This window comes from Mirounga leonina, unplaced genomic scaffold (genome assembly GCF_011800145.1).
Source record: "Mirounga leonina isolate KUSES-001 unplaced genomic scaffold, KU_Mleo_1.0 Mir_165, whole genome shotgun sequence".
In the NCBI taxonomy this organism is placed as follows: Eukaryota; Metazoa; Chordata; class Mammalia; order Carnivora; family Phocidae; genus Mirounga; species Mirounga leonina.
In genome coordinates, this window is record NW_023270415.1 from 10,457,366 (window position 1) to 10,745,723 (window position 288,358).

Genomic DNA, 288,358 nt, shown 5'->3' on the forward strand with positions numbered 1-288,358 from the left:
GCCAGTTTAAATCCCACAGCAGTAGGAGAATAACTCAAACCTAACATGCATTTATTTACCAAATACATAAAAAATATTCTTCTGGGCTTATAGTAGATAAAATGTTTTTATATGCAGGGACTTTTTTTTACAGCAGTAGTATAAAAACATGGGAGAAAGCATTTTGCCTATTTTTTAAATGTACACTGCTCTCTTTAGCTTAGTTTCAGCCAACTTTTAGTTTAGTTCTTAATACTTACAGAGAAAAAAGGCAGCCAGACATAGCTTTCAGTAGGTAATTAAGGGTTCTGTTCTCTTTCAATTCCTTGTACTTTACCAATTACAGTAGAACAAAGCACATGAAAACAGGAAGAAGACTATCCATCTAAGTTTAATAAAACATTTGAATTACTTTTACAAGCTTTAATTGGATTTATTTTTTAATCAAATTTTTATTTTAGAACAGTTTAAGATTTACAGAAACATGGCAAAGATAGAGTTCTCATATACCCCATACCCAGTTTTCCCTATTAGTCACATCTTACATTAGTCCGGTACATTTGTTACAATTAACAAACCAATATTGATAAACTATTATTAACCAAAATTCATACTTGATTCAGATTTCCTGAGTTTTTTGCCTAATGTCCTTTTCCTAGTCCAGCATCCACTCCAGAACATCCCATTATATTTAGTGGTTGTGTCTCCTTAGGCTCCTTTGTGCTCGGACTTTGCTTGCTTTTGATGACCTTGGCAGTTTTGACGTATACTGGTCAGGTATTTTGTAGAATGTCCCTCAGTTTGGGGGCACCTGGGTGGCTCAGCCGTTAAGCGTCTGCCTTCGGCTCAGGTCATGATCCCGGGGTCCTGGGATCGAGCCCCACATCAGGCTCCTTGTTCCGCGGGAAGCCTGTTTCTCCCTCTCCCACTCCCCCTGCTTGTGTTCCCTCTCTGGCTGTCTTTCTCTCTGTTAAATAAATAAAAACCTTAAAAAAAAAAAAAAAAAAGGAATGTCCCTCAGTTTGGATTGGTCAGATGTCTTTCTCATGATTCGACTGGGGTTATATATTTTGGAGAGAAAGATCACACAGATAAAGTGCCATTTAAAAAAAAATCACATTGTATCAATGATACACACCATTGACAGGAATTACCTCATGATGTTGAACTTGGTCATGTGGCTAAGATAATGTTTGTCTGGTTTATCACTGTAAAGTTACCCTAGATTTTCCCTTTTCCAAACTGTACTCTTTAGAATAAAAGTCACCAGGCATAGCCCACATTTCAGGAGTAGGGGGTTATGTTCTCCTTCCTTGAGGAAAAATCATTTGCGTAAATTATTTTGAATTTTTCTGCATCAGAGTTTTGTTTATTCTCCCCATTTATTTATTTATTCTTTTCTTTATTTCAATATAGACTCATGGATATTTATTTTATACTTTGGGTTATTATCCAATGTTACTTCATTTATTTTGTTGTTCAAATTGTTCCGGCTTCAACCAACTAGAAGCCTTTCATTTGGCTCATGTCCCTTTGACATACCTATATCATTATGTGTGTATGGGGTCCTTTTGTTTTGTCTCACTTTTTGGCACTGTAAGATGCTCCAGAATCATCCTGTTTCTTTCCTGGCTCAGTCTTAGAATCAGCCATTTCTCCACAGAGCACCAGTTCTTTTTATTAGAGAACGGTTTTAGAAACCAAGATCTGGATACTAGGTCTGCTTATTGCTACTGGGATATCATTTATTTTAGGCATTCTCAGCTAACAGAGCAAGGATGTATGTGTGTGTGTTTACTAATCTGTGTATATACAAGTCTCTAAGTATTTCTTATATGTAGCCATGTATATGTATGTTACCATCTCTATCTTTATTAAGCTAAACGTGAGTTCATACAGATGTCTCCAATTTCTATCTGTTATACCATGGATCATTCTAGCCTCTCCTTCTTACATACAGGAAACTCCCACTCCAACAGCGAGGGAACCATCCATCATCCACTTATTCAATTGCTCAATTCAAGTACGCATATGTAGAGGTATCAGAACTGCTAATCCACATCTTCATGGGAAACCTTTATCAACCAGAGTACAGTGCTTATGTACACGTTCATTTGCCTGAGCCTTACAGACTACACTCATTTCTGAAGTTACTGAGGTCAGCTCCTGCCCCCTCTTCACCCCCAACTGGCTTTATTTTTGAAAGAGAAGGGAGCAGGAAATCATCAGCTGGTAAACTTTGACACGTTGGTCCAGTTTCCACTTACAAATTAGAATAGTGCAGCAAGAATGAAGAACTCACCATGCAGATCCACAGTTCTAATATTTTATGTAAAAAAAAAAAGTCCTTTAGAACAAGAATGAGACAAGCATGCTCTGGAAGGAAACTTTTTTTTTTTAAGATTTTATTTATTTATTTGAAAGACAGAGACACAGCGAGAGAGGGAACACAAGCAGGGGGAATAGGAGAGGGAGAAGCAGGCTTCTCGCGGAGCAGGGAGCCCGATGCGGGACTCGATCCCAGGACCCTGGGATCATGACCTGAGCCGAAGGCAGTCGCTTAACAGCTGAGCCACCCAGGCGCCCTGGAAACATTTTTTGTTATTGTTTATTTTTCAAAGAGAAATTGAAAACACAGCAGTTCAGAATATTGATTTTGCTTAAGCTTAACTACCCAGCTGTCACTTTGTATCAATAGGCCAGCTACAGAAACAAAAGCAAAACAGGAATAGAGATAAGAAAGTATCTTTATGATGGAAGCATTTTGGAAGACAAATTCCCCAGGATAGAGAGCCCAGCTGTGTAATTTACCTTTCAAATTCAATACAGTCTCATATTCAAATTATTCTTTTAAGGTGCTTTTGGTTATTTGTAATTGGATTGTGAGATAATAGCTTAAAGAGGTTTTAAGAATCAAACTTTAAGGAATCAAACTTTAAGGAAATATTGTCTTTGTAAGTTCAACTCTCAAACTAACCTAAATATTTGAGCACAGAGCTAATTGGAAATGAAGTTTCTTAGTACTGAAAAATAGAGACAGATAACGGTGGACTAATTCTTAACATCTCTTTAATTACAGGGCGCCTGCCTCGGGCTCTGTAGCACTTACTTCAAATAGCGCTTTCTCCGAATTAATTTTCCTTTCTTCTTAGTTGTATGACATCTAATGACCTAACAGCCTATTTTGAACAAAGATGAATAAATTAGTCATTTATGGAGCTGAATGTATTTATCATGATTATGAAGGAGTGAATATTTTAAATATATTAATTTATATAATGTATATATTGTCTTAGTTCAAGGTAGAATACTGACCAAGGGCAGCCATAAAATCCAATTTGTAAAGAGGTTAGGCTTTCCCCCCTGAAGGTTATAATATCAAGATAAAATTTTATAACTATCTTGGACTACTTCATTTGGAATCTTAGTAAGATTTTAAAGCTCTTTCCTTTATTTGGAATTAAGTTTGAGGATGCTAAAATTGACACTAAGAATAAAATCTCGTCTGCCTTCCTATCTCTCTCATCTTCAAATTTCATCCACTTTTCTTTTTACATACAGAAGGGGCAAAAGACAATTAACCATTTTTCTACGTTTTACACCAAACAATGGGGCCAAACTTTTTCACTGAATTGATCTCTGATGAAAGAACAAAGGCATAACAATTGTTTAAAAAGTGATCAATTTAGTCCTTGCCTACAGTGACTTTGTCAGAGAGTAAGTCCACAAATGCCTCATATGCCAACTTCTAGTTGGTGCTAGGTTCTGCTTAGGTCCTGGGTTGAAAGGGATTTGAAAATGTAACATGGGGCACCTGGGTGGCTCAGTTGGTTAAGCATCTGCCTTTGGCTCAGGTCATGATCTCAGGGTCCTGGGATCCAGGCCTTCATTGGGCTCCCCGCTCAGCAGGGAGTCTGCTTGCCCTTCTCCCTCTGCCCCTCCCCCTACACACTCTCTCTCTTAAAAAAAAATAAATAAAATTTTAAAAAATAATACAAGCATTACCAGAGAAGCATGCTGTGGGTCACGAGTGCCTGTCCTCAGTGAGGAAATGAGAAAGAGTGGCAGAAGTACTGTATATTTACCTTTTCTCGTTTATAATATTGACTGTTCATGATGGCATTAACTCGTGCTTTAGAATCTAACTAATAAAATCAGTGTTGGTTTATCTGATAAGCATTTATGATTTTTTTGCTTAATACTAAACTGAATCCATTTTGGGCTTCTGACCATATCAATTTTTCCTGCTCCTGAGAACCAAAGATGATAAAACGTATTACATAAAGCCTCAAAAGATGTCATCTTCTTAAGTAATTCTTTCTAAATCCATATTACCCTATTATCATCTATGAAGGGAGAAATAATGGCTCAATGTTCAGCTCTCAACTTTTTGCAATGCCTGAACTCAGAATTTAAAGTCATGACTCCATTGCATAAACCTGGCTTCCCACCCCACTTAGAAGCAAGTCCAAAGTTCTTACCATGACTTCCCACCCCTACCCAACCTGGCTCCGGACCCCTGCTCTGACCTCCCACTGTCCTTCTTACTCACTTCAATCCAGCCACTCAGACCTCCATGCAGGGCTCCTCGGAGGCTGAACTCAATCCTGCTCAAAGGTCTAAGAATTCACTGGTTGGTCTGATGGCAACTCCTGCGCCGAGGCAGCTGCATGGCCCACCTTCTCACTCACTATGTCCTCTACTCGAATACCATTGCTTCACCGGGGAATATCCTGCCACAGCACCGCATCGCCTCTGTCTCCTTCAGCTTTCTTTTCCTCCAGCACTCATCACTATCTCGTATTATATTGAATACTCATGTGCCATTTTATCTTTCCGCCCCTGGAAAGTTAACTCCAAAGGGCAGGAAATGTATCTTTTTTTATTCACTGCCAGAGCCCCAACACCTTGAATGTTAGATGACACTGGTAAACGCTCAATGAATGGATTCATTGATAAATAAAACACTGTCAGCAAGAGCTTTTTCTAGAGCCCAAACCCCAAGTCACAATCTCTACCCAGACCCCAGAGACCTTAATATTGAGGGAAAGAGCTAAATCCCCACCCTTGAGAACCTGGGTTGAGTGGTTTCCTTTTAAACTTAATGTGCAGCAAAACTTCCCTTCTATGCACACGCGCACACACACATATACACACACAGCAAAACCCCCCTTCTACATGCGCGCATGCACACGCACACGCACACACACACAATATAATTCTAAATATGTAAAACAGCATAAGAAGTCACATTGGCCTGTTCAAGAGTGGAGGAACCGAGAGCACGCCTCTTCCTCCCAGAAAGTCACTGTCAAGGCACTTCTCCAAGACCAGGGGCTCTGCTGGCTTCGCCCAGCTGCTGCCTGCTGAGTCTGGGCGTCTGTCTGCACACTGTCTGCACATTGTCTGGACACAGCCTGCTGTTCACAGCGGCAACTTAGGTCGTTTACACTCTCTTATTCTTGAGCTTTGAATTACAGAGCAGCCGACCTGAAGCGGAGTGTTAGTTTTTGCGGGGACATTGTAGACAACGTTTCGCTGTATCAAGCGTCTCAGGGGCACAATGTTGAGCATCATTCCTTTCTCAAGCTGGTATGCTGGAGTATGCGTGCCTCGTAATAAGAATGTAATTATTTTCACTAAGAATTTTATATGTTGTAAATTTATTTGTACTTGAGATAGGAATTCTTTATATTTAATAAGGCTTCAGGATGCGATTGATACAGAGCACTTGTAGCAGCAGTATTTAAATATTCATGAAAATATTATCGTACTGTCTGAGACTTTTTCAGACAAAAATAAACCATTAATAGTCCATCTCCACCTTTTGAGAACACATCAAATAAGGAGTCTGCAAAGTTAGAATGTGTAGGTTTAATTGGAAGCTCAAGAAAACGACTTTGACTATGAATGTCCAGCAATAGAAAACCTACAGGTCTAGAATGGATTAAAATTCTCATGGTTTCAGAAGTTAAAACCTAAGTAAGTAAGAAAGAAATGCAGTGTGTAGGATGGAGGGAATGTAAGCAAGCCCAAGAGGGAAGGAACATCTTTCCTTACCTTAAAATTTTTAATTGATGTAACTTCACATGCCTTTCATCCGGGTCTGCCAGCTAATTTAAAACTAACACTTCATTTTCATCTCCAATTTTCAGTTGGAAATAATGAAGGGAGGGAAGTTAAGTGCTTGATCCAAACTGCTCGAGCCTCCAAATTCTTCCCAGCTCTCCTCTCCCACTCACTATATAGAAATAGGCAAATCTTTAAATTATATCGCTTATTCTCTATCCTTCGCTAAGGGCTTTAAAATCTTCCACATGGACAATTACCTAAGAAGGGAGCTATGGAAAATCTACTACAGGCCCGGCTCACTGGATTCTGTCATCCTCACTCTACTCCTTTGTTATGTGTGAAGTTCTCGCTCAAGAGATTTCCTGTGCCTCTAACTTTGCCAGCTGACATGGAGCTGACATTTCCTACACATGTACTAGTACTTTCTTGCCATGTGAACAGAATCCGATTTAGGAACAGGTTATATAGTAAATAAGTTAATGTGTTAAGGCAGTAATTTGGATCTGGAATATATTCCCTCACGGAAACAGTGTAACATATGGTAGTGAGGTTTTAAGGCAAGACCACAAAGGCTATCTAATCTGTCATAAATCAATACTAGCATTCTAATGCATGGTTTTGATGATGCCGAAGCCCATTTTCAACTTTATGTCTACGGAAAAATGCACCCTGAAACCCAAATGGGACCCGCAGGAATATGTGTTTTCTGCGCAGGTGACACTGGGAGACAAGAACTCCATATGGAACGCCGCACCAACAGTGCAGGAGACTGTATTACAAATACAGTAACCTACAAAATCTCTTTACTGCTTCCTTAATGAGGGTGGCAAGTCAATCAGACTCCAAAGGGTTTAATTCAAAAACCAAGGGTGGTTACTCCTGATAAGTGGACAAGTCAGTGCTGGGATGTACCTGCCAGACTTTTGTGTTTGGGGTTCTTTGTAGGTCAAGGGATTACTTATTGTATACAGATTAAAATCTGTTGTTAATGAGGCAGGCCCTGCCAGTAGGCTCTGCAGGTGTTTGTTAAACCAAGGAGTGTGCCGTGAAGGGCCCTGAATGATCCAGCTTCCCAAAATGACTTTTGCATTCGCTTGCTTCCTTCTCTGGCATAACACGTCCACCTTAGCGTAACTCGGGGGTTTGCAACTCACATATCAACAGGTCTGCAACTGCGACTTCCGCATTGAAAATAAAAGCGTAAGACTCTACCGCCCTCTTCTCCCTTAAAATACCAGAAAACAAGACGAGGAGAGACAAAATACTGAATGTCACCATTGACGAAATAAGTAAACAGCTGTAGCCAGCTTAGCCTCATTTGACACCCCGGGAACAGCAAAGGACCCAAGGCTGAACAGGGTAGAACTGACCTTCCATCTCAGTTCCCGGGCTGTGTGACAGCCTTGCACCTACCACTCCAGGTCATGTGGGGAGAAGGAAATGCCGAAGTCCCTTGCATGTAAGAACTGACCTATATCGCACTTGGCTTCATGGAGAATCAGGAAGGTTTGCTAACTGGTCTAGTTAGCACACATCTCTTTCAGAGATGATAACAAAACAGTAGGCTGGCCTCAGGCTTATCCATAGGAGCTAGAAGTTCTAGAAGACAGTAGTATCATGCTCGACCAGGGAGAGAAAGCAGGACCCAGAAAGTGCATACCAAGTCGAAGACCACCTCAGACAAATGCACATGGACAGAATTTTATGAAATAGGAGATCACTGCTCTTCCAAAATGTTAAGATGATGAGAAACTGTCACAGATTGGAGGACACCATAGAAGGACAAGAAGTAAGTGCAATGTGGGATCCTGGATAGGATCTTGGAGCAGGAAAGAAAAAGATTCATTTAAAAACTGGTGAAATTCACACAGGATCTGAATCACAGTATCATACCAAATCTAATTTTCTGGTTTTGGTAATTGTACTCTAGTCATGCAAAATGTTTACACAGGGAAATCTAATGTTACTTTTGCAACTTCCCTGTAAGTCTAAAGTGAGTTCAAAACAAAAAGTTTAAAAAGTAAGGCAGCAGATAATTATATTTAAACATACAAGAACTTGAAGAGTAGATAGTTCCTGTGAGTTCTTCTTAATAAACATTAGAAGATGGATTTAAGCCAATTAGTAAATGAGGGGAAATCATGACAAAAGAATGGTTACTGGACCCCTTAAATATAGGATTGAATTTAAGCCAGCCTGTGACTATAAAGCAAAGTGTGAGCATTTTTTAAATTATGAATTGTAATGATGTATTAATATAAATATTACTATTAAAAGGTGGGACTAGTGGTCAGAGATGAGAAGCAGGGGAAATACAATGAAGTATTTATATGTTAAAGTAAGGTTTCAAAAGATATATAAAACTGATCAATTAATTAGAAGCATAAGTACTTAAAAATACAGAAGTAAATGCTTAAAAAAACCAATGATAATGACTCAACCAGTCAAAACTGGGGAGCAGAAGAGGCAAAGTGGTAAGAGGTGAAAAGACATTAATTTTGTCATTGTTTACAGTGGGCAATGAATAGATGCAGTCCTATAGAGAACCAAGGATCTTTTTTTTTATTGAAGATTTTTTAAATTTATTTGACAGAGAGAGACATAGTGAGAGAGGGAACACAAGCAGGGGGAGTGGGAGAGAGAGAAGCAGGCTTCCTGTGGAGCAGGGAGCCCGATGCGGGGCTCGATCCCAGGACCCTGGGATCATGACCTTAGCTGAAGGCAGATGCTTAATGACTGAGCCACCCAGGTGCCCCGAGAACAAAGGATCTTATAAAAGCTATTTAAAATGGTACCACTAAAAGATTTGAAATCAGATATGGAAAGATCTCTAAGATGTATTAAGAAGAAAAAGAAAATTCAGTACAGTTGGGCAACAAGAAAAAAATGAAAGAAAAAAAAAATCCCTGCGTGAGTGTTTGTGTGCTTGTATCTTAGAAGGATACACAAGAAACCAAGAGTAGTGGTTTTCCTCCAGGGGAAGGAGTTAATTGTAGGACCTGGATGAAAGGAGAACTCTCATTCACTCTAGATAACTTTCTGTGGCTTACATACATTTTGCAATATGTAAATCTATTACCTATTAAAAAGATAGATAGATGATAGATGATAAATAGATGATAGATGATAGATAGATGGATAGATGATAGATAGATAGATAGATGATAGATAGATAGATAGATAGATAGATAGATAGATAGATAGATAGATGAAAGAACTATTCACCAGAAACAGTGTTTAGAATAAAGCACAAGGAAATGCTGATTCCCAGTGTCTCCACATTACCTACAAAATTGTGCCAGCAGTGGAGGCTTCCATAGTTGGAAAATCCTGGCTCTTAGAGAGAGAGGCATGGTTCACATGGTGGGTGAGAGTGACCACAGAAGGGCTTTTGACCACATCCAAGCTCCTATTAAGCAACTAGGAAACTGTCCCGGTAGACAGAAGAGGCACCTTTGGTCTTCTTATAATCATTCCTAGGGCTGATGATTTTATGACCAAGAATGGGTGTAAGGAGTAACAGGGAATCAAAGATGCCATCCAGAGTTCCAGCTTAAGAAAGGTTGAATGTGACTCCATTCCCAAGATAAAAGACGGAAGAGAAATGATGGTTTTCCTAGTGGCTTTGGGGAGGGAGGGATGGAAGTGGAGGAGGGATTATTACACTTGGCAGTAGTAGGTCAAGTGCACATGGGTTAAGTTAGGCTTGTGCCTGGAGCACAGACTATCCACACATAGATGCTCATTAACTGGTTGGACTTAGTCTATATGTCAAAAGGGAGATCCATCCGGGAGATAATGATGTAGACATCAATGTGTAAAGACTTTAATGTCAGCCTTGAGAAAGGACAAAATTGATAGCAAGATATGCAGACTGAGGAGGGAAGAGCAGATGGAAAAGAAAGAAAAATTCGATAGGAATGTGTGTTTATTTGTTTGTTTAAATTAGAATGAATGACTTTGCATATTGGGCTAGAAGGAGCACTCAGAATCTAGAAGCACTAGGTCTTCATTTCATCCCAAGAAAAGTAGGATGTCAGGAGACAGGGAGGGGGCAGTGGAGCAACAATCCCATAGAAGGGTCACCAGGAAAGCTGGATTGATAGAATGAAAGAAAGTCCATCTAGCTGGAAACAGAAATTTGAAAGAACACATTGAAAACACTTGGAAGGATGGGGAAGGGAGAAGGGGAGAAATAAGAGTTTGAGTGTCAGAGCAAAAAGCATAGAGCATGTGGAAATTAGGAGCAGGGAGAGCCTACTGGGGCCACCCAGGCTTGACACTGGTGGGAGTGACCAAGGATAATGGTGCAAGATGAGGTGATCTGACTCCATTTCTCAAAAGAGTTAATCAAAGCTCAATTTCAGCTTCAAAATATAAAGAGCCTGGACATTGTCAATAACTGTCCAACAACTTCTCATGGCAAGAAAAATCTGGAAAAACTAAAAATCAGTGACTTTTCTTGGACCTATCAGGGAACTGAAGTCATTGGGCAAACAGTCACCCTGGAATCCTGAGTCAGGTGCCTCTATGGAGATACAGAAACCAAGAGCCACTTCCATAGAGCAAAAGCCATGAGAGCCATCAACTTGTAGGAAGAGTGAAATGGTAATGTTGACAAATTGCTGGGGCCCGAATGTGGATGATCACGAAGGTGAGAAACTCCTAGAGGTCACAGTCTTAGAGACATTCCCTCACTTTCATGGGGTTTTCTCTCCAGAAACCACACTAGGTGCTTCCAGTGAGAATCCAAAAAGGATCCCCTGTGACTCTGGCAGGGGAAGGAGAGAGCCTTCTCCATAACACATGGCTACTCTCCAGATAAAAGGAATTTGCAAGATCTCAATCCTAAAACCCTATCTCAGCAGGAGGAAGAGAATTCTTTCCAACTCCAGTTCCCTCCAACATTCCTCACCATGTCTCACTTAAGGTGAAACACACACACACACACACACACATACACACACTCAACCACAGCCAGGACTTTAAGAAAATAGATTGGAAATCCTGCAGTCAGGGAAGGGAGTAAGGGGAGGGGGTAAATAAAGAACCACTTATGAAGGTCACAGGCCAGAGACACAGACCCTCAAAAAGACTGAAGTTTTATTAAGAGATTATAAGATGCTCTCTTCCCCCACACTTGACCATCACACCAACAGGGCCAGTATAATAACAGAGCATCTACTTAGAAGAGCTGCCAGACACAGATTCTCCGAGGACAAGTACTTAGGTAAGTGAGGAGAGGAGACAAAAACAAGGATCCTAGAGGAATCTGGTACCTATAACTACAATAAATATTAACACAACCTAACATCTAATCAGATTAATATAAATCCTCACACTAAAGCTCTATTTACTTCAATTCTTCTTACCCAATGAAACATACTTGAATTTCAGGAAAAAATTACAAGACATGCTAAAAGGCAGAACAAGGAGAAACACACACACGCACACACACACATAGTCTGAAGAGACACTGCAATCATCAGAACCCAATGCAGATATGACACAGCTGTTGGAATTCTCAGGCCAAGAATTTAAAATAATGACAGGGGCACCTGGGTGGCTCAGTCAGTTAAGCCTTTGACTCAGGTCATGATCCCAGGGTCCTGGGATCGAGCCCCGCATCGGGCTCCCTGCTTGGCGGGGAGACTGCTTCCCCCTCTCCCACTCCCCCTGCTTGTGCTCCCTCTCTCGCTGTGTCTCTCTCTGTCAAATAAATAAATAAAATCTTTAATATAAATAAATAAAGGGGCACCTGGGTGGCTCAGTCATTAAGCGTCTGCCTTCGGCTCAGGTCATGATCTCAGGGTCCTGGGATCGAGCCCCGCATCGGGCTCCCTGCTCAGTGGGGAGCCTGCTTCTCCCTCTCCCACTCCCCCTGCTTGTGTTCCCTCTCTCACTGTGTCTCTCTCTGTCAAATAAATAAATAAAATCTTTAAAATAAATAAATAAATAAATAAATAAATAAATAAATAAATAAATAAAATAACAATGACTAATATGCTAAAGGCATTGATGGAAAAAGTAGATAACATGCAAGAACAAGTGGTAAATGTAATGTACGCAGAGAGATAAAAACGTTAAGAAAATATCAAAAACACCATCAAGGAAATGAAGAATGACTTAGATGAGCTCATTGGTAGACTGGATATGGCTGAGGAAATAATCTGTGCACATTCAGAGAAGTCCATTTGAAACTTCTCGAGCCAACATGCAAAGAGAAGAAGAAAAGAATGAGGAACAAAAACCAGAACAGAACACTCAAGAACTGATGGATATCAGTAAGGATAAGATACACATAATTGGAATACCTGACAGAGAAGACAGGGGGAATGGAAGGGAAGAAGTATTTAACATCATAATGGTGGAGAATATCTCAAAATTAATGACAGACAACAAACCAAGATACAGATCCAAGAAGCTCAGAGAACACCAGGCAGGAGAAGTACCACGAAAGACTCCATCTAGCCATGTCATAGTCAAAAGAATCCACCCCAGCACTCACCCATTAAGTAGGTAGGTGGTGGGAATCAAACAATCTGGAAGCATTTCTTGTAGGTATTTCAAACTTGTTGGACACCTCGATCCCTCCCTCTTTTCCACCTCTTACATCAAATTGCTCACAAAATGCTGCCAGTTCTCCAAGAAATGTCTCTCAGATCCAGCATCTCCTTCATCTTCCTATTGTCACTGCCTGAGCCCAGGGCTTCATCATCTGTTGCTTGGAATTATCACAACAATTTTTTTCTTAATCTGTCACCAGTTTCTTCCCTCCCTATACATAGAATCCAGCATTATTATCCAAAAAATTCAGCTGGTTCTTTGGTACCTGCAAACTGAAACCCCAAATTCTGCTGAAAACTTGGCTACAGATCCATTTCCACTCCCCACCTGCATGCACCCAAACTGAGTTCAGTCCCTTGCCTTCTGGGCCTTGACACCCACTATTCGCTATTCCGGGATCACATTCACACCACTCTTCATCTGCCAACTCACTCATCTTTTCATATCTTACTTAAATATTACCTTCTCAGTAAAGCTTTCCCATATCCTCATTGTTAAATTAGTTGCTCTATAATACTGTGCCTTGCTGATTTTTTTTTTTTTTAATTAGAGGGGTGGGGGCAGGGAGAGGGAGACAGAAAATCTTAAGCAGGCTCCATGCTGAGCACGGAGCCTGACACGGGGCTCAATCTCACGACCCTGAGATCACAATCTGAGCCGAAATCAAGAGTCAGACGCTTAACTGCCTGAGCCACCCGGGCACCCCGCCTCAGTAAAATTTTATTAAACTTGTTGAAGCAGTTATATTACAATGTATTTGTTGACATGCTAATCTATAATCCTAGAATGAGGGCTCGCCAAGCCCAGAGGCATTCCCACGTAGTAGTCACTTAATACATGTGTTGGAATAAGATGAAATGAAATGATGAGATAATTTTGGGGAAGGTGTTGTCAATAAAGGGTATTCATGATAAAGACAAAGGGAAATTTTCTAAATGAAGAGGAAACCGTATCTTGGCATTTGAAGCTTGGCTTGGCTTTTGATTTAACAATTTGGAAACAAGAAGCTGTTTTTGCACTTGCCCACAAAGTGAGGTGGCCATGGCCTTCTACACTTCACAAAAAGCAGGTCCCTAATACACAATCTCATATCAGAGATTTCTTCACTAAAGCAAGATCTAGGCGCTCTCTTGGTGGTGATGCTCCTTCCTCCCCATTGTCTTTGTCTGGGCTGCTATAACAAAACGTCACAGACAGGGTGGCTTATAAACATGACAAATTTTTTTCTCACAGTCTTGGAGGCTGGGAAGTCCAAGATCAAGGCATCAGCACACTGGTGAGGGCCCTCTTCCTGGTTCATCGCTCTGACCACACCTGGTAAAAGGGGAAAGGTATCTCTGTGGGGTCTATTTTATAAGAAGCTCCACCTTCATGACCTCATCACCTTCCAAAGGCCCCACCTCCTCATACCATCACCTTCGTGCATTAGGATTTCAACACATGGATTTGGGGAGGATACCAACATTCACACCATGGCCCCCAGGATCTGTCATCACTACCCAGCCTTGTAATTACTGGAAAGGCTTCATGCACCACGCCCCATATTCAAACTTTTGATAACCATGAATTATCAGAAAACTCTGTTAATAAATATTAAAATAATACATTTTGTAGGAGTATTTCCATCAAAAATCTTAAATTTTTTTTGAAACGTTAGCAATTGAGGTTACTCCATTTTCTGATGTTATTATCTATTTCATTTGTTTTGGCCCAAATTCAGGATATAGACTCAATTATAGTCATTTAATATTTAGTATTTAGTATCATTATAGTCATACAGTATTTTCTGGACAGGTTCCAAGAAGACCTGAATGCTTCTAGCTTGGACCTTTCTAGGCTTCCCTAAACCTTGTCCACAGTGCGGCCTCTACCAGTGGGGCAGCCCAGAGCAGAGGCTGTGGGTCAGCATGGTAAGGAGCAGGGACCAGCCTCACCAGCTGGGCCCAGGGCTTAGTCAAAGGAAGACCAAGGCCCTGGGCTCTCAACCACTCCCTTTCCTCATTGCAGGGGTGTTACAGATGTTCGTGTGCTCTGTGGATAGCACTATACTTCAACATCATTGATTTCCTTTGTAATTCTATAAATTTTATTTTATGGCTTAAAAACATCATCTTGGGAAGAGTTCCATAGCATGAAAAGCCTACAAATGCCTGTAAGGTGTTTTTACCAAGGGATCCTATTTCAGGGAGATATGAATCCCCTGAAATAGAAAGGCAACTTTTATGATATATGCCTTGTTTCTGAGAAAGACCAGGGCTTTCACTAGTAACAAAACAGGATCTAGAGAGCCAAAAAGGTCCAAGGTGAGATTTCTTTATTTTAGCAGGCTTTTGTGTGGCTTTCATCGGCACCCCAAAATCTTGCTCCACCCTATTTCTAAAAACAAGCATTGTTTCTTTTAATTGCTTCTAGGTTTAGTGAAAGAGTGACTAACAAATGATGTGCATGCTAACTGATCTTGCCTTTTACTTAAATCCATTAGTCCAGACTAGGGCTTATGTTCTCAGTGCTTCAGGTAGCCCTCCTACCTATGTGAGATCCCTGGGGTCAGAACGAGTCATTTTGGTCCGGGCATTTTACTCTTTACCAATCTTCCCACAAATGCTAGATCATTTTATTTTTAGTAAGTAAACCTATATAGTATAGTACAGTGTAATTTATTATAGTGCAGCAGAGTAAGCATAAGTAAGTATAAGTAAGTATAGTCAGCCTGTAGTTTAAGAATTAGTACCCCAGTTTAGAAGGGGTAGAATCCTGGATTGGTGTGATTTTGGGCAAAGTCTCAGCCTTAGCCTGACTCAGCTGGAGAGCCCTGCAAGGGAGCAGGCTTTTATATTCCTCCCACCTACCCTATGTCTTCATCATTGGTCATTGGGGGTGAGCTGCTCCTAGGCAATGAGGGGTTGGGGAATGCAGTCTCCCAGTCTCTTTGAACTCTCTGGCATGGGGCAAACTGGGTCCAGGAGCCTGAGAAAAGTTCCATAAAGAGAATCACAGGTGCCAACCATTAGAAGCAGAATCACACCGAGGCCAGAGATGAGTGCAAAGATCAAGTCAAAGGGATTCCAGGGGACTTGGGTGGAGTACTGATGGGATCTGTTACAAAGACGCTGAGGGATTTTTCCAGGCAAATCTGAAATGAAATATAGGTCTTCAAACTTAAAATATTACTATTACATTGAGTCTCCCATTGTCTAGAAACCATACTTTTTCAAAACATTTTTTATATTCCTACTATGGGATATAGCTAAGACCTAATTGCCACTCACATTGTGCGGACTCTATTACAGAGCTACCAACATCGCTTAATAAATCCCAAATGAGAAATCAGTAACATACTTTGTCAGGTCACTGGTGATGCCTGTGGCTTCCCTCAACAAATCCCGGGCTGGGACAGAAGCAGAGAGACCAATGACTGCTGAAAGACTGGCCTGCATTGAATATCTCAAGTAAGATGAATTCACAGGAAATGAAGCTTCATTAGCTCAGATGCCTCCATATGGAACTACTTGTTGGGTCAAGAGCTTTCCAGAAAACCATATGAAACCCTGGGAAATGTCTGTTTTGGATGCAAGAAATCTCAAGAGATTTTATGGATTCAGATCTTTGTTATGGAAAAAGGAACTCTGAGTTTAGCTTGGGAAGTTTGCTCTCTGGGAGACGTGCCAAACTCCAAGCTGATGTGTTTGCAATAACCTAGTTAATCAACCATAAAAATCAAGGCTTTATCGTTTTTTAGAGATAATCCCACACTGTAATTTCAAATAGTAAGACTTATTGTGAGAAAACCATGTGCTTTAGCTAGGGTATATGTTTGTTTAAAAGACGACTAAACATAAAAATCTCAGCCAAGAGCTTGCCTTGTACATAAATATCCAATATACTGATGTTTTCAGATACCATTTGCCCATATTTTTAAAAGATAAGTGACTTCAGAGGCCTTTCATGACTTCAACTTGGCTTTAGTAATTATAGAATCATTTTTTAAGTAAAAGAAATTGGCTTTCACTGCCAAAAGTCAGAAATTCATTCATCACTTACAAGTGGTATGAAACCGAATTTTTATGTAAACAAATCAGAATTTTGAAACCAAGACACAAGCAGACTCATTCTGACTAGCATGACTCTATCTGAGACTATTATTTCTTTCAGATAATTAGAATTTATACCTGCTTTAAAAAAAAAAGCATATAGACTATCTGAGATTGTAGGCTGGAATTTTACAGAGGGCCTAGAAAAGCAGTTTTGAGAGTCTGGCAGGAAGGGGGTGAAATTGAACAGAGAAGCAGATTAGAAATGTCAATCCCAAGAGAGATAGTGAAGAAAGCAAAATCGAGCTTTCTCTCTCCCACTTCAGGCCCCTCCCCTTTTGAAAGTGTTCTGATGCTGTTCAGGATTCCACAGTGGATCTCAGCCAGATATGTCCAGTAACAGAACCTGTAGAGCTTTTTTTTTTTTTTTTTTTTTTTAAAAGTATAAGTTTCTGAAACCTCAAGCTCCCAAGGTATGATCTAGTTACTCCTGGGGATCCCTGCAACAGGATCAGATGGCAACTAGGTCAAAAGTATTTTTGTAATAATTCAAAGATGTCATTTAGCTTTTCACTTTTATTTTCCTTTCAGTAAGCAGTGTTTTCCAGGGACTATGTAATGTGTGATATCATAATAGATTGAATGCATGTTAAAAATAGCTAGAATAACAACTAACTAGACATAAAGCATATACTCTCCCAACAGGTGTTGATTAAAAAAAAGAGTTAACTTGATTTTGGCTCAGGTCCTGATCTCAGGGTTGTAAGGTTGAGCACCCACTGGGCTCCATGCTCAGCTCAGCGCATCTCCTTGGGACTCTCTCTCCCTCTCCCTTTGCTCCTCCTTTTATTAAATAAATAAATCTTAAAAAAAAAAAACAGTTTAAAAAAGGCTCAGTCCATGGGCGCCTGGGTGGCTCAGTTGGTTAAGCGACTGCCTTCGGCTCAGGTCATGATCCTGGAGTCCCGGGATTGAGTCCCGCATCGGACTCCCTGCTCGGCGGGGAGTCTGCTTCTCCCTCTGACCCTCCCCCTTCTCATGTGCTCGCTCTCATTCTCTCTCTCAAATAAATAAATAAAATCTTAAAAAAAAAAAAAAGGCTCAGTCCAAAGGGAAAAAAAAAAAAAGGCAAATAAAGAAGTAATAGGAGAGGTAGCGGGGAAAAGAAGAAACAAAAAAATATGGAATAATAGAAAATAAACTTGAGAAATCACAATAAAAGTAAATGGATTAAAGAACTGAGGTAAAGGACAAAAATTAATCTGACAAATATTTTAAAAATAACATGTTATGAATTGGGAAAAAAGAAGAATATGTGACAGAGACTTCATGTGACCTGCAAAGGCTAAGATACTTAGTATCTGGATCTTCACAGAAAAACTTTGCTAACCCCTGCTTTAAAATATAAAATGATAAGATCCAGAGTGGAGACAGAATGGAGGCAGATTTAGAACAGAGTCTGGTTTCCCTCCACTATTCAGATATTAGCTGGATACATGAGTGCCTTGACACATTTATTAGCCTCCCTTGTAGATAGGTATGGCCAATAGGAAATGAACTGCAGTGACTTATACAACTTCCAGGTCAAGTCTTCATAAAGAATTCATCTGTCTCCCACTCTAGTTTCCCTCCTTCCTGTAGAAAAGAGAAAAAGGACACAGGGATGGAGTAAGTCATCTTTGACTATGTGGATAAAGCCATCACTTGGAGCCCAGCAAAGTGATGAGAAAGGAGCTGAGTCCCTAGACAATTTATGAAAACATAATAATAATAATAATCCCTGTTCTGCCCACCCCCAAATCATTATAGATTAGAAAGAAATGGACTTCTTTTTTACGTAAACCATGGTTAGGTAGAGATCTTGTTACTGTAACTTAGCCTGTATCCCAACTAATACATCAAGTAAATGTCAACTAAAAGAAACCTATGTTACTATAATATTAGACAAAATAGACCATAAAGCAAAAAGGGATCAAAAGTGTCATAATGGATGGGGTGCCCGGGTGGCTTTGTCAGTTAAGCGTCTGCCTTCAACTCAGGTCATGATCTCAGGGTCCTGGGATGGAGTCCCGCATGGGGCTCCCTGCTCAGTGGGCAGCCTGCTTCTCCTTCTCCCTCTGCCCCTCCCACGCTCCTGTCCCTGCTGTCTCTTTCTCAAATAATTAATAAAATCTTAAAAAAAAAAATGTGTCATAATGGAAAGGCTCATTTTACAGGAAGATTCAATCATTCTAAACTAGAGTTTAATTCTACAATTTTATGTATCTTTACGGACCTACAAAAAATTAACAAATCTACCATTCTAGTGGAATATTTAACACCCCTCAGAAATCAATGGATAAAGAGAAAATTAGCAATAAAAGATTTAGACAGAAAAGTTAATATGCTTTATCTAGTGGGTATATAGAGAGTGTTACATCCCTCAATTGAGTAAGTTACATTCTTTTAAAGCACAAATAGAACAATTCTGAAAACTGACCACATTCTAAGTCATAAAACTAGTTTTAACAAATTTCAAAGGACGGTAAGGTACAGAATGTAGTCTCTTACCACAAGGTAAATAAGTTAGATCTCAGTAACGAAATCAAGCAAGAGAAAAAACATATTTACAATTTTTATAAAATTCTAAATGACTCAGAGATCAAAGAAGAGAGAATAATGCAAATTATGAAAGATCATAAATGAGCAGTAACTAAAATATGATGCAACAAAACTTGTGGAATGTAGCAAAAAGATGGCTTAGTGACAAATGCATAACAGTGTTAAGTTTCCTTGAAAGGTAAAATCATGACTCACATACAGATGTAAAAGTGAACACAGGTTAAAAATTTTATCCTATTTGTTAATCGACAAGGGAATCAAGTCTATGATATAACTGTTCAAAAGAGGATGCGAAGAATAGACACATTTATAGATCAGGAATATTGAAAAGAAAATGCAAATGGAAGTAAAATTGGTTTTTCCACAAGGGAGAGCTCTCCCAAGCAGGACAGAATCTGCACGTCTGTAGACAAGAATTAATCTGTGTTGCTCTCAGTTATTTGCAGTGTTATAAGATAGCTCAAAGACAACAACAACAGTAGAATCAAGTAACCCAGAAGGTGGACTATGCCTAGTTTTCCAAGGAAGCACAAGTTTTTCCTTACAGTCACCCTCCTTATGATCAAAAATATTATCACAGAAGGATTATTTGTAATCACAAAGTAAGGCTGGTCTCATTAGCATTGGAGGCCCAGCAAGAGTGGTAATTTATCATCTAGACCACTTTGAGATTGTTTTTTTTGCAATGAACCAAGAAGATAGCTTTTGAAATATGGGAGAGAGAGAGAAAAAAATAACACAGCAAAATAAACCCAAAGAATAAAAGATATGGTGCATAAAGATAAGTGGGAAAATCATGAAAAAAGCAAAGAATTCCTGCCTCCGCCCCAGGATGCAGAGAGCTGGAAAAGCCTCGCTCCCACCTTTATAACAAAATCAGCCATAGTCACTTCAAATGCATGTCTGTGTTTGAGCCCATTGGGGAACTGAGGTGCAAAGCAAGAACTGGTCTAAAATCTAAGGAGACAAGGCACATGCAGGGAGAGGGGTGATGGGACAGTCAGCTGGGTGTGGCAGACGTAACCAGACCCCAGTCAAATCATTAGACTAGAAGAGTTGAAAAATTGGTGAAAGCCAAGCGTGGACTAGCCAGACAGTGTGAACCGCCCCCCCCCCCCCCCCGGGGTTGCAGAAATTGAGTTTGCCCCAGACTCTTTCTGTACAAACTCCATTGGCGGCTCATAGAAAAAGACCAGAAAGAGCCCAATGAGGCACACCGACTGTGAGTGAGTGAAGAAGGAGAGGAGCAGAATTCCAGAAGACGTAAGAAAGGACTGCTGCCCTTAAGGCACTTTCAAAACTCCAGGCAGCAGCCGGGGAGGGAAACAGAGGAAAACCTTACGCCTGGAGAAGGAGCAGGATTACACAGACCTCACTACAATAGGCAGAGGGGAAGAAGTTCACATACCCCAAACCCGGATAAATAACACAAGCCTACATCGGAGGAGTAATCAAAACTCCTCCAGCCCCAAGCTAACAAGCTTGAGATAATCAAGTACCAACAGCAGAATATTAACGGGCGGGCGGGGACAGGAGTACGAGAGCATTCAAGTGATCTTCTTTGAGGCACAGTTGCAAAGGGAAGACCTAAAACCCAAAATTCAGCTGACACCCCCCCCCCACACACACACAGGCTAAACAAAAAGTATCTCTTAGAGCATTTTGAAGCCTGTGGTATACTGACAGTTACCATAGCAACGACAAATCTCCAACCCAGGCAATCTCAGACTCGGCCATGAAGCAAACTCAAATTTTAAAAAATAGAAATCACACAAAATATGTTCTCAGACCATAATGGAAAGAACTCTCCAAACTTAACGATAAGAAAACAAATGACCCAAAAGAGGAGAGAGGAGGAAAGAGCTGAGCAAATACTTAGAGAAGAGGTAGATAGAGAAAATAAGCATATGCAAAGATGCTAACCACCACAAATTTTGCAGAAAATGCTAATCAAAACCAAAATAGGGCACTGCAAGATCTTAAAAAACAAAACCAAACTGAACTAGAAATACCAAGGGTTCTCAAGGATGCGGAGCACCTGGAACTCAGGGCAACCCCTTTAGAATCAGTAAAGCTAAAATTAGTCCTTAGAAACCAGTAGTGAAACAAACATATTTCCCTTCCCTCAAGGCAAACAGAGAGAAAGCACTAAAAAAAATACAGGTACCTATCCCAGTACGTTCCCCCAATTCCAATTCCAGTTTAGCATGTTTGAGATGTACCCCTGACCCAGACACCAGTAGACTTTCAAAGACCCACAAGTGTTTCCGGGAACCACTAAGACATTCTTATTTTGAGCCCCACCATTGTACTTCATCTTGGTATCTCCAAATACTGTTTTAGGTTGACTCTTTGCTTACCTCTCTTTGGCCCCTCCTGTCAAAGTCCCATTAGATGAACCGCCAGGGGGATCTCAGGCCACCTATGACTTTTAGGCTATTCTTTTCCAAACAATGTCCTTAACTGTATGGGGTAATGTGAGAAAAAGCCATCAAGGCCTTTGGGGAAACCCAAAATGTTTGCCCAGTCCCTGAGTTCATAAGATCGGCCCAAAGGTCAGTGATGGCAACATTCTGTTGGGACTAGGAAAATATATGAAATCAGAAAGGAAAAAGGTGACTGAACTTTAATGAGATTTTGCTAAATAAAGCACAGATTCTAGATTCTCAGGTAATGGACTTAACATAGTCCAGACACCCTGCCATACTTGTTTCATGTTCTCCTCACAAAGATCCCCAAAAGAAAGTAGATTTATCCTCCTTTTACTTAAGGGAATACTTTCCCTCGGCAAGCTTAAGTAAACTGCTCACGCTCACAGAGCTACTAATTGGCAAACACAGGGTTTGAAGCCAGATTTTTCTAATACTTAAGCCCTTATTCTACTCTAACCACATGTCAGCTAATATGACACTTCATTGAAGTTTACAGGCAGGTGGCTGAAGTGATTTTTACTTGTTTTATTAGCTCCAAAACTGGCTTCATTTTCTTTATATCTCCATGATGAGCCTTTATCTTTAAAGCTAAAGAATGAGCCCCAGCCTCCCATAAAACTCTCATCTCACAAAAGATATTTTCATAAATCCCATCTTGATTGACTCATCCTAGGGTGTTGAGGAAGACAAGAGGCTTTTCATATCTGTATAAAACTAGGCTTGTTCAGTGTTATTATGCATGAGCCTCGCTTGCCAGCAATTCTTTCTCTTCAAAGTGGTGGTGTACCTTGAATTCATGTGGCATAGCAAGGCATTCTAGTCTGAGCCTCACTGACGAATTATGCTCCCAAAGGGATTTTTTTTTCTAAATAATGTTGAATTAGATTTCATCTGAGAACTTCTCCAGCCGGCTTATTTTCTTATAGTGAGTATTGAACTGAATCTCTCTTCTGACTCCCTTGGTTTTTTTCAGATGAGAATAGCCCATCTAATCAATTCTACATCATTCTTGGATTTGAATAAAACCTTCAAAGCCTATGGGACTTAGCATAGTAATAAATACCTCAAATGGAGGTAAAAGAAGCAAAGGTAGGAAGAGTTGCTAGCATTAAGGGAAAAAAGGGAAAGAGTAGGCAGATATTCTTTGGGTTAATTGCAAATTAAGTCTGTCTGACAAGAAAGGAACTCTTCCTGGTACATATTTTCCCTCTCAGGATCTTAACACGAGGTTACAAAACATCTCCTGATAGTAAATGCCAGTGGATATTGCCGCTGTTTTGATATATGTTATTTGAAAATTGATGTATGGAAGTCACATTCCAGAGTAACTTTTTATTTGGATGTTTCACTCATCACCCCAAAATCATCATATTCTAAACGAAATCTGCCAACTCCCTTCCTCCTATTTTGCCTAATATACATACTATTATATATACAGCTATTTGTATACAGTATATTATATATACTATATTAATGGCTCAAGTCATTTTTCCTTCTTCGCTTATGTCTACCAGGCAATGGCCTCACTGTTCCCATACTGAATGTAGAATCATCTCTAATTTTATATCTTCTTTAAGAGGAAGTATAGGGAGCAGAGGGAATGGCTTTGGAGTCAGATGAAACTGGGTCGGAATCCTGCCTCCACCCCTTATTGGTTATGTGCCATTGACCAAGTCATTTTAACCAATTTGAGCCTCAGTTTAATCATCTGTAATATAGGGATCATAAAGTTGGCCTTACAGCATTACTGTGAGGATTAAATGAGATAAAGTACGCAGAACGTCCAGCACAGGGCCTGATGGGTGTGTAATATACATTGTCACATAGGGTACAATTATTACTATTAGGCATACTGCTAGGCATTTTAGCCAAATTACTTAATTTAATACACACAACAATCCTATCTGGTAGATATATATTATTCTCCATTATAAAGATGAGTATTCTGAGATTTGAAAGCAAAGTTACTTGCCCAAGGTCAGAGAGCTAATAGAAAGAAAAACCACACTGATTCCAGGAATGTCTGATCCCTGAGTCTTAACTATAGAAGGTAATCAACACAAGGTTGATTGCTGATAGGTGTCTAATACCAACTTATTCCAATACAACTTCAGTAACTCCTACATCACTAAATAGAGAATGGAGTCTCAAGTCTCAATAAATACTTGTTGGTTGATTGACTGTAGGCAAATGGCATGCAGTTAGCCAAATAAGCTTTCAGTATTTTAGTGGATAATGCAGCAAATGACTACGTTTGCAAGATGACCGAGAATTTTTTCAGCTTATTTTCAAAAATTTAGAATTCTACTACATATTTTCCATTTGGGGAAATAAACAAAGACTACCTAAATGAGAACAGAGGCTGTTCATTCAGATCTTGTTACAGCAAGGGAGTCAACCACTATCACTTGCATTTGGCAGAGGCTCAAAGCAGGCAGGGGAGTGGGAAAGCTTCATGGTGGACAAAGGAGAAGTCTTTGGGAATGCCCTGATTAGAGATTGTTGGTCTGGTGTGGCTGGAGTTGGGTTAATACAGCAGGATGTATTATGTGATTGGTTTGGGCAGCTTGTATTTCTCTGGTTGGCTCTGAGTTGAAATGGGGGGTGGGAGTGGCAAAAAATAGGGAAGCTGGCAGGCACTGACCAAGTCCTGGCCTTTCTGGGCCAGTTGCTGCAGAGGCTGTGGGGTCAGAGTTCTATTGTCCTATGTGGTCTGGCCATTGTCCATTGGTATATTCATTCTCTCACATTTAACTGGAAGCCATCTTTTATCCTAATTTACATATTACAGGTATTTGGAAAGCTGTTTCTATTTTTTGTTTGTTTGTTTTTTGTTATAAAGAAATCGAACAGTTTATTTCCAAAGACTTAAGTTTAGTGAGTTAATAAGTTGTTTTCTTAGGAAACGCAATTTTCTATAGAGGTTGCCCATTTCTTAAAAAAATAAGCTCTTTCCCCAAAAAAGGATGAAGAAGGAATTAAATGAAAAGATGACAACAAATGTCACTTGCTCTACATAAAATAGTGAAATTTTAGTAGTGATGAAGAATGTATTACAGAGACTGTAGATTATAAATAAGAATGTTGGCCTGGTTTCCACATAGACTACAATGAACCCTCTCCTGTAACCACACTCAATACCATCTTAAATCTCTGAAGGTTTTGACATTTGTAGTCATTGGATGTCTTTCTCCATTTTTACAAAGTTCTGCCTTGCTTGTTTCTGACAGTACCCAAAATATAAAAAGCAGAAATCCTATAAGGTAATACTGGGCAGGGAGCCAGGGGTATTTGGGAAATCTCTGTACCGTCCTCTCAATTTTGCTGTGAACCTAAAACTGCTCTAAAAATCAAGTCTTAAAAAAAAAGAAACTTATAAGGTATAATATTTTTTTCCTGATAGCAACTCCATAACCAACTCATTTAAATTTTTGCCTACCAGTTTTGTCAAATCTGGGGCTTTAGGGACTTTAATCTCTGAAATACTTAACGTTTGGAGATGCTCATTTTCCTAAATCATCAAGCCAACCTCTCCCCCTTGCCGTAAATTAAATGGTTTTTTTTGCTGCTCACATCAGGTTGGAAGTCAAAACTGGTTTTATTCAAAGCTTTAGTCTGGATCCAAGAGAATGCAGTACTCTGTTATTTAGAAGTGTCGTTATCTCTTACCTGGAAATAAGGGAAAAGTCAACTCATGCTTATCAAAATTGTAAACAATTTTCTCAGGAAAAAAGTAAAATAAGAATCTCCTTAAAAATTAGGATTCTTGGGCGCCTGGGTGGCTCAGTTGGTTAAGCAACTGCCTTCGGCTCAGGTCATGATCCTGGAGTCCAGGATCGAGTCCCGCATCGGGCTCCCTGCTCGGCAGGGAGTCTGCTTCTCCCTCTGACCCTCCTCCCTCTCATGCTCTCTGTCTCTCATTCTCTCTCTCTCAAATAAATAAATAAAATCTTTAAAAAAAAATTAGGATTCTTAAAAATGAGAATTAGCATACAATGCCTCGTGCCAGTGAGTAGACCAAAGGAAATGGGAGCTGACCTGGTTTTCAAGAAATTTTTCATCTAGTCAAGTGTCACACTCCTAAGGAAGCACCAAAACCATAAGCCCAGGCCGTGAGTAGAAAGAGGGAAAGACAAAATATTGGAATAAGACATGAAATGCATGCCTATGGGGGGTAGGCAGGGGGAGTACTAATGATTTAGGCTTCCTGGAGGAGGCCAATCTTTAGCCAATTCTTGAAACATTTATGATAATAATATATATTGTAGAATACTTAAAATATATTCTGTACATCATAGGTGGGCATGGTAACCCACCTGATCACTTCTACTTAGCTTGACTTTAACTTCCAAGCTGTAATTTCTGCCACTATCAAACTATGAGCCTAATTCAGTCCCTAAATGGAGTAACATAAGGGAAATTTGTTCAGAATTCAGCATTACGTCAGTCCAGCTGCCAGTTAGAATATTATGCCTAAGGAAATAATTTGCCATACTCTCTCCCAAATGTGCCTCCAAAACACAATTTTCCCTTCTTCCTTTCTTCCGCTGCCATAAAAAATAAAAATAAGAAAGTCCTATATGCATGGTGTCAGAAAGGCAAAAGTAATTGAAGAGACATTAATGCACACACTCACATATACATCTGGACTCCCACAGGAGTGTTCCCTTTTTAATCCAGTTGAATGGGTAAGTGGTATGGCCCAGGTAGAATTTGAAATTCGACCTCAGTCTGCTTCTTCTGGTTATTACTATCCAGAGTCACATGCATTTAGAGTCAGTCTTGGGAGAGAGGAGAAGCTTTGTTTGTGGCCCCGTGACACTCCTTCCGGGGAAGAAATGCTTTCTCATTACAATTTCATGGCAGCCATGTCTTCACTTATCTTCTCCACACTAGACTGAATTTCTTCAGGGTAAGGGCTGAATTCCCTACAGGGAAATAAAAACGTGACAACAGCAGGGGGCCAAGATTCCCACCCTGCCTGCATCTCTCTCTTCTTCTTGGTAAAGTCACCCTTCAGCTTCAAAAATTTTGAATTTCGGTCATCATGGAAGCCATGGTGAACTCACTTCCGGTTTGGCAACTGCTTCCTCTGCTTCACCTCTGAAGCCTGCAAAGCAGCTCTAACAATTTGCCGTGTGTTTGGCTGTGTTATTTCTGAGCACAGTGCAGTTAATTTGTGATCTTTAAAGAGCTCTAAGTCTGACGTTTCCAGTTGACAAGCATTTGCGGGGGATAAGGTAAGCACCCTTGACAGCTGCATTTGAGCTGGGTTTTGATGAACCAGACTAGAATGAGCCTGCTGCTAGGGTAGGGCATGTGGGCCCATTTGTTTAAGGCTGATTATGAATAAGTGATAATGAGTGACCAGATTGAAGTCATGCCCTGATAACAAGACTGTTTGAAACAGCAAATGCCGCTTTTTAAAATATATTAGAGATAAATGCTATCTCCTTGAATGCCTGGTCTGGTAGTTAGGAGTCAGTTTACATTTTTCCAATTAAAGTGATTCATTTGGGGTTGCACTGGTGGCAAGGAAAGAAGGAACACTTTGGAAAGAAGAGCAAATCACTAGGGCAAAGATATTTTAAATATAAACAAATGATTTTAGGAGCAATAGTAACTATATAACCACTTTCTCTTTAATGTCAATACCGACATACTGATGATCATGAAATGCAGTTCAAGAATGGAGAGAAGGAAGGAAAGAAGGAAGGAGGGAAGGAAGGAAGAAAGGGAGGGAGGGAGGGAGGAGTTTTTGGACTTTTTCAGGTTTACCTGCCAGTTTTGTTCTTCCTAACACTATAGTTGTACTATTAAAACTATACAACAAAAACCTATATGAATTAACACACACTCATTACACCTACAGCAACCCAGATTAGGAGAAAAATAGAGTAGAAATCCAGGTCCTTTTGGTGATAAATTATATTTTTATCAGCCTTAGAAACTGAAAAGGAAAAATCCAAAATCAGCCAGTCATTGATGGAAATGCCTTTTAACAACAGAGCAATGAATTTAAGCTTCCTGCGTAAGATTTTACTGGTAGCTCTCTTTTTCTCCACTGTTTCCAAGATCTGCGGCTTTGAGCCTGGCCCCATGCTGTCAGTCCACTTTAGCACATTTTGATGAAGGGAAAATGGAAAACATTGTTCTCTAAACTGCATCATAGTAATTTCTAACAGGGCCTGAATGTGCACTGAGTATCTTGGTGTTGACACTTGATTTAGAAACCACTTTGAAGCTTTGAATTAGAGTCATCAATATAATAATTTGACGGTATTAATTCCACTTGGTAATAAAAAGTGCTTCTTTTTTGGAATCTCTTAGCATTACAAAGAAACAAGGGCATTCCAATCTCTCCAACACACAAATTCTAACTCAAGGGCACTTGTGTTCTCATATATATTCCTAATATATATTTTTGTTTAGAAATACGAATATCCATTAGCCTCTTCCCAGTCTCACCGTTGTAATTTCATTTATCTTTAACATTAATCTCCCACGAATACTGAAGATTAAGGAATTGAAGTATAATTCACTTTGAGACATTCTGTGTCAACAGAATCTCAGTTCAAACCAGTTAAATAAGATTTTAGTTTTCTAAAGAGGGCACAGAGTGTGAGAAATAAATTAGTCATTAAGACATCTGAGATGCCGGGGTGAGGGCAAATGCTGCAACCGAAAAACCCCAATAAATGAGGGATTAAATAATAACACCGTCTGTGACACAATGAAGAGAAGGACAAGTGGATTACAACAGTGACCTATCACCCTGATCTGAAGTGGGAGCATAGATGATACATTCAGGGCATGAATAACAGTGTTCCCACACACATTTCCAAGATGGCTTCTATAGTCCAGAAGACACCACATGTTTCTGCGTGCTTCTTAATATATAGGCATTGGGAAAATTTTTCTCACAATTGAGTTAATTAAGTAACGCAAAAAGTAAATCTGACTGTTGAAACAGGTGCAGGCAAATTCCCTAGAATAATAAAATTAGTCAGCTGTAAAAACTACTGAAAGTGTTCAACAATTTCTTAAATTCTAAATATCGTCAATGAATAATAATATTAACACCATACGAGTCAAAATTAGGACTGGTGGCCCCATGTAGGTTATTGAGAAAGCCTGCTTTGTTATTAACTGCTTGCTTAAAATTAATGAAATCGGAATTTGTGGGCTCTCAGCCAGATTCTAGGAGGCCAAGAGGTTTGTCTACGTATTACGCTAACTGCTCTTCTTGTCCAACCTTCCCGTTTCTCTTACAGAATCCTGCCTATGTGAAAGTCCAGCTAAAATGCCACTTCCTCCAGGAAGACTTCCCTGAGCTTTCCCTATTCTGAAAGTTCCCTGCTCTCTCTTTTTTCTATACATTGTGGCACACATCACGGCAGCCTTGTCCACACAGAACAAAAACGGACTCTTTATATTTGAGTTCCCACACCACTAAGAAGTTAAAAATAACAGGAGTTACCTGGTACACCACGCTTAAACTATGTGCCAGGCACCAGGTTAGGCAGTACTTTGATCCCCATTTTTCAAGTGAGGAGTCTGAAACACACAAGTTAGGTAAGTTGCCCCAGATCACAGAGTTGGCACCCTGCTAGACGACCTCGTTTGTCACGCACCAGATAATTGAATGCCGTGAACAGGCCTAGATTTTATATTTGAACAACCAACCAAAATTAGCCATGAGGAGTTAACTAAATTCTGTGGATCCTTAACAATTTATTCTCATAGGATGTGTGTGTGTGTGTGTGTGTGTGTGTGTGTGTGTAGGAAAGCTAAACCTACTTAGCTTCGTAAATTGCAAATTTGCTTCCAAAGCCTTGAGACTTAGCACCATGCTACTTAAGCCCTGGAACAGGCTCCCGCAGCCCGGAATAAAAGTTTGGGACTGGGTGGTGCCTCGCAGTACAGAGCTGACTAATCAAAAGTCCTGGCTGACTGCAGTCCTAACAGAAAAGTAACCCCTCTGTGTGACTATAGATACGTCCAACGGAAAAAAAAAGTAACATTCTTAGTTCCTTGTCTTTTCCCTCATTTTTTCCCCTTTTAACATACTGGGTCTTTCTATTTTTTTACATAGTAGAGAAACAGTTACGTTTTTTTGCATTCTGTATTTGCTTTCTCGTGCTGTAGGAACAAATCACCACAAGCGTAAAAAACACATTTATTATCTCACGGTTGGTAGGTCAGAAATCCATATGTGCTCAGCTGGTTTCTCTGCTTCAGGTTTCACAAAGATGAAATCAAGGTGTCAGAGGGCTGTGCTACGTTTTGGAGGCTCGAGGGATGAATCTGTTTCCAGGCCCGCTCAGGTGTTGGCTGAATTCAGTTCCTTGCAGCTGCAGCACTGAGCTCCTTGTTAGCTTGCTGGCTGTGAGGGTGTTGGCAGGGGCCTCTCTCAGCTTCTAGAGGCCTCTACTTACTCCTGCCCCCTTCCTCAACTGATAGCCCGCAAGGGGGGAGGAGAATTTCCCTCCTACTTGGAATCTCTGTCCTCCCTCTGTCCTCATCACCCATCACCCTCTCCTGCCTTCCTTTTTGTCATTTAAGGTCTCATAGGATTATACTGGACCCATTGTGATAATCCAACAGGATAATCTCCCTGTTTTAAGGTTGGCTGATTAGTAACTTAATTCCATCTGAACAGTCCCTTCACAGCAGTATCCAGATTAGCCTTGGATCAAATAACCAGAGGACAGGAATCCTGGGAGCATCTTTAGAATCCTGCCAACCACACATGTTGACCCTCAAAATGTAAACATGACAATGTTTTCTTAATCAGAAGTTAAGAACTTTGGTGCGTTTTAATTTTGTTACTCCGTGTGCTGTGTTTTCCAACCTAATAGCTCTTCTACCTCTTATGAACAAATATAATGAAGCTAGAATTTAGATAGATATAATACTAATAAAAAGACTTCTACCAATGAGTGTATCACTTATATAATATCCCCTTATGATTTGTAAGTATACTGATTTAATTGAATGATATGAAATATATGAATGTATTAACTGCCTTTTTTTTTTTAAGATTTTATTTATTTATTTGACAGAAAGAGAGCACAAGCAGGGGGAGCAGCAGAGGGAGAGGGAGAAGCAGGCTCCCAGCCGAGCAGGGATTCCCGACGTGGGGCTCGATCCCAGGACCCCGGGACCATGACTCGAGCTGAAGGCAGCCGCCCAACCAACTGAGCCACCCAGGCACCCCAACTGCTGGGTTTTTTAAAACTATCAATAAAACAGTCTATAAAATAATTTCAACACCATGATTAAATTTTGCTTTGGATTTTGCATGCAGCATAATGATGTAAGCTTGCACAAATAGTAAGCTGGGCAGGATAAAAATATATTTCCTAGAGATAAGCAAAATTAAGTAAAATAGACAGTTGGTCACAGTTATATCATACTAATGGGTAGTTCAAGGATTTAGGAGAATTTTATGTATTCTGACAATGAAATCAATTGTCCTCAAAATCATTTTTGACCCTATGGGGCACATAGTGGTGCTCAGTTTATGCTGTTGAAGAATGAATGAATGAGTTGGCTAATTGGCTCTATGAAATCCTCGACGAAAGGATCCAAGAATTAACCTTGGCTTTCTCATTCATGGAAGAAGGTTACAATCACATGTTATCTAATACCCCTCTAGCTTTATATCCTATAATCATGATTTATAATAATTTTCGTTCCGAGTTCTCACGGTTTATCCCACTCAAGATATTCACAAATGTTCAAACATAGAAAAAATGTAAACAGAATTTTTCCTCAGGAAAATTTAGAAAGCAATTAAAATAGGATTGCCGTAGGATTTTATCAAGTGCATAGAGATGCAATTTGTTTTCAGTAAGTTATCTGTCCAAAATCTATGAATTTTCAAGGTATTAGTCAACGGCCCTAACTGGGCAGACAGAAGCAATATGATGAGGGCGCCTGGGTGGCTCAGTTGGTTAAGCGACTGCCTTCGGCTCAGGTCATGATCCTGGAGTCCCGGGATCGAGTCCCGCATCGGGCTCCCTGCTCGGCGGGGAGTCTGCTTCTGCCTCTGACCCTCCCCCCTCTCATGTGCTCTCTCTCTCTCTCTCATTCTCTCTGTCTCAAATAAATAAATAAAATCTTTAAAAAAAAAAAAAAAGAAGCAATATGATGAGGAAGAAAGGATATGGCATTTCTTTCATTCTTTTTTTTTTTTTTTTTTTTTGGCAGTAAATTGAAGGCGGGACTTTAGGCAAAGCACTTAACTTTTCTGGACTCCACTTTCTTGATCTGTAAGAGAAAGAAGGCTTGCCAAATGAGGGGATATTTCATCTAAATAATCAATCTCCGTCTACTGGGGGATGAGGCTCCTTCTAGCGGCTGCAGTCTTATGGGACGTGCGTGGAGCTAGAGTCCACAGCAAGCTGTTAGGAAGGGCAATAGCAATGGCTCTTAACGTCCCAAGTGGAACAGGACGTAGCCTCTACACATTGAATGGTGTTGTGTGCCCCCATCATTGGAGAAAGACACATGTCAATCTCTTAAAAATATCCAGCGATGATTCTCCTGTGACAGACTCTCACTGTTCATGTTTCCTCTCCTCTGTTGCAACCGAAGTGCATTTCCTTTTGGTCGGTCAACAGTGGAAATTGCAAAAAGCTGCCCACCCAATCCCTTGGATAATAGGTTCTCTGTACATATCATGCTATCAGATCTTTACAGTCACCTCCAGTATCTGAAGAGGTTACAGAGAAGAAGAATTTTGAAGTTGAAAGGGGCTTTAGTAAACATCTAATCCAACTTCCACCCAAGGAAGGAGTCTCATCTGTACCTTCTGTCTTTGAGCCATACTTTGGCCTCTGCACAAAAACTTCCAGCAACAGGGGATTCATGACCCCCAAAGCAGCATATTTCTTATTCAGATGACTTGAATTGTTAGAAACATTATTCTTATATTTAAGTGGAATCAGATTGTAGTTTCTACAGAAGCTTATTCTGCTACCTAGAACCAAACAGAAGGCGTTCATGTATTGTCTTTATCAGGTAGTTCACCTATAAGAATAAAGTTCTCCTGTTCCCCCAAATGGTTTACTCCAGGTTAAACTTTCCATTTCCTCATCTGAAATGGTTTACATTCCTCTTACTATCCTTTGTATTAGTTTCTGCACGTTCTTTATTTTGTGACTGCCCCTCTTTTAAAAAGTTATTCGAATAACAAAATTGGCTGCAGTTCAGTAAAAATAAATGATCTACAGTAGGCAAAAATGTAGCTGAAACTCACAAGCAGAATATTCCCGAAAATAAGTAGGACACAAAAGAATAAAGTATATTTCCATTCACATAAATTCAAAGTCTAACAAGATTGCATATATAGATAATATACCTATAAAGAAAAGCCAGCTATGATGTTTATGAAAGTCATGATAACGCTTCCCTTTAGAGAAAGAATGAAGGTGAGATCAGAGACATGTGGCTAGGCTTGGGGGATGTTTTGAAGTGTCACTAGTGTTTCATCTCTTGACATGAGTGGTGATTTCATGATATTCCCCTTATAGTTTCATCAGTTTGCATATATATCTATTTTTATGAATGTGTATTTTCCAATTGTACCCATTTAGCATTTTACTCTTAAAAATTTGCATGCATACATTTTGACTCCATAATTCAGGTTCCAGAATATTATCCCAAGCAAATAATTAAGGATCTATACAAACTTTTTAGCTCAAGGTATGTTTAATGCAACAATGATTGTAATAGAAGAAGAAAAAAAGCCCAGAGTAAGTTAAGTATTCAAAGTTAGATTGAGTTGTTTGTGACATGGGTATGTCTTGATATAAAAGTATATTCATGTTTTTTTCTGAATAAAAACATAAAAGAAGCTGCAAATCTGTATGATTACCTTTTTGAAAAAATCTGAAAAGGGTTTCAATGAAATATTAATAAGCTTTTCTTAGAGGCTTACTAAGGTTCATTTTTATTTTCCTCCCTCTTTTTCATCTCTGCCTTTATTCTATAATGATATGTGCATTATATGCTTTTGTAATAAAAGTATTATTAAAAATAAAAATAAAATATAATGGACCTGGTGGGCTTGATAACTCTAAATGACACATAGATCATGCCCACTTGCATCCTACAGTCTATTTTTCAGTGCAGTGAAATTTTGCACATACTTTGTAGGAGTGATGATAGGACCCTGTGAAAAAAGAAACAGGGAATAGTCAAGTTAAATACAAAATCAGCTGAATTCAACCCATATCTTTTTAAATTTAGGTTTTCTTTAAATCAAAGTTATTCAACGGCATAAAGTCACATAGCCTGTCAATGCCTTGTTAGAAAAAAAGCAACATATCATGCCCCTGCCCTTTCCCTATTTCCTGCCTCCCAGACAATTTCAACTGCTTCCCCTTATTCTTTCAGTATATGTGTCTCTATTTTAAACAACATATTTACACTGCTTCATTCTGTAGCTCTAAGCATAATCTATTGACTTCCCATGGCAGAAAGTAAAGATTTATCTCTTTTCAATACACCACGCACATGCATATTCCTGTCTTCACAACCTCCCAGTATCACAATTCTGATTATACATATTTAGTGCTTACATCATCATGACAGGAATGCAATACTCACAGCTAAGTCATGTGCCATCCATCACTGAAAACCTTTTCACTTTCCCTGGAGTTAATAATTATTTTTGTTTGTTCATTTGCTTGGGTTGTAATGTGCTTATCTTCCCCGGTTGTATAAACCCCAAATTCATCCCCCCTTGTAACCTCTTCTCAATTCAGCCAATGCATCTTATATTTTTCAGGTTAAGAAGTTTTTTAAAGAAAATTTTCCCAGAGCTTCTGACTCTCTGTAATCAGACCTGGGTGCTCACTCAGGACCCCTTTTATCTTCCTGGTTAACCCTTTCCCTCTCTCTTTTGTTGACCTTCTGTTTCCTGGATCCCATGACTTCCTGCTTGGTATACTCCCTTTTTTGTTGTTGTTGTTTAAAGATTTACTTATTTATTTGGGAGAAAGCATGAGCAGGAGGGGCAGAAGGAGAGGAGAGAGAATCTCAAGCAGACTCTGAACTAAATGCGGAGCCGGATGTGGCACTCCATCCCACGACCCTGAGATCAGGAGCTGACTGGAAACCAAGAGTCCAAAGCTTGACCGACTGCCCCACCCAGGCACCCGAGTGTCCTCCCATATTTTGATGGGATGCATTCCTTTGTAGTTTCCTAAAAATGGGTGCATGGAAAGTAATTTCTTTTAGACTTTGAATGCCCCAAAATGTCTTTTTTCTACTTTCTCACTTAATTGACGATTTTTGTAAATTCATTTTCCCTCAGAATTTTGAAAGCATTGCTCTACCATCTTCCATTTTCCACTGTTGCTATTGGTAAGTCTGAGCTCAATTAGATTTTTTGGCTTTCACATATAGGCTTATAATATTCTCTCTGAAAAATCTTGGGATCATCTCGCTGTAAAAGTTCATCTATTTCACTCTGTCTGGATACTTTGTGAAAAATAGAGTCAGTCAGTTCTGGGACCTTGTGTTGAATTCCTTCTTTAATAATTAATTCAAGTCTGTTTTCATGCTTCTTTCTTTCTGAGTCTTCTATCATTCAGATGTTGAAATTTCTGAAAAGTCTTGATTTTCTTAACTTGTCTCTCCATTTTCTGTACTTTGTCTTTTGTTCTACTTTCTGAGAGTATTTCATCAAATCATTAGTCTCTACTGGGGGGCTGAGGCTGTTTCCACTGACTGGAGTCACTGAACACTGTAGCTCCCAAACATTCCACTGGGGTTTCCCTTTCCACTATTACACTTTTAATTTTAAGAGCACTTATTTTAATCTGTGGATGCTCTTCTTTGTGTGTGTGGCATTCTATTCTTATCTCATCAATGGAATAGCTTCCCTTATCTCTCTAATAATAGTTTTCATTTTTCTTGTTTTATGTTATCTTCTTTCTGTATTGTCTCTGTTTCTTCCAAATTTTTTTTTTCTCTCTCTCTTCTTGTTTTGGTCTCTTTCATATTCTGCAATTCTTGGTTGGGCACCAGAAAGCTTCTTGGGAGCTCTACAAAAGAGAATAGGGCTTGTCAATTATGGGTATCACTGTAGGGTCATCTGGCTGAGCCCATTAGTTAGAGAAACTCCAACATTCATATCTTTAGATCTTTTTCCCTGGGGTTATTTGGTTGACAGAAGAATTTTTTTTTATTATTATTATGTTATGTTAATCACCGTACATTACATCATTAGTTTTTGATGTAGTGTTCCATGATTCATTGTTTGCGTATAACACCCAGTGCTCCATGCAGAACGTGCCCTCTTTAATACCCATCACCAGGCTAACCCATCCCCCCACCCCCCTCCCCTCTAGAACCCTCAGTTTGTTTTTCAGAGTCCATCGTCTCTCATGGTTCGTCTCCCCCTCCGATTTCTCCCCCATTCATTCTTCCCCTCCTGCTATCTTCTTCTTCTTCTTTTCTTTTTTCCTAATGTCTGCCTGGAGGGAAGAAGCCAGCATCCTAGGTCAAGCTGGGGGAAGAGGACTAAACATTGTGGTAAGGAAGTCTCAGTATTGAATACGTGTACACTTTCCTATAATTCCCCCATTTTCAGTGAAGAACACCAGCTTTCAGCTCCACCAGAAGTCCTTCAGTTCAGCCAGAAATCCACTATTTTACATTCCCCAGAGACCTACATCCAGTCTTCCACCAGAGCGAGAAGGGAATCTGAGAGCTTCCAGCTTCTTAAACATGATTTCATGAAGTCTTCCAGGTTCCAGGCCCACTTGCGGCCATCTTCCAGAGGGACTTGGCACTGCTAATCCTTCTCTTTGAGCAGTTTGGTGTAAATCAGCTGCTTCTCAGCTTCCCCGGAGCCAGCTGAGATTCAACTTTCTTAAGTGTGCTAAATCAGTAATCATTCGTTCATCTGTTTTCTAGCTTTCTAGTTATCTTCTCTTACAGTCTCTTTGCTCTTGTGGCATATATGTATTTTTTTATTTTATAAATTTATTATATTATTTATATACATTATATAAAATTTATTTTATAAGTATATATTTTTAATAGTCCAGTTTATTAGGGATTTGGCAAGATGCACAGATAAACATGTGCATCTTAACTGGAAACTACCCATATGTTTTGTCCCCTGAACTTTTCTTAGGACAAGTTTTTCCAAATTTTATATGATTCGATCTATTTCTTGGGCAGGAAAAAAGTAGGCATATGTACTGTTACATTTTAATCTTGTGCTTTTTTGCCCATATTTCACCCTTTTCAGGTAATTTGGAAACTCAACCATGCGATAGGAATGACAGTAACAATAAAGAGAGCTACTCTTTTACGTATACCTGACCTTACACTAGATCAAAGTAATAGGTATCCCTCACAGCTTTGTGTTATCTGCACATCTGATAACCACATCCTTCGTCTTCCTTTAAGTCATGGGTTGGCAAGCTACGGCCCGTGATCCAAACTTGGCCTGCTGCCGGATTTTGTAAATAGTTTTATTGGAACACAGCCACGCTCATTGGTCTATGGCTGCCTCGGTGCTACAGGGGCAGAGGTGAGTAGTTGCAGCAGAGACCATACGACTTGCAGAGCCTAAAATATTTATTCTTTGGTCTTCTTTAAAGTTGGCCAACCTGTGCTTTAAGTTATTGATAAAACATATTAAATATGACAAGGCTAAATCTAGTCCCATTGGTGAATTACCAAAGCTTTCCCATGGCTGACACTGATTTATTAATCAGTACAATTAGACAACTAGCAATAAACCTGTTTAACTCGTCTTTCAGATTATACAGATCAAGTACATAAAAGGTAAAAACTCAACAAAAATCAATGCTGACTTTACATTGAATGAATTGTCTTATAAGAAGTTCCCTGTCAGTGTGTGTTGAAGCAATGATAACATTCAAATACATAAGAATCACCATAGATGATATTCATGTCCAGGATTCCTAAATCCTGTGCATGGGGTTCTGGGGAAGCATGGAATTCTGAGGGATTCTAAGAATTCACAAAATGGGTTCTAAAAAATATTAGACCTGTTAAGGCTACTTCAAGCTAGTGAAATATTGTTTACTACATTCTCCCTCTTGGAGATTTACAATATATTAGCACATGAAAGATCCAGAAAATTACTGCAAAAGAAAAATATGAACACCTTTGTTTATGCAAATATTACCTGTTGGAAATTAATTCTTCCAATCCTAAAACTGTGATTTCATCATATCTGCATTTATATCATTGGCAACATTGTCAAAATGCTTTGCTGACATCATTGGTACTAACCAAAATGAGTAATGGTATTTTTCATGGTTTCATGGTTAGTTCAGAAACTCTAACAACTTTATGGTTCTCTATTATAGCAGTGTTTTACCTGGAAGCTAGTTTAAAAGAAGCTGGCAGTGAATCAAGACAGAGTCAGAGCACTACGATAAATGGTGTTTATCATTCACTGCTTCCCTCTTCCTTATTCTGAAGTCACCCGAAAGCAAGGAGGGGAAGGTAAAAGCAGTAACTATTGAGCTAAGGGCAAATGGGATCACTTGCCACTGCAGGAAGCAACTGGAATGCTGTGCATTCCACAACCAACTAGCAAGACAGCCCCTCGGCAGGTTAATTCTGGAGTCTGTCCAATCTTGGATAGTATTTGCCACTGCTTTTATGCTCTCTTGGGAGAGATCTGTTGAGGGCCACTGAGAGATTGTGCTTCTGTCATCTCTATCCCCTGAAATCCTCTCTATCGTGCCAGCATTTCATTACTCTTTTCCCTCCCTGTCAGAGGTGATTCTAGTCATTAATAAAAGTAATTTATTTGAGTACTATCTTAGGCCTCAACTTACATAGTAATGACAAAATATAAGCCTAGTACTTCTGCTCACTACACACCAGGTACACAGTCAGCAAAAGCCATCCTTACAAGCTATTTCTTTTCACACAAAGCATAAAATGGAAAGGGTGCCAAAGGAATGAGAAGTTTTTCTCTACTTCCATGAACCTACAGTGATTGACTTCCTGATACTTTATCTCATTCAAGAATCAAGCCACATTATCATTCCTGTTTTACAAATAAATAAAACAAAACTCAGAATGATTAAATAACTTGCCAAAGGACGGCCTCAGAACAGAGCCCCAGGATTCACACTTAGATCTTCTATCTACAATTCCAAACTCTTTCTAACAAACCATGCTGCCTGTCCAAATAAATACTCTTTGTTGTTCTAATTCTCCGACTCCATTAGCGTAGTAATTCTATTAAAAAACCAAAAACAAAACTACAACTAAAATGATATGTGGTTCACATCATATTTCTGCGGGACAGCACTGATCTTCAGATTTGATGTAATCCAAATAAAAATCCCAGCAGGCCTTATTATAGAAATCGACAAGCTCATTCTAAAATGTATGTGGAAGTACAAAGAAATTGGAAATGGCTAAACAAATCTGAAACAGAACAAAGTTGTAGGACATACACTCTCTGATTTCAAGAATTACTATAAAATTGTGGTAATTAAAACAGTGTGGTATTAGCATAAACATAGGCATAGAGATTAATAGGGAAATATAAGAGTACAGAAGTAGATCTATACTTCTGTGGGCAATAGAGTTTGAACAAGTCCCAAGGTAATTCAGTGGGGAAAGGATAGTATTTTTAAGAAATGATGCTGGAACGATTGTTTATCTGTATGCAAAAATAAAAATAAAATAAAAATGTATTTTTAGTATTTTTAAGAAATGATGCTGGAACGATTGTATATCTGTATGCAAAAATAAAAATAAAATAAAAATGAATTTGACCCCCTTACCAAACATAAACATTAATTTGAAATGAATTACAGACTAAAACTTAAAAATAAACTTTTAAACTTCCAGAAGAAAAACATGGTAAGATCTATTCATGAAGTTGGGGTAAAAAAAAAATTCTTGGAAACATTATACAAAAAAGCATAAATCATTAAATTTAAAAATTGCTAAGTTGGACTTTATCAAAATAAAAAACATCTGCTTTTTGAAAGATACTGTTAAGAAAATGAGAAAGCAAGCCATAGACTAGAATAGAGCCACAATACGTAAATCTCACCAAAGAACTTGTATCCAGAAGGTATAAGGAACTCTGATAATTCAATAATAAGAAAACAAAACACTTAATAAACAATGGTTTTGAATAGTTCCATCGCAAAATACATATATATATGTAATGGTGTGCCAATAAGCCCTTGAAAAAAATGCTCAGTATCCTTAGTCATCAGGGTAATCCAAATTAAAGCCACAAGGAAATACCACTACGCACCCACTACAATGGCTGAAATTAAAAGACTGACTCTACTAAGTGTTGACAAAGATGTGGAGCCCCTGGGACTTCTATACATTCCTGTTAGGCCTACAAAAATGGTACAGACCCTTTGGAGAACAGTTTGGCAGCTCCTTACAAAAAATGTAACATACACTCACCATGATGTAGCAATTGGATTCCCAGGTATTTACCCAAAGAAATGAAAATGTGTGTTCCCACAAAGATTTGTCCTGGAATGTTCAGCACCTTATTCAGAAGAGTCAAAAACTGTCCAATAATAGCTGAGTGGATAAACAGATTATGGTATATTCATATAATGGAATGTTATCTGGCAATGACAACAAACGAACTCATGTAACAACATGGTTGAAGCTAAAATAAGATCTGAGCAAAAGCAGTCAGACACCAAAGGGTGAATGCTGTGTAATCTCATTTTATGAAATTCTAGAACAGAAAAAACAGTGTCTGATAACAGAAAGCAGATCGGTGCATGCCCCAGATTTGCAGTACAGGTGGAGGGGTTGACTTTATATGAGCAGGAGGGAACCTTTTGGGGCAATGTTCTATATCTTAATACTGGTGGCAATTACATGCTTGTATATGTTTGTAAAAACTCATCCCGTTGCACATTTAAAATGGGTGTGCTTTCCTCTCGTGCTCTCTGTCTCTCATTCTCTCTCTCTCAAATAAATAAATAAAATCTTAAAAAAGGGCGCCTGGGTGGCTCAGTTGGTTAAGTGACTGCCTTCGGCTCAGGTCATGATCCTGGAGTCCCGGGATCGAGTCCCACATCGGGCTCCCTGCTCAGCAGGGGGTCTGCTTCTCCCTCTGCCCTCTGCCCTCTCGTGCTCTCTGTCTCTCATTCTCTCTCTCTCAAATAAATAAATAAAATCTTAAAATGGGTGTGCTTTGTACACCTGAAACTAATAGAACACTGTATGTTAACTACAGTGGAATTTTTTAAATTAATTAATTCATCACATGGGTGTACTTGATTGTTTGTAAATTATACCTCAATAAAGTTGATTTATTTAAGGCATATGTACAAAAACAGAAAAAAATCCGGGAGCACATATGTCAGTTCTACCTAGTTGGTAGAATGGTGGTCGATTTTTACTTCCTTTATCTTGATCCTCCATGTAATCTAGCGTTTCCATTTTTATATATAATATTAGTGATTAAAAAAGATAAAAGTAAAAATAATATCCCTTCACTAATAAAGAAAAAACCATGTCTGTGTTTTTCTCATTCCCCATAGTAATTTTCTTATCTCATCATGAGACCACAGACAGGTTTATTCATCCCTTAAGTAGCTCCTAAAACCCAGGCCCCCAGTAGCATCTAGTGAATGGAACCGAAATGTCGGATTTACTTTGGTCATAGCCAGTACCAAGACTCCCTGGTCTGCTGCCTCTTGAGAATCATTCAGAACGTCCTCCACCCAATGTTCTTTTTCTGGGCCTCAGCTGCTGGCCTCCATCTAGTTTTATATTCCTTCAGGGTGTGTCAAAGGGAATCCAGAGATGGATTAAAGAGGTAAAAGCAGATTTAGCCAAGAATTATTGTAATAGGGGAAAAGAAATCTTAGTATAGGACTATGCTCAACTCCATTGGGATGCCTGGGTGTCTCAGTCGGGTAAGTGTCTGCTTTCTGCTCAGGTCATGATCTCTGGGTCCCTGGATCGAGTCCCTCGTCGGGCTCCCTGGTCAGCAGAGAGTCTGCTTCTCCCTCTACGCCTCCACTTGTTCTCTCTCTCCCTCTCAAATGAATAAATATATATATATTTTAAAAGAACTAGACTCAACTCCAGATACAGCAAGGAAAAGTGGGCCTTTATAGCCAAGGAGCGGGGTGAAAAGTACTAAGAAGAAATAGGAGGTGGGCGGGGGAAGGGGGGTTCTGGCTAAACCAATTTGGCAGGATTCTTGCAGAAGGCAGGCAGAAGGACCGATAATCACCTGGGGGTGGTGGAGGGTGAGGAATTTGATCAGATATGAAGGGAGATCAGCTACTGAGGGCAGGAGATTCTCACTAAACTGACTTAGCAGGATTCTTTTTTGCTCTTGAGGTCAAGGCCCAAAGACGGGACCCAGTTCAAATAGGTCTTAAAGGAGCCTGATGAAAGTTGGGTCTTTGTCGCATGCCTTTTCTCTTCCCACTTCAAATTGCCTGCCCTGTGTGGGCAGGTCCTCCTTCCCTGTAAGACCCGGGCAGTTAACAACCCCTGGAGGGGTGTTATGGGCTGCGAAGACAACTCCCTCTCCCAGAATTGGCCTGTTGGCCTTTCCAGGGCCCTGCATGTGCTCCTTGCTGGTGAGAGAGCTTCTCCTTCTTCACGAGGTACTAATACATGCTTCCTTGGAAGAGCCTCAAATCTGGGGGGGCTCCCTTTGTGCAGTTTTCCCTCCTGTTCCATCCATTCATTCCTTGAAATCTTTCTTTCTTTTTTGGCTAGCGTCTGCCATTGTCTTTTGATCTTAGGAGGCATTCCTTCCCCTGCCTAGAGAGTCAGAAGATAGAGAAGCATTACTTAATCCTTGTCACTTCCTCATTCCTCTGGCATTGTGGGCCTTTGGTGTGTGCCTCCTCCAAGAAAGATAAAGAAAATATCTAGTCTATCCTGTATAGCACAGGAGGCTGCTCTGGGCCAGGGTGACAGACCTGATAAATTGAATCAGGGACCATGGGTGTATTCCCAGGCAGAGAAAGGAAACTTCCTACACCCTGGGAAGCCAGCCAGAGAGCAGGCAGCAAGCTGGCAAAGGTTCCCCATATGTGTTACCATCTTGCTTTACAGTGCCTCCTCTAAAGCTGTTTTTCATCAGAGGCTTTTACCTATCATGTCAATGGACCATAAGGAATGGTCCAGAAGGTGCACTTTCAGGGAACGTAGTCAAGAGACTTGCACCCCTGCCTAGCTGTGCTTCTGCTCCCCAGATGAGGTAGGGGGCACCGCAGAGGAGACAAAGTCCTGGTGGCACTGAGCTCCTGGTGCAGGCAGGACTGGCATCTGTGACAACTTCCGGGCCATAGAAACTCTGGTCCATGTGCCTGCGAAGTCTCCCAGACCCATGTAGGTGTATAGTTACATTGATTCCATGTCTCCCCCCATACAACGCCCTGCCTTCCTGACTCGGAGTATGTGCTTGTGTGTAGAAGGAAGACAGGAAAATATAATAATCTCTACAGGACTCATATAGTTGCATAGAGATCAGTTGCTAAATGACATTCAGTCACCTTAGTTCTTATAGAAAAGGATAAACCTGAATTTCATTCTCATGGGAAAATGTGTGGTATTTGAAAGGCTGCAAGCCTTGCAATGGCACTGTCATATTCAATATTTGAGAAGAGCATCTATAAATGATGAAACAGGCTCTTTGAATGGTGGGGAAACACACCCTCTCGTCCCGTGCTTGGTATTCTCCATGAATGAATGTTCAGTGCCAAACAGAGGGTTAATGGCAGGGATACAGCATAACCGAAATATTATGCCAAGTTCAGATCCGAAGGTTTGGAAAATACAAGCTTCCCCTTTTTCCCTGCATCTTTCCTATTACATTTAAAGAGAGGGCTTTGCAACATGCCCTGTGTATTATCAGTAGAACATGCAAGACAAGGAGCATTCAACTTTTTTTTTTTTTAAAGATTTTATTTATTTATTTGACAGGGAGAGACACAGCGAGAGTGGGAACACAAGCAGGGGGAGTGGGAGAGGGAGAAGCAGGCTTCCCGCAGAGCAGGGAGCCCGATGTGGGACTCGATCCCAGGACCCTGGGATCATGACCTGAGCCGAAGGCAGACGCTTAACGACTGAGCCACCCAGGCGCCCAAGGAGCATTCAACTTTAATAGTTGCTCACTAGAACCCTGAGAATCTATGTGAACTCTTCCCCTTTCAGCTCAATGCTCTTTTGTCTGCATGACAGAAAAGCACAGCACCTTCATTAAGTGTGATCAATGAGATGACCCTGTGTAGGTTCTTAATTAGGTATAAGATTGAAGAGTATATTAATCCATATGAAAGTTGCCATTTTTGCCTGCCATATAGGGCATTAGTAATTGAATAAAATGTTTTGGAGTCATAATCTTCAGTTACATGAGAACAGGAAATTCATTTTTTCTAAAAAGGAGAAAAATGCAGAAGCATAAATTTTAAAATGCAAAAAAATATTTTGAAATGGGTGTTTGCTGACAAAAAGTCTTCTTCGCATGCCAGTAAAGCAGACTCACAATAAAGTTGGTTCTCCAGATAGATAGGAATGTCATAACATGAAAGTAAAATCAAAATCAAGATATATGTATAATTTGCCAACTGTCCTATTTTGGTCTGAATCTGTTTATTTGGGAGAGAGGGTAAAATACAGTAAGATGTTCTTCAGCAGTCTTCTCTAAGAAATAAAAACAAAATTGTGCTTTTGAAATATTATGGTTCATGTATTTCTGAAAATACCGAAGAATATTTGCATTGGTTCATTAAAATAATGAGATAAATAGGTTTGATATGTTGCCAACTTAAATGTGTAATTTTCGTTTTCATCAAATTTATGTCTTCATTGTGAGTGTATAATAAGTAGCTATTTTGGGATTGATTGGCACTCATTATTAGGAAGGGAAGGTAGGATAGGGCTTAGGAGTCTTAGGACTATCACAGTCTGTTATCCTTGCCCAGAAAAAAGTTGTCATCATTGGTCTAGACTTAAATAATACTACTTTGCACAGATTTTTTTTCTGGAAGGACCTGTCCAGCTCCAGGATTCTGTAATTTTACAAACCAATTAAATTATACTATTGGTGGAACAGAACAGTTACTCTGAATGTTCTGTGTTATTCTCTACAATTCACACTCTTCTGCCTATTGGGATTTTAAAGATAGTGAGCATCATTGTGATCTCTACCAAATTTCTAAACAACTGAGAAATAAAATGATGGAATAAGGCAGTTGAAGACTAGGGCATGACTGGAGAATGTGGCTCAGACAAAAGGATTCCATAATCGGGGACCTAAAATTCATCCAGGGCAGCTTGGGACAAAGAACAATGTGGGAGCAAGACAGGCCTGCCCCTCACCTCTCCCTTACATTTCTCTTTCCCACTGAGCCCTCCCCTAGAGGGGTAATCAAGGAGAATGCTTATTCCTTATAGGCAATAAATCCTAAATGAAAGTAGCTAGGCTAACATGCTCAGATTCTCCTTCCAAAATCACGACATGGGTCACTCCATGTGTCTAGGAATGGAATGGTTAATACACACAGAGATGCATGGATGTTTTTCCAACTAGAAGGGCACATTAGGATGGAATCATCTTTTAATCCTCTTGTTCTAGATCCAGGGTTGGGGTTCTGTGACTGTAGCATTTTTATTGTCCAATTCAAGAAAGACAGGTAGGTTTTATCCTGCAGGATACATCCAAATGCTGTGACAATCTTCCTGGAGCCCTGGCTGGTCAGGACAGTGTGGACATATGTATCCTCCGTGGTAAAGAATATCACAATGGATTATATCATCAGCTGTGGTCAGGCAAGGGAAGGCGAGTCACTGACTATGTGCAACCCATTTCCCAGTCCTAAACCCTGGGGCCTATGAATGGGGCTCTTGGAAATCAGGAATCATCCAAGGAGATGAGGACAAGTTGCATTATCTGGATAAAAAAAAAAAAAAAATCCCACTCTTATGACTGTTCCCCAAGGAGCATTTATATACATATATAAATGCCACTCACAGGCATCTGTCTTGCCTCCAGGATAAAGATCAAGTGCTCTGCTTCTACACCACTGTTTTCTCCCATGTTCCTCCCATGACTCTTCTGTGTCAATCAACAAGGACTCCGTCTCTACTACCATAAAAATAGATTAACCAACCTGGCAGAAATTTCCAGCTCTTCCCTGTAATGCATGTTTAGGAATCAAGTAATTGTGTGCTATGGTCTGATCATTTATGTGCCCTCAAAATTCATATGCTAGTATTAGGAGGTGGGGGCTCTGAAATGTGATTAGATCATGAAGGTGGAACCCTCATGAATGGGGTTCTTCTTTTTAGAAAAGAGACCCCCACAGCTTAAAGAGCTCGTGGACTCCCAACGGACTTTGAATGAGCCAAAACTTTATGTGTTAAACCCCTGAGATTTCTGTAGATTTGTTATTATGGATTCTTTGAAAAGGATCTTCTGATTGAGAATGTGAACCTGAGTCCCTAAAATCCTTAATCAAAAAGTGAGACATATTTTAGGGCGCCTGGGTGGCTCAGTTGGTTAAGCGACTGCCTTCGGCTCAGGTCATGATCCCGGAGTCCTGGGATCGAGTCCCACATCGGGGTCCCGGCTCAGCGGGGAGCCTGCTTCTCCCTCTGACCCTCTCCTCTCTCATGCTGTTTCTCTCTCGCTCGCTCTCTAATAAATAAATAAATAAAATCTTTAAAAAAAAAAAAGTGAGACATATTTTATTGGTCAGTCTAGAAAATTCTTTCTGCAACTGAGGGTCCTGCATTCACCATCCTATAACATAGTATTCCCACAGAGACTCCCTGTCACTTCCACTGTGTGAGGACCCAGCAAGGAGGTCCACAATGAACCAGGAAAGGACTCTCACTAGAATACAACCATGCTGGTGCCTTGATCTTGGACTTCCAGCCTCCAGAATGGTGAGAAATACAGTTCTGTTATTTATAAGCCACCCAGCCTATGGTATTTTTGTTATAGCAGCTCAGACATGCTAAGACACTGAATCCTTTGAAATTGAATACGTGTGCAGTTTTGGGGGAGAGGATTCCTGGCTTTCATTAGACTTTTCAAAAGATCTGGGCCCCAAAAGATAAACATTCTGCTCTTCACAGTCTCTGGCACAGATCATGGACAGAGAACAGCATGCTTTTCTAAAAAAGGATTGTCATAAATCCTTTCACCAGGACCACTTTCCCCTTTAGAAACATGTCAAAAGTGTCATGTCACAGGAGAAGGGAGATATTTTGCATCTTCTGATAGCTTGGCAGTGCCCCTTCACCTTGTGTGGCTACAATCCTTGCTTCAATATCACCACCTATCACTGCTATAGTGATAGATCCAACTCTGTTCACATTCCTACAAACACCACCAATCCCAGAGCCTGGCTTTTGGAAATATCCAGTGGCCCTGTTTGCCGAGAATTTCTTAATTCTGCTTTTATCTCAATCAACCCAGTTGAGCACTTCTTAAATCTGCTTTTATCTCAGTCAACCCATTTGAGCACTTTTCCCAGTGGATGAATTAGGGACTGGGTGAATTAGGGTGCTACTGTATTTCCGCCAGAACTGTTCAAGTGCTGGGCATGGAGTAGACACAGAAGAGAATTCTGGCTGAGGCAGAGTCCATAGTACCTTCAGGTAGGTCTGAAATGCCTGCTCTGCAGGCATTTGCCATTGCTCATGGATGCCATTTTTAACAAAGGGAAGAAAGGAAACCACTGTTTACGCAGGTTCTCCACTATTTTGGAACTGCAAAAAATTCCCAGACTGGCCCTCTACTGGGCTCCTTTTTCCAAATGTCTTTTCAGAACCTGGTCTGTAAAAGCAATAACTAAGTTCTCAGAGAGAGCTTAAATCTGTCCTTTTCTCTTCCTAAGTTACTAAGATGTCTTATTTTCTACTGAGATAGAAGGGTTGCTGGAAGAACTCTTACTAAAATGCTTTTCACTTCTTTGTATTATACAATCCAAACTCGAAAATGGAAAAAAGTTGTTTATGGAAAGTTAAAAACAAAGGAAGACAGAACAAAAACCTAGTTTCTTAGATCTCCAGTTGTTGAAGCCCAGACATTGGCAGCTTTCTTTGATCTTTCATTTTATTTTATTTTTTAAAGATTTTATTTATTTATTTGACAGAAAGAGACACAGTGAGAGAGGGAACACAAGCAGGGGGAGTGGGAGAGGGAGAAGCAGGCTCCCCGCTGAGCAGGGAGGCCAATGTGGGGCTCGATCCTAGGACCCTGGGATCATGACCTGAGCCGAAGGCAGATGCTTACGACTGAGCCACCCAGGCACCCCGATCTTTCATTTTAAAAACTTAATTGTGGAAAAATAAGGAAAAAAATATTTCATTCCATTTGAATTTGAGAGAAGTGTTGGTAAAAAGTGAGAAGGGTATATAAATTTGAAAGTTGATTCAAACTGTTCTCCCAGATTCTCTTTTTCCTCTTACTTTCTTACTTTCTTACTGAAGTGAGAGATTTATCTATTTTCACCAAGAGCCAGATCTTAGTTTATAAGGGGCATATGCTGAAATGTTCATTCATGGTTTTCTTCTCCATTTGTCTTTCTTCTATCTTTTCCCCCTTCTTGTCCTTTGGTTCCCCTCTGACCAAATCCACCCATGTCCAAATTATTTAGTTCCTAAATTATTTAGTCATGATGATTTTTCCTCAGTGCCCAGCAATCTTTCAAGTATTCTAGAGGTACTCACCAAGCTTCCATCAGCCTCAGCCAAGAAAGAAGGACAATGAACTCCTCTCTCTTGCATCTCATGGACAGGGAAAGAATTGCTCCCAACCACACTCCAGAAGAACAAGGCTGCTTTTATGCTCATTCTAAAAAAAAGGTGCAAGGAACTTACTTTAGTTAAAGGTGGGAGAGACAAACTCAATCTTGTCACCCAGAGCTGGTAGCCTCCATGGAGGTTTCTCTTTACTCAGAACCACCATCCCTCCACACACAACCCCCCCGGGCAAACCCCGACCCCCACTTGGACTAATGATTTGGGACTTGGAATGTTCTGAGGGAGTATCTACAATACATCGTCAGGAATGCACCTAGTAATAACTTCTTCATCCCAAGGAAGCAAGTCAGGCACAGCTGAACTTGGAAAGTTTTCAAATCAAAATTCCCTTACTCTAGATGAAGTCTCCAAAATTACACTGAATCAACTTCATGAATTTTCACCTATAGATGTGTCATATTCTCTTGTTTCAAATCATGCTATTTAAAAAAGTAATTTGGACTTCTTAATTAGGTAGAGTAGGTAATAAATTAATTTGCTTAATTACAAATGTTTTATCAGTTTGCTTAGTTATGCTAAAAATGCTAGAAATATCAGTAGGTTAAAGAAATCCTTCTCTTCTGTTTTCATTTCAGTGGTTTAGTAGAAAAGAAAAATCAGTTGAGAGATCTTGAATTACACTCAGACAACAGAAAAAAAAACATTTCAAGGGATTTCTTAGTAGAAATGTTGATGTACTGGTTCTCAACTAAGAAGAATCCATTTATGAAAATATGTTTAAGGGTCTATGAAACATCCTTAAGTTTAGAAGAATACTCGGGTGAAATCGAAGTAGCATATTGCAACATCTAGCTTCATTTATATGATTGTTATTGTGCTGATCTTCAAATCAATATTTCTACAAAAAGAGGAAAGCAATTTCCCTGAGTTATAATATGTTCTTAGGACTTACTTTCTATTTTCTTCTCCAGATGCCATTTCCAAACCCACATAAAGTGGATAATGACAAAGTCAGTTAGTCATGAGACTTCATATTACTATGCATGCTGTTTGAGGTTACAGTTTTAAATTCCTCTTCCAAAGTTACTTTGTACTAGTCCTGAATTTGATGCATTTAAAGATGACGCAATTTTAAAATGGATCCCAATAACTCAACCTGACTAGTATCTCACCAAATAACATTTTTCAACCTAAAGAGACATTTCTATAGTCTGGTGAAATTCTGGGATTGAAATGTAAAGATATGCCCTAAGTTTGATCTTATAACAGGGATACTACAAACACGCTCTGCAGATCTTTGCTTGAATTTACAAACCTTTCCCAGGAAATTTGGGTAGTTCAGTGTAATTCTGGAGCTTCCATGGTTCTCTGACCTACAGCTCAAGTTCAGCTTAATGAAAGTCCTTAAAGAATGCTCCATTTTAGAACTCCTTCTAGGAAACAGGAAAATAATGAATGACCTCCAAGTGGGCTAATTGACCACTAATATGGTTCTCACCATATTCAGAACTCAGACACAGTTGTAGAGAGTTTTCCAAATAAATAATTATAAATCCACCACCATGAAGATCTGATATGCTAGGCTAAATCAAAGAATAACAATATATAAAACCCTGCATTTGTGCATATATATTCTTTTCATTTACAAACTGAATCAAAAAGTAACTTGGTTTTGTGGGTCATTATTGTTTGATGTCCATTCTTTAAGAGCATACTCAATGGTTCCTTAATACTTTGATAAAGTTACTGTACTCAATGACAAGATTGTGTAGGCATATATGGATGCTTTGTAAATCTATCTAAATTTCTCTGGTTAATAAGCTTTAAGGGTAGCACACTCATTAAGCTTATTCTGCTCAATATCAACATTGACGTCATGGTATTGAAAGGCTTTATTCTTTAAAATCATAGACCCTGAGAACTTAGTGTTTACAATCATATCAGGGACTAGAGCAGAATAAACAAACCGTACACTGAGCTCAATCAGAACGCTGAGCATGGTAACGCAGCCCCACTTGAGTCTGGGAGCAATGAAATTATTTTTCTTCTCTGATAGAGCCAGTCATAATCTTCCCGCTTCTGTTAGAACTAGTCAAACCCTATTAATTTACCCAACATGATATATGTAAGATCCACTGATTGACTGCTGAGGCTCTGTTTCCACATACATGTCTTTCTTAGCCAGGAAGTGTAATAAATTCAGTTTTGTCTTATAGTCACTATCATATCCTTATTAACATTTGTTCTGTGAAATATATTTGCTTGGTCAGACTTGGATGTGTTTCTATTTGCCACGCAGACAAAACACTTGGAGCATGAAAACATCTTAATACTGGTTTGCTCTTAAGCCAGTCTCTTAGACCTGTCTGAACCATTGATCAAATATAAAGGTTCATATTCACAGGATTAGTGTTAGGACTAAATGGATTTTTTAAAAAGCAAAAACATTTTGTAAATTAAAAAGTGTTTATAAATGTTATTATTATAATAGTATGTAGATGCATTTATTATACTCTTCCTTCGATCCCATCACAAAGAGAAAGAAAAATTAATACTGCAGTAAAGGACTTTGTGAAAACACTTAGGGATTTAAAATTCTTCCTTATCACTTTTGAAGTAGATGCTATTTTTCAAGACCCTGAAATTCATTAACTTGGAAAAAGGATATACAAAAAAAAAATACATAACCTTTGAAAATTACCAATTTAAAAGCATTGTTCACTACCTACATTACCTGCCCACATCATACTAGATGTTGGAGTGGATATATAAATATGCATACAAGACAGCTCCTAATCTCAAATAATATACAAATGATTTAAACAGATAAAACCAATGCATACAAAATAGAGAATAACATAATACTAAATGCCATGATCCAGACTAAAATGCAATGTGAGTTTTAATAAACTATTATAAGTTTAAAAAAATTAGCATTCTTTGGCACTCTTTTAGAACAGGAGAATCTCAGTAAGAAAGAAAAAAATCCATCACACTAAAAGAAATAAGTCATGAATCAGCCTGAAGGTATTATGAACCCAAAGGTATTATCAGTTACATACCATAGAAAATTACACTCTTGGTTTATTTTATAATTATTTTTGTCTTAAAAAATCCTTGATATAGGGATGCTGGGTGGCTCAGTCAGTTAAATGTCTGCTTTCGGCTCAGGTCATGATCCCAGGAGCCTGGGATCGAGCCCCGAGTCAGGCTCCCTACTCAGCGGGGAGTATGCCTGTCCCTCTCCCTTTCCCCCTCTCCTCAGCTCTTGATTTCTCTCTCCCTCTCTCAAATAAACAAAAATCTAAAAAAATATCACTGATATAGCTCATAAAGTACTCTTTGAGAAAGAAAATCTAACTGATTTGTTGAAAAAAAAGGAAGGAATAAAACAGGAAAAAATATTGGGGACTAACAGTATTACATCATTACCTCCCAGTGGACTACCTTCTATAGTTACCTTAAAAAACATGTTGGGGCGCCTGGGTGGCTCAGTCGTTAAGCATCTGCCTTCAGCTCAGGTCGTGATCCCAGGGTCCTGGGATGGAGCCCTGCATCGGGCTCCCTGCTCAGCAGGAAGCCTACTTCCCCCTCTACCACTCCCACTGCTTGTGTTCCCTCTCTAGCTGTCTCTCTCTGTCAAATAAATAAATAAAATCTTCAAAAAAAAAAAATCGTGTTAAACCCAGATTCCTTGTCCTAGAACCTAGAACTATTAAATCAGAATCACTGGGGAATGGGGGAGTAGTTCCCATCTATCTGAAGACTTAGCAAGTACTGGGGATTCTGATGCAGTTAATGTAGGGAAAACCCATAGAGAAATACCCCTTAAGAAGTAAAATCATTTATAGAGGACATGGCCTCTTATCACTTAAAACATTCTTTGCTTATAAGTTAGAAAAACTGTTTTATTTAGTGGATATAATTAGAAGGCTTTTTCCAACTTACAGAGAGTATATATATATATCTTTCTTAAACACATGCATAACATTTGTAAATGTTCACCGCATTCAATATTGTATAAGCTACAGCATGGGTCTATAACAAAATGAAAAGAAAACTTTAAAAAAATTTAAAGTATGTTTGGAAAATTTTAATTATACTTTTAAATAATTAATTTATTAAAGGCTATATCTTAAGGGGAAATAGAATGTACCCAGAATGAATGAAAATACTATATATTGAAAATTGCAGGACATAGCTTAAGCAGTACTTAAAGATAAATTTATAGCCATAAATTCTTACCTTAGAAAAAGAGAAAGTTGAAATTTAATGAGCCAAATGTCAAAACTAAGACAGAGAAAAATATAAATTATTGGTCCCAAGAAAATGAAAGTAATCAGATAATAAAAACAAGAGCAGAAATTAAAGAACACAGCAACCATATCATAATGAAGATCAAGAAAGCCAAAAATTGTTTTTTTGAAAAGACTACAATAAAATAGACAAAAATCTCTACTGAAACTAATCAAGACAAAAAGAGATGGTGTGTACACAGACATAGTTAACAGTGAAAACAGGATACAACACAGATAAATCATAGATTAAAAAGATAATGACCCAATAATATGGATGGCTTTTTACCTGTTTTATTTTAAAACTTGGCTAAAATACATCGTGGAAAAGATCATTAAACAAAATTGGTTAAAGGAGAAATATACAACGTAAACAGCCCTATATTGTTTAACAAAACTGAATCAGTATTTAACAATCTTCACACAAAGAAAATATAGAATTTGGTTGTTTTGTGAAGTATTTCAATTTTTTACAAAATCATCCACATAAAAGAAAAAAGGGGAGCACTCTGAATCTCATTTCATAAGACTAAAATTATCTTGATGCTAAAAGTATATAAGAAAAGCAAATAAAGGGGCACCTGGGTGGCTCAGTCATTAAGTGTCTGCCTTTGGCTCAAGTCATGATCCCAGGGTCCTGGGATCAAGCCCCGCATCGGACTCCCTGCTCTGCGGGGAGCCCGCTTCTCCCTCTCCTCCCTGCTTGTACTCTCTTGCTGTCTCTCCTTCCCTCTCTCTCAAGTAAATAAATAAAATATTTTTTTAAAAAGAAAAGAAAAGAAAAGAAAATTTAAATTATAAACCAATTCACTCATGTGCATAGACTCAGGAATATCCTTTAGCTAAATTAATCCAAGCAGTATATGTGAAAGTATAATCGATCATATCAAAATACTATCTTTCAGGAATTCAAGGTTAGTTTGACGTTAGAAAATTTATTCAAATAATTCAGCACATTAGTAGATTAAGAGAGCAAAAACAGATAATATTCTCAGTAGATTCAGAAAAAACTATTTGATAAAACGCAAAACCTATTTATAATAAAATTTAAACTCAGCAAATTAGAAATAGAAGATAATATGCACTAACAATTTACAACAAATATACTAATGATCAAAAGATAGCAATTAGGAACAAAACAGTGATGGCTTATACTATCATTTCCAACAAACATTGTTGTGGAGACCCTAAAATTCAGGTCTTCATACACTGTACAAGAGGCTTCCAAATGTCACCACAATCATAGTGCCAAACACCAAGTGTCACCTGATGCAGGGTTCATCTGTCTTCTGTTGGAGATGCTTTTCATACTACAGCCTCCCAGATAGTAACTCAAGTTTGTAAGCATTTAATGGCAAGCATCAGTTCAAAAAGATCTCTGTGCATTGAAGCTGAACGAAGTCTTTACAGAATCAAGGACACCTGAGGCATAACATGATTCCTTTTTTTAAAAAAAGATTTTTCCTTTATTTTTGTGAGACAGAGAGAAAGAGAGAGCGCGTGCACACAAGTGGGGGAGTGGCAGAGGGAGAAACAGGCTCACCGCTGAGCAGGGAGCTGGATGCAGGACTGGATCCCACATGACCTGAGCTGAAGGCAGACTCTTAACTGACTGAGCCACCCAGGCCCCCATGACATGCTTCTTCAACAGAAGTTAAGGGGTGACCTGCCATCACTGATCAAGGTAGAAGCTCATAAAATTCCCACAATTATAAAATCTGTGAGGTCCAAATGATCCCAACTGAGGATATCCTTTATTCATTGTGCTTATCTAAGAAACTCTTCATCAGCAGCCTCTCACATCTCTCCATTTCTGATTTCTGAAGACAAGGAATCCTGTCGTTCTGTAACAAATTATCACAAATATGGTGGATTAAAACAACAGAAATTTACTCTTCCATAGTTCTAGAGTCTAGAAGTCCGAAATCATTTTCACTGGACCAAAATCAAGATGTCAGCAAGGACTTGCTCCCTTCAGAGGCTCTGGGGAAATATTCTTCCTTGCCTCCTCCAGCTTCTGGTGGCTGCTGACATTCATTGCTTGAGCTGCAACACTCCCATATTTGTCTCATGGTCACATTGCTTTCCATCTTCTGGGTATGTCATCCACCTCTGCCTGTCTCTCAGAAAGACACTTGAGATTGAATTTAGGGCCCACCTGGATAGTCTCAGATAATCTCCCCATGTCAAGATCCCTAACTTAATCATATATGCAAAGATTCTTTTCTCATATAAGGTAACATTTGCACATTCCAGGAATTAGGAACTGATATCTCTGGGTAGCCATTATTTAGCCCAAGACACAAAGTGACCCAACACCATGAAGTGCAGCTGGAGGCCCTGACCAGTAGCAGTCTATATAGCCTGGCAGGGCTCCACTGGGCTTTACCTAGCATGGCTACCCTCAAACAGGTGGCAATATTAGGTTCTGCCTTTGCAGGCCAAGAAATGATAATATCTGTGGCTGCCATCATAGTCATATGTAGCCACAACCTTGCAGTTGCTGCTGGAATATATATAAGATACTTATTTTAATTTAACAGCACATCGGTATGCTCAAAATTAAGAGACACTTGCCCACTGACTAGCACAGACCTTGATATATAACAAAAAGCCACTAAGTAGATGTTTAGCTGAGCCAAAAATACCATAAAGAAATTTGTCAAAGAGATTAGATTTAGAGATAATGTTCCTTTATTATAGTAAAAGCTGTAGAAAGCATACCAGAATATTCGTGCTTTAGCAAGGGTTTTTTGGTTGCGAGGGACAGAGATCTACTCAAGAAAAGAGGACTGCGGTGGGGTTATTGTAAGAATGTACATAGTGTACACAATTGGACCCAAAGCTGTTCCTCTTTATCCCTTTCTCAGACCCCATTCCTTTGCCTATGCTTCTTTACAGTCACTGTGCTTTTCTCCAGATATACCCACTTACTCACGACTTCAGTTTGAGTGGGGCCCATGATGGCTACCCCATTCAGTTTGTCTCTCAAGTAGCTTTTGGGCAATTTCTTTCTGAGTGATTTACTTCAAAAAACAAAATATCTGATTTCTCCAGCTTTTGTGGAACTAGAGCTACAATCAGATGTTATGGATTGGTTGACCTTGAAGTCCTTGTCAATTCCCATCCAGGGGCAGAGTGGGCAAAGGATTAAGGCAGGGCCATGTACTAAAAAACACACCACCTGGAGTAGAGGGGCTATATGAGGATACATCTTCCCAATCTAAACTTTAGGCACTCAAAACTATACCACAATCTTCTGTCGGAAATCTAGATCATTAAAATTCAAATGACTCCTCATGAAGCCAGCATAAATGTAAAGGTTAAAAATCTTAAAAAGCAAAATATACCATCTGGTTGTTATATTATAGGCATTTACTGGGGAATGGATTTTTTAAATATAAGTATGCTCAAAATCTAATGTCACATTCACAGTATTTCACTATTCTCTCTCTTCAGCTCTACCGTTTCTAAACCTCCAATAAATTTACTAAAAGTTCTCTTACCTGTAGTCTTACCTTCCAATTTCTCTTTATTTCCCCTCTGTTCTCACTGACCTCTAAAAGGATAGCTCTGCTCTGTGGGACTTAGATCCCAAAGAAGGGACACTCTTTATCCCTTACCTAGCCATTTCTAAGATGCCTTGCTTTCTGCTTTATGGGAAGACTATTCTTAAATACTGAAGAAATGAGCAAAAAGAGAAACCAGCCTAGAGTTAAAAATCCCAAACCAGACCAGCACCAAAGAGCTTGCCCTGCTATTTCCTGAAAAATGTGATGTCAGTTGTAATGAAGATCTACTTAGAGATGTCCAGCTTTATATATTGAGTCCCACTATGAATTGAGAATGGGGCAAAGCACTGAGTTAGGGCAGGACAGCCCTAGACTTGAAGAACTCCCCCTAGCAATGGAAAGAGACATGGACCAAATGATCACAATCTAACATTCAGGTAGAAAAAAAGGTTTGTACTTAGTGACAGCTAGAAGGATCTGGAAACTTAGTCTCAGGTATTCAGGAAAGGTTTTACTACACTAGTATCATGTTTAGTATATTCCCCAGGCAGACAAAAGAGAAGGTGGCAATGGTGGTACAAAGATAAATATGTGCAGAAGTGTCTCCTTGTATAAATACATGGAAGCCTAGTGGTGCCAAACACAGTGGCTGGAATTTTCAGAATTCGTGACAAGAGAAGGGTAGGAAGTGAGACAAGAAGCAAAACTGAAGCAGCATGGTGAAGGATCTGGATTGTCCTCGAAAAAATATGGATTTATCCCTAGGTCACTGGAAGACACAGAAGGGTTTGAGATAGAAGAGAAAGATGATCAGATTTGGGTTTGGCAAGGCAAGGGCAAGAGTAAGTTAAAATGCGGAAGGCTCTGCTGGTGAGAAATCATTTGGGACACCTTCATAACAATCCAAGTGAGGACTTAAGGAGGTCTGACACGAGGCTCAGAAATGATAGGAAGGGGGCCATTTCAAAGGTGGGGTCCACTGGAGTGTTCACACTGAATGAGAAGAGAACCCGGAAATCTTCCCTCAGGGTTTAATCCGAACTTGCTGGCTTGATTCAAAAGTGTGGACAATGCTCTTAGTTGAACTACTCGTGAAAGAAAGAACAGAGTTGGAATAGGTTTGGAAAATTTGGGTTGAGAAAGGGCCTGGGTAGGGACGGGGACAGAAAAGTACCAATGGTGAACTTCAAAGGACTGGGTAACATTTAAATCAGGCAAAACAACTCCGTGACTACACGAAAAACCACTGAATTGTACACTTGAAATGGGTGAGTTTTATGTTAAATTATTTCTCAGTAAAGCTATTAAAAAACAACAAGTCAGGCCAGGGAGAAAGAATTCACAAAAATGAGAATTTCAAGCAGTAGAAGGTAAATATCCTTCAGACTTTTCCTTACTTTTCTTATTCTCTTATTTTTTATTCTCATTTTACCATTCCTTATTCTGCTTCCAATATCAAGCATCTGTTTTGTAATCCCCACCAGAAAGGGCCTACCATTCCTTTTAATGGACCCAAATTCTGATGATTCCAAATCAGTAGTAAATTCATATATGCTAGTAGTAAATTCACATATTCACATTTCTCATAAACGGAACTTGTGACCAGAGAGAAACTATAATTTTTATTTGATTGAGCACACGCAGAATGTCACAAGAATTTAATGCACAATAAAAGCAAAATGTTTTATTTGCTACATTTTTGTAAATGATTTTGAACAAACATATCAGGGGACCTTAAAAGTGAAACTTTTAATCAGATAAACCATAACCATACATAAATACTAAAATATTGGTTGAGAAAAAATTCTTTTTTAAAAATTTATTTTTGTGAGAGAGAGAGAAAGAGAGCTAGAAAAAATTATTTATATTGGATAAATTCACAATCCTGAATGTTTTTAGACCAGTAATAAAGTATTGGTATGCTTACTGATATATAACGGATGGATGTGTGATCTCAAAATCATGTGATCTATTTATACATGCCAGAAGGTGACAACCACAAGTTTTCTACAAAGAAAGAATGAGATTGACACCAAAATAGAACTGTAATTTAAAATTGGGGTGGGGGGGCGCAAGAAGAAGCCCGTTCAGTGATCCTGTTAAAATGTAGGTCAGGTGGTGATTATGTAGACTCTTCTGCTCCAAACCTTCCCAAGCCTTCCCATCTCATCTGGAATAAAAGCCGAAGGCCTCCCCTTGAGATTCCTGGACTTCCCTCACTCCTCACCTTCCTGACCTGTCTCCCATTCTCTGCCCCCATGTCACATGCTCCTGGCCCTCTGGCCCTCCGTGGGTCTTGAACCTGCCACTCCCGCCATATGGCCCTAACTCTAGCCCCGCCCTCTGGCCAGAAAGCTCTTGAGCTGGATAGCCACCAGCTCTCTCACCTCCTTCAGATCTTCCTGGCCTCGGCCCTGGACCTCCCTGTCCTCCACCCCTGCTCTGTCTCTCCCCATAGCATGTGTCCCTGAAATGACCATATTACTTTTTATTTGGCATTCCTGTCCCCTTTTCCACACTTAACAATGGCTCCACACAAGTAGAGATGTTTGTCTGTTTTGTTTGCTCACGTGGCCATCAGCACCCATAAGAATGCCTGGCACATAATAAGCTGTCTATAAATATTTTTGAATGAATGGAAGAATCTATTCCTTGAAGTTTGGGCAATACATATTTATCCAGTAAGTATTATAGAAAAGGATGCATTCTGGACAACAAAAGAAGATCTTTCTCATTAACATATATTAAGAAGTATAAGGTATTTCCAATAAGGATTTCACCTCTTTGAAGTGCTGAGAATCCAGTATGAATCTTAAGTACTTAAAATGATATGCATCCTCTAAAGGAAATAAGTATATGCAAACATGTGTTTAGCCCAGCCTATGGTTCACGGCTGTTCACATCTGCTTATGTATCAAGTATCTATAAGAAGCCAACTCATAGTGAGTAAGGTTGAAGTTCTATGTATATTTCTATATTAAAATAATTTTTAGAATATTAATCTTAGTGAAGTCTCTTGAATTCTTTTGCATGTGTATATTCTTTTGTATGCTTTCTTTAAATATATTTTTACATTTATTCCTGTGAGTTGTATTTTCGGTATTGGTTGATTATTAACCTTGGATGCAGAGAATATTTATCTTTTTTTTTCTTGGTATCACTTTCACACGTTTTACCAAATAGCTTAGTGAAAACCCATGATATATGTTGCCAAAGGGCTGAAAGCTCATAAAGGCGAGACTAAGGAAGCACCATACACGAACACTGTTGGCATAGTCCCCAGATTATCAGTTTGATTTTCTTACACTCATTTTGTCCAAGGCTAACTCTTCATAGAGCTCTGCCCTGATTAAATAAATAAGGAAAAAATAATTGGAAATCTTTGGCATTTATACTGTTTGAAAAAATAACTCTCATGAGATATCAGAAAACACACATGCGCACATTTTAATGAGATCTTCTATTTCAGAGTCTAAAGAACATCTGGTTCATTTGGGGACATATAAAGTTAAGAACATAGAGTGGCTAAAGCCCAAGAGAATAAAGTGCAGTGGAAAGTACATTCAACGTTATTGGAAATGCATTTTATTGCAAAACAGTAACGATTTATGACTGAGTCTGGAGGATTAGCAGTACAGTTTTCTCATTTTCTTTAATAAATAAATTATGTTAATAATAGCTTTAAAAAACATCAGCAAGGTACACTATAACTTTTAAGTTACATAATAAATAGTGACTAGAAACATTACTAAACCAATTAAAATTTATATTTAAAATTCCCTACTAAATTTATCTATAATTATTTTTAGAGGTCTGTGAGGGTTTCAGCTTGCTAACCTGAATTTAATTACTGCTTAGTGTGTTTTATGCACACATGTTCAAAATTTTAAAATGTTTTCTGTAGATTATTAATCAATATGTCATATTCTGCCAGTCTGGTTGAAAAGCATATGAAAATAAGGGGAACCAACAAGGAGTAAAAGTTTGCTGTGCATTATTTCATGTCCTGAATTTAACAGAGTATAAATGTTATTCATTTAGAAATTCATTCTTCGAGGATAATTTCTCTGAGCATAAATAAAAGAGATGCATAATGTTATAAAGACAAAGCTCACCAACCAACATCAGGGTAATTAGCTAAATGTCCATTTTGGAAAACAGATTTTTCTGACAGAATGTAATGGAAGAAATATTTCAGGATGTATAACAACTATTCTGATGTCAAATTTTATAATATTATTTCCTTCTTCATGAGTTTGAAGAACATGGGTGGAATTCTCATGAAATTCTCAGAGCCCTGGGGTTAGTATGGTGTCAGCAAGCAAGTTTTCCAGAGCCGTCGCACTGCGCCTTTTACCCAGGTGAGCTCCATCAACACCATCTGTAGGATCCTTTGCCTTTAAGAAAGTCCACTTGCTTCTTTGGGGGAGGTATATACTGCAAGACATCTACAGAAATATGGTATAAATCATAGGCAATTCTCCAACAATTCTACATTTAGATAAGAATATTCTCTTACAGCAAGTTGCAAATTATAAAGCCTAGAACTTCTGGAAAAAAAAAAACCACGTTAAGCCCCCTAATATAAACACCCCAGGAATAAATCACCTCTTCCACGACTTTTCTCCCAACTTCTCAGCCCCTGTCTGACTATAAGTTGCTTCTCCAACTAGCATCCATCATGTTCGCTAACTAGGAAAAAGCATCTGAGAAGCAAATATGGAAGGAACTCTCTGAGTCTAGTTTGGGGATGTTTCCATAGGCTCTCTGTTGCCCAGATGTGTGCTCTTACTTCCAGAGCCTCTTCAAATATTATTCTTGTTCTATACTCTGCTTTCTGGCCTTTTGGAAGCAGGACCAACTTTATAGAGTTAGTAGCCCAAGTACATAATGTCCCTTGAGGGATATTGGGCTGGCTTTTTCTCCAGAAATGCTTCTCTTTTATCCCCTTAAGACAACTGACATTTCACCACCAAAGAAAACTTCACACTTTTGAGTTTCCATACCAGAGAAACACCAATGGAAGGCTAAATGTTTCCAGACTTAGAACTCTGATGGAAACAAGGAATAACTCCTATGTTAAAAGACCAATTTGCCAGGCTTCCCATTTAACAAGGAAGGGTCCAAATACCACTTGGTTCACTTTTTCCAGAATTTCCATTAGTATCCTGAGACAATATTTAACAACAACAACAGAAAAAACAAAAAAGCTTGCATCTGCATTGTAAACTAAGAATGACAGAAAATGATATGTCAAGAGCCTAGGGCAAATTTTTACTAACTACTGCATTCATAGGGCTCAACGGAGAAAAGGAATCATGGGTCACCCCACTCTCAAACCAGTACAGTGTGGTTGGGAGGAAGGAATTAGGAAAACATTTTGATTTCTGCTACATCATTCATTTCAACTTCCATCCCTATTGCCCACCAGAGACTGAAACTGCCAGTGAAAAACGCAGCCTGCATCCTAAAGGCAAAAAAAACAACCAAAAAACAAAAAACCAAAAAACCCAAAAAACAAAAAAACAAAACCTTAAGAAAAAAACATTACGGGCCAGAGAAGAGAGGTAAGTCCTCAAAGAAATGCATACTAAGTAAGAGATCTTATCTTTTATGTCTCTAACCTGGACCAAACTAGCTACTTTTGAAGCAATAAGAATGCAGGTAAAAGAGAATAATGCAAATCCCACCTCTCGCCTCTGTCTAAAAGAATGGAACTGAATAAATGTGGTATCAGTCAAGAATCTTTCTGTGGGAAATGACAGAAACCTAAATCACCTTGCGCCAAAGAGGGAGGTTTATTGGCTCAGATATTTACATGGCGGGAGGTGGGGAAAGGGCAGAGGTGAAGCTGGCCTTGGAGAAAGACAGATACTATAGCCAAGTATCTCTCCTCCCTCCCCTCTTCCCTCCTTCCCTTCTTTCTTCTCTTCCTTCATCTTTCACTCACCTTTCCTCCCTCTCTTCCTGTTTCCTTGGCTCCAGATCTTCCTGTCTCTGTCTCTTCCTTCATCTTTCCTTTCTCTGTGTCAGCTTTATTCTAAGTGCTACACCCTCCACGTAGTAAGGGAGCAGGCTCCCAGCAGCCCTCTACTCATATCCTAATGGCTCTAACGGCAGAAAGAAGTCTTCTCTGCCAGCTCCATTTTAATCTTGAAGGACACTGAGAGGCTTGGCTTGGGTTACATGCCCATCTCCGTGACAGGGGAGAGAGTAATATGACCAGCAAGGCCTGAGTCATATGTCCCTGTCACCATGGTTGGAGTGAGAGAACAGGAAGAGCTCAAAGGAAGGGAGAAATGTTTTAGAAGAAAAGGTGAAAAAATCATGTTTGTGTTGACTGGAAATGCCTGCATATCATCAGAGCTTTTGCTAGGTCAGTATTAACCTTCTCTCCAGGTATGGATATTTCTTTTCATATAACTTTATCATGGTATCATTGAAGTACATTAAACTGTGTAATAAAATGTACAATTTGATCAGCTTGGACATATGTATACACTCTTGAAATCATCACCACAATCAAGATAGCAAACATTTCTATCACCCACAAAATTTCCTCACGTTTCATTGTAATTCATCCTCCTCTACTCCCCTTACCTAGGCAGCCACATCCTACTTGCTGTTACTACAGGTTAGTTAGCATGTTCTAGAATTTTGTATAAACAGAATCATGCAGTAGAGGATCGTAATTGCCCTGATTCTTCTTACTCAGGATAATGTGAGAATCATCAATGTTGTACACATCGATAGTTTGTTCTTTTTTATGGCTGAGTTGTATTCCGTTGTATGGATGTACTATAATTTGTTTATCCATTCCACTGTTGACGAACATTTGGGTTGTTTTCAGTTTAGGCTATGACAGATAAAGTTGTTATGGGTTTTTGTGTTTAAGTCTTCATGTAAACATGTTTTTGTTTTTCTTGGGTAATTACTAAAAGTTGAATGACTGGGTCGTATGGTTGGTATATCTTTACTTCTTTAAGAAACTTGCAGATTTTGTCCGATGTAGGTGTACCATTTCACTTTCCCATCAGCAGTATGTGAGAGTTCCACATCCTCACTTGGTATGACCAGTCTTTTACATTTTAGCCATTCTATTGAGTATGTGGTGGTATTTAATTTATTTTTTTTTTGCATTCACCTCATGATTAATGATGGTGAGGATCTTTTAATGTGTATATTGTCCATTTTTAGATTATATATTCAAATCCTTTTTGAGTTGTTTCTCTCGTCATCAGTCATGAGAGATCTTTATATGCTCTTGTTACAAGTTCTTTGCCGAATATATATGTCATAAATATTTTCTCCCGGTCTGTGAATTGCTGAGGTATAAATAAATAAATAAATAAATAAATAAATAAATAAATAAATATTTGGTGTTTGTATGCTGTCCCCAGCACAGAGCTCCTAAAACCCTCCTGAACGAATGAATGACTTTTTTTTTTTTTTTTTAAGTATAGTCCACACACAATGCTACATTACTTTCAGGTGGATAGCATAGTGATTCAACAACTCTGTACATTATGCCATGCTCACCATAATGTAGCTACTATCTGCCATCATATGTTATTGCAATACTATTGACTATTTTCCCTATACTGTACCTTTCATCTCTGTGACTTATTCAGAACTATCTTTTATTATTCATAACAAGCCTCTTTCAACCACATTTGAGTATATGCTAATGAAATGACTTAGGGTAGGGCCACTAGAAAGCCTCAGAATGGAATTGATCATCACCAGAAAGACCAAGCGATTAGATGACTGGAACCTGAAGCCCCACCAACCTACCTGAGGGGAGGGAGTCACCTGGAGATTGAGCTCTATAAATAAATTTCTGAACAAGGAGATTTGGAAAACTTCCCAGTTGGTGACTACATCCATGTGCTGGGAGGGTAGCCTGTCCCAATTTCACTATAGGACAGAAACTTCTGCACCTTGGATCCTTCCAGACCTTGCTTTATGTATGTTTTTATCTGGCTATTCTTTTATAACCTTCATAAAAACTAGTAAACATAAGTAAAGTGTCTGAGTTCTGTGAGCCATTCTAGAAAACTGTCAACCTTACGAAGTTGTCCTGTGTATCCCCAACTTATAGCCAGATGGTCAGAAGTTTGGGAGGTCTGGGACCTGCAGCTGGCATCTGAGGTGGGAGACAGTCCTGTAGGACTGAGCTTTTAAGTTATGGAGTCTGTGCCAACTCTGAGTAGTTAGTGTCAGAATTGAATTGAATTGTTGAACACCCAATTGGGTGTCTGGAAAATTGGACAATTGGTTGTTGTATTGAAAAACACCCCAAATAGTCATTTTTCTTAATAGTATCTTTCAAAGAACAAAGTTTTTACTTTTGCTGTAGGGTCCAATTTGTCAATTCTTTCATTTTCCATGCTTTTGGTGATCTAACAAATTTTTGCCTATTCTAAAATCTCAAAGGTTTTTTTTCTCTTTTCTAAAGATTTTAGAATTTTAGATTCCATATTTAGCTCTATATCTATTTTGAGTTAATTTTTGTTTATGATGTGAAGAGTTGAGGATTTTTTTTCTGTATATGGTTAGTTCACCACTATTTGTTTAAAAGTCTTACCTTTTCTACATTTAATTTTCTTAGAACTTTTGCCTAAAATCAATTGATTTATATGTGTGGATTTATTCACAGCACATGGGAGTAATAAGTGCCCCAGCATACCTCTTATATTCCAGACATAGTATTTACTCTATTCCACTCATCTGTATGTTCATCTTTTCACTAACACCAAAATGTTTCAATAACTGTAGAGTAAGCCTTAAAATCAAACAAAATAAGTCCTACTTATGAGAGATTGATTACCTCTTTCAAAATTGTGTCATCTCTCATGGGTCCATTGCATTTTAATACATATTTTTCAGTTGGCTTTTGAAGCTTATAAAGGAAAAGTCAACTGGAATATAGATTAGGATTGCCTCAGATCAATACATCATTTTGGGAATACTTGTATTTTCACAATATTGAGTCTTCTAATCCATGAACATTGTATATATCACTCTACTTATTCAGGTAATTTTTAAATTCCTCTGTGCAATGTTTTGTAGCTTACAGTGTGAGGGTCTTAAGCTTCTTTTGTTAGATTTATTCCTACGTATCTGTATCAGTCAAAGTTTTATATATGTATGCATTTGTAATGGGAATTTGATAGTGCAACTGTGAGAATCTCTAAGGCTGTTGTTTTGTGTTTAATGCTGGAACAAAGCAGATAATTCTGAATGCAAGATAGACATAAAGTGAGGAACAGCAAAGACAAGCTAAAACCCATGAATATAAACTGAAACTTATGAGTATGAGTTGTCTGGAACCCATGAAGACTCCCTGGACCCTTTTCAGGTCTTACTGCATCTACCATGATGAATTGCATGTCCTACAGGAGAAGCTGACACCCTGAATCATGGAGTTAAAGCACACCTGGCTCATCAGTAAAAGCAGAAGGAGGATTTATGGGTAAGTGGAAGAGTTGCAGACCTAGGTGTTGCCCTACATCAAGGAGGTAAGTCAGCAGGTGAACACCAACATGAGTGACGTGCAGAGGCTATTTGCCCCAAACTCCCAAGCAAATATGCAAAAAAGGTCACTACTTTACTTCTGCATTCCAAATCTTACATGAAAATATGACTATGGTTTATCTGAATTGGAAATATTCAGGGAAGGGAACTCCAAGAAACAGCTCATCACAGATGAGTTTAACACATTACAAAACCACACCAGTTCACTCCTTATCAACTTGCCACCCATACATATCTATTCAAGTCATACTCAATGTTAAAATAGAAATAAGAGCAAAGTCACATTTCTAACAAACATGAGGCAAACAGTAAAAACAGGGTAAGACTTTCCCCCAAAATGGATGCAAAAGTCTTTCTGAGTCTCGGGTTGATGTTCATTCTTCTTCCAGATGATTTACACTCCTCATTTGACATTTTGTAACTTAAATAGATATAAAATAAACTACTATTAACGTATCTTATGTTAACTAGGAGACTGGGAAAGGAGAAGAAAACAAAAATGTTGGCTAATATAAGCATTCATATCAAGATAAGAAAAAATACTCAACTATTACAGTACTTAGTTCTCTAAATGTTTACATGGTAATAGCTAGTAATTATAACTAAATTATTCTGCTACCCATTCAAAATTCCCATTGCCTTCAGAAAGTGCATCAGTTGGTAATGGTTGGACACTCTTGAGTGACCAAACCTTCATTCTTGAATGCTCTGGTTATTAGCAATCCTGCCTGAATTGGGTTTTTGTAGTTTCCAATGACTTTAATCTCAGGACATGAAAGTACTAAGAAGTGCCGGCAAGGGATCGCCTACATTCCAGGAATACTGTTCCCTAGCCCCACCGTGGAGTAGCTACCCTATTGTTCCTTAATGGTAGTGATCAATCATCTTTAATTGCCTGGTGGTTCACTGACTAAAGCATCCCAAATTGGCCAGGTGACAATCTTAACTTCCAGGTTAGTGGAATTATTGTTGTTCCCACTGGTGGAAGCATTCATCTTTTGGAATTAAGATCTCCAGATAAGCAGCATCCAAAGTTACAGAAACAGGAAGCACAAATTTTTCTTGTAGATCACCAAGAGTCAGAGTGAGACATTTCCAATCATCATTCCTAGATGCCTGAATCCTGGGTATGGGAGAAACAATTGATTTGAAGTACATACTGCATCCTGGAGGAAGTTTTCTTCCCTCTCCAAGGTGCTGCCACTTAACTGATGCTATAAGCGAGTCTTCAAACGGCCAATCTACCTGCTGCTTTAGGATGGTGGGAAACATGGTAAGACCAGTTAATTTCATGAGCCTGGGCCCATTTCTGCTCTGCATCTGCTATAAAGAGAGTTCCAATGATCAGAAACAATGATGCATGGAATACCATGATGGTGGATAAGGCATTAAGTCCATGGATGATGGCCTGGACAGAAGCACTGCAGTTAGGAAAGGCAAATCCATATTCAGGGTTATTGTCTATTGAACTGAGAACAAAGCACTGCCCCTTCGGTGATGAAGTAGTTTAAAGTAATCAACCTGCCACCAGGTAACTGGCTGATCACTGGGGAGTGGTGCCATAGCTGGTACTCAGTGTTAATCTCTGTTGCAGGTTGGACATTCGGTAATGGCTGAAGTCAGGTCAGCCTTGGTGAGTGGAAGGCCATGTCGCTGAGCCCATGCATAACTTCCATCCTTGCCACCATGGCCATTTCGTTCATGAACCCATTGAGCAATGACGGGGCAGCCAGGAATGAAGCTGACTGGTACGTAGAGAATGGGTCATCCTCTCCACTTGATCATTAAAATTCTCCTCTGCTGACATCACCCTTTAGTAAACATTCACATGGAACACAAACAGATTCACATTCTTCATCTATTCTGTCAGGTCTACCTACTTTCCCCTTCCCCTGGTGACTGGTGCTTGCACAACCCTGAGGGTGAGAACCTCCTTAAATTGTGTGTGCTAGGCACCTCAATTGTCTCACTCACCCTAGTCCTGGCCCACGTTCATATCTCCTTCTCCAAATTTTAGCACTTCTACTACCTATTTTTTTTTTTTTAGAAATTGAGGAAAACAGGAAAGATGCCAGAAGACAAGAGGAATAACTATTGACCAATTCTGCCCAGAAGTTTCAGAAACCATTGGCTCACACCTCCCTTTCCATGACATCGATAACAGGCCAGGCTGGGCAGTTTGGACTTTATGCTGAAGAGAATAGATTTATAGTATTCATAGAAGTTTCTATGACTGCTGTGTGGACCATGGAACCAAAAGGGAAGGGACTGAAAACAGGAAGGACACATTTTCTTCCTGAATGAGCTTAAGAGAAGTGATAGCCATTCTACCTCAATAAAGCATATAAGAAAAAAAGCTAATCTAGAGGAGGGGTGGGGAGTGAGGATATTGGAGTGGGAGTCAAAGAGAAGTCTCAAGGATGAGATAATACTTGCACAGTCTTAGAAAAATATGTAGATAACTAATAGATGAGAAAAAAGGGAAGGTATATTTTAGGCAAAAGTGACCTGATGATAGAAGGTCTAGTTTAAGAATTAGCAGAGTATGGCACACACACACACACAAAAAAAGAATTAGCAGAGTATGTATGATGGCTGAAACCAAATCTTGGGGAACATCAACCCCTAGGGAAGAAACAAGTTTTTTCACCAAACCATGAGAAATTCCAATGCATTCAGTGGGACTCATATCTATGTCTGAGTACTAACTGTTCTATTTCCTAGTTGTGGTCTTCAGGCAATTAATTCACCCAACCTCTCTTGGTTCCAGGTAATTCTGAGGCACAATACTATGAAGGTTGTTTAGAGAACTATGTAAAATCCAATTCTAAGCCCTCACATATTAGGTGCTAATAAATGGCAGTTATTATTATTACAATTATTAAAAATGGTAACTTGTAGAATCATGTAGTTATGCAAATTTGTGAATCCCTCCCCAAAACTGATAATTACTGAATGTTACCTTCAAGTAGAATCTTGAATGACCCTCTCTTTGGGTTTCTCTTGATTTGGGCCTACTCAAATTATTATCAATAATTTCAGTAAATCCTAGAATACAAGTTTATTAAATTTACAAATAACATCAAGCTTGGAGAAAAGGTATATTTGATAGCAAATTAGAATTCAAAAAGGAAGCAAAAATGGTAGAAGCTTAAATCATTAGGCACAGTTAGCAGAGTTTAAAAAGAATAATAATAGGGGCGCCTGGGTGGCTCAGTCCGTTGGGCGTCTGCCTTTGGCTCAGGTCATGATCCCAGGGTCCTGGGATCCAGCCCCGCATCAGGATCCTTGCTCAGCGGGGAGCCTGCTTCTCCCTCTCCCTCTGCTGCTCCTCCCCCTGCTTGTGCTCTCTCTCTGTGTCAAATGAATAAATAAAATCTTTTTAAAAAAATTTAAAAAAAGAATAACAATAAATATATATGAACTTTCTTTCTGTTCTTCAAACACACTGGGTTAACTCTTGCATTGCGGCCTTTGCACCAGTTTTTTCCTTACCAGGAATGTTCTCCTTGCTTTGATGGTTCCACTGGGTCATTCAGATGGCAGCGCAAAGATCATCTTTTCAGAGTGGCTTCCTTGAGCACCCCATCTTATATAGCACTATCCTTCTATCTAGCAGCAAGTTATATCACTTTCTATCATTGCCTTCATTACCTTTATCAAAGTCTAACAGATTTTCATTTCATGAAGCTCACTTGGAATATGACGGGTGTTTCCTTTGCCTAATGACTATTTCCCTGATAAGATTCTTCGATGACATTCACAAACCCAAGACCCCGCTTGAGATTCTGCCTACACTCAGTGTGCTCTGCTGGTCCCATACTCAGTTTCCTTCCTTCTTTTCAGGAAGTAGCCATCTCCAAGCTAGAAAAGCAGCTCTTGGAGAAAGTGGGGAGAACAAATAGGAAGGTCGTTGTCTCCATTGTCCGTTCTCTGAATGGGGCAGTCTCCTAGAGTTTTCTCTTTTGGCTGGCAGGAAGTGAGGGAGAAATTGCTGGATTCCAACCTTTATTCTTGCCAGTAGCTTTGCTCCATTTCATCTGACCAAACAGTTTCAGGCTAGCAACTGTAATTCTTAATTCAACTCCAACGATCCTTTTTGATACCTTCTGGAAAATTCTCTCAGAAAATAGTCTAATTGTTGCAATAGGTTGACTGATAGTTTTGGTCTTTTCATTCTATTTTCAGCATCTTTATTTCTCTTTTAGAAAAAAGTTAATGGGAGTCACATAGGAGCTACTATCCAGACTACTTTTTAACTAACCATTTCAATCTCCTTGCTAATACCCCTAGGATTTCTTTTATATAGATTGTTGGCTAACCACTTCAGAGTGGGTTATTTGTTGTTGTTTTAAACACACAAGAATGAATTTATACTTAGACCTCTTAAGCTTCACCTTGAAGATTTCGTTTATTGTCCCAACCTGATGTGATCTCTTTAAAATCTGTTTCATATTTTTCCTTTAATTATATGCAACTTTGTACTGCTTGAGATGTAATATGTTATGTTCACGTTTAGAAATTTTGCAGTGTTAATGTAACTCCTTTCTTAGTATGTTTTAATACAATTTTAATTGAAATATAACTGGCATTCTGGCATATATTTACATATATTTAATTAAAATGTAACACATAAAGATTTACATGCTTATATATATTTAATTAAAGTATAATTGAATATACAAATCTTGAGTGGAAGCTTGCTGGATTAGCACAAAGTGAACCTCTGCATAGCTACCACTTATTAAAAGAACATCAAATAGCTAGCACCTCTTAAGCCCTCCATGCTCCTTCCCGATTTCTAATACCACCCTGTTCCCCCACCAAAATCCCTCCTATCCTGACTTCTAAAGGCATAGATTAGTTGGTCCTTCTATTACACATTATATAAGTGGAATCATATACACACATTCTTTTGTATCTGGCTTCCATTATTTAATAACGCGTTTGAGTTTCACCCTTGCAGTTGCACTTATCAGTAGCTTATTTATTTTTATGCTGTAGAGTATTCCATTGTATATTATGAATATACCACAATTACCTATCCATTGTTCTACTGAGAATATTGGATTTGCTAGTGTTTGTCTCTTATAAATACTGCTGCTATGAGCATTCTTGTGCACATCTTTTGATTCATGTATCTACGTATTTCTTTGGGGCACATATCAAGAAGTAGAACTGCTGGGTCTAAGAGTATGAGTATGGTTAGCTTTGGTAGACATTGACAAAGCACTTGTATAGACTTAAAGCTCCTACCAGCTACGAATCAGAGTTCCAGTTATTACACACCCTGTTGGGTATTTTGTTTTTTAATTTTATTCTTTCTTATAGTTATGTAGTGGTAACTTACTGTGATTCTAATTTGTATTCCCTGATTATTAATGAGGCTGAACACATTTTTTTAATATGCTTATTGGCCATTTGGATATCCTTGTTCAGGAATCCTGTCTAAGTCTTTTGCCCATTTTTCTTTGTTGTCTGTGAGTTCTTTACGTATTTCATGTATGAGCCTTTTGTCAGTCATATGCATTGCAAATGTCTTCTCCTACTTTGTGGCTTACCTTTTGATGAACAGAACTTCTTAATTTTGATGTAGTTCATTTTATCAAACTTTTATGTTTTAATTATTGTAGCTTTATAACAGGTCTTTGTACTTAATAGTAAGATTCCTCCATTGTTCTTTTTGCAGATAGCCTTGAATAAAATTGTTGAAATGTTACTTAATTGTTTCCTTTGTGCATTTTTTAATCCAACAGGTTATAAGTTCCTAAATGGCAGGATCATCATTTTTTCACTGGGAAAATGATCTACACATTGTGAAATTCTCACATCTATATGATAAAATCTCTCTTCCTCTGTTCTTTTTTATTACCTAAATTAAAATCTCTGCTGACCCCAAAATGGAATCAACAGTATTTATATCACACTTTGGCCTACAATCAATAAATCAAGCAACTAAGAGAGTTTTAATTCACTTAGTAGACATATAACCCTGTTTTAACAATAGAGAATCATCTGACCCTCTACCTTCAATACATGGTCTTAATTACCCAGAACTAATTGTTTTCTAATTTAATCTTCTAGGGCCATAAGATGCAAAAGAATTTTCAAATAGTCTGCTTTTTAAATCCACGAAGTTCTTCCTGATTGCAAAATAAAATATTTTCCTTATCTAATTGATGTCACCTTTTTCATGCCTAGCCCTTTACAGAAATTCAGAACAACTGATCAGTCTGCTATCTGCCACACTCCTCAGACTCTCAGAAACTTTAAGAATTGTCTCTCTTCCCCGTCCTCCTATGACCTATTTCCAATTCCCTAAAAAAATTGTTTGTTATCTTTAAAATGTGATAATAAAAACTAGACAAAACAGAGAGTAAAGGAAAGGCTATTTCTCAGACTTCGAAATGAACCTTTTCCCAAATATATTGAGTTTTATGAAACAAAAAGGTTTCAAATCCATCTCATATTTGACTTCTGAACTGCTGAATGAGATGGGCCCTCGTTAATGAAATAATGATTTACGAAGGTGTTTTCATCACTGGAGTGTTTAAACAGAGGCCATCTGCCCATGATGAAGTAGGCACTTTGGGTATGAGATTGAACAAGACATCCTCTCAGATCAAAGGCTAAGATAATTTGACCCTCAGGACTTTTCCTTTTAGTAATTCCTTAGCCTGCATTATATTGCATTTTCTGTTGTCAGTATTTATCACAAAGGGTTATCATTTTTCCTTATTCAAGATCATCCTACATCTAATATACAATCCATTTTCAAGTCCCATTGGCTCTACTTCAGAAATCAACTCAAATTCATTAAATGTTCCTCCATCTTAATTACTGCCACCATGGTGCAAACCACCTCCATCTGCTTCCCTAGACCACTGTGAAATTTCCAAGCTGGTCACCCAGCTTCCATTCTTAACTATCCCACCACGCCCTGCAAACTGGTGACATCTCAGCTAGATCGGTGTTGCAGGAACAGAAGGCAAATTATACAGCTTTCGGGGGGCATGCAGAATAAAATCTAAATTCCTTACCACAGCCTTACCTCTTCTCCAGTCTCACCTCCAACCTTTCCTTGATCACTAAAGCCTGGTTATACAGGTCTTCCTTGACTTAGACGGTGGAGTAAGTCCCAATTAACTCACTGTAAGTTGAAAATACAGTAAGTCAAAAATACATGTAATACACCTAACTTAGGAAACATCATAGCTTAGCCTCACCTACCTCAAATGTGCTGAGAACACTTATATTAGCCTACAGTTGGGCAAAATCACAAAGTCTACTTTATAATAAAGTGTTGACTGGCTCATGTAATTTATCGAATACCATATTGAAAGTGGAAAACAGAATGGTTGCATGGGGCCAGAATGGCTACAGACGTGTTGGTTGTTGACCCTCGTGCCTACGAGCTATGGCTCTCTGTCGCTGCCCCGCATCATGACAGAGGAACCTACCACGTATCCCTAGCCCAGGAAAAGAGCCAAATTCAAAATTCAAAGTATGGTTTCTCCTGAAAATGCGTATTGCTTTCACAGTATTGTAAAGTTGAAAAATCGTAAGTTGAACCATCAAAAGTCGGAACTACTTGTCTTCCTTTTTCTCAAATACACCTAGCTGATTCCTCCCTCAGGGCATTTGCCATAGCCATTCCCTCTGCTTGGAATATACTCTCCCCTCATCTTTGCATGGCTGACACCATCTTCCCAATGAGATCTTCCGGACCACGTGATCTAACTCAACCCCACCCCCCGCAGTCACTGGCTTTCTATAGCATCATTCTGTGGAAAACCAGCACACCAACATCATTGAAAATGATCTCATGCATTCTTTATTATTTGATTGATTTTCTCTCACCATGAGAATATGGTACAAGAATCTGGTCTGCTTGTTTCCTGTTGGATCACCTTAGAGAAACTCCGCAGTATATGTTGCTTGAATGAATGAGTGAATTAACAAACTACTGAATTAGAGAGTAAACTCTTTTTATGACATGTCCATTCTTTCGGCATCTTCCTCTACTGTCATCCTCCTAATTCTGACTCGTTACTGTAAAAACCTCACATGCAATTTATGCTTGTAGTTTATTGAGTATGTAACTGCGAAGGTCTCATCTTGCTCCGTGAATTCTAAGAATCTATTTATACACGCTCATACAAACATTATCTTTAGCATATAAATGTTTTAGATTTTTAAAAAAATGTTTTAGATTCTTTAATCTTGGATTAAATTGTTATAAATGATTTGTCTGTCGTTTGGTGAGGCATCAACAATATACTATTGCTGCCATCCAAGTAATCTTTTCAAATACCTGGGATTCTCTTCTATAAAATATTATTCTTAGATTCTCTTTTACGAGTTTGGAAGCTTTTCTTATCAGTGCAGAGAAAAAAAATCCAAGTAAAAGGACCGGAAGCTGGAACTCTGCAGGCGTATTTGTGGCTGGATCATTCCACTTCTTGTACATTATGTGGTTTACCTCAACATATGGAAAAATAGGGCGCCTGGGTGGCTCAGTTGGTTAAGCGACTGCCTTCGGATCAGGTCATGATCCTGGAGTCCCGGGATCGAGTCCCGCATCGCGCTTCCTGCTCAGCAGGGAGTCTGCTTCTCCCTCTGATCCTCCTGCATCTCATGCTCTCTCTCTCTCTCTCATTCTTTCTCTCAAATAAATAAAATCTTTAAAAAAAAAAAAACATATGGAAAAATACAGTAAGTTTTTCATTACCCAGGGTGTAGTTACAGTCTCATGTAATTTAGATGTTTTATTCTTTTTTTTTTTAAGATTTTATTTATTTATTTGACAGAGACAGAGATAGCGAGAGGAGGAACACAAGCAGTGGGAGGGGGAGAGGGAGAAGCAGGCTTCCCCCCGAGGAGGAAGCCCGATGTGGGACTCGATCCCAGGACCCTGGGATCATGACCTGAGCTGAAGGCAGACGCTTAACGACTGAGCCACCCAGGCGCCCGATGTTTTATTCTTTTTACAAATATCTCATAATAAACACACAATATGCTGAAATCCTTTCTGAATAATTACTATTTGCTTAAAGAAATGGAACTTTTATCTATAAAAACTCTTTTAAATAAGCTTGTTTCTGCCTGCCCCCTTACCTCTACTAAAAAAGTTCCAACCCCACAAATGTGGAAAAATGCCTGTCGGTTTATTGAAGTCATTTATTCATGGGAGTATACAGAATAAATCAGATCTGCCTATCAGGAAAGACAAAAAGGAAGAATTCTGAGTTATGACAATACCAGATTTGCTTATAACAGGAAATTTACAACTTTTCTACTCCAGATAGCATAATTTCTCTACTATTATGGGGGGAGGATTAAATTAAGTGTACAGTGCATCCAGAGTTTATACCTCACTTATTACATTTTTTGCTATGAAACATTTTTTAAAAATAGTTCCAAGAAGTCATCAAAATATTTGGTTTACTTTCTGACACTTTCAATGACCTCATCAATTTCACTAATAAGAAAAAGAATTCTTTTTATATTTAGTCTTAAGGATTAAGAGGATCTTAAGGATCTATTGCTTTATTTTGTTTGGGATCTTGAGAATTCATGAGGGCTTACTATTATTTGCTATATCTGTAATATTAGACATACTAATCTGAATAGAAAATTAAGATTATTTTTTTAATTTTTTTTAGATTTTTATTTATTTATTTGATAGAGAGAGAGAGAGAAAGAGGGAACACAAGCAGGGGGAGTGGGAGAGGGAGAAGCAGGTTTCCTGCTGAGCAGGGTGCCCGATGTGGGGCTCAATCTCAGGGTCCTGGGATCATGACCTGAGCCGAAGGCAGATGCTTAACAACTGAGCCACCTAGGCGGCCTGAAAATTAGATTATTTTAAAAACAAACTAAAACTTTTCCTTACTCCAAAATCTCAAAGTTGTTTTTTTATGTACAATTTTAAAACATCTGTTTTATATAAAAATTGTTGAATATTAAATCATATGATTACTGTATATTTCTATTTGTACATTAAAAAGTCTTATTTTACCATTTAATCATGCCCATCAACAGAGGTCAAAAGTACTCAACAATAATATTTTATATTAAAGTTAGTGCTAAATGACCAGTGACTCTCTTATGACCATCTAGAATCTTTGGAAACATTGTTTAGAAGCAACCATCCAACTGGCTGGTGTGTCATTCACTGATGATTCTTAGTCTCATCATTTCTGAAGTTAACTTCCTGTTTTAAATCTTTGTCCACCATAGACACTTAGAGCACTTACCAGTTCTTTCTTTGTTTTATTTACAATTGTAATTTCTCCAACAGAAAAACCCTATGCTCCTCTTTATAACTTTCCCATTTCCCATTTTATAAAGTCGTATTAAAATTTAATTTTTCAAGGAAATTTTATAATCATCCTCCATCTGACTTCTCCATACAGCATCTGTTTGGTACTTATTTGAAATTGATCTTGCATTATATTTATTTGATCTTGTTTATCTGTTAAGTTTTTTTCATGAGTATATTCTATTACTTAAGTAAATAAATTACCCATGGATTAAAATGACATCTTACAGTTCGCTGATAACTCACTCTGACTCCTTCCAGCCCTTCTGCATCATATGCATAGCGGGCTCTCTACAACTTGAGTAGATCATTGGAAAATCTCTCATTATGACCAAACTCAATTATAGATGGGTGCATCTCCATAAATTATGTAATCACTTTACTCTAGTGTTGCAGTTAGGGCAGAAAATTGCAACCTACATATACCAATCTATTCCTCATGTAATAATTTATTTAACCGCTCTCTTAAATATAATAAGCTACATTTAAATAGTTTTGTCCTTTAGGAGAGTCAATCATTAGGAACACAAAGACTTTCTCATTGCAATTATTAATACGTGTACATATATAAAGATAAGCAGATAGAAGCTTACGAACAACACAGTTATTTACTCATGTCATATAATAGTTTGCAAAATGATTTAGAGTATGCTTAGTTACAGCATTGGATCTATTGCACCAGAGAGAAAATCAGAGTCTGTGTGGATAAAGACAGAAAAAAATCACAAAATAAAAATTTTTAGCACCAGAATTGTTGTGCCCTCCCCTAGACTGCCACACCTGTGGGATGGCCTGTGGAGTTGGGCACTGGAGGTCATTGGCTTTGTGTTGTAGCCCCGCAGAAACCAGAGTGTAGAGAAGGGTATTAAATAATTTTAAACTTCAAGGCCAGTGCTTAAACAGTCTTGAAACTTTTATGGATGTCTAATGAATCTGTTATAACCCATCCTATCAAAATGTACAACAGTCCTTATCAATCATTTTACTTATTTGAGAATAAAAATAAGATATAATGATAAAAAGTAAATTATGTATTTAAGATACATGTGAGTAAAATGGAAGTGAGGGAGAAAACACAAAATGTAGTATGACTAGCATCAAAAATTAAGTACTTTCACAGCCTAAACTGTCTGCAAATATACCACAAACATTAAGAATTTATACTGCTTATATGAGTCTTATGTCTGAAAATAAAAGAAGATTTTGTAGTGAAATTTCAGTCTCCAGAAAAAGTCATCATTCAGGAAAGGTAAAATTATTTTATGCTAAATTAGTAGCATAAAAGATTTCACAATAGCATATGATCTTTCATATGAATTATATATTCTGGGTTATTTCTCAGTCATATAACAGCAACTTTTAAACATTATTTGACCACATGAAACATTGAAAATTGACATTTGTTACCTATCATATCAGAAAGATATATATACTTTTTAACTTAAATCCTTTTTAGAAGCTGAGGCACAGGAAAACAGGCATATTATTTATTTCATCAACAAATTAGCTAAATGCAAGTTAAGGAGTAGGTTGTTTATATAAGATAACCTTTTTGTATTTATAAAGCTATATGGAAGATGCAACATGTCAGGTTGGCTATAGGCTGGTGGGAAATGAGCATGTATGGGTACACATCCACTTTAATTAGCCCATTTTAACTAACCAAGAGTCTAAATTACAAACTGTGTATATAGCCCCCTAGATGGAGCTACAGATAGCCCATACCATGCAGGAAAGCATCTCTCAGGATTTCATAAGTTCAATACTTCCCTTGCCTAAGTCCTGTTGTATTTGGGGCTCACACCTTAATTCTAGAATTGGGAAAATTATGATTTAAGAATATATTATTGGAAAAACTGTCTTTCCTCCAGTGAAGATTGCATCCTCTGCCAAATATTAGTTGACCAGATATGCATGAGTCGATTTCTGGGCTGTTAATTCTGTTCCATGGGTCAATGTGTCTGTTTTTATACTAGTACCATACTGTCTGGATTACTATAGCTTTTTAATATAGTTCAAAAATCAGAAAGTGTGATGTCTCCAGCTCTATTCTTCTTTCTCAGGATTTCTTTGGCTGTTTGGGGTGTTTTGTGGTTCCAAATGAATTTTAGGTTACTCACCAGAGAAAAGACAGTTTCTTCAATAAATCTTGCTGGAAAAATGGGATATTCTCATACAAAAAAAAAGAAAAAAAGACAGAAGGAAATTTACAGAAAGAAAGAGAGAAAGAAAGACACTAGACCTTATCTTAAACCACTTATACAAATTAACTCAAAATAAGTTAAAGACTTAAATATAAAACCCGAAACTATAAAACTCCTAGAACAAAACATAAGGAAAAGCTCTTTGACCTTGGACTTGGCAATGTTTTTTTTCTAATTAATTAATTAATTAATTTTTGGCTAGGACACCTAAAGCACAAGCAACAAAACCAAAAATAAATTATTGGGACTACATCAAACTAAAAAACTTCTGCACAGCAAAAGAAATGATCAATAGAATAAAAAGGCAACCTATAGAGTGGGAGAAAATATTGGCAAACCATTTATCTGATAAGAGGTTACCATCCAAGGGGCACCTGGGTGGCTCAGTTGGTTAAGCGACTGCCTTCGGATCAGGTCATGATCCTGGAGTCCCGGGATCGAGTCCCGCATCGGGCTCCCTGCTCGGCAGGGAGTCTGCTTCTCCCTCTGACCCTCCCCACTCTCATGTGCTCTCTCTTTCATTCTCTCTCTGTCAAATAAATAAATAAAATCTTAAAAAAAAAAAAGAGGTTACCATCCAAAATATATAAGGAATTTATACAATTCAACAACAAAAGAACATACACACAAATAATCCAATTTAAAAATGGGCAAAAGACCTGAATAGACGTTTTTCCTCAGAAGAAATTCAAATGGCCAACAAATACCTGAGAAGATGTTCAACGACATCACTAATCATCAGGGAGATACAAATAAAAACCAAAGTGAGCTATCACCTCACATATATTAGAATGGGATCATCAAAAGGAAAAGAAATATGTGTTGGAGAGACTGTGGAGAAAAAGAAACACTTGTGCACTGTTGGTAAGAATGTAAATTGGTGCAGCCACTATGGAAAACAGTATGGATTTTCCTCAAGAAATTACAAATGGAACTACCGATCAAGCAATTCCACTTCTGGGTATTTATCCAAAGGAAATGGGAACACTAACTCAAAATGATATGTGCACCCTCATGTTCATTGCAGCATTTTTTACAATAGCCAAGACATGGAAACAGCCGAAGTGTCCTTTAATGAATGAATGGACAAAGGAAATGTGGCATATATACACAATGGAATATTATTCAGCCAAAGAAAGGGAAGAAAATTCTGCCATTTGCAACAACATGGATGAATTTTGAGTGCATTATATTAAGTGAAATAAGTCAGACAGAGAAAGACAAATACTGTGTGCTGTCACTTATATGTGGAATCTAAAAAACCCAAAATCATATCAACAGAGAACAGACTGATGATTGCCAGGGGGTTGGGGAGGAGGTGAGGGTGGTCATAAGGCACAAACTTCCAGTTATAATATAAATATGTTCTGGGATATAATGTACAGTCTGGTGACTATAGTTAACAATATTGTATTGTATATTTGAGAGTTGCTAAGAGAGGATCTTAAAAGCTCTCATCACAAGTAGAAACATTGGCAACTATGCGAGGTGACGGATGTTAACTGAACTTAGTGTGGAAATCATTTCTTAGTATACACATACATCAAATCATTATGTTGTACATTTTAAATTTATACAAGGCTCTATGTCAATTAGATCTACATGAAATGGTGGGGGAGGGAAGAATATTAGCAAGGCCTTGTGTTACTGGGGGAAAAAAGCAGAGTCAGCTGTCAAGCATGCCCAAAGAACAGCTCTGCTTCCATCTTTCCAGGATTCCAAAAAGCCCACTCGAGTGTGACTCCCCTACCACCTCCATTGCTCTGCCTGGGTGACTCACATCTTGTTTGGAACTAAAACTGTCATCACAACTCTATTTTTTCAAATATAATATTTTCATTTAGAGAAAAAAGAACACCTTGTGCACAGAAAATTAACAAGAATATTTTGCTATTCATATTCTTAAATGTGTGGCTTGATGAATCTTTTCAAATCCGAGGATGAGCTAGATCTTCCCATAATTCCCGGGTACCCTGGAAAGGTGTTCTGCTGGCTGTTGGGAGCTGCATGCAGATTAGGGACTTCTCCAGGCTGCCAGAGCTTTCTTTGTTCCACTTGGTCATGCAAGAAATACTGCCGTGTAGAACTTTAGACCAGTTCTGAGGGATTGCAAGTTGATGAATATAAAGTGACATAATAATCAAGTCACTGTCGGAATACGGATTTATCTCAGTGAGTATCTGATGAAATTTTGTCAGGTGCTCTGGTTTTGCTAAGTAGTGTGAGAAATTTCACAAGAGGGGTTAGCTGCATCCCCTGTTCTCATATGACTTACCATCTTAATGAGGTTAATGAGGAGACACTCAAATACCATTAATTGAGCAGGACAATTTATGAATGCATAGCGAGGTCTGAGTTCTGAGAAATAGGCAATCTAATCAAATGTAACATAGGAAGACCTTGTAAGAACAGCATGATTAAGATATTTACTAAGAGTTTAGGAACCCAGCCAATCCAAAATTCAGAAGATTATTATGGTTGATGATTATGAGAAAATTACACTAGTATTTAAATTTTCTATTTACTACTTTGCATAAAACTCCCAACTCGAAGCTAAATAGAAAGTAGAGACTGTCACAGGAAGCTGTGAATATTGATAAATGCCATAATTATATATCAACATTTTTGTAGCCTATGTTGATTGTGTATCCATGCTTCTGTTCTAGCAGCAACACCAAAATGGCACCATATGCTGATTTTGTTTTTTCCCAAATGGTTTCAACGTACTATGACTTAGTCTTCCTGTATATTTTCTGGCAGAGTTTGGACAAAGAATTTGGATCGGGTGGAATAGTGAGCTGGGGAGTAGAGACATTCTCTTTGTCACACCATTCTGTCTTTTTCTAACCTTTCTCCCTCTGTTCCTCTACCTCATCCCTCCTTTATAACAACCTAGCTGGCAATTTGCAATTGCTGGTATTCTAAAAGGATATCTACTTAGAAGTCTTGATTGTTGGTGGTGAAACTAGCAGAAAATTTAAAGTATGTGAAATTTGTGAGTAAATAAAATGAGTTAGTCATTGAAGTACTGCTCAAAAGATTGATTTTTACCGAATCGGGGAATGGAAGAATAATATAGAAGAGGCAATAAAGAATACATTTGACTGGTTTGCGTGATTACACAATGAACCAGGAAAGTTATTGTAGTAAGCACATGTAAGATGTGAATGATGAAATGCATGAGTGAAAACATTGAAAATGAGAGATTTGGTGACAGAATAAGTGAGGGAGGAATGAGTGGGTGAATGAGTTAAAATTCACTTCTAAAGAAAAAGCACTCTGACATTTTATTAAAAGTTCCTGATAATTTACAGGTGATTTCTCCAGATGTCAGAAATGCTGTTGCTCATCCTTCAGATTAATACCATGTGACTGAAAAATAGAATGCCTACACAAAATTCTGAATATATTTTTACCAAATATTTAGAAGCCATAACATACACTTGAAAAAAGTTCAGAGGGAGAAATGCACATTGAACCCTTAGACTCATGTCTGTATACCCACTTTAAGCTGTTTTAAATAGAGGAAAATGGTTATTATGTATCAGTACCATCTGTGGCTCAGAGACCTAATATTCCCTCACTTGTCCTTTTCTCCTTGTTCTCTCCTGCTTATTACATATTTTTGCTCGTTTGCATCTCCACCATATAATGGTAGAAAGGAAGAGTAAAGTTTAAATTAGTTCATTTTTCTGGCTACTAATGAACTGGTTTAATATTTGATTAGGATGAGATTTGAATGAAATCAGAGATTTCAGTTATTCATGCCACTTCTGATTTTTGATTCTGGGGAAAATGAGAATTAGTGAGCTGTGCACAAAATGGATTATATTTCTATTAAGTGAATAGCTTAATGTTCTAAGTTCACCTTGCTACCAATAGTTTAAAAATGCTCCATATGTTTGGTACATAATTCCATACCCTGAGAATACAGAAGGTGTATATACAATTTTTTTTAAAGATTTATTTGTTTATTTGAGAGAGAGAGAGAGAGAGAGAGAACGGGCAGGAGGGGCAGAGGGAGAGAGAATCCCAAGCAGACTCCACGCTGAGCAGGGAGCCTGAAGCTGGACTCGACCCCAAAACCCTGAGATCATGACCTGAGCCAAAACCAAGAGTCAGACGTTCAACCAACGGCGCCACCCAGGTGCCCCAGAAGACGTATATATTAACTTAATATTCCATATACCATGAAAGCAAATTCTGGCAGCTTAATCCTTCCAAAAGTTTTGAAAATCTGGAAGTAAATAAAAGTTCTGAGCCAAATAATAACAAGAGTTCATGTATTTATTTTGTAAAAGCAGACACAACATCTCAGTCCTCAAGCATGGATCAGTTTTAGAGCTGGAAAGGACCTGAACAGTTTCAAGCTCCTCTGCGTAATTAACTTGTTATACACAATATTTGGCAATCTGGGTTTCTCAGGAAATTTTCTATTGTTCTTTCTAAGAACAGACTAGGGGGGCGCCTGGGTGGCTCAGTTGTTAAGCGTCTGCCTTCAGCTCAGGTCATGATCCCCAGTGTCCTGGGATCGAGCCCTACATCGGGCTCCCTGCTCAGTGGGAAGCCTGCTTCTCCCTCTCCCACTCCCCCTGCTTGTGTTCCCTCTCTCGCTGTCTCTCTCTCTGTCAAATAAATAAATAAAATCTTTAAAAAAAAAAAAAGAACAGATTAGGAAAATCAGTTCATTCATTCAGTTCCATTGAACAGCAGCATCCATGTGCCCTCCATGGTCTCAGCATGGGGGGAGGGGGGTGGGGGGAGCATTCCATCATCAGCTCCAATTCCTGGGTGCCAAGGATACCAGTTTCTCCTTCATCTGTGTTCTTTATAGTGGAGTTTCTGGCTCCCGCTACGAGGCTGACTCCCTTTTCTTGTTTGTCCTTCAGCTTCTTGAGAACTGTTGTAAGTAGTTTCCTGTATTCAATTCCCTGTTTCCTGCCTGGATCCTGACTGATGAGTGGGGGTGTTTGTGCAGGGGGAGGGGAGAATAAGGACAACGTTAGCTATTGACAGGTGGCGGATGAGCATTCGGGGTGTAGGAGATAGCCAGATGGAGTCAGGTACAGCATTTGGGTTGGTTGGTTGGTTTGTTTTTAATCTCCTCTCCATTGCAGTCTGTTATTTGCATACAGACTATAAAATGCAATGCAATATAACATTCCAGCAATGACAAATGGCTATAAAAGTTTCTAAATGACAGCTTCCACTTTTTAACCTCATCTTGTCCCAGAACAACAATCAATTCACAGACCACTGCTGATCTACAGACAGCACGCTGAGCAGCACTAGTCCAGTAACGAGTTAGGACAAGGAAAAAAAGAAAAAAGAAAAAAAAAAACCTCTGAAGATTAGAAAATGAGGTGGAAATTAAAGATCAAAATTCTGGAGTCCCTGGCAAATCAGCGGTAGTCGGGGACATGGAATTGGAAGACAACGCATAGGAAGAATGTATAGATAAAAATAGAAACAGGCTGGGGCAGAACATTAATGAGCACTGTAATGTGGCAGGTAAGTCTGAGAGAAACAAGAAGTGAAGATGAGGAAGAGAGATGCCAGAGGAGGAAAGAGAAACATGAGCTCCACAGCATGCCATTTGGGTCCACTGAGGCATTAAAGAGGCATTTTGTTCAGGGTGCTCTACTGATTAAGGCAGAATGCAATTCATGTTTGCATACACCAAAGTCAAAGGTTGAAATCCTAACCTCCCCAGGTGCGAGCAGTAGGCATGGCCTTTGGAGGTGATTAGGTCATGGGAGTAGTGCCCTCATAAAAGAGACCCCAGAGAGTCCTGCTCCCTTCCCTTTCTGCCATGTGGCCATCTATGATCCAGAAGTGGGTTCTCACCAAACACTGAATCCCTTGGCATCTTGATCTCTGACTTCCCAATCTGCAGAACTATGAGGAATGAACTTCTATTATTTATAAGCCCCAGGGTCTACAGTATTTTTGTTATAGCAGTTCAAATGGACTAAGACACAGGAACATAAATGTATTACATGTTTTAGAAAGAACTCCATCAAAACAGGGAGAGCAATTTACTTGAAAAATTCAATCACAGAGAACACTGGCTTTCTTCGTTGGTAATACAAATAGGTGAAGCATCAGTGCGAACAGAACTTTCTGCAATGATGATGGAAATGTTTTTTGTCTGTGCTGTCCAATGGGGTAGCCATCAGCGCCACGTGGCTATTGGACACTTGAAAAGTGCCTAGTGTGACTGAGACACTGAAGTCTTCATCCAATTCAATTTTAATTCACATAAATTTAAATAGCTGCATGTGGCCAGGCACTCTCTTATTAACTAGACGATTTGTATGATTCAGAGGCAAGTTTGGTTTAGAGTAAAAAATATATAGGCTTTAAGGTCACATGGACCAGCCTTGAAATCCTTCAGTTCTTAACTCTGTGACCTTGGCTATATCACTGACCTTCCCTGGGCCTGAGCTTCTTGTTCATAAAATGGGGCTTATAATATTTATGCTTAGAGCTATCGCTACAATTAAAAATGAGGCATGTTGATTGCGTAGCACAGACCAAATATTCAATCAAGGGTAGCCTTAGTAGTATGAAATGATGCAGGTCAGTATTCGTGAACATAATTCAATTGTTTCAATTTCTCTGATCATCAGCACGGACATGTAATAAACTGTGAAATATGCAAGAAGAGATAACCCTGGGGGCGATTGCCTCTGGTGGAGCCCCTCTTCCTGTAAGTAACTGACAAGGCTTTTCTAGTTAACATTCTCTTATCTCTGTCTCGCTGGGAGCTGTTCTTTCTCAGTGTGATTGCTTCTGGCAAACCCACCCTGCTCCTCCCAAGGAGCGTTCTTCACTGCTTTTTCTATAACTGCGGAAGAACTATAGGCTTTTCAGGGAAAAAGACAAATGGAGCTTGTTCAATCAATAACTTTAATTTTACATACAATTCTAAGTAAATGGAGTCTGATCACATGGTCTCTCAAGTTTTCTTTTGTGGAATGAAGAGCACACATTCAGAGACATTTACCTTAAACTTGGCTGAACATTACAATCGCTTGGGAGAACTTCTAAAAAAATATACATGCCTATCCCTCCTCCCGCTAACCTGGAGACTTGGAGCTGTTAGAAGCACTCCAGGTGATTCTGTTTCATGGTTGGAAAATTGTTGGTGTACACCATTTTTCTGGGGTGGGCTCTGGACAGACGGGAGCCCAGGTTAAATGAGAGATTTCTGTACCACTCTAGGGCAAGGACATGGCACAGACATTACACACAGCCAGCACAAGGACGTGGAGGACCTCTGAATATTGGGCTGAAATTTTCACTTGAACAAGTGTCAGAGCTGGACCTGGATTCCAGAACTAATTTCTCTTTACTTTTTCTCTGAAGCTACTCTGTCATGTTTCTGGAGATGGCTTACCTACTTGTATGTTTTGTGGGGCTCAACTCTGTTTATGATATATTCGAATAGCTCATGGGCTTTCGTGCATGAAATATCACTAGTTGTTGACATGACCAGGTACATACCCATCTGAAGAAAAACTAGTGAAAACTCTTTTACCTTTATTTTTTTTAAAGATTTATTTATTTTAGAGAGAGAGAGAGAGAGCTTGAGTGCGAGAGGGGGAGGGCCAGAGGAAGAGGGAGAGAGAATCCTAGAGTGGACTCCCTGATGAGCGTGGAGCCAGATCCCAGGCCTCTGAGATCAAGACCTGAGCTGAAATCAAGAGTTGGCCCCTTAACTGACTGAGCCACCCAGGCGCCCCCTCTTAGAAATCACTCTTGGAATCAGAGGCTCAGAGCAATGTCTTCATGCCTGTCTGACCCACTCCCTTGCCACCCAAAAGTGACCTGTGAGTAATGGTGAAGCAACATACCGATTAGTGTATGGATGCTTGTTAGGGTACTAGCCAAATATTGTTACATACTTTGGAGACAATTTCTGTGGAACAAAAGAATTCCAAGCATAGGCCAAGGGCCCACTTCTCCTGAACAATATCCAACACAATAAAATTCCAGAACAACAAACCAATTTCAACTGTCCCTGAAAGTCTGTAGCAGGCCCTAAAATTTTCAGTCCAGAAAAAAGGAAAGTACTGGGGATTATGAAGGCATGTTTTATTGGAGTAACTGGCAAGACAAAAAATTTACTGGGGTGATATGGTTTAGACATATTATTGTTTTCTCTCTCTGTGTTTTCTAACCACATCTTTTATTAATTTTTGGTTTTAAGGGGGGCAACATGAAAATATTAAACCTACACTGGGCAATAGTAATACCCTAAATGAGATCCTTAGTCGTATTAAAAGTTAAGGCTTCCTTATTTTATTATGAAGTAATTTAGGTGATAGAGAAACTAGGACTCATTGATTACATCCCTGATTTTCTCAGAGCCTGGATCCCATGGGGATCTTCTATGGCTTCATGAGTATTTTAGAAAGAAACCTAGAAAGAAAGAAAACTAGAAAGACAATCTATTGGTGCATTTCCTTAGAAATCCAGGGGTTTTGACTGGTTTCAGAGGTGGCTGCCTGGAGGGGCTCATTGATGCCATCAGGACTCTTCCTGTCTATTGCTCAGTTGGCTTTCTTCTGGTATGGCCTTACTCTCTAACAGGCGACGTCCAGCTGCTTCAGACTTACATGGCATGGTCTCAGCTCGGAAAAAGGACCCCCATTCTCCCAGATTAGATCATGTGTATCTCCCCTCCTCCCTTGTGCCTAGGGGATGAGATGCACTCTTCATTGGCAGAAGTCACAGGCCCCTGCAATGACAGGGAAGGTCTGTCACATGGTGTGAGGAAGCAATTCCTAAATGGAAGAGGTTGGGACAAAGAAGTTAATTTTTTTAAGAGCTTACTTTGGGGTGAGAAAAGTTACTTCCGATTTGCTATGCTAATGATGAAAAATAACTTCATTCTTCCGTTATACGACTTTTGGATTTAATGGAGACCACAACAAAATGTATGATCATCACATGGAATGTGTTAGTATGCTGAAGGAAATTTCCATTCAAAACCCAGTATCATGTCACTTTCTTAAAATGGTTCTCTTGTAAATAGCCAAAAATTTATTGTGGAAGTCTGAGTTTTATTTATTTGATAATCTCAGAAATGGAATGAAACAAGTCACACAATTCAAATATAGATGGATCTTTCTGAGGAAATGGGCTGAATGCAATTTTATTTCAAATGTACGAAAGGTATAAAGAAATCTCTGTTAAATATTTTAGAGAAATAATTATGTTGTGAGTTTATATCTCATTCAATCCTTTTGATAAATATGGATTTCATCCACTAGAGTTCCCAATAGTAAAAACTAAAGTAGAATGTGCTTAGTATTCCTAAAATAACAAAACCCTCGAAAAACCAAGTAATTAAGTGAATCTAAAGAATAACATTACCAAACTACACATGACATGAATCATGATGTACCCCGAAACATTTAGTTAATTGGGAAACATCAGCAGGCCCATACTCTAGGGGCTGTACATCGTGCTTGAGATTTTTTCTATATTCTTTACTGTTTTCTCCAAACATTTTTTGGAGTCTTTTTTTTTTTTTTTAAAGATTTTATTTATTTATTTGGGAGAGAGAGAATGAGAGACAGAGAGCATGAGAGGGAGGAGGGTCAGAGGGAGAAGCAGACAACCTGCCGAGCAGGGAGCCCAATGTGGGACTCGATCCTGGGACTCGATCCTGGGACTCCAGGATCATGACCTGAGCCGAAGGCAGTCGCTTAACCAACTGAGCCACCCAGGCGCCCCATTTTTTGGAGTCTTAAAAAGGCCTTCAGAAATTAAGTCTACAAATGCTAAGCAGGCTCCACTGAGTATGTGGAAGCGAGTCCACAGAAAATGTCAGGCACGGAGATCATCTGGATGGGTTGACTACCAGGTGGGGCTATCATCACATTCACAAACCAGACTCTAGGTCCCCAGTGCGCTGTGGTCTGATCTGTGGCTGCCCAGCAGTTGAGATCGTGTGGATTCTTCCCACCGGGGCTGGAGCGGCGGTGCGTGTGTGGAAGGGGTTTGAAGGTGGGAGTGGGGGCGGGCATGTGGGAGTGGTTTGGAGGTGGGAGTGGGGGGTGGGCCTATGGGAGGGGCTTAGAGGTGGGACCGGGGTGGGAATGGGGGAGGGGATAGAGCTGAGGGAGGTGGCTACGCTGGAAGTGGGGGTGCGAGCGGGGGCGGGGAGAGGGAGGGGGTGGGGAGGGGGCGGGACGGGGCGGGGCGGGGCGCTCTATAGGGGCGTGCACACTCCACAGGGACACGCGCTCTGGGCCACAGCAACTCGCTCCAAGTTCCCTCCCTCGCGCTCCGCGAAGCCCGCCTGAGCCCTCCCACTCGGTGCAGACAGAACCATCGCGGCCGCCGCCAGCCGGGCCCTCCACGGCCTTGCGTCCCGAGCCCCCTTGGCTAACCGGGTCAGCTCTTTATCCGTGGCCCCGCGGAGGCGGCGCGAGGACTCGGCTGCCCCTGCGGCCCGCGCTCGGCCCTCCGGCGGCGCCGGCGGCCCGGACCCCCTTCCTGGCGGGCCCGACCTTCCTCCCTGCAGTCCCCAGGAGCTTGGCGCCCGGCTGGGGCCGCACTGCCCGGGGCCGGGGAGCGCGGCCGAGGTAAGGCTGGGCCAGGGGCCGGGCCGGGGCGGGGGTCGGGCGGGTGGCCGCGCGGCGCTCCGACTGCGGACAATGCTCGAGCCGCGCGCGGCCGGAGCGGAACCGGGTCCGCCTCTGAGCCTCCGCGCCCGGCTTGGGTGTCCATCTAGGCCGGCCCGGGAGCCGCACTGGCCGGGACGGACCCCCCAGACCGGCTGTGTGGGCCGCGAGAGGAGGCGCTCGGCTGCGCGTCCGGGATGGGCGGGGAGGCCGGGCAGGGGCGCTGCGGAGCCGGGCGGGCTTGCGGGGCGCGAGCGGCGGGCTCCGAAAGCGCGCCTGCCCCTTGCTGCTGGAGGAGTGGGTAGGCGAGGGACCCGGACTCCGCTCGACCCCTTCTCCTCGCGTGGTCTCCAACCTGGGGGGCTAAATCCCTGTGGGTATCACTATCTCCTAATCGCCGGCTGGGAATTCTTGCAAGAGATGCAGATGCAGAGGCTCTGAACGTTTGTTTTTGGTTACCCCTACCACCTCCACCCATGGTCTCGGTCCTCTTCACTTTCTTTGAAAGCACACAGATTTGAAATAGAATGAAGTTATCCTTGGCTCCCTCGTGCACCCGTCACCCAGCGGAGCTCGTAACTTGGCAGCAAAGCGCGTGCAGGCTGTGGGAAGCCGCCGGTGCCTGCTGCCCAGCCTGGTGCCCTCTGATTGTTGTTGGGAGCGGGAGCTGCGTGGTGGAAATGGCAGTGACAGTTCGCCCTCCGCGCAGGCTGGTGGGGAGGGTGGCAGAGAGAACTTTTCTGTGTGCTGCAGTTACTCGGGGAAAGTGGAAAGAAAACACCTAGTGCCCGGCTTTTTAACCCTTTCAAGTTGTTATTTGGATTTACTGAGCCACAACAATGAACAGGCTTTCTTTGCTGCCTAAGATACAGGCAAACTCTGGGTTTTTCCTCACGGCCATATCCTGTGCAAAATCTGGCACACATCTGTGACAACATTGCATGGCTGGCATTGTGAGAACTACAAACTGGTTTGTTTTTGAGAAGGGGAATGTGATAGTAGAATACGCATTTTTGCAGTATAGATAATAGGACTTTTATTTTCCTCATTCCCCTGCTGGTGTTGAAGACCTTTATGTAGCATCTTCTCCCCAGTTTACACGTGGAGTCATTCCACGTGTACTAACCTGTACTTATTTTGTGACATCACAACCCCTGGTCATTCAGATCATTCAGCATGATTATTTTAACATAAGGGTGAGGTAAATGATAAGCCAGACTTCTTTGTCCTTAACATCCCATTGATTTATCCTATGGTATTTATGGTGCTACTATAGATCTTAAAACAGTAAAGTCACTCATTGAACAGGGAGGTGCCCATGCTTTGTGAACCTGATAATCTGTTAAGTGCTTTGAGCAGCGCCTGGAACACAGTGCTAGGTAAGTGTCACCTAGTTTTATTTTTAATTTTTTTTTTTTATCAGTCCGTATGTTTTTCTGTTTGGAAAACAGTTGTTTTGTTTTTCAGATCGGAGCACTTTTAAGTCATGGTCTATTTTAAGTCTGTGGTTTAATTTTAGATCCGAATTGAGGTTGGGTTGTTGTTTTGCTTATGACTGACAGTCTGTTCTGTGTATTCTTATGCACAGTATAAAGCAGATCTGTAAGGGCAAGAACACACAGTCCTGAGCCGTCATATCCAGGTACATTTCATAATAAGGAGACTTAATTACCCTTAAGGGCCTAAGTGTCTAAGGAGAAGCCTAGACATTAGGGGAAACATGGGCTCTGGACCCCATTCTGAACCCCCTCGTTCTCTGGGTTGACAATAAAACTTCTGATTCCTACTTGAAATTCCATTGTGGTGGCACAACAGTGGGTAACTTTCATTGGGGCAAAAGGTAATGATATATAAACATGTGCATTGTATTAAAAAAAATAATAAACGTGCGTGTGGTATATCCATCAGCCAGATCCTAGAATTCTTACTTGGGCTTTCAAATCTTTAGAGCAGCCTAATTAGCTACCGTTAAGAAAAATGAAAACTACTTACTTGCCATGTGTCTGTAACCAAATGATTGTGTTTGCTACCTAGATATCTTGCAAGATTGTCAGGGGTTTGCTTTCATTTTGAGGTCCCCCCCCCCACTGCCTTTTAACTTTGAAATGATACCTCTTTCATTCCTCAACAGTTTGCTTAGCTCATCAAAGGCATGGCTAACTCTTGGGGCCCTGCTGTAGGCACAGTCTGACAGTAGGTGGTGCTGTGGGTAATGCTGGTGGACAAGGCGCATTTGTGGTCAGGTAGAATTGGAAGAGTTAATTTAGTAATCCCATTGCTTGCCCTTGCCCCCAAAATATACTCTCACCATACAGATACCGTCTAAACAATCTTTTAGGAATAAACTTTTTAAAAAGTGTCTCCTTTGTATATCCACAGAGAAATAGATTTTTCAATCTATTTACTTGGCCAGATTTTTCTTTCTGAAAACCTGAGTATTCCAGGTGTTATGACAAACATCGCTTTGTAAAAATCGTATTTAATCAACTGTACTCTTTCCTCTTATTTGTCCGTGATAGGTTAAGATTGATCCTTCTGAGCCTAGGGGATGTCCAACTAACCTGGACTTGTTTTCAGTACTTAACTTGTAAGAGAGAGAAACAAATGATAAGAAACCCAGTTGCATCATGACTTTAAGAAAACAGCTTCTCATTTATTCTAATTTTTACCGTTTTTCTGGGTCCCAGTATGATGCAGTGAGCATTGATATTCAGGATGAAGACTCTGAAGCTCTGCAAAGCCATGACTCATCCAAGAAAAAGATATTCATTCTATTTAGTACAGCACCAAGGGTAGGGAGTGAATAAGAAGTCTCAGAACAAGGGCTTTCTGGACTGTAACTCGAGTTATCTCTGTGGGCTGGCTCGGGGACTGGCCTCGTCCTGGGCAGTTGACAGTGGATTCTCTTTATTCCAACACAGGATAGTGGTTGTTATCTTCTTTCTTCGGGTGACATGAAGTGACTGGCTGAGTCACATAACTACTAAGTAGCAAAGCTGCGATTTTTAACCGGGGGCCTGTGTGCCTCTGGAACCCATGGATCTTTCCACCACCCCATGTGGAATAGCCTCTGTTTTGCACATTCAGGAAGTGCTCATGACGTTCTTTAGGGGTTTGATACCAACAAATCTCTTTTTCATAACTCAGTGACACGCTTTGAATTTCCTGGGTAACGTTGGGAGTCCCAAACAGGAGAAATGAAGTTAATTTTAATATTCAGAGATAACCTCCTGATATTTCACAATACTTATTAAAGATTGCTTATTTTAGAAGGACTAAGGAGAAGACTGGCAGGTTTAACTTCTTTCAACTATGTAAAGGCCAGTGCAAGTGGGTTAGATTATGAAGCCGTGTTGTGTCTGTTTTTGGCTTTCTCGCGTAGGTGGTCTGGTGAGAGTCCTAGCCTCCCCTTTACCACCACTGACTTTCCTTCCCTTGGTTAAAGGAACTTTATTCACTTCCATCACTTAACTACATCAAATAAGTACATTACGATGATTAATGGACACTGGATCAAACTCCTTTCAATGTATTCCTTTTTTTACTTTTACACTTGAGGCAGAGCTTAGTTTAAATTTTAATGGTCATTTTTGTATTGAAAGCATTCTAGAAGTACAAAAAAGTAGTACTGGAGAATTGTTCAGAAGAGAACACAAATTTTGCCCAAAATATTTTACCAAAGAAGCTAAAGGTAGCATTGGTTCTGAAGTTTGAAAGGATACGTTAACTGGATCATTCGCGTGGAAGATTTTAGAGAAAGTAGTAAGAAATACGGTTTTTCATTGTTTATGGATGTCATCACCCGTACAATTAACTATAGATAATGAAGGTATGGGCAAGGCTTCAAAATGTTTGCAGAATTCATTTGCCTCCTGTTTTTAAGCCTGGGTTTATTTCTAGATTATCTCTTGTGATACAAAATTAATGACCTTAAATCATGCATATTCCTATTATGACACGTTAGGTTTCTTCTTTCCTGTGAAAAGGGACTGCATGTGATGTTTATGTTTTTTAACATTTTGAGTCTCATAAGGAGAGTCACATGAGAACACAGCATTCAAAGACCTAAGACTGGGTTTGTTTTTGTTTTTTTTTTTAAACTTTAGTAGTTAGTAGATGAAACAATTTACTTCCTCTTTCCAGTATGTTTGGTGATAAAAATAGTGAACATGTGGATGATTAAACAATTTTAAACTGGAACTAGCGCAAAAGCTGGAATTTTAAAACTGTAAACACTTTAGAGGGAAGTTCAAAGGTGAATAGTAAGCAAAAGGAAACAATATGTCATTTGGCAGACAGGTTTCTAGAAGAATTATAAGAATTCTGTGGTATGTTTTATACATCAGAGCAAGATCAATGGATTTTGAAATTGTCCAGTTCCAGAGAAAGCTTTTAAAGATACAATTTAGAAGCATATGGGAAATTTTTGAGTGGTTATGTTGTAAGGCAAAGCATTTGCTCCTCAAAAGCCCCACTGGAAGTTTGTGTCTTTTCTTTTCTTTCTTTCTTTCTTTTTTCTTTTTTGTCTTTATCAGGAGGAATCACAGATAGGCTTCAAAATAATCATTGCCAGCATTTTTTTTTTTTTTTTTTTTGTCTCATTGGTTGGAACTTAATGAAAAGAAAGTAACCATGAGAAAGAATGTAGTTTAGTAATTTCTTCTATTATCGTTATTACATTAAATGGATATTTATAGAGGATTCACTGTGTGCCTAGGTACTGGGGATAAGCAGTGCCCAAGAAGGTTCTTGCTCCTTTGAAGCTTTATGGTATCAAATGGAGGAAAAAGGTAATAAACAGATAAATGAAAAGCTAGTTTTTTTTTAAGACTTATTTATTTGTTTTAAAGAGAGAGAGCGCTCATGTGTGCATGTGGGTACACTCGAGTTGGGGGGCAAGGGAGAAGGAGGGAGAGAATCCTCAAGCAGACTCCCTGCTGAGTTCAGAGCCTGACACTGACACGGGGCCAGTCCCACGATCCGGAGATCATGACCTGAGCTGAAATCAAGAGACAGATACTTAACCAACTGAGCCACCCACGTGCCCCATGAAAATCTAGTTTCAAGCAGTAGTAAGTGCAGTCAGGAATGAGGGTGGTATTCCCAGATGGGCGGGGTGGTCTGGGAGGGCTCTGTGGAGGATGTTTGAGCTGAGACTTAAGTGGAGAAAAAAAAAAAAAAAAGAGGCAATCTCTGCAAGGTCTCTGGGCAGAGAGGGCAGCTTATGCAAAGGTCCTGAGGCAGGCAGAACCTGCCTTTGTGAAGAACAGGAGACAACATGAGAGTGACCAGGTCAGCAAGGCCTTGTAGGCCATGGGGGCGGGGGGAAGGAGGAATTTCTGTTCATTCTAAAGTAGTGGGAACTGCTAGAGGGTGTGACACAAGGAAGGTCAGGCTCTAGGGTGCAGGTTTGGCAGCTCACACGGCCTGCCCTGTGGAGAATGGATTGCCAGAAAAGAGGGGAAATGGGGAGACAAAAAGCTGTCATGGTGACCAGCCAGTTGGACTTAAAGGAAAGAAAGGAAATGGGGGGAACCTGATGTTTGCACAATTTTGAATTTCTCTTAACCTAACCCCATAGTGATCTTAAGATGCATGATTATCGTACGTAACACCAAGAAAGAAAACACACTGCCAGTTAAGCTTCGACATACCGCTCATTGTGCTATGAATCCTGATTTCAGGTATTAAAATGGGAAAATAGATGAGTCTTAGAATCGGTGAAATACGGTATATTCTGGAGTTCAAGCTGGAAGGGCTTGCCGATTTGTATTTTATTTCTATTTGTGTATCAGTGATCCAAGTTGGATCCTGTTATTTGGAAGGACCTGGGGGTCATATGTAGTGAAATCCCCTCCCTCAGGATTGGAAGCTGGTGTAGACAATTGCATCCGGTGTCAGTAGTCTTTCTGATACTTCCAATATGTGTAGAGAAGGAATTCACAGATTCTTTTGTCCCCACATGCACTACAGACTGCTGGTGTCAGAGATCAAGGAAACTGGGACGGCCCAGATTTGTCAGATTCAAGGGGAGTCACGGACACTGTGTACACATTCAGAATGGGTGGCAGAGCCCTGGGGAATTACTAGCTTTATTTCTGTGACACCAGGAGCAGGGCGAAGTGAGGCCAGGGTGAGGGCTCGGTCAGGGCCATGAGGATTCCAGGCCAAACACTTAGTTGTAGGACAGCCCATTACCTAGAGACTGAGAGAAAGTTTTCTAGGTGAGTCTGTCTGGGGGCAAAGATTGGCTCTGTGTGAACGTGAGGGCGTTACCGGAGGCTTCTGGAACCTCAGTTTCCTGATCTGTAAAACGGGGATAACCTACTTCGTGTCATACCTGCTTCATAGGGTTGCTGGGAGGGTTCAGTAAGGTGGTGCTTGCAAAATGCAGAGCACTCCACCGAGGCTAGTTGCACTTACGTCTAACTGTGTCTCGGATTTCAAGGGCCGTTCCATCTGTCTTGTATGTCCTCATCATACAGGTCACAGGCTGAAAGTCACTTTTTCAGAGACTCACCCTGACCCCGGGAGCTAAGCTAGCCCCTTCTCCAGCCACCCTCTTTCCTGTCGTCCTGCTTTATTTTCTTCACAGGCGCCGTGTCTATCTAGAACTGTGTAATTTGTTTACATGGTGAAAGTACCTTCTCCAGGTTGAAAGGGATGCTGTCATGGCGGCTGCCGAATCCACAGTGCCTAGAACCGTGCCAGGCCCCTTGCAGGGCCTCCTAAGTACTTACCTGCTGGGGTCCGAGGGTGACCTGCTCGTTATGAGGTCTTTGCCTCCCTGCAAGCTTGAAGGCACAGCAGAAAGGCCAGAAGGCAAGCAGAACTCTGCTCTCACCTTTGCATTTGAGATGACTGGCTTTCCAGTGAGGTGGCTATCCCTGAGGTCCAGCGGGCAGGTTTCAAGCAGTCCTTGGTCGAGTGTTTTGGGGACAGAGAGTCAGAGGAGAGCGAGAGTTAATATTCAGAAACAAGGATTTCTTGGGGTAGGGCATGCTCGTTGGTTCGCCCTGGTCTTTCCGAGAGCATCCTCAAGCCAAACGTCACCCAAGGCCTCCCTGGTATGTGAGATGCCAGCTCTCAGGCACCTAGTCCTTCTATCAAAACCACAAGAGGAAACAAGGTAGAGAAATGTACCCACTATAAAAAGCAACCAATGCTTGTCAGATTGCCCTGGCCGTTCCGGAAGCCGGCCCTGAAATTGGGGCCGTAGCCAGCCGCCTGATAGACCTGCGCGGTCAGCAGTCTGGACTGCGGGCTCTCGCCCCTGCGTCTGAGCCAGATCTTGTTACTTACGATGCCACATCTCATTATAATGACTCTGGTCAGGGCATTTGGATGCTCTTTGTATTTCACAAAAGAAAATCATACCCATTTTAGAAATAAGAATATTTATATATTCTTTTCCAGGCTTTTAAAGCTTTCACGGTGCTCGCTTGTTGACTGCGGTCTTTGGGTGAAGTTTAGCGAATAAAATCTAAGGACCTCTTCTCTCTTCCTTTTTAAATTTTTCTTTCTTTCTTTCTTTCTTCTTCTTTTTTTTTTTTTTTTTGGTAAGGACATTTTCAAATCCTTGTGCAGACACACTCCACAATCATAGGTGTATGCTTGTATTTATTCACCTACACGTGCAACCTATTTGTCATCTTTCTTTCTCTGGCTACCATAGGGCTATCACTTCCATAGTTGGTCAGAAACAGACAGAAACAGAACTCAGAAGTGTTCAGAAATACCAGTGAATCCTGACAGCACTTCTGTGTCTTGACTCCGTTGTTAGAACAAGGTGAAATGGAAGGCTCATTGTACTCCTGACTATGAATTGGGGATTTAAAAAATCCTTTTAATCTATCCCTGGCCTGTGCTCATTCAAATGATCGTTAATTGGAATGTTGTGATTTTTAAGAATCAGATGTTGTTCTTCCCAAGACATTTTGTTCTTGTTTAGTGACCATGAGAGAAGATGAGGAATCTTTGTGTTGGTTCTGAATGTGACTGGTCATGGATGTTCTTCGTAGCTTCTGCAGGCTTTGTTCTAACCTGCAGTACAAATCGGGTGTGTAACCACATATAAACCTTTTTATAATGTTTTGGTCAAAGTGGCCACCATCTTTGAGGGGATAGACTGGCTGTCTAGCAACTCAGTTATTTCATTTAATGAAGATTTTCTTTTTTCTAGTTCCTATTAGGGAATTTATATTTATAGTTCTTGTAGGGGGAGGGGATTCCAATCATATAAATCTACATTTTGTGGAAAGTTGAAATAAGGTTCTATCTGTGTTGTTTGGAAATTGTTTTTAAGTGAATTTTCCACAGAAGTGATGGGAGTCCCACGCATATCATGTAGTTACGCACGCGCGAGTGTGTGTGTGTGTGTGTGTGTGTGTAGAGGTCCAGTTTTCAATACGAACTTTCGCAGTGACCACATTTCCCAGTTAGAAGTGGCTCTGCGTTCTCCCCAGTGTCACACATTCCAACTCATATGGCCTATTTTGCTTATCTGATTTCTCCTCCAGGTATTTTTTTTCCTCTCAGAATTCACCAGCACAGGCCCGAACTGCTTTAGTTGTTAATCCCCATTGCTATTTCCACATGCCTTTTCTAGAGTAATTTCAGTGTGAGGCATTCAGCTGTTGAAAAGCTCTGTCTGCCCTTCGGACCTTTCCCAAAAGGTGTTTAGATACTGTGAGTTAATGATAAAGAGACTGTATCGCCAAGACCTTTTAATTCCGGATACTAAGACATAATCAAACATTTTGTATCTGAAATACTTAAATATCCTCATTTTAATTTGGATTTTTTTATTTGACCAGGTAGTATTTATTAGTCACAAGATATCTCATGTTAGGGTTCTCCAGAGAAACAGAACCAATAGATTTCTGTCTCTGTCTCTATCTCCATGTCTTTTTAAAGGAGATTTGTTATAAGGAAGAAGTGGCTCATGAGGTTATGGAGGCTGGGAAGTCCCAGATCTGTCATCTGCAGGCTGGAGACCTAGGGTAGCCCATGGTGTAAGTTACAGAGTGAGGGGAGGGGAAGACGGGTGTCTCAGCTCATGGAATCAGGCAGAGATCAGATCATCCCTTCTACCTTTTTGTTGTATTCAGCCTTCGACAAACTAGATGAGGCCCACCCGCATTGTGGGGGAGGGCGATCTGCTTTACTCAGTCTATCCATTCAAGTGTCAGTCCCATCTAGAAACATCCCTGCAGACACACACTTGTTTAACCAAGTATCTGGGCACCTTGTGTCCCATTCAAGTTGATGCGTAGACTTCTCTAGTCCTAATGCCATGTCACTGCTATAGTAGGAGAATGGAAGTGATTTCTGAACTTGTCCATCTGAAGTGTCTTGTTGCCCTTGTTGAAACTGTCAGTGTGCCTTGTGAATGGGGTCACGTGCATCTCGGTGTGGAGGGTGGAGGGTGCAGTATCAATGAAGCAAAGATTCATCTCTTTATTTTCGGAGAAAGATAAAGATTTGTCACTTTTTCTTTTTTTCTGTCACTTTTCAGACCCTCATCCCCTCTTGGAGCAGAAAGTTATATAAAAGGAATATGACGTCAGCAGGTGTTTTTTTCCTTTGCATTTTGATAAGTGAAACAAAATTCCTATAAGAAGCTTCCTTCTACCAATAAGAGGATAAATTCCTCAAACCGAAAATAGCAAACAGACTGGCAAGCAAGACAACTTTTGCCTGTGCTCATAGATTTTTAATCGATTTGTTGATGCTTTGTGGTCTAATGAAGTGACATTGTAGGAGTCACGAAAAGCATTTGCAAAGGGGTGAATTCTAACCCCTGCAGCTGAGCTAACACTGACATCGGGAATGCGTACCATGAAGGGAAGAGGCCTTCAGATTGATGGGTCTTGCCAGCTGATGTGCAGCATCTTGATATTGAAGTCAGGACCCTGGTCCCCTTTGACATCCTTTCTGTATTTCCCTCTCTCTCAGTCCCGGCCCATCTTCTCCTTTCTGACTGATAATCCCACCCTGAACCTTCTTCCCTTTCTTGCCTCCACTGTATTGTCTCCAAAATTAGCTGAGGTATTGGTCTGTCACACTGCTTGCCTGCTCCAAGCCTGGACCACATGCTCAAAACAAAGTCTTATTAACACCATTCCAGTTCTTCCCAGTGTGGCTTCTCTGTCCTTCTGGCCCCTTCCCTTGGGCGTCTCCCTGCGTTGCACCTGCTGTTCGTTCTGTCCGGAATGCCCGTTCACCTCCGCTCTGCTTCATGCAATCCTGGTCACCCTAAAACGCATCTGTCATGCCTCCTCCCTAATTGTTTTCCTGGACCATATATGGTCTGAATAAAAAAGAGCAGGAGAGGGGGCGCCCCAGTGGCTCCGTCAGTTGAGCATCTGACTCTTGATTTCGGCTCGGGTCTTGATCTCGGGGTTGTGGGATCAAGCCCCGTGCTCAGCATGGAGGCTGCTTGTCCCTCTCCCTCTGCTCCTCCCTGCGTGTGCTCTCCGTCTCTCCCTCTCTCTCTTTCTCTCAAATAAATAAATAAATGAAATCTTCTTAAAAAAAAAAAGAGCAGAAGACACAGTCATGTCTTTTATGATGTTTAAATAACTTGAATGCGAGGGCGTATAAGTATATCTCTGCCTTAGGCCTACTGTATGACTTGACAGAGGAGGACATAAATCATATTCAAACCAGCAGCTTCTTGTGAATATCTGCCTCAGTCTTAAAGCCACTCTGCTACATGAGAAATTTGCATCTCAAGATTGAGGTGAATGATCTCTCAGATGCTGAAGGAGTTTACAGCTGGGATCAAGGCACCACTATTGGTAATATCCTAAGAGATCATGGAGAAGCTGAGAGGTGCCAGAATCAAGTCAGATGCCCTGGTTTTTCAGAAAGTGACAAGATCCTAGACCTGCCCTGTCCAGTATGGGGGCCTCTGGCCACACGTGGCTGCTGAGCCCTGCCTGTGTGGCGAGCATGAATTGAGCTATCCTGTCGGTGTAAAGTACCAGCCTTTGCAGATTTAGCTTGAAAACAGAATGTAATGTAACTCATTAATATTTGGGGGATATTTTGAATTGATTGGTTTGGATAAAATATATTGTCAAAAATGATGTCATCTTTTTCTTTTTAATTTTTAATATACCTACAAGAGGATTGGAAATCACGTATGGTTCACCTTTGTGGCTTGCGTTATGTTTCCATGGGAGGATGCTGTTCTAGACTCTACAATTCAATTATTTTACTCCTTATCCTTGGCAGCATTCTAAAACATAGTGTTAAGCAGATGGTTGTGTACTTGTAGAAAAGGAAGTAGTAATAACTAAAAGCAAGAATAGTTTCACTAAGAACAAATCATGCCAAGCTAACCTCGTTTTTTTTTTTTCATCAGGTTACTAGCCTAGAAGATCAGAATGCCTCTGTAGATTTCTGTTTGGATTTCTGTAAAACATTTGGAACATCTCCTCTGATAAGCTCAAGAACAATTGAGAGTACACAGAGTTGTGGTCGATTGTGTGGCTGTGTCTGTAGCTGGTTGAACTCGGTTCTTAGAATATCTTGTATTGATTGTTGTGTCAGGAACAGGCTAGGGATGCTCTCAGGATTCCCATAGAGCTTGTTCCATTTTAGTCACATGAGGGAACATAAATTAAGGTCATTTGTGAAGAGGTCAAGTTTGACCAGGTTTCAGGGGTCCATAAGAAGGTATACCACAGCAACTGTGTTCTGCTGAGTGGTCTAGAGTTCATTCGTTGCGTACATTTATTTAGTTTGTATATGCTCAGGCACTACGTTGGGTGCTGAGAACGAAGAGTAAAAATATATTGTCCCTAACTCCAAAATTTCATCTAGTGGGAAAAACCTCCAATGAAACCACAGACTATGTGGTAGCACATTGGTGCGTGGGCTGACCAGCAATGCAGAGAATATCAGCCCAGCTCTGCTGCCACAAAGAATGGCTTAGTATTAATTGGTCTGAAACTAAAATCATTATCTTTAATGGTTCATATCTAACAACTTAATATAGCAAATTAATTTATGAGAGGGTTTTTTCCTAATTGGTTTTATTTATATTTTTCCAGCTTTATTGACATATAATTGACAAATAACAATCATTTATGTTTAAGATATACAGTGGGATGTCTCGGTTTATATATGCATTGTGAAATAGTGACCCCAGTTAAACTAATTAACACATCCACTGTCTCACGAAGTTACCGTGTGTGCATGTGTATGGTGAGAACATTGAAGATCTATGCTTTTAGCAAGTTTTTTTTAAAGATTTTATTTGTTTATTTGAGAGAGAAAGAATGAGACAGAGAGAGAACATGAGAGGGGAGAGGGTCAGAGGGAGAAGCAGACTCCCCGCTGAGCAGGGAGCCATGCGCGACTCCATCCCAGACTCCAGGATCATGACCCGAGCCAAAGGCAATCGCTTACCCATCTGAGCCATTCAGGCGCCCCCATACTCTTAGCAAATTTTAATAGGATATTATTAACTATAGTTATCATGTTGTACATGAGGTCTCCAGACCTTATTCATCTTATAACTGAAAGTTTGCTCTCTCGTCTTTTTTTTAAAGTTCTCTCTCTTTTAAGTTTGTTATCTTTGACCATCATCTCCCCTTTTCTCCTATCCCATACTTCCTGGCAATCACCATTCTACTCTCTGCTTCTGTGAGTTTGACTTATTTGGATTCTACATGTAAGTAGGTGAGATTTTTTTTCTGTGGCTATGGTAGAAAGCTTGGTAATATCTACTTTGAAACATTTCCAGAACAAAATCACCTTGACAGTATACTTTTGGGGACTTACTTGACCCATGTACTGGAGTGGGTCCTTCAAACTGTTATTTCTCAAAGAACATTCTGGCTTTGCCCACTAAGTACCTACACGGCTGCATCCATACAGAAGTGGATAATTCTGCATTCTGGTCAGGCTTTTGAAACTTCTGTTGAGAATTATGAATCTCCTGAGCTCTTAACAATCTAAGAGGCTTATTTATTGTAGATAATTCTTTTAAGATTCTACATAGCCCATCCACTGCTTTGATTTTGTCAACTTTGATCTTCCAAATAGGTGGCTCTAGGTGGTAACATTTAGGTGGGAAGGGGTTATCTTAGACCCTTCTAGAATCATCTTCCTGACTGAGTAGCCCTCTCAGCTGCTCTCCGCTTTGAAGGAGATTCCAGAGGCAGCCACACAACATCTCCTTCTGTATTTCGGTGGAGATGTCAGTAAGTACCTCTTGCATTGTTACCACCCAGTGTGCTTTACACACTTAAAAATGTGTCAGAAACATGCAAGGCAAATAATTTGATTATAAATAATAAACGAAGCAAAATCAAAGCTCAGCTGTAGCAACTTAGTAGGAAATTATGATTAGTTTCTTCTCTACCTTGAACTGTTTCTGTGTTTAATTTTCTCTAGGTCTGCTTTCCTCTGATTTTATTTTATTTTTTTTTTCTTCAAGGTATCTCACATCTTTTTGTGAAAGAAGCAGGGTTTAAAGTAAAACTAGAGGCTTTCTTAATGTAATTTTTGGTCTGTAGGTTGGTTGTATAAACTCTTTATATTTGGAAGGTATGAGTTTTATATTTGACTTTGTTGAAACTTTCATACTAAATATTTAAATCAGTGGCGGTCAGCTTTTTAATTATTTACTTTTTGTAGATGAGAAAAATATTTAGAGGTCACTTTTTTTTTCCATCCCAAATCACAAGTTCTGTTGAGTCCTCTGGCAGAAAATTCTTATAGCTTAATGACCTCTTGTGTAGAAAATCTCAAAGGGAGATCTGGTGATGTTTCGGGGCCACAAACAGTGCATTCTCTGGGAGGACTTGGTGGTGGCCGTGTGAGGCAGGCATACCTTTAGGTTCCGTGCCTGAGGGGGGCTGCTGGAAGTCACCTGAGGTTACCCCATTTCTTTCTCAGAACAACACTACAGTGTTGATATTACCGTGGTCCCACCTTACTGACAGGGACATGGGTGCCAGGAGGTGACATGGAATCTTCAGGTCTCTGGGGAGGGGAAGAGCTGGTGTAGCCCATGGACTCAGTGAGCCAGAGGGGCATGCAACCTCAGCTGTGGGCAGAAAGAGGCAGTCCCACTGCCCTCCCGACCCCGGTCATCCCTGGTGGTGCGTCTCGTTTACCTGAAGTGGTGGGGTGGAGTGAACATTCCCACATTTGTCTTCTCTGGCTGGTGCCTCCCTCCCTGAAGCTGCTCCCAGAGAGTTCCTGCATTTCACTGTCCCCTGGGATGTCCCTTCTGCCAACCCTACTTTCCCCCCAGCCCTGAGAGGGATCATTGATGACCCTCTGATGGGTTTTCCTAGAGCATCTCCCCATCCTAAGAAGATGTTTTGGAATTAGATAGTGTGCTTTCTCTGGAACTGAGAGACTATCTGGGCTTTACTTAACAAAGATTTCTCTCAGTACTGCAAATGAAGGCAAATACCTGATGTTCCAGAATCTTTACCTGCATATATCAAAGACGGAATATAACAGCAAGAAATGCCAAGGCCAGTTCAAGAGTATGAGGGGCGAGGGTTTGGGATATGCCCAGTGGCTCTCCTCAGTCACACACTAGGGGCTCATGTGGAGGTGGACTACTATCCTGTCCAAGACAGCTGCCCCAGCATGGCATATGTCTGGGCTCAGTAAATACTATTTGACAATATTGGAAAGGTCTTTGTAGGGTGGAGGGATTAGTGAATTGTATGCTTTGCAGATTACCCAACCAAGACCCATGAGGGAAAGTGATATGAAGGCAGGTTTCAACTTAATGAAGGTCAGAGGTGACCCAGACCAGATTGGGCTGCCATATAAAATGGACCCTCTATTGTTGGGACAGGGAAGGGGTTGTCCAGAGGGGGCTGGACAGTTGGCTTTCAGTCCCCTATGCTGAGACTAAGATTGTTTTTATCCTGACACATACCAGCTTCACCACAACTCACATGGTTGTCGCCATTTCTAGAGGGATCTTTTTGACTTCTCATTTTGGGTTCATTTCATCATGCCTTAGAAGCTGAGTCGGCTCCACGGTAGACTTAACAGAATCTATTCAGGGTACTCTCTCCGGGGCACAGTGTTGGAAAATAAGGTCATGTCTCCCTTTAACGCCGAAATAAACTGATAAATGCTTGTAAGCAGAGTAGGAGAGGAGCGAGGTGGCTGGCCTTCAGTTTTGGGGCATTTGTTACTGTGCTGGAAATGAGAATGGGACACGTGTCTCCCGGGAAGGGGGATTTTCTGTGCATCCAGATCCTGGCCTCCACATGTGCAGAGAGTTATGCTTTTGCCTTCCATTCTCTCTGGCTTGGCAAACGCCCAAGCAAAATGGGAACTCTAGGGGCTGACTTGGCGAAACAGATGCAGGTCTTCCTCGAAAGGCCCTTCAAGATTGCCTACTCCAGTGGCCCACACCGTCAACCGGATAAGAACATCTGGGATTCTGCAGTGCCCCAGGGGCCTTTCCCCGAGTAGGAATTTGGGGGCACTGGAGGTTACCTGTGACAGTGCTGCACAGGTGGTTTTGGGAGCCCCCAAGCTGGGTCAGTGGTTCACACTCCAGCATAGCAAAGTCACCTGGAGGGTTAAACGCAAATTGCCAATCTGTTCCCAGAGTTTCTGATTATGAGTCCAGGAAGGACCTGAGAATTTGCATTTCTAACAGGTTACCTTTGATGTGGAACTGCTGATCTGGGTGAAGTCCTCATTTTAGGGATGCCTGGTGCTACAATGAGAGCCCCCAGGCACAGTAAACTTGGCAGGAGCCTGGGCAGGAGGGAAGGAGAGGGAGGGTATTTGAAGGTGGATGCCTTGTAGGAAAATGCTGGGGAGGGCAGGAAGGGTTACAGACATTCTCCCAGGGAAGATCTGCCTTGTGTCATAGGCTTTAACTTCTCATCAAGAATCTGAAACAAGGGCGCCTGGGTGGCTCAGATGGTTAAGCGTCTGCCTTCGGCTCAGGTCATGATCCCAGGGTCCTGGGATCGAGTCCCGCATCGGGCTCCCTGCTCGGTGGGGAGCCTGCTTCTCCCTCTGCCTCTCTCTCTCTCTGTCTCTTATGAATAAATAAAAATGAAATCTTAAAAAAAAAGAATCTGAAACAAAGTCCATAATTTTTAATAGAACACTTCTGCTTAATAAGCCACGTGTATGTATGTTTTTCCCTAACCATTTTGCATTTGTCTTTATTCTGTGTGGACATTCATGTTTAAAGTATCAGTTGAGTTATGATTTGCTTTTTGGGGTACCATTTATTAAACATTTGTAGACATTTGGAAGCAAGACTATGATGAAACTTTTATTTTAAAATAAAATTTTAATGGAAATCTGTTTTTGGAGCATGTTCAGCTTTCATAAAATATTTTAAATGTAGTCATTCTAAAATGTTTTTGTTCACATCACAACTTTGGGCTATGAAAATGTACTTACTTCCTTAGGTTTAAAAAATGTTTTTATGAAATGATATCCTTTTTTTCTTGAGAGTTTTTGGGTTTTTAGCTAATGAGTTTGATGCTCTTTGAGACAGCTGGGCTCTTTTTTTTGTTTTGGAGTACATAAAATTTATACTTTTGGAACACTTTTTTTTATTTCGACAAAAATTAATGTAGATATTATTAAAAAGAGTAAATTTGGAGGAATAAAGATAGCAAAGGTGATTTCTAAATTTAGTCTTAGGTCCTTAAGTAAAAATGCCTTCGGTGAACTGAAACATGCTTTTAAAAAGTTACAAGGGTTTAAAGTAACATCTAATGAAATGTGTATTCTATAATTAAAATAAGCCCTATTTGGAAACAAACAACTCAAAGACTATTGAACTATTTCTTACTATATCGTTCAACTCATTCTATTTTTATGGTTTAATTATATAGTTGACCCATTTAATCTGAATACCTCACAAAGCAGAATCTAGGGTATCTTTTAAGCAATTTTAGAATCTGAGAAATCTGATGTTTCTTTGGTGAGGGTGGCCAGAGGAAACTAGAGCATGTGTTCTCTATGGCTCTTTCATGATTTTTTTTTTTTTTTATCTATGATATAGACACTTTTAGATAAATTATACTGAGCAAAAAGGAAGCTAGGAGTTGAAGTAAAATCTGTATTATCTCTTGTTACATAAGAAGCAACCCCAAAACTTAGTGGCTCAAAAAATGTGAAGTGTCCCATCCTGACGTCCCTGTGGGAATTCAGGGTGTCTCTGGAGGCTGCAGTCAGGGTGTTGCTGGGGCTGTGGTCATCTGGAGGCTGGACGGGGCCTGGAGCAGCTGCTTCCGAGGGGGCTCAGCTAGGTGGCTGGTGAGTTGAGGCTGGCTCTTGGTTGGGGGTGGAGCTCAGTTCCTTCCCACCTGGGGCCTTTCCGACTGTTGTTTGAACTGTTTCGGTTATAGGTCCAATGTTTGGCCAGGGAAGCACCAGAGAATGATTTTTTACAATGCTCAAGACTGGCTCCCTACGGGCGCCTGGGTGGCTCAGTTGGTTAAGCGACTGCCTTCGGCTCAGGTCATGATCCTGGAGTCCCAGGATCGAGTCCCACATCAGGCTCCCTGCTCAGCAGGGAGTCTGCTTCTCCCTCTGACCCTCCTCCCTCTCATGCTCTCTGTCTCTCTTTCTCTCTCTCGCAAAAAAAAAAAAAAATAAAAAAAAAAAAAAAAGACTGGCTCCCTACCCAACTCCACATATTCCCCAAATTTTTCCTGAGGTGCAGCTTTGCACCGAAGTTCTCCAGGCAAACACCTGCAGTGTTCTTTGCCTCAAGGAGCCCAGAAGAGATGGTGGGGTGATCAGAATGTGCTAGCCTAAAAGGGAGGGGGCGGGAATAATAGGCCAGGGAAGTTTTCCTGAGGAAGGTGAGATCCGAGCTGAGTCACATCTATCTACCTAAGGAAAGGTAGGTGTTAGCCAGGTAAAGGGATGGGCTGGGGCTGGGATGGGGGGCTGGGGGAGAAATTAAAGAGGGAGATTCCAGCCCGATGGGACAGACCCAGTCAAGAGACTGAGGCATTACAAACAATGAATCATGGAACACTACATCAAAAACTAATGATGTAATGTATGGTGATTAACATAACATAATAAAATAAAATTAAAAAAATAAAAAATACATAAAGGAGGAAAATAAATTAACGTAGATTTAGTTATTATTCCTGGGCTTATGACCACAGAGTTATAATTAAACATTCTTGTAAACAAGTCTTTTAAAATTACTTTAAAAATAATTGATTAAAATAAAATAAAGAATTTTGCATTAAAAAAAAAAAGACTGAGGCATGATACAGCTCGGCTGGTCTGGGATGCTCCGAGCAATTTCGTTTTGCAGCGTTAAGGTGACATATTTGAGTGCGGGAGATTCCAGGAATAGAGAAACCTAGTGTGGCAGGTTGTGGCATTTGGACTTCAGCCTGTAAGTCTGTGCTCTGAACCATGCAGCTCGAACACATGTTCAACTTGCCCGCCAGGCATATTTTCTCTTTCATTCTTTGAACAAAGAATTTGAGCACCTATTAGGTTTGAGGCATTATACTGCTTCCCTTACTCCTGAAAGGTGGAGATGTCTCCATTTTGTAGATGAGAGCCTACTTGAGGGGGATTCATTCATTGACTTGCTAAGGTCATGTGGCTAGTGATGCGGGGCTGAGCGTCTATTTGCACCTGTGTGAAAACCTGAAGGTCTTTTGTAAGAATGACCAGAGACACATAGTTAAAATAAAGATTTCAGGGCCTCACCTTAGACTTGTTTATTTCTAGGAGAGGAGCCCCAGGTGATGCCTGCTATTAGTGCAGTCCAGAACCTAGCTTTTTGCTTTAGGCTTGAACTTTGTACAGTGTGGGTTGGGAAATTGGAGGAGAGGGGATGCACTCTCTTTTTTGTATAGGTTTGAGGGGCATGAAGACCAAGAGATGCTATCTCTCTAAGTGAAATTCTAGCAGACATTACAGCAGTATTTTCTGCTTGGAAATTTCCAAAGTCTCTAAAAAATAAATTGTGAAGGAAGATACCCATCTGCTTCAGTATCTTGGGAAGCAACACACCATTTGATTTTTGATAATTGATTTTATTGATATTTGGTATTTGGTTTGATTTACTATTTCCCTGGAATTAGTAGCTAAAAGGTGCTAGTGTGGTATTTAATACTTATACTGGAACCAAAAGCTGAGAAATATGTGAATATAAGAGCCTACACCAGTATTTATGTCCTGCAGTTTCCTAGGACTTAAAGAAAACCAAAAAGAGTGGAATTCCTAAAAATCATTCAAAAGGCACTTTGGTGTTCAGGATTCCTCTGTATTTTACAGTGTACTGTTCTAAGGAGTTCACATGTTTTGGATCATTTTATTCTCAAACCCAAAAAAGCTTAGGCTTCTGTTTCTATTTCACAGGGCTATAGAATAGGAAGTTTATTTAGAAAAGAACATATAGGGGCGCCTGGGTGGCTCAGTCGGTTAAGTGTCTGCTTTTGGCTCAGGTCATGATCTCAGGGTCCTGAGATCGAGCCCCGCGTCGCCTTCCTTGCTTAGCGGGGAGTCTGCTTCTTCCTCTCCCTCTGCCCCCCCCGACCTCCTGCTCATGCTCTCTCTCTCTCAAATAAGTAAAATCCTTAAAAAAAAAAGAAAAACAGAAAGAAAGGGACATATACACTAGTTAATTATTATGTTTTTAAATGCTCAAATAAATGTATTAAAATGTTATATATCCTTATCAATTTTTTTTGTCTACTTGTTCTCCCAGTTACTGAGCACAGGTTGCTAAAAATCTTCAACTGTGATTGTGGATTTGTCTGTTTCTCTCTTTAGTTTTGTAAATTTTTGCTTCATTTAGTTTGAGGTTCTATAATTAGGTGCATACACAATTAGAACTCTTAATATCTTTGTGCTGAATTGACCCTTTGATCATTATATAATACCCCTTCTTATCTCTAGTGATACTCCTTGTCTTGAAGTCTACTTTATCTGATAGTAATATAGCCACACCCATTTTTTATGATTGGTATCTACATACACACACATACACACTATGGTATATATATACATGTATTATATATATGTATCTGTATAATATATACATACATTACATATATAGTATATACATATACATGCATACATATATACATATGTACATGCATATATATTTACATACATATATATGTATAAATTCTGTTATTTTTAACCTATCTGGCCTTTATACTTGAAGTGTGTCTCTTATAAATGGCATATAGTTAGTTGTGGCTTTCTAACCAGTCTTGAATATTATCCCTCTTAACTGAGGGTTTTGTCCATTTACATTTAATGTAATTATTGATACGGCCCATTTTAAGTCTGCTCTCTCATTATTTGTATTCTATTTATTTGATGTGTTTGTCCTTTCTGTTTGCCTAATTTTGGATTATTCAAATATTCTTTAGTATTTCATTTAATCTCCTTGGCTTTTTAGCCAAGGTTTTTTTTTTATGTTTTTATTCTTTATTTTTTAAATTTTATTTAATTTTATTATGTTATGTTAGTCATCATACAGTACATCATTAGTTTTTGATGTAGTGATCCACGAGTCATTGTTCTCATATAAAACCCAGTGCTCCATGCAGTACGTGCCCTCCTTAATACCCATCACCGGGCTAACCCATACCCTCACCCCAAGGTTTGGTTTTAAATTTTACTGGTTGTTTTAGGGATTCATCTATGTTGAATTCATATTACAACTTTGGATTTAATCTAAGAATCTTACAACTATACATTTCCATTTACCATCCTCTCGCTTGTTGTGCTGGTATTATATATCTTACTTCTACATAAGTTATAAACTCCATAATACAGTAGTATGTTTTGCTTTACAGCCAATTGCCTTTTTTTTTAAGTTAAAAAAAAAACTTTAAAATATTTGTCCACATTTTACCATGTCTTTGCTCTTTATTCCTTCCTGTAAATCTGAGTTTTTCTGTTTGGTGTTATTTCCCTTCAACCTGAAGAACTTCCTCTGTCATTTACTGTAATGTGCATCTGCTAGTGACAGATATTCTCAGCTTTCATTTAGCTGAAAATGTCTTTAATTTGCCTTCATTTTTGAGGGGTAATTTTGACAAGCATAGGATTCTAGGTTGACAGTTTTCTCCTTTTAGCACTTTAGGAAGGTTGTTCCATTCTGGCTTCTATTGCTCCTAATGAGATATTGACCATTATTACTATCTTTGTTCCCCTGTATGTAATGTCCTTTTTTCTTCTTGCTTTTTATTTTTTTTCTTTTTATGGTTTGTTTTCAGAAATTAGATCATGATAAGTATAGGTTGGTTTTGCTTGTATTTTTCTGCTTGGGATTCATTGAGCATCTTGGGTTAATGGTTTGATGTTTTTCAAATTTGGTACATTTCATTCACATTTCTTGAAATATTTTAAACCCCATTGTTCTCTCTCCTCTAATTATTCATATTTTGGATTGTTTGATATTATTTCTCAAGTCAGTGCTATTTAGTTCATTTTTTTCCTGTCCTTTTTCTCTGTTTAATTTGGAAAATGTAAGATTACTGACTTGTCTTTTGTGAGGCCCATCCAATAAACTTTTTTTTTTCAGATTTTCACTTTTCTAATTAAGTTTTTCATTTTAATTTCAGTATTATTAACATACCATGTTATATTAGTTTCAGGTGTACAGTATGGTGATTCAGCATTTCTGTACCTTCTTCAGTGTTCATCATGATAAGTGTGCTCTTTAATCCCTATCACCTATTTTACCCATCCCCTCTCCCTTCTGGTAACCATCAATTTGTTCTCAAGAGTCTGTTCTTTTGGTTTGTCTCTCTCTCTCTCTCTCTCTTTTTCCTTTGTTCATTTGTTTTGTTTCTTAAATTCCACATATGAGTGAAATCACATGGTATTTGTCTTTCTCTGACTGGCATATTTCACTTAGCACTCTCTAGCTCCATCTGTGTTGTTGCAAATGGCAAGATTTCATTCATTTTTTTTTTTTAAGATTTTATTTATTTATTTGACAGAGAGAGACACAGCGGGAGAGGGAACACAAGCAGGGGGAGGGTGAGAGGGAGAAGCAGGTTTCCTGCAGAGCAGGGAGCCCGATGTGGGGCTCTATACCAGGACCCTGGGATCATGACCTGAGCTGAGACGCTTAACAACTGAGCCACCCAGGCGCCCCTCATTCATTTTTTTAATAGCTGAATAATATTCCAGTGTGTGTGTGTGTGTGTGTGTGTGTACCACACCTTCTTTATCCATTCATCTATCAATGGACATTTAGGCGGTTTCCATATCTTGGCTGTTGTAGATAATGCTGCTATAAACATAGGGATGCATGTATCCCTTTGAATTAGTGTTTTTGTATTTTTTTGCATAAATACCCAGTAGTGTGATTGCTGGATGGTAAGATATTTCTATTTTTAATTTTTGAAGAACCTCCATACTGTTTTCCAAAGTGGCTGCACCAGTTTGCCCTCACACCATTAGTGCACAAGGGTTCCGTTTTCTCCACATCCTTGCCAATACTTGTTTCTTGTGTTTTTGATTTTAGCCATTCTGACAGGTGTGAGGTGATACCTCATTGTAGTTGTGATTTGCGTTTTTCTGATGATGAGTGATGTTGAGCATCTTTTCATGTGTCTGTTGGATGTCTTTTTTGGAGAAATGTATGTTCGTGTCTTCTGCCCATTTTTAATCAGATTATTTGGGGTTTTTTGGTGTTGAGTTGTATAAGTTCTTCATATATTTTTAAATGTACTTTTTATATTTTTTATTTATAAAGATAGAGATACCTATCTATCTATCTTTATATATTGGATACTGGGCGCCTGGGTGGCCCAGTCGGTTAAGTGTCTGCCTCTGGCTCAGGTCATGATCCCAGGGTCCTGGGATCAAGTCCTGAGTAGGGCTCCCTGCTCAGTGGGGAGCCTGCTTCTCCCTCTGCCTCTGCCTCCCTCTGTGTCTGTCTCTCATGAATAAATAAATAAAATCTTTAAAATAAATAAATACATATTTTGGATACTAACCCTTTATCAGATACGTCATTTGCAAATATCTTCTCCCATTCAGCAGGTTGCCTTTTAGTTTTGTTGATTGTTTTCTTCACTGTGCAAAAGCTTTTTATTTAGATGTAGTCCTTATAGCCCATCTTTGCTTTTATTTACCTTCCCTCAGGTGATATACCACCCAATAAACTTTTTGCTCAAATACTGTATTTTTAGTTCAGGATTTTTATTTAGTTCTATTTTAGAATTTCTATTTTGTATTAATATATCTCAAATCTTCTCCCATTATATGCTTATTTTTTGTATATTCTTTAACATTTATTGTAGTTGTTACTAATTTCATTAATGGAGTCATCCATTTTTTTTTTTACTCACTATGTTAATTCTTAATTATGGATCACATTTTCCTGTTTCTTTATGTATTTTGTAATTTTAAAAATTATATCCCAGGTGGTGTAAATAAAATAGTAAAGACTGAAGTATAATATTTTGTTTCAAATCTCAGAGAATGGAAGCTCGCTCTTCTTCATGGAGATTAGGGTGAGGAGCAGAATATTCAGATCCCTTAGAATTTAGCTGAAGCCTGGCTTGCACTTTTAATCAGATTGAGTTCACCTGATCTTCCTTTTTTTTTTTTAATCTCTGTCGGTATTTCAGGTGGGAGAGGGTTGGACTACCATTTTATTTTATTTTTTTAAAGATTTTATTTATTTATTTGACAGAGAGAGACAGCTAGAGAGGGAACACAAGCAGGGGGAGTGGGAGAGGGAGAAGCAGGCTTCCTGCTGAGCAGGGAGCCCAGTGCGGGACTCGATCCCACGACCCCGGGATCATGACCTGAGCCGAAGGCAGGCGCTTAACGACTGAGCCACCCAGACACCCCTGGACTACCATTTTAAGTATTTTGATTCCCCTTTACATTTAGAGTTTGAAGTACCATGAGAATATATGGGCTATGTGATTTCTCTGGGCTTTCTAACCTCTCCACGGTTACTCTTTTGTCTGGTTTTTGGGGAGGAAGGTATGGGGTAGATTTGAAGACTTACTAATAATTTGCTGTTGCATTTGTTGTTCTTTTAGATTCCTGTCTGTCCTGCCTGTTCACACTGTCCTGTAAGGCTGGTCTCTCTCTCCGTGTTCCTGCCAGGTCAGATCTCTCTGTGGGATCTTCCTCCCACTCCGCAGGCTAGCCAGGCACAGCCTTCAGACATGCAGCCTACGCTGGCTTTCAGCTTGCCTATGAAGGGCTTGTTTCTTGTTGAAATGAGGTCATCAAGGCTTCTGTGTTTATTATTCTTTGCTAGACTGACCCACAGAAAGATATGTTTTTATTTTGTCCAGCTGAAATTTCTTTTGACCATGAGATCAAAGGCCTCTCTACATGCTTTGTATCCTAATTGGAAATCGAAGTCTCATATGCATTTTTTAAAGCAAATGCCCAAAAGTTTGAAATCCATCCGTGAGTTCTCTGGATTCTGGTTGGGTTTAACCAATGGAAAACACTGGCAGATGATCATCAGTGCAAGTCGAAAGTGCTGAGTGACATTCTAGTTTTTCCTTTTTCCAAGACTAAAATCAGATACCTATATAATTCTAATGAGCCACCCCTAGTTATGGATACCTGACAATAAAATAAGATATCTGAAAGAGAATAAAAATGAAATCAAACCTTGTTCTCTAGCACTTGCCCTGAGACAGACTTCTTTTCAGTTATGAAACTGCCCAATCAAATGCAAATCAGAAAACAGGAGAAGTTAAAGATACATAAAGTGGATCCATAGCTGTCTTAGTCTTTTATTTTTATTTATTTATTTTTAAAGATTTTATTTATTTATTTGACAGAGAGAGAGACACAGTGAGAGAGGGAACACAAGCAGGGGGAGTGGGAGAGGGAGAAGCACGCTCCCCGCAGAGCAGGGAGCCTGATGCGGGACTCGATCCCAGGACCCTGGGATCATGACCTGAGCCGAAGGCAGTCGCTTAACCAACTGAGCCACCCAGGAGCCCTGTCTTAGTCTTTTTAGACTGCTGTAACAAACTACCATAGACTGGGTAGCTTAAATAATAAATGTTTATTTTTTACAGTTCTAGAGACTGGGAAGTCCAAGATCAAGGTTCAGGCAGATTCCATGTATCATGAAGGCCCGTTTCCTGGTTCATGGACAACTTTTTAGTCTTGTGTCCTTACAGGGCAGAAGGGATGAAGAAGAAAGTTTCTTGTGTCTCTTTTATAAGGGCACTCATCCCATTTATGAGGGCTCCATTCTCATGACCTACCCACCTCCCAGAGGTACTACTTCCTAATACCATCGCAAGAGGTGTATTGCAATATTACTACCACTAATGGTTGAAACATAATGGATCATGTACTATATTTCTGGTTTCAACCCAGTGGTATTGAATGTGTTGATATTTAATTTAGAACAATTCTGAGTAGAACTGAGATTTAAATTGGGAAGTGTTTTACTCAGCCATCAGAAAGGATGAATGCTTACCATTTACATTGATGTGGATGGAACTGGAGGGTATTATGCTGAACAAAATAAGTCAGTCAGAGAAAGGCAATTATCATATGGTTTCACTCATATGTGGAATATAAGAAACAGCGCAGAGGATCATAGGGGAAGGAAGGGAAAACTGAATGGGAAGTCATCAGAGTGGATGAACCTGGAGGACTTATGCTGAGCAAAATGAGCCAGCCATGAAAGGACAAATGCTGTATAATCCCACTTACATGAGGTACTTAAAGAAGTCGAATTCCCGGAGACAATTAGCAGTTGCTCAATTCCCGGAGACAATTAGCAGTTGCTCAATATTGGGTGGGGAGTGGGGGGAGGGGCGGGAGACAGAGTACAGAGTTTATTTATTTATATTTAGTGGGTACAGAATTACAGTTTTTCAAGGTGAAAAGAGTTCTGGAGATGGATGGTGGTGATGATTGGACAAGAATTGGAATATCCTTGATGCACCAAAAAATAAGTAAGATGGTAAATTTTCTATCATGTGTATTATACCACTGATTAAGAAATGTAATAATATAAAATCTGATGTCTCAATAAAAGCATGTATTTAAACATTAAAAAAAGAAGTGTCCAGTCGATTGCATTACATTTTATTAAGATGATGCTTAATTTTATAGGATAGCAGAAAATGCCAGTGTTGATGTGGGCATTGTTCTATCCTTATTATCGCTTATTAATGAGACGAATAGTTTTTTTAAGAGAAAGCTAAAAGTAGAGATTCTTTGGTCTGAAATCATTGCCATCTGCTCTGGGAAGTACTTGAAAGGGACTCCAATGATACTTTTCACCTAGACAAAGAGCCCCAGACCTCAACGTTATTAAACAGAGATCCGTCTCTTGAGGACCAAATAAAAAACCAACAGTGTAGGAAAGCACTGCGCCTGCATGTTTGATGAGCATAACGAGTGTGTGTGTCTTACAAACAGTGTAATTGATAGAGTCCCTGCGGTCCAATGTTGAATGTATCATGGAGACTAATTTTTTAAGGCAAAAAAAAAGTGGCGGCGGGGAGATGAGCATCTCATCAACACTCTCTTTTTTGGTATTTGGACATGCCTGGTAGGATGGGAGATTGCCAGTTTACAGTTATAGCAGAAAACAGAATTTTGTGAACATAATTTCTTGGCATGATAGGGTTATTTAAGTACTATTACATAATTTTTATTTTTTGAGGAACATAGTGATTGATTTGATTACTCACTGATTTAATTTACTCATCCAAAAAGTGTAACTTACAAAAGTAGAATTATCCTATGAGCCAGCAATTCTGCTTCTGGGTATACATTCAAAAGAACTGAAAGCAGGGTCTTGAAGAGATTTTTGTACACCCATGTTCACAGCAGTATCATTTACAATAACTAAAACGTACAAGCAACTCACGTGTTCATCAGTGGATGAATGAGTAAGCAGAATGTGGTACGTCCATAGAATGCAATAGTACTCAGCCTTCAAAACAAAGGAAATTCTGACACATGCTACAACATGTTTGAAACTTGAAGACATATACTAAGTGAAGTAAGCCAATCACAAAAGGACAGATACTATATGATTCCACTTATATGAAATATTTAGAGTAGTCAAAATAATGGAGAAAGAAAGTAGTTGCCAGGGGTACGGAGGAGTGGGAATGGGATTTATTGTTCAATGCGTGCAGAGTTTTAGTTCTACAAGATAAAAAGAGTTCTGGAAATGGATGGTGGTGATGGTTGCACAGCATTAGGAATGTATTTAATACGACTGAACTGTACACTTTAAAACAGTTTAAGATGGTTAACTTTTGTGTTGGATATTTTACCACAACAAAAAATTTAAAAAAATAATAATTTAAAGATCATCTCCAGATAAGATAAATGCTTTATGCCTTAGGTTAGGAAGTTCCTTACTGCTACGTTTTTTCATGAAAGAAGTATTTTCCATAATGTCGGTTAGTAAGGGATTTTGCACATAAAAATTTGAGTAACTACAAAATACACATTTTCTACAACACTTTCTGCTGGACAAAGAAGTTCAGTGACTTTGGAAGTATATTTTAGATTTAGGAAATCTCAAGTTTGAAAAGAATTTTTTTAAGTTTTATTTATTTAAGTAATCCCTACACCCAATGTGGGGCTTGAACTCATGACCCCAAGATCAAGAATCACATGCTCTTCCTGCCTGAGCCAGCCAGGCACTCCACAAGTTTGAAAAAAAAAAATTTAAAGATTATTTATTTGAGAGAGAGAGAGTGAGCAAGGTGAGGGGCAGAGGGAGAGGAAGAGAGAGAGAATCCATAAGTAGATTCCCTGCTGAGAGTAGAACCCCCACACATGGGGCTCGGTCCCAGGACCCCGAGATCATGACCTGAGCCAAAATCAAGAGTCGGAGGCTCAACCGGCTGAGCCACCCATTTGCCCCACAAGTTTGAAAATTTTTACGGAAAGAAGCTCCTCTGTTTTTCTTTCCAGAGTAGCCTGTTAGTCCTGCAGAATATATCAGAATTACTCCTGCTTACATTCATGTTCTTGCATCTAAATAACATCCCACCCAATTGCTTGCTGACATGTTGGCTGAGAGCTACTTACCATAAACTGTTTGCTTTGTGATTTTATTAATCTTTTCTAAATGAGATATTATTTCAGGTACTGACTCACAATCATTAAAACTCTGGAAAAGGACAGTATTAGTAATTGGATCGTAAGCCAGTCAATAAGGTGCTAGGTTTATAAACATGTATTTGTATAATAAGCTCTGTGTTGAGTGTTAAAAGTGAACATTTGAAATGACACTCTTTCTACAAAATGTGTTGGTTGGAACCAGGTGCATTTATCCTTAAGATAAATTTGTGACACGGACGCTGTAGTAAGCTGTTTATGGGTTTTTCCATTATGAGATTTTTCAGAAATTTCTATCTTGGATATAACATTTCTTTGACCAAATGCGGTTTGCTAAGTCTTATTGTTTATAGAGAATCAATGAACAAAAGTGATGGGCTACATTTGAGTGAATTTAATGAAACTTTTGAGTGTGCTTTTTTTTTTTTTTTGTCAAGCTTAGAGAAATATAAGGATCTGTTTAAATTCAGTCCAAATAAATTAATTATTAGAATACATAAAAAGACTCTTTTGAAAGAGTCTTCACAGTATGTGAAGAGTATTATGTGAGGTGATTATGTTTTTGATTTGAACCTCAAAAGAGATTCTCTAGTTGTATAATCCTGTCTTTTTGGAAAGAAAAGGTAATTTTCTAGGTTTAGAAATCAGTGATTCATAGTCAAGTGATTCCTCTGTACCTGGCATTTTTACACATTTTGTTGAACACCTTTTTTCCGGAGTAGGTAGTATTTCCATTCCGTCATGGAAAAGCAGGCAGGACAAGGTTGCTGAGACATCAGACAACATTCAGTGAGCATTTGCAACCTCCAGATTCCTTCCCTACCTCCTTTACAACACATTGGCACGTAATCCTCACAGTGACCCTTTGAGGTAAGGGCTATAATTATCTTCATTTTATAACCAGGAAATCTGGGCTTTGAGAGGTTAAGTTAGTTACTCAAGGTCACATACTCAGTGAAGCTGAGGAAGCAAGATTTGAACCCAGCTGACTTCACAACAGCCAGGAGTGTCCATGAGGTAATTATTTTGGTTCTAATGCTCTATCTCAACTGAGGCTGCCTGGATTCTTTAGAGAGTTGCCCACCTCTGTCTTCTGTAGCCCCAAGATGACAGCCTTTGCCTGGGCTCATTCTGTACCCTCTGCATAGCCTAGTTGATAGACTGCTGACGGGTATAAGGTCAGACAGGACATACACAACTGGGGTATCTTAGAATCCCTGACTCGTCAAAAATATCTGTGAAGTATCACGACCTGGGCTAAGTCCTAGGGATTAAGAGAACCAGGCAGGGGTTTAAGGTTCATCAGGGAGATACAGCCATAACTAATCTTTGGATCTGGGGTGAATGTTTTCATGGAGACCAGGAAGGCGCCATGGGCATGGAGAGGAGGAAGTGGTAAAGCGTGGAATGCTTCTCAGAGGAGGGATTGTGTGAACTATGTGGAGGCCAAGTGGGCTGAAGCCTCCACACACACATCAGGAGGTGTGGGATATTTCAGCGAATGACAGGCACAGCGTGAAGGCAAGAAAAAGTGTGGCCCCGTGAGCGTGTTCTACAGTGATTTGGGATTCCTGGACACAGCATATAAGGGAGTGGCAGGAGAGGCAAATTTGATAGGGGGCCCTGTCTGCCAGCATGAGGAGTGTTTGGCTTTGATCCTGTCAGTGATACAGAGCCACTGAAAGAGGTAAAGTTTGTAGGCATGGGGGTGGGTAGGAGGGCATGCTCCTAAATGGATTTGAGAAAGATCCACAGGGAAGGTTGAAAATCTGGGCGTTGGGAGACAGGTAGCCCATTATGATGAAGTATTGGAAATAGAATTAGGGCTAAATTCTCAGCTCAGTAAACTTACGCTGCCAGGTCTACCTCATGAGGCAGTCTCTTCAAATTTGAGATTGGTCAGGACTGGAATGCTCCTATAGTGAGCCATATCTTCCCCTCTAACTTCTGTCATTCAGAATGATGTTTCTTCTTTCATAGGATAATCCACCTTCTACCCCCGCTTCCCTGGCTGATTTAAATATTGCTGGGTCCTTCTCCTATTAGCCCGTGCCTCAGTCTGTCAAGATCTGACAGTATCTAACACTCTTATCAACCTGGATTGTGTAGGAGGTACAGGGTAATTCCAGGCTTGTGCATCATCTTAGGGATTTTAGCAGTGGGTGGATGGCAACAGGTAGAAGATTGAGGCACCTAAGCTGGGCTTTAGAATGGGACTTGTAATGAGTACATCCAGAGTGTAATGGAGTGTTATCCACACCCCTACGCAGTTGACCCATTTGAAGCAGAGTAGTACTTGCGTGTATGTGTATGGAATTTGATAATTCTGTTAGTTCAGCCTGTAATTTCACTAGTATTTATGCCATAGGTGAAGAGTTGTGTGATAACCTCAAGCTCGTAGGTCTTTTTCAGATTAATTAGTTTAGAACTCCTATCGCAGAGTGCATTACTTACATTTTTTGGTTGATAAACTTTGTAAGGGCAAAGAAAGGGCACTTTTTAAATCTTGGTGTGTTTTCTCACCTAGTTACCAACACATGGCAGCCCCTCATAGAGTATTTGTTGAATGAATGCAACTTTTTTCCTGTATATTTGACATTAATAAAATAAAATTGTTCCATCTTTATACATTTAGAGTCATGATTCTATTATATAACATTTTAGCCATTTTTAACCTCTGAGTCAGCTATAATTTTGGTAAGCCTATCTTAAAGTCTTTATTTATATCATAGATAAGCATGTCTAGTAGACCAGGTCAAATCCTTATGGATGCTTTAGAAGTGTTTCCCAATTAACGTATCAAAGAGTTTTAAAGAATAATTTTGGAGTTGATTTATAAGCTAACCCATATTTCTTCACATTTCCATACTTGTTGGTTTTTTTCCTATGAATTTCTTGGTAATTCTTCAATCTTCTATATATTACCCTATATGGATCACCAATAGTTTTAGGAAGATTTTTCTTTTACAATGAGGAGGTTTATTTTATTATTTTTTTAAAAGATTTTAAAGATTTTATTTATTTGAGAGAGAGGGAGAGAGCACGAGTGGGGGGTGGGGGGAAGGGCAGTGGGAGAGGGAGAAGCAGACTCCCCAGTGAGCAGGGAGCCAGACTCGGGCTCCATCTGAGAACCCCGATATCATGACCTGAGCTGAAGACAAACATTTATCCAACTGAGCCACCCAGGCTCCCCGAGGAGGTTTATTTTAGAGTACATATTATTAGCCCACTTTCTGGAACAGAAAGCTAAAACCTATTGGAAGTTGTAGAAAAATGTAGTAATTTAATTTCCCTGTAAGCAATAAATTTGACTATTGGTTTTTTCTTTCTCTTTTATGGTGGTCTCCTGGTACTTACCCGTCACTGATGATTAAGTATTGGAAGATGTCCAGTGCCATCTGCTGAAGGATTTGCAGATCTTATTGATGAGGTTACTGATTTCCAGGTTACATGATGTAGCCCTGAGTTTTGTTTTGTTTTTAATCAGTTTTGTTGAAGTATACTGAATATACAGTTGAATTCACTGATGTTAAGGGTATAATTCAGTGAATTTTCAACAATACGCACGAGCATGTAGCGCTACTACAATCGTGATATAGAACATTTCCGTCCCCCCAGCATGTTCTGTCAGTACTCTCTGCATTCAGCCCCTTCTCCCCACACCCTGACTCCTCGCAACAACTGATCTGCTTTCTACTGCTATAGTTTCGCCTTCTCAAAAAGTTCATATAAGTGGACCTAGACCTTTAGTCCTTCGTGTTTGGCTTTTTAGTATAATATTTCTGAGATTTACTTATGTTGTTAAATGCATCAGTAATTCTTTCCTTTTTATTATTGAGTAGTGTTCCTTTGTGTGCTACACAATAATTTGTTTATTTATTCATCAGTTGATGGACATTTGAGTTCTTTCATGTTTTGGGCTATGATGAATAAGGCTACTATGAACATTCTTATACAAGTCTTGGGAATTTGTGTCTTTAAATTTCTCTTGGGTAAATACCTTAGTGTGGCATTGCTGGGTCATATGGTGTGTGTTTAACTTTATGATAGAAACTGCCCAGTTGGACAGAAGAAAGAGAATTAAGGAGTCGATCCCATTTACAGTTGCACCCAGAACCATAAGGTACCTAGAAATAAACCTGACCAAAGAGACAAAGGCTCTGTACTCAGAAAACTATAGAACACTCATGTAAGAAATTGAGGAAGACACAAAGAAATGGAAAAACGTTCCATGCTCATGGATTGGAAGAACAAATGTTAAAATGTCTGTGCTACTCAGAGCAATCTATACATTCAGTGCAATCCCTATCAAAATACCACCAACTTTTTTCACGGAGCTGGAACAAATAATCTTAAGATTTTATGGAATCAGAAAAGACCCCAAATAGCCAAAGGAATGTTGAAAAAGAAAACCAATGCTGGTGACATCACAATCCCGGACTTCAAGCTCTATTACAAAGCTGTGATCATCAAGACAGCATGGTACTGGCACGAAAACAGACACATAGATCAATGGAACAGAACAGAGAGCCCAGAAGTGGACCCTCAGTGCTATGGTCAACTACCCTTTGCAAAGCAGGAAAGAATGTCCAATAGAAAAAAGACAGTCTCTTCAACAAATGGTGCTGGGAAAATTGGACAGCCACATGCAGAAGAATGAAACTGGACCATTTCCTTACACCACACACAAAAATGGACTCAAAATGGATGAAGGACCTAAATGTGAGACAGGAATCCATCAAAATCTTAGAGGAGAACACAGATAGCAACCTCAGTGAACTTGGCTGCAGCAACTTCTTGCTAGACACATCTCCAAAGGCAAGGGAAGCAAGGGCAAAAATGAACTATTGGGACTTCATCAAGATAAAAATCTTCTGCACAGCAAAGGAAATAGTCAACAAAACTAAAAGACAACCGACAGAAAGGAAGAAGTTATTTGCAAATGTCTTATCAGATAAAGGCCTAGTATCCAAAATCCATAAAGAACTTACAAACTCAACACCCAAGAAAAAAAATAACCCAATCAATAAATGGGCAGAAGACATAAACAGACATTTCTCCAAAGAAGACATCCAAATGGCCAATAGACATATGAAAAAATGCTCCACATCACTTGGTATCAGGGAAATATAAATCAAAACCACAATGAGCTACCCACTCACACCAGTCAGAATGGCAAAGATTAACAAATCAGGAAACGACAGATGTTGGGGAGGATGTAGAAAAAGGGGAACCCTCCTGTACTGTTGGTGGGAATTCAAGCTGGTGCAGCCACTCTGGAAAATAGTATGGAGATTCCTCAAAAAGTTGAAAATAGAGCTACCCTATGACCCAGCAATTGCACTACTAGATATCTACGCCAAAGATACCAATATAGTGATCCGAAGGGGCACCTGCACCCCAATGTTTATAGCAGTGATGTCCACAATCGCTAAACTATGGAAAGAGCCCAGATGTCCATCGACAGATGAATGGATAAAGAAGATGTGGTGTATATATATACAATGGAATACTACTTAGCCATCAAAAAATGAAATCTTGCCTTTTGCAACAATGTGGATGGAACTAGAGGTTATTATGCTAAGCGAAGTAAGTCAATCAGAGAAAGACAGTTATATGATCTCATATGTGGAATTTAAGAAACAAAACAGAGGATCATAGGGGAAGAGAGGAAAAAATAAAACAAGACAAAATCAGAGGGAGACAAACCATCAGAGACTCTTAATCATAGGAAATAAACTGAGGGTTACTGGAGGGGGAGGGTGTGGGGAATGGGGTAACTGGATGATGGACATTAAGGAGGGCACGTGATGTAATGAGCACTGGGTGTTATATAAGACTGATGAATCACTGACCTCTACCTCTGAAATTAATAATACATTATATGTTAATTAATCAAATTTGAATTTAAAGTAATACATTATATGTTAAAATAAAAAACGAAGAAGATAGCAGGAAGGGAAAAATGAAGGGGGGGAATCGGAGGGGGAGACGAACCATGAGAGACTATGGACTCTGAGAAACAAACTGAGTGTTCTAGAGGGGAGGGGGTGGGGGGATGGGTTAACCTGGTGATGGGTATTAAAGAGGGCACGTGCCGTATTGAATGGAGCACTGGGTGTTATATGCAAACAGTGAATCATGGAACACTAACTACATCAAAACTAATGATGTAATGTATGGTGATTAACGTAACATAATAAAAAAATAAAGAAACTGTCCAATTATTTTTCAAAGTGCCTGTGACTTCTTGGATTTCCTGCCAGCCTTGTATAAGGATTCTAGTTCCTTCACATCCTTGCAAACACTTGATATTTTGGTCCTTTTAAATTTAGTCATTCTTACGAGTTTTTAATGGTATCTCATTGAGGTTTTACTTTGCATTTTCCTACTGACTATATTGAGTATCTCTTCCTGTGCTTACTTGACATTTGTTTATTTTCTTTTTGAAAGTGTTTAAATCTTGTCTTTTTTAAATGGGTTTTTTTGTCTCGCACTGAGTTTTAGTACCATGAATGAGTGATTATGAAGAAATATAAGGAAGGTATTTTGTTGCTGACTTTTTTTCAAGAAAGGAACCCCTTTCAAAGGATATTTTGTTTCCCTCACCATTTTTTTTTCTTTTTTTTTTTTGCTCTTTTGGGCATGATTAGAGGGATTCTTCTGTTATCTGTTGGTTTATTTTAATTTATCTTACCCTGCTTCCCTACATATACAGTTGACTTTTGAACAGTGCAGGAGTTAGAGTGCCGATCCCTCACCATGCAGTAGAAAATCCACGTATAACTTTTAACTCCCCCAAAACTTTACTAATAGCCTGCTGTTGACCAGAAGCCTCACCTGTAACATGAACAGTCATTTCACACATACTGTGTATGTTATATGTATTATATACTATGTTCTTACTGTAAAATAAGCTGGAGAAAACAAAATGTTATTAAGAAAATCATAAGGAAGAGAAAATACATTTACAGTACTGTACTGCTTCTATCACAAAAAGATTCGGGTATAAGTGGACCCTCGCAGTTCGTTGGTCAAGGGCCAGCTGTACTGTTTACAAAATCTGTCAGCTCATATTCTCTAAGAAAACCCAAGTGGTTTCATTAACTAGGCCTCTAAACGCACGTTCACACATACACATTCATCACGTGCAAACCTTGTCTCAGATGCCACTGTGAAATCCTCCTTAATTATCTCCCTCATCGGCCTACAGTAGCAAGAACATCAGCTCATGCTTTTGCGTTCCTTTGCACCTGGCTCTGCACAGTGTAAATAATTGAGGAGTCGACAAATGACTGTTGATGATAAGTTGCTGATCTAGGTAAATTAAGTGCTCTTGAGTGATTCCAGAATTTCAGAGAATAAGAGTTCTGTTTGAACTAATGGATCTAATAGGAAACTATCTGGAAATTCTTACTTTAAAAACTACTTATATAAGCTTTTACTGTAGAATACCTACATTTTGCTTGCTAGCTATCTATAAAATCTTCTTGAAAATGTGTTGTAGCAAAGCTATGATTATGATTTGGCTGTGAATAAGAGAGGGAAATTCTATTATTAGAGTAGACGTATCTAGGTTAGACAACTTAAGAGTATCCCAAATTTTATTTCAGATTTCTCATGGGCATGAATGGTTTAATCTGTCTTTTTCAGTAGAGCAAAAGGCAGAGCATGTTTTTGATAATTTTGAGTAGTGTTTCATATTAACATAAAGTTAAGTTGACTCATCAAGTGGTGTTCATGCTGTGTAGAGTAAGAGAAGTAGAAAACAGATGAAATTATAAGCACTGAAGAGTTTATTTGTGGAAATTAAAGATCAGTCATGATCTAATAGAGCACTAGATTGGCATCTGTGAAATCTGAGATCCAGGACCCGCTGGGCTGTGTGACTTTGGAGAGGTCAGTTGACCACTCTGGGCTTTCATTTCCTTAGATGTGAAAGGAGTGGGTTGGAGCTGCTAACCATACAGTGCCTTAGCTTTAAACTATGTGCTGTGAATTATTTGTTAGGATGGTTTTGATGTCACATGGCGACTTTGAGGATAAATCCAATCCTGAAATTCATTTATGGTTTTATTCTGTATCCCGATCATAACGGTGTGACTTTGACATTTCTCAGTCGTTAAGAGGAAGGGCTGACCTCTTTGTTGTTTTTCTCCTCAAAAGTGTGAGAAAGAAAAGGCAAAAATAATGATAAAGATGAAAAGGATTTCTTTAAAGGAATTTTTGATACAATTTAGGGCAAAACAAAAAAATACTAGCTGGAAAATAAATATAAAACCTTTTACTTTGTTATTATGAGTCACCATCAATCTCAAATACCTCTGGGCCCAATTTAAATAAAAGTTTCTCTAATGTTAAATGTATATGATTTTATTCATTTGAATTCTGGAATCATCTATTTCAGCAGGCGAATAAAACCTTAAATTGCAAGTAGTAAATAATCAAAAACAGCTGTAGAACTTGGAGTTCATATTTTAATCTGGTACTAATTGTTACTTTATGTTCTTGTTGAACATTGTTAGATGCAGGGACAGGGGAAAGAAGATTGTTTTGACAGTTTTAAATGTGAGTGTGAGAAGGATCAGTCTTAGTTGTTATTTAAATAGACATTTTCAGGCTTTCTTTTTATTTTATTTTTTTGAAGCTGTGCAATATCTAGGTCAAGATTTGCAGCCTTGCTAATAAACTTCTGGCATACCGTTCATTACACATCACTCCAGAAAGAAGATAATGATGCTTGGGACATTGGCATTGACCTTAATGAAGTGGTTCTTAGCCATTGTCTGTCAAAGTCCCAAGTGCCTCCTTAAAAATTTTACTATTGATTATTCCTACATCCATGGGAAATATACAGTAAATCTCAATAAAAGATACCTATTACAGTCTGAGCATTTTCCTTCCCTGTCTCTAGCTCCCACTTTCAAGTAAACAAAGATGTAGTTATTTGAATTGATGGTATACAAGGAAAGCAGATGCTGGAGGAGAAGACATTTAAATTTTCCACTGCGGTACTTTCTTGGTGCGTTGCCAGATATTCAGATGACAATCACTTTCAGGATTGATCCAAGTATATCCAAGTATAATAAAAGCGTTTATGTGTCAGACAGACCGGTGGACTGGACTTCCCTCAAAAAGCCTCAGTTTCTTTTCCCCTTTGTAAAATGGAATCACATTGTTTCTGGGCCTGAGTACACGCCTGGTCAATGTTAATTCTTTCCTTCCTAAAAACGAAACACTGTGTGCTCACAATTTGGGACGGTGCTGCCTCCGAGTTCTGTCCTGGCTCCAAGAGAGAGAAGCCTCAGGACAACTGGGCATGTGTTTGTGAGCTCATGCATAACTGCATTTGGAGAATGAAACAAGCTGAAATGCCTATTTTGTAATATTTTTATTTGCTCAGAAACATTAAGAAAGTTCCTGAAGTATGTCTCTTTCCCTTCGCAGCGATGCAGTTGTTGGTGAGGGGCTACCTTGTTTCCTGCATGGTTTTCTGACCTAGAAGGACTGACAGGGCGCGTGGTGGGTGTTGAGTTTGGAGGGGCACAGAGCCACCAGGGTTGGGGGCTCCAGGCAGATGGCAGTACACAGCCTCCTTGTTGGGATTGTTTTCCAGTAAATGCACAAACAAAGCCCACCCCGTGTTTGATTTTTGTTTTCTTCTAGAATCAACTTAAAGTTGGCTAGAGCAGCTGTATTTGAAAGAGGCTTTGGGCTCGATTTCCCCCCCCAGTTTATTAAGAAATACACTGTCTCTCATTCAGTGAAAATCGGTCTCTTTTTAATGATACTTTAAAAATTAATCACTTTTATTCTCCGGAATAATTTGTAACCTGTGTCCCTTCCCTTTAGAAATCCCCGGTTGGACATCCAGAGCACCTACCCTGTTCTTTCTGCATCTTGAATTGAACGTTACCAGGACTCTCTGAGGTCTGAAAGGGAAATAAAAGGTAATTCCATGTGAAAACATCTACTATTAAATTTATGCGTAACCCTGATGATCATCAAGTAAATACAACCTTTTATTTGTCGAGCAGAATGCAGATGTCCTCCCTTTCCATTCCAGCTTCCCTCCCTTCCTCCCTTCTGTTCCTTCCTTTCTCTATCCCTTTCCTTTCTCTCCTTCCTCCCTCCCCAACCTTTCTTTTTACGTAGTCATCCAGCAAACCTTTGTGAAGTCTGTTCCTTGCTGCTGGTTGTCCTGGGCACACACACTCCATCCCCGCCTCTCGGCCCCGGCAGGAACGAGAGGAATTGGCAGAAAGGTCTATGAACGTGCTGCCCACCTGACCACGATGTCTGCTGGTCTGGCCGAGAGGCTGGCCTCAGCTCCTGCCCCTGGCTCTCACTTGACCCCATTGGCCCTGAATCGCATGGGCTCTCCCAGCCCTTTTTGAAGTTGCCTGGGTGTTTACTTGCAGTGGCTATTTTGTGAAGTTTGGATATTTAACCTCCGCAATTTGGACTGTCGGAATCAGCAATCGCTCACGGGAATAGGTGGGGCGGCCGCAGTGGACTGTCTCCTGACTAGTGAATTTGTAAGTATTCTCACTTGGTGGGAGATTTGCTATATTTTGTGCAATCACTAACATAATACATAGATTGCACAAAAGTGAGACGTCACAGATCTATAATGTAGAATGTGACTGTCCACATGAAAGCCACTCCCCAGAGGCAGTACTGCTTAAATTGAGGTGCACGCATGTTATTTTCCTCTCCATGCATAGACTCATGCTGTTAATAAAGGCCTTCAGTCTTTCATAGGTGCCTGAATCCAGTTGGCAAAAATATCAGGGGGTAAAAGGTAGTGTCATAATTTCCACTGAATATAACACCTTATTTCTGTCTCGTTCTTGGTCCTTCTAATTGAAATGGCAATTTCTTTGAGGTGGGGGTGACTGGCGCTCCCACGTGCTTGGTTCATGTTGGTGTTTTGTAGTCACTTAGGCCACATTGCATTAAGAATGCATTAGTCGGGGCGCCTGGGTGGTTCAGTTGGTTAAGCGTCTGCCTTCGGCTCAGGTCATGATCTCCAGGTCCTGGGATCCAGCCCCGCATTGGGCTCCCTGCTCAGCAGAGAGTTGTCTTCTCTCTCTCTCCCTCTGTGATCTCTCTCACTTTCACGCTTTCTCAAATAAATAAATAAAATCTTTAATTTAGAGGAAAAAAAGAATGTGTTAGTCATTGCAGTATTCCCTGGGGAACCTGGACTCAGGTCAAGGTGAGCACCCTCATCCTGGGTGCTGGGTGGGAATGGGGAACTTCTCCCTAAGCAGAAAACCTCTTCCGTAGCAAATATACTCCAGCATGATGCTTGGGACACTCATCTCATTTCTTCACAGTGTCTGTCTGTCCTTAGGCTGCGGGTTGTAAGTGAGTCAGCTCATTGCCAGCACAGGTGTCTTCCTCCCAGTGGGACTGCGTCTTACCATGGCTTCCTGCCTTCCTGCTGGAAGAAGTCTTCCTGGCCTCACTTCCAAGACTCGGCTCCCTGCCTACCTTTTCTTTTAGGCTTTGTTAACCTCCTCACACACGTTAGAATTGACCCTACCCCCTCCCTCCTTGAGGCCCCCTACTGTATCTGAGAACACTTGGCTGTGATCCCAACAGCCCGTATTTCATGTTGTTTGTTTCCCTCCACTGTTAGCTGTTGAGGTGGGCCCCTGGCTCATTTAGCTCAGTAACTGAGAGCCTAGTGTGGTTGGGCACTTTGTGGGCCATGGTAAAGAAGCAGTTGGTGACCACTGAATGGACATGGGGCATCTGTTCAGACCAAGGCTCCTGATTCCGTGATGCCATGTGCTCTGGTCAGTTGGAAGCCCTGGCCTTTGGGTCATGTGTTTCTGGGACCATTGAGCTCTGCCACCTTTGGGGTCGGATTTCCGTTTCCTTGTTGTGAGTTCCTTCAGGGAAATTTGGGGGGTGAGTCCCGGCCAGATTTAAGACTTGGCTTGTGCATTAGGGGGTTCAGCTCTGACCACACCAGCCCTGGCCCCTTTCCTGTCTGCTCTCACCCCTTCTCATAGGTAGAATGGAGGGCAGGTGGTGAATAAGATTGTAGCTTTGGTGTTCTGAGGGTCTGGGCTCTGCCACGTGTTGTATGTGATGTTGGGAATGCTATTTGCTCTGTGCCCCAGTGTCTTCATCTGTCAAGTCAGGATAATAGTAGTGCTGTATCATAGGATTATTGTGAGCATTAAATGAGTGAGCTGCAACATAGAAGGGCACATGCGGAATGCTTAGTAGCTTTTGTTACAATCACCTTCTGCAGAGCAGAGATAATAACATTTAATCCTCATGGTTACTATAAGCATGAGAAGAGGCGGTCCTATACAGTTGACCCTTGAACAACAGGGGTTTGAACGGGGTGGGTTTACTTATATGCAGATTTTTTCCAATAAATATATGTACAGTATTGTAAATGTATTTTCTCTTCCTTATGGTTTTCTTAACATGTTCTTTTCTCTAGCTTACTTTATAATAAGAATACAGTATGTAATACAGGTAACATATGAAATATGGTGACGATCGTTTATGTTTTCAGGAGGGCTTTCAGTCTGCAGTGCGCTATTAGTAGGTAAGTTTTGGGGGAGACAGAAGTTATATGTGGATTTTTGACTGCATGGGGGTTGGTGCCCCTAACCCACATGTTGTCAGCCGTAAAATACATTATGCCAGGCACATAATGAACTAAACAAATGGTAGCCCTCAGGGGTAATGGTAACCTAACAATAGCATTATCAGCACAAGTATTCAGAATGGGACAGATATGGTGACCCTGAGTGTTGGCTAATATCTAATAGTAATATGCAAGAATAGCTACAAATTCCCCGGGCGCCTGGGTAGCTCAGTCGGTTAAGCATCTGCCTTTGGCTCAGGTCATGATCCCGGAGTCCCAGGATCAAGCCCACATTGGGCTCCTTGCTCAGCTGGGGGTCAGCTTCTCCCTCTGCCCCTCCCCTTTCTCATGCTCGCGCGCTCTCTCTCAAATAAATAAATAAAATCTTTTTTTAAAAAAAAAAGGGGGGCACCTGCGTGGCTAACTCTTTAAGCGTCTGCCTTCGGCTCAGGTCATGATCCCAGGGTCCTGGGATCGAGCCCCGCATCGGGCTCCCTGCTCAGTGGGAAGCCTGCTTCTCCCTCTCCCCACTCCCTCTGCTTGTGTTTCCTCTCTCGCTGTGTCTCTCTCTGTCAAATAAATAAATAAAATCTTTAAAAAAAGAAAAAAAAAAAAAAGAATGGCTACAAATTCAGTTTGTCAACCCGACACTATGTATTTATTGACAACATTATTTAAAATCTCATCATTAGCTTATTAAATCATTGCCTACACTTTGGACACAAAGTTAACTCAGAAAGCCTTCGTTTATGATAAATTATTGGAGTGAATAGGTAAGAGTTATATACTCCTCAATTTTTTATTCTTATTAGTGTCCAGTTTTTAAATAGGAAGGATAGCCTTTCTCTTGGATTTTTTTTTTTTTTTAAGATTTTATTTATTTATTTGACAGAGAAAGACACAACGAGAGAGGGAACACAAACGGGGAGTGGGAGAGGGAGAAGCAGACTCCCTGCCGAGCAGGGAGCCTGATGCGGGACTCGATCCCGGGACTCCAGGATCATGACCTGAGCCGAAGGCAGTCGCTTAACCAACTGAGCCACCCAGGTGCCCGTTTCTCTTGGATTTTTATGAAATTGTAAAACTACCATAAGAATAAAGATATTAGATTTTGAATAACTTTAGAATCCCTTAGCCTACATACACGTGTCTTTGATTACAATATATATTTGTAAATATTTTGGTCTTTCTTATTAGACAATGCCTTTCCTTCATCATTCTTAAGTAGTAAGCGTATTGAAGTATATTGAAGTATTATCACCCATGTTATATGGTTGTTCCGAAACTATAAAAGGGGAAGCAAAATGAACTCTAATTTAAACATTTGATTCTACTATACCTAAATTGAGTGGAGCTTACAGGAAAAACTTTGACATTCTTTTTCCTATACTTTGAACCAAAACACATTTGAGTCTTTGGTGTATTAGAGAATTTCTTACCATTTTTTAAAGATTTTATTTATTTATTTGAGAGAGAGAGCACAAGTTGGGGGGCAGGGGCAGAGGGAGAGGGAGAAGCAGACTCCCGGCTGAGCAGGGAGCCCAACGCGGGGCTCGATCCCAGGACCCCAGGATCACGACCTGAGCCAAAGGTAGACACCTAATCAACTGAGCTACACAGGTGCCCCTCTTACCGTTTTTTTTTTTACACATTTGCTTTTGGTACACTTGAAACAAATGACATTCCGTGACTTAAGAATGTCTTTTAAAGAAAAGAGTGTATCATTCAAGTGACTATGAGTCACCCTAGGATGTGAATGTATTTGAGCCCTTCTGGTAATAAAAGCCCATCTTATTATCCTTGCACCCATACCTAGCAGAGAGCATACTCAGTGAAGATGGGAACTGAATTAAAAACATAACAAGGCAATTGGAGAACTGAAAATGCCCTTGTTAGAATACTGAGAATATGATGACTTTTCAAATTTGCCTTTAGTATTACTGTACTTCAGTTTAAACTATAAATAAAGACCTTTCAATGGGAGTGACTTTTTGTGTGTATTTGGAAGCAGTGATTCTAGTTCTTTGTTCTGTCCTAAGTTTAGGATGCTGATGGCCTGGGGTCTGTCTCGTCTTTCCTTCTGCCCTACCTTCCTGCTACCTCTTTCTCTTCCTGCCCCCCTCATTCTCTGTTTGCCCTCCTGCCCCTCCCCTTCCCCCTCCTGCCTGTTTTTGAGATGGACCTTGACGAAGATCCTATCTGTCCCTGGGTGTCTTCTTCAGAGGTCCTGAGGAGAATTCAAAGTAACAGCAGCAACCAGCTTTGAGTAATAATGCTGCTACCCCTGCCCTTTCTGTTATGACCTGTATTCTGATGGACACACCCCCCCCGCCCGCCACCAACCTTAGGAAGACGGCAGCCTCTCTGTTAGAATCCATGGTGGTACATTCTACATGGAGTTAAATCCACCTCTTTTGTTGTTGTTGTTGTTTTTAGATTTTTTAAATTATTTATTTGAGAGAGAGCAAGAGAGAGAAAGAGAGAGAGAAAACGATCAGGGGGGAGGGGAAGAGGCAGAGGGAGAAGCAGGCTCCCTGCTGAGCAGAGAGTCCTAGGTGGGACTCCATCCCAGGATCCTGGGATCATGACCTGAGCCGAGGGCAGACGCTTAACCGACTGAGCCACCCAGGTGCCCCTTAAATCCACCTCTTAGAGTAGTTTTGTTAATGTCCTTTGGTACATCTTTCCTCAGCTAATTTGGGAAGAAAACATTCTGCTATTAACATCACTGCAGAGAACAGTATTATGGTTGTGTTTCACAGGAAAGACCCAGGCTTAGCCAGAAGTGTTAAGTTCTGTTTGAAATCCAGACTTATTCTCTTATCTGCCAATATTTATTCCTCATGATAGAAATCTAGCACTGTGACTCCTGAACTGGCTTAGCATTCTTCCCAGCAATAAACATTAGCCTCTTTTCATTATGATCTTTAAAAATTTTTATATCTAAATGTAAGTTGACACAATCATTATGATGTTTTTTGATTTGCACCATTTAAAACATTCCACTTTGTTACATGGTTGCACATAGATTATGGTTTGCCCTGAGATTAAACAAGTAAAAAGAGTGCAGCTACTTCTCAAAATTTGTAGCATGACCAGGAAGTAGTTTAGTTGCTGTTCTGAATGGGATGTTGGTGAGCCCCTCCCCTCCATATCTCCACCCCCTCCACCCTAAACCTTTGGTTTAAACTCTCATGGAGACTTCTTTGCTTTTGGTATAGATCTGACCTGAGTACCATCACAGAACAAACCATTTACGCAGGAATATATCTGTATATGTAATACAAAGTTCTTCAGATCCTAGGAACATTTGAATTTTTCTTTTCCAAGTACTGACTGACCTGGTTTTTATATTTATTTTTTGAATTTCTGTAAAGTTGAAACTCAGATTTTCCTAGACTGAGTTTTTCTGATTAATATCCAATCAACCTCCCTCCCTTCCTTCCTTTCATCTTTCCTTCCTTTCTTGTGTTATTGTTTAGTTGAAGAAGAAAAATACCTGATGGTATGTTTTAGTTTTTCAGGTGTTTTTTTGGGAGACCATTAAGTTATTGATGGACCTTTCATATATGACTGGCATTAAGTACATGTTAATTTTTTTTTTTTTTTTGCCAACTTGGTTTTCTAATCCTAGGCTCTGATTAACCTATAAAGCCTGTTATTTACAGTACATAAATTCTAACTGTTACTACATATGATTCTTTAAAAAAGCACTTAGTGCTTTTTCAGGTTTTCATACCCCAATGTGTAATTTGGCTTTCCTTCTCTAAAAGGAAATTTGTCTATTGTATTGATTTAAAATGTTCCTAATTTAAGTTGCACACTTCAGTCATACAGGTGAAGCTCTGTTTTAATAAGGAGTACTGTGTATAATCTTTAAAGTTTTTCTAGTAGCATCCCTTTTCAAAGAGTATCCTTCTTGGCTACGTTTTCTGACTTGATTCCTAAGTTAATTAGAATCGGAGAGCAAACATTTCTTCTCTCTCTCTTGTTGTTTAGGGACACCTCTCCACCCACCCTGGTTAGCATTCCATCTCAGAGGCTCTTCTCTCTTTGTCAGCTGGACAGATAGACATCACCAAAAAATGACAAAGCAGGGACTGTCTGGGTTTGAAATGCAGGCTGTAGGGACCAAATGAATTCTAGATTGTTCTGACCTAGGAACTCAACTGATTTTTGTTTCTTAATCTTCAAAAGGTACTATTAGGAGGATCTTTGTACCTATTGAAAAAGTGAGCTGTCCTTCTCTCCCTGAGTGATTGCTAACACACGTATAAATGTGTATTAGCCTCTTTTCGCTTAACTTTTAAATCTCAGATATTACTCATTCTGGATCAAGTGACAAAGCTGCCATCATGCCTCCCCATCAACCCTGGGAACATTATTGATGACTGTTCTCTGTACTAGGAGCTGTGTTGTATTTGCATTGGAAATCATGACATACTTAAGATAGAGATGTGGATTTCACTTCAGCTCCTTGATTTTACAGAGGAGAAAATTGAGACCATGTTATCATTGCCGTCACTTAAGATATTTGTAAGAATTCAGCAAAGATATTCTCTGTTGTTATTCTTAATGTACGTATTTTTATGTAATTAAAATATTTCTGGAAAGTAACTAGTACATTAAATCATACTGAAAGTGATTAAACATCAGTACCTCCCCCCCCCCCCCCCCCCCCGCCGTAAGGCTCAGATTTCCTTTATCTGGGACCTATAGGAGCCGAACTGGCCCTGGGATTTCCTAAATAGTCACATGTTTCTATTTGTTCATCTCATAGTTCACATAACAGACGTGTCTTGGGCATCCACAGTACCGACCATATGGAAAGATTGGTCTCCTGCCTTTGAAAACGACACACTTAATTTGCCAGATTGATTTCATCTAATCCTGGACTCCTGTAAATTTAACATTCTCCTGAGCCACAGAGATTTTTTTGGTAGAAATTTCCTGAGGGAGATGAAGAAATCATATCATCACCGTGTTAGGTTAGGCACCGGCATGTCCCCCTTGTCCTTCCGAGGTAATTCTGCACGGTGTCACTTGTAGTCCCTGGGATTAGGGTACAGTTTTCCTGGTTGACTGGCAATCCTAGGGCCTCCTCACTGGCCCTGCTTTAGGGAGGTAAACTGAGTCCTGAGTCATTCTTACTCTAAGGGAGTGGGGAGAATGTCCTTGTGAGAGCCTCCTATGTGTGGGTCATGTGAAAATTGCAAAGAGCTTAGATTATCCTTAATGTGATTCAAAGACTGAACTCATTTCCCTCAGAATGCATGTAATGTGTTAAATGCCTCTTCGATCCCATGCTGGTTGGCAGAGGGCTGGCAGCAGCCGCAAAGCACCATGGGTTTTGTGTTCTAAAGAAGGCCTTTGTCACCAGCTCCGATTTCGTTTGCTCCCTTTAGGACTCCTTGCCATCCATGTAGAAAATCTTATCAATGTGGGATCGCACTGAAATCACACAGTCTTGAAATTTTATTCCCTGGTACTCTTTTCACACGATTTTTAAAATAGTAATTTAATGAATTGTTTCTGTTTCCTAGGCTGCGTTAGGAGCCAGGCCCGTCTGTTGGTCACTGGGAAGGGCAACAGGCATTTCAGAGCTGAGTCCTGCTCTGTTCTCTCGCAGTGGTTTGAGTTGCCTAGAGAGGTCCTCTCCTTCTCTGAAGGTCACTTTTTGACATACTATACCTGCCTCAGCTCTTTCTTACTTCTTTTCCTGAAAGACATTTACTTTTTCCTGCGTTTGATTTGGGCACAAATTATTCTGTCCCCAAAGCTAATTCATCTGCATTCTGTGACAGTTCATTTTTTGAACATAAAAGCAAAAGCAGTTTGTTTTTGTCTAAACATTTCATTTTTACCAGTATCTGAAATAATGCTCACAAAGAGAAGTTGATATATATACACATAGAGACCCAGGTGCTCCTGGATGGTCACCCCCTAGTTCAGGACGAGCATTTTTTAAACTCCGTTTTCAGCAAGGCTTAAAATGTCCACCCCTGATGTTTTTCCTTTCTCTTCCGCCCTTATTTCAGCAGCCTTTTTGGCATATGATGGTTTATTGGTAAAAGAAATTTTAGTGACAAATGCACACGGTTTTTTTGTCTTAAGCAGGGGGGTTAGAAATGGGGAAATCTTAATTGCTAGAGTACACCACGGTAACTTAACCACGTGAATAAGCATTAAGTGGAAACGTCCATTCTGGCAAGAAATAGGACCACACTAATGTAAAACATGGGAACGTTTCCCCCTCTTCTCCTATTCTACCCTTTTACCAAAACTGAAAACATGCCACCATGATTAGATATTTTTAGTGGTCCCCATCACTTTATCGGTGGTGATATTTCAGCCACCGTGTTAGCACACATTCTTTTATACTATGTCTCTCCCGTCCCTCATTTGGATTGGTTAGTATTCCTATTTAGAGAAGCCACAGCCGGAAGAAATCACAGCAGATGCACTGTAAGCTGGGGAGTGTCATTGCCAGATAGGGAAGGTGAAGGCATTGCTCTGGGTGGTGCAGTGCGCTCACCATGGTGGTCACCAACTGTCACAAATGTGGTGTTGAGGTTCTGGGCTCCACTGGTTGGTGGAGGAAGAACTTGGGGTCAACAACACTTCCTGGTGTGAACCATCTGGTAAGTGCAGACGTTCCCCAAACTAGTGTGTGTCTCACCACATTCTCCATTTTAGCTACAGGGCTTGGTAATCCTGCAGTGATCTGATCACCAGATGGTTGGCAGACGGCTAACTTCTGCTTGAAGTCTGCAAGCGGCACTAAGAATTAACCATATTTCCTTGTCCCTGAGTCTGTCTTATAGGGAATAAACAGGGGTCTAGCTTCAGTTCTTAGTAAGATTTGACCTCAGATGTGCTGTACAAAGTCTCCAAGCCTTAGCCTCCTTTTGTTTACCAGGCAGAGAGGTAGATTCTGATTTCTCTGCTTCCACAAGATGTATAATTTTTGATTTGACCATTTTAATCAGGTGGCAAATTAGAACAAGTCATGTTATTGGACTGAAAATAATGTTATTCCTTCTTCATAGATATCATGCTCTATACTTGATCCAGGATATTACACTAATTATGTTTATGATGAAGACATTTTAAAATCACCGATGTTAATTGATGTAAAAATAGAATGTCTGCATTTTTATTAAGCTGTTGAGAAAGAGGGTTTGGGTGCTTTTTCCTGATTTTCTAGCCAAAAGCAACAGCGATGAGAATTGTGGGTAGGATGTCAATGTCATGCAGGGACGATTTTGTGTGACCTGTTTGGGTTTTGGCTGCTTTGTACACAGATTGTTTCACACAGCACGTCTGTTTCTAGTTCATTCACCCTTCTAGTTTACCTGGATTTTCTGTTATGCAAATTTGCAGTGAGCTCTCCCCATCTCATTTCGTAAGTGAGGGGAACTCCTTAGGATGATGCTAACACAACGGCCCATATGGAAGGGTTTAAGAGGTGCTCTGGACAAATATGGCATTGAGGTAATGCGTGCACCCACCCCCCGACCATGTGCTAGAGTTGATGGCGTAGGACTGCGCTTTCCAGTCCACTAGATGAAGATGCAGGTGAGGGACTTGTTTCCTGGGTGTCATGTTGTTTCCCACTATCTAAGAGCTGCCATCTGCGTCAAAACCAGTTACCAAATCTCCCTGGATCCTTGTAGAAGAATTGAAATAGAAAAAAAGCATCTGTTCATTAGCATGGCAGGCCTCTCTGTGATTTCTAGCTGCCCCACTTCACACTGTGGAAATGGGCCTGGCTTCTTTCGGCCCCCAGGACTTTGAGCAACGCTTGGATCTTCAGAATACATCCCTCTCCCTCAGGGCACCGGGAGCAGACACTGTAACTGAGACGAATGACATGATTTTCCAGGGTATGAGGGCAGCGCCCCAGGGATCAGCTGATATTTAAAGAACATGAATGAAAGCAGTAGACACCTCCCAGGTGTCTACGGCTGGACGCAAGAGCTTTTGGACAATTATTCCCTTCTAGGATTGGGAGTCTTCTTGATGGCTGATTGTGTAAACTGAAGTTGTTTGTCCACTGGGTGTGAGTCTCCCCACGAGGAGAGGGGGCTAGTAAATGTCAGCCGAGGCACTGGTGGCACGTGGCTTTGGAAGACCCCGTGCCTCATCCCTGGTGGCCTGTTAAGGATGACCCGGGTCAGTAATCAAAGCACTCAGGTGCATGGCAGTTTGCTTTTCAGATGTCAGAATGACTTCAAGTCATGGGTTTTACCTTTGTCAGAAAGTTGGGATGTAAAACAGTGTGGTCTCATGAAAACTCTGTCCTGTGAATCAAGAGTTTTAATTTCTATTCCAGAAGAAATCACTAATTCTTAAACCCATGACGAGTTACCTAATCTCCCCCTGCTTTGATTTTCTTGCCCAATGACACTGATTCCAAATTTGAACACTTAAACAGTGTTTATTGTGGTCAGGCACTGTTCTCAGTACTTTATATGTATTACCTCATTTAATCCTCGTAAGGGCTCTGGTTACGTTCTATTATCCCCATTTTATAAATGAAGACACTGAGGCATAGAGAGGTGAAAGAGCTCGTCCAGCGTTACACAGCTAACAGTAGTGACATAAGATTTTGCCATAATCAGACTGATTCTAGAATTCCATTCTCTTAAATGATACGCCGGATGTCTCTCTCTGAAAAATTAGCATAATGGTCCCTGATTTCCTTTGTATATGGTTTGATTGTGGGAGTATACATTTACTCTTTCCCGGGAGGTATTTGAACCAATGAATATGACGACTGTTTGTCTGGCACTTACATACATTTTGGGGGGCTTGCGTAAAGCACCATGCTACTAGGAAATGAGTTAATGCAGCAGCCCAGACTCATACCTAGACACCTGGGTGCTCAGAGGTACCACATACACTTGTACAAATGAATCGTGGATGGTCCTAGGGTGCCACTCACACAGACCACCATGGTCATGACATTTCTCAGATTGTGTCATCTACGGCCCATACTGCTGTATGCCCAGCCCTTTATAAGCTGACAGCCTTCTTCAGAAAACTTCCATGGACATACAGAAAATGTATTGTACCTGTGATAATAGTTCATGGTCTATAAGCTCACCTTAGTGTATCAAAGCTACCTTTGAATGAAGTGAAAAAAATAAATATCTTACATAGCAAACCTCTATATGCTAAAATGCCCATATGAAAGCAGCGGCTACCAGGTAAATAAAGAGGCTGGTAGGATGGCAACAGAAGAATCAAAATCAGTCCCTGTACTAATTTCTCATTTGGATGGACATTAGTTGGCCAGCCTGTGGGCATTAGAATTACAAACTAATCAGCTTAGTAATTTTGCAAATTACAGACCTCACCCAACAGAGTCACAAAATAAAAGCCAATTTGAAATATTTCAGCTGTCACTTAGCTTCAAGCCAACACAACTCGCTCACACATCAGATTGTAGAGATTCATGGCTGTTCTTGAACGAAGTCCCAGTTCAGGTTAAAATCAAGTAACACTTGGAAATCCTCATGAGACAAGGGCAAAATACTGTGTGGATGAATTGAAACAAAGCCCTCAAACTGTGGTATCCATTAAATATGTTGAGTAGTACAGAGGTTACAGAACACTTACACTATTTAGTTTTAGGAAATCATGAGTTAACTGGGTAAAATAAAGCCCTCTTTTTAAGCAGCTTTAATTAGTTAGAAGTTGAAGCTTAATAGTCTGTTAAAAAGTTATTTTAAAAATTAGTGAAGTGAAACAACTGTAATCTGACAGTAAGTCAATGTGGTGTACGTCTGGGTAATTAGAATAGTTATAACCATGTTTATTACAAAGGGGAGGCGTAGCCCTGAGTCTGCCATGTTGTGTGGTTCAGAGCACATTGGAATTGCATTCTCTAGCCGCTCAAAGCAGTTCTGGATACATCAGCGGTAATCAGGGCTGCACAGCGGTAATCCCCTCTCTGACAGCATGATCACACTCTCCGTTGCTGCTCTGTAGGCCTTCCGTGAGAAACTTGACCAGTCGAGGTGCGTGGTAAGCTCTGCGAGGGCAGGAAGTTTCGTGTGTTGACTGCTCTATCCCCAGAGCCTGGAGCAGTGCCTGACACCCAATGGGTGCTCTAATAATAGTCATCAAATCAATGAATTGAACTGTCTCCTGATCTAGGATTTCTGCATTCTCTGAAATTATTTGTATGTTTTGTGGCAGTTGTGAAGAGTGCCCACTTCATAGATAGAGAAACTGAGGCACAGAGAGGTTGTCGGAGCCCAGGCATTAACTTTCAGATGTTTAATGAAGCCTTGTACTTGCATGCATCGTGTTCTTTCTGTTATACCGTGCATACCAAGAATCTTCATTAAGCACATAGTCACCCATTAACAAACCCAAGATAATCAGAATGTCTCAGTGCCACTTACATAATTTCTTCCTTGTCCTTTCAACCTTAGGAACCCACTTAGAGCAGAGATTTGAAGGAGGAAATCCGCGTGCACTTCTTACCGTAGATGAACACATGAGCTTGTATTCCCATGTCTTAATCTTCAACTTGTATCGCCTACACTAATTCATTTTTGTGAGAACATGACTTATGTCAAGTCTGGCAACCACTGGTTGTGTGGCTCAAACAACTACATCTCCAGTCTTACACTAGACTGCACCATTCTGCCAAATGATGGCTGAGGGGGTCACGATTTATTGTAGTGATCACGATCCAATTGAATATGCAATGCTTGGGGGCTTGACAAATGCTGGAGGGAATTTGCTTTGTGGTACATAGGGTCTTCAGGGCTATGGCTTGAACTGAGGAGCCTGTTATGTATCTGTGACGGATTTTGAGAGCGGATGTTGTTGGACAACCGTGATGTTCACACACTTTCAAAGCCGAAGAGAGTCGGGAATAGTTACAAGGAGAAAGTATCAGTGATGGTAGGGAGCATTTTCAAAACAATACTGAAATGGTATTCGGGAGTGAACCTAAGTGGGTGGGAAATGGAAACTCAGTAGATTTCTTTCCTTTGAAAACAGTAAAGACTATACAAGAATGAGATACCCTTCATCTTTTGAAAGCAGTGACATGAGCATTCTGAAGGATTTCAGATGGTTAGGTAATTCCCATTCCTTATTCCAGCAGTCCTGGCCTGTCCAGGGAAAAAGTAAACATTAGTTACCTGAGCTTTGGCATCATGGTTTGTGTTTGGTAGGATGCTTGTCGTGAGGTTTGAGGGCTAGGGTGTATATTCCTAAACTGTGGCTGTATCTGGAATGTACTGGGAGCCGGCATGTTTATTTCCTCCTCCTATGTCCTCAGTATTGTCCCCGGAGGTCACTGGGCCTGGGCTGGGGTTCTAGTCCATGAGGCGCAGCAGCTTGACCAGGGGCACCTGAGACCTCCTGAGACTGTAATTAATTGTATTCTCTTTTCCTTTCTCTCTCTCTTCTTTTTAAACTGATGTTGATCAAGCAATGATTCTTTGTAAATCTTTGAAGAGGTAATTTCCTATCAAACAGTAATAGAGGAATTCTGTCTTTGTACAGTTTCTACTTGTTTTGGTAAATGACTGCTCTCTTGTAATACTTGAGAGGCTATTTCATGGGCATAACGAATATTGAGATTTTAGTGTTTTTAAAAATAGCTTCTTCATGTAGGAGGTTAGTGTGCTTGGTCACCAATTTGAGAATTTGGGGAAAAAAATGTTCATGTCAAAGTAGGACTTAATTTAAACTTTAGCTTCTTTCTTAACTCTCTTTCAGCTTCTCCAGAACAGTTATTAGCATAAAAGCTTAATGGATTCACACTCTCTGGGTTATGTATGTGCTGCTGAAATTCAGTATTTGGTTCTGAATACTTGCTTAATAATCCCTAAACCCAGCCGGAAACGCTAGTGTGCTTAAGCATAGTTCATTATTACAAAGCCAGTCATGTATTGAGGATAAAAATAGAAGCAGTGAATATTCCTTTGGTGCAGGTTTGGGTGGAGAATATTTTGGTGCTGCTGAATATTTTTCATTTTAAAAAGAATGTTAACATTGATCTCATCGTTGTTCTTACCCTGCTGAACCCTGACTCCCTCATCTCCACCGTGGAGTCAGTCCATCTCCCCTCCTTGCCTTGCACCTCACAACACGTCTTTGTGTTCTGCTGTCCTGCTTGTGCTCACCCTGGACCTTCTTTTCCCTTCTGCCTTCCCTGGGCACTGCCTTTTTTTGGTACTTTCTGGAGGTTCTCCATCCTGATTTACAAATCCGGGACACTTTCATTCCTTTTTCCCTTGACCTCAGGACCTGTGACTTGCTGCTCTGTTTTCTGTTGTCCTGCTAGGTCAGAGGCTCTCCTCTCCTCCACTTCTGTCCTCTTTGTCCATCCACTTCCTGTGACTGAAATGTGCGCTCGCACCAGGGCTCTGGCTCAGCCATTCAGTCGTTTTGCACCTGGAACATCACACCCACACCTGCTTCCAGCTATTCTTCACACATTGATTATCTCAGCCTTTTTTTTTTTTTTTTGGTAAAGATTTTATTTATTTATTTATTTATTTATTTTTTTGAGAGAGAGAGAGAGATGGGAGAGCACACACAGAGGGAGAAGCAGGCTCCCCGCTGAAGAGGGAGCCCCATTCGGTGCTCAATCTCAGGACCGGAATTATGACCGGAACCTAAGGCAGAAGCTTAACCAATTGAGTCACCCAGGCATCCCGATTTTCTCAACCTTTATGTCACTTGCTAGATTCACTTAATTGATAATCTACTCCAAACTCAAATGCACTAGGTCACGAATGGATCTCCAGATCTTCCTGTTAAACCAGCATCCTCTCCTAGCTTTTCTGCTAGAGTACCACTGAGCTTCTATTACTAAGGAACCATCTTTGGAAAAACTTGAGAATCACCTGGACTCCTTGGCATTCACTCATTAAGTATTTTGGTTCTTGGACTTTTCATATTGGCTCTTTTCTTTTTGTCTTTCCTGAGTTCCAAGTCAAGCGCCCATCTTCTTTCATCACCTGACATCGCTGAAGCTGTCTCCAGTTGGTTACCCTGTCCCTCAGACGTTACCTCTCCAGTCTGCCTTGTATGTTGCCTGTAGGTGCATCTTGATAAAATAGTTTTTATGTCACCTTCATTCTTAAAAACCTTTTACTAACTCCCATAGACAGGGGGTAAAAGGTACAAATAAGGTTGGGTGGGCGCTCACCTTTTGCTGTAGGCGAGCTCTGATTTACCTTTCCAGCCATTTCTGTTCTCCAACTTGGAATCCTCCTCCTTAGCTCTGTTGATCTACATGAGATCTTGAATGTTTTTCGCAAACCCTGCCCATTTCCTCTGCTCTCACTTAGCTAAGTAATGGTAATACATGCTGTAGTCAGCAAAACTGAAGGGGCATCTCGTACCTCCTTTAAAGACAAAACTCTCACTTGAATTTATAGCACTTATTGTTTTATGCTCTCACAGTTAGTTTTGAATTATTGGTGGTTTTTTTTTGTTTTATTTTTAACTGTGGTAAAAAAAAAAACACAACATAAAATTTACCGTCTTAATATCTAAGTGTACAGTTCTCGGTGGTGGTGTGTTACTGTTTTATATTATCACTTCTAATTTTCTCTGTGTTGATTAGCTTCATCTCTACAGCTGATATATAAACTGAGGCCTTGGGTTGGGTATTGTTTGCCTCATTGCCTTCAGTTGTGCATTCATTATGTGCCTATTGTTTCTAAACACTATGTTTTGCATCCTTGACTTTGTCTAGCGCACACAGCAGATGTGAGACATCTGACAACTGAGTTTAAGACATTTCTTTTAGGAATAATTTTTAGTGGTGGAATTTGAAAACAGCTTGTGTGAAGAGTCATAGCTCATTCTTTTCAAAATAAATGCCAAGTAAGACAAGCATTATCCCGGGGGAAATTGTTCACGTAAGAAAAATCTTTATAATGGGGATTAAGATTTTAATTTCCTCCCAACAAGACTGGTATGGTAGATATTCGGTGTGTGTGTGTTCTTAAACTGTAGTGTTCAGTATTTTGTATTATAATCAGTCTCTTCAATTACATGGTTATTGTCATTTTTCATTGCTGGGTCAAGAATGAAAGGTTTCGTGTGTTTGATTTAGGTCCCAAACTCTCATATGCTCTACTCTGTTTCTGGGAAGTCAGTTTGGTTTTAATATAACTTTCTATTTGGAGAATTTTAGAAGTTAGTGAACTAAATGGTGTTCCCTTCCCATGGATGGGCACCATTTTGTGGTACTCGGGCTATTGTTTTAGACGTGTGCAAACTTGATTGTGACAGATTAGGAACTGTCACCTACCTTTTATATGTAAGCAGATGACAGTGTATAGAAGTATTTCATGAAAAGCTAGTTTTCTTTAATTAAAAAAATGCAGTTGGTCACAATCCTTAAGCATACAACAAATATCAGAACTGCCCTTAATTAGGTTAGATGTTTCTATGTAACTCTTTTTTTTTTTTTTTAAGATTGTATTTATTTATTTGAAAGAGAGAGAGACAGAGCACAACCAGGGGGAGAGGCAGAGGGAGAGGGAGAAGCTGACTCCCCACTGAGCAGGGAGCCCAACATAGGGCTTGATCCCAGGACCCCAGGATCATGACCTGAGCTGAAGGCAGACGCTTAACCATCTGAGCCACCCAGGCACCCTTCTGTGTAACTCTTAATAGTCTTGGATGGATGGATGGATGGATGGACGGATGGAAATACACACTTTTTTAAAAAAATTCTGATTTTATTTTACTCTAACATTTTTTCTTTAATTCCATTTTATTTCTTTTTTTTTTAAAGATTTTATTTATTTGTTTTGATAGACAGCAAGAGAGGGAATACAGCAGGGGGAGTGGGAGAGGGAGAAGCAGGCTTCCCGCCGTGCAGGGAGCCCGATGCGGGGCTCGATCCCAGGACCCTGGGATCATGACCTGAGCCGAAGGCAGACGCTTAACGTACTGAGCCACCCAGGTGCCCCCTTATTTCTTTTTTTTAATTGAAATATAGTTGACACATAATGTTACTTTAGTTTACTGTGTACAGCATAGGGATTCAACAACTCTACATTATGCTGTGCTCATCACAAGTGTAACTACCATCTGTCCCATTACATTACTATTAAAATATCATTGACTATATTCCTTATGCTGTGCCTTTATCCCTGTGACTTATTCATTCCCTAACAGGAAGCCCGTAGCTCCCACTCCCCATCACCCGTTTTGCCCATCTAGAAAATAGTATGGAGGTTCCTCAAAAATTTAAAAATAAATATACATATGATCCAGTAATTCAACTACTGAGTATTTACCCAAAGAAAACAAAAACTAATTCAGAAAGATATATGCACCCCTCTGTTGATTGCAGCATTATTTACAGTAGCCAAGATATGGTAGCAACCCAGATGGCCACCTATAGATGAATGGATATAGAAGTGTACACACACACACTGGAATATTACTCATAATATTCCATAATAAAAATGCCATAAAAAAAAAGAATGAGATCTTCCCTTTTCTGCCAACGTGAATGGACCTAGAGAATGTTATGCTAAGTGAAATAGGTCAAAGAAAGACAAATACCATATGATTTCATTCATTTGTGGAATCTAAAAAACACAAATGAATAAACAACCAAATGCAATATACACTTTCTTAACTGATCACTCACCACCATCACACCAAACATCATGTGATTCCCAGACTATACTGCATCTTACACATCACACATACCAGTAGTAATACTGCATTGACTGCAGTTGTTTCATTTCTTTTTTGAGAGAGTGTGCATGTGAGGAGGGGCAGAGGAAGAGGGAGAAAGAATCTTAAGCAGGCTCCATGCCCAGCGTGGAACCCCAGACAAGGTTTGATCTCACAACCCTGAGATTATGACCTGAGCTGAAATCAAGAGTCAGACATTTAGGGCGCCTGGGTGGCTCAGTTGGTTAAGCAACTGCCTTCGGCTCAGGTCATGATCCTGGAGTCCCGGGATCGAGTCCTGCGTCGGGCTCCCTGCTCGGCGGGGAGTCTGCTTCTCCTTCTGACGCCCCCCCCCATGCTCTCTCTATCTCATTCTCTCTCTCAAATAAATAAATAAAATCTTTAAAAAAAAAAAAAAAGAAGAAGAAGAGTCAGACATTTAACCAACTGAGCCATCCAGGTGCCTTTGTTTGTATTAACTCTTTTTTTTTTTTTTAAAGATTTTATTTATTTATTAGAGAGAGAGAATGAGAGACAGAGAGCACGAGAGGGAAGAGGGCAGAGGGGGAAGCAGACCCCCCACTGAGCAGGGAGCCCAATGTGGGACTCGATCCCGGGACTCCAGGATCATGACCTGAGCCGAAGACAGTCGCTTAACCAACTGAGCCACCCAGGCGCCCCTGTATTAACTCTTAATAGACTTGCTTTTCTCTGTCCTAATAGCCCGAGGGTTACTGGAAAGCAGGGACTGACTTATTTATCTGTTTTTAGTGCCTAGCAGGGAGCCTCGCATGGAATAGAAATGAAACAAATGTCTATAAATTGAAATAACAGCAGGATTGCTTATAAAAGCAAAACGAAATGCTGAATATTTATGTTTTAACAATAAATACCTACTCTTAAGAAAAGCAATGGGCAAACATCCTCTGATATTTACTTTTTCTTACATGTGGATGGCATGTGTATCTTAGCATTCCCTGGAATTAGTCAATAAGCACTTACAAAGGATATAGTAAATAATCAGTTACTATTTTGATGAATAAAAGATGAACACTTTTCCTAGTATATATCATAGAAACCTAAATAAGGTATAATGTTGATGTTGCTCTTATTGATGTTAACATTAGTAAAATATTGCGGAAGGACTGATTCCTATTTTAAAGTTTCTGAGAGTTATTGCTTATACGTGGTGATCTTTAGAATAGTCACTATCATTAAAGATGTGTATGTCCTGGGGCGCCTGGGTGGCTCGGTCAGTTAAGTGTCTGCCTTCTGCTCAGGTCATGATCCCAGGGTCCTGGGATTGAGTCCCACATCGGGCTCCTTGCTCAGCAGAGAGCCTGCTTCTCCCTCTCCCGCTTCCCCCTGCTTGTGCTCTCTCTTTCTCTGTCAAATAAATAAATAAATAAATATTAAAATTAAAAAAAAAAAAAGATGTTTATGCTTGTCCTCAGATTTCGTGGTTTTATAGGAAGGATAGAGATTTCCTTCAACGCTTCTTACACTTTTCTTTCTTTTTCACTTGTTGGTTACACATTCATGCCCATGAGGACAGTTGATAATTCTGGGAGTTGATGGGAGGAGGTACTTTTAGGATGTTATTTTTATGTGAACAGAGGATGGCTTAGAAGAAAGCATATTAGTTTTCTGTTGCTGTGTACCGAATTTCCACAAGCAGCCATTTCTTAGTTCACAGTGGTGTTGCTCACAAGTTATGGCTCAGCTGGGTTCTCTGCTCACAGTCTCATACTCAGGGTATTGGCTGGACCGTGTTTTTGGTTGAGACTTTGAGGAAAATCAGTTTCTAAGCTCATTCAGGTTTTTGGCAGGATTGAGGTCCCCATGTATTCTCTATCAGCCAAGGGCTGCCATCAGTCAGTTCCTAAAAGTTTCTAGAAGCCACTGGTATCTCCTTGCCCTGGGCCTTCTCAAGTGCTCCAGCAGAATCTCTCATCAGATCCCCTGCACTTCCCATCTTTTTAGTTTCTCTTCTGTGACCAGCCAGAGAAAACTCTCTGCTTTTAAAGGATTCATGAGATCAGGTGAGGCCCATCCAGATAATCTCCTTATCTTAAGGTTAAGGCATCATATAGCATCCCTAAGCATAGGAGTAAAATCCATTATATTTACTGTCCTTGGAATTATGCAGGGTATGTACAGGGTTGGGAATTCCTGGGGGCTGTATTAGAATTCTCCCTCCACAGAAAGTTCAGTTAAGATACTTGGGAAATGCCAAATGTACCTCCACACTTTTACTCTGAGAGGCTGAAGACTATGTTTTATAGGCTTTCTCTTTCTCAACCCTACTATATTTCCATAGGAAAGAGCAGTAGTCTGTCCTTCATATAAAGAGATGTCTTTACAGTCAGTAGGGCTTACGGTTTACTGTTTGTGGTTTTCATTCATTGATCTGTATTCTTTCAGCCAGTCACTCTGGGGCCAGAGGGGGCCAGATGAGGCCTGGAGTCAAGTGTGCAGGGTCTCGCAATTAACATGGAAACCAAACTGACCCAGGTTGAGTAAGGGCTTAATCCAGGAGAAGAACTTGACAAGTGAGGCTATGGGGAAGGCTATGAACTTGACAAGGCAGACCAGAGGGAGCCGCCCTCAGTTCATGACCAGAGGAATGACTTGCCAGGATCACTGTTTTTGGCAGGTTAGCCTGGAAATTGTATTATGGTTAGAGGAGAGAAGCCATAGCAGGAACCAGCCAGGAATTCAGAAGCGAATGATTATTTATCAGTGGCAAGGGAGATCTAGAAATTAATTACGTTCCTTGAGTTACTTTAATAGTAATGCTGCTAGTAAAATAAACAAGAGTGGAGGAAGCTTAAACAAGATAAAAGAGAAAAAATGACACTGCTTTGTATGATCTGTGATCAACCTGAGTAGAATTTGGTTAATTTCAGTGGAGACCATGGATAAGTGTTTTTCAGGCTGCATGTCAGGTAAATGATCAATTTGTTATTAACTTGCTGTTGCAGTTGGGTTTATAAGTATTACTTTAAGTGCCTATACATTTTTCTTTTCATCCCACTTTGCTAACCAGAGGCATAGGGGGTAGAAAGGATTCCCAGTACCCTATGTGTATTTAACATGGAGTTGTGTTTCACATTTATAGCATTTGGCTTTGCCTGTTGCCCTACTACCCCTTGCAAAAAAAAAAAAAGCAACATTCCCCTTAAATGAGATGGATAATGGATCTGTCACATTTACTACTGTAGTGATAGGTGTTGCTTCTGAATACCATACTTCTCTGTTTAAATCACATACTCCTGGTTTTCTCAGAGTCAGTATTCAAAGGGAGTTTGGCTATTCCCTCCATTCATTTTTCGACTGAAGAATTTTTAAGATACAAACAAACCTAAAAGCCATCTCTGAGCCTGGGAACCAGACAGTGAACATAGCTGTTTTCACACAAGTATAAAAATGCTGGTTTTGCAACTATTCAATGTGGAGTTCTTGCCACATCGTTGGCTGATAAAACTATAAATAAACTCAAACTACAGAGCTTTGTACCATGAGAAGGAGAGCATTTAGCTTCATCTTTTGTGACTAAAAGTCGCAATGCAAGCACAGGACAAAGAGGACGTGGCCATTTGCAGGGTAGCGGCGGAACCGGAGATGCTGACATGCTGACAGTTTTAAAGCAAACCTACAGAGGAAATCATTTATTCATCCCATAAATATTTATTGTCTGAGCCTGTTCTTCTATAGCTGGGGCTATAGTAGGAAACAAAACCAGACAGTGAGCTCTGCCCTTGAGAGATGGAGCAGAAATGCAGAAGATAAATATATAAAATATTTGTTATTTCAAGTGGTAAAAATTAGCATTCAGGACACTCAAGGATTGGGAGGGAGAGATGTGTGTGTTGTGGGATGAGGCAGTAGCATTTTAGAGGGTGTGCTAGGCAGGGCTCTAGGGTGACCCTTGTATTGAGTGGTGGGGCCAATAGAGCATGGTGAAGGGGTTCTCGCTGCTGTGGCTTTGATTACGTTATATAAGCCCGCATCTCAGCAGACTGGGGTAGAGATTCTCCTGCGCTGGTCAGATTCTCCTGTTGGCTGTGAGGAGGTGAGCTGTGAGAAGGCCATGGGGCAGGGAACTGGGAGCTGCCTCAACTAGTGGATGAGAGTGGCCCCCGCCCACAGCCAGCAGAAACCCCGAGACCTCAGTCCTGCAGCCCCAGGGACTGGATTTTGTCAACAGCCACAGGAACTCAAAGGAGAACCCCAAGCTCCTAAAGGAAAGCAGCCCAGAGGACAACTTGATGGCAGCCTTGTGAGACCTGGAGCCAAAGACTTAGGTAAACCACGCCTGGGCCTTTACAGATACTGGGAAATGTTATCTGGGTGCTGTTTTAAGTCACAGAGTTTGTGGTAATCTGTGACACAGTGACAAAGAACTGAGACAGAGAGGGGGCCACGGAAGGCCTGACTAGGAGGGGATACTTGAGTCAAGCCTGTACCTGGCAGAGTATGAGCCAGTCATATAGGTTTCTGTGGGAAAGGGCCCCCGGCAGAGGGAGCAGCATTGATGGGGTGGAGGGGGGCCCCATGCTATCAGAAGTGAGGTCAGAGAGTGTTTGGAGCCAGAGTGGAAAGGGCCATTAGGCTGTTAGGGTTTTGTCTGTTGCCCGAAGGTGATGGAAAGTCATTAGAGGGGTATGGACCAAGAGGTGACAGAGTCTGACATTCATCTTAACAAGGTCTCCCTGGCAACAGTGCTGAGACTGCACGAGACCAGTAAGACACTTGCAGTAACTCATAGCATGGGTTTAGCATCTTGGGCCAAGGTCCAGCTGTATGGGGGTGGTGAGGAAAGGTCAGGTTCAGGAAATATTTTGAAATTGAGTGTATGGGATTTAATGACATCTTGGTTGCGTAGTGTGATAGAGGAGCATAAAGGGTGACTCCAGGGTTTCTGGCCAAGCCCCCTGGAAGGAAGATGCTGCCATTGATTGAGAAGAGCAGGATGGGGATAGGAGCAGGAGCGGGGTTTGGGAGCTCAGCTTTGGGCCCCTTAGGTATGAGCTGATGATGATAGGCAAAGGGAGAACTGAATTACCGCTGGATGTACCAGTCTGGAATTCCAGAGGGAAGATGGACCGAACCTATACACGGAGAAGTAGTTAGCACATATGTGGGATCTAAGGCATGAGGACCCTAAGACAGTCAGTGTAGATAGGCAAGAAAAAGATTGAAGGCCAAAGTGTTGGTGCTCCAGTGACATTTTCAACTGATTTATCTCTGATAAAATGTTTTTTCTGTTCTTCTCCAGAACTTCAACTCACTCTTAACATTTTTCTGTTTGCTTTCAATATATGGTATTATCTGTTGGACCCTGGTGAGTAGGGAAGTGAAGCTGGATATGAAACCCTGTTGCGACCTCGTGCTGGGAAGATTCTAGCACTACCTAGGAGCAGATCTCTTCTTCCTGAGGGCAAATAGATGTGTAAACCTAGGCTTCCTTCCAACCCCAGCTGAACAAGAGCAAGCAGAACGTTCGTATATCTTATTCTAGACCTCAGCTTCACTACCAAAGAATGGATAAGCAATCAGTGTGGCTTTTCAAGGTGGGGTTTACAGAAGACCCATGGCTTGCTGGTATAGTTTGCTTTTTTTTTAGAGAGAGAGAGAAAGCGAGCGAGCACGAGTAGGAAGGAGCAGAGGGAGGAGGAAAGAGAGAATCTTAAGCAGGCTCCATGCCCAGCGTGGAGCCTGATGCGGGGCTCAATCTTATGACCTTGAGATCACCACCTGAACTGAAACCATGAGTTGGACACTTAACAGATTGAGTCACCCAGGCGTCCCTATTTGCTATATGTCTTCAGTTAGACACAACTAAACTGATAGAAAAAAATAGGAGGGTACCCTCTGGGACTTTAGCAGATAGGGAAAGATTGAGACTCCAAAGAGCAGGGCAGTTGAGAGGAGGGGAAAGAGTAGTCTCTGGACCCCTGTGTAATCTGCATTTACCGAGAGCCCCAGGGCTGGTGTATGTAGCTCAAGCCTCTTTGGAGTTGCTGGGAATCGGGAGAGCCACGCACCTCACAAGCAAAAGACCTCTACCTGTGGATACATCTGCTTTTATATAAATAATCCTTATTTCCCTTCCCTTATTTTATGAAGTTTATAAATTTCATACATTTCTTTTTCAGGCTGGTTACATATTTATTTATGTAAATTTCTTTTTCAGGCTAGTTACATACTTATTCCTAAATCTTCCTAATTAACAATTACCCTGTAGCACTTTCTCTTCTTTTCTTCCTTTCTCCATTTTCCATCATATTATCGGATGGGCTATTTAGTATCGAATTGCTACATTGTCAAAGTAGTACCTTTTTAATAAAGAGTCACGCAGGTGGTGATATAAAATCTTTGGGAACTGAGATAGTTTTTCATGCCCTCTCTTGCTTCAGAAAGGGCTCGAGCGGCAAACTTTGCGAGTTTGGGTTTCAACTGGTTGACCTTCTGGAATGAGGACACTGTGCTGGCCTCTGTCACCTGGGACAGTGAGCAGTGGGGTCAGAGAGCAGCCATGTTTGAATGTACACATCCTGATTTATGGGGTTAGAAGTCCAGCATTCCTGTCCTTCCTACCCGCCCTGAGCACTTGCTCAGACCTGACTTCACAGCTCAGGATCTTTGTTCACCTCCAACTTCATTGGCAACCCCCTTCTCCCACCCCTGTGCGGCATCTTTTTTTTATTTTATTTTTCATTTCCGGTTATATTCCCTTTTGGCATTTAAATAGTTAACCATTCCTGATCTAAAGATTACATCTTAATTAATTTTCTTTAAACCTGTGGACACAAATTCTTTTGTGTCATTTGAGAAGAATACATCATGATGCTTTTCCCTACTCCCTTAGTGTTTTGTGTGCTTTCAGAGCACAGCATTTTCATTGCCCTTTTCAAGTTGAGTGAATCAGTTGTGCTCTTAAGTAACAGTGGTGACTTTTAGTTACTTATTTATTTTTTAAGGTGCTTTGGGCCTGTGGAGATCCAATCCTGGTCAAATGAAGCCTTCCCTTGTAAGAACACTTTCTCTAGCCATCTTTTTTTTTTTTTTTTTAAAGATTTTATTTATTTATTTGAGAGAGAGAGTGAGAGAGAGAAAGAGCACAAGAAGGGGGAATGGGAGAGGGAGAAGCAGACTCCCCGCCGAGCAGGGAGCCCGATGCGGGACTCGATCCAGGGACTCCAGGATCATGACCTGAGCCGAAGGCAGTCGCTTAACCAACTGAGCCACCCAGGCGCCCTTTCTCTAGCCATCTTGAGTCACATAGGACATGCTCTGTTTCCAGCTGTGATCAGCATTAACACCTGCTAATGTGTTGTGTGCAAGAAAGGATAAACACCCTCAAGTCTTCTGCTTCTTGATAAAAATTAGCAACTTCCAGAAACTCGAGAAACACTTGCCACATCTAACATTATACACTTGGTACAAGGGATTGCTTATTTATAGATCTGTTTTGCTCTGAAGCAGCAGTTTCCAATATAAAAGACCAGATTCCATGCTGCTTTTAGTCCAGTCTAGGTCAGAGGTTGACAAATGATGGCCCATGGACCACATCCAGCCCACTGTCAGGTTTTGTAAATAAAGTTTTACTGGAACACAGCCACGATCATCCGTTTACGTGTTGACTGCAGCTGTTGCATGCTGTAGGCGGGGAGTTGAGAAGTCATGACAAAAACTGTGTGACTTGTAGAGCCTAAAATACTATCTGACCCTTTACAAAAAAGTTTGCCGACGGTGGTCTAAAATATCTAACGTTTTTTAAGCTAAAAATTTTCAGCCCTTACATAATTTTGGAATCCTTGTTATCTCCAGCTTTTTAAAGTTGTCAGGAAGAGGGGCGCCTGGGTGGCTCAGTCGGTTAAGCCTCTGCCTCCGCTCGGGTCATGGTCCCAGACTCCTGGGATCGAGCCCCTCATCGGGCTCCCTGCTCGGCGGGAAGCCTGCTTCTCCCTCTCCCACTCCCCCTGCTTGTGTTCCCTCTCTCGCTGTATCTCTCTCTGTCAAATAAATAAATAAAATCTTTAAAAAAAATAAAAAACTAAAGTTGTCAGGAAGAGTCCATTGGGAAAAGAGCCAATGGTTGAGAATAAATAAAAATTCAATGTTGTTTGGTTTTCTACTACCACTTCCATTTCCACAGGTTATCTAAATGTATTTAACTTAAGCATAATGTGCGGAAATGTAAAATAAAAAACATTTCGGGTCATACTAAAAGAGGACATTGGCCGTTCTATGTAACCTATGTATTAGGTTGCATTTTCACAGGGCTCGATAACATTTAGAATTAAAATCTTTGTGAAGGCATAATTCACGTGTCGCCCGAGGTCTCCCTTATAAGCCACCAGTTTGACATGTTTATAGCCCAAAGTGAAGGCTGAATTTGCTTTGACTGAAATCAGATGAGAGCTTAGTTTGCATAGGTTTCTGTGTGTGTGCGCGTCCGTGAAGATTTCGATGCTTTTCTGGTAGGTTAATTACATTTTCTTTCTAATGCCTAGTTTCTTTGAACTGCTGTTCTATTTTCCATAGGCTTTTGGTTGTGAATGTGTGTTCCAGTATGATAAGGACAGACCCCCCCTCTCTCCCCATGCCCTTTCCATCCCCATCACCAGTGTAATTGCAGGATATTGTCAGACGCGTTGGACCCTGAGAGAGAACGTTCTCTCCGTGGCTGTCTTGGGCTTTGAGGGCTAAGGCAGGCTCAAAAGTGAAGAAGTCTGTTTTCAGTGGGAACGCTCTGCCTTTCTTACCCATCAGGCCTGGTAAATGAGGGCAGCAGAGGGATTGCGTTAAATGTGGCAAAATCCAATTACTGCTTGATTGATAGCCACATCCACACTGTAGCTGAGGGGCAGTCACGCTCGGCTGGTTACGGGCTGCCTGAAGGGCTCTGCTCTCCTGTGCTGGCCCCTGCAGTAGATGGTTGCTCTCGTTACTGAGGGCACTGGGCCGGCTTAGGGGTCCTCAGCCCCCAGGAGGGAAATCGGGTCAGGGCCCCTTGCGTGCATGATGCTGGCATGGGTGAGGTCATGCTGGGCTTGCTGGACACACACACACACACACACACACACAGAGCACACCGAGACAGCTACACGCAGTGTTTTTGGCAAGGCTGCTCTTCTCCATTTCCTGGATACTGGGAAATGAAACTAGTTTATGTTCCTAAGGAGTCTAATTGGAGGCTCTGCCCTCCTAATTGTTATGACTTCTTAGGCCATTGTGAATCAAGCTTGAGGATCCAAATTCTCCAAGACGACGGGGGTTTTCAATCGAGAGACGCCCTTGGCGGACCCGTCCCACTCCTTTCCCAGTCACCTTTAGAAGCCCCCGGGAAGGCTCAGAGGCTCAGAAGCAGTAGTGTGGTTTTCTGGCGGCAAAGGCGCGTGGCAGGGTCCACTGCCCGTGCGCCCCTCCTTCGACCGGTCCCCGATGGCAGCCTCGAGGTTACAGACCTCTCAGTTCCTGAACTATGAAGTGGTGACGGTAGTTAGTATCTGCTTCGTAGAACTGTGGCAAGGGTGAAGTGATGAACGTGTTTCCTCACTGGGCCAGGCACAGAGAAAGTATTCAGTGAAGGTTAGCTGTTCCTGGGCCAGAACTGAATGGAAGACTCATCCCCATCTTCTCCTGCTGGTTCCCTTCATCCTCACAGGTGGGCAGACGGTAGTGCTTTGACTTCATTTGCATTGTCACTGGGGACAGGCAGTTTACCACTGATAAGTCTTGGAATTGTCTGCATGTGGCTTGGCTGTTTTTTTTTTTTTTAATTTTCTACAGATGGTACACCCCCTTATTAGCTTCAGGGAGCCAGCCCCCACCTTTCCCTCTCTCCTTTCCCCTCTCACAGTTGTGCAATAGTTATTCATACAGTTGTTTTTATTTAAGAAGAAACTGAGGCATAAAGAAATTCAGTAATTTTACCTAAATCCGCGGAACTCGTAAGGAATAGATAGATATTCAAGCCCAAGACTGTCTTAAAGCCTCCTAGGACCTCGAGATGCTTAACTATGAGTTTGTTTCTGTGACCTACAAGTCAGAAAAAAAGGCAAATGGGTATAGTATGTTCCTATAAAATACGTTTTAATTTCTTCCAGAAAACTGCTTCATTACAAACATGAGGCAAATAAAAGAAAAAATGGTCAGGTAAAAGCAGAAGAGGCAACAATAACTTACAAGAGAGGTGTTTTAAATGGGTGCTAACAGCGGTTAACTGTTGAAAATAAGCTTTCCCAGGACCTATAAATAGAAAAAAAATTCTCAGGTCCTGATAGAGTAATCTAAACATAAAGGTGCAACATGACATTCAAATGAGTAAACTATAACTTACATGAATTCATGTGAGACTGAGTCATCATTTCTTCTTTATATATGCATGGCATACTACGTATAAATAAGAGGTTGGAAAGTTCAGAAGAATTTAAAATAAAAATAGTTTTTAAATAAGATGTCAAATCAGTAATAAGACCTTTAAAACTTTGTAGTGAGACTAATAGCGTTTCTTTCATACAGTATGGGATTTTTTTGAGGTAAGATTTATAGATCTTAAGTGTACAGTTTGATAAGAAGGTCTAACAAACATATACTCTCATAGAACCACCCTAATAAAAATGTAGACCATTTCCATCACCCCAGCAAATTCTCTCTTGCCATTTGGCAATTTCCCCTTTTCCACTGCAGAAGAGATCATTGTTCTGATTTCTATCCCCATAAATTAGTTTTATCTGTTTTTAAATGTATATAAACGAATCACAGTAAATACCCTTTGTGCTGGTTCCTTTCATTCGATATGATGTCTTCCAGATTCATCCGTGTTGTTGTCTCAATGGCTGGTTCCTTTTATTGCTGAGTAGTATCCCATGGTGGGTATATAGTGCGGTTGCTTTTTCTCTGGCCTTCTTTTAATGGATATTTGGCTTGTTTCCAGTTGGGCATTTGGAATAAAATTGCTGCAAACATCACTGAACAAGTCTTTTTGTGTACGTATGTTTTCCTGTATCTTGGATAATACCCCTGAGTGGAATTGCTGGGTCAGAGGCCAAATGTTTGATTGACTTTAGACTTTCCCATTAGCATGTGTAAAAGTTCCAGTTATTCCGCATCTTTGCCGACATTTGGTATTGTCTTTTTATTTTTAGTGATTTGAGTGGCTATGAACTAGTGTCTTACTGGGTTTAAATTTGTATCTCCCTCACGACTAATGCTGAGTACCTCCTCATGTGCTTATTAACACATCTCTTGTGTATCTTCTCTTACAAAGTGTCTATCGAAGTCCTTTTCCCTTTTTAAAAGTTGGATTGTTGGTCTTTTTGTTATTGATGTGTAGCCCTTTATTTTTTCTGTCTAAAAGGTTTTTTTCAGATATATATATTAGATCTATTTTCTCCCATTTAGTGTTTGTCCTTTTCTTGACAGCATCACTTGACGGGCAGAGGTTTTTAATTTCTTAAAGAACAGTTTGTCAGTTGTTTCTTTGGGTGTTTTTGGTGACTCTGGGAAATTTTAACTTACTTCAAGGTTGCAGAAATAATTCTCATCTGTTTTTTCTGGAAGCTTTACACTTTTAGATTTTAACTTGTAGGTCTGTGATCTATCTCGAGTTGATCATTTTGGTGTGAGGTAGGGGTCAACTTTTACTATTTTTCTAAATGACTATCCCACTGTTCCATCATCATTTATTGAAAATACTTTTCATTCTCCATTGAATTGTCTGAGTTCCTTTGTCCAAAATCAGTTGTGTATTTGTGGATATATTTCTAGACTCTTCTGGTTCGTTAATCTAGCAGTTTATTCTTATTAATGCCACTGTATTGGAATTTCATTGTCTTTATGCAACAGCTTATGGTCTTTCTCCAGGAGGAGGACCCTTTCTTATCAGTGGAAGCACAGATGACCCAGCATGCAGGTTCCTCACAGTGGGACACACTTCCACAAAATGTGAAACATCACTAATACTTGACATGGAATTTTGCAGGTGGAATGTGTTTTGCAGTTGGATGACTTTGGTTTATTCAGATATGAAAAATTTGGTGTAATACATTCCATTTCACTGCAATTTAGGTCAGAGAATAATGCTGAAAAGAAGTATGTATGAAGGCCTGAGTGAACACAGACTACAGAACAGCACAAAACTAGTATAGCAAAAAGGAAGATAGGCTAATTGAAATTCCAATTAATTTCACACAACTGAGTCCAACCAGTGTTTGAAATGACAGTGCTTTAGTATTGCTCCTTCTTGGTTGTCAATGGAGTATTTTTTCCCTGTAAAATACATCCTTTCCAAAAGGTACATATCTTTGGGCATCTTTTGGAAGGACAGAGATTAAGTTGTTTTTCCAAAGGAAACAATAATAGAAGAAATTCTGCATGAGTTCCTTTGCCGAAAATGAGGAAATTAAGAAAAGTAGTAATTACAAATCAAAAAAAGATCTTCCTTCTCTGTGCTTCCTCCCTTGTCCTATCCTAGGTTGGGGTTTGAGTTAGGAGGCTCTGGCCCTTCTATACAGAGCCCTGATTCTCTCACCTGGAGCGTCTAAAAAAGTTGGAGTATTGATTTTCATCTACTGGACCATCCATCACTACTGATGGAGAATCAAGACCTTTAGGAATTTCTAATTACTTCATCCAAAAACCCAGGATACACTCTTTTGTGTGGATAAGCTGTGCTCATTGTAGGCAAAATGAAATTAACTAAGAACCAGCTCCTGCACCTGCAACTCACCCTCAAGATAACGAAACACCAGGTACTATCTTTTTAAAGCCAGTCATTGACTCATATCACATATTCAAATTGGATATGTTCTTAACATTAAAAACAAATGCAAAAATTATGCCTACCTTTTGGAGGAAGATGATTAAAACTGCAAATGCTTCTTTAGCCTATAACATGTGCCAAATACCATCAAGGTATGGGGTGGGCAGTTTCTGTTGCTGCCCTCTGGGCTCCTATAGTGCTTTTCCACTAATCTGTTAGGTACTTTATGCCATTTATTCCTATTACAGAACATTTCTGTGATGTTAATTTAAAAGCCTTCTATATAATTTAGTACGCAAACCACTTGTGTAGGTTTGACTCAGACTTTATGATAAAAAACATTCATCATGTGCTATTCCATGTAGGAAGAATTTAAACTCTCCTCTTCATTAGAAGACCTGCCTGCAGTAGAATTAAAATAGCTTCTCCCTGAATGGGAGCACTGATTTGGCAAAGATCATGAGCAGTCAATTCAAGAGGAATGTAATCAAATACTTGAAATTTAAATTAGCTTGTAACCTGACTTTGAAAATAAAGCAAAAGAGAAGCCCAAGAAAGTTTCTTTAAGGTGAATTAATGTCCTTCAAATCACTTCAGTCTCAAAGTTAATAACATACATATGAAAGAAGTAATATGCACCGAAGCTTATCTTTTCCTGTGCTCGTTCTCCCTGATACACATGATTAGAAAACGCTCCCTACAGAGAGAGCACCCACATCCGCAGAAATGATTTTCAGATATCACTAGAGATTTACAAACTGCTCAGTCATGTTTGGAGGAGTAACTTTTCTCTTTATTGTGGACTTAAAGCATAAAGTGATAACCCAAGAAAGAACCTTCAGTAAGTAACACAGATTTTCTTGTTTATTTAGAAACTAGTCAAATGTTCTTATTTGCAGAGGATTCTTTCTCTTTGAATAACTTCTTTCTCATTCTTCAAGGACACATTATTTTTCCCCTTAAAATCACGAGCGGTAAGCGCTCCAGGAGAAGAACACTAGTTAAATGAAAAGGGTCCCATAATTATTGTCACTGCCTTTAACAGGATTCCATGAGAAAAATTGTTTCTTGGCTGTTAAAGAAACCATGGAAAAGAATGTCTACATATGAAAATAGGAACAGGAGAAATATAGGAAATCCAGATACAGAAACTAGTCACCAGGTATGAAAAACTTAACATGCAAGAAAGAAACTGGGAGGGGGGAGTGATTATTTTCAGTAGGAAAAAAAAAAAGTCTTGGTTTTCAGGTAATTACACATTTAATGGTATAGATGGAGCAGAGCTTACGTTGCTTCAAGGCAAATTTCTGTTAAACAGTTCCCACTTGCACATTAATTTCTATTGTGGCACTTAAAAAAATTGATCCCTGGATATAATAAAATTGCCTTTAAGATATACACAGGTAAATGGAAATATCTTTCTGACAAAACCATCGAACCATTATCTATTAATGATTCTGAGCTAGGGTTCACAAGATTTTTTAAGGTGATTGTTTTGCTTCACCTTATTTTAAACTCGATTCCGACTGTAGTAGTAACAATCCATAAAGCTTCAGAAACCTGCCAAGGTCATAGTCAATCTTTTTTTGTTTGGTTTTTTTTTTTTTTGGTATTTTTAATGACTGAAACCAAACAAATCTAAAACCGCAGCTTCTGGAAGAACCACTTGTTCTTGCCGGTCTTGTACCTCTCCTTGAACTTGAGCTTGGCCTCTCGTCGGGCCTTTCGTTTAAGAGCAGGGTCTCTGAAGACATCCTTGTTGACAACAGTCTTGTCCGAGGGGATATCCACAGAGTACCTTGTGGGCATGAGGTGATTGTAATTATAAACTTTCACAAAAGACTTGATCTTTGACCTCTTGGCAATTTTCTTCTTGCCCATGGCAGCTGTCACTTTGCGGGAATAGCGGTCGATTCCAGCACCAGAGCACGGCTGTAGGGATGGTCTGAGGTGCCATCATCAATGTTCTTCGTGATGACTGCTTTGTGTCCAGAGTAGCATTTCATGAACTTGCCCATCTCGATACCAGCCACTCGAGCCTACAACAGAAAGGAAGAAAGGGCACTTCTGCTCGGTCATAGTCGATCTTGAAGCATGCTAATGTTCCTAACTTTATATCCAAAGAAATTATTTTCCATTTCCTTCATCACTTAAATTTCCTGGCTTCTTTCCAGATGTTTGAACCTGGCCATGTCTTCCAGGTGTGTAAGAATGCTTTTAGATAAAAGGAGAGAATTATCCAAATAAGTAAGGCAAGGAGTATCTGAGCTGCACTTAGCAATAAGGACTTACACTTTGCCAGCAGAAGCTGGCCCTAATGTCTAATCAGCAAATTGACAATCCAGGCTGAACTCTTGATTCCCACTCTAATGGTTTGACTTATGGCTGGGAATGATTAGCTCATCAAAATCATGTTTGCTGAGGCTGCCACTTACTAGCTGGTTACTTACGTGCTGGCTAGCAAAGCGAAGTTGCACCATGAAGACTGGCTGTAGGCTAGGTCTGTTGACCAAGACATAGGACAGTAAGAATCTCCAAGCCTGAGACATTAGAGGGGCTAGACTCACTAAAAACTTGCTATCCACAGGTTTTTCTTTTCTTTGGGTTGGAGTAGGAAAACCCACAAAGTTTTAATAAGCAATTTATGTTCAATGTTAGTAATAGCACAGTAGAAAAATTTAAAAATTCAGACAAGTCAACCATGCAGAGATAAAAACTATTCACGTTGTGGGATTTGCTCCTAGACTTTTTCTCTGTATATATTCAGACATATATGTATACATACACAAAGAGGTAATTTTAACAAAATGGAATCATAATATATGTTGATTTATGACTCTCAATATTTAGCTTACATTCTCATTTAATAAATTTATATAAATTTAATAAATATTCTAAAATATCACTTTTTAATAACTATAATGTTCCATTAATTTTATTTATACACCATAAGTTATGTAACCAGTTGGCTGTTGTTGAATGTGATTTCCTTTCTTTCTTTTTTGCTCTATAAGGGATACAGTGATGTGACAAATACCATGACTATATATTTTTTGCATATATCCTCAATTATTTCTAATTTATTTTATGCACATGATCCTTAGAATGATTTTCCCAAAGTGAATGGCCATGGGTAAAGGTATACACATTTGTAAAATTTTCAAGATGTTTTTTCCCATGTTGCCCCAGAAAAAAAAATCCATGCTTATTTAAGTTTCAGAATTTCTAGATGTTATTAACAAGCTCTTAACAATATAACATTTCCCATCTAGGTTGTGCTCAGGGCATGATAATTATATATTTATATTATATACTTATTTTTCTAAGAGAGGGTCTGTTTTTCAAATACCATTAATATAATTTGGCCTGGATGTTTAATTTTGCAATCAGCGAAGTGTGAGGAAGTTTAGATAATGTTTACAAAATGCTAGATACTCTCTACATGCTTTCTGTATGTGTTAACTCATTTAACCCACATAATATCATCATCCTCATGTTATAGATGAGAAAATTCAAGCATGAAGAAGTAAATAATTTACCCAAGGTTGCCAGCTGGAAAGTAGCTAGATTGGGATAAAATATAATGGGATGATGTTGTTCTAGCAACATAATTTCTTCCAAAGAGAGGAGGATATAACTTCCAAAGTTTTGATATGACCCCTTTGAAGACACCTATCCTTTGGCTCCTACTAACTTGAAAAGTTTCAGAAAGACCTTAGATGAATTTCATAACAAATTCTGTTTTGTAGTTACATATTTGTTTGGATGAAAGTAATCGTTCAAAGTTAGTAATGTTAAAACATAATTATGAGCATTCATACCACGCATAGCTGAAGTTCTTCCATGAAGCTTTTGCTTAAAATAGCAGCATGCATTACTCATGCAAGATGATATGCCTTGATTTTGGACAATAATTGTAGAGATACACTCAAGCACTGGTGCTGATGCTATACAGAACTATTTATAATTATAGGAAATGTCATTTAACTGAAATCTGAAATGTTTAGGCATTCCACTTTAGGAGACAAAGCTACAATTTAGGATGTTAGTCCATTTATTGTAATTTAAAGGTTTATAGGAATTATCCATGGCCAGTAGAAAAAAAGTCCAATTCTGAGCCCTTTTGGTAGAACAGAGATTATTGATAAGGTAAACACTTTCACATCCTAGAAGATGCCTATCAATATCCATAAAACATGGTATGATTTGAGAACAGAAAGAAGGGAATAAGCTCAGGACTATTAATGCAAGCTAATTCATAGCTTATTATATTATTTTATATAAGATTATATATATTACATTTATGTTATATGTGCTATATTTGTATAATTTATCATTATATATATAACATATGGCATATATAAGATTATTACACCCACGGGGTGACTAATATTTTGAGTATAAGAACAAACGTGGGTTTTAGTGAGAAACAGAGCAAAATAGGAGTAGATTGAGTCTGGAGTCCCTGAGCAAGTCCTAGTTTGGGGCTCCCCTTTCTGAATTCTGTAACCCCCTCCAGGGAGCAAAACTCCCAGGAGCTTACTGTCTGCCTCACCTGTAAATTCTCCCAAGGGAGAGGCTATATTCTCCATGATCACATAATAGGGGCTCAATATATATTTCTGGAACTAATGAAGCAATGTCACCATAGTATTTTAGATTCTCAAATAACCCTCTCTTCTGTCTTAAACTTCCATTTCTTTTTTTTTTTTTTTTTTAAAGATTTTATTTATTTATTTGAAGAGAGAGACACAGCGAGAGAGGGAACACAAGCAGGGGGAGTGGGAGAGGGAGAAGCAGGCTTCCCGCGGAGTAGGGAGCCCGATGCGGGGCTCGATCCCTGGACCCTGGGATCATGACCTGAGCCGAAGGCAGACGCTTAACGACTGAGCCACCCAGGCGCCCCTAAACTTCCATTTCTTAAAAGCTGCCAGTCAGAATGCCAAGGATTAATCTTATTGGTTAAGGTATAAACCACTGATGTCTTAATACACACAATGGTTTTGTTGTTGTTAAAGGAAGTTTCTTAGTGATGTTAATTTTTAATTGCCAGAATGCCCATTCATTCCACGCTCTCTGCTGCCCAGTGCCATTTGGACATATGGGTTCTGATACTAACATGTCCTTAGCCATGTATGAAATGTCCTTGTGCATTCTACCTCATCGGCTGAATAAACCCATGTTTGACTTGTAGATGTATGTAAATATAAATGAAGGAAAGGTAGGTTTGATTTCTGAAGAATATCCAAGTTCTTTTATTATGCAATGCTTGAAGTTGTGTGCAATGAGAGACTTTTAAAATTCCCTGTCATTGACTATTTGACTTTATAAATAGGAAACAATCATTTGGGTAAAACTGGGCTGCTCTAGAAAACAGGTGAATCAAAGAGATGCTTTCTTAAGAATATTGTGTTTGTGAGTTAGGACCCTAAGATGCAAAATAAAACCATCTTAATGAAGAATTTTCTTAATCTGATGTTCATTAGGCATGTAAGTGTGCTTTTTGCATCAAAATTTCAAAACTTTAGTTTCTCAGTTTGGGGGGGGAAAGTCCCTTTTGCACGACCATATCCCAGGTCTCTTCTTAACCCTGTCGACTTGCACAGAAGCACCTCTGTGGATTTTAATTCGAGCCATATTATGCTGAACGTTGAGGTTACCATTCTTCCAACAGGTTCGAGAGCTCACCTCCAGGGCAGGAGTCTGGTGTACTTCTGCAAAATTAGCATAAGTAGGGGTTGGAGTCCAGTTTTCTGTTTTCCTGTAGGAGGGCAAGGGACTGTCTCGTTAGTGTTAGGACTTGGGGAGGTGTGGGGGCTGGGCATAGGTCTGCTAAGGTTGTAGGCACTTGGTACTTTTGCACCCTGGGGTCAGGGTGCTAAATGTTGGAGAAGGATACAGAGGGTATGGGACATAGCAGATGAAAATTTTCTCTGTATCAACTTTTTTGATGGTTAGTCCCATACCTAAGAAATTCTTTGTTCTCTTCTTCCACCGAGTGACTTCTCACCTCTAGGCCTAAGAGGCCAGTTACATTCCTGGTTAAGGCCTGACGGGGCTAATCCCAGTGCAATATTGACCTATGATTAAGCCATTTCAAAGTCCAGAGTCCTAACCTCAGTGGTCCATTGGGTGGGCCGGGGTGGCAAACTCTAAGAGAGGCTGAGAGCATGTAGGGTCTCATAGGGTTATATAGGGGGGTATAGCAGGAACGTGGCCCAAGGAAAAGTGGGGGAGAGGGCCCCTGGGAAATGATCTGTCCAAGAACTGTGGTCAAGTACCATTGACTTGTACTGTCCAAACATGCGCTTCAGGGGCCTGCGAAGTCCCTCCATGAGGTTGTCTGGGCTGCGCTGGATCTTCAGTTTACAGATGGACACCGTGTGTGTGAGGGTGTCAGACATGCCTTACCATGCTCACAACTGCTGGCCATTCAGAGCAAGCCTCCATGACAGTCTCCCCTGAGCTAGCCGCCCCTCAAATTCGTAACTCCTTAGCTGTCTCATTGTTTCCTACCCTTCTGTCTCTCTTCACCAATACTATAAAATATGAATCATTAGAAGAAAAAAAGAAAATGATGATGGCCTAGGCAAGGCTTTGAGAAGATGCTACAAGATGCGCAATTGGATTGTAAACGGAGGTCCACCGAGAAGCCTCGCGTGGTCTGCTTATGAGGCCTGGCAAGATGATCATCCACACGCAATCATCTTTCTCCGTGCGTGGCTTCCCAGGTAGCCCTGAGAACGGACTCCCACAATGGTGGCCTGCGCTGATGTACAAAGGAACCTCCGAGGCCCTATTGACGCAGTGGGGTCGCTTCATGGTAAACAGGGCAGCATGCGAAGCATCTGAATGAAGAGGGGCCTGGGGGCTGCATGTGGCCTTTGGAGCAGATGGGGTAATTTCCAGCAGCCCCATTCCATCTTTCTCAGCCTGCCCATGTTACACCTGCATCGAGCACCTTGTATGCTGCATTCTAGGAAGGAAAGAAGGAAGGATGGAAGTATGGAAGGAAGGAAGGGGAAAAGGAAAAGGAAGAGGAAGGAAGGGGGGGAGAGAAAACGAATGAATGAACAGTCAGTGTTGGGTGTTATGAACAGAGAAGGAAGGAGCGCTATACTTCCTAACTACTCATACGCTTTTCTACCAGTTGTCCTATCCCTTGCAGCCAGAGGAGACTTTCACAGCCTGGGCATGCTTTTCTTTTCCTTGAAGTTGGAAGTAAGTGGTATGCTAAAGCCCCTCACATGGTCTGGCGGGAGCTGATTGTTAGCATCTCTGCCCAGTGATTTCATGTTGGTTGGTGGCTTGACATCCCACGATGGAAATGCTACTGGTCAGGGCCACACCATCCCAGGTTGGCTGTTCTGACACTTGGTAACCCATACTCTACATGGGTTGGAATCCATGGGACGTCCTGGACCGTGGCTTGACTGCTGGTCCTTGCTCCCTCCACTGGCAGAACTGGGGGAGTAGAGCTGGGCTGGGGCTCCCCGTCAGCCAAGTGGGAGAATCGTCGGCCATGGAGGTCCAGCTTTTGAGCAGCCCTCCCCATGCACAGATCCTGTTCCTTGGAGCAGAAACAGCCCTCCGGGATCCCTTTGAGCAAGTTGGAGTTTGACCAACAACTGAAACTGAGATACTTATGATCAGTCTAAAGTTATCTAAGAGCCATAGACTTAAACAGCATCATTTTTAGTAAATGAACCCTGTTTTCTGTTCCAAGAAAAGAAAACTTTAACAAAGCTCTACATGAAAATTCCTTTTTTTTTTTTTAAGATTTTATTTATTTGAGAGAGAGAGCACAAGCGAGGTGAGGGGCAGAGGGAGAGGGAGAAGCAGGCTCCCCACTGAGCAGGGAGCTCGATGTGGGACTCGATCCCAGGACCCTGGGATTATGACCTGGGCCGAAGGCAGAGGCTTAACTTAACCGACTGAGCCACCCAGGTGCCCCTCCACATGGAAATTCTTGACACATAGGCTTTCCTCTCCTCGTTCTCCAAGGTTAGAGAATCAGAACAGAACTTGAAGAAATCCATTCAGGGAGGTAAACGGTGTGTGTGGTGAGTGACTGATCTTCCTCGCCCAGTGTAGCAAATATGAGATGTACATGTTTTTGTTCTTTGTACAAGGAAGGGTAAGTGAAGGTTTTTGACTTGGAAGATAATGGAAGCCTATTACTCTAGAAAGAACTGAAAAGGAATCGGCAGTCAGAGTTTCAGAGGGTTTGAACCAAACTCTCTTCCTCCTTTGGTGCATGCTGTTTGCAGCTGTGTCTCCTTGTCCTTCCTTTGTCCTCGGGCCCCACCAGCCTCTGCAGGACCTTCACACACTCTTGGCCCTCACCCATACTCCCTCCAGAAACCTTCAGCCACAGACCAGTCAGTCCATCCCCACTTCACAGCAGTTTGCCGCATCGTGATTACTCATTTGTTAATGAGTCACTTAATGTTTATCTCCCTCATTAGGTTGGAAGCTCCATTAGGAACCAGAACACTCTGGCTCTCAATGTCCAGCAATGTCCTTGCACATAGTAGGTGCCAGAAACTGTTCACTGAGGGAATGAATGATTTTTCAGAATCAGGGATGAGTTGACAAAAGTTCAAAGACAGAACTGCTTATTCCTGAGGTCAAAAAAATACATAGGCTCACCTAGCAGAGTGGCAGTCAGAAAGATTACCAATTAACTGTTACTCAGTTTCAAACAAATATTGGTTCCAAACACGTTGAAAGATAAGACCAAAGAAAGGACAGTCGCTTCCGTCTCTTAGAAGGGGTCTGTTTAAAGCTTATACAAAACAGGCATGAGAGAAATTAATCAAACAGCTTTTTAAAGTGCCTTTTTTGAGCTAGCAGTCTGTTAAATAAAGGGGAAGGCAGAGCTGTTCGATGTTTCCTAGATAAACGCCTCGAAGTGTTACTAGTCTGTATCCTGGCAGCCTCTGGGGAGCTGTGCCTTAGGCCAAATCACTGAAGCCAATTCCTCTTGGAGTTTTAGCTCCTGATGATACTGATTGCACTTTGATAATTCGATGGTCGACGCTTCCAGGTAGTGCACCGAGCAATCGTTTTCTTTAGCAGACTCGTCTCCATCATATTTTCCCAGAGTTTGTGTCTCTGTATACATTTCCCCACACGTGTTCACTCTTGAGTTTATGGACCATGAGTTGCTGTGCTCTCCCTTGAAGTTTATGGGCCATGCCGTCCCTTTCACTAGCTCACTTCCCAAACAGGTGTGGGACACAAAGACTGAGGATGAAAAATGATCCGTAGACAGGATTCCTTTTCCATGGCTACTGATTAATCCCTGGGGATATTTGGTTCCTTAAAGCAAATCATAATGCCTTTTGAGAATGTCAGCCTTCTATAAAGGTTTTCAAAGGAAAATCAGAGCAAAACAAAACTACAGAAATGAGAAGTTTGCATAGTATCATTGGATTAGAACTTGGTAAAACATACCGATTTCTGGGAATTACTGAAGGAAAGTTAAACATGTGAACAGATTTGATTAATGTCACCCCGGGATTGTTAATTTTGTAAAACATACTGGGAAGAAAGAAACGACTTGAAGGGAGAACAAATACATAAATAGGCTGCAGGGACAAAAAGTTACATTTGACTAGCTGCCTTCTCTCCTCTCCCCTTCTCACATAAATGTGTCATTTTAAATTGAATCAAACTTCTCATTATCAACTGTCCCCAATTTATATCCCATAGAAAACACTTTTAAAATGCTTATCATCTAAGCTATATTGCAAATCATTAACAAAATACAATTATATGCCCATAATTTCCTGAAAATACCCTTTAAGATTGGTTCGTGTAGAGTTAAGTGAAATTGTAGCAATTACTTAGGCAAAAAGGAGGTGTAATAATTTTTGTTACTAGAGTGAACACCAATAATGATTCTCTGTGATGAATTGAGTCTGCCATTAGCTTGTCATTGTTAATTCTAAATGGTGTTTCCCACAAAACTCTACAGTGGAGAAGTGTTTAGATACTTTTTTTTAGAGTAGTGTGATGCTGGAAAAGAAGGTAGACAATATGATGTAGCAAAAAGCTTGCTGCTATTAATAATAGCTTGATTAGAACTCACTGTGTGCCCGGCCCCGTGCTAGGTGCTAATAGCTCATTGACAGTAGTCCTGCAAGGTGTCTCCCATTATTGCCTCGGGGACACAGAGAAATCCAGTCACTTGCCCAGTCACAAAGGTAGGAAATAGCTGATCCAGAACTTAAACCCAGCCAGACTGATGGTTCAGTCCATGTCTTGTACCTGTGCATCAGACCACCTCTCACAGGATTTGGGCTTCTAGAACTAATTTTACCACTAAATTCTGAGGTGGGCATATTTATTTAATTTTTGCTTTTATAATAACTTCTGATATCCCTCCCCCACCTCTTGTAGCTCTGAATTATCATTCATCACTGTAGTCAAGATTATGACTTTTGACACCTTGATTAGCCCTTTTCCACTATGGATGGAAATGTGCATGGTATTTGCAACTATATTGAGAGATTAATTAGCACTTTAGGACAGATGAGTGGCAAATGGCTAACCAGGGTAAATAAAGTGAGGCTTGGATTTTATAGCACTCAGATTTTAATATCTTGCTTGTGTAGATTTTATAGTAATTTATTATTTATAATAAATGTATTTATAAATAATAAATCTCAGTGCCGGAATCTGTTAAGTTTAAGTAAGCTGGTAGTACAGTACATTGATCTAACCACTCTTTGTTTCTCTGCATTGGAGAAAAAAACAAGAATGCACTTTTAAAAATCACTTATAGTTTATAAGGTGATGCATTAATCTTCAAAATGACAGGAAATCAAGATGATTTTGTCTTTGGGGTTTAATTTATGAAAATTTAATTTGCTCATGTGCTTTGCTCCAAGAGCTCTGAGCTAGCAAACTAGCTATAATTAGATTAGCAGCCTGCTAAGCGCTGGTGACGGCCTGCGCCTCAGAGAGCATGTGCTGGATTCTGCATGAGCCTCTCCTCATTGGTTGCTAACATCGCTGCTCGCCAGTTTGATAGGTTTCCACAGTACTCTTTATGCTGCATTGGACACATAGATACAGAGATACTCTTCTGTGTTCTCGCAACGGTGGAGGTGCTCAGCTGGTAACGGTAAAGAAGGAGGAGGGCACCGGGGAGAAGGTGTCTGTCTTTGTTGTCCTGTATCAGAGCCACCGGCTGCCGGCTGCCGGGGATCAGTGAAGAAGTTTCAGTTCACGGTAATTACTTTGAGGCTTTCTCTCGCAAGAAAAACAGGGCCATGCATGAAATGAAGCGTGTTCCTCTTGTCATCTGTTTAATTTGATCTTGCTTTTGTTAATATCATGCATACTCCAGCGTTCCCAGACTATGATTATGTTCTCCTGGAGAAGGCTCGGCTGATAAACAGCTATCCTGTTCATGAAGGAATATTGTTTTGACCTGGATTCAAGAGTGTATGTAGTGGGGAATGATGCTTATTGGTGCTCTTCTGTTTGGGAAAGTCCGATGTTGCATCCATTTAGGTGTCTTTGGAGGCGCGTTTCAGTAGCCGGTTGACTTTGTTTGTATTGAGTCCGTACTCTCCTGAATAATGAGCAATCAAGGAGAGTTCAGTGAGACACACTTTAATGAGGACGGGGCAGCGATTCTCCTGGCGTCGACGCAGGATCTTAGCAGAAGTAATGTGCTATTGTTTCTTCAAAGATGTGTGCAGCCTTCATTTTGGGTGGTTTTCTTTGTTTCACCGCTTGTAGTTTTTCATTAAGCTTTTTTAATATGGAGAATATTAGCATATCCTATTTTGCCAAAAATATACATAGGTGTGTAGTCAGCCGTGCCAAAGGGAGATTTTTCACTCGGGGCTTTGTTTAACAGGGACGTTGCTTTCAGAGTTGAAATGAAATCGCAGAAAGGTGGGGTTCTTACCACTTTACCTAAGGTTTGACAGCATTTAAAAATTCCTGTTAACAGATTGCCTGGATTGTTTTCCAAATCAGACCATAAATGATCTTAAATTCTATAATAAAGATGGTCTATTCTGGAGGAGAAATATCTACATGGCCACGGCTGAGCTGAAAGACACCCAAACAAACGCAATGTGAGTTTTTGTTTCTCAGGGTACCTTCGCCATAGGGTGGTTTTACACCAGGAGAACCCTCTTGTTATCATTTAGTCCTCACACTTAAAAATTGATGTCCTTACTGTATCTGACTGGGAGACCACAGAAACTTGTGTACTGACTCACCAGTCACAGGGCTGGCTGGCTGCCACCATGCGTCTCTGCTATCAGAGGAGAGCCCTGCTGATAGCTGAAGGCTGTCAGGAACTATTTCCCTGCTCCTGAAAAGCCACACATTGCCATTTACCTATTTTGTTAAAATAGCTGCTTTGATTTAAAGCGCTCATCTGGTTGAAGGGGTTCCGTATATTCCTGGGCAAAGGAAAACTTCAGCATACTTAACTGGGCTTCTCCCCCCGCCCCACTCCGCATTCCCCTCCCTCGTCTATCCCGAGGTGTAATACATCATCTAATGTCCTCTTTCTCTCAGCTAACAGTGTTAAGAAAAACTAAAGAATATTGTGAGAGGTGGTCCTTTATTGTAAGGGAGCATCATCTGAACTGACAAAGTTTGCTAGGCGCTCAGTGTAAAGCAGGGTCTCTAGGACGATAGGCAGGCTGCGAGTTAGGACACCACGTGTGGTGGGTTGGATGTGAGAAGGGTCACTCTCCTGAGAGCACCTGCTTCCCGCGTGGACTCCGCTGACACCAGGCACGCCTGGTGCAGACTGGAGAAGGTTGCATTGCAGTGGCAGAGGGCACAGTCTGCCACAGTGCTCTTGCTCCCCGTCACACACCCCAACCCCACGCTTCCCTTCCAGACCTCCGTTCTTCCCCTGACATGCTTCCCTGCCGCAGGCGTGCAAAAGAGCAGCACCCAACAGCCAGGCTCAGACACTCGGTTGGGGAAGAATAAACGGGTGCATTTCCATGACTGTCTCTCCCTCTCCTCCTCTTCATCTCCTGAAATGCTTCCTAAACGGCCTTGGTCTTACAGAATTTCCAAGAAGTGGGCTGCCTTAAGAGTAAATGATTGCTGTCCTCCTCCGCAACATTGGAAACCTCCTTTTGTGAACACAGCTCCATTAGGCTGTGGGAAATAGGAAGCTATGGGAAATAGTTCTAAGTGACGCTGACTCTTGTGGGCTGGATCTTGAAAGACTTTGTGTGTCTAGAAGGAACTCCTTAAAAATGTGATGTAAATATAAATGTGCGTGGATATTGTGTAATGTACTAGGATATCCCAAAGGGCCTCTTAACATATACTAAAAGGGCATTTTTCAGATGGCACTAAATAAAATGTTATTTATCTTTCTGCAAAGTAACAGAATCTGCACTTTTATCCTCAGATGAATCACAGCTCCTTTTTTTTTTTAACTACATTCAGGGCAGTCTTTATCTATTTCTTTTTTTTTTTATTTTTTTATTTTTTTTTAGTCTTTATGTATTTCTGAGATAAAACTGTAAAAGTAAATTTCTTAGACACTTGAAAATTTTGTTCTCTCCCCTCCTTGTAATTCTGTGGCTCTTTCCTGATGAGAGAATGACATTCCTGGTCAATCAAATATAAGTCCATTAGCATGAACTAGAATATATAATTTTTTAAATTAAAACACGAAGTGGTACTTTCTAACTTTTTCTCCCAGGGGCTCGTAATCACAGCAGGAAAAATGGTAATCAGTTTAAAAACAAAGTCATTCCGTGTAGAGTATGATGTGCCACAAAGCAGCTGGGCTGAACACAGCCTGAAAAGAATTGTAGAAAGGAAGGAGCGATGTGCACTGCATGCTCTTGGATGTAAGGGTTGCAGTATAATACCTATGGGTGGCTTTCTGGCTGGATACTCGGACATCCGTGATACCAAGAGAATTGAGGGACGTATGTCATTAGCAATTGATTACCATCTCAGAATTGACCCTCCAAAATTTGCCTGGGTTGGAAAACTATTTGAAGAGACATGGGGCCTCTCATTTAAGTGTGTTTCTTTTTTTTCCTCTCTCATTATTTTATTCTGTAGTTTTGTGCACCTACCATGTGCTAGGGTCTGTGCTAAGCATGAGTGAGAGAAAGATAGATGCATAGCCCTCTCTGTAAGAAGTGGCCCTATGGAAGAAGAGAGAGAGTGAAATGAATAATAAAGCATAACAATACGGGGTACAGAGAGAACAGAGGCATTTAATTTGGCGATACCAAGGAGGGGCGACCAGTTCTTCAGAAAGGGTGGGGAGGGAAGCCTTCAGAAGAGAGATAGTAGCATCAGGTCCCCAATCCAGAACTCTCTAATTGCCATTCAACTTACACCGTATCCACTACTGCTAATGTCTAGTAGGGGTTGTGTGGGCCGCAGATCTGTTCCATATCTCATGTTGACTTTCAGTTCCACTATGTGGTCTTATTTGTTATCTATCATAAATGTCATAAATATAAACTATCATTTTTTTTTTCTTCCTGCTGAACCTTTTCAGAACACACAGCAGACTGTTGCATGGAAGTATTTTTGTTTTAATAGGTTTACATAGCATGGGATTTAAAAAAGATTTTTTAATGTCTCCAGTAATTTAAACGTATCCAGTAGTTTCAAAGTTCATCTTAAAAGAATCACCAAATACTTTCCTTACTGTTGGACTCCTCAGTCATTTAGTGATTATTTTTGGACCTGTTGGCCTTGCCAGCAGTGATGATTTGCCATTGGATGCCTGTTGATGCTTTTATTTAAATCATCTATTTTGTACATGCTTCTTAAAGACACGCTTGTAAAATTGGGGCTTGGATAATAACACTGGCATTGAACCCTACTATGATTAAGGCCTCTGCTTTCCTTATACATTTAATTGAATTTAGACATATTTTAAATCTTCCTAAATTTGGTGTGAAAGTCCACCTTAAGGATCGTGTGTTTGCATTAGTCTTGCCACCAGTGAAACGTCTGCGTGAAAACAGATACTGCATTTCCAATATTCGGAGCCCGCCATCAGAGAACCCTCCGAATCCTGCAGCGTTTTGCCCTAGTCAGGTTTCCATACCCCCTTTTTCACAACCGGCCATATAGCAGCAACCACCCCTTCTCACTGTGTTGGAGGTATTCTCCTTCAGAGCCCACGGCCCAAGTTAGCAGCTCACTGACCTGCTGGCCTCTGGGAGACCACTCCCTTCGGTTTTTCTCCTGCCTCGAAATGTTTCTCCCCAATCTCCTTCTTTCCTGCCCTCCTTTTAAGTAGACATTCTCCAAAGTTCTGTGTTTCATCAGCTTCCCTGTCATGTGCTCTCCATTGGTCGGTTCATCCAGTGCCTCAGACTTAGCCACTACTCCCGTGTCCCCAGGTGTCCCCTGCTCCCGTCCTGCCAGTCTCCGGTGCTCTTTGTGCCTCACCGTCCTCCCTGCCCCCTCGGCCTGCAGTGTGTTTCCCCCAATTGACCCATGGCTTGGTCCCTCACCGCCTTCAGAGGTCTCCAGCCGCCATTGTGGCAAGACCATTCTGAGATAGCACTCATTGTATTTAGTCTCCCCTCTCTAGAACATAAACTCTGAGGCCAGAGATTTTTTTCTTAACCCCCAGAGCCTAGAAAAGAACTTGGTCCATAGAAAGTGCTCCTGTCAGTACTTGGGAATGAATGAATGAATGAATGAATGAATGAATGAATTACTACTGGCATGGGAGTGTGACAGTGCAGGGGAAGGCCGCTCCTATGGCTATCAGGAGTCTGCCCTAGCCAGCTGACTGGTCTGTGCCAAGGGCCTTACCTGAGTGGGCCTGTTTCCAGTTCTGCGATGGGGATTGTGCACCATATGGGCCCCGGGCCCTTTGAAAAGCTAACACCCTATCACACCTTGGGTAGACTTGGACTTGGGATACACAGAGCAGCCGTTCTGGAAATGAGATGATGTCCTGTAAGCCGTTATTTATGTGACTTCTCACAACCTGATGTTTATATCCTTCTCTATAATTGCTGTTTCTGGTCAAATGTCTCCTTAAAAAAAATAGTTGAAGTGAGCAAAACCCTTAGCTTCTAAATGAAACATGTAAGAACCAGCACATTTTGGTGTACTTACGTGTTTATCTGTTTTTTAATTTATTCACCAGTTTTTAAAAGAATTCTTATTTCCTATTGCTATGTGTATTTAGCAGCCTGCCTCTTTTTGTCAAGTAAAAAAGCAATAGCCACTTTTTTTTGTATTTTCAGATATTACGTGCTGCAGAGAGTGACTGAAGATAGAACGGACTCCCTGTGACACCTGCCTCACATCCATAAAATACTCCTTCCTCTTCCAAGTAAGTACGTTGTTTTATTTTCACCCATTCTGAGCAGAAGGTATTGATTCTCTCTGAAAACCTGGGCCATTATTACATTAAGACAAAGAGGCTGAGAGGCTGAGGTTTCAGATATTTTGCTATCTGGCAAAAAAAAAAAAAAAAAAAAGGAAAAAGGAAAAAAAAGAGTCCCTGTCTTCGAAGTCTCTGCCAGGACTGAAATAACCATCACCATGATTTACTTTTGCTTTTGCGACGGTTTCCGTGATATGTCTTCTACATATTTACTTAGTAGTTTTTTCAAAGGCCATGTTATATTTACCAATAATCATTAATCAGGTATTTGGAAGTACATGGATTTGAAGACAATATTAAAAAGTGAACATCTGGGGCGCCTGGGTGGCTCAGTCGTTAAGCGTCTGCCTTCGGCTCAGGTCATGGTCCCTGGGTCCTGGGATCGAGCCCCGCATCGGGCTCCCCACTCCGCGGGAAGCCTGCTTCTCCCTCTCACACTCCCCCTGCTTGTGTTCCCTCTCGCTGTGTCTCTGTCAAATAAATAAATAAAATCTTTAAAAAAAAAAAAAAGTGAACATCTTTGCACTTTAATGAGAAGTACGGTCTGGTTGGGGAATGAAATGGTGTTTTCTGACAGGCCAAATGGTATAGGGCAAGCAATGAGCGCCCTGGGAATTTTGGGGAGAGAGAGTTTTGCAGGATGGCCTCCCAAAGGATGCCATGTCAAGAGGGCAGAACATAAATGCCAGCCAAGGGACAGACTGAGAGAAGGGGACAGGTGTTGGCAGACAGCCAAGCAGCCTCGGGAATGTGTGTGCTCCGTGGAAGGTACTGCTGGGTACTTTGCCCCACGTCCATAACACCCCAGGATTCCTTCCTGGTCTCCAGAGCTGATGGAGAGCCCAGAGACATCCTAGAACCAGACCCCCATCTTCCCATGAAAAAGCCAAGGAAGTGGATGAACAGTCGTCAAGGTCCAGTGGTTCCTCCCTTTTCCAGAGCGGTTGAAAGTTCAGTATCACCAAATGAGGACATTAGGAATGTTTAGGAAGTTGGAGAGAGCTCTCCAGTTGACTCAGGTCTGTCTGCAGTGACTTATGGAGTGGTAAAGAGCAACCTTCCTAAGAACACAGTCTTAACCTCAGTGCCATATTCCTGAGTGACTACATGCTTTGATTTGATTAATAACCTTCCTCGAGCCTCCTTTCCGGCATCCATATGTAATGGGCCATTGCCTATAGAGTATCTAATGCATTGTATGGTTTGTTATTATTGCATCATGCATGACCTTGTTGGGTAGATGTTACCACTCTCCAGGAACCTCAGAATCCAGTTTAGGCTGACAGGTAAGAACCAGCCTAGGCCAGGTAGAATTCTGCAGTCCATGGAAAGAGAGGCATTACAGAAAAAGCCAACAATTCCCCTTAGTGATATACTCTGAAATCCATCACTCATCACCATAGGACCTTATCTTCTGATCTCAGATTTCAGAAGTTCTGAAATGAAAGCCCTGGGCTCCTGTTGGCTGGAGGGAACACCCCATCTGCCATCCCCAGGTCTGAGATTGCAGAGCTGCACCTGAGCACAGGTGGGTTTAATGGGGAATGCCTCCAGCAGGGCCTGTGTTCTCCACTCTGCCTTATTCTAGGAGCCCACCCATCCCTGTTTGCCCACAAGTGAGGAGTTTGCTGGAACATGTGCTAAAAGCAAGAGAAGTCCCCAGCAAATGGGCCTGTTGGTTCCTCTTATGATTCCCAGCACCCCTGCTCTCCCACCACAGCCGTGTGATGGTCATGCTCACCGATGTTCACTGGGCTGGCTCCTGATGGCAGGTGAATTTGCAACCCCGGTGGCCAGGAAAGAACAGGGGTTGGGTAGACATGAGTGCAACCTCAGCTCCACTGTTTACCAACCTGCGAATGGACTTTACTTCTCTGAGCCTCAGTTTCCCACATACCAACTAAGAATACCAGCAAGCTAGTAGAGATTTGCGGAAGGCAAATCTTAGGGACAGAGCTGTAGAAGTGCCTGGTACAGTGTAGGCATGCAGAGGTGGAGGACCCTTCTTCTCCCCCTCCCAGACGAATTCTGGAGAAAACAGTCAGTTACCTCCACAGGCATAACTGTCTTGAGTTTGTCAGTATTTGTCAATATTCTTACGTAGCCAGGTCCTGCACTGGGGAGATTAGAAAGGATTCAACCACGTGACTCAGTAGTGCAAGGATTAGAAAGGATTCAACCACGTGACTCAGTAGTGCAAACGTCACCTAGGTTGGAGACACTAATTCTTGGACACTAATTCTCATTCTCAAATAAACTCAGGTCCTTGGGTGCAAGTTGTTTTCAGTTGTTTTTATATCTGTTTTCCCGTAAATAAGATGAAAGCATTTAATTAAAAAGATCGCTGGGAAAAGCATCATTTTTGTCTTCTTATCCAAATGTTTTGGCAATTTTTGCATTTAAAAGTTCATTAAAGCTTTGTTCTTTTCTGAGCTCTTACATTACAGATAAGTAGCCTTATGAAGGCTTATGTACTAGTCTTGTCATTAATGTTTTTCACTGCTTCTCAATACGTGCATTTAAGATTACTTTGTTTTTAGAGTACAAGGTGTGTCTTTTTAAAACATGGTTCCTCGTGGGGCGCCTGGGTGGCTCAGTCGTTAAGCGTCTGCCTTCGGCTCAGGTCATGATCCAGGGTCCTGGGATCAAGCCCCGCATCGCTTCTCCCCCTCCCACTCCCCCTGCTTATGTTCCCTCTCTCGCTGTGTCTCTCTCTGTCAAATAAATGAATAAAATCTTTAAAGTAAAAAAAAATAATAATAAAACATGGTTCCTTGTTTAAGGAAATCAAAAAAGAAAAGAAACGCATAAGATGACCTTGTAATGTTCTTTTGGTTAAACTTTTGCGTTTTTTTCAACCTAGACTATGAAACCTCCTGTATGCTGTATATGTGAGTCATTTTTAAAGGAATACATAAACACTGATTTCTATGTATTATCCATGTGATTGCAATTTCAGGGACTAAGTTACAGTGTTCGCTTTGTTTCTGGCTTCTTGTTATCTGAGTCAAACTTAAGTCACTGATAAAGTCAGTTTCTCCTGGAAAGTTTCCTTTTTCAAAACTTCTCTGGGACAGATTTTTTTATTCTTTTGTAGTGCAAGCGCTAGGTACTTAAGAAATTGCTGGGATCAGAAACAACCTTTGCGCGCCTTTTTTTGTGAGTTAAATGGTCCTGACCAAAAATACGAGCTAGTTTTCCCCAAACAGCTTTTTTTTTTCCATTTCTGCGTTTCCTAAAGCTGGTCCTCCATAACGAAAGATTTGTTCCTTGTCTATGACTCATCTACCTTTCACGCCAGCATCTCTGACTTTTGCCTTTTCCCAGATCAGCTCTTCGCCAAGCAAATGACTCAGAGCTCAGGTTCCATGGGTAGGGTCAGGTGTGGCTCCTCGGAAGCCGGCTCAGCTGACCTTGAGCAAGGTCTCCCCAGGAGCCAGAGAAGCCAGCCACGGTAATGAGAGCCACCGAGCAGCCCAATGGAGCCTCGCCTGCTGCTTTTGGAAAAAGAAGAGGAAGAGGAGGGGCATTCTCTGGCAAAAGTAGCTGGGATTTTACTTGTTTTATTCTCCTTCACAAAAATCATCCAGGCTTCTGTAAGGATAGACATAGGGATATTCTCCTTTCTAAAACAAAATACTCCTATCCTCAGACAGAAGGTATCATTCTATTTTTGAGGATTTAATACTGTTTATTATGAAGTTCAAGAGGCCACTACTGATTGCAATTTAAATTGTTAAATTGCCAATTAAGTTATTTGTTATATTTAAAAATGCTGTTTTCTAATCAAGTGAAAGAAATTCCATTAAGTTACTGTGTGTGCCTAGTTTTTTGTTGTTAATTATTAATGGCTATTACAATATAGATCAATTCATTGTGAAGGTAGTCACTGCTTTTCTACAAAGATGAGCAGAAGAGTTAAGCCCATAGTCTGTGGAAAACTTGCCTTGGGAGCACTGTGCTAGAGGCATCATGTGCCCCATCTGTAGTCCTCACACTCGCCCTGCAGAGAAGGTATTAGAATTTTCATTGTGTGGATGAGGATACAAGAATTGAAGAGGTTCAATCTGATAACAAAGGGCAACTATGTGACAAGATGCACTGGGTATAAAATCCAAGTCTACCCCAGGCTCTTCTTTCAGCCCTTTACCAGACTTGTCATACCAGTTGATTTCTTTATAGTGATGGGGTCATAAATGGAACAGGAAAGATAATTGAGGGTGATTGGACAGTGGGAAAGTAGAATGAGAAAGTCACAAGAAAACATGGATGTCTGGTGGAATATCAGTTCAACTCCTTGGAAACCATGGGCAGTCTTCAATTAATTAGAGAAGGGATGAGACCAAAAAGTCAAATGATGAGAGAAAAGGACCGTAAAAGCACACCCATTAGGGAGAGAAAGATACCTACAGAGTGACTGCCGTTGTGACGGGTGAAGAGCTAGACTATCAAGATCTTACTCTTTCTTCTCCAACCTGTTGAGCGTCTGCTCTATTATTAGGTGTGAACTGAGAAAGCGTTCATGCGTCCCGACTACTCAGAGAAGTTCAGAGAGAGGGAGGCCTCTCTAGTGTGACTAGTGAGCATTGGAGGATCATCTCCACACTGGTCTCTCTCTTCCATAGCCTGGTGCTGTGGTCTGCATGTATGCCCCACCCCATTCATACGTTGAAATCCTAATGCCCATTGTGATGGTGTTAGTTCATGGGGCCTTTGAGAGGTATATATGTCATGAGGGTGGAGCCCTCATGACGGGATAGCACCTTGGTAAGAGAGGATCTGCAGAGATCCCTTGCCCTTTCTGCCATGTAACCCAGGGAAGCATGCAACCCAGAAGAGGGCCTTTACCAGAACCAGTGATGTTGGCATCTTGGTCTTGGACTTCCAGCCTCCAGAACTGTGAAAAAGAAATGTTTATTATCTATAAGCCACCCAGTCTGTGGCATTTTGGTGTAGCGGCCCTAACAGACTGAGACACCTGGGATGAAGTTGGTGTCTGCGCATGGCCTTTGGGTAGTGCTTGGACGTACCTACTCTTTAGCTTCACAAAGCCCTGGTCTGGCATTGTCTTGAAATTTCTCTCTTGCTCTTACTTGAGTCTTGTGGGTCTAACTCTCTAAAGGTCACATTTAAAGCAGAGGTCAGCTCAGCATCATCCTCAGACAAAGAGATACAGTTTTTGCCACGACAGTCAATGGAAGGAGCTTTCCTCTGGAAGGAAGCCCCATTGAGTAAATGCTGGCTCTTTACCATGCAGGCCTCAAGCCCTGCTGGCTTTTCCTCATGTATTGTATGTTGGCCTCACCATCTCTTCCACACCAGACAGCTCCATGACTGACTTAGTCTTATTACAGCAGTCAGCTTGCCTCTGGTCTCTGCTCCCAGTCCATTAAGCAAGCAGAAAATTCTTTTACAAACACTCTGTTCATCTTGTTACCTCCTTGCTCCCAAACCTTTTCTCCCAGTTACCTACCTCTCAGCTCGCCTCCCCACACTCATCCAAAGTCAGTATCAATTACCCTTCTCGTGTTCCCTATACACCTGGTTCATCAGAGCATGTGCTTCTTCTTGCCGGGAACTGCTTACCAGTACCTTATTCTCAGAGTCCAGGAGTTCCTTTGAGGCCCATTTCAAAAGTTATTTTTTCCTTTGTTAAAAAAAAAATTAAATTAAAATTAAAAAAAGCTTTTTTGAGCAAAATCCAGGAATGTCTACCATTCATGCATTCAACAAATTCATTCAAGAAATTTCTTCACAAATTAGTATATACCATGTACCTTTATAGGTAGTTTTGAAATTATCCTTCGCTTTAAGCATTTATATGATTCTCAAATTATATAAGTTTATTTAAAAATTGTCTCTTACTGTTAAGAACACAGACTCCCAGCAGGGGTATGGGAGCCCAGGTGGGCATCCATCTGGTGCCTCCCCTGAGGGAGCATGGGCTGGGCTGAAATCTTTTTTTTTTAAGATTTTATTTATTTATTTGACAGAGAGACACAGTGAGAGAGGGAACACAAGCAGGGGGAGTGGGAGAGGGAGAAGCAGGCTTCCTGCTGAACAGGGAGCCCGATGTGGGGCTCAAACCCAGGACCCAGGGATCATGACTTGAACCGAAGGCAGATGCTTAATGACTGAGCCACCCAGGCGCCCCTGGGCTGAAATCTTAAAAAAGACTTTCAGATGCTCCGCAGTATCGGGACAGTTCTATGGACTGATTAGCTTCCTGAAGAGGCATGAAGTTCTTTACCAACACAGCACGCCCTTCATGAAAATAAAAGATTTCGTCCAACAGCACAGATTAGAAAGCTATTGTCAGTTCTTAACATCTCCAGAGTAGAGTGACATCTAAGTAGACTTAAAGAAAACACAGTCTATAGGAAAACACAGCATCTTCTCTGGAAGGTAAAACAGACCGACTGACAGCAAGAAACACAAGTAGAAACGCAATCAGAATCCCACCCGTATGTGAGGTCCAGGTCAGGTTTCCTCTGCTGTGTGAAGACCTCACTTTCTCCTAAATTTTCATTTATTCAGAATTGGCATTACCAGTACTCCTAGGCCCTTGTGATGATGAGTGCATGTCATGTACTTTCTTTTATCTCTGTGTCCATACAGCGTACTTACCATTATCTGATTTCTGTTACGGTAAAGTTCCCTCTGCCTCTCGCTAGCATATTATACGCAATTGGAGGGTAGGAATAATGTGGGTATCCTGTGTCCTTAGAATCCAGCACAGAATCTAGCAAACTATAGAGGATTAAATGCAGTTTGCAGACTTTAGTAGGACTGAAGGGCTTTCTCTACATGTAAAGAGGAAAGTCACTGTAGGTTTCTCATCTGCCTTTTTACAAGTTCTGACGGCAGCCTCTGCAGATACAAGGACATGGCAGCACCAGGGGTCAGAAGGACCAGTGTTATCATTCACTGAAAGAGAAAGATACCGTCTACTCGTGGGAAAAGGAAGGCAAAAATGAAGTCAGAAAAAAGGAAAAAAAAGAAGAAAAATTTGAGTTATTTGTGGTGGGTTATAGTTGAACATTATGGTATAGAATTAGAAGAACTTGAGCTTCAACTTTAAATTAGTCAGAGTAGGGAGTAATCAAGGCATAATTAGCTTTATCAAAAAGCTCTTTAAGTCTGGACTCCTCAACTGCATTTAAATATGGTTCTGTTTACAAATTTTAGTTTAGATACAAGTCTGTTCTTTAGCTCAAATTTAGTGTTCCTAGGGACTCGCAGATTCAACATTCAGAAACTCAGTTATTTGTGCCTGGCCCCAAGTTCCGTAATTGCCTTAATTTGCAATTTGAGGGAGGTCCCACCTCAAAAGGCACACATCAGCACTGACGAAAAATAAGAGTGAGCACAGCTATGCCCACTGTTCACACTCACCCCAGCTTCGCGTCCTGCCTCTGTGTTAATCCATTCATCTCTTCCATTAAAAATATATATATGTGGGCAGAACAGAAGCTCTGGTTCCATGCAAGAAGAGTATGGCTAATTCATCGGTAGCTCAGATCCATGACGTATGAAAGATTCCAATACTACATCTTCGGTTTCTTCTCATAGATCATAGAATAATCTATGAATGCCAAGGGTCTATTCTCTGTGTCCTCTGAAGCCTCCAGGTATGTTTCTGGAAGGTGTGCTTATGAGCAAGACCTTGCCAACTGACATTCTTCTTGTATAGTGGGGGTACAAAGGAGACAGGGTAGTGTATTGATGAGGTACACTCCCCACTTAAGAGACAAACACACTGTTTTCAAGCATCATTTTCATGGCAGTTGGCCTATAAATAGTATCAGAATTTCAGATTTTAAGTGGTTTGATAAGAGTCTCATGCTTGCCTTCCATCCAGTTAGCAGTGGACTTGGAATCTCATTTTTTTAAGAACATGACTTTTCACTGAAAAGCTTCACACCTATTAACACCTGCCTGCCGCTCTCCATCTCCCAGGTAGAGAGGGGGCTGTGGAGCTATTCTCTTCACCTGTTAATGTGGATTACTTTCCAAAAAGGTTCCGCTGAGGTGCCAGTGGGGTTTTTATACATCATCGCAGGAATTATGGTAAATATCTCCACCCAGTAGCATTTGATCCTAAGCATAGCACAAGGTGCTAGCTCCCATCCTGGGTTCCCAAGACCCCCTTCTGCACTCCATCTTGCAGGGTATGTCAGCGTGGTCATCCCTGGTCAGATGGAGTCATGATTGATATGTGACTGTCTTCCCCAGTCCCGCTGCCCTTTCTGCCTCTGCCTTAGGCTCGGTCTCCCTGCTCTAAACCTAGCAGCAGACAGCAAAAACAAGGGGAGAAGGCAGGGCTTCATTTTCTTTTATTCTCCAAATTTCATTCGTAGTTCATTTCATGCTGTACTTTTAAGGAAAAAAAAAATCCCCCCTCCATTTTTTTTCCATACCATTTAATCAACCAGGAGATCTTAGAAAGCTGATGACCTTATAGATTTAAGGGTGACTTTTCCTTGACCGTTGGCTTGTTGCAAACCAGAAAGATGCAGGCATTTGTTGAACTCAGGCCTGAGAAGGTTTTACATTAGGGGTTGGAGAATGTAATCAATTATCTCAGAATACACCTGCTGTGTTTATTTATAAGGCATTTAAAGACTGTGTTCATTTTTGCCCCCACCGATGTGTATTTCTCCACTTTGAACCTGCCCCGGCACTCGTCCCTGTTATGTAATGTGCTGCATTCTGCTTTTGTGTAGCTGATTATTCCTTCCTGCAGCCCTTGGTGCTGCCTGTTTGCAGATGAGACATTGCCCACTACCCCCCTGTTCATCAGCTGTGTACTGTGCTCACCTCTTCATAACTGACTCTCCAGCCCTTCTGAGCTAGTCTCCAGGAGTGCCAGACCAAAGCAAATGGCCTCATTTGGAGTCTTTGAAAGCACCTCTCTTATTCTTAACATCCTTTGGTCACTAAGCACGTGATTAAGATGTGCTAAAGTACAATTAGGAAAAGTCATATGAATATGTGACTTTAAGTCTCTCACTAAGAAACAAAGTTATGGGGCATCTGGGTGGCTCAGTCGGTTAAGCGTCTGCCTTCCGCTCAGGTCATGATCCCAGGGTCCTGGGATCGAGTCCCGCATTGGGCTTCCTGATCAGTGGAGAACCTGCTTCTCCCTCTGCCTGCCGCTCCCCTTGCTTGTGCGCTCTCTCTCTGTCAAACGAATAAATAAAATCTTTAAAGAAGAAAAAAAATTTAAGAGATGACTTGAAGACATTTTATGCCCTATCTGCTGCATTTGGGGGTTTCTCATTGTCCTTTATTAACGATGCTTGACATCATGCATTAATCTGTATTTCAAAGCTCTTTATGATTATTAGACTTTTGCATCCAGTTGATCTCATATTTTTTAAGACTACAGAAACCTGGTTTTGAAGTGCTGTCTAAAACGTTCTTATATTTTAAAGTAAGAGGTAGCCACGTCATTTGGCACTTAGTCTCGTACATAAGTAAGACCATCGTGCACTTCTTAGGATATTTTGTAGAGAATGTTACATCTGTTTTAAACTCGAGCATTATTGCTGTGATGTGTAAAAATATTTTACACACTGCCTCTTTTGGCTTCCAGTCTCCACACGGTCGTTAATGGCTGGTGATTCTCTAAGAGTACATGCTCATACTGGTATGTTTCCCAGTGAAGACAGTGCAGTGTTTTTTGTGTTTTGTTTTTTTTTTTTGCAGGGGGGAGGTTGGGTTTTTTTTTAAGATTTTATTTATTCATTTGAGAGAGAGAGCACAAGCAGGGGGAGTGGGAGCCCCAATTTGGGGCTCAATCCCAGGACCCTGGGATCAGGACCTGAGCCGAAGGCAGACGCTTAACCGACTGAGCCACCCAGGCGCCCCGGAGACAGCGCAATGTTGATGGACAAATAACTCCATAGCATAGTAACTTACATGATGTGGCACAAGCAGAAGGTTGTGAAGCTGTTTGACTTAACATTTACTGGACCCTTTGCAGGGGCCTGTTAGGGTGGGAAAGCCTTGATGTGCATCAATCATCTCCCTTAATTCTCGTTAACAGGTAGTTTTTGGAAGAAAGCAGGTAATCAGGGAGCAAGATACAAGCCCATGTTTGCCTGCCTGCAGGTGCAGCCCTCTCCTACACCTTGCCAAAGTGTGTCGAGAGTGATGGCTTATGTGCCAGATGTTTCTCAGACTTTGGAGCTAAAATGTTTTCTTCCTATTTAGAAACCATATTCTTCTGGCAGATTAGATATACGAAAGGATTCTCTGAACCAAAAAAAAACTTGCTGTAGATGCCAACAAGAGTTCCACTTCAGGCTATTTATTAAATAGTGGCTTCAGAGAGACCCTTGTTCTCCATCATTTCCATCCTCATCGGAGGGGGGAGGGGGGGCTTGGATGGGTCACCTGGCCATCTGGAACTCAGGTCATCGGGCTTTGCTACCAGCTCTCTGATTTGAAGTTGGCAATTTTTTTTCCCCACAGACTTACACATTTTATAAGGCACTTTAACTTCAACAGCCTTGAGGGGTGGGGGGCACTGTCACCTCAGCTTTATAGATGAGGCAACAGAAGCATAGGAGAAAAGTGACTTCTCAGAGTAACATGGCTCATCGCTGGGAAAGCATATAAACCCATCTGTCTCCTTCTACATCGCAACTCTGAAAGGAAACCTCTACCTCTCATCAGTAGAATGAATGAATTGAACTTCGTCAGTGGTTTTCGGTACTGTTCCCTGGAGTACAGAGGTTTCCAGGCTGATGGGGCGTTGAGATTTGAGGCTCTGCTTCCGCCATAACCACTCTGTGTCCATGTGTGTAAAACACACCAATGTTCCACGTAACCTTAACTTTAGAGACAACTTCTGTAGCTAAAAAAATGCTTTGAAGACTAATGAATGTCAGGGTTCTTACTACATCCTAAGCTCTACCCTTAGGGCCCCGTGCCGACTTAAAAATCAATGAAGTTGGACGCCTGGGTGGCTCAGTTGGTTAAGCGACTGCCTTCGACTCAGGTCATGATCCTGGAGTCCCGGGATCGAGTCCCGCATCGGGCTCCCTGCTCGGCAGGGAGTCTGCGTCTCCCTCTGACCCTCCCCCCTCTCATGCTCTCTCTATCTCATTCTCTCTCTCTCAAATAAATAAATAAAAATCTTAAAAAAAAAAATCAATGAAGTTAATATAAACATGAGTAAGTTGTCAATGGGAAAATAGGAGTTGGCTTACCAAATTAATTTGCAGCTTTCCAAGGATGTATCTGTGGTTAAGGCCAAAAGAGCTCCCCGTAATAGCTAGCTCAGTACCAGATACTCCCTTCAAGCCCTAGTCCTACTTTCTCTGAAGTTTTGCTGCTCTCCTTGCCTTCTCAGTTCTACCTGCATATTCCAAAGGGCACAGGTGATTTGAAGTGTCAGGTTGGTCCCTGCTCATCACCATTCACTACTCCTATCACTTCAGGCCCCTTCACTTCAGATAACAAGATTCCCCATGATAGTCTGTTTACCTCTTCCTTCTCTGTCTGTCCCCGCCCCCACCCCACCCCCCACCACGATTTCCCTGTAGGATCGTGAAAGGACCCACAGCCTCTGTGAATATTAGGTTCTCAACGCCCTTGGGCTTGGGTTTAGACTGTTCCTGGCCTGGCACTCAGCTTCAGGAGTCTGCTTACACGCATTTCTTCCAGAACGGCTTCATTACCCTTGGCTCTGTGATTTACCCCGACATGTTCCCCTCAATTGGTTTCATTGCCTCTCCTACGCTTTCATTTCTGCCCTGAGATCCATCCTTTCAATTCCATTGGTACCTCTTTTCCTCTCTAATCTGATCTCCTGGGCGCCTGGGTGGCTCAGTTGGTTAAGCGTCTGCCTTCAGCTCAGGTCATGATACCAGATCCCGGGATTGAGTCCCCCATCGGGTTCCCTGCTAAGTGGGGAGCCTGCTTCTCCCTCTCCCTGTGCTGCTCCCCCTGCTTGTACTTTCTCACTCTCTCTGTCAAATAAATAAATAAAATCTTAAAAAAAAAACAATCTTATCTCCTCGATGACAGAGCACAGATACCAGTCATTTTTGTATCCTTCATGGTTTTGTATCCTTCATGGTTAGAATAGCACTTGGCTTATGGGAGGGGTCCAATAAATGTTTGCTAAGGTAAAATTAAATGAAAAAATAAATTTTATTATAATATATATTTTAAGCAATGCACAGAATATCAAAAATTTAATTATTTTATACCTGGGATAGTATGCAAGGATTATAAAGAATTTCATAATTAATTTTAAAGAATAATCATATCTTTTGGTTTTTCCATTAAATCTCATTTTACTACGTGCATACATATATTCAGTGAGTTTGTATACAACAGTGAATTTCCCCACTTACCCAGTCACTCCATAGCTGTCTTACTGTTTTACTCACTTGATGAATTCCCAGTTCCATCAAGGCCCAAGTGTTTTCAAGTCACATATCTAGTTTAGAACTCCTATAATAAAATGACATTTCAGGACAGAATTCTCCATATTTTGAAGTTAAATGCTGAATTCAGTGAAACATTCCTTTTTCTTTCCATAATCCATTGTCTGTATCCTCTTCCTTCTTGGAGGAGATTTGAGTAGAGAGATTGTGTATACCTTTTTTCATGGGACGCCATGAACACTTAGTTTAATAAACCACATTATATTTTCCCCTATTTTGCAAACTTCGGAAAGGTTTCTGATTGTCACTTGATTGCACGCACTAGAATTTGTGTGAAAGTTCCAAGAACGCTGAGCACTGCTTTCGAGTTAAGCCTTCTGCTTGGCGTAGCCCCATCCTGAATGTGAGGAGGAAGGGCAAGAGTTATGACCACGTTCCAAGGGGAAGTGATATTTTATCTGAAAACCATCAAGGACAGATTTTTCTGCTTTTCATGCTCTCTTTTTGATCCGAGGGTTTACAAGATGAAACCCCTGCACCTCAGCCTGCTGCCTTGTAAATTTGATCCCTTGTAAATCTGCGACATTTTTCTTTGTTACAACAGTTTTATATTCCTTTGTACATAAATACTGCCTTTGACGGGATCAGAGCTAACGCCATGAGTATTCCTTTAGCAGTGGTGAAAACTCTGCAGTAAAGCGTTGAAGTTTTAGGATGACAATCAAACAGTCCAACAAAGGGCAGGGAGAAGCTAAAATAAAACCTTCACAGATGAGTGGTTTTATTTCACATCGACTATGTGGTCTTAATACTGTCTATCAGTTGCTGCCCTAGTGCATCATCCACGTGAATCAGTGAACTTTAGTATACGGGGCTCATAAAGCATTTTGTCACTTGAAGGTCATCTGTGGCTAAGCTATAATCTCTACAGTTCTGAGAACATTCCAGATCTCTGCCAACCACATCATTTTCACTGGGGATCTGTTTCGATGTTTACTGCTTCTCTTTTGACTGCTGCTTCCCTCAGTGTAGTGCTTAAAATGTGGTGCCTTAAATTCACAGTATTTTAGTTTCATGGTTTGATCTATTTGTGGGTGCCTTAGTTTTATGAGTTTTGCTTTCCACAAAAAAATACAGTAGAATCTGAGCCCAAAGCCATTACCTTCTACTACCCAAAGTACATTTCTTTCCCTGGACTTTTTTTTTTTTTTTTCTGATTAGCATGGTTTTACTTAGCGATTATTCTGTTTGGTGTGATAAATGGATTATGACCAAAATAAAGATGAAAATAATTATGACAGTTTGAAAACACGTTCACTGGCCAGGAGGAAGCCATAAACATCATAACGTGGTAATGATTTGATACAGAGAATTTAAGAAATAGGTATGTGTGCATTGGTAAGTTTTACTTCTAAACTAAAGTTATTCATGGTAAAAGTTCACATAGTCCTTATTTATTTTTAGATCAGGTAATCATATTTTCAAAGAAAGCATTTCATAGAAGCAAAATACCACCAAAACTAATTTTTACTTTAAAAACATATTTTTGCCATGATGGCATCTTCTGGAAAATTTTATTCTTCTATACATCTGAAGTATGATTTCTGCACTTCTCCCCAAATGTGTCATACATTAGCAAGAGTCGGGGGCCCACCTTCAGTTAACTAGTTTTATTCTGAATGAAGGCTAAGGTGTCTGTATACTCTTTTGGAGAGTTCCTTTGAGACTCTCAGTGTTTCATCTCAGCATTTATTAAGGGTTGACCTGAGGCTTTCCCCACAAGGCCTCGCAAAGGACACTGCCTCATTTTTAATAGTAACAATATTAATCCACAGTAATAATATATAGCAGAGGACATTTCCAGGATGCGTGCTGTGCTCTTTGCACCCTTTTAAGCATTTCCCTGGATTTTTCTCACTTTGTCCTCACAACATCCCCTTGGGATAGATGAGGAAACTAAAGCACACAAGTTCCATCCTTGTGGGACCACTTTCTGCTTGGGGTCAACTGTGCCTTACAGGTGTGGCCCAGGTGTGGCCTTGCCTTCACCAATCTAGTGAATCACTGACCATACAATCTCTGAAATGGGCCAGAAGTTAAAGCCACCCCAGAAGGCGAGCATTGTAAGACAGAAGAGAAGGGCATTTTTGTGCTCATCTCTCCAACCAGAGTTCTGTCTGAAGCCATGCAGAATGAAAACTTCTCCTTTAAAAAAAAAAAATCTCTAATGAAATGCCCCAATTTAGGGATCTGTGACTGCTCATTCCTCGGTTATGGAGCATGTACTGTGCTTCTCATTTCCAGTTGGGGCGTAAACCTCTGTCTTTATGGAAACCATGCTTTCTGCCTGATCCTTGGTCATTTATCCCAACTCCGTCGTCCAGCTGTGATCACGAAGCCCCTGCCGGACAGCAGCCTGCCGCTGTGCTTGATCTACAGGGAGGGTGTGGTACGTGTCTAGCTTTTGGGCTCAGCCCCTCCTCCGTCAGGATTCCACGTCAGATTTTTATAACCAGGTACCCACAGCATGAATTAAAGTGAAATCTGTGGGTGACTTCATCACCACCATGCCTCCCTCAGAGCACATGCCCGATGGTTGCTGACACACTGAAGAGTCGAGAAAAACATGAAGCTTAGGTAACTTACAAACATTACCGCCATGTGCATTCTCATAAAAATAAATACGCTAGCAAAAATCGTAATTGACGGTGATCCTGAAAACCCCAAATGCAGATCTCCCTTTTCCCCACGTGGTCGCTGGGTTAGAGGGAATGTGTGAACTGATCTCTCCTTGGGAGGGTAGCCTGTTACCATGGAAACGTGCTTACTAGTTTCTAAACCCTTCTGGCTAGTTCCAGGAACGTTAACTCTATACTAGTACTAAAAAAATAAATCTAAGATTCATATATCTGGCTTTTGAATATGTATAATTATTGAAAGAAGAGCATTCATTTCAAATTACAAATAGACTCTGCTCATCTGAAAAATAGTACATTTGCTATTATTAATAATAATACTTCATGTAAGCGGAGTAACCACTGCTAGTAGACTGAGGTTCTGTTGCCGCTAAGTGAACCTTTTTTCCCCATATCATAGTTCTGGGCTTGGCGTTGGAGTCATCTGGGAGAACATAATTTTATTTAGTCATACTTTGCTGTTTATGTACTATTTTTGCCTTTTAAAGCTCAACTTCCTTAGGGAGACATGCTGTATTTACCAAGCCTACTGTCCCTGCACAGACAGGATGAGTAACTGTTCACTTTTCCCCCTTAACAGTAGATTTTGGGCACAGTGTCTATATTCCTGCTAATTTCTTAGTTTAAAAGTGGGAAGAGCTTCTAAAGGAATGTACGGAAATGACAGTCAAGGTTATATAGTAATTAATTGTGATATATTAAATAAGTGTAGTTTTTAAAAAGGAACACTTATGTTTAAAAAGTTGAACACGAGTCATTTTCAGTATGTAAATCTATTTTGTAAACTCTGAGGAAAGTTAGTTTGTTTATTCATTCTGGTTGTTAAGTCCTTTGGCTCAGGTCATGATCCCGGGGTCCTAGGATCGAGCCCACGTCGGGCTTCCTGCTGATGGGGGATCCTGCTTCTCCCTCTGCCTGCCCCTCACCCCCACTTGTGCTCGCTCTCTCTCTGACAAATAAAATCTTTAAAATAAAAAAAATACTGTCCACTAAACTGTTCCTGGCCCTAATTCCTGATCCTTGTCCCTTTCTTTTGTATTGTCAATTATAGGAAATCTTTTGGACGTCAGGTATTAGAAACTCTGTGCTTCTAATTCTCTGTAATATCCAGCATGTAGACATTCACAAGCTATAAATACTGAAATGCCACTTCCTAAGTTTCACTTGGTGCTTCCTCCTATACTTTGGAAAAAAAAAAAATCATTAATGTAATTTTGGGTACTTGAGGTTATTCCCATAAGATGCATTCTGAAGGTGAGTGGGCTCCTTCAGAGAACAGCATGCAAGGGGTTATATTTTGGTCCCATTCACAATTGAATGCATTTCACAGATGGTCTTAGCCTGTTAGCGCTGCCGTAACCAAGGACTGCAGCCTGAGAGGCTTCAACACCAGAAAGGTATTGCCTCTCTGTCCTGGAAACAGGGAGGTCTGAATCAAGGCGTCCAGGCTTCATTCCTTGTTCCCTGCCTCTCCCCGACATTCTGGTGGTAGTCTTTGGTTATTCCTTGGCTTGTAGAAGCATCACTCTGATCTCTGCCTGTATTTTCACACGGTGTTCCCCCTGTGTGTGTGTCCGTATCCAAATTTCCCCTTGTCATAAGGACACCAGTCATATTGCATTAGGGCCCACGCTACTCCAGTATCACCTCCTCTTAACTAATGACCTCTGCAAAACCTTATTTTTCAAGCAAGGTCACATTTTTTGTTACCGAGGAGTAGGAGGGACTTCAACGTGTGAGTGCTAGAGGGACCCAATTCAACCCATAACTCATACCACTACAGTAAAACTCACTTTATATCCTAAGTCTGTTTAGTGATTTATAACCAGTAGATCTTTTGTTTGGATCTCAGTACAAACCAAACACAGTTGGTGCGGGTGCTTTTAACAAAAGAAGTCTGGAACATTTATGCACTCTGATTGTTGTGTACTTGGAGGGTCCAGTTATGCCTAATCTTACTAGCTTAACCTCATTTGAAAAATAAATTCATTGTGTCTAAACGTGTGCTGCAGTTGTCACTTTCAAATGACAGTGAAATCTCTGAACATCTCTGTCACCTTTTCATCAAATGATAATTTCATTTTAACCCAAAAATAACCATGACCAGATGAAATTCAGTCAGAATAAACCACAGTATTTTATTAATTAGAGCTGTGTTGATTTCTAATCTAGATAATCTGACTTCCTCCAAAATCTAAGGTTTTTCCTGTTTCAAGAATTAATTTCGTGATGGTACTCTATGACATTGTAATTTAATCACGGTGGATTTAAGACACCAGCCAATAGGAGCACCAGGGTCTAAGTGGCAGATGGCATCTAGTGGCTCACCATCGTTCGTCGCTCTTGGCACCCATTTCCTTGAAGCTTACAGGTCTGTGACCTCTGGCCGTGGGGCAGTAGAAACTGTCAGTTGGGAGTCCCAGGGCACTGAAGCCAGAAGGAGACACTGAAGCCCTGGCTGGAGCTATACCTGTCGCCAACTTGTATTTATTCTATTTAAATGATGCTCAGGTCCTACATCTAAAACTTGAAAGGAAATCTTCAGTATTCATGCTGCTTTTAGTTATTTTCTGGACCATCACTTCTTACTTTTCCTTTCAGTTCAACGAAGCTAACTTATTCACCGACACTTTCCAAGAATGTGTTTACATAAGAGCAGAGCCAGGATGTTAAGAGACCCAGATTGCAAAAACTTGGCCACTCTTCAGTGGCATTCAGAGTGAGTCACCCTGCCTCAGTTACGGAAGGAAGAGCACTGATTGACAGAACTTGGAGAAGACACGGAGCAACAAATGCCTATCCCCCAAATCACTTTACTTCTGTTCTAGAGCCCCAAATTGGGAAATTATCTATTCACAGTGTACCAATTTCTTATTGTGTAATTTGATACTCGTGCTAGAGGCTTACCGTTGTTTATATAATTTGATCTCCAGTAAAAGACATCATTCTCATGTCTGACTCTCCGTTCAGATTATATCTAAGTCAGCTGTTCTAAGAGTATTTTTTTAAATGTAGCAAGCTACTTTAAACCAGGATCCATGGGTTCTAATTATGGAAAGGAATTTTTTTGGGCAAGTATCAGTATAAAGCTAATTACATTTGTTGCATAAACGAGTTGATTTCCGCCAAGGTCATCAGAATACATTTCACTTGCAGCCCCTGAGTGGGGTTGACATCTTATTAGCTGCCCACAGCCCACTGTCTACAACTCCTCATGCCTTAGCCAGGCCATTACCCAGGGTGAACATTGGTCACTCAGGCTAGAAACCTCAAAACCCATTAAAGAGAGGTTCAAGAAACCTCTCGTCACTACACGATCAGACTTGTGCTTTAGAAAAGTCGTCATCATCTTTCTATGTGCGGTATTCTATAGTGCAGTGCTTATTACAAAAAGACCTATCGAATGAAGCAACTCTTCAAAGCAATAAAAGGGGTCTAATATGTAAGTGTCTTAAACCTTAATTTTAAAAATTTCTTATTTTGTTGAAGGCAAGTTTCAATTCTCAAAATTAATTAAACTGGACACAGAGAGAAGTTTATACAGCTGACCCAGTTAATGCAATATGTAGAGTAGGACATGTATTTCTATAAGCAAATACCCGTGACACGTATCAGTCTTGATCACAAACCGCACAGGTGCAGTACCCCTGTGTTCCCATCATTTTCACTACTTTGACTCCTTCCAGGAGACCTAAAGGTACAAAAGTGAGTCATAATAGTTTTATTTTTCCAGCACATTCTGTCTCCTTACTTGGCACTTACCAGCCTTCCCCTGAAGCTCCCCCAGTGCTCTGTTCATAATTCTAGTAGACTGTGTATCACCCTCCAATGTAGTCATCTGGTTGCATTGGGCAGCTAAACCATGCTTTGTTGGAGCTAGAACCATGTCATTCTGTGACTTGCTGCTCCTCACCCCGCGCCAGGCTTCTTCCTCAGCCGGCTCAGTACGGATTTGCAAACTGAACGGATAAAAGATGAAGACGGAGCTGCTTTGACTCCACAGCCAGCTCATTACCCTTTGCTTCCCTGCAGACTTCGATTTCATGCTTTGATTTTTCCCAAGACTAATCTCTCAAGGTTTACCTGTCAACTTGAGAAACACAACCGATTGGCTAAGATGTTTCTTGGAAGTGTAATACAGAATCACATGGTGTAGATTGGGACACTATAGTCCCACCTGGGTTCTTCACTAAGAATGACCGCAAAACCGTCACAATCTCACGAGCATGCGGTGGATGTTGAGGAAGTCTAATAAGGAAGATTGCAGAACACGGGAGAGCAGCCTGGGTCCTCAGAGTAGAAAAATCATCTGTTGAAACTACAAATAAAAAGGAAATGTAAACATATCTTTTTATATACGGACCATTTTCTTCCTCATTCTCTTTGCACCTGCGAGGGGGCAGACCACAGGGCAGAGTGAGACTAGATTAAAAGACTGTAGACTTTTTTATAACATAAAATTGATTCTAATTGTTAAAAGTCAACCTGTAGTAACTTGCTTGCAGCTTTCTATGCTGTAATGTGGTATTTAATTGCTTTTGGAATAATTACTCCCCACAGTTTTTCTACTGATATTCTTTATTTTTATGTTATCATTACATATTTTTGAAAATTTGTATTTGATTGCCTTTTTCGCTGTTCATATAAATATTTGAAATTATGTTTTTGTATGCCATCAGAATAAAAGCACGTTGTATGAAGTTATATTCCAAAAAAGTTTCTCAGATGACATGGCCCGGTGAGTTCTTAAAGGATAGAAGGATACTTTATTAATGGAGAAAACCAAAGTCTGTCTTCTGCTGGGAATACAGGTTGCATTTTAACTGAGTACCTGTCAGCGAGACACTTCACATTGTTGACATTTATTAGGTAGTGGATTTCTACACTAGCGGTTCTTTACAGAAAAAGAAGTCTCTTCTTGCCTTTCCTGAGAGAGGAGAGCTTCCTCAGATGGGTGACCATCAACTCTGCAGCCCGAGAACTGTGACCAGCTGTGGAACTAGGTGCTCTGGGACATGTTGTCTTTTGTATGGGGGACGGCATGGTTGCAAAGACTTTGCCATTCTCCTAAAATTGCTTTGGGCTCCATGTTGCCTGAGGTTGAAGAATAAGTTCTGGAGCTGGAAACACCTGGGTTTCATGAAAGCTCTGCCACCTGATAGGGGGGTGATCTTGGCAAGCTAGTTAACTTCTAGAAGCCTCAGTTTCTTCAGGTTGTTTGCCTGAAGTGAGAACTTGGATATAAAGTACTTAGGATGCAGTGTTATTTTGTCATTATTTTGATGGTCCAATTTTCATTGCATTAAAAAGGATGGTTGAAATAGTTTTCAAAATGTTTCATTTTTCCAATTTTCAGATGTCATTTCAACTCTGAATGTGTATGCAAAGGTGGGGAATTTGGTTGTTGCCCCCACATAAACAACTAGGAAATAGTTATCGGCCATGGAGTTTAGAACAAAAATGTGTTATATTAAGCCCAATCGTTTCTCTTTCCTTTACGTGATTCCAGTCTCCATGAATTTGTCACACAGTTTAGTTAATAAAACCAGTTGCCCAACACCATGGTTCCAGTTTCAGTTACCGTAGTATACCAACTGTCATTGCATTAAGTGGAATCATCATAGCTAGTTCTTCAGTCCACAAATCACTACATAAGTAGCAGGGGCTCATCATGATGAATGGGCCGTCATCTCACTTTTTTCAAAATCCGTCAGGAATGGGTCACTGCCCCTCTCATCATGTCCAGTTCACCCAGAGATGGATGTGGAGTTGCATCGCCCCCTTGCCTCCCAATAATAACTCACGACATTTTATAAAAATGGATACTTAAAAAGGGAATTGGCCAAACAAGATGGAAGTGCCACAGAGCATTGAGATTGGAATCGAAGGTAAACCGAAGAAATGGCTCACTGGGGAATGTTGACCCTGTGTCATTCGAGAGACTCGGTACGATACGCGGTAGGAGCTGAGTGAAGGATGTTTATCACATCGGTGAGGAAAGCGATTGTGCCCAAAGAGATAAGAATGTTCCAGAGGAAGTGAGGCCATCAAAGACTTCATGTTAAAGGGGTTTTCTCAGGGACACTCATGGCATTGAGAGCATAAAGGATTAAATGTTGGAAGAGGAGTGTGACAGTTCACCAAGACATAGAAAAGAGGCTTGCCTCGTTCCTGTAGGGTGAGATGGAGAAGGCACGCATCCATCATTTGAACTACTCTTGCTGAGTTCTCACAAGAAATTAAAGATTCTCGATGTGTTTATGTTGTCGACTATAGTGTTTTAAATTATAGTGTTCTTTTCACTACACATTTATAGCCGACAATATGAGAGTTTTAAGGTTTTGACAAGAAATTTTAAAGGCCACAGAACCTTCATAATTTTTGCCATGGATTAGAAAGTACCTATTGCACGGTTTCAGCTTATATGGTTCTTTTCCTAGGCATAACCTTGCAAAGCGAGGTCCATCCGTAGTGAAAAATAGTCAAAACAAATCCTGTTGCCATTTGGATTTTCTATTACTGAAAAATTAGTTCACACATCCTCTTTAATATTGTCATTATTTTCCTTTTAAAGGGAAAATGCTTCCTTCTCCTTTCATTTCTAGCCTTTTAAAAGCAGTTTATCTAGTAACAGATGCCTTACTGATCATAGAACTTTTCTGACTTTCAAAATTTTGCTATTTTTAATTTTCAAAAAGTCCAGAAATTAAATAATTTAAATTAAAATTTAAAGACTCTTATTTTGTGGTGCTTTTGGTGAAATATTTTTGCCCTGTGAAAGGTAATTATTTCTTTGTTTTCATCATAAAAGAAGGCCCTGCTGGTATGTTTCATAGGCAAACAGCCTGATCACTGCATTATACATAGCAAGTTTTCGTGACGGTTCTTTAGTGATTACTAGATTTACTATTCATATCTGCAGTCTTTTGAGGGGTGAAAAATGTAATCTTGTTTGCTAGCTTAAGTCAACAAGCTGAGGGGATTCATTGTGTATCTTGTCATATGCAGGCAGACTGTTTTGATTTTAAGATCTCTAAAATAATTAAAACAGTCTTATATCATTCAACCTTGTAATAATTACCTATAATTTAAAACCTCCGAATTGGTTGGTTTTGAAAGATGTTAGTATAATGAATAACAATAAGGGCCCCTGGGTTATCTTTAATGTCTTGTGCTCTGGTGTGTGTAAGAGAAAGGAACCTTGATTACAATTTTGGGAGAGTGTCCCCAGCGCCACCAGCATGTCCGTGTCACCCTGCTGGTCCCCGTAGGGCCTCACTCTGACAGCGTGCTTGGTCACATACAGTAATGAAAAGCCTTGTACAGGGAATGTTTGTGCTTTCAGAGATCGGTTTAATCATGTTCAGGGAGTGAAGCTGATTTAAACAGAGCTCAGAGTAATTTTGATAGTGGAAAGATTGACTTTCTGCACTGCTTTTCCCATTCTTACTAAAGTAACCTCCTTAGCAGCCATGCAGCAAGGAAACCAATTGCTTTTGTTCTTTTTGGGATCTGTCCCCATTATATACAGGAATCAGCATATAACAGCGTGTAACTTATTCTATTCATCAGCTCTATAAAGAGGGGAAAAAATAAATATATATATATATATATATTTGTTTTGTCTTGTTGTTTTTGTTTTGACTCCAAGACATTGTTTCCTGAACCTGAGGTGGAGAGTCCCATGAGGAATGATGAGGAGGTGACAGACATAGTAAAGAAAGGGGGGGGGGGTCAAAAATGGTGATTATGAAGATCCTTCGCTAGTTCTCAGAGTCTAGTTGTTTTTGTTTTTGTTTTTTTTTTTTCTACTTCCATCCAGAAATAGGGCAATTTCAGGAATAGGAAAATGAGGAGCACACAGACCTGAGCCAGCACGGATGCAGGGGAGAACTTCAGAGTCATTGTAGGCCCACAGAAGGCTGCCCTGAGCCCCTCCTGCAGGACAGGCCTTCACTTCAGACTTGGTCTAAAACATTACGGGAAGCCTCTCCTTTGGCTTGAATCCCATGGAAAGCTTTCTAGCACATTTAGGAAAACGGGTGACTTGGAATTTGGTGCTGTTTCTTGTTGGCCTCCCGGCCAGCAGTGTCCCCTGCTCAGGGGCACCAGGCGTCACAGCCTGGGCCTCCTGCCTGCAGCCTGCCCCTGCTGATGGCCCGGAGGACAGCCTGCTGCACCACAGTCCTGCAGGCTCCAGCGCTCCCCTTCCTCCCCCTCCTCCAGCAGCAGTGAATTCCCACCCTCCCTGGTTTGGCTTCTGGAGGCTTACGCCCTAGCTGGGACCATTCCTTCTAGGTGTCCCTCCCCTCTCCCACTCTGTCACTCTGTGAACCCCAGAGAGCGTTAAAGAAGTCTTTCCCGCCTTTCTCAAGAGCTTCATTACTTCGTCTTCATTACTCCTTCTTCCAGAAGGAATTTATTCTTGACCACCATAATACCTCCTGTTTTGGGGGTGCCTGTTAGGCACCAAGGCACTTGACATACGTGATGTCGATCCACCCAACGGCCGTCTTCAGCCCTGTTACAGACTCTAATAGATGAAGGAACAACTTCCTTGCTCAGGAGGTTGCCAGTAAATAGTGGAACTTGGATTTGAACACTTGTCCTCTTGTATAGCACGTCACACGTTGTGTGGTTATCATGCATCTGCTTCGTGTTTAGCTTCCCCACTGGACTACGAAGTCTTCTGTCTTACCTGCTTATCCCCTCCACCTCTACCCTAAACAGCCAGCACCGTGCTTGGCCCGTGGCCCTTGTTCCATAAATAAAGTGTATTGGAGGACCAGATGAGAGACTCAATGAAAGTTTGAACCAACTCCCAAGGAAGCTACAGAGTAAGAATAAAGCCTAAAATCCAATTGTAGAGGCACCTGGGTGGCTCAGTGGTTAAGCGTCTGCCTTCGGCTCAGGTCAGGATCCCAGGGTCCTGGGATTGAGCCCTGAGTTGGACTCCTTGCTCAGCGGGGACCCTGCTTCTCCCTCTCCCTCTGCCGCTTTCTCACACTCCCTCTCTCTCTCTCTCTCAAATAAATAAATAAAATATTTTTTAAAAATTAAAATAAAATCCAATTTTATAAAATTAACATAATATTTGCAGGAATATTTTTCTGCTGTACCTGTTTGGCCATGGTGAGAGTCTATGTAAATAGCACTGTTAAAGACTCTAGGGCTGTATTTCCTCACTGGCCTCGAACAAAGGCACAGTAGCTATTTCTACCAAGGGTACTGAAAAGTGACCATTGCATTTTCCACAGTACTAATCCGGCGTGGACCCCTTTTCGGGTTACTGGCCAGGGGGCATGTGAAGGCAGTTTAGGGAGGCGGGCTGGTCTAGAGTTCTTTAGACTCCAGCCCCAAATGTGTGCTTGCTTCATTGCCATAGTGGAAGGACAGACAGCGAAACGAGGCGGACGATCCCGGACAGTGGTGAGGTGCCCAGGACGCTGATGGAGAATCCAGAGGGCCGGTGGGTATGCCATTGCCGTCAGAAAAGCAGAAGGTTGTGGAATTGCCAAAGTGGCCATTTGAGCCGCTGCAGTCCCACCAGCTGTGACTGGTGACCCTTCAACTAAACAACACCCTAGTGCCCTCGAGTCATTAATCTGCCCTTCTTTGCAACTAATTTATTATGGAAGTGAGTCAGGCCTGGAGAGAACAGTCTAGGGACTTACTCAGTTTACTTATTCAAAGGCTGTAGGGACAGGCTGGGACACAGGGCCAAATAGAAAATTTGGAACGTTGTGCTATCCCTGTTTATTCTGATGATTTTTCTCTTCCATTGCTATCAACTACATCACACCAGGGACAGAAGCCCCTGAAAAACTGAGCTGTGGAGTTCCATCTGACAGAAGTCATCTGTGAGGGACGCCTGGGTGGCTCAGTCGGTTAAGTGGCTGCCTTTGGCTCAGGTCATGTCATGATCCCACGGTCCTGGGATCGAGTCCCGCTTCGGGCTCCCTGCTCCGAGGGAAGCCTACTATTCCCTCTGTCTGCTTCCCGCCCCCCCACCCCCACCCCCGTGCTCGCTCTCTCTCTCTCTGACAAATAAATAAATCTAAAAAAAAAAGGGCGCCTGGGTGGCTCAGTCATTAAGCGTCTGCCTTCGGCTCAGGTCATGATTCCAGGGTCCTGGGATCGAGTCCTGCATCAGGCTCCCTGCTCTGCGGGAAGCCTGTTTCTCCCTCTCCCACTCCCCCTGCTTGTGTTCCTGCTCTCGCTATGTCTCTCTCTGTCAAATAAATAAATAAAAAATCTTTAAAAAAAAAGGAAAGAAAATAAAAGAAGTAATCTGTGATTTGGGGCTAGCAGGAATTAAACTTGCTACCTACATCATATCCCCTGTTCACATTTGGGCTGCTTAGAATGATTTATTCAAGAAACCCTGCAAGGCAGATGATTATATTGTCATACCGATTGTTTGGAGGAGGAAATGTACTTACTTAGTCTATGGTCCTAAACCAGAAAGTACTACTAACTGCTATGATTAGAAAAAGGAAAAACAAATCTGTTAATTTATGACATGGTTGTGCATTTTAATTAGAGAAAAAAGGAACTGGTTAAGATGATTAAACCTTAATTTTTTCTTTGGAGAATCAGCAGCTTATGAAATGTGGCTCAGAAAGTGGTCATGGTTGGAAACGTTACCCTGATTATGTGTAATGAAAAGTTAATTCCATTTTAAGTAAAGTTAATGGTATTTCGAGTATATTTTACCTGGTAGCATTGTCTTTCCTATCATTTTTTTCTTTCCCCTAAATCAGAGCCCCTGACTAAAGATTCTTTTTCTTTTAGAAAAAAATTACTTCAACACCTGATTTGGACTGTTATTGGCCAAGTATTACACTTTCCTTTTTATTTCAAGTGCAGACCAACAGGGGTTACAAAATCAGATTAAAACAGATTTTGGGGGGCCTTTTTCAGTTTTTGAGAATATTTCCACAGGAAGTTAGTTATACATTAAGCATATGAATGTATCATTTGAACAGTAGTGTAAATTTGTCCCAAACACTTTGAGTGACACAGAGGGGGAGAACACTGAAAGTGATTATTCCTCAAATAAAACGTTACTCTTTAAATAGCTATAAAAGATGCCACAGGAAAATAGATTCCAGATTATATAGTAGACCAAATATAAATCTTTAAAATGTTATTTTAGAACATCACTTTTTAGAAGATAGTGTAATCTTAATTGTATAAAATGGATTTGATTGAATACTGTTACTTGATTATAACAATTCATAAATTTTATGTTCTAAAAAATATTGGACTTCCTAATAATGTGAATTAATTTAATCATTATGAAAATAATTTTAGGTTTTGTATTTATTTACAATTCTGTGAATCTCTTTGGCAAACATAAAGCTACATTCTAAATACACATGTTCATTTTGTACCAGCCCCAGCCCCCATCTACCCGTAAGTTTAAAAATAATGCTGTGCTCAGAAAAGGGCTGTCTCAGTGTAATGCACAAAACTATGCTCCTCACCCCTACCCCGTCCATTCAGTGCCTTACTGGCTTACATTTAATGCAGATTTTTAAAAATTTAATTATCTGGGTTTTGAACTCCTTAGATTTAGAAGCAGGAATTGTGAAGGGGTTGGGAAACTTCTGGACACGCGAATAATGACGAGGATTAGAAGTAACAACCTGGTTCCGTGAGGAACACCAGAAATCTTAAGAAAGCAGACCTGTCCCAGGCGGTGTTTTCTGTGTGCCGTAGTCACACAATAACCAGGAATGATCAAGAAACAGATATGCAAGTATGTAAGCTACTTTTAAAGGATTCCATCACAAATGCTCATTTAAACAAAATGGATCCTGGGGCGCCTGGGGTGCTCAGTCAGTTAAGCGTCTGCCTTCAGCTCAGGTCATGATCTCAGGGTCCTGGGATTGAGCCCCGCATTGGGCTCCTGGCTCAGCAGGGAGCCTACTTCTCCCTCTCCCAGTGCCTCTCCTCATGCTTTTGGTCTCTGCATCTCTGTGTCTCAGATGAATTTAAAAAAAAAAAAAATCTTAAACTGGATCCTTACATAGACATGTGGTGAGTTAGTGCAAAGACGTAAGCTTCTGCTTTCTCAGTCTCCCCAAGTGTGCGCAGGTCCCTCATCCACTGACGGTGGGAAGGAGTGAGGGATTAATGCCCCCCGCCCCCCATCTCTCACTCACTGAGCACGCTGTTTGTGCCAGGCAGTGTGCTAGAATGATTTATTCAAGAAACCTGTCTTATTTAACTGAATTAAGGAAACAGATTCACCTTCGGATATCCCGATGCCCCGTAGTTCGGATCAGTGACATGTAAAGCAACCCTTGGTAAAAAACAAGTCTCTTTTGAGTTGTTTTTAGGACGGGTTAAAATTGTAATGAGGTTTAAGCGTAAAATCAGTATCTTCTTTTTTTTTTTTTTTAAGATTTTATTTATTTATTTGAGAGCGAGAATGAGAGAGAGAGAGAGAGCATGAGAGGGGGAGGGTCAGAGGGAGAAGCAGACTCCCCGCCGAGCAGGGAGCCCGATGCGGGACTCGATCCCGGGACTCCAGGATCATGACCTGAGCCGAAGGCAGTCGCTCAACCAACTGAGCCACCCAGGCGCCCCAAATCAGTATCTTCTTATCAACAAGATTACCGAGTAGTTTCTACAAGTAAGTTCTAATTTGTTTTTGCTTGAAACATCATGAATATATCCTTGTCAAAAGCTAGACTTCCGAAGTCTGAGGAGCGAAACCTGTACGTCACACATTTGTTTGTTGCGCTAGAACGACCCCCCACTCATCCTGCAGTGAAAGGTCACCTGGCTGTGACCCCCATGTGCTGTGCAGGGTAATGCTGAGGGCTGGGCCTGGTCCCTGGGTCCCTCCAGTGGGCTTGTGGCCCCACCTCGCAGTTATGCAGCCCTGACCTGATGCAGCCTCGTTCCAGATGAGTGCTGATTCCCATGAAACCTGGAAACAATTTCTAGTTCTGTCTTCCCAAGAACATTCCCGCAGGAAATATCATCTGGCTTTATGGTTTTAAGGGATCTTCTATAGTTTCCTGCAGAAAACGGAAACAAATCTCTGACTGGAGGTGATTCATTAATAAAGAAGGGTCTCCGGGGGTAGGATCTTTAATGGCATTTCATAGGTATCTGTGCACGCAATTGCTTTGGATTCATGTCTTGACTAAAACTTAGTAAACATAGGAGAGTGCAGGTGACTTCTTCATCATTTTTTAAAAGGCTCATACGCGCTCACAGCCCCTTGTCCCTTTAGTTTGGTATTCTGCATTTTAAAGTAACTCACATCCCTCCCTGCCATTAATGTCATCTGCAAACTTAGTAAGTTTGCTCTGGCCTGCCCTCTGGGTCTTTAATGAGCATGCCCTGTCCCTTAAGAAGGGAAAGACTAATAACTCAAAGGCTAATATTTGTAGAGGGAGACACTATTCTTCCAGATTATCACTATGATATGAGACAGAATCAAAAGTCCTGATAGGTTCCGTCTATGACTTGTCCACTTCCCATGACAAGACACTGTATCAGTCTGAGAGAATTATTCCTAGAATCAGAATTGCTGTTCCTCAGGTCAAATAGACTTGTATTTCATAATTATTTATTCTGGTAATGGCACAATACTCAATTAACTATTTCCATGGATTCTCAGAACTTTCTTTGAAAGCTGTGATTATGAATAATACTCATTGGTATTCTCTCCCAAGTGTGTTCATTCTCAGGCCCTGTGGCCTTGACTGTCACAACCAGCCTCACGCTGGAGATGTAGAGAGCAAGACTTGTCAGTGACTTGACATTCTTGATCAAGAGACTCCAAGTTCATCTCTTTTGAACCCCAGGCACAGGACACCAGGGTCTTCCTTCTGGACTCCGAAAAGGGATTCCACTTCTTAGTTACCTGGATGAGTTTGCAAAGAGGCGGGGGGAGGGAAGGAGGGGCGGCCGTGGTGCTCTAAGTGCCTTTGCTGGCACCGAGGTGAGAGATGAACCTACTAGGTGAAGTAACCAGTGTTTAGTAAGGGCTACCTATCAATATGAGCCAGGCACTCTTCTAAATGTTTTGCCCGGGGGCGCCTGGGTGGCTCAGATGGTTAACCCTCTGCCTTCGGCTCAGGTCATGATCTCCAGGTCCTGGGATGGAGCCCCGCATCGGGCTCCCAGCTCAGCAGGGAATCTGTTTCTCCCTCTCCCCCTGCTTATGCTCTCTCTCTCCCTCTCTCTCTCTCCCTCTCTCTCTCTCTCTCTTTCAAATGAATAAATAAAATCTTTTAAAATAAATAAAAATGTTTTGCCTGTGTTAATAGAGTTAATCCTGACTTAATCCTAGGAGATGGGTAATATTTTATCTCTTTTGACAGATGAGGAGACTGAAACAGAGAATTCAAGTACCTTTGCCAAAGGACATTTAGCGAGTCAGGTAGAGGCAGTATCTCAAGCCAGCCGGTGCCTCTCCAGATTTGACGCTGTGTGGTCCTCTGATGAAGGGCAACAGGAGAGACCATCTTCACTGGCATCAGACTTCTAGTGCAGCTGAGTGCTCTCGAGTTACCTGTTCCTCTCTTTTGCAGAGTTTGTTGCTGTTTTAATTTGTAGCTGGATCACTGTAAGTTCTAGGAAAATGCATTTTCTTCAGAATCTGTGACTCATCTTGACTAACACCATTTTTTAAAATACTCTGTGTGCACCTACCTGTGCGCACCCAATGCCCCACCCAATTCAGTTTCTTACAGACTGCTTCCCTAGCTCTCTCTTTAGAACTGCAAAAAGGAATTTCCCTCGTGTGTCTTTTGTGTAGCTATAGAATGTTATGAATACAGTATCTTTACCAGAGAGTAAATTCTACACACACACACACACACACACACACACACTAACCAAGGCTGTGCTAAGGTCATGTTAGAGTATGTAGGAGTTTCTTGAGACCTTTCCCTTATTTCTGCCCGTATCTTCCATATGTCAATACTGTGCACAGATGGCTAATGTTAGAGTGTGCCTTCTTCAGATGTTGAGAAATGCATTATCCTGAGTATAACTTAGAGTGGGGTGGCGGGGGGGACTTTGATTCCTGGTAAAAAGTTCTGTTCGTAGAAGCAGAACAGCATCGTGATTATGAACTGGAACTTGGGAGGGTGAAATTCCTGGATTGGAATCCTAGTTTAGCCTCTTGGCAGCACTTCAAACTCTGGCAGGTTCGTTGACTTATTCAGCGGATATTTGCGGACTCCTGTGTGCCAGGTACTGTTCTGGGCTCTGGAGATGTAGAGAGCAAGACAAACCAGGTAGTCTCTTCACTGATCCCTGCTTCCATTCTGGGCCCTACAGCTTATTCCAAAGAGCCCCAGCTAGCTCATGAGTCCCAAGTCCTCACTCCTGGGATCAACACACTACAGTGTCACCCATTCCCCCATGGAGGTAGTCGTGGTATTTATAACCTCCCACAGTATGGCATGCTCATGCCCCACACACGTGTGCCTCCAGGCCTCTGTGCTTGTCTTTCCACAGCATCTCTGTGGTCACCCTCTCACCTCCTTCAAAACTCTGCTCAGAGGTCCCTTCTTCAGTGAGGCCGTCCCCATCTGACATAGAGAATATTGCCTGTATGTGGAAGGAGCTACCATATCTGTTGAACATGCAAATACGCCAACCCTAAAATTCAGACCAGATATGTTCTTTGATACTTTTAATAGTTCAGTAACCCATCAGTAGAATAAGAGCCTATTCTGAAGGTCTTGGGAGCCCCCTTTCTTATAGACACTGACATTTGGATGTGTCGTGATAGTCAACCCAGAGATGGTGATGAATGAACATTTAGCTTATTAGGAAGAGCTAAGGAAAAGGCAGGTAAATTATTTGTTCCTGTCCAGAATTTCTTCCATTTCAGGCTTATAATTCTGGGTTCTGGAGGCTGGGGGTTATAATAGACCATAGAGCATCAGGAATGGTTCATTAACCACAAACCATCTCAAGCTTCTCCTTAGTGCAATGCACACGGCATTTGGGGGCTGCCTCTAGGAGTATAAGCCTAGCAGCTCCCTCAAGACCTAAAGAAAAACAAGTGAGGAGGCCAGAGAGCACATGTCTGAGGACCCCATGGGATGCCTTAAAGCAAAGAGCCTCTTTTGTGGTAGGTTTATTTCATAGCATTTTTGTGCTAGCCCTGTCCAGAATCCCTTAAGCAGGGGAAAAAAAAAATCGGTAGTAGGTAAAGCAATTAGGGAACTTAGGTGAAGTGGTTTCTGTAAGTCTAATAAAGCAGAAGGCAAGCTGAGCTACATGAGAAGAGCTGATAGGATTCTGGGCAGTGCTTTCTTGTGGCAGCTAGACACAGATACGGGAACAAAGAGGAGTTTGTTCAAGTTTACTCCCCAGTGGGACGATCCCTGAACCAACATTCAGGAAAAGAGCCAGAGAAAACTTAGAAAGGGGGAAAGCTGCAGAGGCCAGAGCCATAGAATGATTGCCAAAAGTGGGGATGGCAGATATGGGGGGGGCGGTTAGCCTCTCAGCACTGCCATTTCTTTGTTGGCCAAATGCGATCGTGAGAGGCATGTGGTGTGGAGCCAGATTGCCTTGTTTGCCTTTTAGCCCCCACTTCTTCCTGGCCGTGGTTGGGCGGGCACTTTCTTGAGCAAATTATTGAACATGGTATCAGGTTAGGGCCTCAGGTTCTTCAGTTGTAAAGTGAAGGGTAAGCAAAGCCCCTCCTAACTGCTGTAGGAGTGCATCTGTTAATATTCATAGAGCACCTTGGAACAGTCCTCGCACACAGTAAGCACCATTTTGGAGTTAACTCTGTAGTCATTACTACTATTTATGAGGCACCTCATGAATATGTATATCAATAAACATAGTCTATAACCTAAAAGCATTTTTGCAATTTCCTTATTTAATCTGCATTAAACTTACCAGATACTTGGGTCCCCTGTTTCTTTATAAAACAAAAAGAGATTAAATACAGGACAGCACTGGGTGGCTCAGTCAGTTCAGCATCTGACTCTTGATTTTGACTCAGGTCGCGATTTCGGGGTCCTGGGATCAAGCCCAGCATCGGGCCCTGCACTCAGCAAGGAGTCAGCTTGGGATTCTCTCCTGCGCCTCCCTCTTCCTGCTCATTCTCCCTCCCTCTCTCTCTCAAATAAATAAATAAAACCTTTAAAGATAAATAAATAGGGGTGCCTGGGTGGCTCAGTCGTTAGACGTCTGCCTTCGCCTCAGGTCATGATCCCAGGGTCCTGGGATCGAGCCCCGCATCGGGCTCTCTGCTCTGCGGGAAGCCCGCTTCTCCCTCTCCCACTCCCCCTGCTTCTGTTCCCTCTCTCACTGTGTCTCTCTCTCTCAAATAAATAAATAAAATCTTTAAAAAGAAATAAATAAAAATAAAAATAAATAAATAATAAAAATTTAAATAAAAAATCTATAGAGATAGTGTATCTATCTCTATAAACACTCATGCAATCCTGTGAAATCCCTTGACCTCCAAAAAAGTATCAGAAAGATTCTAGAGTAAGTTCCTTAGACATGAAAAAGATATATCCTATGTGCACAAATGTCATTAACCTTAAATTTAAAAAAAATGTTTACCCAGTTACCAGCAATCTCTATATTGAGAATAATGCCATTTCCATAATCCCAAGAGACTTAACTTGATATATTCCTTTTCTCTTTCCTCCTTTCCCTACTGACCTTGTTCCATGACATCATTTTTCATAAATTTGATGAATGAGCCCGTACTGTCCCGAAACTGCCGATCCCTGCTACTCCGGGCAGTGTGGGTTGATACAGTCAAGAAGCAAGCATCATTCACATCTCAAGAGCCAGAAAGCTCTGGTGTCTTACTGACAATGAAAAGGGAAACTAGTCATACATTCTGGGGCATTCAGATTTCCAACGCTTCCCATTCTAAAACCAGTCATGTATTTTTGCAGGATGTGGTGGAGGACCAAATGTCAGGTCAGAGTGCTGTATCAGATCAGCGGTGGGGAAGTTTAGCTCAGTGGCTAGTGGAAAGCTTCGTACCAATGGTGACTTCTAAGCAGAGTCTTCTTGGGGAAGGGAAAGGATGGTCATGGTACGATGCTTCCATAGAGACTGCGCTAAGAAGGATGCTTTTACTCAACACACTGACATTTGGATGTGTCATGATAGTCAACCCAGAGATGGTGATGAATGAACATTTAGCTTATTAGGAAGAGCTAAGATTTTCAGTTGCAAAACACCAGGATCTGTAGCAGCTTCTGTTGTGAACATCTTCCATGCCACTTAGGTTAAAAACTCCAAAAATTCCTATTTGAACCTTACAAGTGTGGTTAGAAAAGTACCTCTTTTTTACAGGTACAACTTCAGATGTTAGTTTGATGCAGACTGCAGAGAACTCTTTACCTTTGCTACTCTAAAACACGTAAAAATAATAATAATGATACATCTACAGAACCACTCAACCATATCTGTGCTTCCGGCCTTATAATCTCATTTTTCTTTTCTTTTTTTTAAAGATTTTATTTATTTATGAGAGAGAGAGAATGAGAGAGAGCGAGCACATGAAAGGGGGGAGGGTCAGAGGGAGAAGCAGACTCCCCGCCAAGCTGGGAGCCTGATGCGGGACTCAATCCAGGGACTCCAGGATCATGACCTGAGCCGAAGGCAGTCGTTTAACCAACTGAGCCACCCAGGCGCCCTATAATCTCATTTTTCGATTCTCATTTTAATATTGCCTGCAGACATTATTCCTATATATTACTTTAAACGATCAGAATTAGTATTATTCATGATTCTTCTGAACGAGGAGGAGAACGGGTATCCTCTAGTAGCCAAAGAAACTCTGAGAAGTGCTCATCCTCATGCCCACTACCTCGGGATGGCTGAACTGAAATTTAGGATGGAGCAAATACAAATCAAGTAGCATCTCTGAAGACAGTTAGTATGCATGCTCTCTTTTTGTCTTAATTTGTTTCCTCTTCATCTGGGTTTGGGGAAATCGTGGTGTGTCATTTTCTCATTGGGATAGAAGATCTAACACTCCAAATAACTTGCTTCTCAATCGATTGAAATATATGCTTTACTTTTCTTGTGGGTCCTTGTAGTCCTTCTGTTGCAATCTCCATAAGTATATTCAGAGAACTCTGGCGGCTTTAATTCCTCCTGCTGACCTGTTTTCAGACGTTCTTTGGGACTGTTCTGCTTCTCAGGCTGCCCTGTGCGAGAGTGGCTGATGGTTATGACCCTTCGGCGCTCACGGTGCCTGCCAGCATTCTAAGTGCTTTGTACGTGTTAGGTCCTTAACCATGACCATCTGGTAGGATGGGTGATATGTGTCATTCCTTCACTGTCAGGAAAGCCGTAATCTGCTGCAAGGACGTGCCTCCAGTGAGCAGTGGAGTGAAGCCAGCATCGGTCTGATGTCCAAGCTCATGCTTTCAGTCACTCTTCTTACCGTCCCTGAACAAATGAGCAAAACATCCTGCCTCCCAGCCCTGTGTCCCGGACTCAGTGACTCCAAGGGCGCCTTCTGCAAGGGCATATGACTTCTGATCGAATGAAAGGCACGTGGCCTGAGCATATTTAAAGAAGATAGGCAAAATGCATTTGTTCATAAATATTTATCATTATGTGGGACTCCCTGTGCATACCACGTTGCTTTCTTATTGCGATTGCTTTGGGAAATCACTTTTTCTGGGTGTTTCCCTTTTGATCTTCCTGACCTAGATTTTCTTGTTTGGAACGTCCTATCAACTGCTTAATAGTGAAGAATGATGAGGGATATAGGAATAAGAGAACAACCCTACTGATACCTGTTATCTACCAGGAGACATTCCGAGCAGGATACCTCAGGGAGTACCTCTGGTATTTCAGGTGAATTTCTTTTCTCTGTAGTTTACTTTTGTATCAGAATACTGGCTTATAGACTTCTGGATCCCATCCCAGAGTGGCTGCCCCTTTGCTGTAGATAAGGATAATCCACAGCAAAGGAGCTGCGAAGGAGCTCAAAGGGAGGGAATACCTTGCCTGTGCTGTTGAGGTTTGGATTTATCTGCCCAAGAGCCATGTTATAAACAATCTGGCATTTTAAAAAGATGCCTCTGGGATCCATGAAGTCCCCACGGTGAGGAAACAAGAATGAATGTAACTGAGCCATGAGACTGGGAGAAGAAGGGGTAGTGACTTAAAATCCCAGAGGGGTGACTGGAACCAGAATCAGCTGCGAACCTCGTTCAACAGACACATCCCTCTCCTGTCCAGACAGCGTCCACATGGGGTGGAATTCAAGGGTTAGTGATTCGGAGTGTCCCCCCTGAGGAGCACTAGTTGAGGGGATGCTCGGAGGAAGCTGCTTTGGTGGCATATGAGAAACCTGTTTCTCTCCCCTCCCTTACCCTTTGCTCCTTCAATCCCCTGAATACTCGTGATGCTCCCCGGGGGGATACAGAGGTGAGTAACAGACCCTCTGATGTCCTCATGGGGCTTCCATTCTGGTGCGGGAGACAGACAAATACGATTTTAGTTAGTGGCAAGTTTCTGCAGGAAACTAAGCATTTAATAGGTTGGGGGGCGATGGAGCGCACAGGCTGTGTGGCTGGCTGCTGGTCTGAGGCCCATCTGAGCAGAGGCCTGGTGAGGAAACCAGAGGATCACTGATCCCCTTTGTCATGTGCATACACAGCGGCCACTGATAGAACAATGCAACTAAACCTTCCGTTTATTGTGATGTGGGTCTGAGAAGTCGGCTAGGTTTGTGCCAACTAAGGAAAGGTTATTTGGATTTGAGTCAATATTAAGGGTCCCAGACTCCAGACATCCATCTGAGAATGCTCCATATAGAAAGTGTTAAATGTAAAAAATTTAATCTGGGCTATATGCAGATGTGATGCAGCAATGATTTAAACTCATTTTTTTATTGTTCCTTTTTTTCATGAATCACCCAGGGAATATGCCAGACAGCAGAAACTATATTGAGGTTAGAGTCTTCAGAGTTTATTTGTAAGTTAATTTGATTATAAACAATGTAATATAGCTACTCATCCCACGTAGTTCGTGTACTAGAAGCCTACCTCCTTTCTTTTAGAAGATGGTCCTGTTTCATAGAGTTATTCGTGGCCTCCTTTTGTCTTAACGCCTTCTTTCCTGATATACCTAGAGTCCCATTTTTTCCCAAATGTTCCAACGTTTCTGCCATATGCCTTTGAATAATATTTCACAAATACTCAAACACGCCTCCTTCCTGGGGCTCTTTATCCCCCAGGGTCATTTGCAGGCCGGTTACTCTCTAAGCTGCCCCCCCTCTGCTGCACTGTGACTTCTCAACACAATGCTAGAACCTCCCTTGGCCCTTGGGTGGGGGGGAGCGGAGGGGGTTGGGAGATCTTCTCTTTTCTTGGATTCCTGTATCTCTCCTTTCTAGGTTTATTCTCCCATCTGACAAACCACACCCTCTATGAGTTCCCTAAATAAAGTTTGCCTAGGAGGTGTACTTTTGAATCCCTGCATGCCTAAAACGTGTCTTTATTCTCTCTGTGCTTGAAGAAGGATGGCCTGGGCATACGCTGTAGGTTAAATGAGCATTTTCCCTCAATTTTGTGAAGACATGGCACCACTGTTTTCTGGAATGCTCTTAAAAAGGACAGTGCCATCCATTCTGGTTCCTGTATGTGTCCTGTTTTTCTCTCGAAGCTTTTTAAAAAAGATCTTCTATTTATCCTGATGTTCTGAGATTTTACAGTGATGTTTGTTTCTTTATTCTTTTCTTCCTTTATTGTTTGTTCTTTGGACTGCTCTTCCTGGCTCTGGATGCCTGTGTCCTTCCATGACTAACTTTTTTTAGTATTATTTCTTAAATAATTTCTCCCCTGCCTTAACCTCTATTCTCTTTGCTTAGAATGTTTATTACGAGAATATTGGACCTTCTGGATGGAGCGTCTCATTTCTATCACTTTTTTCATAGCTATTTCCTAACTTTGTTTTTTTGTTCTACCTTCTGGGAGAGTTCTTTTTTCCTTCAAATCCTCCTACGGAATCTTTATTTCGATTAAATATTTAATTTCCAACTCTTATTTTTGCCTTTTTTTTTTTTTAAGGAGCATTTGGTTTTTATTTTAGGGCTGCAATAGCTTTACTTATTTCTCTAGATGATTTCCTAGGCCTTTTGAAGTTTTCTTCAAATGTCCTTTGAATACCTTGTTTTCCTCCAGGTTCCTTTTTTCTGTTTGATTATTCGGGTCTCTGGCTTTCATGTTGGAGGCTTGGATGTCCATTACCACTAAAAAGGGAGTTACTGAGAATCTGATCAGGATCTCAGTGTGAGAAGGTAAGGGCTGTGGATGGCGGAATGCACTGTATTGAATCCTATGCTGAGCCAGCTTTCTCTAAATTGGAACCCCTAAACTTTCGGAGGCCCCTTTCCCTCTGCCCCAGTGCGTATGCACACACATACACACGCACGCACCCCCTACCTGGGCTGATCAGTTTCTTCCAAGGGAAAAAAAAAATCCTTCCCAGAAAGCATCCTGTATCCGGCAGCTGGCATGGACAGCTTGGCAGAGGAAGTGAGACAAAGACCCCACCGCTTGTCACCTTCGCTGTAAGTCAGTCCTATGGGTGTTGGCAGAGGTGCGGTGGGGGGCTTGCCTCCATGCCCTGTCATGATGTGGGAGGCTCAGGGACCCACCAGTACTGTGTTTGGAGTTTCACAGGTACCATATTCTCAACCTGCTTTCCAGCCCCCCACTCTGGGCCTGTCCTGCGCCAGGGTCCTGCCTCTTTGCGGGTGTTCAGGAAAATCCACTGGCTTGTCACTGGGATCTTCCAGCACACGCTTAGATGTCATTTCCACCGTCCTGTTAGGTTAGCTACTACTCATCCCTCAGCTTGGTGTCTCTCTTGCTCTTTTTGCCATTTTTATTATTCTGTTCTCATTTTAAGAAGATTTAGGGAATGAAAGGAGATAAAAGAAGTCATGCTACCATTCTGAACCAAAAGTAACATTTGGGATTTCTTCTCCACTTTATATATATTTCACATTATTCAAATTATAGCAGTTGCAGCTGTATTATCCATATGATGCTTCCATCTTTAGAAATCATTGTGCAGAAAACGCTGAATTCTATAACATATCAACATGATAGGGTAAAGATTTTATACATGGATACTAATTACAAATTATTTAATTAACATGACTTGTGCTTTATAAAGAGCAATTGAGAAAGAACTTGTCAGCTGTGCCAGACTTGTTTCCATAGCTGTCCTGATTGTAGACTCTGACATACTGTTTCTTGCTATACAGACTTGCTTTGGAAGACAGAATAAAAGCAGATTTCTAAGTTAATTAATAGTGTTTGTGACAGAGATTCAGTTTTGTTCTATTTATATAGAAAATGTGTTCTTCTGATTCTTGAGGAGGTTATGATATCCATATAGGAAAAAGATCTTTTTAATTTGATATGCTCTTTTATATCTCTGCTCATCTGTCTTACTTTATCTCTCTTTTATCTTTTTTAACATCTTATTCTGGGGAGAGGATCCTGGTTATTTAAGAAGAGTGTCAATCTACAGAAGATAATAACAGAAATATTCAGCTCTAAAAGGGAAGACAGGGTTCCCAAGGAACATCTTCTTGGCTACTAGGTCTAATAATTAGGCTTGATCTCTACTGCACAGATTAGAGGCCATCCATATACTGGCAGAACCTTCAGTACTAGGTGAATTAGGATACATAGTCATCTTGAAATAAAATGAATTGGACCAGATGGGTCTATTAAGCCCCTTCTGATGATAAAATCTACTATGAAACCCTCAGCTTTCTTGATAGCAAAGCACTGTGGACCATCGCTCAGAAAAGTTCTAATGGATTCCTTCTTGGGTTGCACATCTACCAAAAAACTTGCATTCCCAAGGCCAAACAGATCTCATAGACTAGCTAGATGTAGAAATCAGGATTCCATATTGCACTGCACACCTAACTTTGTTCATTATCTTTGCTTGCACTCTCTCAATTCCAGAAATAATAACATGCACCCTAGTGACCCGTGTAAAGGTAGGCAAAGGCAAGAAGGGGAAGACACCCTAAACTGGCCCGGTACCTTCTGAGACATGCCGGAGGGTAGGAAAATTGCCATTTTTTGCATCATCAACTCTAGAACAGCTTTCCGTGCTTAAACAGAACTTAAATTTGCAAAGTGCGTGTTTTTAAAGCTTTGCCACTGATTTTACGCACTTCTCTGTTAGAATGGTCATTTAAAATATAAAATGAATGAGGAACACTTAGGAAATGTCATATATGAGATCATTGAATCTTGTTCTTCTAAGTCAGTTGCATAGAAACTGGGGAATTTAAAAAGAAAAAGTGATTCATTCCTTTTAAGGTTGGTAGACCAAGAAGTCAGTTGTGCCCCAAATCCTTTTTCTTTGATGCTAATTTTCTTCTTAATTTCTTGTTAAAATAAGTTTAAAGCACTTCAGTCTGAAGTAGGAAATCCCTGAAATTCTGGAATTGTCCATTTGAATTATATGTAATTTTTCCTTGAAAATAGTTTTGAGAAACAATTTCACAGAACACTATGAATGTATTAAATTTTTTTTTATTTCTAATCTCATACACTTCCAACTTGGTATCTTCATAAGCATGAGTAAGTTTGTATGTTAATGCCTTATTGTCTTCAGTACTATTTTAATAACATATTTCAATCCATGCCAGATTCTGAACTGTAAAAAGGAAAAGGCACTTTTTTTCCAAAACAAAGTTTCATTTTAGAATCTCATAACAATTTAGAAAACACAGTCCCATCTTTATGCTTTTGAGGCCAAAGTTTGAGTCTTAGGTTGTTTTTTCAATATTAAAATATGAGAAACGTTAAAGCCTATTTCTCCATGTAAAATGTCTCCGAATCTGACAAACATGTTCATTTCTATTATAGTTTAACTTGTCATTTTTAAAATCTGTGTTATTTTAAAAATAGTAATTGTTGACTTATTTGGGGAACAGATTGTGTGTTCCCCCCACATCCTGGGCAAGGCTTTTTTTTTTTCACTTTTTATTCTGAAATTATAGATTCATAGGAATTTAGAAAGATAACAGAAATGCCATATACTGTCTCCCAGCATCCCCCACCCCATGTAATTATAGTTCAGTATCAAAGCCAGGAAATGGACATCGTGACAATGTGTGTGTGTAATGACATATATATGTTACTTTATCACATGTGTGGTTTCACATAACTGCCACAATCAAGATACTGTTCTGTATCACAAAGGTCTCTCTTTCCATACTCCCTTACACACACACACACACACACACCCTCCCTAACTCCTGATGACCATGTATGTGTTTTCCATCTCTGTAGTTAATGTAATTGTGAGAATGTTATATAAATGGAATCATTCAGTATATGGCTTTTGGATATTGGCTTTTTTCACTCAGTGTAATGCCTTTGAGATTCATCCAACTTGTTGCATGGATCAGTAGTTCTTCGTGATTTCTGACGAGCATTCCATGGTATGGATATGCTGAAGTTTAATCACTCACCCACTAAGGGCCATTTTGGCTGTTTCGAGTTTTTGACTATTACAAGTTAAGCTACTGTGAACAAGTGTGGATAAGTCTTATGTGGATTTGGTTTTCATATCCCTGGAATAAATGCCCAGGTGTACAATTTCTGGGTTCTGTGTAAGTTTACACTTAGCTTCTTTTTTTAAAAAAACCAAAAAACCTGTCAAACTGTTTTCCACAGTGTCTCTACCACGTAATATTCCCACTCAGTGCATACAGTGATCCAGTTTCTCTGCGTCCTAACCAGCATGATCTTGGTAGTGTCACCTTTTTTATCTTAGTTGCCCTAACAAGTGTTTAGAAATAACTCTTTGTCATCTTAATGGCCAGAGATGTGGAACATCTTTTCCACATGTTTATCCGCCCTTTTTATGCCCTCTTTGTTGAAGTGTCTCTCCATATCTTTTGCATTTTCCAGTTGGACTGTCTGTTTTTTTTAAAGTTGAGTTTCGAGTTATTTATATGTTCTAGATATGAGTCCTTTGTCAGATACATATTTTGCAAGTATTTACTTTGAGTCTGTAGCTTGTCTTTTCATCCTAGTAACAGGGTCTTTCATAGAGCAAAAGTTTTTTAATTTTGGTAAGTCCACTTTTTTTCTTTTTTGGGTCATGCTTTTGTTGTCATATCTAAGAACCTTTCACCAAACCCCAGAATCCCAACGATTTTCTCCTGTATTTGTCCTTAAAATTCTATAGTTCTGTGTCTTCCAAGTAAATCTACAATCCTTTCTGAATTTTTGCATTAGGTATGAAGTTTAGGTCCAGATTCATATTTTGGCCTATAGATGTCCAGTTGCTCCAGCACCATTTGTTGAAAAGACCATCCTTCCTTCATTGAATCGCTTTGGAACCTTTGTCATAATAAGCTGACTGTACTTGTCTGTGATGATACTTGCAGTATATTTGGGTTCTCGTTCTGTTCCATTGATCTGTATGTCTGTCCCTCCACAATATCACAGTCTTTATTTCTGTCGCTATTTGATAAGTCTTAAAAGTGAGGAGAGTGATTCCTCCCACTATATTCTTCTTTCTCAAAATTGTTTTGCCTCTTAGAGTTCCTTTGCCTTTCCATATAAGTTTTAAAAGGATCTTGGGTGTGTTTGCATGTAACTGATAGGAGGTTTGGCTTGATACTCTTCCCGCCTTGCACTAAGTTTCATTTAACCTACTTTGCTTCTACCTGCTTCTTCTTTGCTGTCTATATTGTGTAACATGATTGTCTACTTGGAAAATACCAAAAAGTCTACCAAAAATTAAAAAACAAAACAAAACAACTCTAGAATTAAAAAACGGATTCAGCAAGGTTTCAGGGTACAAGATCAACATACAGAAGTTAATTTTATTTCTATATACTAATAATGAGTGAATGGAAACTAAAATTAAAAATCCACTATTATTTACAATGGCTAAAAAAACAAAATACTTAAGGGTGAAGCTAACAAAATACATATAGGCCTTGTATTTTGAAAACTGTAAAACTCTGACAAAGAAATCTGAGATGATCTAAATAAATGGAGAGACATGCCATATTAATAAACTGAAAAACTCAATTTAGTAAAGATGTCAATTATCCCCAAAGTGCTAAGCAGATTTAATGCCTCTCAAAATCCCAGAAAGATTTTTTTTTTTGTAAGTACAGCTTCCATTTTCATGCATTTTTTTTTTAACAAGGACATCTAGAATTACCATGTGTTTTGAAAACGATGACTTGACCAGGGAAATGATCTTCCAACACTACCAAATACTGTTTTAATACTTTAAATAAGAGGGGCGCCTGGGTGGCTCAGTCGGTTAGGCATCCGGCTCTTGGTTTTGGCTCGGGTTATGCGATCGAGCCCCTTGTTGGGCTCCATGCTCAGCAGGGAGTCTGCTGGAGATTTTCTGTCTTTCTCCCTCTCCCTTCACTCGCATGCCCACATGTGCTCTCTCTCTCTCTCTCTCTCAAATAAATAAGTCTTTTAAAAAAAATACTTTGAATTAGAAATAACACCTTTACTGTAAAATATGAGCACAATAGCTTCTGTACGCCAGGCCCCATGCTCAGTGCCTTCCATCCTTTGTGTTATCCTTCACAGCTACCATGGGAGGAAGGTGCTGTTGTCATTTCCATGTAATAGACAGAAAAGCAGAAGCATGTGGAGGGAATTTACTCACCCAAGGTCACAGGACCAGAGCATACAGACACAGGACTGAAACCTGCAACTTGAGTCCGGAGTCTACCCTGCATTCAGAGGTCTTGCCGTCTTCCTTAGTGTCAGCAAGGGACTCACACCAACTTCTTTCTCAGATAACCCTACTTTTTGAAAATCACCATAATCCTTATATCATTTTGCTACCTGGTTTCCTGCAAGGCTGGTTTTTTGTTTTTGTTTTTGTTTTTGTTTTTGTTTTTGTTTTTGTTTTTGTTTTAAAGAGAGAGAATGTGCGAGGCAGGGGAGTAGGGGAGAGGGAGAGAGAGAATCCGAAGCAGGCTCCATGCTCAGCACAGAGCCTGATTCTGGGCTCGATCTCCCAACCCTGAGATCATGACCTGAGCTGAAATCAAGAGTCAGATGCTTAACCGACTGAGCCACCCAAGCACCATCCCCTGCAAGGCTGTATTTGATTATTCCCAGTATACCATAACATTCTAGTTCTAGCTAGAGAGTTGGGCCCAAAGATTATATTAATCAGCTACAAGGCAACATTTAATAGATACTTTTCAGAATAACTTTTTTTTGGGGGGGTGGGAGAGGGTTCATCTAGAAGAGTCTTTCCCATCTTTCAGAGAGGGATGACTATGGAAGTGTTGTCTTTTGCCCCGCAAGTGGAAGAAATGGATTTTGGAATGACACATTACTTTTCGTAGGTGTCAGGGGAAGTAGGTCACTTTATAGTATTTATCATAATATTTGAAAAAACTGACATTGAAAAATGAGAAGTTGAATATTGAGTAGTTCTTTGTCCAAAGACTGGAAATGGATTACTGAGATATTTTCTTCTGAGATAGACAATAGGTTTTTTTATATAGTTTCTTTTCTCCTGTTTCGCCGTGAGATAAATTTCAATTTAATAGTCAATTGTAGCTTCATAAAAGGTGTCATTTCGCCTTTACATATATTTTTTGGCTTCATTTATTGAAATATTTTTCCAGACATACTTGTATCCACAAGAAGGCTCTAACCCTTGTGCTCCAGAAACAATTGGAGAGATCAAGAGAGCCTTATCTTAGTAAGTAAAACAGGTGAACCTTTAAAAGTCTCCATTTGTCTTTAAAACTATTAAACAAAAGAGAAAAATCCAGTGCCCTCCCTCTAGAAATCAATAAAGAAAAAAGAATATCACAGAAGAGTTAGATTCCCTCTAAGCTAATGGAGGGGGAAATTACATGAATCAAAATGTTCATTTTGGAAACATAGGCATGGCATCCAGTGAGTGGTTCCTGATGCTCTCTCTCAGTTCAGAGCCAGTGGCCTCCTGTTGCAGGCGTATGAGGTCCTGACTGCAGGATTTAATGACTCCCATTTCTAAACTGCAGTTGTGGATAAACGTTTTCGAAAGAATTTGGAATGACATGATCTCAAAAATAAGCTGACACTCCATATGCAAATGTTAATGCAGTGCGTCATTGTTAACACCCAGCTCTTGAGCACATCCGGAGGATACCCCTGACCTCCAGGTATCAACCACACCTTCCTTGCCCCTGTAATCATTCCTTAATCCAAGACATGGCTCCTACATGGTGATTTCCATGGTGAGCCCATAAACTCATGGGGCATCTTCAGAGCCTGTGCACTGCTTGAAGGATTCTACACGGTCTGTATATGGAAACATGCTGTGTAAGGAGTATGAGAATTTTTGGGTCATAAAGAATGTGAGAGATCAACTATGGTACAGATCCAGAACTACTAGAACAGTGCGGAAGAAAGGTGGTCAGCTGACAAGGCACAGCTGGGTTTCCGTGGCCATGGTTGACAAGATGTCCTGCTCCCTCTTCCTTCCCCTCTTTCAGCCAGCAGTCTTGGGGCGCCTGGGTGGCTCAGTCTTTTAAGCATCTGAATTATGATTTCTGCTCAGCTCATGATCTCGGTTGTGAGATCCAGCCTCGAGTCAGGCTCCACATTCAGCAGGGAGTCTGCTTGAGAGAATGCTCTCTCGCCCTCTGCCCTCCCCCCCCTTACTTTCTTAATGTAGTCTACTCAATTATTCTTTCAGAGCTTAATAACTTAGGACAGTTTATCTTCAAACGTTTCTGCTGACTTCGTGTTCCGTCTTTATGTTTTCTCTGTCCTCCTGTTCCTGTCTTCTTACTTTGAACATAGTAAATTAAATCTAGGCAATGAGAAACGTTTCAGAGAAACAGACTTATTGAAAAGGCACTTGACATTCACCTGCCGCACCCTCCCTCCCACTGCAGGAATCCCCTCTAAAATTTCTTAGACAGATGGTAAGCCTGTGTCTGCACAGACCCTTCCTGGGAGAAAAAGCTCACTCTTTACAAAAGAGTTAGTTCCAGTGTGGGATAGTTTTAACTGTTCGAAAATTCTTCCTTCAGTCAGTCTGCACGTTGCCTCTTCAGTCTCTGATGTTCCTCTGACGGTATTTCTCCAGCTCATCAAAAAGAACAGTGGCTAACAAGGACGGCCACCTGTGCTAAGGTAGATCCTAGCGCCATCTGCATGGCACAGGTGAGGAGCAAGAAGGCCAGGGAGGTGCCGGTGGTAAAGAGTGGAGCCAGGGTGGGAACCCCAGAACCTGGAGGATGCAGCCACCTGAGCCCCTTCTTCCCTCCTTGTTTACTTAGCCCATATGGTCCTCTGTAATCTGTTTCTCTCAGACGACTTTCCCCCACTCACCATTGGAATGGTTACAAGTTAGTATTCTCTGACTTTTGGTCTTTGGCTCTGCCCCCTTGCTGTTCTTCCTTAGAACCCAGACATCAAATCTCACCACCTTTTCTCTGAATTGTGCAGTCTGCTCGCTGGAATGTTGTGGATGCCACACTCACGTCAGTAGCCCCAGCACCTACAAAGGTGGCTGGCGTGGGGTCGGCGCTTGGTCGGTATTTGTCCCGTGATTGACTTCCTGCCTTTGTTGTTATATGCTCTGTGAATTCTGAGCTCTTTTTCCCTGGGGTCTCTGATTTCCCATTGGTAAACTTTAAATTCACGGGGAGAGTTGTTGATTCTTGTCACTATCAGGTTTTGCCTCTGTGGCAGTCTGTAATCTGTGCTAGAAGGTAGCTGCTGACTCACTGCGGTCTAGGAGCATTCTCGCAGCAACACCAGCAGCTTTCTGTGCATCTTGCAGCGTCTGCCCCATGCCCACTCACGGGCTCCGAGGGGTCTGTAACCTACCACCTTGACCCACAGCAGTGCTCCCCCCCGCCATTCCTTTAGAGCCGTCATCATTTAGACACCTGGCCCAGTGTCACAGGCCAGTAACAAGACGTCCCATCCAACCCTCCGACACATCTAAGCCGTTACTCGGCACCTGTGTTAAAGAGTGCGGTTCTCGTGTTTATTCCCATTTTCAGTGCATTTGTGTGAAGTCTCTCTCCCGCATGGTGCGCATGTTTCTCTTTCTACTGTATCATTTCTGTCACCATACACATGTGCTGTCAATTCTACCATCTTAAAGAAAAAGAAAAAAAAGGAAAACAACGCCCTCTTGATCCCACTTCTCCAGCCGGCACCTCCTCTCAAAGCTCCTGAAACAAGCCGCCAGCACAGTCTCGTCTTTCTTCCAGTCTCTCCCCAGCAGACACTTGACCAAGCTCTTTCTACTGAAGTCAGCAGGTAATTTCCTCCTTGCTACATCCTTGTTCTCTTTTTCTTTTTAGCAGCTGTACTCACCAGACTATGTATTTTCTGTATTTCTCTTATTTATTGACATGTATGTGAGCGCCATGTGGCTCATTTTCTTCCCTGCCTGGCCTCTAGTAGATGCTCAGTAAACATTTTCTGAATGAACGAGGAGGCTGCTGGTGCTTCCTGCATTCTAGACCTTCTGTGCCTATAAACTTGCCTAAACATGCCCCTTTACGGGGCAGCTCCCTTGAGGGCAGGGAGGCTATAGGAAGCTGTCTTTGTCCTAGTGAGTGGGTCTCCGTGGTCTGAAGGATTCATGCCCCTCTACAGGTAAGCCCAGAGGGGGGCTTGGGCTTCATCAGGACAGAGTCTGGTTGTTACCTCATCAGCTGATGACTAGCTTGTTATTTTTCCGGCGTTAAGAAGAACTTCTAATTTCCTTAGCAAGGTATTGGAATAATTACTTTCCACTAAGGAGGGTGAAGTGAAATTTTGAGATCCCCTCAGAGAACCGTACCAGCCCAAGCTTTTATTGTCAGTGCCACAAATTGGATTTACGGGCCTCTTTTTCATATGTTATGAAGGCCATCTCGCCGGGTTTCAGAACATCCCTCCTGCCTCTCATTTCCCCTCACTGTTTCATTCTCTGGCACAAGCCAGCACCGCTCTCTGCGGTTTCTCCCCACAGCGGGGTCGCAGTTTCTGCTACCACTGCAGGAAGGAGGTTTTGTTATGAAAGCGGCCTGGGGCCTGGCATCACATAGGTTGGGGGTGGCAAGGAGGGTGCCTGCGCTGTTCTTTCCTCCCTTCCTTTTTGGCTCATGCCCAGACCCAGCCCCTCGTCCCTCCGTCCAGGGACAGATGTTTCCTTGACTGTTCAGAGCAATACAAGGGCACAGGCTGAGAATGCAGCCACCACCTGAGGTTGACAACAAGCTGACCGGCTTTAGGCAAGTCCCTTAAATGTTCTGAGTCTCAGTTTCCCCGCTAAGTGAGACCGCTAAGTGTTTCGCTAAGTGGGACAAATGATACCTATTGGGCAAGGCTGATAAATATAAGGCATCCATCCCATCTAGCCTGAGGTCTGGCAGAGGAAAGGTAGCCCCCTCCCCTCCACAAATGGTTGTTGCCATATTTCTCTTTTTAGACTTAGGGATTATGCCTAAAATCAAAAGCCTGAGAGATCATGAAGCACTAAACACCAACAACCATGTTTTGGCACAAGCAAAACACAACTCTTATTAAAAAATAATGGAAAACTGGGCGCCTGGGTGGCTCAGTCGTTAAGCGTCTGCCTTCGGCTCGGGTCATGATCCCAGGGTCCTAGGATCGAGTCCCACATTGGGCTCCCTGCTCTGGGGAGTCTGCTTCTCCCTCTCCCTCTTCCCTTCCCCTCTGCTCTTGCTCACTCGCTCTCTCTCTCTCACATTATAATGTGTATTTCAGAGTAAATATCCTTTTACCCCAAGGCGGATCCCTAGAAATTAAAAATATTTTCAGAAATGAAGTTTCGGTCTGTATTGCCAACCTTAATCTTTGTTATTGTATGTATGTGCTAGCACTGCCTGGAGTACAAGTTTACACAGCTAGAAGAAAAAGCAGTATGCAAAATGCAGATGCTTAGAATTGGTATCGGTGGAGTACTGGGGGCAGGGTGCCCAGAACCGCGCACAGCCCTGGATTCTGGCCGGGTTCACAGAGGCCACTCGCAAGTACTTACCCTCTACGCTCATACAGGGGCATCAGGCAGCCTTCCGGGGGTAATCGTGAGGATGGATGTGGGGACATTCTTAGCAGTATCTCCATGAACAACACACATTGCTATTAGAGTTCATAATCTGTGAGATCGTTGAGCCCCTGCAAGATCTTTAGGCTCCTGGTTTGCCTAACTAGGGGAGCCAGCTGACACTGAGACCCACGTTAACTAGCAAGTCTTCTAAAGCCTGTGATTTGAGTATACTAGTCTATAAAAAAGGACAGTTGTCCCTTGAACTCAAAATTCATTTAGAATTTGGCCTTGGCCTCCCACATTCTCACAGCTGAATGTAAAGCCACATAAAACTCTCTCTAGGAGAGGAGAGGATAGAAAGTGGGATAATTTTATGTTTGTTTGGAGAAGGCAGGCAGTCCTACTGGATTTTCATTAGGAATTCTAGTAGCCCTACTTTTTAATTACTTGTAGTTATTTTCATTAAGCAAGCCATTATATTGGCCAGTGATTTTTGGTGCCGGCTACATCCTCAGCCTTGACTTCTATAATCTCAGGTGAAAGGCAGGGCTCCCCCACACCGGAACAAGTTGGTGGCCCTCTTGTAGCAACATTTTCTTTACCTTCAGCCAAGGAAGAATGTTGAACCAGAAATGTGATTTTTTTTTTTTCCCCTCTGATCCACTGTTTCGTTTAAATTGTCTTAAATAGGAGGAAGACATTTTAAAAGAAACCCATAACATTTTTAAATAATGGATTGACTTCAAACTGAAAATGAAGCATGTGAATATGTTTTCTAAATGACCTTGAGAATGACATTAAAGTAAAGAATCCATCATGGATTGAGATTTGACTTGCTATTTTTCTCTTACCAATTTTAGGTTTGATTTCATTTTTAATAATGACTTTATTATTTACTCTAGCCTGGTTCACTCACATAACTGTTTGCTTTGAAATTCGAAACCACATATTTTCTCTGTAACTCAAATAAAAATGGGGTCATGCGAATGACCTTTCAGACAGAAACTGCACAGTCCATCCACTTTGACAGAAATAGCGCGCGCGCACACACACACACACACACACACTATCGCTTGAGAGTAATGGAATCATTTTAAGACAAAAGATCATTCAGTTACCGCAAAGCTTGAAATCTAATGACGGTGATTATCAATGCCAAGTTGTGGACACTGGGGACGAAATTTAATAACCGCTCACATTTACTGAGCAGACTTGGTGCCGAGTTCCACGTGAGCACTTTTCAGTGTATTACTTCTTGGAATTCCCACATCAGACCTAGGAAGTGAAGGAGTCATTATCCATAGATGAGGAAACTGAGGTACACTGAGCTTGAGTAATTTCCTGGAGTCGCAGACCTGCAAGTGGCCCAGCTGTGGAGTAAGTGCAGTTGACCTTGGCCCTGGAACCCGGGCTCTGAACTGAGGAGGGGCAGCGAGTCCAAGGGCAAACAGAAAACCTGAAGGCTATTATGTGGAGCCCTTTTGTTTTCTGCCCTGGATTCATGAGGGGTAAACAGGAAGTGTGTGTACTCTTTTTCCCGTGCCCTGAGAACTCATCTGGCCGAGTTCTCCTTTCCATCGCTGGGATGAAATCTCAGATGGGACCCATCGCCTCTTCAGTTAGTCTTAAATAATTGAAAGTTCTCAGATCAGTTTCAGGATGAAAGAGCCCAGTCCAGCGTTTGTCACGACCCAAACTCCAACCTCTCATCCGGTTTAAATGAGCTTCTCCCTCTTCTAGCTCAGGCCTGTGTTGGCTTGGAAGGGGAGGAGGAGGATTTGCTGTGGAGGAGGAGACTTAATAAACATTGTGGGTTTTTTCCCCTCCTTCCTTGCTCCAGCTCCTTTGCCACTCATTATTAGGTGTCCTTCGGACGTCTCCCGGTAGTAGGTCCTGTGTGGGTGTGCGAATATGCAGGGTAGGCAGAGTGCTAAGGGGAGGATGACATGATTCCTCTCCTTGGCCCTGGGCATGGGGGATTTAAGAGCTGGCTCTCTCTGGGGGCTTTTGGGTTCCCTGGGGGCAGCCACACCCCCTCCCGCCGCTAGGGGGTGCTCACAGCCTTCCCCTCGGTGCAGGGCTGCTGGCTTCTTTCCGGGGTGAATCTGTGGGGGAATTCCTTTTACCATAACCCCAGACCACCTTTTCCCAAGTATATATGTGGACCTAGGAAACTCCTACCCCTGTGCGCATGGAAACACAGCTTCCTCTCACCTATCTGAGACCAGGGTAGACATACATAGTCACTGTCCTACATCACAGCCCTGAGCAGAGACCTTGAGACTGCCCTTGCTACTGCTTTCCTGAGGCAAAGTTGTCTCCCATTCCCATCTTTGCCCACCTGACAGGAAGAAACACTGTGGGTAACAAATTGCAGGCCCTCCCCTCTTCCCCCACCCCCGTACTTGCTCGGCTCACAGCGCCACCTGGAGGATATTTCCATAACACAGTGCCTCCTGGGTTGTCAATAATTTTGGCACATTTATCAAAAGGCCTCAAGTTTCGTGCTGCCCCACCAGTGTATCCCAGCACATTATACTAGAGCCAGTGAGATAGATATCACTTCTTGGTCCATATCTAGGAAGTCGTTAGAAGCTAAGAGTTGGCCTCTCCCACATCTGTGCACTCATTCCAACATCTGTTTCTATCCTGCAGTTGTGTAGAATGGACGTTTCAGGAGAAACAGGGCTTAAAGAAAAAGTGGGGGGGCGCCTGGGTGGCTCAGTCGTTAAGCGTCTGCCTTAGGCTCAGGTCATGATCCCAGGGTCCTGGGATCGAGTCCCACATCGGGCTCCCTGCTCGGCAGGAAGCCTGCTTCTCCCTCTCCCACTCCCCCTGCTTGTGTTCCTGCTCTCGCTATCTCTCTCTCTGTCAAATAAATAAATAAAATCTTAAAAAAAAAAAAAAAAGTGGGGAAGTAGTTTACCCAACATGTGGAAAATTGAAACAAAGTAATGGAAACCCAGGGCCAGGATTGCTTACTAAGTAACATATGAAGACCTCTAGCCAACTGAAAAAATAAGCTGAAAAAATGATGAGGATACTGGAATCAAAAGTTGAAATGTTATTAGGAAAAGCCCCTGGGGGGCGCCTGGGTGACTCAGTTGGTTAAGCGTCTGTCTTCAGCTCAAGTCATGAGGGATCAAGCCCTGCATCTCATCGGGCTCCCTGCTCAGCAGGTAACCTGCTTCTCCCTCTCCTACTCCCCCTGCTTGTGTTCTCTCTCTCCAATAAATAAACAAAAATCTTTGAAAAAGAAAAAGCCCCTGGCTTCCAAGAATATACAAAGTGATAGTCTGGTTGGCCAGATTATTTCACTTACAGCTTGAAACGGATGCTGACGGCAACGCTGAGGTCAGTAGAGAAGATTCAGCTGCCAGAATTATAGATGAGCAGGATTCACCGGATGATAAAAGAGAGAACAAGGCACGTCATTAAGTAATTGAAAAAGTACAGGTCCTGAAAGGGCAGTGGTTTTGACTTAATGCTTCCAGATGGTTGGCCCTCTGATTTCTTAGTTTCTGTTCAATCAGTAGAGTGCAAATTCAGTCCATTTTTGGAAACATACTTTCACGACTTCCCCATTTACTTTTCCACTTTCGATATGTTCCTCTACTTTTGCATTGTTTGTAAATTATTTTTGCAGCATAAAAGAAATGAATACAAAGGAGTATGCACTCAGAAGGGAAGATGTTGAAAACGTGGCATATTCATTAAAATGGATAAATCAGTGTCTTCCAAGTGGAATAGTGTTGCTTCCTTTAGCCCCCAGAATTAAGCAATATTTATGAATACATTTTGCTTCTAAATATAATTTTTTTGTGGTAACCATGGTATTGTTAACTATGTGCGGTATGTATTAAGGAGGTGACAAATTTTGTGACACCCTGCTGGTTCAAAAATCATTGGCCACAGGGGTAAGGCCCGATGTGTGCGTGCACACAGCTAGTTTGCAGGGGCTGCTGTGGTGGGTTTGGCTCAGGCCTGACGTGCAAAAGAGGGAGTGATGGAAGAGAGTGTGTACTTCCCCACAAACCACTTCTCAGCGGTCATACCGGAAGCCCAGAGTCGTCCTCAACACACCCCCTCGCCCTCCACACCTGGTCCGTCTCCAAGTTCAGCCCAATGTACCTTGTCAGCATCTCTTGAAATCACCCATGCTTCTCTCCATCCCCAGAGACACCCTCCTCATAATTGTTATGTGAACGAAAAGTGTCTGTGCCCTTATTGAACCTTCTCAAATCCTGCAAAGAGGTGGGTACTGTTATTATTCCCATTTTGGAGATGGAAAACTTAAGGCACAGGCAGGTACAGTAACATGCCCAAGGCTACTCAGCCTTTATGGGGCTGAATTCTCTGGTTGCTATTTCCGTGCCCCCAAAGCCCCAGACTTTTATTCATTTACGAGACAAGAAAGCCTGGTTGGCTTTCCTCTGTGCCAGAGGTGTTTCAGCTCTAACCTGATGCTCGAAGAAACTAAGAAATCCAGACCCAAAGGCAGTTGCTCCGAGCCCTGCCCCCGTCTCCTTCCTCTGGACAGTTCTGACTAGCTCCTCTCCGCAGCCCCTCTGGCCCCCCTCTCCTGCTACCCATCCTCTGCTGCCGGGGGGATTTCTTAAAAATACCGATCTGACCATGTCACTGATGCTTCATTCCCCTTCAGTGTGCTCCCCGTACTCTGCCTCAAATCTGGAGTCCATCTGCCCCCACCTCGCCCAATGGGTCTCTGACTGATGTCCCCCTAGCACTCCGCACAAGGTACTGGCTGTCTTTGATGCTTCTGGATTGTACCATGAACTCGGTAGACAGCCACTTCAAGAGAGGATGGACCCACTTCCCGTGCCTTTATTCCAGATCCTCACTGCCCTTCATCTGACTGCTGAGAAGTGGTTTGTGGGGAAGTCCTTTGGGACAGGCCTGCCACATTTGTCACGAACGAGCATTATTCAATTCATATTCATCATATGCATTTTGAATCTTTTTTTCTAAATTGTCATGACTTCCTGTTTCTTTACACCTGACACCTAATTGCTCCATCAACGGGTACTAACTGATTGAACACAGCCCATCATTCAGTGAGCACTCATATGTTGTGAGTGCATTTCTCTTACATTTGTAAGGAATTCAGAAGGTAACACTGTCCTGTGAAACTGTGCATTTTTACTTCACTGAAAAAGATGTTTCTCTGTGCTGAAATGGGAAAATGCAAGAATAGAGCTGTGAGAGTGACCCCACCCCCCAGCTGGAGTTTGATGCTTTAAAGTCAGTAGCATAAATACTATTACAAAAAAAGTCAGAAAGTGACATGGCACAATTGTATACATATTGTCAGTGTTCTGTGATCAGACATGTTAGGAAATTAGAAAGATGTGTTCTTCGAGAACCCTTATTAACCTCAAAGGTAAACTGCTTCTTTTGTGATTTGCCTCCAAGAATGTTTGAACTGAAGACGTTTTCAAGCTCACCGAATTCAACAAGTTCAATTTTCATAGATAAGGTCACGTCGCTGAGATGTTCGGTGATTGGAATTTGAATTAGGCTCCCTCTTGACAGCAATATTACCACCTTTTCTGGGCCGTAAGGCATGTGGGAAATGGCCAGTCTTCACATATTTAAGAAACTTCGATGGGTGGGTCTAGGACTGTGTTCAATCCCGGGGTCCTTGCTCTAACTGCAGTGCTTTCTTCCTACTTAAAATTTAAAGACCAATTAGGCATTAACTGTCTCCTTCTTTTTACTTACCAGAAGCACTTGGCCCACAGCGTTTCACAAATTGAATTTTAAAATCGGGAGAGTTTCTGCAGAGATCTGGACTTGCTGCTTCCACAGTGAACGGGCAGTCCCCATAGCAGCCCTTAGCTGGAGGCCGCAGTCGCCCATGATCAGCCCTACCTCAGAGGTTGAGGCGCGTGGTACCTGGATTCTAGGAACTTTACCTTTAAGCATTTTTCGTATGAAGCATATGTTTCAAGGCTCATTTTCTCTCCTTAACTGCCTTCAGGGTTGCAAATGCTCTTAGTCCTAGCGCGCTGGGTCTCCCCAATGTCACGGTTCTAGTCTTTACCTAGCAGCCCCTGTGAGTAGCTGGCAGATTTGAAGGTAGGTTCAGGCCGCTTTGGTTTTACAAGTTTTGAATTCTCTGGTTGCTATTTCCGTGCCCCCAAAGCCCCAGACTTTTATTCATTTACGAGACAAGAAAGCCTGGTTGGCTTTCCTCTGTGCCAGAGGTGTTTCAGCTCTAACCTGATGCTTGCTGGACCGGCTTCCTGGGCATCACCTGGGATCTGCGAGAAACGCAGGAGCTCGGGCCCCACCCCAAACCTACTTCAGAACCCTGCGTTTCAAGGACATCCCCAGGGAGTCGCGGGCACATTCAAGTTGGAGAAACACTGCCAAAGTGAGTGGGAGTCACCGTTTGTTTCTGGGCCCTCTGTCCCTGGCTGGTATGCCGCTTCAGCCCTCCCCGGCCAGAGCAGGGCTCCCACACAGATAGCGTGACCCCTCTAGCCCCGATTCTCCATTGGGAAGGAGGCGGCAGGCCAGATCGCGGTGGAGTTCACGTGTGCCCTGGTTCAGCGGACCGTTTTGCACCTCGACTCTGCCAAGCTTTATTCTCCAGTTCATTTTAGACTTTCACAAAATGTTCGAATGGTTATTCAATGGGGTTGAATGTAGCCCAATAGTTTGCGAGTGTACCTTTCTCTCTCCCTCCGGCTTATATGTTCCCTCTTCTGAGCCATAAGTCAGGGATCAAGCAGGACTGTATAATGACTGTGGTTTGTGCAGTCCTATGCAGCTGAGAGCTAATTTTCCTTTCCTGGAGCAAGATGAGGAAATAGCAGCCTCTCCTGGCCACACCTGAGGCATCTGCCCAGGTGTCAGGGGCCGGTGACAGGGATGCATCAGCCGGGGCGAGGGGGGGGTCACGTGCCGTGGTGCTCCCTGAGCACAGTTCCTGGTTGTCACATTAATGACGTCGAGACATAGCCCCAGGTTTCCAGGTGTGTCACCTACCATGTGATTCGTCTTTTCAACTGTACTTGGTCCACATCGTAACAAAGTCTACACTACAGAACTCTGGGAATATACATCTCTGTCCCAGTCCACACTGTTGAAGCATTGAAAAGTAAAAGGACAGAAGTTAGGGATTATAGAAGTACTAGAAGAAGGAGCAGCCTAAGGCACCTTCATTTTGTCTGAAGTTGGTATAGTTTGTTGGCTAAAACAGGTCCTCTAGCACCCGATCTGTTCCTACAGCATTGTCTTCTGCTTTCGATTCTTCCGGGAAGATGCTTTTTCTTGTCCTCTCCAGAGTTCAAATTAAAACTTTTAAACTCCGAACGCAGTCATGTGTAAATATCAGTGTGTTGAAAATTATTAGGGCAATTGGGAATGACAGAGGAGAGAGGGGAGGGGCGGAACAAAAAGGAAATGAAGTGGAAAGTGGTTACAATCACTGTCTTTCTCACATAATCCTTTCACACTGGTTTTGTTCTAGAAACTGCTCCCCAAGGTTAGATGGCTTGGAGCAAATGGGTGTGCCCACAGGAGCCCTTCTGAGGGCATCTGCCTCCATTTACCCATTTTCACGCCTTTTTGGGGGGAAGAAATCAAACAGTGTGAAAGCAGGCCAAGTGAGCTTCCTGAGGCATGCACCCTGGTAAATAAATAGACCAGTGTCCGTCAGTCTTGTGAGTTAAGAGTAACGATTCTTATTTAGGGTTCCAATGGACCCAGAACCCACTGTCACAGACGGGGCATGCTGCAAAGTCGGGTCGGTGGCAGTGTAGATATTTGGGCTTCTGGTCCTCATATGATGGAATTAGAAGGGAAGATAGTCATGCAGGCCACCGTGGGCTATAAAGCCAGTTCACATTAGATGATCAGGACAACTCATCATTCAGAGGATATTTTTCTAAGAACAGTAAATGCAGGAACCATGGTGCAGTCACGGGCCAATAGTCCCGGATGCCATTTTGAAATTGGAAATAGTTCATTCATTCTTAGCTCCTCAGAACCACATGATTTAGAGAGAGAAAGGATCTGGGGAATCTCATCCAAGCACTTCATATCACAGGTGATGAGAGGAGGCCCCAGGAGAAAGGGGTATGAGCTCTGTCACCTACCACCCACTGGGCCACCTTCCTGCTTGCCTTGCGGGAGGTTTGCTTTGGTCCTTAAGCACAAAGCTGATGGGCGCAAATCTCAGGCCTGTCCTTCACTCTGCCCCCAAATGTACTGCCACTGTCCCATCTCTGGACACATTTGGAAGCCCCAGATGTGAAGCTGGAGTGGAGTGGGTGGGGCAACCCTCTCTCAAGTGCTCTGGAAAGAACCAGTGGGGTTGCCTCTGAGCCCAGGCTCTGCTACCTGTTCTGGCTCTGAGCTTCTCAGTGAAGGGGTCCCCGGTTCACCTTCCCAGTCAGGTGGACCCAGGGTGGTGGATGAAGAAATGCAGAAAGCTCCGCCGAGAACTTGCTACTCCCCTCCGCCATTTCATTCAAAATTTGTTCAAAGAAACAGTCTCACTTAATCTTCATGAGAGGGGGGAAGGAGGTGGCTTTTTCAACTAAATTGAAGTATCATAATAGAACTGCACAATTAAAGGAAGTCATTATGTAGGAATTGCCTTGGGGCTTCTCAAATCTCTCATTGGAAAATATTTTTATTAGAACAAATGCTTTTGCAGATTGCCAAAATTGTCTTTTAACAAAACATGGTGATGGGTGTATTTGAGATTAAGGTGTTTTTTTTTAAAGATTTTATTTATTTATTTGACAGAGACACAGCGAGAGAGGGAACACAAGTGGGGAGTGGGAGAGGGAGAAGCAGGCTTCCCACAGAGCAGGGAGCCCAATGGATGAGGGGCTCTATCCGAGGACCCAGGGACCTGAGCCGAAGGCAGACGCTTAATGACTGAGCCACCCAGATGCCCCTGAGATTAAGTTTTTAAAAGATGATAAAGGAGAACAATCAGGCTTCCCTTCCCCCACCTCCAAGCTTGTTCTTAATAGACACTTCATTTTCTTACTATGAGAGCAGATGCTTTTATAGTAATACCACTCTGTTTTATAAATTAGTTATTTGATGTTAGTTGAATACATTACCCTTAATATTCCTAATTACAACCAAAGATGCTGAAAAAGTCTGTAACCAGTTACTTTGGGATCCTGATGCCTTCAAAAATGTTCTCTGCCAGCAGTAACAGGCAGAGAGAGGAGTTGTCCTTAGAAAAATGCTACATATATTGTGTCCTAAGTAGAAAGATGGCCTGTGGATTTATATTGGGAGTACTGATAAAGTTTCCTTATAGTGGTTTTGGTTGAGGGAGGGGGTGGTCAAATTGTTCAGAAAGCCATGAATAATTAACTGTTATACCAATTTTCTCTAACATATTTAGATATGATTGACCTCTTGAGATTGTATTCTTAGTTCCCTAGGGGATTTGGGGAAATACATACCACAGAGAAACTTTTGATTTCTGCTCATTAGATGTGAAAAATCATGGAGCACTTATACTCAAATTATCTAGTTACAAGGTTAATCTAGAGGTTTTTCTAGTTTTCTTGTTGAATTAAAAAAACAAGCTTGTAGTTAACAGGAGGAACTTTATACATAGTCTGTTTTCGGGAGAAAGTGTTTTCAAATATATTGGCTGGCAGAAGTTAAGATAACTGAAACACGCTTTTAAAATTTTTTTTCATCTTTGCTGCCAATCCGCTTTCTTGCCAACATTTTCAGTTCTTGAAGAGTTAAAGAAGTGCCTGTTTCAGATCTTACCGAGAGAGACATTGTTGGGTAGTAAGAAATTAGAAGTTTTGCCTCATTGAGAAAGGGACCTATTCTAATTCACCGCTGCCGGAGCCTAAAGCAGAGATACCGGATTCGTAGGGACCCAGGGCCGTTCAGTGAACTGGGAACGCGGCTCTGCCAAACCCGCATTTCCACGTTCAGCCAGGATTTCCTGGGTTTGATACAAGGAGTGCCAGCCGGGCGTGATCGGGGGCGGATCTCACCCATGGGGAGGTGGCTGCAAGAGCCCACGCGTGGGAAAGCTCAGCCCCTCTCCGTCCCCGAGCACCCGCGTCCGACTGCGGGCGCCAGGGCGCGCGGGCGGTCCGCGCTCCGGGACCCCGGGAATCGCGGCCCGGAAGCGGCCCGGCGGAGGCGGGGGCGCCGCGGGCTTTCTCTGTTGCTACAGCCGTGATGTCACTCGCCCATCCTAACCCGCGGTTGGTTGTTGTGTGTTTCAGCTCTGCCTGCAGTCGAGCACAAAGACCTGGAGGAGACTCCCACATCCTTCGGGGGAAGAAAGGAGGCAGCTAAGCAGATTAAAGGAACTTGCGGCTTGTGGCCTTTGGGAAAGGGGGAAAGTGAATTAGAGGCCCGGTGCGAGTTAATGAGCTGTGAGATGAGGCGCCGCTGCCGCTGCTGACACCCAGGTTCCAGGCTCCGTCCGCTGCCCTTTGTGCTTCATGTACATGTGTCTATTCAGCGCATCCGGAGGCGCCCAGACCAGAATCCAACACGGCTGCCGGGGAGAGACCACCCACCATGCCCACGGAGACCCTACAGACAGGTAGCATGGTGAAGCCGGTCAGCCCCGCGGGCACCTTCACCTCGGCGGTCCCCCTGCGCATCCTCAACAAAGGGCCCGACTACTTTCGCAGGCAGGCCGAGCCCAACCCCAAAAGACTCAGCGCCGTGGAGAGGCTGGAAGCGGACAAGGCCAAGTATGTCAAGAGTCAGGAGGTCATCAATGCCAAGCAGGAGCCCGTGAAGCCGGCCGTGCTGGCCAAGCCCCCCGTGTGCCCGGCCGCCAAGCGCGCCCTGGGCAGCCCCACGCTCCGGGTGTTCGGCAGCCACGCCAAGACCGAGAGTGGCGTGCAGAGGGAGAACCTGAAGCTCGAGATCCTGAAAAACATCATCAACAGCTCCGAGGGCTCCAGCTCGGGCTCGGGGCACAAGCACAGCTCCCGGAACTGGCCGCCCCACCGGCCAGACTCCACCGACCTGCATCGGCACTCCTTCGCCGAGTCCCTGAAGGTGTACCCCACGCAGGGCCGCGGCAGCCCGCAGGAAGGCGGCTCCCACGTGGGCAGGAGGCTCCTGGAGCAGTCGGCCGAGTCCTTTCTCCATGTCTCCCACAGCTCCTCGGACATCCGCAAAGTGACCAGTGTGAAGCCCCTAAAAGCGATCCCCTGCAGTAGCTCCGCCCCTCCTCTGCCTCCCAAACCCAAGGTCGCGGCCATGGCCACCGTGAAGTCCCCTGAAGCCGACCCGGGGGAACCAGCCTGCGGAGTCAGCCGGAGACCCTCGCTCCAGCGGTCTAAGTCGGACTTGAGTGACAGGTATTTCCGCGTGGACGCAGACGTGGAGAGGTTCTTCAACTACTGCGGACTGGACCCCGAAGAGCTGGAAAACCTTGGAATGGAAAACTTTGCAAGGGCTAATTCCGACATCATCTCCCTCAACTTCCGCAGCGCAAGCATGATCAGCTCAGACTGCGAACAGTCTCAGGACAGTAACAGTGACCTTAGAAATGATGACAGTGCCAATGACCGGGTGCCATATGGCATTTCTGCCATCGAAAGAAATGCTAGGATCATCAAGTGGTTATATAGCATCAAACAAGCTAGAGAGTCACAGAAGGTCTCCCACGTGTAAGACAAAGTGCGTGCAAAGGAGGGAGGGGTGGGTCTCTGTGCATCCGCAGTCGTGAAGGTTGTGAGGTCTCCTTGAAGTGTTGTGAGCTTCTCCACTCTCTTTGTGTTGCTTGTTGTGCAATGTTTCCAAGTTGCATGCCTGTCAACATGGGGACTGACCTGGCTTCCACGTGAACCATCGCTGCAGAGCCTGGCTGAACACAACGCCATCTGCCAAGAGTTTCGGGCCAGAATCCGATTAGGGCTTCGATCTTAAGCAAAACTGTTTACACGAAAAACGGTATACAACTTCTTCAATATTTATGTGGTTCTTGTGTTTTTATATCCCGCGCTCTTGTGTCTTAATTAAAAGTTTTATCAACTGGCTTTTAAGTTGAGAGTAGAATCTTTTTGAAATAAAAAGCCAATTTGCCTACATGTGAGCCCGAAACAATGGGGAAAAAACCAGTGGGATCTGCTACCAAACAGATACAGTGACTGACCTAAGATAGAGAACCACGCTGGGTTTTCTGAGGAAGAAAGCGGTGAGCCTGATGTTAAATTAATCATTTGCATATTGGAATTCTCCTGCCACTTACTAAAGTGATGGTTGGGGCAACAGTGCTACGTTTTGTGTCCGATTAAGTGTGTAAATGTTGGTGCTCTGTGTAATACCCCAAGGAAAGACAATCAGAAACAATGAAGGTGATTAAATCTAGGAGTTTGGGGGTTGGGGGTTTTGTTGATGTTGTTCTCTGATTTGGGTTGATTCCGAAATTTCTACTATTAATCTTTTGACGGGAATGGCCATCCTAAAGCTGATACTAAATGTCTTAAAAAAAAAAAAAGTTGTTTGTTTTTTTGATCAAGAACTAGTTCTATGCTGACTCTCTTCCCTCTCTCCTTCCCTCCCTGTGTTGTTGATTTATTTGGGAGAGGCGGGTGGGGCTTGTGCGGGGGTGAGCTATCCGAAGACATGAACACAAATGGAAATACCAGCCATATCAGTATAGAGCCTCCCATTCAAAAGCGAATACCTTTCGTAGCCGAACCATATCTGAGCAGTGCGATCGTGTTGTCTTGCATATGTTATTCTTCCAGGCTGTGGACCTTTGTTACAGCTCTAGGAAACTGTAGAAACATGATGCTTTTCCACCCTTTGGTCTCTAGTGCTGCATATCGACTCGTTCCCGTTTTCCCCAGTAACCTGTCTTGCAGGTGCGTCGTTAGCTGTGGACCAGCTGACGGTGGTGTGTGGTAGCCGAGAGGTAAAAACGTGTAGCGGTCTGCTGCATTGCTCCGTACTCATGCTCTGAAGTTCTCAGCCGCACTACCTTAGACTTCATCAGCTAATGGGGAACTTTTTATGGTGTAAATGCTGTAAGACTTTGTACATACTTCAGTTGTTACGAAATCTTTAAGAAAAAAGAAAAAGTTAACGCTAATAAATAGCTCTGGTGCAGGCACTAATGGTGGTGGTTTCTCTTTGTCCTTTTCTTTGCACCCGCCATGAAAAGTCTAACTTTGGACTGTGGGCCAGAAGCAGATTTTTGGTAGCCTCGAAGGAACATGTTTTCATTAAGTGACTTTCGCCATATCAGTTATTCTGAACAGCGATAGCAGTGTGCTTTTGCTAAAATAGTTTTGTCAAGGTTCCTAAAATATGCTGCTTCATCTTTACTTAGTTCACACTTGAGGTATTTTTACCTTTTCTTAAAACATAAGAATTTTTCACATCTTCCGCAAGACCTTCAGTTGTAAATATTTATGAGTTCTTACAGCGGAGACCTGCCTTTGAATGTTATTTGTACAAGCCCAACATCATTAGCATTACACGTGTTCATACATTTGTCCACTCATTCGTTCGTTCACTCCTCTTTCAACAGGTCATTTGGTGAGTGGCCCCCTTTTTGGGCCTGGCAGTAGGCACAGGACTGCTGTGGTCAACGACACACAGTCTCTGCCTCAAGGAACATAGATGCTCACCCTAAAGAGAAACAGCATTCCTCTTAGTGGACAAATCTTATCTCCTCTTATTAGGATGCTGAGTATTCAAGTATCTAGTGAATCAAGTCATTTGAAGATTAACATTGCTTCAAAAGTTCCATATACTGTGTAAATGTAGAAGAAAACATTGTTTAAAAAGCATTTTTCAGATGCAGAAATGATAAAGATTCCCAACTATTACTGTTTGTAACTTTTTCCTTCTGGAAATCAAGTGTGGTTCCTTGACCCTCTCTCTGCTAGTGTGGGAATTCTTTCTGGTTCTCTGATTAATTATCAGTTCCACTAGAACTCTACTTCCCAGAAAAAACATTTGGAAATGTAGCTTTCAGTGGTGATGACACAGTGCATGCAAGATTATAGAATGAAAATAGGTTTCTTTCATTTAATTCAAAATAAGTATATACACACACACACACACACACACACACATACACATATATACATATACATATATATATTCTTCCCTCACCATTAGGGCAGAAATGTGGCCATTTGAAGTATTCATGGCTTAGCATTTATATATCCATCTCTTTCTAGAGCTATTGAAATACCAAAAATAGATGCTATTTTTCTAAGGACACCAGTTTTTTTGGGGAGGCGAGCACTTCTTAGCTAATTTAATATCACTGTCAATGCTGTTTTAGTCATGGATTCTGTTGAAGTTTCCAGCATTTCAAAACCATGTTTAATCTGTGTCCCACCATAATTCAGTCTAATCCTCCGTGGCCTTATTTGTACAAAGGATAAATGTGAGCCTTTTGGTTCCCTTTATGGAAGGGGGGAGCTCATTATTTTCTTTTTTGTTCTTGAAATTAGTTTCTATAAAGGACCGTTTCAAAGGCTTAATATTAAATCCTACGAGTGAGACATTTCCTAATTGTGAAGTCCTTTTTACAAAGTGCTGATTCTGTTAGTGCATGAAAAGTATCTTGTGTGTGCATGCACACGTGTGTGCGTGTGATGGTAATGATCATGTTGGTAGGAATACAGTTGTCGTGTAGTTCAGCATACTTGTCCCCGGACGCAATGTGGAGTGAAGCAAGATTTCACAGGATGGCCCTAAATACTGGTTGTTTCTGAAAACCAAATTTTAAGGCAGTCCTCCCAATATCCACCCCCTCTGCCATTGTCTTAATTCAGGCTTTCATCTTCATACCTGAACTATTGTTCCTGTAACCTCCTAACTGGAGGCCCCTCAGCCCCCAACCAATCTCCTTTCCCATCCTATTTCATGCCAAAGATACCATAATGCTGATCATGTCACTCCTTTATGTAAAAACGTCCTCTAGCTTGAATATGTTGCTGAAAGCATAAATCCTAACTTCTTATCAGAGAATATTGGGCATTTATCTTTCAGACCCCATTTTCTGTGTCCCCAGGCCCCTAGGCTCCAAGCAGAGGAAGTTTCCATTGGGAGCTTTTTGCCACTGTGTTAGTGATCTATTGCTGCAAAACAAATTTCCCCAAAGCTCAGCAACTTAAAACAATAAATATTTATTACCTCCCTTTCTGTGGGTCAGGAATCCCAGAGTGGTTTAGTCAGATGGTTCTGGCACAGGGTATCTCATTAGGCTCCACACAAAATGTCAGTTGGGGCTGCATCCTCTGAAGGTTTGACTGGGGCTGGAGAATCTAAAATTCCAAGATGAACCATGTGATGGTGGCAAGAGTCCTTACAACATGGCATCTGGCTTCCTCTAAAGGGAGTAACCCAAGAGAGAAAGCAATGAGGAAGACATCGTGCCTTTTATGATCCAACAACTGAAGTCGCACACCTCCGCCATGTTCAGATCATTAAAAGCATATCACTAAATACAGCCCACACTCATGGAGAGGAGAGTTAGACCTCATCTTTTTTTTTTTTTTTTAAAGATTCTGTATTTGTTTATTTGAAAGAGAATGAGAGAGAGAGAGAGAGAGCACATGAGAGGGGAGAGGGTCAGAGGGAGAAGCAGACTCCCTGCTGAGCAGGGAGCCGATGCAGGGCTCGATCCTGGGACTCCAGGATCATGACCTGAGCCAAAGGCAGTCGCTTAACCAACTGAGCCACCCAGGCGCCCCTAGACCTCATCTTTTCAAAGGAAGGAATATCCAAGAATTTATGGACATGTTTCAAAATCACCACTACTGCTGAGTTTCAGTAGCTTTTCATTCTGTGAGGAATGCTTTTTCCTTCCTCCTTGACCTTGCAGATTCCTGCTCTTTCAGGACTCAACACAACAATCAACCGGTGAGATTTTTGCATTTCTATGTTGTCTTTTCCCATTACCTAGTAATTTGTGTCCTGCCCATGGGCCCAGCTTTTGCTAGCTTACATGGTGCCTTTGTGTAAATTGTTAAAAGGTATACCTTCCTCAAAACAATTTATTTTCTGCCAGGTTAAAAAAAAAAATAGTCCTAATAATTCATAAAGCTCCAATGATTAAAATGTGAATGGTGACCCCAGAGTGGGCCAGTGCACAGCACGTCAGCCCAGAGTATATAGTAGATGCTTAATAAGTGTTGGCTGGATTTTTTTTAACCTATCACTTTTAAGTCCTGTGCTAGTTACTCTCTGTAAGTGTTATCAAATGAACCCAGGGGGGTAGTTACTGTCCCATTTTACAGGTGAAGAACCTCTCAGTTCCATGGAGGTGAAGCCCCTTAACCAAGATCCCAGAGGAAGTCAGAGGCAGGATGGGACTTGAACTCAACACTGCAATTCCAGCTCTGCCCCATCCCCCTGCCACAGCCCAACTCAAGACAGAGAAAGGCAGACTAAAGTGTGTTGTACTTTAAAACCAAAGTGCTCTTAAATTCATCTTGTTAATTTCATCTGGGGCCTGTATATACAAACATGTCTCACTCAGAATTTCAACAATTTCACTCTTACCAAAATGGTAACCAATAAAATTTAGAGAAAGACTTTAGCTGTTCCACGATGAGTAACACAGAGCCTGCTAAGCCCCAGAGAGACAAGGTTGTTGTTAGAATAGTGTTCTTTCAGTTTTGAGAGTGCTGTGTTTTGGAGGTACATCCTGTCTTTTTTGCCAAGGACTTTCAGAAGGGTAAACAGAGATAAATGTCTGCCCATAATTCAACATTCAGGAAACACATTTTGGCAATTTGGTGAATCAGCATCACTCCCTTTTGCTGTCCTTGAGGAGGGACATGGTGTGTCTTGCCCAGAAGATGCACTGGGAAAGGAATAACAAGGTTAAGGATGCTCCAGAAGAACTGAATAGATTCTTAGCTCAGAAAAGATGATGAATCTCACCACAATTTTGAAAATGTGTAACCCGCCTTGTCCACTTAGCCCTATAAGATGATCAAGAGTTCTATTAGTTTCCACATGGCTTCCAAGAGCTGTCCTATGAAGGACCACAGGCTCAGTGGTGGTATGGTTGCCTCTGAACAAGTCACTGTCATGGAGGGTTTCTCTCCTATGTTCAGCTCGCACCCCCTTGCTTTGGCAGAAACCCAGCAGAAGGAAAAGCCAGAGGGAGATGGGCCTCAGCAGCCTTTTGAAACCCCTTTCTCCAATAACAGACCCATCTGCCTAAAACATTTCCTCCATTGGCTCATCTGTAAGATAGAAGGAAAGTCATCTGATGTGTGCGTTCCCTTGGCTTCAGGGCTGTGACAGCACTGAGAGCTGTTTTCGGAACATTAGAATGAGGTGTGGGGTTAGCAAAAATTCAGAGAAGACTGGGTTCATGTCGTCAAGGAAAGCAGGATGGCAGGCAAGGCCTGATGGGGATCAAATACTTCCCTGACTGGCATTTTATGTACCAGCTGCCTGAGAGAGTTCTAGTTGGGGAAAGAAATGAAGTCTGTAAAAAGATTCTTCTCTGAATGGAAAGAATCTCCAGAAACACAGGTTATTGGAAGCGGACAGAATTGAATGTGGCCAAGTGCACACAACATAGAAAACTGTGATAATAATAATGATATATTCATTCACTAATTGGGCATTTCATTCATTCCACATTCATGAAACAACTATTAGTGTGTCTTAAATGTGATGTGAAGCCCTTCCTCACATTATCTCACTTTATTCTCACAAGAACTTTAAAAGTGAATGGGAATCCATTTTGCGGATGAGAGATCTGAGGCTTGAGCAACTTCTCAAAGGCACACATCCAGTAAGTGCAAGAGTTATGCAAACCCATGTTAATAAAGCACATGTTAAGACTCATTCCGTAATGGGCGCCTGGGTGGCTAGGTCGTTAAGCGTCTGCCTTCGGCTCAGGTCATGATCTCAGGATCCTGGGATCGAGTCCCACATTGGGCTCCCTGCTCTGTGGGAAGCCTGCTTCTCCCTCCCCCACTCCCCCTGCTTATGTTCCCTCTCTTGCTGTGTCTCTCTCTGTCAAATAAATAAAATCTTTAAAAAAAAAAAAAAAAAAAGACTCACTCCGTAATGAATTTTTAGCATCTAGGAGGGTGGGAGCCATTTTCACTCCTTTGCGGTAGGTAAGATGTGCTATGCAACATTCCCCAGAAGCTGAAAACACAGTTGTGGATACTGCATTATGATTCTTCCATACAGTGAGTGACTCAAACCTATTTCTCACATTTGATCACATCAGGACTGAAGCTTCTGGGTTCGTCTGAGAGAGACATTAGTGATCAACTATCCCTCTCTGTCGTATTTTACAGAGGAAACAGGTGCAGAGCAAAGGAGTGGTGGGACTCAGGGCTGTAGAGCAGGTGAATCAGCCGATGGAGCTGGAACAGAGACATGAGAGCTCCACCACCTTCACGAAGGACCAGGAAACGGTGGGACTGTGCACCGCTAACAATTCCATCACATGACTTAGTTAATATATATTATTCCTATGCGGTGTTCCTTGTCCTCAAAAACTATCAGATATTTAAAGAAACTTTAATCAGATTTTCTATTAATACACATTAACTATTTTTCAATTTAACCATAGCAGATATAAAAATACTTAATAGAGATGAAGGCATTTCTCTAAGGAAGTTTTTAGCAATTTTGGAAATACTTAGTACTATTTTCATGTTGTTCTAATAACTCCACTGTCCATGGATGCCCCTTATTCCTTGAGAGCTTTGGGACCATTTTTTATAGGCCTGATTCTTTGCCTCCTGTATTCTCTGGTGCAGACATTGCCACTGGTTGTGATATCCATTTGCTTCTCCTTCAAGCTCACCAAAGGATTGCATGTTCACACCTTAAAACATTAGGTGTGGCCAATGAGCCATGAATGGAAGTGACCATGTTAGAGTAGGGAGGAGCCAGTCCCAGGTTCTCCATGTTCTCCTCCCTCAAACGTGGCAGCCAGCAAAGTTCCAGAAGATGGAGTTGCCATTAGGATCCTGAATGAGGACAATGGGGAGCAGAGCCCTCCACCCCCAACACAGAATGGATATGTAAACCCCAGGGGGTGAATCCTGTCGTTGTGAGCCACTGTGATTCGGGGCATTATTTTGTCCTGCAGCACAACCTGGCCCATCCAGACTATTGCCTCAGTTGAAAACTAACCAGTAAGATTTAGAAGACTGCCATGTTATTCCAGCAAGAAGCAGGGCCAACTCTAACACATTGTTTCCCAAAATGTGCCCCTGAAACACTGTATTTGAATTCCTTGAGGTTCTCAATACAAAGCAAATTCCTGAGCTCCCTTCTAGACATCCCGAGTCAGAAGCATAAGAAGTGGGCCCAAGAATCTGCCTTTTTAACCAGGACCTTCCAAATGGTTCTTAGGCCGGTTAAAATTCCAGACTTCCTAAGTTCACAGGTAATCAACTTTCAAAGTCACTAAATGGAAAACAGGGAGAATGCTATAGTTGTCAGATATTGGAAAATGCTTTTGATACATTTTGGAATCATAATAAGACCCCTGGGGTCTTATTTTCCGAAATGAAAAGCACACGGGAGACCACATGTCCACTCTGACAAACACAGCAGGCGGAGTGGCACTGCGTCGGGACCTCTGTCCACTTCCTGTGCCCAAGCCGCGCTGGCCTCTGGGACCCTCCTCTGGACCACTCCCGTAGCCTCTGAGTGGGTCCTCCACTCTGCTCTCCCCTCCATTTACTTCCATCAAGCAACCCAAAGTGACCTTTGCAAAACTAATAGTGCATATTCCACTGCTTCAAGCCCTTCAGTGGTTTTCCACGGTGGTGATGACAAAATTAAAAAATGCCTCACCTCAGGCCATAAGACCCCACAGCGTGTCCTCAGAGCCTTGGCCCCCCAACACCGAGGCTCCCCATTCTCTCCGTTCCCACTCGTGTTTGTGAACAGCACAAGCCCCTCTTACCCCCAGCCCCAGGGTCCAGGGTCGTGCTGCCCTCCTTCACAGACCCTTTTCCTCTTGATAGTCCATCCTCACATTGCCAACCGCTCCTCTCAGATTTTACTTTATATGCCAGATCCCCTTCCTGCCACTCTATGTAAAGTTGATTCCTTGTGTGAATTAATCTCTATCCCTTGTTAATTTCCTTCCCGGTATTTAATGCAATCTGAAGTCCTCTCATTCATTAAGTTATTATCTATCAGGGACACCCTTTTACCCCCTTTACCTGGTTCAGTGCCTGGCCAGGGATGCTGAATAATATGTATCTTCGGAACGAATAGATGAATCCAAACCTAACTCCTCACCTAATCCCACCTCATGGCTTTAGAATCCCCTCATCAGCTTGTCCTTCTGCCGCTCCTGTCTCTAACAGTGACACTGTCATTCTACAAGTGAGAACCGGGGTTGGCATCTAAGAGTTTCTTGCCCTAGTATTTGTTTTTGGAAAATGGAAAACAAAACTAAACAAAACAAAACAGCACATTTAAGGTCACGGGAGTCCACAATATGGACCTCTCCACATCAAAGGATTTTATAAGCAAGAATTTCTTACTCATCGCACAATGACCTTAAAAAGAAGTGGAAGTCTCCTACTCACTCCATACCCAAAGCGGTGAGGAGCTCTACTTGGATTGGGCTGGGGGTGGGGGGAGTGATGATCTAAGAATGCATGATCTTTATCTTGACTTTGTCTCAAAGGTCAATGAATAACGTACCCCATTTCCTTGCCTAAATACCAAAGTTTGCCTTTTATATGAAAATACATATTCAAGGTAGCGCTACTGGGTATAAACCATTGAAACCCTCCTGGCAGACTGTCTCAAAGCAAGTCTGTTTCAGAAACACCTCCCATTTTAGCCTTTCCGTTTGTGCACACTGACCTCTCAACCATGGGCTCACCATCCTCTTCACTGAAAATTCTGCTAACAGGGGAATTTAAAAAAAAGAGGGGGGCCAAGCCATGCATGAATGCAATTGCTCTCTCAACTAAACGAAACTGTGGTGGCTGGTAATTGAGAACATATGGAAGATCGACTGGGAAAAGGGAAACGGGGAGGGAGAGCACTCGGACTCCTAACATGCTTGGGGCATCATGTTTTACTTTCATAAGTGTAGATAAGTTTGAAGCTTTCGAGGATTTCTAGGCATGCTTAATCTGTCCTGGTTGTTTCCCCCACCATCCTTCTTCTTCTTCTTCTTTTTTTTTTTTCAATAATAGATGGAGACCAACAGGCAGGTGAGTTATTTATGTGCATCTCAGTTGTTGGCAGCCAGGCACTCCAGATGTTTCAGGCAGGCACATCATTTCCCCACCAACTTCTCGACCATTTTGCGGACTTGAGCTACTGAGCATTTTATTTCGGAAGAAACTGTTGACACATTTATTTAGGAACTTCATGGGCATGTGGCTATTTCACTAAAGGCTCTTCCTATTTGCTCCCAACGAACGGACAGCTACAGGTGGTGCAGAACGTGGGGCTGAGGTCTGTGGCTGCGAGAAAATGACACCATGTGGTCTGATCAAAGGCTTGGTGTGTTTTGTCCATGTTTCGAATTCCTTAGAGCATTTCCGTGTATGAGCATCCGATAGAAAACCAACCCACTCCCTCCTCAAGACTCCTCGCTCTGAGTTTTTGGATTTGCTTCCATCTGCTGAGAATTCTTTGGTTTAAAGAATCTGCGAGTTGAGCTTTGGACAGCATTTTGGGTTCCCAAGGTTTTGTTTTCAGTCTTTAATTCACCACCTGATGCCTTTTAAATCCGGTTTAATGGTCAAAATGGATTTTTGTGCTTTCTGCTCTTAAATGATTATGTGTTCGTAGGCACACACATGTCGGATCTCTTAAAGAATTTATTCCAGACAAATGTGCTAAGGGTCAAATTACGCTACCATTACTTTTTAAATTAAAATGCTGGCATGTTGGGGGAGGGGGTCTTTGTGGGGGAATTTGACCTGATACGTAGCCTGTCCTGTAGTAAGGCCAGTTTCAAACTGGAAAGAAAATGTAAAACATCTTCCCTTCTTCAACATATATGGACCCTTCACCCTCTTTTCCTGATGATTTAGTTGCTTTTCCACACATTCGGGTTAAGAGGGGAAGAAAGCATTGGAGAGCAAACATCTTGCCTGGTGAGAAGACAGAACTACAGCTCAGAAGGTCACATAGTTGTGTTTGCTTCTCCTCTTTCTGTTCATACGTGGGCCCACGAAGAGGGAGCCTCCCCTGAAGGCAGGGACTGTCCCCACTGCTGAGTCGCCACTGCCTCGTTAACTGTCTGGTATGTGTGGGGTGTAGGTGCTTCAAGTTTGTTGAATGAATATGGGGTAAGAGAAAACCCAAGATCGCTTTAGGAGTCCTAATCTGAAGGGAGAGACCAGAAAGGCTCAGCAGGGTGCTTTCCCTCCGGTTGTGCCCTGTCCCTTCACAGGTCTCCAACTACACATGCTGTTTGTCCCCCCGCCTTCGGCCTCCTCCATCCCATTTCTCTCCTGCGAGTAGCTGCTGGAAGCCTGGGGATGCGGCAGTGAGCCCACCGGGCGGAATATGACCACTCCCCGGCCCCCGCAAGGAGCTCTGGTCTCCTTGTGATACCACACAATAGATAAGCTAAATAAGCAGATATATAGAATATAAGACAGTGACACAAGCTTAGGAAAAAAGAATAAAACAGGGCTGAGCGCTGGGGCCACTGGGTGGCACAGTCGGTTAAGCGTCCGGACTCTTGGTTTTGGCTCAGGTCATGATCTCAGGGTCCTGGGATCGAGCCCTGCATTGGGCTCTGTGTTCAACGTGGAGTCTGCTTGAGATTCTCTCTCTCTGCCCCTCCTGTTCGTGCTCATGGTCTCTCTCTAAAATAAATAAATTATTTAAAACAAAAACAAAATCAGGGCTGAGCGATGGGCAGTGGTCTCCCTTGGGTCGTCATTTGAGGAAAAACTGAAGCAAGTGAGGGAGGAACCTTGCAGATATTGAGAAGAACAAGTCAAGCAGGACCAATAAGGCTGACAAGAAGCAAAGGGGGTCGGTAGAGCCTGTTAGCTACTTAGTAATGAGTATCTAAGAGAGACAAATGTTTTATAGGTCAAATGCCATTTAGGGGACCCTAAACCAAACCTCAGCTATTCTCGGGGATCTTCACGGGAACATTTCCATTCCGAGAAGCAGTTTTAGTGCAAACTGGTTCCTAAGTGTATCTGAGTCCAGAACTACTTTGTGGGGAACTCCGTTCCCTCAAGATCACAGAAACGAGATGACAGCCAGACGGGTGGGTGGCCTCATGACCCACCCTCATCACCAGGTGTGTCCCCAGTGCATCCTAATGGAGCCCATGATAGTCAAACATCCAGGAAAGAGAAGAACAGGGCTAAGGCGAACTGCTGGGTCAGACGACAGACAGATCATTGGGGAAAGATTATGTTCTCCTGACATTTGTATTTGTTTGCTTAGTCCGCCTTTAATTACCACCAATTGCCACTGCTTGCTAGTCTTATTTCTGTTTTGTTTAATTAATAGCATTTCTGTAACAGAAAAGTAAATTATACCAAATAATGCATGATTTCAAAGAAACGCCTTTTTTATATCTTTATAATAAAGTAAAAGACATGTGTAGAAATATATATATACACCATAACTATATACAGATATATTATGTATACATCTATAACATATATACATATACTATGTATACATCTGTAATATACATTCATGTACTGTGTATGCATAAAATATATATATAGTATTTGTATAAGCAGGTCAGCCTACTGGAGCTCAGATTTCAGTTTTCAGTGGTGATTTGGAGAATGTGTTAACCCCCAGCCCCACTTGGAGAACCAAGACAAGAGAAACCAACAGAAGCGTGTAGACCAGCAAATACAGAGTGGAGGCTCCTAGAGACAGAAAATCAGTCACCTAAACTGGAGCCAACCAGAGGCACTTCTGAGAACTTGAAACCTCAGTGTCCTTGCCCCAGCCCCCAGTGGCAGTATCTCACACTCTCCTATCTTCTCTGGAAAGTACCAGACCCTCCTCCCCACCTCCCCACTCAGCACCTTCTCTTCTGGCCCTGAACCTTCAGCAATTCACTCAGACTTGCTGAGCCACTTCCTGGGCTGCAAAATGGAGACACTGTTGCCTCCTCCCCAGGAGGAAAGAGTAATCCTTCTGTGAGGGATAGATTTGTGTACAAAGTAGCACACTGTGGGGCCTGGTGTCTCCCCTCTTCCTCCCTGTTCTCTTTCATTTCATGAATTTCTAACTGTATTGTCACTTCAAAGGGGGCTTGAACTTTAGAAAATCATTGGGGGGCGGGGACTTTCTTTCATTAATTTACATAAGAATGACCACGCAGCCCAGCTTGTCTTGGGTTTTATAGAACACAAAGGGAAGTCAAACAGGTTAGTAGTGGGGAGGACACAACTCCTGGGGCATCCTTGTCCTCCCCGCCCCGGCCAGCTTCTAGCAAAAATCCTGTGAACCCCAAATCAATCTACCTCCTTTCTAAGCCTTCCCATCCTGCCACACCACATACCTGCTCTTCTGGCCTCCCTTCTGCATATGTGTATGACGATTATTCATCATAGAGAACATTTGGCAATAAATCACATATGGCTCTGTGGCATGTCTTCCCTTGTTGTTTTAATTGTTGTTTAAATCTCACATTAGTCTATTTAACTTTTCCCACTGAGAAAGCAATGGGAAAACCCACCCATCTAAATGTTCACACTGTGGCTTCATCTGGGAAAACCCACTTTGCATACACGCTGCCCAGAATTAACTCCCACTTGAATTTACTTTATAGGACTTTCTGGGTTTGGTTTATCTACAAAATTAACTGTAGTTCTAAACATCATTTTGGTTCAAATGGGAAGCAGAGACATGTAGACATGTGCAGTTAATTAAAACCCTAAGTAGACAATCACCGCTCTGAATTGAACATTGCTCTTCCTTTCATTGTGAATGCCTGCAGTCCAATATCCTTTAAAGCAATTGGGTTTTCCACTGTGCTGTATTGTTACAGTAATAGGAACTTTAGTGAACTTGGGGTAGGAGGGAGGGAGGAAGCCGAGCAGAGGGAGAGAAGTTTTCCTAAGTGCTGTATACTGTTGTGAACTTGACTTACTGAAATAGGTCTTTTGTAGAACTTATGAGGTATTTCAACTTTCCATGGGCTAGAAACTACACCACACGCTGTACCTAGTAGATAAGTTGTTCTATCTACTCGCAGTAATTCAGGGCTCAGTTGTGCAGAACTGTATGATGGCACTGAACTTGAAATCGAAAGAGGCAGATGCTGGGAAAGTGACCAAGAATGGCGACTGACTGAGTGAAAACAACCCTATTTGCCGAGCTTGTCTGAGATGATTTAGTTGTATAGCTCCCACCACCGGCCCGGAAAGGCTAAGGCTCTGCAAGACCATCAGACAGGATTAAATGATGTTCTGGATGCTACTGGAAAGTGAAGTCTTTGAAAGACTTAAAAGTGTGGAGCCGAAAGGATTTTCCGTGTGGAAGCTTTCTACAATGTGTGTGTGTATGTGTGTGCATGTGTGTGTATTCATACTTCTATTAGAGAAGTTGTACTCTATAATTTCGGGATTTGAAAATGTGAATAGAGGGTCAGGATTCTGCAATGTGGGTTTGGTTTGCTGATTCTTAATCTATCTGAGCCAGTATTTTAAGCACACTGATCTCATTTCCACCCTGAGACCTTGCAGATAAAATGGATGTTCCTGCCGACAATGCTCAAGGCTGGAAGGCACACCGCACACCAGCTTGTGGCAGTTGCAAAGACAGCCTCCTGGCACCGTCCCCTCTCCTGCCCCCAGTCAGCCACAGACCAGCAAAAACAATGGCCCTGTCTCTCCACAGAGCACCCGGGTGCTCAGCAGAGCTCGTTAAAACTCCACGAACACTGACCTCTGTGGGAGGTGGCATTTCTTTTAAATGACTGCAGTTGGTCAGTCGGCAAAATGCAAAAGGAGATTGTATCCCTGAGGATGCAGAGCCAACGACCGGACACGGGCGCTCTCCCCGGGACAAAGGGCAAAGTCTGTTCGGAGGGCGAGATGGCCGAAGAAGGGAACAGCGACATCCACCCAAGAAAGAAAGAGAGGGCCAGAAATGGGGGAGCGCGGGTGGGGGGGGGCAAGCCCAGGACACTTCCAGAACTAAACATCAACCAGTTCAAGTAAGGCGCCTCGCCTAGATTTTGGTGGCGGTGGTTTGATTTGTAAATGCTCAGAGTATGTTAACCTCTAACAACTCTTCTCCTTCCAAATGAATACCCAAATATTCTGTCAAGCGGTCCTGTCACCCATTCGGCCTGATGGCTCCAGTGGGACGCCCTGAGTGGGTGCACAGAACAGTGCAGCCAACCTGCAGAGACCTCCAGGCTGCCTGGCACCCAGCCCCGGAGCTCCAGCCACAGAGCCCTTAAAAAGGAGGTACACAGAAAAGGCCCGCACACTGCTGTCCTGTTCTCACTCATGGTTTCTGTGTCATTGACTGGAGGGGATGACACGTGGTCGACAGTAAATAAGCTAAGTTGATCTCAGATATTCCTCCGGGCACCACAGTCCTCTGAGGTCATGCCTGTGGGCACCGCTGGTTTGACTCTGCGGTCTGAAAACAGTACCCCTCATTCCCTGAAGGTGGCCGTGCCACCCCCCTTCCCCCAGCCGCCACTTCCCCTCATGCATCCAGCTCTCAGCAGAGGGTCTGCCTGTGACCCAGGCAGGGCCAATTTATAGAGTGTCCCAAGTTTAGGGCCACAGAGGAAGAAGTGGGGGGCAGGCTCCACTAGAACAAGCTGGTAAGGTGTGACCCTGGAGCTGCTGGGGGTCACCATGGAGAGTGATGCCCAACCAAGATAGGGCTGCTGGTCAGCCATGCCCAACTGACGGTCACTTCTGTAGGCCAAAAAAGAAAAAAAAAAAAAAACCCTCCATTAGTTTCAGTTGGGTTTTCTGTCACTTTGAACACAGAGTCCTGACAAATGCCTTATGTATGGTGTCTTTGAGAGAGTCTATTAGTTTAAAGACAGTGAATAATTGCACAGAGTTACTTTGAGCCAGTTTCCAGGACTCTTGCTTTCCTTGGAGACTGTGTCCACTCGAGGTCTTCATGAGAGCACTGGAGTGGAACCAGAGGGAGCCCATTCATGGACCGTTAAGAATGGTCTGGGTCAAAGAGCACCATTCAACCTTCCGAGTCAGGGACTCCCTCCGCTAAGGGGTGAACAGCCCTCTGAAATGATGCGCACTTTAAAACAAACTTGTATGTTCCTATTTTGCAATTAATACACCATAGTTATAGAAAAACTGGAAAAACTGGTAACAATAAAAAAGGCATTATCTCTCTATAATTCTCACTATACAAAGATGTCGCTAATTCTTGACTACCACTCCATGGCACTGGAAACACACAGACGGGGCTGTTCCTATTATAATTCCAAGATCTAGCACTATGCTTGCCTCATAATAAGCATGATAAGCGATTAGAATAGGGAGTAAGGGAATGCGTGCAGAAAATGGCGCAGCACAACGAAGCTCTTCCAACCCTTCCCAGCTCCCATGAAAAACTCATATTTGCAAAGCACTCTGGGATCAACGAGGCTACTTGCAGTTGGAGACAAAGCCCTGCTTAGGGGCCCTACCCCAGGCATCACCCCTAATACCGTTTGGGGAAGCTCAGGAGTAGTTCTGCGCAACGGTTGGCTTTGGCGTCAGACTTACATTCAGTCTTGGCTCAGAGACTTACTAGGCTTTGGAGCTTCTTTAAATGCCAGGTGTGATAATCACATAGGCCGGGTGCTTATCCCTAGAAGTGCTACCATGATTCTTCCTTCCGCCGGAGAACCGAAGCTCAGCTGCACAGCGGCTCTCTTCAGCCCTTATCCTGGGACAGGGAGTGTCTCCCTTGGTGTGTGAACTTGAACCTGGACCCACAAACCTGAGGTGGGATATGTTTCACTTTGGGGGAGATCATCTTGATATTTAGAGATTGGATCCATCTGGGGAAACAACACAAGGAGAATGAGTGATCAAATTTTACTTTTATTTTGGGATAAGATACAATTATAGAGTAGAGGATACATTGATCATTCTTGTGTAGTCAAAAAAAAAAAAAAAAAGTATCATAGAGCCATTCCAAAAACAGAGCTCCAGAATATTTTAAGAAATGACACCTCTGTGAGAATGTGTGTATCCTCTCCCACAATAACTGCTCTACAGGAAAGCTTCATTTAGATGTATGAGTTCCAGCCAGTTTATTGAAAAGCATATGTCCTTATCGTAATACCATACAACTCCAATCACTTTGGAAATACCCAGTCACCTTAGTTTGGAAATGTGTAATGTACTGTTTGTATGGGGTCTCACAGTCATACCGATTTATTGGGGAAGAGAGTGTTAGTGGTACACAGCCAATAAATATGGGCTTTGTCTTGCCCCTGACCCACACAGAACCTAGTGACCCTGCTCAGCCTCACTCAGTCCCAGGCACTGAAGGGATTACAAGGACCAATTTTCAGGCTTTAATGAAAAAGTCCAGCTATAATCATTAGCAATGAGGGGCAAAGCGACTCTTTAATTTTTATATTTGCCAGTCTTTAAAAATCAGCATCTGAACCTAAGTTCAACCTTGGATCTTAAGACCCTTTTTTGTTAATAAAGCATAGTTCAAAAACCTGTTAGTTTTCTTTCTATATGATGTAAAATTGTATCAAAAAGCTGTCTTAGTGGGGCGCCTGGGTGGCTCAGTTGGTTAAGCGACCTCCTTCGGCTCAGGTCATGATCCTGAAGTCCCAGGATCAAGTCCCGCATCGGGCTCCCTGCTCGGCAGGGAGTCTGCTTCTCCCTCTGACCCTCCCCCGTCTCATGCTCTCTCTCTCTATCTCATTCTCTCTCTCAAATAAATAAATAAAATCTTTAAAAAAGCTATCTTAGTGAATATTACATTGAAATAAAATATATTATGTGGGAGCGCCTGGGTGGCTCAGTCGGTTAAGTGGCCCACTCTTGATTTGGGCTCAGGTCATGATCTCAGGGTCCTGGGATTGAGTGCAGTATCGGGCTCCGCGATCAGCAGGGAGTCAGCTTCAGGATTCTCTCTCCCATTCCCCCTCCCCCAGTCCCCCATCTAAAACAAATAAATAAATCTTTAATATATATATTATAAAATGTATAATGTATAAAATGTATTTATATATATATAAATGTATAAAATGTACTTATATATATAAAATGCAATGCTTTATTATGTATGTTAGTGGCATCCTATATGAGGCCATACTATATTGTATTAATCATTGGTATGTTGTGCCATATTAATAACAATCACCAAAATATACTCTGTCTCTAAATGAGAAAGAAATAAAATAGTAATGAGAACCAGCCATTAGTACACGCATCTTGTTAGTTATAAGTGTGAGCACTGAGCAGAGGGCCTTTCAGATGTAATCACACTTCCTTGTAGAAGCATCCTTGAGAGAGAAGCACCTGACTCCCTTCTGCATGGGCAAGGAAACCTAGACTCAGACCACCCAGGTAAGATTTTGACTGTATATCCTCAGTCTAGAGCATTATCTCAGGGCCTGAGTTTCTGGAGTAAAATCTGTGGGATGTTGAGGTCTAACCCAATACTTGTAGGGAGAGCTTTCTTTTTTCTCTCTCCAAGACACAAGCACATCTCTCCGAGTGGGCCTGTGTGGGACAAGAGGCTGGAGGTCAAGCAATGTCTCCCTCCAGACCAGCTCACCAATGGGTGTTCCCTCATGGTGAGGGGAATTCAAGCATACTGGCCTTCAGTTCTGTGTGAGTACCAGCGGAGGTGAGTGTTGAGAGGGGTGCTGTGGGGAGAGCTTCACTGGGTAAGAAGCGGCATCTCTAAGAGCTATCTCTCCCATGAAGCTCCCTTGCCTGGCATGTGCTTTTCTTCCTCTAATGCCCTCACCATCAAATGCCACCTCCTCTTTATTTCTTTTTCAACACCACTTATGGAGATTAAATAGCCTTCCCTGACACCCTGGTCGTATGATCCCATGGCACATTTTGTAGATTTTGTCTACTTTTAGTTATTTGCTCTTGTGTTGATTGTCATATGTTTGGTATTAGACAGAAAGCACCATGGAGAGAGGGACAGTGATGTCTTGTTGTCTGATGGACCCCCAGTGCTTAGCCACAGTTCCTGGGACATGAATATTTATTGAAGGAGTTTTTAAAAAGCTATGTAAATCCCTTGATGCAGTCTTTGTGTTATTCATTGTTAATATTATCAGCATTCAGTTTAGGTAACTAATGAATGTGGAAGAAATTATGGAGTTAAGATTTCACCACGTTACCACCAACAGAGCAATAATTGATTCAGGCAAGAGTCATCAGTGCATGCCAAAACTTCTAGATACATGTTTGATGAGGAACAAGGATATTTACATATCCTCAAAGAATCTCCCCACAAATTATTAGTTAATTAGAAAGGAAAAATGGTCACCTTATAGTAGAGAAACCTAGTGGATACCAACTTAATCAATAGATCCAAGTTAACATCACCAACGTTGGGACCAACCAGTGTCATGTGATTCCTGGTATGATGCACCAAAAAGACTGAGCATCACCTCCATAGAGTCCGTGTGGTGTAGGATTGGAATGTGGAAGGAGCAGAAAGTCTTTTCCGTGGTTCTCATGACAACCCTAGTGATTATAGGAATGACCCATCCCCATAATATAAATAAGGAAGCCCCTACAGTGGAATTAGATGACTTGGCCAACAGTTAGCGCTAGAAGGTGTCAGAGCCCCACCTTTAGAGTGAGTCCAGAGTCCCAGCTCCAGTCTTAGTCTTCCCTCCATGTCCTGCTGCCTCTCCCAGGGCCTCAAATCCACATGAAAGATGAGTGAGTGGCTCCAATGATAAGAGGGAGCCTAGTGGTGAGCTCATGGAGAGGGAATCTACAGGGCTGCGGGTCCAGTCCTGCCACGGCCACCATCGATGGGAACATGGGAGGAGGGATCCTCTGTACCCTGGCTTCCTTTTCTGTAAAAGATAGTTCCGGTATCATCTATGATTCTGGGAAGTAGATCTTTCTGTCTAGACCTTTGATACGTAGACTTGGCAACCATTCATTTGCAGTACGACTTGGAAACTTGCTATGCATGTTTTAAGAGAAGCAATTTCCTTCAGAGTCAGATGTTTTGACACAATGAGTACAATATCTTAGATTTGAGACAGGAACAAAGAAAGGAGAAATCGGGCGCCTGGGTGGCTCAGTCGTTAAGCGTCTGCCTTCGGCTCAGGTCATGATCCCAGGGTCCTGGGATCGAGCCCCGCATCGGGCTCCCTGCTCGGCAGGGAGTCTGCTTCTCCCTCTCCCACTCCCGCTGCTTGTGTTCCTGCTCTCGCTATCTCTCTGTCAAATAAATAAATAAAATCTTAAAAAAAAAAAAAAAAGAAAGGAGAAATCATATGCCGGTAGGAAAACCCTTCCAGGTATAATAGGAAATGAAGCAAAACTTCTAACACTCCCGACAACAGGTCAAAGCCATCCATCCATTCATTCATCCATCCATCCATCCATTCATTCATTCATTCAATCATTTGGCTGAACCATAATTTCCAAAGCCACATCTCTATCAAACAAATCCTCATTATATAAAACTCCGCTAGATGTTAGAAACCTAAGTCTTCATTGGCTTGACTGAAGCACAAAAAGAACACTGCCCCCCACCCTGAAGAGGAAGGAGTTTTCCCTTTAATGTCTTCATTGCAGGGCTATTTAATGAGGACTAGTATGAGCAAGGCATGATGCTCGAGGATACCAAGAAAAGTTTACTGTAGAACATGAATAAGGGGATAAAGGATGAGTAGACCGTGCATGTGGAGATGGAAGGAAGGAGCCCTATGCGCAAACACAGGGGAGAGTACGGTCCTGTACAAAGAACTGTGGATATCGTTCAGTTCACTTGCCTGCAGGGTGTGTGCATATCAGGAGAGGGCAACAAGGTGGGGAGGGTAGCTTTAGGGTTAAAAATCTGAAATTTGTGTTGTAGCTCTTTAGGATTTTGTCAGGAGGATGTTGTTTTTTTTTTTTTTTTAGCAAAAGTTCGATGCTTGGTGCTGTAGTTTTTTGTTTGTTTATTTGTTTGTTTAAATCATGCTAGCTGAAGGAACCATGGAATGTTTGGAATGTCCCCAATAGCAAACAGGCAGCAGGGAGCGAGCTGGACCCAGACCAGGGCCCCAGAAATGAAACCTCTGATTTCAATGGCTACTTGAAGGACGGTGAGTTGGAAGAATCTCAGGGTCTCTTTTGCTGTTTGGATTTTTAAATTCTCTCTTTAAATACTGTGCAGTGAAAAATAAATACACCTTCTCATACACTAGACCCACCCCTGGGGAGCCTAGTCACCTTCCTCAGACACACCCCTGGTTATACTCCAAAACCTTCCCCACTCCTCCCACCCACTGACACTATCCCTGTCTTGCACAGTGATGGGGCTCTAGAAGTGGGGCAGGGGGGGATAGAAAATGGGAGGAGGGAGAGCAGGAGAGCCCGCCTGAACCATCAGATCTGGGGTGAGCCAAGGAGCACCCCACACCAATAGGCAGAGAAGGGGGTGTTCAGAGAGAGATTGGGGTATTGGAGGGTAAAGGCACGTCTAGTCTGATGAGGAAGACATCCCCAAGATGGGGAATGACCCAGCTGCACACCCCTCCGCTAGCTCCTGGAGACTGGAGGGACCCAAAATGCTGTGCCACCCTCCCCCCTCCAACAGATAAGAGCAGCTCCAGCGCAGGTCAGTAGGACCTGTGAGGGCAGCAAATGAGATGCAGAAGGGAGGGATTTGGACTGCAGGTTTCAGACACCTGTTCCGAGCCCAAAGCTCTTCATTCCTCGGGAGGCTTGGATCACACCCCCTGCCTAGGTTATGTAGGAGGAGCTGATGCTAAAGTCACAGCTGGAAAGACCCACTTAGGTTATGCAATAGGCTACTTGAGAATCCAGAAGTAGACAGGAGGGAAACAGCCCATAAATACTTGATGCTCAGGCATTAGCTCTTGTCTGAGTTCTCAGCAAATGTTATTGACCGTCCTGGGCGCCTCTGAGAAAACACTCATGTATTTCTGGCAGAGGCCAAGCTCTTTTCCTGCTGGTGATAGGCCCTCGCTGGAAAGGTGTCAGAGCCTGAAACATTCTCAGAAAGCCCTGAACTGAATTCTTTGGGGCCACCTGCCCTCCACTCACGTACCTGCTTCTGCTGTGTTTTTATAGGAAAACCAGGCTGTGGAGAAGAAGCGGGGATGAATTATCGGAGAGAGAACCGCTGACAAGATAAATGATGGTTTTGCCCCTTGGCTCTAAGCATCTGGAAGGATCGCAGAAAGGGCGCGCCTGCTTCTCCACACACTTTAGTCCGCAAGGATTTTCCATCAGACTATATAATGAGGAAGCTCACAAACCGTACAGCAACGCTATTCCAGGGGGGGCGGTCAGGGAACTGGTGCTGGTCTGCAGAATGATTGTTGCTTCTTCACAGAGAGATCAGTGCAGAAATCACGAGTAAACGTTTAGAAACCTTTACGGCAGGGGCGCCTGGGTGGCTCAGTCGGTTAAGCGTCTGCCTTCGGCTCAGGTCATGATGGGGTCGAGCCCCGCATCGGGCTCCTGGCTCAATGAGGAGTCTGCTTCTCCCTCTGCCTGCCCCTCCGCCTGCTTATGCTCTCTCTCTGTCTCTGACAAATAAATAAAAATAAATAAAATCTTTTTTTAAAAAAAGAAACTCTTATGGCAATTTGATATGGCCACGACACTCAAACCTATGACCAAGGGACCCATCTCACTGAACAGAGTAGAGACAAAAAAAACACCAGTCTCTGACAGATTGGAAATGAAAACAACAAAAACCAAAGCGATCCTTCACTGCGGCTCGCTTTAACAGCAGTGCTATGGCCAACAGTGGGGAGGGGACTGGATTTCGGTGGTTTATCATGAACACGCATGGAGTGTCAGCCTGTGCCAGCAGCTGGGGGTGGAGGCATAAAGATTGCCCCTGAAGAGCTCACGGTGCAGTTGGCAAAGGAGATGCGCCCACAGACTCATGCGACCCAATGGGATAGACGCTAGACTAAGCTTACTTTAGTTTCTTCCCTGGTACCTCCAAAGCAACGATGCTCTTCTTGGTTATTTGGGATGCCTGGTATTAATGATGCTAGTGTCCACTTACTGAGCATTTACACACTGCCAGTCTCTAAATTTAAAACTTTACATGCGTTATCTATTTAATCCCCGCCAGAAGCCTCTGGGACGGCTACCTTATTGTCACTTTCAATTTGTAGATGTGGAAATTGGGGCCCAGAGAGGATAAAAATCTTGCACAAGATCATAGATTTAATAAATGGATAAACCAAATTTCACAGATTGCCTGACTTGAGGATCCAAATTCTTTTGTTTTTTGGGTTTTTTTTTTTAAAGAATTTATTTATTCATTTGAGAGAGAGAGAAAGAGAGCACGAGCGGGCAAAGGCAGAGGGAGAATCAGACTCCCTGCTGAGCTGGGAGCCCGACGATGGAGGGCTCAATCCCAGGATCCTGAGATCATGACCTGAGCCAAAACCGGACAGTTATCTGACTGAGCCTCCCAGGCACCCCCAGGATCCAAAATCTTAACCCCTCCTTAGGTTGCCTTTAACTGATCACATTGTATTTGCCTTTGAGTGACAGATGCTCAGTACATGGCAGGTGCTTGGGATAAAGCCGGTGACTGTTCAGCAGACACTCATCCCCTCCCTCCCTAACCAGACTCCAAGAAAGATGCATTCATGCCACACCACTGCTGGTGAGTGTGGCCAGGTGACTTGTGTGGCTAGCAGAACGGGTCAGCATGCCAGCTTTGACCACAAGAGCGTCACATTTCCACTTACCCCTCTTGTGCTTCTGCCTGTGCCATTCGGAGATCCTTGGGGATCCAGTGGTCTAAGGAAGATAAAGACTGAATGGAACAGACCTAGGCCTATGTCACAGTTGAGAACCAAACTGGGCAAAGCCAGCCTCCATCCGGCAACATCCACCTAACAGGTAGATGAGGAATAAACGCTAATGTATCTGGTGCCATGAGGGTGGAGGAAAAGGTGCTGACTCAGTGGAAGTCGGAGAAAAGGGTCCTCCTAGAGGAGCCCTTCCCTGAGTAGTTACTTATGCAGCTTATCCATGCATGGATCCCCAGTACTTCATCCAGCACCCAGCTCTGAGTTGGAAATTAACATAAACTAGATGAATGAATACCAAAAATAAATTAGGTTAATATAAAGTGATGTCTGTGAGCTGAAAAAGACTTTTTATCTAAAGAACTAAAGTTGGGGCACCTGGGTGGCTTAGTCGGTTTAGAGGCCGACTCCTGATTTTGGCTCAGGTCATGATCTCAGGGTCGTGGGATCAAGCCCCACGTCAGGCTCTGTGCTCAACACAGTCTGCTCTGCTCTTCTCTTTCCCTGCCCCTACCCCTGCTGGAATGTGTGCTCTCTGTCTTTCTCAAATAAATAAAATCTTTAATTTTTTTTTAAAAGATGAAGGATTAAAATTTACAACTTAGAGGCAGAGTATCCCTCAAATTTGGTAATAATTCAGTTTCTCCAGTCTGAAACAGCTCTTCATCCCTGTGCATCCTTTGATGTCACATAAAGCCAATGCCAAAAATGCAGCCCTTTCTTTCCCTCTTAAAATGCGGATGTTCACTGAGTACCTGCATCTGTCCCTTCCTGCCTGGGCTCAGAGCAGAAGTGATGAGATGCCACGAGATCAACAATCAGCCCCGGACTGCTGATCGGAAAGAAGGCCAGAGGTACAAGCAAACTTCCAAGAAAGGCTGCATGCTCAAAAGATTCTGGCTGGATTTGTGCAGATGCAAGAGGTTCCAACGAACATCCAAACTTCTGCATGCTTATCAAGACTGTCCCTCTGAACCTGTCACACACAGAGAGATCGAAAGCAAGAGAATAAGAAAGACTGAGTGAGCTCATGAATACAAATTACATTTAACTGTAAATGCCTCCTTGCTCCTAGTGGCTTCCCACAGAAGGAGGATAGACAATATTTTGAACAGATCAGCCAAAACTGTCAGCATATGTAGGTTACATCTGAAACCAAGTCAATACCACGTGACGTACCCTTAGCAGACACAACCCTAACAACAAAATGCAGTAGATTTGTGTGTTGTAGCACATCTCGAGGTGGAAATGGTTTTTTCCTAAAGAATGTATTTCTATTTGATCCCCATGAATATTTGATGTATCTTTATTCCTGAGCTTTCAATCTGTCTCCTGCTTGAGCAGATGGCTAATAGTATAAAACCTTAGAACTTACTAAAACATCTGAATCCCAGGCCACTTGGTTTATTTGGAATACCAAATTAAGTATTTGAGTGTTTTAAATTAAAACACATAATTCTTACCACCTTGATTAGGGGTTTAGATTCTGTATTCAGATTAACTAATGAAGTCACAGATCATGGAAGATTTAAAATAAGGCACGGTAGAGTCTCTTTAGAAGATCGTTTGTTCCTCAGGATGGAGGAAGTAAAACATTTCATGCCAACCCTTTCTACCCTGATTATTTATATACCATACATTATAAAGGCATCTTATTTTCTTCTGTGCCACTCATGGGACATTTTCACCATGTCACTCATCAGTCAAAATGTCCTTATTTTATTGGGTATTAAACCAAGTTTGCCTCGTGCTTTCAAAACTCCCTGGACATGCCCAAGTCTCATTGGCTTTACCTCTTTTCATAAGGAGATCTACTATTCCCTTCTCTCTTCTACCTCCTAACCAATCCATTCCTGCCTGTGGCTTCCCAAATTATTTGGCAAAGATACGGCAATTAATTAATGTGCTATGATACTTGGTGACTCTTGGGGGGGCAGCAGGAGGAGGAAAGAGCCCCGTGTCTCGCTGTGCTGGGGAGCAGGAAGGCCATGTCCTTCTGTCCTCTGCTCCCTCCCAGCTACTGTCCTGGGCAACTTCTCCCACGGCCCAAGGACTCAGTCCCTGCAGAGCCGCGCCCCCGTGGGCAGCCTCAGATGCTCCCTTCTGTGTGGTCTTGCCCGTCTCCTTTCTGTGTGGTCTTAGTCCTCATGTGGGATCCCTGAAGTTAAGAGTCCCCCCAGAAAAACAAGCCCCCTTCCCTGGACTGATCCATATCCTCCTCCAACTACTCTGTCTCCTTTCTCTCTGCCTGTTCAAAGATGAACTTCTTGGACGATTTGCCCACATTCTCTGCTTCCACTTTCTCATGTCCCATTCACTTCTTAACTCCCTGCAATCAACCTCTGATGCTCTCAGGTCACTGAAACTCCCCTTGTCGGGGTCCTCCGTACCCCCCATGCTGCGAGGTGAAGCTGGCATTCCCAGCCCTCCTGCATTCACTTGTGTCCTCCTTGGACCCCCTTCCCCTCCTCCCCTGTCATGACTCCACCCTCTCCTGCTTTCCCTCTTGCTTTTCTGGCCACTCTCTCTGTTTCCTTTGCTCTCTTTTGCCCAAACTTAAAAAAAAATGGTGGAATGCTTCAGAGCCCATTTTTCTACTCTGCTTTATTTTTTCTATATTCTCATTCAGTCTCATCAATATGCTGATGACATAGGCTTGTGTCTTCAGCTCCCGCATCTCACCTGAGTTGCAGACTTATAAGGGCTCACTCTCTGCTTGTTACCCGCCACCTGTATAATTTGAAACCCGAAATGAGATACATGACAACAAAAGGCCACCTAGTCATTGATTTCACTTCTTGACCTCTCTCCTTGCCCCTCAGTCTCCCCCATCTCGGTGACTGACATCACTGTCCCCTTGCAGTTCAAGCCATTCCACAAACCCCTTCAGCTCACTAAGTCAGTCCTATTGGCTTTATCATCACAATGCATCCCCAATTTCTTTACTTCTTTTCACCCCATAGCTACCACCCTTGTCTAAGATATTACTGTCTGTCACCAAGAATATGGCACCAGACCAGTGGTTCTCAAAGTGTGATCCCTGGACTGGCAGCATCTGCATCATCTGGGAAATTGCTAGAAATATAAATTCTGAAATATTGAATCACAAATTTTGGGGGAGTGGCCCAGAATCCTGTGTTTTAACAATCCCTCCTGGGGATTCTAATACAATCCAGAAGGCTAACTTAACTCTTTCTACTTAATTTTTGTCTTAGATCATACTGTCTTTTTAAAAATTATTTATTTATTTATTTGAGGGAGAGAGAGAGAGAGCACGAGTGGTGGGGGGGTGGTGGGGAAGAGGCAGAGGGAGAGGCAGACTCCCCGCTGAGCAGGAAGCCTGATGCGGGGCTCAATCCCAGGACCTCGAGATCCTGACCTGAGCTGAAGGCATATGCTTAACCGACTGAACCACCCAGGCTCCCCTTAGATCATACTGTCTTGCAATAAAACTTCCAATGGCTACAACCTGTTATAAAAAATTAACCATAGCACATACAGTTCTAAGTGTTCGGGTCCCTTTCTACATCTCTGATCACATGTCATGGCACATCTCCCATCCTACCCCAAGGCTCCTATTGCATTGGCCTTCTCTGTTTCTTGACTGTGCGAAACTCATGTCTACTTCAGTGCCTCACATTGACTGTTTATTATTCCTACAATGCTCTTCCCAAATCCTCCCAGTCTGCCTCATTCTCATTGGTTAGATTTCAGCTGAAGTATAAACTCTACAAAGAATCTCCCCTAACCTTCCTATCTATTCACCTGATCACTTTCTATTAAGTAATTCTTTTATTTTGCTCATAACATTTATCACTACTTAAAACCATATTATTTATCATTTTACCTGGTTATTGTTTGTCTTTCCCAATAGAATTTAAGCTTCAGGATAACAGTGACCTTACCTCATTCATTACTCTATCACCAATGCCTGGAACAGTGCCTGACACATCCACATTTGTTGAGTGAGTGAAGGTCCATGTTCTAGAGCTATCTCTACCTTGAACTTGCTGTGTGACCTAGAATTAGTAACATTTCAGGTCCTGAATATCTTGTCCTGGATGAGTGAAGATGTTGGAGTATTTAATTTCTAAGTTCCTGTCCATTTCTATAATTTGTTAAAATCTATAAATGTAAAACCCTCTTTCTGCCTCATGTTTTAAGAATCACTAAAAGTATTTCAAATAATTAGTCTATATAATAAAGGAGTACCATAAAAGATGTTTTAAGAAGAAGAAAAGAAAATGAGAAAAGAGGGAATAACAGAGAACGAAGGATAATGAGAAGAAAAAGAAGAGGAGGAGGAAGAGAGAGAAGAACCTCCTATGGTCCCACAAACCAGAAATAGTTGCTGTTTGAATTTTCGTGTATTCTACCCAATATTTTTGCTATGGGTATTTCCCTACCCATCCTTAAAAATGGGATTATGTTGTACTTTTTTTGTAAGTTCCCAATTACTCTTAATGTTTTATAATAATATAATATATATAATATAATAATAATCTTTTTATCTTTTTATATTTTATATTTTATAAACTTGACTCTGGCTTAAATTAACAGAAAAGGAACTTAGGAAAAGGACATTGAGTAGCTCACCCAAAAGGCTGGAGAATCAGGGCTAAGCTCACTGGGCAAGTCAGCACTCAACAGGATACCACAAGATTGGAAACTATGGATACAACTATTGCCAAACATGCAATCCATCACCAGAATAAATCTTTTACATCACTTACTTTTCATTTCAATACATGACTGGCGAACGCCTATGTTCTGTGCACACACCTTAGCAGCAAGAGAGCCAGGAAAAGAAGTATCTGGTATTTTCAGCTTCTGTGAAGCCAAATTTGGCTCCATAAAATAAGGAATTGCCTCAGTATAATTCTTCATAGATGCTACATGGCCTGAAAAGAAGGCAAATCTCCCCTACAAATCACCTCTTTTTTTTTTTTTTAAAGATTTTATTTATTTGACAGAGACAGCGAGAGAGGGAACACAAGCAGGGGGAGTGGGAGAGGGAGAAGCAGGCTCCCTGCGGAGCAGGGAGCCCAATGCGGGACTTGATCCCAGGACCCTGGGATCATGACCTGAGCCTAAGGCAGGCACTTAATGACTGAGCCACCCAGGCGCCCCTACAAATCACCTCTTAAGACAGACGCAATGACATGTACACACACACACACACACACACACAGTGCAATTATAATGCAACATATAATGCAGTTAACCTTCTCACAACTGAAAATATGCTCACCACTTCCCCAAAAGTGATCAATCCAAATTCTTTAATTACTGCAGCCATCATGATCCAAAATGTCCAAATTATGTCCATTCTTTCTTTAGTTCTTTATAATCCTTTCTTTTTACCCTGTAGCCTATGGACTACATGGTACAGTCAACAATCACTAGGACACACACACACAGATAAAAGAATAAAGAACAATAGTGGTTAATAAATACAAGCATGAAAATACAAGGAATAAAATGCAATTACATACCATAGTCCTTGTTTCTGCAACTAGTCCCAGGCTTTATTTGAGAATTATGTCTTGCCTCTTCCTCTACCCAGTCCTTTTGCCTTCAGCCAGCATTTTATGAGATGATGAAAATTTTTGTTTCTAGAGGATGTGTTCCCTTGGTAGTACTTCTTTTATAGGCTTCCTTTAGTTTTTCCTGTACCAGTTCATGTCCTAACTACTTCTGTAGTTTATTAGCAACCTGAGTTTCCCTAGAGTTAATCACCCCAGTAAACCATAACCCTATTTTCTTACCTGTTTTTTCAGTAAATGAAGAGCCTGAAATAGCCAGGTAACAATCTCAGCATGACCAGCTACATAATTTGCAAAACTGTGAGATGAAATGTGGGTCCCTAGTTAAAAATGTATTAAGAATTTCAAGATGGCAAGAGCAGAGCATTAAACCAAGCATGAGGTGCTTCTAAGCATGGGACACTGGGGGACTACAGTGACTACATGCCCATGGGTTGGCCCTGAGTCTTAGTTTTTAATTCAATGGAACAAGTATTGTGTCCTATAGTAGACTATATTTTATTGCTGCATCAATACATATTTCATTCTACATGCTCGTCTTCCAATGTGCTATTAACACCCTTGCACTGAGAGGTGAGGTCTATGTCCCCTCCGCTTAAACCTGGGAAAATCCTTGTAAGTGCCTTGACCGACATAATGCTTCTCTCTCCCTCCCTGTTTCTCTCTCTCTCTCTCTCTCTCTCTGCCTACACCCCCCTCTTTTTCCTTACCTCACTCTCCTTCTTTCCATGTACTCTGGGAACTTTGAATTACCCTGAAGTTGCCATGCTGGAGAGATCATATGAAGAGACTACCTAGTGAGATATTCAATGAGCTCCAGCTGTTCTGGCCCCCAGATGTTCTAGTCTTCTCAGTCCAGGCACTAGACTAAATGAAGAAGAAAACTTGGACCCCAGTCCCAGCTACCATTTGACTACAACCTCATGAGAAATCCCAAACCAGAACTATTCAAATACATCCACATTTTTTAACGAAAGTAATTATGATAGATAGTAAATGATGATTACCATTTTAAGCCATTAAGTGTTGGAGTGAACTCTTTTTCTACAGCAGTAGATAACTAAACATATCCCTTGAGCAATAATCTCCAGCTAGCAAAGTCCAAGTCTTAGGGATGGGAAGCAAAATTTATGCAAGAGGGTCATTAAGTATAATAGTGAGAGATACACTTATCCTTATATCCAATTGTTCTTGGATGATTGTGTTCTATTTATAGAGAGAAAAGCACCATATATGGAGGTGGGTTCAGATCTACTATTGAATCCTAAAGGATAGCACCACAAACTTACAAGCGTGGTTTCTCAGATAAAGCTATAATTGAAATGTCAATAAGTAGAATGCCCATATAATTTATCATTTAAAGAAGGACATTTTGAGAGCAAAGGGAGCACTTTGAATAATTATTCTGGAACAACAAGGCATAAATCAAGGCCATCGTAGGCACAGCAAGATGTGTGGTCACTCTATCAATAAAACACTTCTGGGTCATGGGATATATAGTAAGACCGGTAAGTCACACGAACATTAATAGTCATCTTACATCTACTGACGTAGAGTAAATTCCTTGGTCAAAAATTATGTTGTCAGGATACCATGATAGAAAATAAAGTCTTCAGCAAATCAATGGTAAGTTATTTGGGGCATGAAAGTAACTTCAAATAGAGAATACCTGTGTATATTCCACTAGGGACAAATTGCTGCACCCCCATGAAAGGCACATCGACCTATCGCCAGGTGACTGGCTGGTCCACCCAAGATGTGTCACTCTATTGGGACTCACAGTGGTCACTGCTGCTGTAGTTCAGCAGCCAGACAGCCATAGGAGTCTGCTCCTTGCTCAGCGGGGAGTCTGCTTCTCCCTCTGACCCTCCCCCCTCTCATGCTTTCTCTCTCATTCTCTCTCTGTCAAATAAATAAATAAAATCTTAAAAAAAAAAAGAGGTTACCATCCAAAATATATAAGGAATTTATACAACTCAACAACAAAAGAACATACACACAAATAATCCAATTTAAAATTGGGCAAAAGACCTGAATAGACGTTTTTCCTCAGAAGAAATTCATATAACATATAAAATATGTGTCAATCAACTATGTTACCAGTAACAGTGGGCTATTAGTAGTTAAGTTTGGGGGGAGTCAAAAATTATACACAGAATTTCAACTGCACAGAGGGTTAGCACCCCTAACCCCCATTGTTCAAGGGTCAACTATATTAGAAAAATAATAATGAGAATTTGCAAAAGTTAAAAAAGATACCAATATCAGTGCTAGCCAGAACATGGGGAATGAGCACTAAAACACAGCCAGTAGGCTATAATGCAGTACACCATTTCTGGAGAACAGTTTGTCAGTATGAATTTACTACCCTCTAGTAGTAATTTCATGTCTAGGAATTTCTTTTCAGGAAATAAAGATGAAAATGGAGTTATATGCAAAGTGTTTATCACAATACTATTTTCATGACAAACATTTTCTGAGATTTAAATATCCAGTAATTTGAGAATAGTTTCATGAATATCATATAGTAATATGATGGACTATTATGCAGCCATTCAAGACTTACTTTTAAAGGAATATTAAATGGCATGAGAAAATCCTTCTGAATAATGCCAGGTGAAAAAGAAAGACATAGGACTATATCCAGCAGCTGTCATAAACTGTTCTCTGTTTGGCCTACATAATGCTTTAAAAAAGTTAAGGTTGGGGCGCCTGGTGGCTCAGTTGGTTAAGTGACTGCCTTCGGCTCAGGTCATGATCTCAGGGTCCTGGGATCGAGCCCCGCATTGGGCTCCCTGTTCGGCGGGAGGCCTGCTTCTCCCTCTCCCACTCCCCCTGCTTGTGTTCCCTCTCTCACTGTCTCTCTCTCTGTCAAATAAATAAATAAAATCTTTAAAAAAAAAAAAGTTAAGGTTTTAACTTAACTTTTAAGGGGCACCTGGGTGGCTCAGCTAAGCATCGGACTCTTGGTTTAGGCTCAGGTCATGATCTCATAGGTCGTGAGATCAATCCCTGCGTCAGGCTCCTCACTCAGGGCAGAGTCTTAGGATTTTCTCTTCTCCTCTGCCCCTCCCTCCCACTCACATGCGCTCTCTCTCTCCCTCTTTCTCAAATAAATAAATAAATCTTAAAAAAAATTTTTTTTAAGATTTTTTATTTATTTATTTGAGAGAGAGAATGAGAGAGAGCACATGAGAGGGGGGAGGGTCAGAGGGAGAAGCAGACTCCCCGCTGAGCAAGGCCCCATGCGGGACTCGATCCCGGGACTCCAGGATCATGACCTGAGCCGAAGGCAGTTGCCCAACCAACTGAGCCACCCAGGCGCCCCCAATTTTTTTTTTTAATTAAGGTTTCCAGGGCCCTTGATCCTCTTTCTGTAGAACATCATGTTAGTCCCCTGTATTGATGACAGTGTGTTAATTGAACACAGGAAGGGACACATACTCAAGGTGTCCTAGTAAGTGAGAGCATGCCAAAGAGTAGGAGATTAACCTTACAAATATAGAGTGGCCTGCTGTGGTCTGGGCAAGCCAGGTCAATCCCTTTATGATAAAGGACAAGATATCACATATTGTATCCCTTGGATGTGTAGGCAATGTATACCATACTTGGGACCACCACTGCTCCAACCATTTATCAAATGACTCCAAAGGCTGCCTGTTTTGAGGAGAGTCCAAAGCAACAGGAGCCTCTGCTGCAGGTTTGTGCCCTGTCGTTCATGCTGCATGACCCAGCAGACCCCCCAGTGCTAGAGGATTCCTTGTGTGGCAGTCCCTAATTAAAGAGTTGTAGCCCAGATCTCTAGGGTTCTGGAGTGAGGACTTGCTTTCTGCATCAGAAAACTGAACAGCGACTCCCAAGTGCTCCTGGGCCCTAGTATAGATGGAACACTTGACAGTGGGATATCAAGTGACCGTGTGATCAGCCTGGCCACCACAGGCTGGGATCTGTCACAAGCTAGAGCAGGCCTGGGAGCAATTTGTTGTGCTATGGAAATGGCACACAGTGAGGGATCCTATCAGGGCAGGTGGAGAGAGAGGACAGGTAAGATCCAGCCGTATGACACTTCCTTTAGCTCATACCTGTGGCCTCCAAGGATGTTGACAGAGGAAAAACCTGAGGTTCCTCCTGGATTAACTCAATATGTATTTGTGTGAGCTGGGAATGGATTCATGCTTCACTAGAGCCGATTTTGACAAATGGCCACATTTATGTAACCCACACGTTTATCAAGACAAGGAAGTCATCTACTTCTAAGGAGTGATTTGTATACAGACTTTCTCAAAGATAAGAATATAAACTAATCTCTCAAAACTATGTTTCACAGCAGAATGACACCGTTCTGTAATTACAGTACTAATCTTAAATTAACTGTGGCTTTGCTTGTTGTAGCCAGGTTATTTAGCTAGAATTAATGAAAACATTCACAATTTAGCTAGTACACAATTACTAGACTTCTTAGGTCTGTTTTAAATGAACTGTCAAAATATTTTACATCATATATTAGTCTAGATGGGCTATAAATAAATATATAATTTTTAAATTCTTGGTCATTTACTATATTTCTCAGGATAATATTTTATATTCATAATATTAGAGATAAACCCATTATTTATCTTTATCATCTATCTGTCATCTATCATCTATGTATCTATGTATCTATGTACCTACCTATCTACATATCTGTTATCTATCTAAATATTGTATTCTGAAACTTTTTAGCTCATCTAGGGAATAACCTTTGGGTTACATTAGTTTTTGCCATAAATCAGAGATGTCCTGATTCAGGTACTCATGAAGTTTTAGTGACAGTTTGTTTGTTTGTATTCAGGAACAGAAGGAATAGAATAGATCTTCAAATGGATTCTTTGGTACTAGTGGCTGTTCTAAACATATCTAATTTGAATTTTTCATTTACACAGCTGGTTTTATTTGCTCTGAGGTATTATTGCAAAAAGGATAGAAGCAGCACATGTGTTATACTAAGCTCAAGGCTCATTTAAACATTTTATCTTCCAAATCCTGAACTACAATTGACCCCTTCAAAGTTCAGATTTATACTTACTCTTGGAATTACTAAAATCCCTATTTTTATAAAAGAAGTCACAGAAAAAAATATTGGGAATAAAATCTGTCTCTCAAAGTCTACTAAGTAATTATAAATGGAACTAAAATTATTGACTTAATTTTCCTTAAATAACTCCAAAGTGTATGATTTAACTACACAAATAAAGCAATTCTATATTTGCTATTATTTCATTTGTTTAAATTATTATTTGTTTCTACTTCTTTATTATCTAGGCTCCTGGATTCAAAAAAGTCAGACACAAAAGGCCTCTTGAATGTTGTCCTATCTTCAAATATTAGAAGACTTACTTACAAATATTAATTTTATGTTTTGCTGATGACCTTTTTTATGGCATCTATTATAAAGCTACTAGAGAAAGAAATGTAGTGATGGAACCATAAAAAATACATAAAATACATCATGTGGAGTATTTTATATTCATTTAAGACTAAAAGCTACTGTAAACTGGGATATTCTGAATAAAATAAATCATCTTAAATCATCTCTTTGGGTGTCATATTTTTTATTTAGTTTCACTTTAGAAAGATGAAATGCATTATTTGTAAAAAGACTGGTTTCCCCCCACCAAATGTACAATTGATTACCTATGGAAGCAGAAACATGCCTTTAGCAAACGTGAGTTGTGATCACTACCATTTGCATCACATTAAATTCTTGCTGCAATGATCAGTCCTTTAACTTAGTGATTTATCACACCCTTGGAAGATGGGCTGGGGACATTTAAGGAGGAAGATGATTGGTGTCTTGGTAATGGCAGGACCACGGGTATGAAGGTGGATGAGCATGGAACAGTACTGGGAAGGGTGTGTCCTTTTCTATGGCAAGACCCTTAGCATAAGAGCCCAGATGATCAGACACGGTGGAGAGAGAACGTGCCAAGGCATGAAAGCTCTTGGATGCAGAGAAAAGACTTTGCTCTGGGCAATAGAGGGAGGCTATTGAAAGATTGTTTTTAAATAGGCTTTGGCATAAGTGACTGGTTTAGGAAGGGTACTTTAACACGTGTTTATTAGTTTTTTTATTTAACAAATAACGCTGAGTTCTTAAACTGTTCCAGGTGCATTCTAAATGATGGCAACACAAAGAGACATTTGGATGGGTCTTTCTCTCAAAAATTTCATACAGCCTCTGGTGAGACTGTATAGGATGAATTGGAGAAACAAAATAATGAGGGCAGTTAGAAAACATTTTCAGCAGCCCAGGAGAGAAAACCTAAGCTAAATTGGTGGCAGTGGGAACGAGGATCGAGCAGTTGAGTTGGGTTCAGGATAAAAATCTATGGAAAGTTGATGAATCATTTTATATGGAAAAGAAGGGGAAATTTTTTTTAAAGATCTCAATAATTTGGTATATTAGAGATATCAATAACACAAGCAGCATCCTACAAGTGTAGGTTTTCAGAGAGAATTTGGGTTAAGATTGGGATGAACTGATTTTCAAGGTCTTTTGCGGTACCTAGTTGAGTCAGGAGTTAGAACAAGAAACCACGGTTGGGTTAGGGAAAGAGTGACCATATACTTTATCATCCAAACCAGGACTTCTTTGAGAGTGCACTGGACACTATTAATACCTACACCAGCACAGTAAACATAAATTGGAACTACCTCAGTCAACCCAGAATGGATGGTGACTCTTAGTGATAACCATCCACATCATCTCAATAGTTGGCTTTGTAGGATAGTATAAAATTGTTAATTCTATCCCATGAAATATGTCATTAAATTGTGGTTTGGGAGACATTGTTGTTAGATTACAACCGGGGACATTTTCCAAAGCTGTATAAGAGGCTTTGGCCAAGCGAGAGTTAAATAAATGTCCCATTTAATCTTTAGAAGTCCATTTCATAGTCACCATTTGCCACAGAAAAAAATCAAATGGAGGAGAAGGTAAGTAAGTTACAGTGCTTCTGCAATCTCTGTTTTCAAGACCATGTCCAGGGTTGGCAGGGAACACTCCTGTCTGAGCAGTTAGCATGAGTTGTGGGCTGTGGCAAGTATGGGATGGGGCAAATGGAAAGGCACGGTGACTGGACATGCTCTTCATAGAAAAGAAACAACCTGCAGAGGAGGGACTGTGAGAACGAAATGTTTAGGGATCGATGATAATGTGTTCGCTCACAGGAAACATTTATTTCCTCATTGCACCCCAATGTGTGTTGGAAGATGCCTAAAGAAGTGTGAAGGGGATGGTGAATGAAATGGAATGTCTAGAAAGTACTCATCTAGATGCTAAGTGAAGGCCTTCTAAATTTTCATCCTCAAAATGAAATTTTTTTTTAGGAAAAAGATTACTTAGTTCTGAAAGACTTACCATGACTGCTCATACTAAATCACAGGAATCCGTTGTTAAATTTTTGGGAATTTTTCAAGCCCATTGTTAAGTATAGCCATTATTAAAAATTGCATAATACATTATACAGAATTATGTTAAATTATTTTATTATATAAAAAGGTACAAACATTTGAAACTCAATAGTCTCTAATTATTTTATTGCATTGTAGTCTATGCTCTTGAGGGTTTTTTGCTTCTTTTTGTAACTATTTGGTAGAAATAATAAGGAATTTTGGCTACTTGTACATCACACCCCAACACCATAATTCGTGATGTCTGATTGGTAGCTTGACATCAATCATGATGGGCATATTAACACCTAGAATATAAGTAAGCATTACAAATCAAGGCATTCCAACCCTCAATCTCAAGAACTGGTTGTTCAATATTTATATAGATGGTATCTACCACTTCAACTGTATATTTTATGATAAGAATTGATTAAGGGGGGGCACCTGGGTGGCTCAATCAGTTAAGCATCTGCCTTCGGCTCAGGTCATGATCTCAGGGTGCTGGGATCAGGCCCCTCCTTTGGCTCTCTGCTCAGCGGGGAGTCCGCTTCTCCCTCTCCCTCCCCCAACCCTTCCCTCCACCCAGCTCCTGTGAGCATTCTCCCTCGCTCTCTCTCTCTATCTCAAAAAAGAATTAATTAAGGGGATTGCAAGTAATATTAACTTCAATACAAACCAGTGGCCAGGTGAATTGTTAATTGCAAATTATAGCAGACAGATTGTTAAATGCTTCTATAGGACTTCTTTCTAGAAGTAAACTCTCAAGAGTGACAGCAGCATATTAGCACTCCTAACAAAAAAGCAACAGTGTAGGAACTCCCTGACCATTCACTTAAACTGAAACATTTTGTGAATATTTCTCTGAAACATTTGCATTCTAGTAACCATACATTCACAACAAAAACCAGAATCTTAGGGCACTGCTGTGTGTTAGAAAATATAGATTGTATTTTGTATTCCTGGATCATAGGCAACAAATCTCAATTTTCTGAGAACTGGTTTCTTCCTCAATTAATTGTCCATTCACAGACTGGCTGGGCTCTTTTGACATTGTATTAATTTTATGTTTGTATTTACTGCTTTATCACGTTGATGATTTTTTTTCTTGATAAAAACATGCTAACAGAGAAAGCTTACTTATAAAGCCTAAATTAATGTCTTTTTAACTACAGTAGTTTTGCCATGACATGTTTATGTGCCAGAGTTAAACAAACTTATATTTAATTTTTCTCACCAAGGATGTAGCTCAGATTTAAATAGCAGTGGCCCCAGTAACCTGCCAGGAGAACAAAGCCAAGACCATCTGCATTTGCTAAGGTAGAATTTCAAGGAATTGCTAATCAGCTGATTTTTTATTTTAACTTTACAGTGGCTCCTTTAATTTGTTGCTTTTGTGTGCTGGTGTGGATTTCATTGAGACTCCTCCATCAGATTGGATTACCTAACAACAACTGAAAAGTTTGATTTCATTTCTCTTCCTTCTGCCTGTTCTAAGAGGCTTACAAAAGACTAGCGTGCATAAGCAGTGCATTTTAATTAATAAATCACAAAATAGAAAAAAATAAATCACAAAATAGGCTTATAGCCTACAAATTCAGCAGATCAAGAGGAAAAGTGATTTACACTAGGCACCTAAGATGTAGTACTATTTAAGAAAAAGATGCAGTTTAATATAATACATTAAATGTAGCCATTATTTGTAGTTGGTAGTTGGTAGGCTCCATCCTTCCCTAGATGTGTGGAGTCAAATAGGAAGACATGATTCTAATGACTCTCCCAAAACATCCTGGTAACTATGGGGGCCCTTTCAAGGAGTTACCCATATGAAGAGATCCACATGTGAGAGTCCGGAAGGTCTTACTATACCATTTAATTTAAGCCTTAGCTAGAGCTAATGTGAGTTGGTGCCCAAGGCTGGTCTGGGTGCCAACTCACATTCATTCAGCATTCACGTGGACTGACAAAGTTTAGAGCTCCGCTTACCTTTCATAATGCTTCCTGAAGGGGTCTTATGGAAGAACACAGCAGAAAAAGGAAAACAAGTTGAACACAGAGAATGACTGAAACTTTATCTCTTCTTCCAAAAATATTTTCAGCATTAGAGCTAAAAAATGTTTGGCCCTTCACTCTGGGCTCGTTCCACATGGGATCCAGGAATATAGGGTCTTGTCTATCTCTTCCTTCTGTGCCCACTGAATAAATGTCCAATGCGTAATGTACTTATATAGGCTAAGCCACCGTCCTCTCCATTTTGAAATTTCAGCTCCACACTCACCACAAATATGGCCACCTATCCAGGGTGAGGAAAGTGTTTGGCTAAAGAATTCATGGACGTCTTAATAGGAGCCCAGACCAGTCTTGGGCACCAACTCACAATTTCTCTCTTTACCCTGTAACTCACCCAGGAGTGTCACTGCTTTACACACTGTTTTGATAAAAGCCTCCTAGAAGGAGCATCTTAAATACAGAGCATATGGAGGCAATTGGCTATGCCCCCCAACTGAGAGCGAGCTGATGTCAGTAAATCAGTTTCCTTCTATTGTAAAGTCCATTTTATGTTGCGAAGGGAAAAATAGCCCTGAAACATTAGTCACCTAGAATATGTTTTTCTACTCAGAAAGCAACAGAATGTATCTCTGAGGAAAATTCATCTGAGGCTACCTCCTCAAATGAAACAGGAGGTTTCTGAGTCTGGAAATTTGATTTAAGAATCATTTTTGCATAAATAGATTTATGCTCACATTTTAGATAAATGTAAATAATACATCACCTATTTCATTGGTAACCTTCCAGCTAAAAATAGTGGTGGTGGGGGAGGTTGGTTGGATGAGAACAGTTGAGGAAAATAATAGAAGATAATCATTCAGGGGCCCCTGGGTGGCTCAGTCAGTTAAGCTTCTGACTCTTGATTTTGGCTCAGATCATGATCTCAGGGTGGAGGGATTGAGCCCTGCGTAAGGCTCTGTGCTCAGCGGGGAGTCTGTGTGAGATTCTCTCTCCCTCTCCCTCTGCCCCTCCACCACACGTGTGCACGCACACACACACACACAAATACACTTTCTCTCTCTTTAAAAATAAATAAATCTTTAAAAAAAAAAAAAGAAGAAGAAGATAATTCTCCAAATGAAATGATATGATAATGTTGTAGCCTGGCAGTTTTTTTCTCCTTTTCTCTTAAATCACTTTTTGATTTAGACAACAAGAAAAGAAAATTATAAATACTTTTAGTAATAAACCTGAGTTCCACACAATTGACAGTAGACGTGAGATAGGCAGGTGTTTTGATTGACATTAGAAGTCTACTCCCATTCATCTAATTCTGAGTTATCATTATTTTGATATTACGCTAATAGGGAAAAGACATACCATCATCTTGTCAAGCTATGCAGAGAAATAGATCTGATTTCCTACTGGGAAATTATAAACATATCTTCTTTCCTGTTGGGATAAAATCAGAACTGCAGTTTATTTCCTATTGGCCTTATTCTGGCTGCCTCTGTGTCGCCGAGAGTTGTAGACGTGGTGACATTGTTTGTATATGAGGATCATGATTGTGAAAAATATCATGCAAGAAAAGGATGCAAAGGGCAGCCTGGAGTATAGAAATATGAGATCATCAAATGCATATGTTGTTTCTTAAACTATATTTTGAGAATAAATTCTCTAGTGTGCATAATTAGCATGTGCTTTTCTTCAGAGGATTAGTTTTTTCACTTCTGAATATGTTGGGGGTTTTTCCCTCTTTAGCTCAATGAGTATTTATCAAAAGACTCAATTTATTGAAACTATGGGTTTACTTTTTGTAATTACATGTTTATCAGAAATAGATGAACAGTATTTAGAATTTCTGGTCTATATAGGGCAAAGTCTGACTTAAGGGACTTCATATGAAGTGAAATCCACTTCCCTGAGGTAGGGAAGCTGAAGGGACTCCATTTTAGAAAGGCTCCATCTCTGCTGTTTTTCTGTTAAGCCCCATTTACTCATGTTCTGTATTTTGCCTCTAAATAAACCAAAGAAGCTATGTTCCCACTCCAAGGGGGAAGCAAGGAAGTTAAGTGTTCTCTGAGTTTTGTCCTAGGCCCCTGAACACCTGATAACATCTAAGAAGAGCCAGATCCCAAACACATTCTAGGAAGTTAGCTTCAAACAAACCTTGGCAGATGCTGGTTTCAGAACCCCCTACCCTGGATGATTTACACAATAACACCTATTATTCACCTGTCACTCACCTTTGATTGGACCCTACCCTGGATCCCTGAAGAAGTATGGACCCCAGGCCCCTTTTCAATATAAAGCCCTAACCCCAAGCAACAACAGGACTCATTCCTCTTTCCATTCCGAGTCTCCCAGGCACTGTCTCCTATGCTATGTCTGTCATCCACACTGTTCAATAAGCTCTGCTTTCGCTTTCTCCTGCTTGAGTTTGATTTCCATTCTGCGCAAAGCCAAGGACCCTCTTGGCTTGTCCTGTGGGAACCCCTCTGGGTCCTCAAACCCAGCCTGCCTGTATCGCCTCCATGAATTAGAACTTGATTAGGAGTTTACCGTGCCGTGAAGCTTTTCTCTCCCTCCATGGATGTTTGAGAGAAAATATGCGTTCTTGCATTAGTAATAGACTGTTGCCAAATGTGATAACCACATAGACCTGGGATAATTAATGAAATTAAGTCTCCTCTATGGTAACCAAACACATCCTGAGTGACCACCACCATTCTCCCCTCTGCTTTATGTGATATAGGTCAGTTCCCTTAACCTCTAACCATCCTCTGCTTTTCTTCTTAACACAGCCCTGGTCCAGTCCTCTGGTATCTACAAACCTAATCAAGAAAGGGATCTCTTCTACTGTATCATTAAAGCTTCAATGCAGAAGCCAAAGTAAGAGTAAACTGTAGATATTTAATGGACCTTTAATAGAACATCAAGTCATTTTTAAACTGCATTTTAGTGTTTCACAGAGTAGAATTCTTTCCTCCTCTGTCAATTTTTACTTTAAGATTGCAGAAGCCATTCTTCCCCTTATAATGATTACAAGGACATGAAATTAGATAGAAACAATTTTATTTACTTATTCAAATAATAGTTACTGCAAACCTACTATGTGTCAAGCCCTATTCTAGACCCCAGGATGCAGTGGTGATTAGACAAAGTTACTGAAAGGGTTTATGTTCTAGGGGAGAATCCAGGCAATATAAAATAAACATGTAACACCATGGCCACAGCGATAAATGCTTTGAAGAAAAACAAAGCAGAATAGTTGAGTGAAGGATGAGCTGGGAGAAGAGAGATAGGTGGTCAGGGAGGATTTCTCTGAGGAAGTGACATCTGAACACAGAATCTTTGCTCACAAAGGTAAGGTAGGGAGCCACATGAAGAAAGCCTAGGGAGGGGCATCCCAAGCCAAGGGAATAGGAAATGTAAAAACCTTGAGAGAAGAAAGGCCTTGACGTAAAAGGAATAGTAGAAATGCTGATGAAGCCAAGATGGATCAAGCATGGCCAACTTTAAGAGGAGGTCAGAGAGCCTGACCAAAGTCAAATAATGGTGGCATTCTGGATTACGTGAAGGGCTTTGGATTCTCTTCCAGGATGGGAAGCCACTGGAAAGTTTACAGCAGAGAAATGACATAATAGATTTATATGTAAAATAAAATCTTTCTGATGGCTGTGGGAAGAATCAAATGTAGGGGGAGGGGGAGGAGAAGGAGAAATCAGGAGCAAGAGTAGAAGCAAGGAAGACCAGAGACTTAGACCAAGAGATAGAGACAGAAGTGGCAAGGAGATGTCAGACTTATATACATTTCAAAGGAAGAGCTGATAAGATTTGCTGATGGAGTGGATGTTAGGGGAGGGATGAATAGTGGGGATAAGGATAATTGTAGGATTATAAATGGAAGAAGGGAGTTATAAGTTATGGAAACAGGGAACACTGGAGCAGGAGCATGTTTTGGGAATGTCTTCATTATGGCCTTGTTAAGTCTGAGGTGCCTATAGAGAAGTCAACATAGAGTTTAGAGTAGTGGTCTGGGCTGGAGAAATAAATTTGGTAAGCATAAGGATTGACTGGTATTTAAATCCATGGGACCAGGCAAAACCCTCTAGGAGATGAGCGTAGATAAAGAAGAGATCTAAGGACTGGGCCCTGGGCTCTGAGACCTTCACAATTCAACAACTGAGGAGAGGCAGAGCCAGCAAAAGAGGCTCAGAAGGCATGGGGAGGTGGCAGAACACAGGAAGGGTATGGTGCTCCGAAAACCAAATGAAGTAAGTGTTTCAGGAGGAAAAGAATTATCCCTCTGTCATATCCTCCAGAGATATTGAATACAATGACCTTGTGGCCCTGACAATTATGTTTTCAGTCTGGGGGTATGGGTAAATGCTGCGAGGGGTGGGTTGAAGAGAAAGTTCAAGATGAGGATGTGGAGAGGGTCTGTAGAGAAATATCTTTCTAGCTGGATGGCTACATGGCAACAGGTAAGTATGGCTGAGGCTGAAGGGAATGAGGATTCTTGGAAGAACATTTTTATTTTTATGGGAATTGTAGTATGCATGTTGACATTCCTGATCTAAGAGAGAAAAAGAAACTGATGAAACAGGAAGGAGAGGAAATGATTACAAGATCAAAGTCTTTGAGTAGCTGAGATCCAAACACACATCGAGTGGTGTGGCCTCATGTAGGGATAGAGGGGGTTTAAGCATTGCAAGAGGGCACAGATGTCAATAGGTTGATAGATTCAATGGAAGGTAGCCAGGGTATTTCTTTTCCTAATAGCTATTATTTTTTTAAGTGAAATGAGAAGGAAAGTTATCATCTAAGAGTGTGAAGAGGAGAGGGGTGATAGGAATTTTTAGAAAACAGATGTGCAGTAGTCCTCTCAGAGAGTGGAATCATTCATTGACTAGGGAATTAAGTGAATTTTTGAGCAGTGTTGAAGAGTTACTTGAAAAATATGGCCTTAATTTACAGTGAGCATGTCTAGCTTAGGCTTGGGCTTTTGCTCAGCCCATCCTGCTGCTCACAGGTGGGATAAGCAGATGCAGAACTTGAGTTGTTCCAAGTGAATATGATGGACAGTGTTGGGCACAGACTAGAAAACCTTTCTTATAAAGGGTCAGACAGTAAATATTTTAAGCTGGCTTTGTGGGCCATATGGCCTCTGTCACAACTATTCAGCTCACAATTTCAGTGCAAAAGCAGCCAAAGACAATACATAAACTAATGGGTGTGGCTGTGTTCCAATTAAACAGTATTTATAACAATAGTCAGCAGGCTGATTGGGCCTGAGGACCTTAGTTTACTGTCCCATTGTCTAGGAAGTTGAGAGTGCATGCTAGTGACTGGTTGTAGTGATGAACTCGAGGCTGGGTGATGTATGGAGTGGACACAGGAGGATGAGATAAATTGCAAATGACTTGGAGGTCTAGATGGAGTTAGTGAACTACTGGAATAGGGACGCTGATGAAAATGAACTGGAAAGAGAGAAGTTAGCCGTTAGACTGTTGGCTGTTTGACATCGTTGTGAGAGATGACACACTCATTGGGTGGGAGCCATATGAAAACAGGAACCTTGGAGTTTTAGAGGCACCCTTTTATGTTCTGGGGCTGAGTCTTGGTGAGCAGAAGGAAGGAAGGTTCTTACCAAAAAGCAAGTGGTGCTCTGGAAGCTTCTCTCAAATCAGGGGTATCTAGAGTTTTAGAAGTCTCCTTTGCAGATTGCCAGGGAGCAGCAAGATGGGTTGACATCCCAGGACTCAGATCTCTCCCAAAGCCTGTGAATGATGGCATGGCTAATTAGAAATCATTTTGGGAGAGTACATGCACCCTGAAGTCTACTTTAATTCATTTGTTGGTTACTTCCAGTGTATCTGGTACCACATCTCTTCTGGATCATCATTTGTTAATATTCTACAGGAGGGGAAAAAACAAGGTTATTATTATTCTTGCAAGATCATCTTACTTGGTATCTACCACATGACACTCTTGATATACTTCTCATAATGCAGTATGTATGTTGTAAGTCTTCTCATTAGGAAAATTCAATGGCTATTACTAATGTAAAATATTATTATTGGTAATTCAAATATTGGTAAATATTATTACTTATAAATTAGCTAATTTATTTGCTTATTCATTCATCTTATATGCTAGGCAGATAAATATTGTTTACCCTGAACAATGCAGGAGTTAGGAGCACTGATGACCCCCTCCCCAACACAGTCAAAAATTCCCAGGATAACTTTTGACTCCCGGAAACGTGTAACTACTTATAGCCTACTGTTAACCAGAAGCCTTAATGATACAGGAACAGTTGATTAACATATATTTTGTATGTTATATGTACTGTATGTTTCATTCTTACAATAAAGGAAGCTAGAGAAAAGAACATTTTATTAAGAAAATCATAAGAGAAACATAAGAGAAAACACATTCACTGTATTTTTCAGAAAACATCTGCATATAAGTGGACCCATGCAGTTCACACCCACGTTGTTCAAGGGTCAACTGCATATTTAAAGCATAGTCTCTGTCCTCAAGATACTAAAAGTGGAGTGGATTTTGTAAATAAATAGTTGCAAGACATTGAATTAATTGCCCTGACAAAGCAAAGAGAGTAATTCATTTGTTATTCATGTTTCTTTTTTTAATACTTTTTTAATACTTTAATGCCTGACAGATAAAAATGAGTAAGATATTTTCTTTCACTGTCAAGGTGCTCAGAGGCCTGGCCCATGTGGTGGTGGATATGTAGACAATTTCCAGACACTACACTTATTGCTACTACAATGAAGAGGTACAAAAAGCTATGGTGGGGGCACAGAGGAGGTAGAGATCACTTTGTTTGGAAGGTCAAGAAAGGCTTCACTATTGGGTATTTACCCCAAAGATCCAGATATAGTGAGAAGAAGAGGCACATGCACCCCAATGTTCATAGCAGCAATGTCCACAATAGGCAAATTGTGGCAGGAGCCAAGATGCCCTTCAAAAGAGAAATGGATAAAGAAGATGTGGTTCACATATACAGTGGAATATTACTGAGCCATCAGAAAGGATGAATACCCACCATTTGCATCAACATGGATGGAACTGGAGGGGATTATGCTAAGTGAAATAAGTCAAGCAGAGAAAGACAATTATCATATGGTTCCCTCATATGTGGAACATAAGCAATAGCATGGAGGACCACAGGGGAAGGGAGGGAAATCTGAAGGGGGAGAAATCAGAAGGGGAGCCGAACCATGAGAGACTCTGGACTTCGGGAAACAATCTAAAGGTTTCAGAGGGGAGGGCGGTGGGGGGATATGGTAGCTGGGTGATGGGTATTAAGGAGGGTATGTGTTGTGATGAACACTGGGTGTTATATGCAGATAATGAATCACTGAACACTACATCAAAAACTAATGATGTCCTGTAAGGTGACTAACAATAAAAAAGAAAAGAAAAGAAAATTAAAAAAAGAAGAAGAAGAAGAAAGAAAGAAAGGCAGGCTTCACAAGGGCAAAGAATCCTGAACTGGGGCTCGTAAGGTGGTTAGGATATCTCTAAGAACAAGGGAATGTTCCTGGAGGGAGGAATTGCAAATATGTCCAGTGAGGGTTGGGCTAGAGAATCTGGACAAAGGAGTTGAATAATAGGCCCCAAGGCTGAAAGGTAGGAGAGCCAGAGAAGGGGAGGAGCCCCAAGGAAACTGCAGACTAGATTAGGCAGGCTGGGGGAGCCCCCCAAGGGCATTCATGAGCAAAGTGAGCATCACATTTGCACCTCAGAGACATGGCGGTGGATGGATGGATGGATGGATGGGAGGAAGGCGGGAACTGGAAGCAAAAGTTTTCTAGTTTATTTTTTATTTATTTCTTTTTCCAGGATTAAGCAGTGGATTTGAGTACTCTACTAAACATTTTGGAGGGGTGGATGGAGGAGTGGAAGGCGCTTCTCCGGGAAGTGTGCAGGGCCGGGCAGGGGGCCTGAGCCACCTGCCTGCTCCCAGGACACGGGATGCCTGAACTTCTGGGTCAAACAGAATACGGCGGCCTCTCTCGCGAGTGAACTTGGCGGCCCCCATACACTGTGGCAGGTGTACCCCACACCTGCCGGGATCCCTGCCGTGTCCCTGCACCCCGTGTGAACTGAGAGCCCGGGGCTGGCGGCTGGAGCCGGGGCTGCAAGGTGTGGTGGCCGGCACTCTGCGTCTCTTCGGGGCTGATCCATTCTGAGCCCATGTTGACAGCTCCACGGGAGCTTCTGGGAGCCCACGCCGAGGCGGCTCCGGCTTCCTGAAAAGTGCCAGGTGCACCTCTCTGGGGGGTATTTGTTTCCAGCTCCCCCCCACCTCCCGTCCCAGGAAGCTCCTAAAATGTCTTATAATTCCAGCGAGCTCTCTGTGCCTTGGATGAAACCCCCTGGGGTGCTGGCGGGAGCAGCTTTCAGCTGTCCCAGAGCCCAGAGCCCGGAGACCAGAGCCCGGGAGCAGTCCTTTGGCCAGATGTGGCTGTTCCTCAGCAGGGCCTCAACACTGCAGCTGTGCTCCGCAGTGGCCTTCTGCAAGGGGGGAAGGGGGCACAGTGAGGTGAGGGGGGCTTCCCAGCGGGGGTGCTTCCAAGTCCCGGCTACTTTATTTTTTCTTTGCTTACAAAAAAAAAAAATGTTGGTTATGACCAATTAAATTGATATTGTGATCACTGATGGGCTGAGTTATGAAACACACAAACTCGAATTGAATACTTCACTGGGTCCTTTAAAATTTTCATCTATGCTGCTTTTAGGTTCCTTCTCTGCTTACATCTATCATTTTTAAAAAGATTTTATTTATTTATTTGAGAGAGAGAGAGCAAGAGCCAGAGAGAGCACAAGCAGGGGAAGGGGCAGAGGGAAAAGCAAACTCCCCGCTGAGCAGGGAGCCCGATGCGGGGCTCGATCCCAGGGTCCAGGGATCATGACCTAAGCCAAAGGCAGAGGCTTCATGGACTGAGCCACCCAGGTGCCCCTGCTTACATCTATCATTGCGCACACCAGGCTCCGGGGTAAATATTCATAGATGGGCCCTTTTCTGACACCAGACGAGGAATTCCTTATGGATGAGGAGCAAGAGGTATTTCCCAGTGTCCATCTACCTCAGGTCTCGCTGTGCAAGTTCCACAAATTACTGAATTGAACCAAATACTTACTGCTTTGTATTCAAGACCTATGGCGAAATTGGAGGGTGGGGGAGAATGCCTACTAGCCATATTCCTGGTGCCCTGAAGCCATTTCTACCAAGAGTAGAAATAGGGTGGAAAGAGGGCCATAGGCTCAAACTTCTAAAACATAGTTTAGCTGACATTACCGAATTGAATAACCTGAAGGAATTAAAAAAAAAAAAAAAAGGAGAGGGGGAGTTCTACTGGACTTAATGCGATTCTAAATTCTTCAAGGTAGGTATTTTTTAACCTGCTTGTAATTTATTTTCAAAATGCTTCGTCATCACCCAATACATGAACATGGGATCAAGGCAATTTTGGAGGCAATATTAGAAATGCTAAAGTTGGGGTCTAACTTAAAAGGACCATCCGAAGCCACGGTGGAAAATGATGTTGCACACAGTCGGTCAGCTGTTTGTGTCTCTATTGGACTGTGGTGCTTAAGGCAGTGTTTGGTATCTCTGTGGTTTTATCACATCCTCCTGCTTACATTGAACCCACGCTGCTCAATTGGACAACCAGAATCGCTGTCTTAGCAGAACTTAGGATTTCATTTTTCTCCTCTACATTGCCTAACACAGTTTGGTAACAGTGGCACCATTTCACTAGTTATTAGTCACTGGCTAAGATATAACATCAAACACGAATTCCATATTGTATTCTCCTCAGTGTAATTTAAAATATACCGATGCCCTTCAGCTTCGTGAAATAGGAAAAAATGCACGCAGCTCTGTCTTGAAGTCCTAAGATGCAGGTGGTATCTTGAAAGTGGTGCCATTTTTAGAGAACAGTAGCAAATAAGTTACTTACATTATTTACATTTAATAATTTGTAGCTCTAAAAAGAAAATGATCCTCAATGTGACCTATAGGAATGGGAGGGGCAGTATCCCTCATCGTCACTGGTTTGATACCTGTGGTTACGGTATCAAGAATGGGTGTGTCCTTTGTAGGCTTACAGTACATGACGTTTACAACCTAATGTTAGAATGCTTACCTTTATGGGTGATGTATAGACAGAGGTGCATTCTCAGATAGGATTCGTTTTTCTTTCTCTGGACAATGAAGACCCCAACTTGATAACTCATAATCTCTTCACAAGACCATAATAATGCTTTGCACTTACATAATAGACCCACACACTTTAAAAGATTTATTGATCACAAATCAGTTTGCCTCTAGCACATTTCTACAAATTAAGTCTTGTGGCATTGTTTATGTAGCTGATATATCAGAGATGATAAACAGGTTGTCTGGCTTCTCAAGAGGAAGATGAGAGAGAGCAAAAAGAAGCATTCTCTAGTGAGGAATCTCATCAAGTAGTCACAGCATCTGGCAGTCTGTTTATCATTTTATTTCTTGATGTAAAAGTTAGTAAGCAATCCAGGAATTTCCAACATGACAGAATGTACTTAATCATTGTGAAACAATCACTCATCCACTGGTCAAAATAGGACACTGAATAGCTACCAGAAACCCCAGGGAGCCTTTCATCAAGGAGAGTCTAGCAAGATGGCACAGCCACTTCCCTCTGCTAAAGGCTCCATCCTCTTCATATCACTCCCTGTTGCTCTCCTCAACAGTACTAGACATGGGAAAGTTCACAAAATTTAATTAGGGAAAAGCAAGAATGATTGAGGCTAATGAAGAAGTGAATTCAAATGAGTTCTCAAGGAAGACTATTGAATCATGTTCACTCTGTGCTACCTGAGCTGTTTTGGATGTGATCCCCCAAAAGTACGTGTGATGGTTAGTTTTATGTGCCAACTTGGAGGGTGTGTTGGGTAAGATTAACATTTAAATCATTGAACTCTGAGTAAGCAGATTGCTCTCTGTAATGTGGATGGGCCTCATGCAATCTGTTGAAGGCCTGAGTAGAAGAAAAAGACCAGCTTTCACAAGTAAAAGGGAATTCTCCAGGAAAGTGGCTGCAGAGTTCATCTGCACCATTGGCGCCCCTGGGTCTCCAAGCTCCTGGCCCTTGGACTGGAACTTCACCATCAACTCTCCTGGGTCTCAAGCATACGGGTTCACACTGCAGGTTTTGGGGTGTCAGTCTCCATACTTTTGTGATCCAATTCCTTATGATAAATCTCTTCTTGTGTGTGTGTGTGTTCTGTTTCTCTGGAGAACCTTCAGTAATACAGTCCGATATTCATCAGCAGACCATTTGTACCAATTGTTCATCCGTAGACTTACAGAACTCTGGATCCTATATTTATTGGTCTCTAAAACCACACTAAAGATGATTACTAGAGTAGATATGCTTGGTTATCAATATCTGGCTTACTTGCCACTCTTTGAATTTCTTCAAGACCCTGAGAAGGCGCAGGTCTGAATGGTCATTATTGTACCGGGTAACCCAACCCCTTTGGCCCAGAGGTGGACCAGAGGTGGATAATGACTAAGGGGCATTGGAGGATAGCTAATCCATCTGCTGGTCTGAGCTAAATAAGTCTTTGGTCTTAGGGCTCTGAACTAAAAGACATTGAAACAGTCAGAGTAGACATTGCTGATGAAAACAAGTACTTATGGGGCACCTGGGTGGCTCAGTTGGTTAAGCATCTGCCTTCGGCTCAGGTCGTGATCTCAGGATCCTGGGATCAAGCCCCGTGACTGGCTCTCTGCTCAGTGGGGAGTCTGCTTCTCCCTCTCCCTCTGCCCCTCCCCCTACTTGTGCTAGCTCTCTCTCTCTATCTCTCTCTCTCAAATAAATAAATAAAAATCTTAAAAAAAAAGAGAGAGAGAACAAGTACTTATAAGAGGCTTTGCAGCTGTCTTCTAAGCCTACAGGAGGCTAACCAAAGGCACAGGAAGTGGAGAGCATGCCTATGGTGAGCTAAAGTGGGAGGGGCCTGAGGCTGAGAGAAGGAGAATCAGGACATGCTAAGAACTACAAAGGCTAAGAAACCTGCTCTGCACAGAGAACACTGAGAAAGACCCACCCTTGCCAACACACTGTAGATTTGGCTCCTGGCTCCAGCTGCACCATTATTTGACCTTGGGATAAGTCACTTCCCTTCTCTGGGTTTAGTTTTCTCATCTATATAATAAAAGGCTTACCTTTCGTTATGGAATTCTAGAGAATCCAGCAGTTTTCAGTTTGTCCTCTGAAGTAGAGATTGTTTAATGATGAGTTTTCCTTTAATATTTTTAGGCTCTGTATTCTATCAGTTGCATCTGTGGCAACAATGGGGTTGTTTTCCTTAGAGAACTAATTTTCAAACTTTTTTTAATACCAGGGAGTCCTTTGTTTAAAGGAAGTCTTACAGGGAGATTTAAGCAAATAAAACAGATTTAAAAGCTGAGCGGATCTGATCAGAGTGACTGGGGCCCGGAGCTTCACCCCTGTGGCCTTTCCCAACCGCCCCCAACCCCACACACCCCTACATCTCAAGCTCTGCAGTCTCCAGCATGGAAAGCCTTGGCCCTTGAGAAACAGCTAAGATGAACACGGAAGAGGGAGAATGAAATAAGTATAAACTGCAGGAACAGCTGGAGACCAGCGGGATTTTAGAGATAGACAATCTGGAAGCATTTCCTGCCTGGCATGGTGAGCTCCAACCAACAGCACAGGCAGGGCAGGGGTGACAGCTGCAAAACTGGGGCCAGAGGTGAATGGGTATTAAGGCGAAAAATCACAGGAGAAAGCAAAGGTGTATGGTGTGGTGTTTTTGTGTCCCTGGCTTCAAATGACATAGAAAATAAAATAAACAGTGAAGGAAGGAGAACATTTTTAAGATACTGTTAAGAGATTTAAAAGAAGGAGACTCCTTAAAGAGGTATCAAAATTAAAAAGAGGAAAAGGGACTTTTCTTACATATTTGTTAGGAAAGACCAGATTTGGTGTCGCTTCCGTTGGAATCAAAGGAGCTGAGGACACCAACAGAAAAGGTGGAGTAAAGACCTCCAAAAACTCTCTCCTGTGTAAAAGCAATGAGAACAATGGCAAAAATCATCAGAATCAACTTTTTCTGAACTCTGCAAATTAACCAAAGCTTGCAGCAATCTGGGGAGGACTTATTCAAATAAAAGAGCTAAATCTCAGAATAGTGAACTCTGTGGTGTTTCCACTTCTCCTACCCTTATTCTCCCCAAACTCTGCAGGAACCTTGAACACTTATAGCCAGAAATCATGGTGAAAATCAGCAACCTGGCAACTTGGAGGAAGAATGGGGCTGGTTGAGCTCCTTTAAGACCTGTCCCCAGAAAATTAACATTATCTGACCTGTGTGGTATTTTCCTGCAATATTCCACTTGCAAGATTCCCTTTATTTGACCTTATTTAGAGCTCATCCCATACAAACAACCTTTTTCTCATGGGTATTTGTTGAAAATAATCAGAAGCAATTGAATATTGTGGCTACCTGAAGTAAAAGATAACAGGTGGAGCAAACAAAACCTGATCAAAATGATTAATAGGAAAAGCTGGGGCATGAGATGTCCATAGGGAGCTTTGAAAGGCTGCAACATGTCACTGGGAATCTAGAAAGCCACATGCTCGTATAAGGCTATTTGTACACCCAGGGTTGTGCACATGCCTCAGAAAAGACCAGAGAAGGCCCAAAGTACTCACTTTGGGTCAACCTTGAGGTTCTGCACAAGCAAGAAGTAAAAACCAAGACAGAGTTGCAAATTGCCTGGCTGAATGTTGAAGGCATGCCTCAACACACGCAGAACTTCTTAGCAAATACCGATAGAAGTACTGGTTTCAGGTAGTAAAGAATATCTCTTTCTAATCATTGGTTGACCAATACACTAACCAATCAGAGATGTCAGTGGCCACACAAAGAATGAAGACTTTATAGAATTAGTACAGAAAAGTGGTTAAGCAAATAAACAACAAATGGTCAAAACAAACCTGGAAAGGAGAGAGAATCCGATTTCCAGAGTTTCCACCTTATATTATTTAAAATGTCCAGTTTCAATAAAAAACTATGGGACTGGCAAAGAAACAGGAAAGCATGGCTCATGCACAGGAAAAAAAATCAATTAATAAAATCTGTCCATGAGGAAGCCTGGACACTGGACATAGAAGAAGTCTTTAAATCACCAAACAGAGACTATTAATAAACAGAGAGAAGTTACAGAAAAGAATCAACTAGGAATTCTGTAGTTGAAAAGTACAATAACTAAAATTAAAATTTCACTAGAGGCTCTCAATAGCAGATTTCAGCAGGCAGAAGTAATAAACCAACTTGAAGATAAGTCATTAAGATTATCCAGTTTGAGGAACGGAAAGGAAAAAAGTTGAAGAAGAATAAACAGAGCTTCAGAGACATGTGAAATGCTATGAAATATCCCAACATATACATAATAAGAGTCCCAAAAGAAGAGAGAAGAGAGAAAAGGACAGAAAGAATTTTGAAGAAATGAAACTTCCCACATTTGATGAAAAACATTAGTTTATACATCCAAAAAGCTCAATAACAGCCAAGAATAATAGTGCAAAGGGATCTGCACCAGACAGGTTATAATCAATGTACACTTCAATGTCCCACATTCAATAATGAATAAAAAGCACTGTACAGAAGATCAATAAGGAAACAGAGGACTTGAACCATGCTATAGACCAACTAGAACTCACAGACATCTATAGAATACTCCACCCAACAACAGCAGGATGCATATTCTTCTCAAGTGCATGTGAAACATTCTTCAGTATAGACTGTATATTAGGATACAAAATAAGTCTTCATAAAGTTTAAAAGATTGAAATCACATGAAATATATTCTCTGACCACAGTGGAATGAAGCTAGAAATCAATAACATAATGAAAACTGGACTTCACAAATATGTGGGTATTAAACAATTCACTCTTACACAACCAAAAGGTCAAAGAAAAAAACCTTATGGGGAATTAGAAAATATTTAAAGACCAATAAAAATAAAAACACAACACACCAAAGCTTATGGAATGCAGAGAAAGCAGGGCTCAGAGTAAATTTATAGCAGTAAACACACACATTAAAAAAAAAGATATCAAATCAATAACTAACCTTACATCTGAAAGAAATAGCAAGAGAAGAGCAAAGTAAACCCAAAGCTAGCAAAAGGAAGGAAATAATAGAGTGGAGATAAAATAGAGAATAAAAGACAACAGAATCAATGAAATCAAAAGTTGGTTCTTTGAAAATATCAATAAAATTGACAAACCTTTAGCTAGACGGACCAAACTAAAAAAGAGAGAAAATTCAAATTACAAAAATCAGGAATGGAAGAGGGAAACATCACTACTGACCTTACAGGAAAAAAAAAAAAAAAGGGATTCTAAGGCAATACTATGAACCCTTATATACCAACAAATTAGAAACTGTACTTGAAATGGACAGATTCCTAGAAATATACAAACTACAGAAACTGACTCAGTAAAAAGTTAAAAATATGAATTGACCTATAACAAGAGATTGAGTTAGTAATTAAAATGTTATCTCACACACACACACACACACACACACACACAAAGCCTAGGACCAGATGACTTCACTGGTAAATTCTACAAAATGTTTAAAGAATTAACACCAATACTTCACAAACTCTTCCCATAAATAGAAAATAGGGAACATTGAGAAGGGAACTCATTCTATGAGGCCAGTATTATCCTGACAGAAAAAGCAAAGACTTTTTAAGAAAAGAAAAGTGCAAGTC

General features: G+C 41.3%; 1 protein-coding gene and 1 pseudogene across 9 annotated transcripts; one reads left to right on the forward strand and one right to left on the reverse strand.

The window, feature by feature from the left end:
* The first annotated feature begins 88,571 nt into the window (after nt 1-88,571).
* FAM110B (family with sequence similarity 110 member B) lies at nt 88,572-235,734 on the forward strand. 8 transcript variants are annotated; one of them, XM_035011189.1, is made up of 5 exons: nt 88,572-88,906; nt 112,981-113,047; nt 126,866-126,963; nt 174,336-174,424; nt 232,877-235,734. In XM_035011189.1, exon 5 carries the CDS (start codon nt 233,178-233,180, stop codon nt 234,288-234,290), a length of 1,113 nt encoding a protein of 370 aa, XP_034867080.1. In that variant the 5' UTR covers nt 88,572-88,906; nt 112,981-113,047; nt 126,866-126,963; nt 174,336-174,424; nt 232,877-233,177; the 3' UTR covers nt 234,291-235,734. The 8 variants fall into 8 exon arrangements, with proteins under 8 accessions (XP_034867080.1, XP_034867082.1, XP_034867083.1 ...); XM_035011191.1 differs by lacking the exon at nt 112,981-113,047 and adding an exon at nt 170,066-170,192; XM_035011192.1 differs by lacking the exon at nt 112,981-113,047 and having other exon boundaries at nt 174,336-174,428.
* Nucleotides 159,695-160,124, reverse strand: LOC118014843 (annotated as a pseudogene). The gene has a single exon (XR_004680390.1). The product of XR_004680390.1 is annotated as a 60S ribosomal protein L27-like (transcript).
* Nucleotides 235,735-288,358: the final 52,624 nt, after the last annotated feature.

What these genes read in the sequence shown, in the direction of transcription:
- FAM110B (XM_035011189.1), top strand. Translation starts at nt 233,178, where the DNA reads ATGCCCACGGAGACCCTACAGACAGGTAGCATGGTGAAGCCGGTCAGC.